Source organism: Pelobates fuscus, chromosome 8, assembly GCF_036172605.1.
Source record: "Pelobates fuscus isolate aPelFus1 chromosome 8, aPelFus1.pri, whole genome shotgun sequence".
Lineage (NCBI taxonomy): Eukaryota > Metazoa > Chordata > Amphibia > Anura > Pelobatidae > Pelobates > Pelobates fuscus.
The window spans coordinates 178,412,620-178,700,977 of NC_086324.1; the positions used below are offsets into that span (position 1 = coordinate 178,412,620).

Here is a 288,358-nt window from a genome sequence, read left to right on the forward strand (position 1 = left end):
TGGGGTAAGTGAGGCTGCACTCAGCCGGTCTGTGAGTTGGTGGTTGGGGTGAGTGAGGCTGCACTCAGCCGGTCTGTGAGTTGGTGGTTGGGGTGAGTGAGGCTGCACTCAGCCGGTCTGTGAGTTGGTGGTTGGGGTGAGTGAGGCTGCACTCAGCCGGTCTGTGAGTTGGTGGTTGGAGTGAGTGAGGCTGCACTCAGCCGGTCTGTGAGTTGGTGGTTGGGGTGAGTGAGGCTGCACTCAGCCGGTCTGTGAGTTGGTGGTTGGGGTGAGTGAGGCTGCACTCAGCCGGTCTGTGAGTTGGTGGTTGGGGTGAGTGAGGCTGCACTCAGCCGGTCTGTGAGTTGGTGGTTGGGGTGAGTGAGGCTGCACTCAGCCGGTCTGTGACTGTGAGTTGGTGGTTGGGGTGAGTGAGGCTGCACTCATTTTCCCCTCTTGAATATTAAGATGAGTGAGGTTACAATTTGCTGCCGTTTGGTGAGGGACCCTTGTTTTGGATCTTAGATATTATTACTGAGGCCATGGACCCTGTTATCCAAATAATGCTCATTCTTCTTCCTTGTCTAAAATGCTTGCTAAATATTACACAGTGCACTTAGAACGCTGGATATTCCAATGTATCTCATGCGAACACCTGACATTCACCATCACAAAATAATATGCAAAATGTTTAAAAATAATTCAGAATATGCAATTACCTTCCCCCAGTCTAAATACAGTTACTCTCCCCCCTCTCTGAACACAGGCTGGACCCCCCCCTCTCCCCCATCCTTAATACAGAGCTCTCACCTCAGTACCATGTTTCTTATAATGTCTTACTCTGATTTTGGACAGATCCACGGATTCTGAGCCTCTGAGATGTTTGGTCTATCTTTACCTCCTTTACTGCTGCTTCCTTCTCGGGTTCCTTGTCAGGCTCAATAAATCAAGATTCCTGATTTATTAAGTAAGTCCTGACAATTACAATCTGTGTCCCGTCAACTGTGACAGTCATTGTTGTAATTTTTCTAAGCTGGTGACAGTCACAATATACCCCATTGGAGAACTGTCAATTGTGACACTCTTCATCATATCTTCACTCACATTCTTTTTCCCACTCACCCTGAGCACCCAGGACACTAGTACCCTCATCTGGAGCACACCTCACTCTAATACCCTTACCCCGAGTGCCCCTGACACTAGTACCCTCACCTCGAGCATCCCTGACACTAGCTCCCTCACCCCAAGCCCGCTGAACACCCCTGACACTTGCTTCCTCACTCCGAGCACCTCTGATGCTAGTACCCTCACCCTGAACACCCCCTCCTTCCCCCCGAGCACCCCTGACGCTAGCTCCCTAACCCCAAGCACCCCTGACGCTAGCTCCCTAACACCAAGCACCCCTGACGCTAGTTACCTAACTCCTAGCACCCTTTACGCTAGCCCTCTAACCCCAAGCACCCCTGACGCTAGTTACCTAACTCCTAGCACCCTTTACGCTAGCTCCCTAACACCAAGCACCCCTGGCGCTACCTCCCTAACCCCAAGCACCCCTGACGCTAGCTCCCTAACCCTGAGCACCCCTGACGCTAGTTACCTAACTCCTAGCACCCTTTACGCTAGCTCCCTAACACCAAGCACCCCTGACACTAGCTACCTAACTCCAAGCACCCTTTACGCTAGCTCCCTAACCCCGAGGACCCCTGACGCTAGTTACCTAACTCCTAGCACCCTTTACGCTAGCTCCCTAACACCAAGCACCCCTGACGCTAGTTACCTAACTCCTAGCACCCTTTACGCTAGCTCCCTAACCCCAAGCACCCCTGACGCTAGCTGCCTAACCCCAAGCACCCCTCAAGCTAGCTCCCTAACACCAAGCACCCCTGACGCTAGCTCCCTAACCCCAAGCAACCCTCAAGCTAGCTCCCTAACACCAAGCACCCATGACGCTAGCTCCCTAACACCAAGCACCCCTGACGCTAGCTCCCTAACCCCAAGCACCCCTTACGCTAGCTCCCTAACCCCAAGCACCCCTTACGCTAGCTCCCTAACTCCAAGCACCCCTGACGCTAGCTCCCTAATCCCAAGCACCCCTGACGCTAGCTCCCTAACCCCAAGCACCCCTGACGCTAGCTCCCTAACACCAAGCACCCCTTACGCTAGCTCCCTAACCCCAAGCACCCCTGACGCTAGCTCCCTAACCCCAAGCACCCCTGACGCTAGCCCTCTAACCCCAAGCACCCCTTACGCCAGCTCCCTAACCCCAAGCACCCCTGGCGCTACCTCCCTAACCCCGAGCACCCCTGACGCTAGCCCTCTAACCCCAAGCACCCCTGACGCTAGCTCCCTAACACCAAGCACCCCTGACGCTAGCTCCCTAACCCCAAGCACCCCTGACGCTAGCTCCCTAACCCCAAGCACCCCTGACGCTAGCCCTCTAACCCCAAGCACCCCTTACGCCAGCTCCCTAACCCCAAGCACCCCTGGCGCTACCTCCCTAACCCCGAGCACCCCTGACGCTAGTTACCTAACTCCTAGCACCCTTTACGCTAGCTCCCTCACACCAAGCACCCCTGATGCTAGCTCCCTAACCCCAAGCACCCCTCAAGCTAGCTCCCTAACACCAAGCACCCCTGACGCTAGCTCCCTAACCCCAAGCACCCCTGACGCTAGCTCCCTAACCCCAAGCACCCCTGACGCTAGCTCCCTAACCCCAAGCACCCCTGGCGCTAGCTCCCTAACCCCAAACACCCCTTACGCTAGCTCCCTAACCCCAAGCACCCCTGACGCTAGCTCCCTAACCCCAAGCACCCCTGACGCTAGCTCCCTAACACCAAGCACCCCTGACGCTAGCTCCCTAACCCCAAACACCCCTTACGCTAGCTCCCTAACCCCAAGCACCCCTGACGCTAGCTCCCTAACCCCAAGCACCCCTGGCGCTAGCTCCCTAACCCCAAACACCCCTGACGCTAGCTCCCTAACCCCAAGCACCCCTGACGCTAGCTCCCTAACCCCAAGCACCCCTGACGCTAGCTCCCTAACACCAAGCACGCCTGACGCTAGCTCCCTAACCCCAAACACCCCTTACGCTAGCTCCCTAACCCCAAGCACCCCTTACGCCAGCTCCCTAACACCAAGCACCCCTGATGCTAGCTGCCTAACCCTAAGCACCCCTGACGCTAGCTCCCTAACACCAAGCACCCCTGACGCTAGCTCCCTAACCCCAAGCACCCCTTACGCTAGCTCCCTAACCCCAAGCACCCCTGGCGCTAGCTCCCTAACCCCAAGCACCCCTGACGCTAGCTCCCTAACACCAAGCACCCCTGACGCTAGCTCCCTAACCCCAAGCACCCCTTACGCTAGCCCTCTAACCCCAAGCACCCCTGACGCTAGCCCTCTAACCCCAAGCACCCCTTACGGTAGCCCTCTAACCCCAAGAACCCTTACGCTAGCCCTCTAACCCCAAGCACCCCTGACGCTAGCCCTCTAACCCCAAGCACCCCTGGCGCTAGCTTCCTAACACCAAGCACCCCTGGCACTAGCTCCCTAACACCAAGCACCCCTGACGCTAGCTCCCTAACACCAAGCACCCACTCACTCACTGACAGACACAAACACACACACATACATGCCAGACAATCTCATGGGGTACATACAGATAAACATTCTTTTTCCCACTCACCCTGAGCACCCAGGACACTATTACCCTAATCTGGAGCACCCCTCACTCCAATACCCTTACCCCGAGTGCCCCTGACACTAGTACCCTCACCTCGAGCATCCCTGACACTAGCTCCCTCACCCCAAGCCCGCTGAACACCCCTGACACTTGCTTCCTCACTCCGAGCACCTCTGATGCTAGTATCCTCACCCTGAACACCCCCTCCTTCCCCCCAAGCACCCCTGACGCTAGCTCCCTGTGACGAACCCTGCTGCATAGACCTGTATTGCTGGGTCGTCTGTTTTCATTGGATTCGTGGATTTCCTGTCCGTACGCTGTTGTTCGTACATTTCCTAAAGTACCGATTGGAACTACCGAACATCGGCCACCCAGGAGAGGAGTGTGCGGCTCATTAACACCTTGACCACAAATTAGAACGTTGTGGTTAACCGCAAACACCTCTCCATTCCATTTCGTACGGGTGGTCGTCGTTCGTATGCCGAACACGAGGCGGCGGCCATTTTGGACACGAGGCGAATCAGCGGTGTTCGGTGCAAAACCCATGGATCTAAAATCGGACTCTTTATCTACCGAACACCGCTGGAGACGGCCGTCTCCCCTTCTATTCCCTTGGAGGCATACGAACACTGTTCCGTTCGGGAGTTTCTTTCATCCGTATGAACTTACCCAGATAGCCGTCCCATGGAGTCATTCGTATACCGAAGGACTTATGAGAGACTTGGACTCCATGGCGATTGGACTGTGTACATCGGACCTGAGCGCTATTCGGTAGGAATATGCCCTCAGATCCAGGCTATCTGGGGATACGTGACACGAACACTTTATATTCGGTATTTCTGATTTTATGTATTTTATTGCATTTTTTGTGTTTGAGTTTAAGATGGCGATGGTTCCTATCCTCGGAGTTAATTAGGTTTCTCCCTAATTATCTCCAGGATAGGAAGAGATGTATTGTGGGTAAAATGGGAAGGGCTTGTGTTATAGCCACTGTGATTGGCTACCGTTTAATATATTTTTCAGTCTTCCACCAGGTCCCCTAGGGGAGTGTCTACCTGGTGGAGACCTGCATAAATACTGGGCAGGTAGCCCCCATTAAACACATTCTGCTTGACCTTCAAAACGGAGCTTTGTCTCGTTTGTGGAGGGATTTACTATTGGGACAGCGCTTTCGTTTATTTCTAGCTGTGGAAGGATTTCGGATGGATTGCTGATCGGGAGTTACCGCATTCGTATGCTCCGTTCGGGAGTTTTATGATCGGTTATACTGGAATTGCATTTCTGGAGAAAGGGGATTATCGACTAAACGGCGGCTTCACTCTCCAGGCGGTGAGTGTCGTAACAATTGGTGGCAAGCGACGGGATGAATCCCACCGCCCTGAAGGCCAGCTACACACCCCGGATTGGAAATGCAATATGAGGAATTAAGGCGTGCTACCCTTAAAGACATTTTGGAGCGCAGAGGACGATCAGCGAGCAATCTCAAGAAAAGAGAGATTATTGCTATATTGGTAGAGATGGATACAGCACAGGGAAGGGAGATAGCTAATGTGCCTGGCCTACTGGACTTAACACCCGAGGAGATAGCGTTTAACCGGGCAGTTCAGATAAGGCTGGCACACTTTGGCCCCAACCCTGCAGCGGATATTGTGGTGCAAGTACAAGCCGCAGTGGCAGCACAACAGGCGCTCCAGAGAAGCGGAGCTGCAGCAGCAGAGGTACCCCATAATAACCATGGGAAGAAAAAGGTACCATTTGCTGCTTTTAAAAACTTTATTGAGACTGAAGGAGAGATAGACGGGTTCCTGGCGGACTTTGAACGACAGTGTGCTTTACACCAGGTGCCCGCAGAAGAATGGGTTCCTATCCTCTCTGGGAAATTATCCGGCCGGGCCAGTGAAGCTTTTCGGGCCATCCCAGAGGAGGAACTCACTAGCTACCGGGCAGTAAAAGATGCCCTTTTGACCCGGTACGCTGTTACCCCTGAGGCGTACCGGAGGCGATTCCGGGACAATAATAAACAGGCTGGTGATTCCTATGTGGAATGGGCATGCCGGGTACACCGCACGGCAGTCCACTGGATGACAGGGTGTCGAGCGGTAACTGGGGAAGAGGTGCTGCAAGTGTTCCTGCTAGAACACTGCTTTGACAAGTTACCTGCAGGGGTTCGAGAGTGGGTCAGGGACCGTAAACCCGCTACCTTCCATGAAGCTGCTCGTATGGCTGACGAATACACCGATGCCCGTAAGCTTGATCAGACAGCAGCCAAGGTCCCTGCCCGAGTGGAATACAAACCGGCAGCACCTCCAACCACCAACCTATATCACCCCCCAGCACAACGTACCCCCGCTATGCCGCCAGCACCCAACCATGGGCAGTCAGCCCGATTCAACAAACGGGGTTACTCGAACCAGGTCCAGTGCTATGGATGTAAGCAGATGGGACATAAAAGACCAGAATGTCCTCTAAACCATGCCAACCAAGCACCGTCCTGGAGAAACTCAGCCGGCGGAGCCCAACAGCCACCTCAGCCGTCTGCTCACTGCCTTGAGCAGGAGGAGTTTTGGGGTTTTCTTCACGAAGCAGACCCAGTCCAAGCAGCTCAGCAGGACAACCGCCAACACCACAGACAGACCGTTAAGTTGAATGGGAAAGAGGTCACTGGTCTGAGAGACACCGGAGCTACTATGACCTTGCTCCAAAAGAACCTGGTTTCGGAACACCAACACACCGGGAATACTGTGGCAATAAGGGTGGCAGGAGGCGCCGTGTTCCGCCTGCCTGTTGCCCGGGTTCATTTGGACTGGGGAGTGGGAGCTGGACATGTGAATGTGGGGGTTATGAAGGACTTGCCGGCCGATGTTTTGCTGGGAAATGATTTGGCCCCTCTGATTTCTGCCTATGCTACTATGGGACCTGGCGAAGCCAACCCAGTGACTACCCGTGCTCAGACCCGTGCTGCTGGAACCAGCCCACCTGCTGCTGAGACCCAGATGCTTCCATGTATGGACTGGGGGCTGTGCTAAGCCAGGTCGGGGAGGATGGAGGAGAACACCCTGTCGCATATCTCAGTCGAAAACTGTTACCCCGGGAAGTGAGTTATGCGGCAGTGGAGAAAGAATGTTTGGCCCTGGTCTGGGCATTGAAAAAATTGAGTCCCTATTTGTATGGACAGGAATTTTCACTTATCACGGACCACAATCCCCTTGTTTGGCTTAACCGGGTCTCAGGAGACAATGGTAGACTGTTGCGGTGGAGTTTAGCACTACAACCATATAACTTCACCATCAGCTACCGACCCGGTAAGCAGAATGGGAATGCAGATGGGTTATCACGGCAAACCGACGTCCTTGCTACTTCCTAGTCCGGTCATCCCCAAGTTGACCCGCTAAAGGGCCAAGCCGGGTCTGCCGGAGTGTTCCACAAGGGGGGAGCCGTGTGACGAACCCTGCTGCATAGACCTGTATTGCTGGGTCGTCTGTTTTCATTGGATTCGTGGATTTCCTGTCCGTACGCTGTTGTTCGTACGTTTCCTAAAGTACCGATTGGAACTACCGAACATCGGCCACCCAGGAGAGGAGTGTGCGGCTCATTAACACCTTGACCACAAATTAGAACGTTGTGGTTAACCGCAAACACCTCTCCATTCCATTTCGTACGGGTGGTCGTCGTTCGTATGCCGAACACGAGGCGGCGGCCATTTTGGACACGAGGCGAATCAGCGGTGTTCGGTGCAAAACCCATGGATCTAAAATCGGACTCTTTATCTACCGAACACCGCTGGAGATGGCCGTCTCCCCTTCTATTCCCTTGGAGGCATACGAACACTGTTCCGTTCGGGAGTTTCTTTCATCCGTATGAACTTACCCAGATAGCCGTCCCATGGAGTCATTCGTATACCGAAGGACTTATGAGAGACTTGGACTCCATGGCGATTGGACTGTGTACATCGGACCTGAGCGCTATTCGGTAGGAATATGCCCTCAGATCCAGGCTATCTGGGGATACGTGACACGAACACTTTATATTCGGTATTTCTGATTTTATGTATTTTATTGCATTTTTTGTGTTTGAGTTTAAGATGGCGATGGTTCCTATCCTCGGAGTTAATTAGGTTTCTCCCTAATTATCTCCAGGATAGGAAGAGATGTATTGTGGGTAAAATGGGAAGGGCTTGTGTTATAGCCACTGTGATTGGCTACCGTTTAATATATTTTTCAGTCTTCCACCAGGTCCCCTAGGGGAGTGTCTACCTGGTGGAGACCTGCATAAATACTGGGCAGGTAGCCCCCATTAAACACATTCTGCTTGACCTTCAAAACGGAGCTTTGTCTCGTTTGTGGAGGGATTTACTATTGGGACAGCGCTTTCGTTTATTTCTAGCTGTGGAAGGATTTCGGATGGATTGCTGATCGGGAGTTACCGCATTCGTATGCTCCGTTCGGGAGTTTTATGATCGGTTATACTGGAATTGCATTTCTGGAGAAAGGGGATTATCGACTAAACGGCGGCTTCACTCTCCAGGCGGTGAGTGTCGTAACACTCCCTAACCCCAAGCACCCCTTACGCTAGCTCCCTAACCCCAAGCACCCCTGACGCTAGCTCCCTAACCCCAAGCACCCCTGACGCTAGCCCTCTAACCCCAAGCACCCCTTACGCCAGCTCCCTAACCCCGAGCACCCCTGACGCTAGTTACCTAACTCCTAGCACCCTTTACGCTAGCTCCCTAACACCAAGCACCCCTGACGCTAGCTCCCTAACACTAAGCACCCCTGACGCTAGCTCCCTAACACCAAGCACCCCTGACGCTAGCTCCCTAACACCAAGCACCCCTGGCGCTAGCTCCCTAACACCAAGCACCCTTGACGCAATCTCACAGGGTAGATACAGATAAACTCAAAGACACACACTCACTCACTGACAGACACAAACACACACACATACATGCCAGACAATTTCACGGGGTACATATAAGTACACAAAGTTACTGGTGCTCCCGGGGCTTAGTGAGGAATGGAGAGTGTGTGTGTGTTACCTGACTCCTCATGTAAAGTCAGATGCACCTTTCACAAGTGACGTAAGGAAGTCATCTGACATCTCTTCCTCACAGAAGAGAAGAGGGGGCAGGCAGTCAGTGTGTTCCTTTAAGGGTCTCGGTCTGCTGTAGTACCACAGTGTGGTCTCCTCCAAGAGGACCCTTTTTTTTAAAACCAGACCCCTTACAGGCGTACTGACTGTCACCCCCTGACGGTGGCCCTTTACCCCAGTATCTGATTCCCCATCCCCAGTTCCATCTCCCAACCTGGCCATGTTATTTGTCTCCGCTCAGGTTGTTTTCTTGTACCTTATGTTTACCCCCCCTGTTTTTGTTCCCGCCCTTGTCCTGGTTAATTGTCCCCCTTCAGTAACTTGTTCACCCCCTTTGTCTCATGTCTCCCTGTAACGGATCACCTGGCACCCCGACTGGGTACCTCCGTTGATGGATGCTCCTAGCACTTCTTGAGGATTCCAAGCACTCTAGCCGACAACACAACCACCGCAGGACGAACCTCTCTTCCTTCCAGAGCGAAGCAGGAACGAGCTCTTAAAAGAGCTTAGGAGTGATTATAGCAAGGGAATATGCAGAGCATAGCAATCCCTTGTAGCAGATTCCCCCAAAAAGAGACAGGACTCCAAATTGAGGGTGAAGTAGAACTGACAAAATCTTTATTTTACTTGGGACTAGCCCATTTGGTCATTACATTAACATTGCTGTGAAAACTCAATAAAATTACAAACAGTCAAATCATAGCAGGCAACATTCAGTGACTTATTATAACATAATTACATATTTATAAATAGGTGGGGAAGACCATAATTAACACAAATGTCTCTCCTGCATGCAGAATTAGCGATATGCAAATCTACCCGAATATGCAAATTACCAGTCTTGCTATTCAGGTAGTGCATATTACTGTTGCTACCAACAGAGGGCACTACACAAGCTCCATAGCCAAATCCACCTAAGGGGTAGCAATCCTCAGCAGTACAGGAGAGCAGGCAATACATCTCAGGGGCCATAGTCACATGGCAGGAGGCTGGCAATCAGTCTTCTCCAATGCCCAGTGGCAAGGCTGGTACCGCCACATTTCTCCCCTTTTCCAAACAGACTAACAGGGTATCTGACCTCCTGCCGGTCAGTGCCCTGGTTAGTCCAGCAACCCACCCACGAAGCACAAACAGTAATACAGCCTACCCACAATGCATGGTTACTGCACCTGGGTAAAAGATTAGCTCGTCCATGTCCAGGTGCCTCAACAAGGCTGTGTGGGGTACTGATAGGCTGCCTTGGTGGGTTGCTGAGTGCCAGCGCTACCACGGGAGTAGCCTGGTTGGAGCCATGCTGAAAAGAAGAGTTGATAGGCTCCTCTCTCGGGATCTGGGGCTGCTGCTGGAGGGGGAGACCGACTGTCTCCCCTTTGGTTACATAGTCCTGTTGCTGGAGGGGGAGACCGACTGTCTCCCCTTTGGCTAAACAGCCCTGCTGCTGGTGGACAGGACCGACTGTCCCTACCCCTAGTGGTGCATGTGCAGAGACCACGGTCCCATCTGCACTGTTGTGGAGCTTACTGTCTCCCCTTGGTGGGTTAAGCTGCTGCTGGGGAGAGGGGGTAACAAGCTCCTCTCCCATACATACTTTCAGCCGCTGGGGAGAGAGACTAACTGTCTCCTCTCCTAATGACACACACTGCTGCTGGGGAGGAAGGACGACACCTTCAGCTCCCTGTAACACACACTGCCGCTGGGGAGGAAGGACTGCACCTTCGGCTCCCTGAGACTCACTGGACTGCTGGGGAGAGGGACCAACTGTCTCCTCTCCTAAGGACACACACTGCCGCTTGGGAGGAAGGACTGCACCTTCGGCTCCCTGAGACTCACTGGACTGCTGGGAAGAGGGACCAACTGTCTCCTCTCCTAAGGACACACACTGCCGCTGGGGAGGAAGGACGGCACCTTCAGCTCCCTGGGATACATACTGCCGCTGGGGATCTGGGCCGACTGCCCAGCATCCCTGTAGGGCCGGTAGAGAGACTTCGGTCCCATCTCCACCTGCCAGCTGGGTGTCTTCCCAGGACAAGTCAATAAGATCTTCCATCTCTGGTGCTGGTTGGGACATATGTGGTACAGTACCAAGGTCCCCTGATAACAGGCTTGGTTGCTGGGGAGGAAGAACTAAACTCAATGCTTCCGGTGGCATACAGTCAATAAGCCCCATCATGTCAGAGACAGGCGGCGTTATACATTGGAATAGGCAAACATAATCCTGTTCTAGTTCCCACTCCCGGTTGGCAAGAAAAGATAGATCTGGCTGAATGGCATCGATCTCCGTAAGGTCCCAGTTGTCTGCCCGCTCAGCTCGGATGGACCAGAAGCGAGCAATGTCGGTGTCTCCGAACCAGAGAGTAGTTTCAATAGTATCCCACAACAAACCAGGGCCATCGTAGTCTTCCCCCTCAATACACTTGTACTCGATCAGCCATGGGTAGAGGTGGTAAGCATGCCACCGCAGGGCCCGATAGGAATCATCCAGCCACACCTCAGTCTCAACTAGCGTCTCCAGTTCGCTTACCCATTCCTCTGAGGGCTGGTTTCCCAATAATGGCATCCGCAGCTCTAGTTGTTCTGCTTGGCGCTGGTTAGTGGTCAGGATTTCCTCGAACCGGAAGGGTCGAATTTCGTCGATGTCCTCCTTCCAGAGATCGGTACGAAGCGCCACCCTCCACTCTGTCTCTTTTTCCTCTGGGATAGGATACTCCATACTGCGCATCACATCCTGTAGTCGCTGCTGGAGCCTGGCATCAAAGGGAGATACTGCACGGCCTTCCATCTCTGAAGTAGTGCTGGTTTTCCCAAGGCTAGGAAGCCATCCCACCGCTGCCACCAATGTAACGGATCACCTGGCACCCCGACTGGGTACCTCCGTTGATGGATGCTCCTAGCACTTCTTGAGGATTCCAAGCACTCTAGCCGACAACACAACCACCGCAGGACGAACCTCTCTTCCTTCCAGAGCGAAGCAGGAACGAGCTCTTAAAAGAGCTTAGGAGTGATTATAGCAAGGGAATATGCAGAGCATAGCAATCCCTTGTAGCAGATTCCCCCAAAAAGAGACAGGACTCCAAATTGAGGGTGAAGTAGAACTGACAAAATCTTTATTTTACTTGGGACTAGCCCATTTGGTCATTACATTAACATTGCTGTGAAAACTCAATAAAATTACAAACAGTCAAATCATAGCAGGCAACATTCAGTGACTTATTATAACATAATTACATATTTATAAATAGGTGGGGAAGACCATAATTAACACAAATGTCTCTCGTGCATGCAGAATTAGCGATATGCAAATCTACCCGAATATGCAAATTACCAGTCTTGCTATTCAGGTAGTGCATATTACTGTTGCTACCAACAGAGGGCACTACACAAGCTCCATAGCCAAATCCACCTAAGGGGTAGCAATCCTCAGCAGTACAGGAGAGCAGGCAATACATCTCAGGGGCCATAGTCACATGGCAGGAGGCTGGCAATCAGTCTTCTCCAATGCCCAGTGGCAAGGCTGGTACCGCCACACTCCCCCGCTCACCCCAGTTATTTGTTCTCTTGAGTTTCATTGTATGTTTTCTTGGAACTAACTGAAAATGTTCTAATTTCACGACGAGTTGAGAAATGTTAACTGTGAGGTCAATTTCCTGTAACACACTGTGCGTGGTTTGGGGGTGATTGCGCTTTACTTTGATGAAATAATTACCTTTGATCTGCTTTTACATTATATGGAATGTACCCAGAAAGCCGCTGAAACTTTTTTGCATCACTATATTCACTTTATCATGTGCACATCTTAAATATGAAGAAATAAACGCTGTGTGTAAACAAAGACCTTGAGTGCAGACTATTATCCCTGCAGTTTGTTTTTATTATCTAACTATCTGTCTGGCACCAGGCATTTACCTTTTTGAGTTTTTGCATTTTTGAACTGTTGGAGCCTGAGTACAGAGAACTGCCTTTATCTAATGAATATATATATATATATACACACACACACACACACACCAGCGGCGTACATACCACGGTCGCAGGGCTCGCAGCTGCGACCAGGCCCGTCACTCCAGGGGGCACGGCGCCCTGCAGACCCCCGTGACCGGGTACCAGCGGCCACATTTTGCAACCCCAGCCCGTGCGGCAAACCGCCGGGGCCGCATGTTAAGGGGTCCATCGGGTGGCCCATGCTGTCAGGGCCACCCGATGGATATGGATTGTCAGGGGGCCTGGTCAGCGCCTTTAACAACGCGACCGGGTCCCCTGTGATGACATCACAAGCTGGGAGGAAGTGATTCCACGGTCACTCCTCCCAGCTATCAGCCCACGCAGGAGGAAGCAGGAAGGAAGAGGGAGTCAGAGTGGGAACTTTGACTCCCATCAGACTGACCCCCCAGTGGACCCCAGGGAAAGTAACAAAAGGTAGGAAACATTTTGTGTATGTGTGTGTGTGTATGTGTGTGTGTCTGCATGTGTGCGTCTGTCTCTATGAATGTGTGTGTCTGTCTCTGTATGTATGTGTCTCTGTTTTGTATCTGTGTGTGTCTATGTCTCTGTGTGTGTGTGTGTCTGTATGTGTGTGTCTGTCTCTGTGTATGTGTGTGTCTCTGTATGTGTGTGTGTCAGTATCTCTGTATGTGTGTGTTACTGTATGTGTGTGTGTGTCTGTGTATCTGTATGTGTGTGTGTGTGTGTGTGTGTGTCTGTATGTATGTGTGTCTGTGTCTCTGTGTGTGTGTGTCTCTGTGTGTCTCTGTATGTGTGTATGTATGTATGTGTGTGTCTGTATGTATGTGTGTATGTATGTATCTGTCGGGGGGTGTCTGTCTGTGTGTACGTGTTTGTGTCTATGTATGTTTATTCCGGGGGGCCCACGGATCGGGGAGAGAGGGAGGGGTGGGGGGCCCACGGAGCAGTTTCGCACCGGGGCTCCATGGATTGTGTGTACGCCACTGACACACACACACACATTATCATTTTTTTTATTATCGGGAGAGCTGGATCCTTTCACCGGGGTCCAGTGAAGCTGCTGTGATCCTATAATCTTCACGCTTTTCTTGCTCAGTTCCTTCAGCGCAGGGTGCAAGGGAATCGAACAGTTAGATCACGGCTCCGTCTCTGTCCGATGAACAGGCTGACAAACACCCAGTTGTCAGTTCAAAGTTCCTGGTAGACCTGTGTGACGAGACCAATCTCGCCACTGTGCATTGGAGGAGCCTGGTTGCCCACCTGCTGCCTTTAGACTATGGAGGACCCATGTTGAAACGCTTGATTTCCCCCTGCAAAGACATGAAAGCCGGGTCATTCAGTGCTTGCCCTGTTTGAGCGGTGATACCCCAGATAGCTATGCCATGGAGCCCATTCGTATAATGAAAGACTATGGGAAAGAATTTGGCTCCATGGCAATTGAACTGTATGTGTGTGGTAATAATATGTGCTCAGACCTAAGCTATCTGGGGATATGTTGCATGTCTTTATTTTATGTAATAAATGTAACCTTGTGTATTTTATTGTATTTTACTACCATGTGGCTAATGGAGTTTTCCCTCTGTCCTTTGAGATAATTGGATTACTTCTCAATTATCTCCAGAATAGAAGACTCTGTGGAACTGGTTTTGGGCAGAAAAGCCATGCTTCCTTTGGTCACAAAGGACTTCGATCATCTTGAACCTTTCTTGAAGCCTTGGCTCATGTTTGACTCTCTCTACCTACACTCTGGGGATTGCTATAATCACTTACTCCCCAGAGTAAGCTCTTGCAATAGCTTGATTTGTTCCTGCTACGCTCTCTGGATTTAGGAGAGGTTCACCCACTGGGAGCTGGATCCTAGTCGTGGATCCAGGGTGGGTGGAGACGTCGAGACCTGCAGGCTGGAAGTGGGGTCTGCAGTGCTGATGGTGTCGGTTGGAGTGCTTGGAGTCCTCAGCGAGCACTAGGAGCATCGATTGGTGGAGGTACTCAGTCGGAGTGCCAGCTTTCCGTCACATCCTGGCTCCGGGGATTTGTCGAATCCTGATTTATGTAATGCCTCAAGGCTCCTTTGGAATTTTACTTTCCTTTTTGTAATCCGTGAATTTATTTTCCTGTTTTCAGTGATGCTGGCGGTCATAGAAGTCGTCTCTGTGTAAAATTCTGGTTTTCACTTCCAAAACTCTACATAACGTAACTCCTGAACAAATTAGGTGTACTTCAACTTTACCACACCGTGGTACTTAACTGTTGTGAATTATGCAGCTTCCCGGTGGTGTTTCCCTAGATACAAACAGTACACATCTGTAGAGGGTAAAAATAATCCATATAGTGAAGTAGAATAAAACCCGGTTAACTCACAGGGAATATTAGAGTTTGGCACCTTGGGGTGTCTCCCCTGATCACGGCTGGGGGACTATCACCTTATTGACGTCCTTCCACCAATTATACGGTTCAGAAAAAATTCCACTTATTATTTATTATTTATTCCACTTATTTATTGTATACAAAAAACGAATTATGCAAATCAAATAAATAAAATGTCCTACTCGTTTCCTCCACTACAGCGGACTTCCTTAGGGACATCAAAATATAATAACCATACAGCAAACACCTCACTCAGGTGAAAATGTAGCTTCCCACCTACCTATCCTCCCTAATACACAGGATGTCCCGTCTAGGCCCCTGCCCCTATCTTCTGCCCGTACTCCCACATCTGATGCTCACCTTCAAGACTTCTCCAGGGCTGCACCGTTCCTGTGGAATGCCCTTCCCCTCTCCGTTAGACTTTCACCCAGTTTCCACTCCTTCAAAAAAATCATTGAAAACACACTTTTTCAGGAAAGTGATCAATTAATAACGACAGATTGTATCTCCTATTATTAAGTGGGTGATAAAATCCCAGAACTCTGTATCAGGACGGATCATTTTCAGCTGTTCCTGAATTGTGGCAGCTGGTATAAGATGTGCACTAATTCTAGTTAATGTTTTATATAAAAACATGGTTTATTAACACAGACTACGCTGTCAATGTCGTATCATTTTAATTAGCAAAATGTTTGAAACAAAAGAATTTTTATTTATAAATTATTTTACTCTACAGTCATCGGCAGTGTTGTCATATGATAGACCAACGTGTATAAAAACGTTTGTTCTGTCACACGGTGGACAATATCCGTGTCCTGCGCAGTCAAGTAATGCAGCGTACAACACACGTATCGCTATGCTCGTCTCCCGGTGTCAGTCTTTCTATTATCCAATCAGATTACTCCGTTGTTGAATGGTGATATTCTAATCCAATAGGAATGAATTGCCTATATACCAACTATTGTTCTACAAATTAGGAATTTCTACCCAAAACAAAATATAGATTTCTCAATGCATTGATAATACTTGACAATAAATCGTGTGATCTACATGATGTGCTACTGCAGTGTATTGTGTTTATTTGGGCGTTTGAACCCATTATTATTATACTTTATTTAGAAAGCGCCCTCACATTCAGAAATGCTGTAACCAATTAAAAACGAGACTTTTTGGTGGCGTGGGCCTTTTTTTATCACAATACATTGTGGGAGACTGCTTCCTCCATATTCGACTATTGAATGCTAGGGGGTTCGGTCCCCCCGAGATAGACTTAGTGTAGCTTCCCTGAGCGTGGGGCCTGCCTGTATTTCTGACTTGTGAACAGGATAATAAAACCGCAAAGATAGCAAGCCTGGCCCATGATGTCATTTATCTATATTTCTGCTTTATGTACTATGTACTATACTCCTACTGAAATGACGGGGAAGAGCAGGATTGGCTGTGAAATTTGAGCCAGTTCCTGCAGAAATTGCAAATCTGCCTCATTCAGGACAAACTCCGCACCAAGCGTTATTTCTGTTTGTTTCTTTTTAATTTCTGTATTTTCTGCCTTTTACAATATCTTATCTGTGTAATGCATAACAACTCATTTTGGAGTGTGCTTATTGGGGATAAGATGACTCCAGCTCGCCATGTCCCTTGGTAACTGAGTGGATTTAAGCTTCTGGCATTTCGATTTTTCGACGTTTGCATTGTAGTTTATCGCAATTAGAAATCTGCCTATTTAGTGTCTGAGAATTCTCCTACGCAGGGTGAAGGGGCACAAGTGTAGGCAGGCGGTATACCTCAAGGAATGAACGGCAATGTCACATCTAAGAGACGGCAGATTACCCCTAGGCCTGTGCCTTACAAGCCAAACGATCAAAGCTCCCCAGGCTCCCCCTTCCAAAGAACAGCAGACACTTTGTATCATGAACTTCCCAGATCACGGGAAAAGCCAATCACCCCAGCAATGACTCCCATGTCAGATCAATGGTCCATCGCCTAAAATATTGAGGCTGAAATTGCTGTTTGCGATTCTTTCTATTGAGATTTCAAAACCTGCAGCCATTGTGCAACGTGAATGTTTTCTGAATTATTTAATACTCGTTATATGAGGTCTGATTATTTAATACTCGTTATATGAGGTCTGATTATTTAATACTCGTTATATGAGGTCTGATTATTTAATACTCGTTATATGAGGTCTGATTATTTAATACCCGTTATATGAGGTCTGATTATTTAATACTCGTTATATGAGGTCTGATTATTTAATACTCGTTATATGAGGTCTGATTATTTAATACTCGTTATATGAGGTCTGATTATTTAATACTCGTTGTATGAGGTCTGATTATTTAATACTCGTTGTATGAGGTCTGATTATTTAATACTCGTTATATGAGGTCTGATTATTTAATACTCGTTGTATGAGGTCTGATTATTTAATACTCGTTGTATGAGGTCTGATTATTTAATACTCGTTATATGAGGTCTGATTATTTAATACTCGTTATATGAGGTCTGATTATTTAATACCCGTTATATGAGGTCTGATTATTTAATACTCGTTATATGAGGTCTGATTATTTAATACTCGTTATATGAGGTCTGATTATTTAATACTCGTTATATGAGGTCTGATTATTTAATACTCGTTGTATGAGGTCTGATTATTTAATACTCATTAAATGAGGTCTGATTATATAATACTCGTTATATGAGGTCTGATTATTTAATACTCGTTATATGAGGTCTGATTATTTAATACTCGTTATATGAGGTCTGATTATTTAATACTCGTTATATGAGGTCTGATTATATAATACTCGTTATATGAGGTCTGATTATTTAATACTCGTTGTATGAGGTCTGATTATTTAATACTCATTAAATGAGGTCTGATTATATAATACTCGTTATATGAGGTCTGATTATTTAATACTCGTTGTATGAGGTCTGATTATTTAATACTCGTTATATGAGGTCTGATTATTTAATACTCGTTATATGAGGTCTGATTATTTAATACCCGTTATATGAGGTCTGATTATTTAATACTCGTTATATGAGGTCTGATTATTTAATACTCGTTATATGAGGTCTGATTATTTAATACTCGTTATATGAGGTCTGATTATTTAATACTCGTTATATGAGGTCTGATTATATAATACTCGTTATATGAGGTCTGATTATTTAATACTCGTTGTATGAGGTCTGATTATTTAATACTCATTAAATGAGGTCTGATTATTTAATACTCGTTATATGAGGTCTGATTATTTAATACTCGTTGTATGAGGTCTGATTATTTAATACTCGTTATATGAGGTCTGATTATTTAATACTCGTTATATGAGGTCTGATTATTTAATACTCGTTATATGAGGTCTGATTATTTAATACTCGTTATATGAGGTCTGATTATTTAATACTCGTTATATGAGGTCTGATTATTTAATACTCGTTGTATGAGGTCTGATTATTTAATACTCGTATGAGGTCTGATTATTTAATACTCGTTATATGAGGTCTGATTATTTAATACTCGTTATATGAGGTCTGATTATTTAATACTCGTTATATGAGGTCTGATTATATAATACTCGTTATATGAGGTCTGATTATTTAATACTCGTTGTATGAGGTCTGATTATTTAATACTCGTTATATGAGGTCTGATTATTTAATACTCGTTATATGAGGTCTGATTATTTAATACTCGTTATATGAGGTCTGATTATTTAATACTCGTTATATGAGGTCTGATTATTTAATACTCGTTATATGAGGTCTGATTATTTAATACTCGTTGTATGAGGTCTGATTATTTAATACTCGTATGAGGTCTGATTATTTAATACTCGTTATATGAGGTCTGATTATTTAATACTCGTTATATGAGGTCTGATTATTTAATACTCGTTATATGAGGTCTGATTATTTAATACTCGTTATATGAGGTCTGATTATTTAATACTCGTTATATGAGGTCTGATTATTTAATACTCGTTATATGAGGTCTGATTATTTAATACTCGTTATATGAGGTCTGATTATTTAATACCCGTTATATGAGGTCTGATTATTTAATACTCGTTATATGAGGTCTGATTATTTAATACTCGTTATATGAGGTCTGATTATTTAATACTCGTTATATGAGGTCTGATTATTTAATACTCGTTATATGAGGTCTGATTATTTAATACTCGTTGTATGAGGTCTGATTATTTAATACTCGTTATATGAGGTCTGATTATTTAATACTCGTTGTATGAGGTCTGATTATTTAATACTCGTTAAATGAGGTCTGATTATTTAATACTCGTTAAATGAGGTCTGATTATTTAATACTCGTTATATGAGGTCTGATTATTTAATACTCGTTGTATGAGGTCTGATTATTTAATACTCGTTATATGAGGTCTGATTATTTAATACTCGCTGTATGAGGTCTGATTATTTAATACTCGTTATATGAGGTCTGATTATTTAATACTCGTTATATGAGGTCTGATTATTTAATACTCGTTGTATGAGGTCTGATTATTTAATACTCGTTATATGAGGTCTGATTATTTAATACTCGTTATATGAGGTCTGATTATTTAATACTCGTTATATGAGGTCTGATTATTTAATACTCGTTATATGAGGTCTGATTATTTAATACTCGTTATATGAGGTCTGATTATTTAATACTCGTTATATGAGGTCTTATTATTTAATACTCGTTGTATGAGGTCTGATTATTTAATACTCGTTGTATGAGGTCTGATTATTTAATACTCGTTATATGAGGTCTGATTATTTAATACTCATTATATGAGGTCTGATTATTTAATACTCGTTATATGAGGTCTGATTATTTAATACTCGTTATATGAGGTCTGATTATTTAATACTCGTTATATGAGGTCTGATTATTTAATACTCGTTATATGAGGTCTGATTATTTAATACTCGTTATATGAGGTCTGATTATTTAATACTCGTTGTATGAGGTCTGATTATTTAATACTCGTTGTATGAGGTCTGATTATTTAATACTCGTTATATGAGGTCTGATTATTTAATACTCGTTATATGAGGTCTGATTATTTAATACTCGTTGTATGAGGTCTGATTATTTAATACTCGTTGTATGAGGTCTGATTATTTAATACTCGTTGTATGAGGTCTGATTATATAATACTCGTTATATGAGGTCTGATTATTTAATACTCGTTATATGAGGTCTGATTATTTAATACTCGTTATATGAGGTCTGATTATTTAATACTCGTTATATGAGGTCTGATTATTTAATACTCGTTGTATGAGGTCTGATTATTTAATACTCGTTGTATGAGGTCTGATTATTTAATACTCGTTATATGAGGTCTGATTATTTAATACTCGTTATATGAGGTCTGATTATTTAATACTCGTTATATGAGGTCTGATTATTTAATACTCGTTATATGAGGTCTGATTATTTAATACTCGTTATATGAGGTCTGATTATTTAATACTCGTTGTATGAGGTCTGATTATTTAATACTCGTATGAGGTCTGATTATTTAATACTCGTTATATGAGGTCTGATTATTTAATACTCGTTATATGAGGTCTGATTATTTAATACTCGTTATATGAGGTCTGATTATTTAATACTCATTAAATGAGGTCTGATTATTTAATACTCGTTATATGAGGTCTGATTATTTAATACTCGTTATATGAGGTCTGATTATTTAATACTCGTTATATGAGGTCTTATTATTTAATACTCGTTGTATGAGGTCTGATTATTTAATACTCGTTGTATGAGGTCTGATTATTTAATACTCGTTATATGAGGTCTGATTATTTAATACTCATTATATGAGGTCTGATTATTTAATACTCGTTATATGAGGTCTGATTATTTAATACTCGTTATATGAGGTCTGATTATTTAATACTCGTTATATGAGGTCTGATTATTTAATACTCGTTATATGAGGTCTGATTATTTAATACTCGTTATATGAGGTCTGATTATTTAATACTCGTTGTATGAGGTCTGATTATTTAATACTCGTTGTATGAGGTCTGATTATTTAATACTCGTTATATGAGGTCTGATTATTTAATACTCGTTATATGAGGTCTGATTATTTAATACTCGTTGTATGAGGTCTGATTATTTAATACTCGTTGTATGAGGTCTGATTATTTAATACTCGTTGTATGAGGTCTGATTATATAATACTCGTTATATGAGGTCTGATTATTTAATACTCGTTATATGAGGTCTGATTATTTAATACTCGTTATATGAGGTCTGATTATTTAATACTCGTTATATGAGGTCTGATTATTTAATACTCGTTGTATGAGGTCTGATTATTTAATACTCGTTGTATGAGGTCTGATTATTTAATACTCGTTATATGAGGTCTGATTATTTAATACTCGTTATATGAGGTCTGATTATTTAATACTCGTTATATGAGGTCTGATTATTTAATACTCGTTATATGAGGTCTGATTATTTAATACTCGTTGTATGAGGTCTGATTATTTAATACTCGTTGTATGAGGTCTGATTATTTAATACTCGTTGTATGAGGTCTGATTATATAATACTCGTTATATGAGGTCTGATTATTTAATACTCGTTATATGAGGTCTGATTATTTAATACTCGTTGTATGAGGTCTGATTATTTAATACTCGTTGTATGAGGTCTGATTATTTAATACTCGTTGTATGAGGTCTGATTATTTAATACTCGTTGTATGAGGTCTGATTATTTAATACTCGTTATATGAGGTCTGATTATTTAATACTCGTTGTATGAGGATTGATTATTTAATACTCGTTATATGAGGTCTGATTATTTAATACTCGTTAAAACACAATAAAAAAAAAGTAGAAGTTAAAAGCTGCGCCACTAGAAGAGTAAATAGATAGTCCAGATAAAATAAATAAAATCTTAGCTGGATAAATCTTCTTTAGGTTAGATGGTCTATATAATACTGGATGGGGAACGATGTCCTCGTCGTCCTTCCACAGGTAAGTCCAATAATATGAAAAGATAAAACAAATATCCAAAATAGTGTAATAAATTCACTAAAGTGTGACAAATGAAGTAATAAAAGTATACCACTCACATTTAATAGAGCTATAGCTAGCTCTAGTGTGCCACTCAAAGAGAATAGAAAGACACAACCAATAGTGTTCTCTGTTTAAAATAATAAATATATATAAATAACACTATTGGTTGTGTCTTTCTATTCTCTTTGAGTGGAATTCTTCCTCTGAAGATAAGAATAAGCTGCAGTATATCCTACAAGCGGGGTTCTAAACCGCTGTACGCGTTCCACACTAGAGCTAGCTATAGCTCTACTATAGTGCCCTGAGGGTGCCCCCACCCGCAGGGCCCCCCTCCCGCCGGGCTCTAGGTGAAAGGGGTTAAATTGGGGTTAAATTGACCTCTTTCTCCAGCGCCGGGCGGGGGACTCTCCTCCTCCTCCAGAGCCGCGCGCGCATTCAGCCAGTCCATAGGAAAGCAGTCTCAATGCTTTCCTATGGACGCTGGCGTCTTCCCACTGTGAAAATCACAGTGAGAAGCGTGGAAGCGCCTCTAGCGGCTGTCATTGAGACAGACACTAGAGGCTGGATTAACCCATAGGTAAACATAGCAGTTTCTCTGAAAATGCTATGTTTATAGAAAAAGGGTTAAACCTAGCTGGACCTGGCACCCAGACCACTTCATTAAGCTGAAGTGGTCTGGGTGCCTATAGTGGTCCTTTAATAAAAGTTAGTGATTCTCAGTCCCTTTGTCTAGCTTCTCAGAACAATATGCAGCATTTCCTGGGTGCTCTCATTAGACAGATTAGACATATAGATCGATTAGAGAGAGATAGGATGGGATACAGCAGACATGTTATACGAGATGTACATTAGGGAACGAGAGGAAGTGAATGCAGATTTAGATAAGAACAATGGTTTCTGAATTTAGCTACAGATCAAACCGTGCAGTTCCTATCCGCAGGGGGCAGATAATGATACATCCCCTCCTGCAGGAAGAGGGGGCACTCTAAATAGGCAGGGCAGATTTAGCTGTTCACAGGTAGGATAGAAGCAGAGAGCAAGGGTCCACTCAACTGCGCTGCGTGAAGGAGAGGGGCAGCACTAAAAATATCAAGGCTACTAAAGAAACCACTACAGTTGGTAAATGCTGCTTCAACTGTCACATAGCCATAAGGTGTTAAGTGCCCTGTGGGTGTGACAGGGCAGTTGGTGAACGCTGTGACAGTAAGTGCCCGGTGGGTGTGACAGGGCAGTTGGTGAACGCTGTGACAGTAAGTGCCCGGTGGGTGTGACAGGGCAGTTGGTGAATGCTGTGACAGTGACCGGTGAGTGTGAACAGGGCAGTTGGTGAATAATGTGACAGTGCCCGGTGGGTGTGACAGGGCAGTTAGTGAATAATGTGACAGTGACCGGTGGGTGTGACAGGGCAGTTGGTGAACGCTGTGACAGTAAGTGCCCGGTGGGTGTGACAGGGCAGTTGGTGAATGCTGTGACAGTAAGTGCCCGGTGGGTGTGACAGGGCAGTTGGTGAACGCTGTGACAGTAAGTGCCCGGTGGGTGTGACAGGGCAGTTGGTGAACGCTGTGACAGTAAGTGACCGGTGGGTGTGACAGGGCAGTTGGTGAATGCTGTGACAGTGACCGGTGGGTGTGACAGGGCAGTTAGTGAATAATGTGACAGTGACCGGTGGGTGTGACAGGGCAGTTGGTTAATGCTGTGACAGTAAGTGCCCGGTGGGTGTGACAGGGCAGTTGGTGAATGCTGTGACAGTAAGTGCCCGGTGGGTGTGACAGGGCAGTTGGTGAATGCTGTGACAGTGAGTGCCCGGTGGGTGTGACAGGGCAGTTGGTGAACGCTGTGACAGTAAGTGCCCGGTGGGTGTGACAGGGCAGTTGGTGAATGCTGTGACAGTAAGTGACCGGTGGGTGTGACAGGGCAGTTGGTGAATGCTGTGACAGTAAGTGCCCGGTGGGTGTGACAGGGCAGTTGGTGAATGCTGTGACAGTAAGTGACCGGTGGGTGTGACAGGGCAGTTAGTGAATGCTGTGACAGTGAGTGCCCGGTGGGTGTGACAGGGCAGTTGGTGAATGCTGTGACAGTAAGTGCCCGGTGGGAGTGACAGGGCAGTTGGTGAACGCTGTGACAGTAAGTGCCCGGTGGGTGTGACAGGGCAGTTGGTGAACGCTGTGACAGTAAGTGCCCGGTGGGTGTGATAGGGCAGTTGGTGAATGCTGTGACAGTAAGTGCCCGGTGGGTGTGACAGGGCAGTTGGTGAATGCTGTGACAGTAAGTGCCCGGTGGTGTGACAGGGCAGTTGGTGAATGCTGTGACAGTGACCGGTGAGTGTGAACAGGGCAGTTGGTAAATAATGTGACAGTGACCGGTGGGTGTGACAGGGCAGTTAGTGAATAAAGTGACAGTGACCGGTGGGTGTGACAGGGCAGTTGGTGAACGCTGTGACAGTAAGTGCCCGGTGGTGTGACAGGGCAGTTGGTGAATGCTGTTACAGTAAGTGCCCGGTGGGTGTGACAGGGCAGTTGGTGAATGCTGTGACAGTAAGTGCCCGGTGGGTGTGACAGGGCAGTTGGTGAACGCTGTGACAGTAAGTGACCGGTGGGTGTGACAGGGCAGTTGGTTAATGCTGTGACAGTAAGTGCCCGGTGGGTGTGACAGGGCAGTTGGTGAATGCTGTGACAGTAAGTGCCCGGTGGGTGTGACAGGGCAGTTGGTGAATGCTGTGACAGTAAGTGACCGGTGGGTGTCACAGGGCAGTTGGTTAATGCTGTGACAGTAAGTGCCCGGTGGGTGTGACAGGGCAGTTGGTGAATGCTGTGACAGTAAGTGCCCGGTGGGTGTGACAGGGCAGTTGGTGAACGCTGTGACAGTAAGTGCCCGGTGGGTGTGACAGGGCAGTTGGTGAACGCTGTGACAGTAAGTGACCGGTGGGTGTGACAGGGCAGTTGGTTAATGCTGTGACAGTAAGTGCCCGGTGGGTGTGACAGGGCAGTTGGTGAATGCTGTGACAGTAAGTGCCCGGTGGGTGTGACAGGGCAGTTGGTGAACGCTGTGACAGTAAGTGCCCGGTGGGTGTGACAGGGCAGTTGGTGAATGCTGTGACAGTGACCGGTGGGTGTGACAGGGCAGTTGGTGAATGCTGTGACAGTAAGTGCCCGGTGGGTGTGACAGGGCAGTTGGTGAATAATGTGACAGTGAGTGCCCGGTGGGTGTGACAGGGCAGTTGGTGAACGCTGTGACAGTAAGTGCCCGGTGGGTGTGACAGGGCAGTTGGTGAATGCTGTGACAGTAAGTGACCGGTGGGTGTGACAGGGCAGTTGGTGAACACTGTGACAGTGACCGGTGGGTGTGACAGGGCAGTTGGTGAATAATGTGACAGTGAGTGACCGGTGAGTGTGACAGGGCAGTTGGTGAACGCTGTGACAGTGAGTGCCCGGTGGGTGTGACAGGGCAGTTGGTGAATGCTGTGACAGTAAGTGACCGGTGGGTGTGACAGGGCAGTTGGTGAATGCTGTGACAGTAAGTGCCCGGTGGGTGTGACAGGGCAGTTGGTGAATGCTGTGACAGTGAGTGCCCGGTGGGTGTGACAGGGCAGTTGGTGAACGCTGTGACAGTGAGTGCCCGGTGGGTGTGACAGGGCAGTTGGTGAATGCTGTGACAGTAAGTGCCCGGTGGGTGTGACAGGGCAGTTGGTGAACGCTGTGACAGTAAGTGCCCGGTGGGTGTGACAGGGCAGTTGGTGAATGCTGTGACAGTGAGTGCCCAGTGGGTGTGACAGGGCAGTTGGTGAATGCTGTGACAGTAAGTGCCCGGTGGGTGTGACAGGGCAGTTGGTGAATGCTGTGACAGTGACCGGTGGGTGTGACAGGGCAGTTGGTGAATGATGTGACAGTAAGTGACCGGTGGGTGTTATAGATATTAGATTTATGAGACATGAGAAGAAATGTTGGGGGGTTGGCAAGTTGGGGGTTTCTGGGTATTAGACCAATGAGGAGAGGTTAGCATAATAAACCGTCACATGGGTTAGAAAGCAGTGGTTGTGGTTACAGATGAGATCAGCAGATTTATTGTTAACCGCGCAGGGAATGAAGTAGGAGGAAGGAAGAGGTCGAATGGGGTGGGGTGGGGGGGGAATAAGGCAGGTGAAAAACAGGAAATGGTGAAGATTGAGAATAGAAATCTGACAGTGACCAAAAAACAAGCAAAATGCATCAAAACTCAGAACAATGAGGAAATACTGAGGTCTAACATATAAACCGATAATGACTGTCTTTATTAAAAGCTGTATATTGTCTCTAACTGGTCTTTATATTGTGTTTATAATAACAATGCTGTTTACAGAATTGAGGGGGCTAATACAAACTATAACATGTAGTCAGCTATTCCTTAATGGAAATATAGGCCACTCTTTTCAAGGAGTTAAACATTCCCTTGAGTCCTGCACCAGTCAAAGAACAGATAGAAAAGGAAAAGCTTAGACAGTCAATCAGGCGATATCAGACAGGCGATGCCAACAGCTGTGAATGAACCTCAGCGAGATATAAACCAACAGGAGTTGGTGTGTAACGTACTCCCCCTGTACATAGAGCACCCCCTCTCTGTACATAGAGAACCCCCTCTCTGTGTAATGTACTCCCCCTGTACATAGAGCACCCCCTCTCTGTACATAGAGAACCCCCTCTCTGTGTAATGTACTCCCCCTGTACATAGAGCACCCCCTCTCTGTACATAGAGAACCCCCTCTCTGTGTAACGTACTCCCCCTGTACATAGAGCACCCCCTCTCTGTGTAACGTACTCCCCCTGTACATAGAGCACCCCCTCTCTGTGTAACGTACTCCCCCTGTACATAGAGCACCCCCCTCTCTGTGTAACGTACTCTAACTGTACATAGAGCACCCCCTCTCTGTGTAACGTACTCCCCCTGTACATAGAGCACCCCCTCTCTGTGTAATGTACTCCCCCTGTACATAGAGCACCCCCTCTCTGTGTAACGTACTCCCCCTGTACATAGAGCACCCCCTCTCTGTGTAACGTACTCCCCCTGTACATAGAGCACCCCCCTCTCTGTGTAATGTACTCCCCCTGTACATAGAGCACCCCCTCTCTGTACATAGAGAACCCCCTCTCTGTGTAATGTACTCCCCCTGTACATAGAGCACCCCCTCTCTGTGTAACGTACTCCCCCTGTACATAGAGCACCCCCTCTCTGTGTAACGTACTCCCCCTGTACATAGAGCACCCCCTCTCTGTGTAACGTACTCCCCCTGTACATAGAGCACCCCCTCACTGTGTAATGTACTCCCCCTGTACATAGAGCACCCCCTCTCTGTGTAACGTACTCCCCCTGTACATAGAGCACCCCCTCTCTGTGTAACGTACTCCCCCTGTACATAGAGCACCCCCCTCTCTGTGTAACGTACTCTAACTGTACATAGAGCACCCCCTCTCTGTGTAACGTACTCCCCCTGTACATAGAGCACCCCCTCTCTGTGTAACGTACTCCCCCTGTACATAGAGCACCCCCCTCTCTGTGTAATGTACTCCCCCTGAACATAGAGCACCCCCTCTCTGTACATAGAGAACCCCCTCTCTGTGTAATGTACTCCCCCTGTACATAGAGCACCCCCTCTCTGTGTAACGTACTCCCCCTGTACATAGAGCACCCCCTCTCTGTGTAACGTACTCCCCCTGTACATAGAGCACCCCCTCTCTGTGTAACGTACTCCCCCTGTACATAGAGCACCCCCTCACTGTGTAATGTACTCCCCCTGTACATAGAGCACCCCCTCTCTGTGTAACGTACTCCCCCTGTACATAGAGCACCCCCTCTCTGTGTAACGTACTCCCCCTGTACATAGAGCACCCCCTCTCTGTGTAATGTACTCCCCCTGTACATAGAGCACCCCCTCTCTGTGTAATGTACTCCCCCTGTACATAGAGCACCCCCTCTCTGTGTAATGTACTCCCCCTGTACATAGAGCACCCCCTCTCTGTGTAATGTACTCCCCCTGTACATAGAGCACCCCCTCTCTGTGTAACGTACTCCCCCTGTACATAGAGCACCCCCTCTCTGTGTAACGTACTCCCCCTGTACATAGAGCACCCCCTCTCTGTGTAACGTACTCCCCCTGTACATAGAGCACCCCCTCACTGTTTAATGTACTCCCCCTGTACATAGAGCACCCCCTCTCTGTGTAACGTACTCCCCCTGTACATAGAGCACCCCCTCTCTGTGTAATGTACTCCCCCTGTACATAGAGCACCCCCTCTCTGTGTAATGTACTCCCCCTGTACATAGAGCACCCCCTCTCTGTGTAATGTACTCCCCCTGTACATAGAGCACCCCCTCTCTGTGTAATGTACTCCCCCTGTACATAGAGCACCCCCTCTCTGTGTGACGTACTCCCCCTGTACATAGAGCACCCCCTCTCTGTGTAATGTACTCCCCCTGTACATAGAGCACCCCCTCTCTGTGTAATGTACTCCCCCTGTACATAGAGCACCCCCTCTCTGTGTAATGTACTCCCCCTGTACATAGAGCACCCCCTCTCTGTGTGACGTACTCCCCCTGTACATAGAGCACCCCCTCTCTGTGTAACGTACTCCCCCTGTACATAGAGCACCCCCTCTCTGTGTAATGTACTCCCCCTGTACATAGAGCACCCCCTCTCTGTGTAACGTACTCCCCCTGTACATAGAGCACCCCCTCACTGTGTAACGTACTCCCCCTGTACATAGAGCACCCCCTCTCTGTGTGACGTACTCCCCCTGTACATAGAGCACCCCCTCTCTGTGTAACGTACTCCCCCTGTACATAGAGCACCCCCTCTCTGTGTAATGTACTCCCCCTGTACATATTGCACCCCCTCTCTGTGTAACGTACTCCCCCTGTACATAGAGCACCCCCTCACTGTGTAACGTACTCCCTCTGTACATATTGCACCCCCTCTCTGTGTAACGTACTCCCCCTGTACATAGAGCACCCCCTCACTGTGTAACGTACTCCCCCTGTACATAGAGCACCCCCTCTCTGTGTAATGTACTCCCCCTGTACATAGAGCACCCCCTCTCTGTGTAATGTACTCCCCCTGTACATAGAACACCCCTCTCTGTGTAATGTACTCCCCCTGTACATAGAGCACCCCCTCTCTGTGTAACGTACTCCCCCTGTACATAGAGCACCCCCTCTCTGTGTAATGTACTCCCCCTGTACATAGAGCACCCTCTCTCTGTGTAATGTACTCCCCCTGTACATAGAGCACCCCCTCTCTGTGTAACGTACTCCCCCTTTACATAGAGCACCCCCTCACTGTGTAACGTACTCCCCCTGTACATAGAGCACCCCCTCTCTGTGTAACGTACTCCCCCTGTACATAGAGCACCCCCTCTCTGTGTAATGTACTCCCCCTGTACATAGAGCACCCCTCTCTGTGTAATGTACTCCCCCTGTACATAGAGCACCCCCTCTCTGTGTAACGTACTCCCCCTGTACATAGAGCACCCCCTCTCTGTGTAATGTACTCCCCCTGTACATAGAGCACCCCCTCTCTGTGTAATGTACTCCCCCTGTACATAGAGCACCCCCTCTCTGTGTAACGTACTCCCCCTGTACATAGAGCACCCCCTCTCTGTGTAATGTACTCCCCCTGTACATAGAGCACCCCCTCTCTGTGTAACGTACTCCGCCTGTACATAGAGCACCCCCTCTCTGTGTAATGTACTCCCCCTGTACATAGAGCACCCCCTCTCTGTGTAACGTACTCCCCCTGTACATAGAGCACCCTCTCTCTGTGTAATGTACTCCCCCTGTATATAGAGCACCCCCTCACTGTGTAACGTACTCCCCCTGTACATATTGCACCCCCTCTCTGTGTAACGTACTCCCCCTGTACATATTGCGCCCCCTCTCTGTGTAATGTACTCCCCCTGTACATAGAGCACCCCCTCTCTGTGTAACGTACTCCCCTGTACATAGAGCACCCCCTCTCTGTGTAACGTACTCCCCCTGCACATAGAGCACCCCCTCACTGTGTAACGTACTCCCCCTGTACATATTGCACCCCCTCTCTGTGTAACGTACTCCCCCAGTACATAGAGCACCCACTCTCTGTGTAACGTACTCCCCCTGTACATAGAGCACCCCCTCTCTGTGTAACGTACTCCCCCTGTACATAGAGCACCCCCTCACTGTGTAACGTACTCCCCCTGTACATAGAGCACCCCCTCTCTGTGTAACGTACTCCCCCTGTACATAGAGCACCCCCTCTCTGTGTAATGTACTCCCCCTGTACATAGAGCACCCCCTCTCTGTGTAATGTACTCCCCCTGTACATAGAGCACCCCCTCTCTGTACATAGAGAACCCCCTCTCTGTGTAATGTACTCCCCCTGTACATAGAGCACCCCCTCTCTGTACATAGATGTAACGGATCGCCTGGCACCCCGACTTGGTACCTCCGTTAATGTTCGGTAGTTTCACTCAATATAATGAATGGAGTGATTCTACCGAACAATCAGCTGAATGCTGCATACATATCACCCAGGCTAAACTTAACACATGAATACATATACAATATTACAGGCAGCACACTAGAACATGCTTCACAGTCTTAAAGGGACAGTAGTCCCAAAAGTCCCAATGTGTCCATAGATGCTGTTAAAAGGGCCAGTAGCAGCAATATACAGTACAATATGCCCAAATATAAATCTTTAAGTGTACCAATTTTCCAGGGGCCATAGTCAGCAGGTAAGAGGCAGGCAGCCAGGCCCCTCCAATGTCCAGTGGCGAGGTGGGTTCCGCCACATTTCTCCCCTTTCCCATTTAGACTATCCAGACTCCAGACCTCCAGTCGGTCTGGGGCTCTGATAGTCGGCTGGCTGTCCTTACAGGGGGTAGTTGTCCAGATGGCCCCCTGCCACTCGTGTCCAGTTGTAAGTCCAAGGCTTGGGGAAAAAGTAACCAGGGTGTCCTCTCCCCTGGTTGAACACAGCTGTTGTTGGGGAAAAACGACTGTCTCCCCTTCCGATATTTTGTCTGGCTGTTGTGGACTAGGATCGACTGTCCCTATCCCCAGTGGTGTAGGTGCAGAGACTACGGTCCCATCTGCACGGTTGTGGGGTTTACTGTCTCCCCTTGGTGTGCTAAGCTGCCGCTGGGGAGAGGGGATGACAAACTCCTCTCCCTGAACCGTAGACTGCCGCTGGGGAGCAAGGACGGCTCCTTCAGCTCCCTGTAACTTGGGCACAGAGACCACGGTCCCATCTGTGCTGTTGTGGGGCTTACTGTCTCCCCTTGGTGAGCTGTGCTGCTGCTGGGGAGAGGGAATAACAACCTCCTCTCCCTGAACCGTAGACTGCCGCTGGGGAGCAAGGACATCTCCTTCAGCTCCCTGTAGCTTGGGCACAGAGACCACGGTCCCATCTGTGCTGGTGTGGGGCTTACTGTCTCCCCTTGGTGTGTTAGGCTGCCGCTGGGGAGGGAGGACGCTGCTCTCCTCTCCCTGCACTTTACTGATCCGCCGCTGGGGAGAGGTGGTAGCAAGCTCCTCTCCCCTACATACTTCTATACTCTGTGGAGGGAGACCGACTGTCTCTACTCCCAATACAGTGTCCTGCTGCTGGGGAAAGGAGACTGGGCTCTCTCTTCCCTGCTGGACACTCTGCTGCCGGGGAATGGAGACTGGGCTCCCAATTCCCAACAAATCACACTGCCACTGGGGAGGGAGGACGGCCCCTTCAGCTCCCTGTAACTTGGGCACAGAGACCACGGTCCCATCTGTGCTGGTGTGGGGCTTACAGTCTCCCCCTGGTACATTAAGCTGCCGCTGGGGAGAGGTGGTAACCAGCTCCTCTCCCATTAGAACACTCTGCCCATTGATGATCCGCCGCTGGGGAGAGGTGGTAACAATCTCCTCTCCCATTAGAACACTCTGCCCATTGATGATCTGCCGCTGGGGAGAGGAGGTAACAATCTCCTCTCCCATGCCTACTTTCAGTCTTTGTGGAGGGAGACCGACTGTCTCTCCTCCCAATTCAGTGTCCTGCTGCTGGGGAACGGAGACTGGGCTCTCTATTCCCAAAAAATCACGCTGCTGCTGGGGGGTAGGACCAACTACCTCTGCCCCCTGTAACTCAGCCTGCCGCTGGGGAGGGAGGACGCTGCTCTCCTCTCCCTGCACTTCACACTGCCGCTGGGGATCTGGGCCGACTGCCCAGCATCCCTGTAGGGCCGGTAGAGAGACTGCAGTCCCATAACCACCTGCCATCTGTGGGTCTTCCCAGGACCAACCCGTGAGGCCCCTCAACATTTGTGAGTAAGGGCCACCTGCTTCCTCACCTGGCAACTCTGGCTGCTGCTGGGGATCTGGGCCGGTTGCCCAGCATCCCGGTGGAGAGACCTTGGTCCCATCTCTACCTGCCTGTTGTGGTTCCTCACAGGACCAGTCTATGAGGACCCCCACTTCGGGTTCCTCCCGCCGCCTCAGGGAAAGATGGCTAACCTCCTCGGATGCAGCCTCTACTCGGCTGCTGTAACGCTCCTGCTGCTGAGCATACTTCCTCTCTTTCGCCAACCGGAATTCTCGGTCCAGCCTTGTGTTTCGCTCAGCCATGACCTGGTTCCAGATCACCCGGCGTGTCTCCATGGGTATATCATCCCCATACTCGGCCACTCGCTGCCTCACCTCGGCCAGCCAATCATCTCCAGAGCCAGAACCTTCCATACTTGTCTGCTCCCAGGGGTGCTGCACGACTGCTAGCGTTGCCCTCAATTTGTAAATCCAAACAGTGTCTCTGAGCTGCTTTACCTCACACTAGGACGCCATCCCACCGCTTGCCACCAATGTAACGGATCGCCTGGCACCCCGACTTGGTACCTCCGTTAATGGATGCTCCTAGTGCTTCCTGAGGACTCCAAGCACTCTGGCAGACACCATAATCACCGAATCCGAGAAACCTTTAAATTCTCCCAAGCGTATGAATGCTGTAGACCATTGAATAGGAACCATACGAATAGGCTTGTACTCCTAGCAGTCAACTGGAACAGCATACATTAAATCCTTCCCCCAATAATGAGACGACACATCACTTTGAGGGTAAAACAGGAACTCAGGACTGGCTCATCCAGCCTGGCTTTTATTCACAAACAGGTACATACAGGACACTCCCAGGGGGAGGATGATATTGACCAATCACATGGATGTACCTCCCACACATTTCCTCCCCTTAGATTACCACTTAACCCAATTATACAGTACACACTTTTCCCCAATTCCTGGATGTACCCCAAAAACAGGGGGTACACCTTTAAATCCAGCATCGCTGGATAGCCCTTATTCAGGGGGACAACATATCCAAAATGCAAGTAATTCGGATGAATGGTTCGTGAGATATGGGGTTCCAAAGATTTGACCGACCGCATGGGTAAAGTATCCGAAAACAGTTCCATGCATTTTGGCCCTGCGGTCGGTCACAAACAAGGGAATGAAAACAGGCGAATTGCCTGTGTTATAGAGCCTGGAGAGGGTTTGAATGAATTCCCTTGTTTATGGGGTTCTTTCTACCGAACGGCGGGTCATTCGGTAGTTTCCATACGAATTTCTGGAAGTATGGAGGTCTCAGCGGTGTTTGCCTAGTCAAGTGTCCGATTTTAGTTCCAGACACTCGACGGCAAAACACCGCTGTTCGGTAGTTTAAGATGGCCGCCGCCACGTGTTTGTTTCCCGAATGGCGGCCACCCAGAGGACAAAGACTACATTACACTGATTGCCAATTACCCGTTTGCAACATTGTTGCAAACTGTAATTGGAGGCACACTTATTCCTGGGTGGTCTGGTTGTTCGGTAGTTTCACTCAATATAATGAATGGAGTGATTCTACCGAACAATCAGTGAATGCTGCATACATATCCCAGGTTAAACTTAACACATGAATACATATACAATATTACAGGCAGCACACTAGAACATGCTTCACAGTCTTAAAGGGACAGTAGTCCCAAAAGTCCCAATGTGTCCATAGATGCTGTTAAAAGGGCCAGTAGCAGCAATATACAGTACAATATGCCCAAATATAAATCTTTAAGTGTACCAATTTTCCAGGGGCCATAGTCAGCAGGTAAGAGGCAGGCAGCCAGGCCCCTCCAATGTCCAGTGGCGAGGTGGGTTCCGCCACAATAGAGAACCCCCTCTCTGTGTAATGTACTCCCCCTGTACATAGAGCACCCCCTCTCTGTACATAGAGAACCCCCTCTCTGTGTAATGTACTCCCCCTGTACATAGAGCACCCCCTCTCTGTGTAATGTACTCCCCCTGTACATAGAGCACCCCCTCTCTGTGTAACGTACTCCCCCTGTACATAGAGCACCCCCTCTCTGTATAACGTACTCCCCCTGTACATAGAGCACCCCCTCTCTGTGTAACGTACTCCCCCTGTACATAGAGCACCCCCTCTCTGTGTAACGTACTCCCCCTGTACATAGAGCACCCCCTCTCTGTGTAACGTACTCCCCCTGTACATAGAGCACCCCCTCTCTGTGTAACGTACTCCCCCTGTACATAGAGCACCCCCTCTCTGTGTAACGTACTCCCCCTGTACATAGAGCACCCCCCTCTCTGTGTAACGTACTCCCCCTGTACATAGAGCACCCCCTCTCTGTGTAACGTACTCCCCCTATACATAGAGCACCCCCCTCTCTGTGTAACGTACTCCCCCTGTACATAGAGCACCCCCTCTCTGTGTAACGTACTCCCCCTGTACATAGAGCACCCCCCTCTCTGTGTAACATAATCTCCCTGTACATAGAGCACCCACTCTCTGTGTAACGTACTCCCCCTGTACATAGAGCACCCCCTCTCTGTGTAACGTACTCCCCCTGTACATAGAGCACCCCCTCTCTGTGTAATGTACTCCCCCTGTACATAGAGCACCCCCTCTCTGTGTAACGTACTCCCCTGTACATAGAGCACCCCCTCACTGTGTAACGTACTCCCCCTGTACATAGAGCACCCCCTCTCTGTGTAATGTACTCCCCCTGTACATAGAACACCCCTCACTGTGTAACGTACTCCCCCTGTACATAGAGCACCCCCCTCTCTGTGTAACGTACTCCCCCTGTACATAGAGCACCCCCTCTCTGTGTAACGTACTCCCCCTGTACATAGAGCACCCCCTCTCTGTGTAACGTACTCCCCCTGTACATAGAGCACCCCCTCTCTGTGTAACGTACTCCCCCTATACATAGAGCACCCCCCTCTCTGTATAACGTACTCCCCCTGTACATAGAGCACCCCCTCTCTGTGTAACGTACTCCCCCTGTACATAGAGCACCCCCCTCTCTGTGTAACGTACTCCCCCTGTACATAGAGCACCCCCTCTCTGTGTAACGTACTCCCCCTGTACATAGAGCACCCCCTCTCTGTGTAATGTACTCCCCCTGTACATAGAGCACCCCCTCTCTGTGTAACGTACTCCCCCTGTACATAGAGCACCCCCTCTCTGTGTAACGTACTCCCCCTGTACATAGAGCACCCCCTCTCTGTGTAATGTACTACCCCTGTACATAGAGCACCCCCCTCTCTGTGTAACGTACTCCCCCTGTACATAGAGCACCCCCTCTCTGTGTAACGTACTCCCCCTGTACATAGAGCACCCCCTCTCTGTGTAATGTACTACCCCTGTACATAGAGCACCCCCTCTCTGTGTAACGTACTCCCCCTGTACATAGAGCACCCCCTCTCTGTAAATTCTACCCCCACTTTCTTTTCTCCTCTCTGTATGAATCAGTAAAGTGAGTGTGTAATAAGGAGGCAGATTTAGCTATTGCCATGTAATAATTATATTTATTGATGGGCTCAGTTAATGTTTCTCATTGTGGAGTTCGTAGCCTTTGGGTAGTGCGTTGCTATGAGGATTGTGGAACAGACTGTGATTTCCATCACCCCACGGGAACGGCTGAGAGAGAGAGAGAGAGAGAGAGAGAGAGAGAGTTTTAAATGATGGGTAATATCTCTATATATCACTGCGTTATACGATGTGTAATATCATTCTGTGTCACACTGCGTTATATGATGTGTAATATCTATCTGTCACACTGCGTTATACGATGTGTAATATCATTCTGTGTCACACTGCGTTATACGATGTGTAATATCATTCTGTGTCACACTGCAGTATATGATGTGTAATATCTTTCTGTGTCACACTGCGTTATACGATGTGTAATATCTTTCTGTGTCACACTGCGTTATACGATGTCTAATATCTTTCTGTGTCACTGTCTGTTATACGATGTGTAATATCTTTCCGTATCACACTGCGTTATACAATGTGTAATATCTTTCTGTGCCACTGTCCGTTATATGATGTGTAATATATTTCTGTGTCACTGTCCGTTATATGATGTGTAATATGTTTCTGTGTCACACTGCGTTATACGTTGTGTAATACTGTGTCACACTGCGTTATACGATGTGTAATATCTTTCTGTGTCACACTGCGTTATACGAGGTGTAATATGTTTCTGTGTCACTGTCCGTTATACGATGTGTAATATCTTTCTGTGTCATTGTCCGTTATATGATGTGTAATATCTTTCTGTGTCATTGTCCGTTATACGATGTGTAATATATTTCTGTGTCACTGTCCGTTATACGATGTGTAATATGTTTCTGGGTCACACTGCGTTATACGATGTGTGATATCTTTCTGTGTCAGTGCGTTATACGAATATCTTTCTGTGTCTCTGTCCGTTATACGATGTGTAATATGTTTCTGTGTCACTGTCCGTTATACGATGTGTAATATCTTTCTGTGTCACTGTCTGTTATACGATGTGTAATATCTTTCTGTGTCACTGTCCATTATGCAATGTGTAATATCTTTCTGTGTCACTGTCAATTATACGATGTGTAATATCTTTCTGTGTCACTGTCTGTTATACGATGTGTAATATCTTTCTGTGTCACTGTCCATTATGCAATGTGTAATATCTTTCTGTGTCACTGTCCATTATGCAATGTGTAATATCTTTCTGTGTCACTGTCCGTTATACGATGTGTAATATCTTTCTGCGTCACTGTCCATTATGCAATGTGTAATATCTTTCTGTCTCACATTGTGTTATACGATGTGTTATATCTTTCTGTGTCACTGTCCGTTATACGATGTGTAATATCTTTCTGTGTCACTGTCCATTATACGATGTGTAATATATTTCTGTCTCACACTGCGTTAGGCGATGTGTAATATCTTTCTGTGTCACACTGCGTTATACGATGTGTAATATGTTTCTGTGTCACTGTCCGTTATACGATGTGTAATATCTTTCTGTGTCACACTGCGTTATACGATGTGTAATATCTTTCTGTGTCACACTGCGTTATACAATGTGTAATATCTTTCTGTGTCACTGTCCATTATGCAATGTGTAATATCTTTCTGTGTCACTGTCAATTATATGATGTGTAATATCTTTCTGTGTCACTGTCTGTTATACGATGTGTAATATCTTTCTGTGTCACTGTCCATTATGCAATTTGTAATATCTTTCTGTGTCACTGTCCATTATGCAATGTGTAATATCTTTCTGTGTCACTGTCAATTATACGATGTGTAATATATTTCTGTGTCACTGTCCGTTATACTATGTGTAATATATTTCTGCGTCACTGTCCATTATACGATGTGTAATATATTTCTGTGTCACTGTCCATTATGCAATGTGTAATATCTTTCTGTGTCACTGTCAATTTTACGATGTGTAATATCTTTCTGTCTCACATTGTGTTATACGATGTGTTATATCTTTCTGTGTCACTGTCCGTTATACGATGTGTAATATCTTTCTGTGTCACTGTCCATTATACGATGTGTAATATATTTCTGTCTCACACTGCGTTAGGCGATGTGTAATATCTTTCTGTGTCACACTGCGTTATACGATGTGTAATATGTTTCTGTGTCACTGTCCGTTATACGATGTGTAATATCTTTCTGTGTCACACTGCGTTATACGATGTGTAATATCTTTCTGTGTCACACTGCGTTATACAATGTGTAATATCTTTCTGTGTCACTGTCCGTTATACGATGTGTAATATCTTTCTGTGTCACTGTCCTTTATACGATGTGTAATATCTTTCTGTGTCACTGTCCGTTATACGATGTGTAATATCTTTCTGTGACACTGTCCGTTATACGATGTGTAATATCTTTCTGCGTCACTGTCCGTTATACGATATGTAATATGTTTCTGTGTCAGTGTCCTTTATACGATGTGTAATATTTTTCTGTGTCAGTGTCCGTTATACGATATGTAATATGTTTCTGTGTCACTGTCCGTTATACGATGTGTAATATCTTTCTGTGTCAGTGTCCATTATACGATGTGTAATATCTTTCTGTGTCACTGTCCATTATGCAATGTGTAATATCTTTCCGTATCACACTGCGTTATACAATGTGTAATATCTTTCTGTGCCACTGTCCGTTATATGATGTGTAATATATTTCTGTGTCACTGTCCGTTATATGATGTGTAATATGTTTCTGTGTCACACTGCGTTATACGTTGTGTAATACTGTGTCACACTGCGTTATACGATGTGTAATATCTTTCTGTGTCACACTGCGTTATACGAGGTGTAATATGTTTCTGTGTCACTGTCCGTTATACGATGTGTAATATCTTTCTGTGTCATTGTCCGTTATATGATGTGTAATATCTTTCTGTGTCATTGTCCGTTATACGATGTGTAATATATTTCTGTGTCACTGTCCGTTATACGATGTGTAATATGTTTCTGGGTCACACTGCGTTATACGATGTGTGATATCTTTCTGTGTCAGTGCGTTATACGAATATCTTTCTGTGTCTCTGTCCGTTATACGATGTGTAATATGTTTCTGTGTCACTGTCCGTTATACGATGTGTAATATCTTTCTGTGTCACTGTCTGTTATACGATGTGTAATATCTTTCTGTGTCACTGTCCATTATGCAATGTGTAATATCTTTCTGTGTCACTGTCCATTATGCAATGTGTAATATCTTTCTGTGTCACTGTCCGTTATACGATGTGTAATATCTTTCTGCGTCACTGTCCATTATGCAATGTGTAATATCTTTCTGTCTCACATTGTGTTATACGATGTGTTATATCTTTCTGTGTCACTGTCCGTTATACGATGTGTAATATCTTTCTGTGTCACTGTCCATTATACGATGTGTAATATATTTCTGTCTCACACTGCGTTAGGCGATGTGTAATATCTTTCTGTGTCACACTGCGTTATACGATGTGTAATATGTTTCTGTGTCACTGTCCGTTATACGATGTGTAATATCTTTCTGTGTCACACTGCGTTATACGATGTGTAATATCTTTCTGTGTCACACTGCGTTATACAATGTGTAATATCTTTCTGTGTCACTGTCCATTATGCAATGTGTAATATCTTTCTGTGTCACTGTCAATTATATGATGTGTAATATCTTTCTGTGTCACTGTCTGTTATACGATGTGTAATATCTTTCTGTGTCACTGTCCATTATGCAATTTGTAATATCTTTCTGTGTCACTGTCCATTATGCAATGTGTAATATCTTTCTGTGTCACTGTCAATTATACGATGTGTAATATTTTTCTGTGTCACTGTCCGTTATACTATGTGTAATATCTTTCTGCGTCACTGTCCATTATACGATGTGTAATATATTTCTGTGTCACTGTCCATTATGCAATGTGTAATATCTTTCTGTGTCACTGTCAATTTTACGATGTGTAATATCTTTCTGTCTCACATTGTGTTATACGATGTGTTATATCTTTCTGTGTCACTGTCCGTTATACGATGTGTAATATCTTTCTGTGTCACTGTCCATTATACGATGTGTAATATATTTCTGTCTCACACTGCGTTAGGCGATGTGTAATATCTTTCTGTGTCACACTGCGTTATACGATGTGTAATATGTTTCTGTGTCACTGTCCGTTATACGATGTGTAATATCTTTCTGTGTCACACTGCGTTATACGATGTGTAATATCTTTCTGTGTCACACTGCGTTATACAATGTGTAATATCTTTCTGTGTCACTGTCCGTTATACGATGTGTAATATCTTTCTGTGTCACTGTCCTTTATACGATGTGTAATATCTTTCTTTGTCACTGTCCGTTATACGATGTGTAATATCTTTCTGTGACACTGTCCGTTATACGATGTGTAATATGTTTCTGTGTCAGTGTCCGTTATACGATGTGTAATATCTTTCTGTGTCAGTGTCCGTTATACGATATGTAATATGTTTCTGTGTCAGTGTCCGTTATACGATGTGTAATATCTTTCTGTGTCAGTGTCCGTTATACGATGTGTAATATCTTTCTGCGTCACTGTCCGTTATACGATGTGTAATATCTTTCTGTGTCAGTGTCCGTTATACGATGTGTAATATGTTTCTGTGTCAGTGCCCGTTATACGATGTGTAATATTTTTCTGTGTCAGTGTCCGTTATACGATGTGTAATATTTTTCTGTGTCACTGTCCGTTATACGATGTGTAATATCTTTCTGTGTCACTGTCCGTTATACGATGTGTAATATCTTTCTGTGTCACTGTCCGTTATACGATGTGTAATATCTTTCTGCGTCACTGTCCATTATACGATGTGTAATATATTTCTGTCTCACACTGCTTTAGGCGATGTGTAATATCTTTCTGTGTCACACTGCATTATACGATGTGTAATATGTTTCTGTGTCACTGTCCGTTATACGATGTGTAATATCTTTCTGTGTCACACTGCGTTATACGATGTGTAATATCTTTCTGTGTCACACTGCGTTATACAATGTGTAATATCTTTCTGTGTCACTGTCCGTTATACGATGTGTAATATCTTTCTGTGTCACTGTCCGTTATACGATGTGTAATATCTTTCTGTGACACTGTCAGTTATACGATGTGTAATATGTTTCTGTGTCAGTGTTCGTTATACGATGTGTAATATCTTTCTGTGTCAGTGTCCGTTATACGATGTGTAATATCTTTCTGCGTCACTGTCCGTTATACGATGTGTAATATCTTTCTGTGTCAGTGTCCGTTATACGATGTGTAATATGTTTCTGTGTCAGTGTCCGTTATACGATGTGTAATATTTTTCTGTGTCAGTGTCCATTATACGATGTGTAATATCTTTCTGTGTCACTGTCCGTTATACGATGTGTAATATCTTTCTGTGTCACTGTCCGTTATACGATGTGTAATATCTTTCTGCGTCACTGTCCGTTATACGATGTGTAATATCTTTCTGCGTCACTGTCCGTTATACGATATGTAATATGTTTCTGTGTCAGTGTCCGTTATACGATGTGTAATATTTTTCTGTGTCAGTGTCCGTTATACGATATGTAATATGTTTCTGTGTCACTGTCCGTTATACGATGTGTAATATCTTTCTGTGTCAGTGTCCATTATACGATGTGTAATATCTTTCTGTGTCACTGTCCGTTATACGATGTGTAATATCTTTCTGTGTCACTGTCCGTTATACGATGTGTAATATCTTTCTGTGCCACTGTCCGTTATACGATGTGTAATATGTTTCTGTGTCAGTGTCCGTTATACGATGTGTAATATCTTTCTGTGTCAGTGTCCGTTATACGATATGTAATATGTTTCTGTGTCAGTGTCCGTTATACGATATGTAATATGTTTCTGTGTCAGTGTCCGTTATACGATGTGTAATATTTTTCTGTGTCATTGTCCGTTATACGATATGTAATATGTTTCTGTGTCACTGTCCGTTATACGATATGTAATATGTTTCTGTGCCACTGTCCGTTATACGATGTGTAATATCTTTCTGTGTCAGTGTCCATTATACGATGTGTAATATCTTTCTGCGTCACTGTCCGTTATACAATAGAAGATTGGCGGTGCAGAGGTGTTCACTAATCGCAGTTTTCCTCGCTATTGATAGATTCATAGTATGATTGCAATGTATACTTACCTTGGAGCGTATTCGCAGGTGGTCATAGGCTACAAACTCTGGGGACTTGTGGGGGTGATTTTGTTGTTTGAGCCAGGCGTTGAGCATACAAATCCCCACGCCAGGTAACGCCACTACAAACGCCAAGATCTTCCAGGTGCGTGCTGCACAAGGAGGGAGAACAGGGTCCGTCAACAACTTCTAATTTGAAGGGCTAAAAGGAACAGGGGGTCCTAAAGGGGATATGGTGGGAGGAGAACGGGTTTGGATTTGTACGGTTATACAGAGGATGGTCTTGTTATAGAGAGGTCAGAGTTTTATACAGAGGATGGTCTTGTTATATAGAGGTCAGAGTGTTATACAGAGGATGGTCTTGTTATGGAGAGGTCAGGGTGTTGTTATACAGAGGATGGTCTTGTTATAAAGAGGTCAGAGTATTATACAGAGGATGGTCTTGTTATAGAGAGGTCAGAGTGTTATACAGAGGATGGTCTTGTTATGGAGAGGTCAGAGTGTTATACAGAGGATGGTCTTGTTATAGAGATGTCAGAGTGTTGTTATACAGAGGATGGTCTTGTTATGGAGAGGTCAGAGTGTTGTTATACAGAGGATGGTCTTGTTTTAAAGAGGTCAGAGTGTTATACATAGGATGGTCTTGTTATAGAGAGGTCAGAGTGTTATACAGAGGATGGTCTTGTTATGGAGAGGTCAGCGTGTTGTTATACAGAGGATGGTCTTGTTATGGAGAGGTCAGAGTGTTATACATAGGATGGTCTTATTTTAGAGAGGTCAAAGTGTTATATAGAGGATGGTCTTGTTATATAGAGGTCAGAGTGTTGTTATACAGAGGATGGTCTTGTTTTAAAGAGGTCAGAGTGTTATACAGAGGATGGTCTTGTTATAGAGATGTCAGAGTGTTATACAGAGGATGGTCTTGTTATGGAGAGGTCAGAGTGTTGTTATACAGAGGATGGTCTTGTTATAGAGATGTCAGAGTGTTATACATAGGATGGTCTTATTTTAGAGAGGTCAAAGTGTTATATAGAGGATGGTCTTGTTATATAGAGGTCAGAGTGTTGTTATACAGAGGATGGTCTTGTTTTAAAGAGGTCAGAGTGTTATACATAGGATGGTCTTGTTATAGAGAGGTCAGAGTGTTATACAGAGGATGGTCTTGTTATAGAGATGTCAGAGTGTTATACAGAGGATGGTCTTGTTATGGAGAGGTCAGAGTGTTGTTATACAGAGGATGGTCTTGTTATGGAGAGGTCAGAGTGTTATACATAGGATGGTCTTGTTATAGAGAGGTCAGAGTGTTATACAGAGGATGGTCTTATTTTAGAGAGGTCAAAGTGTTATACAGAGGATGGTCTTATTTTAGAGAGGTCAAAGTGTTATATAGAGGATGGTCTTGTTATATAGAGGTCAGAGTAGTGTTATACAGAGGATGGTCTTGTTATAGAGAGGTCAGAGTGTTGTTATACAGAGGATGGTTTTGTTATAGAGAGGTCGGAGTGTTATACAGATGGTCTTGTTATAGAGAGGTCAGAGTGTTATATAGAGGATGGTCTTGTTATATAGAGGTCAGAGTAGTGTTATACAGAGGATGGTCTTGTTATAGAGAGGTCAGAGTGTTGTTATACAGAGGATGGTCTTGTTATGGAGAGGTCAGAGTGTTATACATAGGATGGTCTTGTTATAGAGAGGTCAGAGTGTTATACAGAGGATGGTCTTATTTTAGAGAGGTCAAAGTGTTATACAGAGGATGGTCTTATTTTAGAGAGGTCAAAGTGTTATATAGAGGATGGTCTTGTTATATAGAGGTCAGAGTAGTGTTATACAGAGGATGGTCTTGTTATAGAGAGGTCAGAGTGTTGTTATACAGAGGATGGTTTTGTTATAGAGAGGTCGGAGTGTTATACAGATGGTCTTGTTATAGAGAGGTCAAAGTGTTATATAGAGGATGGTCTTGTTATATAGAGGTCAGAGTGTTGTTATACAGAGGATGGTCTTGTTATAGAGAGGTCAGAGTGTTGTTATACAGAGGATGGTTTTGTTATAGAGAGGTCAGAGTGTTATACAGAGGATGGTCTTGTTTTAGAGAGGTCAGAGTGTTATACATAGGATGGTCTTGTTATAGAGAGGTCAGAGTGTTATATAGAGGATGGTCTTGTTATAGAGAGGTCAGAGTGTTATACAGAGGGTCTTGTTATAGAGAGGTCAGAGTGTTGTTATAGAGAGGATGGTCTTGTTATAGGGAGGTCAGAGTGTTATACCGAGGATGGTCTTGTTATAGAGAGGTCAGAGTGTTGTTATACAGAGGATGGTTTTGTTATAGAGAGGTCCGAGTGTTATACAGAGGATGGTCTTGTTATAGAGAGGTCAGAGTGTTGTTATACAGATGATGTCTTGTTATAGAGAGGTCAGAGTGTTATACAGATGGTCTTGTTATAGAGAGGTCAGAGTGTTATACAGAGGGTGGTCTTGTTATAGAGAGGTCAGAGTGTTGTTATACAGAGGATGGTTTTGTTATAGAGAGGTCAGAGTGTTGTTATACAGAGGATGGTTTTGTTATAGGGAGGAAGCAGGAGATTGTAATCATAATGAAGTATCCTCAGTGATACCTACCCCCACCTCCATGACCCTGTGCAGGAGAACCACTCTGGATGTGTCTTGTGAACTGGCTAGTCAGTCGGGCCCCTGTGTTGGTTAGGAGGCCCCGGACACCGGTGCTATTCATTATTGATTTGTTGAAGAATCTTGTGTTGATACTTTGACAAGGTGACTTCTTTTGGGCCAGTAAATCACATGATCAGAGCCAGCCAGTAGCATGTGTTGGCTCTAGGTCAGACCCAGGGTCAGGTGGTCATTTCTGGGACAGGTCCAGACTAGAGGCTATTAATATCTCGGAACCTGTCTCAACCATCTTCTGCTCCTTGTCAGCCTACAAATAAATATCTCTCTACATTTAGCATTGTATCTCCTTTTTAAATGTCACTTCATTTCAACACTTCATTGAGTTATCAAAAGAAACCCACAACCATTGAATTCTAACCATCAATATTAACTCTAAACTATAACCAAAACCATCCAATTCTAACCATCAATATTAACCCTAAACTAAAACCCAAACCATTAAATTCTAACCATCAATATTAACCCTAAACTATAACCAAAACCATCCAATTCTAACCATCAATATTAACCCTAAACTAAAACCAAAACCATTAAATTCTAACCATCAATATTAACCCTAAACTAAAACCAAAACCATTAAATTCTAACCATCAATATTAACCCTAAACTATAACCAAAACATCCAATTCTAACCATCAATATTAACCCTAAACTGTAACCAAAACCATCCAATTCTAACCATCAATATTAACCCTAAACTAAAACCAAAACCATTAAATTCTAACTGTAACGGCACCCCGGGCATAAAGGGGTTAAAACCGCAGTTTAGTTGATCTTCCCCTTCCAGAGATACAGGCACAGCTACTGCAGAACACCAAACTCCCGAACTGGATACAAGGGAATGCTCCAAACTCCCGAACCGCATAAAAAATAGCACTCCAAACTCCCGAACCGGAACCTCACGAATAGCTGCTAGCAGACGAACAGGAAAAGCACCCAAGCGGCTTACACTCCTGGCAATCAGTCTCTATCAGCATACAGTAAATCCCCCCAAAGACGAGACAGAGCTCCGTGTTGTGGGTCAAGCAGTGGTCTGGTTTAATGTGGGCTACCTGCCCGGTCTGGTTTAATGTGGGCCACCTGCCCTGCCTGGTGGACACTCCCCTAGGGGACCAGATGGAATACTGGGACACAAATGGTAAAATGACCAATTACATACAGGGTTAAAACACTCCCACAGTACATTACAATCCCTCCCCTCTATCCTGGAGATAATTGGGAAGTAATCCAATTATCTCCAAGGACGGAGGCAAAACTCCATTAACCAAATGGTTACAGTAAAACACTAAAATACAATAAAATACATAATGTTACATTTGTCACATAAAAAATATACATGTAACCCATCCCCAGATAGCTGGGATCTGAACGCACAAAAGTACCGGATAGCGCTCAGATCCTATGCACACAGTCCAATCGCCGTGGAGTTAAAGGGTTCACAAAGTCTGTTCTCCATACGAATAGACTCCACGGGATGGCTATCTGGGGAAATGCTGCTCATACGGTTAAACTACCGAATGAACAGGCATTCGGTTAAATGACCGAATACAGAAGCAAGGAGGCTGACGGCTCAGTGGTGTTCGCACAAATAAGTGTCCGTTTCCAGTTCCATAGTTTGGGCGCTGAACACCGCTGGCCGTTCAGGACTTTACAATGGCCGCCGCCACGTGTTCGGCAAACGAACAAAGGCCACCCAGTATTCGTCAATTAAGCTGCGGTTAACCGCAGCTTCTGGGGGGGTCAATTGATGGCACACTCCAGCTCCCAGGTGGTCCAGTCATTCATGCGTTAGTTCGGTAGATTGAATCTACTGACCGCCGGGCAGAAAGGCACAAACAAGCCTTTTCTGCAGGGGAAAAGAAGACTTTTTAACATGGGGCCATAGTCCAGAGGCAACAGGCGGGCAACCAGGCTCCTCCAATGCAATGTGGCGAGATTGGTCTCGTCACACTAACCATCAATATTAACCCTAAACTATAACCAAAACCATCCAATTCTAACCATCAATATTAACCCCAATATTGATACAGTTAGGATTAGAGATTGTGTTATACATTGTATTACCGGTAGTGATACAGTTAGGATTAGAGATTGTGTTATACATTGTATTACTGGTAGTGATACAGTTAGGATTAGAGATTGTGTTATACATTGTATTACTGGTAGTGATACAGTTAGGATTAGAGATTGTGTTATACATTGTATTACTGGTAGTGATACAGTTAGGATTAGAGATTGTGTGATACATTGTATTAACGGCAGTGATACAGTTAGGATTAGAGATTGTGTTATACATTGTATTAACGGCAGTGATACAGTTAGGATTAGAGATTGTGTTATACATTGTATTAACGGCAGTGATACAGTTAGGATTAGAGATTGTGTGATACATTGTATTACTGGTAGTGATACAGTTAGGATTAGAGATTGTGTTATACATTGTATTACCGGCAGTGATACAGTTAGGATTAGAGATTGTGTTATACATTGTATTAACGGTAGTGATACAGTTAGGATTAGAGATTGTGTTATACATTGTATTAACGGTAGTGATACAGTTAGGATTAGAGATTGTGTTATACATTGTATTAACGGCAGTGATACAGTTAGGATTAGAGATTGTGTTATACATTGTATTACTGGCAGTGATACAGTTAGGATTAGAGATTGTGTGATACATTGTATTAACGGCAGTGATACAGTTAGGATTAGAGATTGTGTTATACATTGTATTAACGGCAGTGATACAGTTAGGATTAGAGATTGTGTTATACATTGTATTAACGGCAGTGATACAGTTAGGATTAGAGATTGTGTGATACATTGTATTACTGGTAGTGATACAGTTAGGATTAGAGATTGTGTGATACATTGTATTACTGGTAGTGATACAGTTAGGATTAGAGATTGTGTTATACATTGTATTACTGGTAGTGATACAGTTAGGATTAGAGATTGTGTTATACATTGTATTACCGGTAGTGATACAGTTAGGATTAGAGATTGTGTTATACATTGTATTAACGGCAGTGATACAGTTAGGATTAGAGATTGTGTTATACATTGTATTAACGGCAGTGATACAGTTAGGATTAGAGATTGTGTTATACATTGTATTACCGGCAGTGATACAGTTAGGATTAGAGATTGTGTTATACATTGTATTAACGGTAGTGATACAGTTAGGATTAGAGATTGTGTTATACATTGTATTAACGGTAGTGATACAGTTAGGATTAGAGATTGTGTTATACATTGTATTAACGGCAGTGATACAGTTGGGATTAGAGATTGTGTTATACATTGTATTAACGGCAGTGATACAGTTAGGATTAGAGATTGTGTTATACATTGTATTACTGGTAGTGATACAGTTAGGATTAGAGATTGTGTGATACATTGTATTAACGGTAGTGATAAAGTTAGGATTAGAGATTGTGTTATACATTGTATTAACGGCAGTGATACAGTTAGGATTAGAGATTGTGTTATACATTGTATTAACGGCAGTGATTCAGTTAGGATTAGAGATTGTGTTATACATTGCATTAACGGCAGTGATTCAGTTAGGATTAGAGATTGTGTTATACATTGTATTAACGGTAGTGATACAGTTAGGATTAGAGATTGTGTTATACATTGTATTAACGGCAGTGATACAGTTAGGATTAGAGATTGTGTGATACATTGTATTAACGGTAGTGATACAGTTAGGATTAGAGATTGTGTTATACATTGTATTACTGGCAGTGATTCAGTTAGGATTAGAGATTGTGTTATACATTGTATTAACGGTAGTGATACAGTTAGGATTAGAGATTGTGTTATACATTGTATTAACGGTAGTGATACAGTTAGGATTAGAGATTGTGTTATACATTGTATTAACGGCAGTGATACAGTTGGGATTAGAGATTGTGTTATACATTGTATTAACGGCAGTGATACAGTTAGGATTAGAGATTGTGTTATACATTGTATTACTGGTAGTGATACAGTTAGGATTAGAGATTGTGTGATACATTGTATTAACGGTAGTGATAAAGTTAGGATTAGAGATTGTGTTATACATTGTATTAACGGCAGTGATACAGTTAGGATTAGAGATTGTGTTATACATTGTATTACTGGTAGTGATACAGTTAGGATTAGAGATTGTGTGATACATTGTATTAACGGTAGTGATAAAGTTAGGATTAGAGATTGTGTTATACATTGTATTAACGGCAGTGATACAGTTAGGATTAGAGATTGTGTGATACATTGTATTAACGGCAGTGATACAGTTAAGATTAGAGATTGTGTTATACATTGTATTAACGGTAGTGATACAGTTAGGATTAGAGATTGTGTTATACATTGTATTAACGGTAGTGATACAGTTAGGATTAGAGATTGTGTTATACATTGTATTAACGGCAGTGATACAGTTAGGATTAGAGATTGTGTGATACATTGTATTAACGGCAGTGATACAGTTAGGATTAGAGATTGTGTTATACATTGTATTAACGGTAGTGATACAGTTAGGATTAGAGATTGTGTTGTACATTGTATTAACGGCAGTGATACAGTTAGGATTAGAGATTGTGTTATACATTGTATTAACGGTAGTGATACAGTTAGGATTAGAGATTGTGTTGTACATTGTATTAACGGCAGTGATACAGTTAGGATTAGAGATTGTGTGATACATTGTATTAACGGCAGTGATACAGTTAGGATTAGAGATTGTGTGATACATTGTATTAACGGCAGTGATACAGTTAGGATTAGAGATTGTGTGATACATTGTATTAACGGCAGTGATACAGTTAGGATTAGAGATTGTGTTATACATTGTGTTATAGGCAGTGATACAGTTAGGATTAGAGATTGTGTGATACATTGTATTAACGGCAGTGATACAGTTAGGATTAGAGATTGTGTGATACATTGTATTAACGGCAGTGATACAGTTAGGATTAGAGATTGTGTTATACATTGTATTACTGGTAGTGATACAGTTAGGATTAGAGATTGTGTTATACATTGTATTAACGGCAGTGATACAGTTAGGATTAGAGATTGTGTGATACATTGTATTAACGGCAGTGATACAGTTAGGATTAGAGATTGTGTTATACATTGTATTAACGGCAGTGATTCAGTTAGGATTAGAGATTGTGTTATACATTGTATTAACGGTAGTTATACAGTTAGGATTAGAGATTGTGTGATACATTGTATTAACGGTAGTGATACAGTTAGGATTAGAGATTGTGTTATACATTGTATTACTGGTAGTGATACAGTTAGGATTAGAGATTGTGTTATACATTGTATTAACGGCAGTGATACAGTTAGGATTAGAGATTGTGTTATACATTGCATTAACGGCAGTGATTCAGTTAGGATTAGAGATTGTGTTATACATTGTATTAACGGTAGTGATACAGTTAGGATTAGAGATTGTGTGATACATTGTATTACCGGCAGTGATACAGTTAGGATTAGAGATTGTGTTATACATTGTATTAACGGCAGTGATACAGTTAGGATTAGAGATTGTGTGATACATTGTATTAACGGTAGTGATACAGTTAGGATTAGAGATTGTGTTATACATTGCATTAACGGCAGTGATACAGTTAGGATTAGAGATTGTGTTATACATTGTATTACTGGTAGTGATACAGTTAGGATTAGAGATTGTGTGATACATTGTATTAACGGTAGTGATTCAGTTAGGATTAGAGATTGTGTTATACATTGTATTACTGGTAGTGATACAGTTAGGATTAGAGATTGTGTGATACATTGTATTAACGGCAGTGATTCAGTTAGGATTAGAGATTGTGTTATACATTGTATTAACGGTAGTGATACAGTTAGGATTAGAGATTGTGTGATACATTGTATTAACGGCAGTGATACAGTTAGGATTAGAGATTGTGTGATACATTGTATTAACGGCAGTGATACAGTTAGGATTAGAGATTGTGTGATACATTGTATTAACGGCAGTGATACAGTTAGGATTAGAGATTGTGTTATACATTGTATTAACGGCAGTGATTCAGTTAGGATTAGAGATTGTGTTATACATTGCATTAACGGCAGTGATTCAGTTAGGATTAGAGATTGTGTTATACATTGTATTAACGGTAGTGATACAGTTAGGATTAGAGATTGTGTTATACATTGTATTAACGGCAGTGATACAGTTAGGATTAGAGATTGTGTGATACATTGTATTAACGGTAGTGATACAGTTAGGATTAGAGATTGTGTTATACATTGTATTACTGGTAGTGATACAGTTAGGATTAGAGATTGTGTTATACATTGCATTAACGGCAGTGATTCAGTTAGGATTAGAGATTGTGTTATACATTGCATTAACGGCAGTAATACAGTTAGGATTAGAGATTGTGTTATACATTGTATTATCGGTAGTGATACAGTTAGGATTAGAGATTGTGTTATACATTGTATTAACGGTAGTGATACAGTTAGGATTAGAGATTGTGTTATACATTGTATTAACGGTAGTGATACAGTTAGGATTAGAGATTGTGTGATACATTGTATTAACGGTAGTGATACAGTTAGGATTAGAGATTGTGTTATACATTGTATTACTGGTAGTGATACAGTTAGGATTAGAGATTGTGTTATACATTGCATTAACGGCAGTAATACAGTTAGGATTAGAGATTGTGTTATACATTGTATTAACGGTAGTGATACAGTTAGGATTAGAGATTGTGTGATACATTGTATTACCGGCAGTGATACAGTTAGGATTAGAGATTGTGTGATACATTGTATTACCGGCAGTGATACAGTTAGGATTAGAGATTGTGTGATACATTGTATTAACGGCAGTGATACAGTTAGGATTAGAGATTGTGTTATACATTGTATTACCGGCAGTGATACAGTTAGGATTAGAGATTGTGTTATACATTGTATTAACGGCAGTGATACAGTTAGGATTAGAGATTGTGTTATACATTGTATTAACGGCAGTGATACAGTTAGGATTAGAGATTGTGTTATACATTGTATTACCGGCAGTGATACAGTTAGGATTAGAGATTGTGTTATACATTGTATTAACGGCAGTGATACAGTTAGGATTAGAGATTGTGTTATACATTGTATTAACGGTAGTTATACAGTTAGGATTAGAGATTGTGTTATATGTTGTATCAATGGTAGTGATTATAGCTTGGGTTAGAAGTTGTATTAGGAAAGTTGTTGATTATATGCTAGTGCTAGTGATTATTATCCCAGGGGAGTATAGTGATATACAATACCCAAAGTAGATACAGCCGTTTCCCCCAAACATAAGATGAGACTCTATGTTGAGGTTAAGCAGGAACATGTTTAATTGCAGCCACAATTGGCCTTATATGCAGGTCCCCATGCAAGGGGCACTCCCCACTGGACCTGAGAGTAGACTACAGTAAAAACATACACATGATTACATTGGCTCTCAGGTCCAGGACACTCCCACACAAAGTAAGATAATCCTTCCCCTGTGCCTGGGAGATAACTGGATCAGGAACTGTACTAAGCTCAATTATCTCCAGGAGCAGAAAACACACATTTTAACAACCTCCTGAAAGTACCCCTAAAACACATGGAAACCTCACAAAAGTCAAATTCTCTGATAGCCCCGATCTGGGGGAACAACATATCCAAAAATCATCCAGATCGGTTCCCAGGTTCAGGATTTCCATGGAGGTCATAATTTAACCGACCGCACACGAGGCTGCTGCCCAAAAGAGTTCCATGAAATCAGTCTGTGTGGTCAGTCTCTTTCGGGAGTTCACAATACAGTAAAAGTACCAAACATAGCGGTTCGTGGGTACGCTCAGTCTATGTCCTTCGTTTGGGAGCTTGCTCCCACCGAACGCTGCTCTTCCCATACGAATCCAGCCAAACATATGTAGAGATGGAAGTCCCAGCGGTGCTCACTCCATCGGGTGTCCTATTATAGTTCCATGCACTTGACGACCAAACACCGCTGTATGTGTTTGCGGCTAAAGATGGCCTCCGCCAGATGTTCGCACATACGAACGGGAACCACCCAGCCGATCACCAATTAAGTTGCGGCTAAACATAAGTCAGGGAGGTAATTGGGCTGCACACTCCACTGTTCGGTATACAAACACAAACTCCTAATCCGTTCGGTAAGTTCCGTATAACAAACCATGTAATTTCAAAAGGCATGAACAGGGTTGTAACGGACCGTTTCGCTCACAAGGGGATAAAAACCGTTTAGGCGATATTCCCCTTTCCAGATGCACAGGCAGCTACTGTAAGCACCAATCTCCAAGGACTGCAAACTACACGAATTTACCAACTCCCGAACAAGAGACACACGAACACTGGAAGCAGTCGAACAGAAAAAGCCATACGAACAGCTTACACTCCTGGCAATCGGCATACAATCAAATCCCCCCCAAGAATGAGACGACACTTCACTTTGAGGGTTAAGCAGGAACTCCTTTACTGGGGCTACCTGCCCGGCTTTTATGCAGGTTTCCCACCTGGTGGACACTCACCTAGGGGACCAGATGGGAAACTGGGAAACATATAGGACACGGACCAATCACAGACATACACCTTTAAACAATCCCACAATGCATCACAATCCCTCCTCCCTGGCCTGGAGATAATTGGAGAAGTAATCCAATTATCTCCAAGGACAGAGGCAAAACTCCATTACCCACATGGCAGACAAAAGGACAGTAAAAGACACAAAATTACCCACTGACACATTTAGTACACAAAACACATACATGCAACATATCCCCAGATAGCTTAGATTTGAGCGCACATTATTACCGAATGGCGCTTAGATTACATACATTTAGTTCAATCGCCATGGAGCCAAAGTCTTTCACATAGTCTTTCGTTACACGAATAGGCTCCATGGCATGGCTATCTGGGGTGAGGCTGTTCATACGGTCAAACTACCGAATGAACAGCCAGTCGGTTCCACTACCGAATGACGAGGTAAGGAGGCTGGCGGCTCAGCGGTGTTCGCGTAATAAAGTGTCAGTTTTCAGTTCCATAGTTTGAGCGCTGAACACGGCTGGCCGTTCGGGAGTTAAAATGGCCGCTGCCACGTGTTCGGCAAACGAACAAAGGCCACCCAGCACTCATCAATTAAGCTGCGGTTAACCGCAGCTTCTGGGCGGTCAATTGACGGCACACTCCAGCTCCTAGGTGGTCCCTCGTATGGTAGTTTGTTCGGTAGCTGGAATCTACCGAACACCCCGGGAGAAAGGCACGAACAAGCCTTTCTGCAGGGAAAATAAAAGGTTTAGTCTGCAACCAGGCTTCTCCAGTTCACAGTGGCGAGGTTGGTTTCGCCACAAGGGTCTTTAACCAAGGCTTATCACAGGGGCCATAGTCCTGGGGCAGGAAGCTGGCAAGTAGGCTCCTCCAAAAGCCCGTCTCGAGGTTCTGTTCGCCACATGGGGGGGAAAAAAAGGGCAGCTTGCAACTTACACTCCTGCTGTGAGTGTTTGTCCTGTCTTTGAAAGATTAGCAAAGCAAATCAGGAAGGAGAAGGGGATTGTTATTTGAAAACTGAAGTAGTCACTGTATCAGACGATAAAGAAACAGTAGTAAGTGCCTAATAAAGCAATACTTGCTAATACTTCAAACTTCATACTTGCTGCTACTTAAAGGACCCAAATAAAATATTATTTTTTCTGTTTTCCCATTTGTCAATTCCCATTTGCCAAAATGCCTCCAAAGAGAGAAAAGGAAAAGGAGAAAGACAAAAATTAGCAAACCAGACTTGTGTCGAATGTAACCTCGCCACGGAGTTTTGGAGAAGCCTGTTTGCCAGCCTCCTGCCCAGTGACTATGGCCCCTGTAATAAACTTTGAGTTAAAGATACTGTTTGTGCTTTTTGGACAGTAACACTTTTAACTCCCGAACTCCCAAAGCGGTTCGAAGCGGCACTTCGAACACATGGCAGCGGCCATCTTAAGCCGCGAGCACAATGAGCGGTGTTTGGTCGTCGAGTGTATGGAACTCAAATCGGACACTCAACGGCACAAACACCGCTAAAAACATACCTTCCACTGATGTTCAGCTATTCGAATGGGAGTCGAATGGCGTTCAGTGGGAATAAACTCCTGAACAAGAGACATAAACTGACTTTACCCACGAACGGCTAAGTTCAGTATTTTGGACTTTATTACTGCTATGAACACTGGTATAATAGATACCCTGTTCGCCTATTTCTTCCCGAACTGCTGAGCCTGAGTGATTATAGCAGGCAGTTCGGCTATAGATTCGAAAGGTTCCAGACGAATGCAGCATCCAAGTAGTTTTCTCCCCAGCAAGTAGCCAGTTATACAAATATGAGCCTAGACTTCAAGAAGGGTACAACAAGAATGATTTTAACGGGTGCCACACTGGCTTTTATGCAAGTCCCCATGCAAGGGGAATTTCCACATGGACCTTGTGGGGAACAGGGACACAAAGTTTACATAGTTACATAGTTACATAGTTACATAGTTACATAGCTGAAAAGAGACTTGTGTCACATATGTTTTTGCTGTTGATCCAACAGAAGGCAAAAAAACCTAGTCTGAAGCGCTTCCAATTTTGCAACAAACTAGGAAAAAATTCCTTCTTGACCCCAAGTTTACAACCAATGACAATACAGTGACAAAGTGTGACACTCCCAATACAAACAGATACTTCCCTCCTCTCTGCCTGGGAGATAATTGAGTCAGATAAAGTAAAAAATTCAATTATCTCCAGGCATAAAAATGTTTTGTTTTTTTCATAAAACTTCGCTGAATTTCGGAAGTGACGAAGTGCTTTGGATTTCTAAAAAGTGGCAAAACAGGAGAGGGAGGGAAAATTAAAGGGACGCTATAGTCACGTGAACAACTTCAGCTTAATGAGGTTGTTCAGGTGAGAACTATAGCTCCCTGCAGCCTTTCTCACGTAAACACTGTATGTTCAGAGAAAGCTAGGAACAGCTCCACTTGCAGTCACTCAGAGGGACTTCGGAGTTGATGGAGGCATAATATGCCTCCATCCACTCAGATCTGCTGTCAGCAGAGCACAGGGCAGCACTGTGCACAGCATCCTGTGATTCAGTGTCTCCTCCCTCTGCATGCAGACGCTAAACTTTCCTCATAGAGATTCATTGATTCAATTCATCTCTATGAGGAGATGCTGATTGGCCAGGGCTGTGTTTGAATCATGCTGGCTCTGCCCCTGATCTGTCTCAGACAATCCTATGGGGAAGCACTGTTATTGGATCAGGCTACCACATGTCAGCAGACTGCTTGTTTTTCTGAGTCAAACAGCATGCAGATTTAAAGCTTCAGGCTTGAATACAGAAATATTATTTACTATATTTATGGAGGCATGAGGGGCCCGGGGGGGGGGGGGGGGGGGGCTAGATGGTGGTGTTAACACTATAGGGTCAGGAATACATGTTTGTGTTCCTGACCCTATAGTGATCCTTTAAGGGAATGATGACAGGAATCTAACCCTACACATACCCCTAACCCTATTCCTCACCTTAACCTAACCCCAACCCTACCCCTAACCCATAACCCTACCCCATAACCCCAACCCTACCACAGTAGGGTTAGGGGTAGGGTTGGGGTTAGTTTAGAGGTAGGGGTAGAGAAAGGGAATTGCCGAAGTGCCGAACCAAACCGAAGTCCCGAACTCAACCAAATTTTTTGCCCATGCACATCCCTAGATTTCAACTTTCATTCTAATAGACATCTATCTTATTCTAGGATCGATGCTATTTCTTTTTACAAAATTAGAAAATATATGGAAATGTACTTCATCAAATATAGGTAATATCTCCTGTTGGGAGAGGTTAGGGACACAATTCTAAAATTAAAAATGGGAAAATCACCGGGTCCTGATGGATAAACTGCGATTTTTAGATAAAATCGCGGACTCTCTGATTTCCCCGTTGCTGGTTACGATATTTAATTATTTTGGAAAGAGTGGGGATATTCCGGAAGAATTACTTCAAGCTTCTATCTGTCCAGTTCCAAAAATAGGAAAAGACCTGACCCTCCTAGAAAATTATAGGCCGATATCACTCACAAATCTAGACATGAAAATCTATTCAAAATATTGGCACATAGACTAAAATTTGTAATTGAAGATTTAGTTCACTTGGATCAATCTGGATTTATTCCAGGAAGAAGAGGGGATAATAATTCTCGTAAATTGTTAGATCTGATCATAGAGATACAGGATAAGGCAATCCCGTCGGTTTTCTTAGCGCTAGATGCAGAGAAGTCCTTTGATAGGGTAAGCTGGCTCTTTTTATTTGAGACCATGGAGCTAATGGGGATTCAAGGTCTCTTTAAGACAAGTGCAATGGCTCTCTATAGCAATCCTAGTGCAAAGGTAACAGGTCCTGCCCTTAACGCAAAAAAAAAAAAATCTGCATAACAATACAAGGCAGGGATGCCCGTTGGCCGCACTAGTATATATGCACTATCAGTCAAACCATTGGCAGCTATGATAAGAGCAACAGAAGCATAAAAGGCATTCAAATAATAATACATTTTTTTTAAATAACACTCTATGACGATGACATTATACCCACTCAACGAATCCTCTATTCCAGCATTATTATTGAAAATAAAAGAATATAGTATAATTACAAAATAAATTGAAATAAAACCCAGATAATAAACGGATTTACTCTCAAAAACTGAATATTCAGGGTAGGTTTCAACTTAAATGGAATAAAGACTGGATTGAATATTTAGATATTAAGATAATGTTTGATCTACGTCAAATTATGCTGGAATAGCCTGAACAACAGATAAATAAGCTTAAAAATTATGAATTCTCTTGGCTGGGAAGGAATAATTAATAATAACCATGTAAGTGTACAACATTTCTCATTTTTAATGTATGTTATTTCTTTTTTTTTTTTCTTTATAAGGAAAAAATCTATAAAACTATATTAAAAAAAAAAAAAAAAAAGAATATGAATCATCACCACTCGTTTGGGGTTGTGTGTAGTATTAGCGTGAGATGTAACAGATAGGCTTGTGGCAAAAAACGAAAGTCCACTTGCGTAACATCCTTCACAACCTGTTCCACCTGTTGCCAGTATTGCGTTAACCTACACATTCCCAAAAGATGTGACGGAGTGTACCCAATCCGCCTTCGCATCTCCAGCAGGTTGGTGGCATACATTCTCGCCAGTTTTTGAGTATTTTACAATAAGACTCCCAGTGATATAAACTATGAGAAGCGGTTTTAGTTGTATGTAAAGTTTGTAGCCACTCGGATAGTGTTCGGTCTCTGTTCAAGTCATTTTCCGCATTGTAGCATATAGGGGAATTTCTCTTTCATATCTTTGTCATGTAGTGCGCTGCAGCATAATAAGAGTGATTTGGTTGCATCACGCGTCCTGATGCAACACTAACTAAACGGTGTGAGCTGCACCCGAGGTTCCAGATTCCGTTTGGAGGATAGTGAGATGTGTTTCACCCGAACGGATGGGAAAATCTCACTGGGTGGGAGGGAGAGTTATTCGTGCAGTAACGGGAAGGGTTTAATGCCCTGATTTCCTTTAACATTTCCGCTCATGTGTTATGGGGTTTGTTTGATTCCTTTAGACACGTTAGGATAATGTTGCAAACATAATGTTTTTTTAGATTTTCTTTATTTTTATTTTTTTACACTTCTTACAAATTTATGAGGAAAAAAATATTTTTCTTTTTATTAAAAACTAAGTAATAAAAATGTGTCCTATTTTATAATTAGTGCCATTATTACCCTGTACTTTATTGTGTATTCAGTTTGCTGCGATTATTTCAGTTTTATTCTGCTGCTCAGTCTTGTTCCCCCCTTATATCAGGTGGATGACGGGGAGACGAAACGCGTAGACCACGAGTGTATGGCGTTCATAATTCCATTTTATCTGAGCACGTTTCTACAAGTGTTTAGCAGTTAACTTGAGCAGCCAGCGAGGACATGTACTATTCACAAGGGACTCTTTTCATCAGATCTTCTCCCCTTGGATTTATTTGGCAGCCAGCTGGGGGATTGATTTTATACACAGTGGGGCCCCTGCGTTTCAGGTACCAGACTATCCATATCCATTAAGATTTATTACATTGTCTGATACAGGGTTTTCGGTGCCTTCAATCCAAGTCGTATAATAGACTGTGCTCCATATTTATTGTGAAATAGGAATAGAGAGGTTACATAGTTACATAATTAAATAGCTGAAAAGAGACTTGCGTCCATCAAGTTCAGCCTTCCTCACATTTGTTTTTGCTGTTGATCCAAAAGAAGGCAAAAAAAAAAACAGTTGGAAGCGCTTCCAATTTTGCAACAAATTAGGAAAAAAATCCCTTTGACCCCAGAATGGCAGTCAGATTTATAATTGGATCAAGAAGTCATTACCCTACAGTTTAAAACGATATAATTGAATATTCTCTTTTGCAAGTATGCACCTAGTTGCTGTTTAAACATCTGTACGGACTCTGATAAAACCACTTCTTCAGGCAGAGAATTCCATATCCTTATTGCTCTTACTGTAAAAAAAAACTTTTCTTTGCCTTAGATGAAATCTCCTTTCTTCCAGCCTAAATGTGTGACCTCGTGTCCTATGTATAGCCCTGTTTATGAATAGATTTCCAGATAATGGTTTATACTGGCCCCGTATATATGTTTGTATAATGTTATCATATCCCCTCTGAGGCACTGTTTTTCCAAACTAAAGAATTTACATTTTTTAACCTTTCTTCATAACTAAAATGCTCCATTCCTTTTATCAATTTTGTAGCTCATCTCTGGACTTTTTCTAGTGCCATGATATCCTTCTTTAGAACAGGTGCCCAAAATTGCACAGCATATTCAAGGTGTGGTCTTACCAGCGATTTATAAAGAGGCAAAATTATATTTTCATCCCGAGAATTTATGCCCCTATTTATACATGACAAAACCTTACTGGCCTTAGCAACTGCAGATTGACATTGCATATTGCTGCCTAATTTGTTGTCTATAACAATTCCCAAATCCTTCCCGTGTGTGGTTATCCCTAATTCACTACCATTTAGGGTGTAAGTTGCTTGTGCATTCTTAACCCCGAAGTGCATAACTTTGCATTTTCCAACATTAAATTTCATCTGCCATTTTAGTGCCCAATCCCCCAATCTATCTAAATCCCCCTGCAGCAAAGCAATATCCTGCTCACATTTTATTACTTTACAAAGTTTTGTGTCATCTGCAAACACTGATACATGGCTTTCAATGCCCATTTCAAGATCATTTATAAATATGTTAAATAGAAGCGGTCCCAAAACAGAACCCTGAGGGACACCACTTACCACTTTTGAAATTAATGACAACTCTCTGTATTCTATCTTTAAAGGGACAGTATTGTCACCAGAACCACAAAAGAAATATGTATTGGTTCTGTCCCTGCAGGCTCAGCAATGATAACGCTGTTTACATTGCTGCACTAGCGATGCTGAATGCTCCCCATAGCGATGCTTTGATTCAATGCATCAGAAGATGCTGATTGGCGCAGCATTTATACGTACATGCGCAGTAGCCTCCCACTGCTTTCCTAAGTTTGATGATCTCAGTCACAGAGGCGGGGCCAGGCAGGGCAGGACCAGTGCATCATGGGAGAAAAGGGGAGTTTAAAACCTTTTCAACGTCGACCAATTTCTTTTGGTTTGAACACTAACCTATTGTGTGGAATCGTATCAAACGCTTTGAGAAAATCCAAATAGCTGCCATCCACCCCAAGCATGTCTGCGATCTGATCTCACTTAGCGAGCTGTTTTACTAGCTCTGCTTGGCATTGATGTATTGTATATGACAATGCTTCATATCATTTTATTTCATTGTTTATTATTGGCGCATCCAGATTTAGTTTCCTATTTTTAGTCACTCTTACAATTTCTGTCTTTTTCCCTTTATGTTAAAACGTGACAAAAAATGGACATGATATAAAAATGTGCGCAGTGAAGAATGTAACGTTTTAAACCGGGTAAATCATATCCACGCACAGCAGATTCCATGGCGACAGCCCCGTTATTCTCTTTGCTGTACACAGGAGGTTTATAAAGATTTTTTGAGATTTTACGGTTTTGCAATAATAATATGGTTTAATCTAATATCCCAGGAAGATTTATTAGACACTTGGTTTTATTCCAATGGTCTTTATTGAGGATTCTTTACAGCCCATCCTTCCCATATATACATTCCCTTTCCGATTGCAGGGAGACGATTGGATGTCCACACTCAGCATGTCCCGGAGCAGCCTGTATGGGGAGACAGAGCAGATTCAAAGTCTATATTCCCATCCGTCATTATTATAGGCTTCACAAGGAATCTACATAGAGATGGCCAGACACACAGCAGGAGAATTTACTGAAATATCCTTATAATAGAAACAGCCTGGCCGTCTGATTAATTAATGTGCCAGTCTCCATTTATTGATATCACATGACCAGATTCACTCATTACAGCCAAACCTCGCTTCACCTAGCATGCTGCACGCGCACAGCCACATCGCCTCCTACTGCTGCACGCACACAGCCACATCGCCTCCTACTGCTGCGTGCACACAGCCACATCGCCTCCTACTGCTGCGTGCACACAGCCACATCGCCCCCTACTGCTGCGTGCACACAGCCACATCGCCCCCTACTGCTGCACGCACACAGCCACATCGCCCCCTACTGCTGCACGCACACAGCCACATCGCCCCCTACTGCTGCACGCACACAGCCACATCGCCCCCTACTGCTGCACGCACACAGCCACATCGCCTCCTACTGCTGCACGCACACAGCCACATCGCCCCCTACTGCTGCATGCACACAGCCACATCGCCCCCTACTGCTGCATGCACACAGCCACATCGCCCCCTACTGCTGCATGCACACAGCCACATCGCCCCCTACTGCTGCACGCACACAGCCACATCGCCCCCTACTGCTGCACGCACACAGCCACATCGCCCCCTACTGCTGCACGCACACAGCCACATCGCCCCTACTGCTGCACGCACACAGCCACATCGCCCCCTACTGCTGCACGCACACAGCCACATCGCCCCCTACTGCTGCACGCACACAGCCACATCGCCCCCTACTGCTGCACGCACACAGCCACATCGCCCCCTACTGCTGCACGCACACAGCCACATCGCCCCCTACTGCTGCACGCACACAGCCACATCGCCCCCTACTGCTGCACGCACACAGCCACATCGCCCCCTACTGCTGCGTGCACACAGCCACATCGCCCCCTACTGCTGCACGCACACAGCCACATCGCCCCCTACTGCTGCACGCACACATCCACATCGTCCCCTACTGCTGCACGCACACAGCCACATCGCCCCCTACTGCTGCATGCACACAGCCACATCGCCCCCTACTGCTGCACGCACACAGCCACATCGCCCCCTACTGCTGCACGCACACATCGTCCCCTACTGCTGCATGCACACAGCCACATCGCCCCCTACTGCTGCACGCACACAGCCACATCGCCCCCTACTGCTGCAAGCACACAGCCACATCGCCCCCTACTGCTGCACGCACACAGCCACATCGCCCCCTACTGCTGCACGCACACAGCCACATCGCCCCCTACTGCTGCATGCACACAGCCACATCGCCCCCTACTGCTGCATGCACACAGCCACATCGCCCCCTACTGCTGCATTCCTCGCCATAACTGGTCATTGGTACTTTCTTCAAAACACAATGCAGATTAAATGAGTATCTCGTAATAACGTTTTTATTGCAATAATAGAATTTTCAAACTACAATCTTTCGGGAGAACCTCCCTTTCTCTTTAACCTTGAAAATGAAAGTATCTTTTAAAAACTTGCCATTCCAAAACTGGACTAAATTTCTGTTAAGAAGGGATTACAAGATACTAATTTCATCTGTTATTTTATGTCTATATCACTGGAGCAAAATGGTTGAAATATCTACTAAAATAATGCACAAATTCAAATACAGATGTCGAGGTTACCTGTAAGGCATTTAACTGCTGAAGGACGCCCTGCATTTTAAAGAGGGGCTGCAGGGAGATACAGGAGAAAAAACACATTGCAAATCAGAGCTGGATTCTGATTGGTTGTTCAGTGCTTTTTAAAGCCAATTAGAATACAGTGTGAATTCAAATTGTGTTCCGTGACGATAATCTAATGGCTGTCTCCCAATTTAAAGTAAAACACTCCTATCCTGGGACAACAAACTGGCCCCCCACCATGGCTTTCACGTGTATTTGTGTCAGACTGGTACTTTTTTTACACAGTTAGCCTACATTGATTCAATAATTGCCCCTGCACAGTGTCTCTCCTGTGTATTTCCCTGGCTCTCCCTGCACACCATGCCTTACACCAAGTACATAATAAATTAACAAAATACCCACAATGCCCTGCAACCTCACCTCGGTACCCGTTGCCATAGTAATCGGTCACGCCATAGGCAGATTCCTCGGGGGCTGTAAAGACAGAAAACAGATTTCTTTCAGACAGGGTGCAGGGCTCCAAGAGGCCAGTAGGGGGCTTCATGATAATTTGTGCTATTACTGCCTCTCCAGAGGGGCCGGATTAACATAGGGGCTAATGGAGCTGAAGCTCTAGGCCCATGGAATAAGCCTATTGATTAAATCTATAATCTTGCTTTATGAGCTCAGGAGGGATGTAGGGATTAAGACCTGTGTGGGCTCGTAGACTGTAAGTAAGTTAAGGTAAAGCTGACTCTGCACACTATGTGAATGATCTTGCTGCCTTAGTCTCTCTAACACTGTGGCATGTCCCCTTTCTTCTACACTCACTACATCCACCTTTTCTCTGTCCCAGAATGCATAGCGGGAGCTTCTGCCTGCTAGTAAGAAGAGAAGGAGAGGAGTGGACCAGTGAGGACCGGGGCCCCCAGGAACTTTCCCCAGAAAGCGCGAGTGCATCACTGGACGTGTTTGAGCAATGCTCAGGGTGCATAGTCTGTCCTTAGTTGGCTGACCTGTGTGATTGGCAGGCAGCCTGGTGTGAATTGCAGTTTCCTTCTGTGATGGACCGCCTGGCACCCCAACCGGGTACCTCCACCAATCTACGCTTCCTAGCTGTCGCCGAGTACCATAAACACTGCACCGGACACCATAAGCACTGTAGCCCCTTAGCTGCCGCAGCTAGGCTGGGCTATTGCCGTCCCGTCCATCCCTGGACAAAAAACTCCTGGATCCAGCTCCCAGTGGGAAGGCCTCTCCTCCAAGAGAGTATCGCAGGTATAACAATGTAGCTCTTACAAGAGCTAGTGATTACAGCAATCCAAAGAACAATCCCAGGAGCAGGGATTATAGCTGATATAGCTGTGGCAGTTACCCCGAGAGAGGAGGGGTATCCACCGCCAGAGATGTCCTTTTCCCCCGTGTGGGTAGTGCGGCAGTATTTCCAAGTTGATCTGCAAGCAGACAATAGAGCCAGCATAGCTGTACAGCTCTTATAAGAGTTAGTGGTTATAGCAACTATAGCTGTGCCCTACAATCATGAGACGGAGCTGCGTGTTGAGGGAGAAGTGAACTCATTTTAATGGGACCACACTTGGCCTTTTATGACAATCCCCATCAGGGGTACTCCCACCTGGACCTGATGGAAGACTGTATTACAAAGTCACAGACCAATGACAACAGTGGTAAAATACATGACACTCCCATACATATCATACAATCCCTCCCCTCTGCCTGGGAGGTAATTGAGTCAATTACTGTATTAACCCAATTATCTCAGGCGAAAAAGAACACAATTTACAGGCAACCCGAAAGTACCCCAAAAACTCACATAAATCCACAAAAGGTATATCCCCTGATAGCCCAATCTGAGTGAGCAACATATCCAAGAATCACCAATATCGGTTCAGGGTTTCAGGATTTTTTATGGAAGTCTTATTTCTGACCGACCGCACACGAGGCTGCTGCCCAAAACAGTTCCATAGATTCAGGTTGTGCGGTCAGTCTCTTTTGGGAGCTTCAAATACAACAAAATACCAAAAGTAGCAGTTTGTGGGAAATCTAGTCATGTGCCCCTCGTTTGGGAGTTTGGTTTCACCGAACGCGCTTTCTTCGAATAGGAACGAATATAGGTGAGAGTGGAAGTCTCAGCAGTGTTCGGACCGTTGAGTGTCCGATAATAGTTCCATACACTCAATGACCAAATACCGCTGGAAGCGTTCGCCAAAACAAGATGGCCACCACCTTGTGTTCGTCCATACAAATGTTCAAGTGTTTGCGGTTTGTGTAGGTGTTAGTAAAGGTCAAGTGGGTCAACTAGAGGCACACGACTGTTCTGTGTGGTCCATGTGTTCTGCACTTTAAGTATACGAACCAGATGGGGCAATCTGTTCGGTTAGGTTTGTATACCGATCTAGTCAAAGCAAAATCATCATCCAGGAACAGGGTAGATCTGTTACAATAGCTTTTCCCTACAAGCACAAGAAGAGGCTCTAAATTGAGGGTAAGCAGGAACTGATTTATTGGTAGCCACAACTGGCCTTTTATGTCAATCCCCATGCAAGGGGAACTCCCCCTGGACCTGAGAGTAGACTACAGTAAAAACACACACGCGATTACATTGGCTCTCAGGTCCAAGACACTCCCACACAAAGTAAGATAATCCCTCTCTTGAGCCTGAGAGATAATTGAGTCAGGAACTGTACTAAACTCAATTATCTCCAGGCACAGAACATTTTTACAAAACCCCCAGAATACCTTTAAACACATAAAACCCCCACAAAAGTTACATCCCCTCATAGCCCTGATCTGGGGGACCAACATATCCAAAAGTAACCCAGATCAGTTTAGGGGTTCAGGAATTTCATGGAAGTCGTAATTTGATCGCCCGCCCGCCCGCCCGCATGGACCTGTGCCCAAAGGGCTTGCGGTCGGTGTAGTTCGGTAGTTTAAAAACGAGCAAACTACCAAACAGAGTCAATAGTCTTACCCTGGAGCTTGTTTATGTTGTTCGTGGGAAAGTTTCCACCGAACAGTGCCCTTCTAAGTGTTGTAGAACCAAACGCAGGTGATAATGGAAGTCCAGCGGTGTTCGGGGAGCTTCTGTGTCCGTTTTCAGTTTCATGAAATTCATGCCCAAACACTGCTGCCTGCATTTGAGGGAACAAGATGGCCGCCACCTCGTGATCGTCCATTGGAAATGCGGCCATCCAGACGAACACTTAGAACACTGCGGTGGAAAGTGTTACAAACTGTCAATTAGGCTTAACAAGCTCCAGGGTGGTCTCCGGTTCGTGCGGCTGTTCGGTTCCCGAATGAACAAGAACACGTGGCAGAGGCATTTCTGCCACACCTTCTGGGCGGGTCTATTTCTTAGGGTGGTGCCAGTGACGTTATTCGCTTTACTAGACCACCTCATTTTACCCCGCCTACTAATGTCTCGCTTCACAGGACGCCGATGTTAGGGGTTTGGTTGGGAGATGAAAGTGGGAGATTAGCACAGGGTGTGTGGATTATTGTGTGAAAAATGCATCCTGCGTGTTTTCCAGCACCCCCGGTAGGGACGGCTGTCTTAGTGTTTTCTGTTGATAAGATTGGTAGCTGTCAGCACCAGGCCCAATGGGCTCTTATTCCGGCCCAGCTCTTCAGATATGATAAACTGATTTATAGAATGAGCAGACAATCTGACAGGGATCTGTACGTTTTCAGTCATATTAACCAATCTATAAAAACTGCTCAGACATGTCAGACACACCCTGCAGTGTGAGAGCCCCAGAAAATGGCAATTGTCATTAGTTCACACAGCATTTTTAAATTCTTCTGAAAACTTGTAAGATCCGTGATAAGATCTTGACTGATGTTAATCACCCCTACTCGCTTCCTGACTGAAACTAACTGTGTGATTACATAGAAAACAAGACACACTGTAACAGCAGGATATTAGAGATATTAAATACAGAGATACAGTTTGCATCAGTGTGCATTTCTGGGAATGCCTGTGTGTGGTTTTTGTGTATATGTATTTGTGTAAATGCACGAGTGGACGTGTGTGTGTGTGTATATATGCATGTATGTATATATATACACACTGATCCGCCATAAAAATAATACCACCTGCCTAATATTGTGTAGGTCCTCCTTGTGCTGCCTCAACAGCTCTGATGTGTTGAGGCATGGACTCCACAAGACCCCTAAACGTGTCCTGTGGTATCCGGCACCAAGACATGAGTTATGCCATTTTTTATATTATGATCCTCTGTTAGGTTATATATATCTTTTTATTGTTTATATATTTTAGTACAGTTTTTTATATTTTTCATAAGTTTTAGACAAAGGCATTGTCTCTTAATAACTTTTTAGATATTATAACTATAGAATTAAGATTTATGAGACTTTTTAATATTATTAAGAAGGGAACGAATATCTCTGCATTAAGGATCCCTAAGCTATTCATTTTGATTGTCTAGTTACACGTCCATTTTATTTCTATATTGGGAGTTCTTATTATATGCCGGAATTTATATCAATATATCACTAATTTTACCAAGATGTGCTACACGAATATTAGTTCAATGGGAGGGCTTTTAACTTGTTATTAGTAGATATAGATGTGGTAAATCCACTTCACTTGGAGTAAGCTAAAGTAAGCTCGGGCGGTTTAATTTAGAGGAATACACCTATGGAAATGATGGAATAAAACATTTCTAAATAACAAGAGACCTTTTTGTTTGAGCAAACTTCATGTATTTGTGCAAATTCAATTGCCCGATTGAAGGAAGACTTTTCCTCACATTTAAGATCCCATTCATTACCGAATCAAAAATGTAAGACTAGATTGTTAAGATTTGTCACAGAATAGGACAAACTATGTCGACGTTCTGTTATCAAGAATTAGAGAGAGTATTTCATTTTAAACGTTGGGTCCAGAGGTCACCATCTGAATTTATTAAAGAATTGTATTTCAGAAAAAATAAATGAGGTTTTCAAATATGGTTTACTCAAGATGAATGAATGATTGATGCCAATAAGGGTATAAACTGATACTCTGTTTCTCCCATTCTGTGTTTTATGTATGTAATGGGTTAATATGAACATCGATAAAAGAATCATTATGAACATTACCCCAAAAGAATGAACTGCTGAAACAGAATATTTTGAAGGATGAACTGTGGACTTATATTTTTGTGATGTAAGTTTGGACGATGGACATGGAACCGAAAGGATTAGGAATGGTAACCCTTTCGGCTCTCCGACGGTAACGGCACGAGAGGGAGGCATGGACCGCACACGTAGTACCTGTGGGTGGTACTAACGTGAGGCGGTAACCGTGTACCGGCTCTTTGCCCGCCACTTTCAAGTATTTAAGTATCAGAGAAGGGAACTTGACGATATCGAACGGATTTACCCGGTTGAAGAAGCCATGCCGTTAGTGGCGAAACGCGTTCCGGATTTAGCACATTGTTGCAATTTTATTTATTTTTAATTTGTGTTAATAAATCTTTTTAAATTTATACATCGTATCCTGGTTCCCAGCCTTTCATCTTTTAAAGAAGGGAGTGCAGTCCTTAATCTGCATATTGCTCATAAATTGAGTCATTATTTGATGACTCTAGATTTGTAAGTACCCACTTGGGATTTCTATTTTTATTTCTGACATTGTACCAACAATACCGCGCAATTGTGTGTATTTCTACTTTCCTACACAGAACGAGAGTTATTTCGCCAATAGGGGTGGGTCGCCTAAAACGGACCCAGAAGTGATCCAAACCAGAGCTGGGTCCATAGCTCTCTGTTTTTAGTGCATACACATTAATATTGGGATTCAATATTTTATTTTGTATGATCTATACTATGTTCGATTATTATTTTTTATAGATACCTACGTATATTTTGATATTTTAAAAAAGGGAGAACTTCTATCTGAACCTAAACAGGTGATTTATTTGTATTTGTAAAAGCGCTACATTCTTTCTTTTGTTTTGCATTATCTGGGGATATATTGGGCATATAGGTTAAACCTTGTATTATAAGAGTTATGTATTTTTATGTTGTTTTTGTAACAGTTTTTTACTTTATTTTTTTAATATTTCCTGTACCTGGAGATAATTAAGTTACCACAGCCACTTAAGCCAATTATCTCCAGGATAGAGGAGAAGATAGACCGGCCACACAGCCTAAATCTGTGGAACTCTTTTAGGCATGAAAACCATGCTTGCAGTCGGTCATATAGGACTTCCATCTATCTTTTGAACCACTGCTCTGATCTGGGTGATTTTTTATAGATATGTGGTGTTTTGGGGTGTTTTCTGTGTTTTGTGAAAAAGGTGTGTTTTCTGCCTGTGGGTAATTGAGTTAGTCCATTGTGCTTGGTAATTGTATCACAGGCAGAGGGGAGGGTTTGTGTACATTATCTGGGAGTGCCTAACTGTACAAGAGTTTTTTGATTGGCTTTGTAACTTTGTGTCCTGTGCTCCACAAGGTCCACGTGGGTGGTAACCTTCTGGGAAAACTTGTATAAAAGAGACAATAAACCCTCAGTTCATTCTGTTCTGCTTAACCCTTAATACGTAGCCTTGTCTCGTTATTGTAGGGAATTGCTGTATTTACACTGGGGATTGCTATACTTTGTATACTCCCCTGAGCTCTAATCACTTAGCTCTTGGAGGAACTGTTCCTGAAACGCTCTCCTGGAGGAGAGGTCTTTCCTACACGGTCCTGGAGGACAGAGGTTGATCCAGGGTGGAAGGAAGACGGCGAGATTCCAGTTAAGCTACGGCGGTTGTGGAGTCTGCGGTGGTTGTGGTGTCCGGTGCGGTGCTTATGGTCCTCGGCATCAGCTAGGAAGCGTCCGTCAACGGAGGTGCCCATATGGGGTGACAGGTGATCCGTTACAGTCTGCAACAAGCTCTATGTAGGTGGTGCATGTCAATTTAACATCAACATGAATGCCAGGACCCAAGGCTTTCCGAGTAGAACACTGCCTCCAGTAGCCTGCCTTGTTCCCATAGTTCACCCTACTGCCAAGGTAAATGATACACACGCACCATGCTATCCAAACATGATTCATCAGTCCAGGCAACATTCTTCCATTGCTCTATGGTCCAGTTTCGATGCTTGCGTCCCCAGTGCCGGTACTTTCAGTGGTAGACAGGGGTCATAATGGGCACTCTGACCGGTCTATGCAGCCCCACACTCCACAAACTGTGATGTACGGTGGGTTCTGACACCTCTCTATCATGACCAGTATTAAGATCTTTAGCAATTTGAGTTACAGAAGCTCTTCTGTGCACCCATGTCCCTAACTCCGGTTCACTGCTTGTCCTTCCTTGCACCACTTTTGGCAAGTATGAACCAGTGCACACCGGGAACAGCCCACAAGACCTGCCGTTTTGGAGAAGTCACTCAGGTCTTGACACTTGCCCCGTTTTCCTTCTTCCAACACAATAAATTTAAGAACTGACTGTTCACTTGCTGCCGAATATATCCCAGCCCTTGACAGGTTGTATTGTAACAATATAATCAATGTTATTCGCTCCAGCTGTCACTGGTATTAATGTTGGGGCTGATGTGTGCATTGCATCCGTATTTACCATAAGGCCAGGGGCTTTGTCCATTTCCCAGTTGCTGGTATCCTCCTGTACAACCAAGACATTAATCATAATGAGAAGATTCCAAAACAAGCAGCTCTGAGCTCTGGCTGGATATGATAGCAGAGCACAGAGCGAGGGAGCGGGGTAAGGAGAGCGCAGGGTGGGGGGAGCGGTGTAAGGAGAGCGCAGGGTGGGGGAGCAGTGTAAGGAGAGCGCAGGGTGGGGGGAGCGGTGTAAGGAGAGCGCAGGGTGGGGGGAGCGGTGTAAGGAGAGCGCAGGGCGAGGGGAGCGGTGTAAGGAGAGCGCAGGGTGGGGGGAGCGGTGTAAGGAGAGCACAGGGTGGGGGGAGCGGTGTAAGGAGAGCGCAGGGTGGGGGGAGCGGTGTAAGGAGAGCGCAGGGTGGGGGGGAGCGGTGTAAGGAGAGCGCAGGGCGAGGGGAGCGGTGTAAGGAGAGCGCAGGGTGGGGGGGAGCGGGGTAAGGAGAGCGCAGGGCGAGGGGAGCGGTGTAAGGAGAGCGCAGGGTGGGGGGAGCGGTGTAAGGAGAGCGCAGGGTGGGGGGGAGCGGTGTAAGGAGAGCGCAGGGTGAGGGGAGCGGTGTAAGGAGAGCGCAGGGTGGGGGGGAGCGGTGTAAGGAGAGCGCAGGGTGGGGGGGAGCGGTGTAAGGAGAGCGCAGGGTGGGGGGAGCAGTGTAAGGAGAGCGCAGGGTGGGGGGAGCGGTGTAAGGAGAGCGCAGGGTGGGGGGAGCGGTGTAAGGAGAGCGCAGGGTGGGGGAGTGGTTAAGGAGAGCGCAGAGCGAGGGAGCGGTGTAAGGAGAGCGCAGAGCGAGGGAGCGGGGTAAGGAGAGCACAGGGTGGGGGGAGCGGTGTAAGGAGAGCGCAGAGCGAGGGAACGGTGTAAGGAGAGCGCAGAGCGAGGGAGCGGGGTAAGGAGAGCACAGGGTGGGGGGAGCGGTGTAAGGAGAGCACAGAGCGAGGGAGCGGTGTAAGGAGAGCGCAGGGTGGGGGGGAGCGGTGTAAGGAGAGCACAGGGTGGGGGAGCGGGGTAAGGAGAGCGCAGAGCGAGGGAGCGGGGTAAGGAGAGCACAGGGTGGGGGAGCGGTGTAAGGAGAGCGCAGAGCGAGGGAGCGGGGTAAGGAGAGCACAGGGTGGGGGGAGCGGTGTAAGGAGAGCGCAGGGTGGGGGGAGCAGTGTATGGAGAGCGCAGGGTGGGGGGAGCGGTGTAAGGAGAGCGCAGAGCGAGGGAGCGGTGTAAGGAGAGCGCAGAGCGAGGGAGCGGGGTAAGGAGAGCACAGGGTGGGGGGAGCGGTGTAAGGAGAGCACAGGGTGGGGGAGCAGTGTTAGGAGAGCGCAGGGTGGGGGAGCGGTGTAAGGAGAGCGCAGGGTGGGGGAGCAGTGTAAGGAGAGAGCAGGGTGGTTGGAGCGGTGTAAGGAGAGCGCAGGGTGGGGGGAGCGGTGTAAGGAGAGCGCAGGGTGGGGGAGCGGTGTAAGGAGAGCACAGGGTGGGGGAGCGGTGTAAGGAGAGAGCAGGGTGGGGGGAGCAGTGTATGGAGAGCGCAGGGTGGGGGGAGCGGTGTAAGGAGAGAGCACTGTGGGGGGAGCGCTGTAAGGAGAGCACAGGGTGGGGGAGCGATGTAAGGAGAGCGCAGGGTGGGGGAGCGGTGTAAGGAGAGCGCAGGGTGGGGGAGCGGTGTAAGGAGAGCGCAGGGTGGGGGAGCGGTGTAAGGAGAGCGCAGGGTGGGGGGAGCGGTGTAAGGAGAGCGCAGGGTGGGGGGAGCGGTGTAAGGAGAGCGCAGGGTGGGGGGAGCGGTGTTAGGAGAGCGCAGGGTGGGGGAGCGGTGTAAGGAGAGCGCAGGGTGGGGGAGCGGTGTAAGGAGAGCGCAGGGTGGGGGGAGCGGTGTAAGGAGAGCGCAGGGTGGGGGGAGCGGTGTTAGGAGAGCGCAGGGTGGGGGGAGCGGTGTAAGGAGAGCGCAGTGCGAGGGAGTGATAAAATAATATATAAAAATTAACAATAAGCCATATCCTAACTGAGCTCACAGCAGGGTCTAGGCTGAAAATTTCAAAAGCTGAGCGGCGGTGAAAATAAAGTTATTAATGTGTTGGGGTAGGTGTCTCCCACTGTCTGTGCCGACTCTGAGCTCAGAATCACTGTTCACACGTTTACTGGATACCTCTCTGTTTTTCCATTGTTTAAACAGCAGCTCCAGAGTGCCAGCTTGTGGTCCAATCTGTGCTTTGACCTCAACCCATACAGGGCCACTCACTAAACTCAGAATTTAAGGTGAGTTCAAAGTGAATTTTAAATTTATAGCCGAATTGGTAAAACTAGTGAATCCCACTGACAGTCAGACAAGACCCCTTTTTTGCTGCGTTTTCCTGTAAAATTGAAGCTAGCATTGCACCAACTAACAGTAGTATATTGTTATAACTCACAGTAAATTATAAACATTGTAATAGACATATTGGTCAATACGTGATATTGTATAATCCCCTTTTCATTTTATTATTTTTGGGTTTATGTTTTTTTCCCTTTTAATTATGTTTATATTTGTTAAACATATATATTTAATGTTCTATATTTTTTTGTAATTGCAAAACAAACTTGATACAATAATTTGAGGAGAAAAAACACGTAACGTCTACTGGTTAATTTTTTTTCTCGATATATTTACTCCTGGTCAGAGCCACACACAGTGTTTAGATCCATTGTGTAGATATCGGTCTTTAACACCCCAAATAGATGGGGCGTTCCTGACTGTACCTTTGTAAGTTTTCTTTTTCGGGGTTCTGGGCGAGGCAGTCGTGACCGGGGGAGCAGTTCCCCCAACTGTGACACTCTCAGTTCCTGAAGAATCCAAGAATATATATAGATAGATGGATGTGTGTCTGTTAATGTAAGTGTCTATGTTACTGTGCATGTCTCTGTATCAATGTGTGAGTGTCTCTGCTACGTTGTGTCTGTTACTGTGAGTGTCTGTATCAGTGTTTGAGTGTCTCTGTATGAATGTGTGAGTGACTGTTACTGTGTGTCGCTGTATCAATGTGTGAGTGACTGTTACTGTGTGTCTCTGTATCAATGTGTGAGTGACTGTTACTGTGTGTCTCTGTATCAATGTGCGAGTGTCTGTTACTGCATGAGTGTCTCTGTTACGGTGTGTGTTTATATCAATGTGTGAGTGTGTCTGTTACCGTGAGTCTCTCCGTTACTGTGGGAGTCTTTGTATCAATGTGTATCTTATCTATTGTGTGTCTGTTGTTGTGTGAGTGTGCCTGTTACTGTAGGAGTGTCTCTGTTACTGTGTGAGTATCTCTGTATCAATGTATGAATGTCTGTTAGTGTGTGAGTGTCAGTATCAGTTTGAGTGTCTCTGTATGTGTTACTGTGTGAGTGACTCTGTATGAACGTGTGAGTGTCTGTTACTGTATGATGTCTCTATATCAATGTGTGTGTGTCTGTTACTGTATGACGTCTCTATATCAATGTGTCTGTTACTATATGATGTTTCTATATCAATGTGTGAGTCTCTGAATGTGACTGTTTATATCAGAGTACATGTGTATCTCTGTCCACATGTTTATGTACATTGGTGTGCGTTCTGGCAATACTTGCATGTTTGACTGCGTGTATTTCTGTGTGTATGGATGCAGACACAAAACTGTTAAAGGGGGAAACACACTGGTTTTGGGTTCTCATGACACAGGGAAACACAGATTGGTGACACGGGTGAGATGGTTCCTGATGCGGTAACATGTTAGTGGCATGTTTCACTGTTAGACACGAGGATGCGGAGTTTAAGTGTGTCACAGAATATATGTGCAATATAACATGCTTAGAACAGAACATGCCAACCAAGTGCACACACTTTAAACATGCCTGGGATGGACATGCAACAGAAACATGGGATACATACAGGGCCGTCTATAATATGAATAGGACCCTGGGCAAAGCATTTTCTTGGGCCCCCTAGGCCCTGCCCCTTCCGCCCGCCCCAATTACGCCCAACCCCCAATCACACTGACAGACCTTCTGACACATACACACACAGAAAGATATATTAAAACATTCGCAGATACATACTGACTCACATACACTGACACACAAATATATACTTATATACATTCAGACATACTGACACACACACATACATACAAACACACACAGACACATACACTGACAGATATACTGAAACACACACAGACACATACACTGACAGATGTATTGACACACACAGACATTCTGACACACACACAGGGATACTGACACACACAGGCATACCAACATACACACCGACAAGCATGCTGACACACACGCACACTGACATACACACACACACACAAACATACTGACATACACACACAGACACTGACATACACAGACATAATGACACACACACACACAGACATACTGACATACACACACAGACACTGACATACACAGACATACTGACATACACACACAGACACTGACATACACAGACATACTGACACACACACAGATATACTGACATACACACACAGACATACTGACACACACACACAGACATACTGACACACACACACAGACATACTGACACACACACAGACATACTGACACACACACAAACATACTGACATACACACACACACATAGACACTGACATACACACACACACAGACACTGACATACACACACACACAGACATACACACACACACACAGACATACACACACACACACAGACATACTGACATACACACACAGACATACTGACATACAAACATACTGACACACACACACATTTAGCCACCCTCCAGGTTCTTACCTTTTCCTGGAGGGTGGTTTCCCTGGGGTCCAGTGGCAGGCTGAGGCAGATGGGAGTTCTCCTCTGGCCATTCTCCTCCCGCGCGGCTGTGCTCTCCGGTGGGAGGAAGTGACGCGCGGCACTCACTTCCTCCCAGCCGGTACAGGAAGGGGCCCGGTCGCGCTGTTTAAGCGTCACAGCGCCCGACCGGGCCCCTGCTCAAACATGCTTACCGGGTGGCCCTTAGTGCATGGGCCACCCGGAGGGCCTCCTTAGTTGGCGGGCCGGTGCGGCTCTGTGCAACCGCACCGCTGGGTACATGGGGGCTGCTCAAATCGCGGGGCCCACGGGGCAGCTGCTCTGGGGCCCCCCAGGAGCAACTGGGCCCGGGGCAGCTGCCCCGTTTGCCCCGCGCTAAAGACGGCCCTGGATACATAGAACATACATACATGGCATTCCCAACACATATGTGTGACATGCTAGTAACATACCTTCTACGACAGCAGAAGATGGACTGAGTGACTCTGTGAGAGAAGATAGAGATTTTAATGGGAAAAGAGACAGGGCAGGCCAGACAGACAGAGAGAGGGCGGGCGGGCCAGACAGACAGAGGCCAGGCGGGCGGGCCAGACAGAGAGCGGGTGGGCGGGCCAGACAGACAGACGGTGGGCGGGCCAGACAGACAGAGGGTGGGCCAGACAGACAGACAGAGGGCGGGCCAGACAGACAGACAGACTGCGGGGGGGGGGGGGGCAGACAGACAGATAGCGGGGGGGGGCAGACAGACAGACAGAGGGAGGGAGGGCGGGCCAGACAGACAGAGGGCGGGCCAGACAGACATAGAGCAGGCCAGACAGACAGATAAAGACAGGGCCAGACAGACAGACAGAGAACGAGGGAGGGCCAGACACAGAGAGGGCGAGACAGAGAGAGGACGAAACAGAGAGAGAGAGGGGGCGAGACAGAGAAAGAGGGCGAGTCAGACACAGAGAGGGAGAGAGAGACAGAGAGAAAGGGGTATTTAGAAGAGGATAAAGGTCTAGCTGACTGCCTCAATGAATATTTTTGTTCAGTATTTACAGATGAAAATGAAGGAAAAAGGACAAATTGGTCATTTATTACACGTGAGTTTACAGAGGAAGAGGTTCTATTTCAACTGTCAAGGACCATTAACAGATTTATTTAACCAATCATTGATAACAGGAGTAGTCCCAGAAGATTGGAAGTTAGCAAATGTTGTGCCTATTCACAAGAAAGGTAATAGGGAGGAGTCGGGCAACTATAGGCCAGTAAGCCTTACTTCAGTAGTGGGGAAAGTGATGGAAACCATGTTAAAGGATAGGATTGTTGAACATCTAAAAACACATGGATTTCAAGATCAGAGACAACATGGGTTTACTTCAGGGAGATCATGCCAAACTAATCTTATTGATTTTTTTTGATTGGGTAACTAAAATTATAGATCAGGGTGGTGCAGTAGACATTGCTTACCTAGATTTCAGTAAGGCTTTTGACACTGTTGCACATAGAAGGCTTATCAATAAACTGCAATCTTTAAGTTTGGATTCCAATATTGTTGAATGGTTAAGGCAGTGGCTGAGTGACAGGCAACAGAGGGTTGTAGTCAATGGAGTATATTCAAAGCTTGGGCTTGTCACCAGTGGGGTACCTCAGGGATCTGTACTTGGACCCATTCTCTTTAATATTTTTATTAGTGATATTGCAGAAGGTCTTGATGGTAAGGTATGTCTTTTTGCTGATGATACTAAGATATGTAACAGGGTTGATGTTCCAGGAGGGATAAGCCAAATGGCTAATGATTTAGGTAAACTAGAAAAATGGTCAGAGTTGTGGCAACTGACATTTAATGTGGATAAGTGCAAGATAATGCATCTTGGACATAAAAACCCAAGGGCAGAGTACAGAATATTTGATAGAGTCCTAACCTCAACATCTGAGGAAAGGGATTTAGGGGTGATTATTTCTGATGACTTAAAGGTAGGCAGACAATGTAATAGAGCAGCAGGAAATGCTAGCAGAATGCTTGGTTGTATAGGGAGATGTATTAGCAGTAGAAAGAGGGAAGTGATCATGCCATTGTACAGAACACTGGTGAGACCTCACTTGGAGTATTGTACGCAGTACTGGAGACCGTATCTCCAGAAGGATATTGATACCTTAGAGAAGGGATGTCAAACCTGCGGCCCCCCAGATGTTGCTGAACTACAACTCCCATGATTCCCTGGCTATCTGTTTCATTGAAGGAATCATGGGAGTTGTAGTTCAGCAACATCTGGGGGGCCGCAGGTTTGACATCCCTGCCTTAGAGAGAGTTCAGAGAAGGGCTACTAAACTGTTTCATGGATTGCAGGATAAAACTTACCAGGAAAGGTTAAAGGATCTTAACATGTATAGCTTGGAGGAAAGACGAGACAGGGGGGATATGATAGAAACATTTAAATACATAAAGGGAATCAACACAGTAAAGGAGGAGGCCATATTTAAAAGAAGAAAACTACCACAACAAGAGGACATAGTCTTAAATTAGAGAGACAAAGGTTTAAAAATAATATCAGGAAGTATTACTTTACTGAGAGGGTAGTGGATGCATGGAATAGCCTTCCAGCTGAAGTGGTAGAGGTTAACACAGTAAAGGAGTTTAAGCATGCGTGGGATAGGCATAAGGCTATCCTAACTATAAGATAAGGCCAGGGACTAATGAAAGTATTTAGAAAATTGGGCAGACTAGATGGGCCGAATGGTTCTTATCTGCCGTCACATTCTATGTTTCTATGAGAGAGGGTGAGACAGAGAGGCAGACAGACAATCCTCATAAGCCTGCTGTAGTGGTTATGGTGCCCGGTTTGTCCCATTTCCGAGGTCTCCGTCAAGCTCCGATGCTCTCTGGGGGTTCAGATTCCAAATTCTGCAGAGTGACATAAACCGGAAGCCCTGGCTGTCGCCATTCATGGTCATCACAGTCATTCTGTGCAATGAAAGTTACTCGGCATTGGTGGTAGGCAGCCTAGAAGTCTAGTTCAGGGGTGGCTGATGACACCCCAATGATGGAGTAACACGTCTAGCAGCAGTCGATCAAAGCAAGACTCCAGGCACCATGACCACTTCAAATCATGAAGAAAGGTGAGTGGCAGTAGAAGGTGAGTGGCAGTAGAAGGTGAGTGGCAGTAGAGGGTGAGGGGCAGTAGAGGGTGAGGGGCAGTAGAAGGTGAGTGGCAGTAGAGGGTGAGTGGCAGTAGAAGGTGAGAGGCAGTAGAGGGTGAGGGTCAGTAGAAGGTGAGTGGCAGTAGAGGGTGAGTGGCAGTAGAAGGTGAGTGGCAGTAGAGGGTGAGTGGCAGTAGAGGGTGAGTGGCAGTAGAAGGTGAGTGGCAGTAGAAGGTGAGTGGCAGTAGAAGGTTAGTGGCAGTAGAGGGTGAGTGGCAGTAGAAGGTTAGTGGCAGTAGAAGGTTAGTGGCAGTAGAAGGTTAGTGGCAGTAGAGGGTGAGTGGCAGTAGAGGGTGAGTGGCAGTAGAGGGTGAGTGGCAGTAGAAGGTGAGTGACAGTAGAGGGTGAGGGGCAGTAGAGGGTGAGTGGCAGTAGAAGGTTAGTGGCAGTAGAAGGTGAGTGACAGTAGAGGGTGAGGGGCAGTAGATGGTGAGTGGCAGTGATTTTCCTCCCTTACCATCGGTGGCAGCCTGTGGAATAGATTGTCCTTCATACTGCGCGGCCCCAGCTGAAAGAGATTGTTAGAGCAGAATAATCGTTAACACGTGTTCACTCAGGATACATGTTCTAGGACACATTATCCTTTGTACTACGCAGCTGCAGTGTAAGTGCTATTGTGTTAGGGTTATCTGTCAGATTAACTGGGGATAATTCGGACAATCTCGTCTCTGCGCTACATCCTCCATGTCTATCTGTTTCGGACACAAAATACTGTGAACCCCCATAACATGTGAGACCCATCAGGTTCTGCCACATGTGCGTCTGTGGAAAGTCACGAACATCAGACATTTAGTGTTACACCAAACACCGCGTGCCTTCACCGTCTATCACTGTCTACCACCATCCTTTGTGGTGTATAGATCATGCCCTGCAGTCTGACTGCTCAATTCTCAGCTATTTAGGAGTTAAATCATATTGTTTATAAAGCCCTAATCACACCTCCCTGCATGTGACTTACACAGCCTTCCTAAATACTTCCTGTAAAGACTCATTTAATGTTTATACTTCCTTTATTGCACATTGCATTTAACATAGCATTTCCTATCTTCAGCTCTGATAATTGCATGCTCCGGCGTTGCATACTGGCAGCGGCAATGTGAGTGGAGTCTGCTTGTTGGCTAGAGGGGTGTGGTGGGATTTAGTAGAGGGGGGAGACTGGGATTTAGTAGAAGGGGGGGGGGGGGCTGGGATTTAGTAGAAGGCGGGGGGGAGATTTAGTACTACAATCCTCTCCCTCCAGGGTAAGTAGTCAAACTGCTTGTGGTGCAATACTTAGTTCAGTGAGCCGGTCCTGTGTGGTTGGGTTTAGCTTAGTGGAGCTAAATGAAACTCCTAGCAGGAGCTTCGGGCTCCAGAAAAGCCTGTTCCCAGCACACCTAGATTTTCAAACCATTCACTGACTTAGTGGTTATGTTGCTTCATTCCCCTTTAAGGGACATGTTGCTGGGAGGGCTGGACTCACCGTATTTGGAAGCTGCGGGATCTGGATATGCAGCCTGGGGGCCGTACTGACTCTGAGAGCCTCCTACAGAGAGATTTACAAAGAAAGGGCGGATAATATATCGGGGTACACTATACAGAGATAGGAGGGGGCAGGTAATATATCGGGGTACACTATACAGAGATAGGAGGGGCAGATAATATATCGGGGTACACTATACAGAGATAGGAGGGGCAGATAATATATCGGGGTACACTATACAGAGATAGGAGGGGCAGATAATATATCGGGGTACACTATACAGAGATAGGAGGGGGCAGGTAATATATCGGGGTACACTATACAGAGATAGGAGGGGCAGATAATATATCGGGGTACACTATACAGAGATAGGAGGGGCAGATAATATATCGGGGTACACTATACAGAGATAGGAGGGGCAGATAATATATCGGGGTACACTATACAGAGATAGGAGGGGGCAGGTAATATATCGGGGTACACTATACAGAGATAGGAGGGGCAGATAATATATCGGGGTACACTATACAGAGATAGGAGGGGCAGATAATATATCGGGGTACACTATACAGAGATAGGAGGGGCAGATAATATATCGGGGTACACTATACAGAGATAGGAGGGGCAGATAATATATCGGGGTACACTATACAGAGATAGGAGGGGCAGATAATATATCGGGGTACACTATACAGAGATAGGAGGGGGCAGGTAATATATCGGGGTACACTATACAGAGGTAGGAGGGGCAGATAATATATCGGGGTACACTATACAGAGATAGGAGGGGGCAGGTAATATATCGGGGTACACTATACAGAGGTAGGAGGGGCAGATAATATATCGGGGTACACTATACAGAGATAGGAGGGGGCAGATAATATATCGGGGTACACTATACAGAGATAGGAGGGGCAGATAATATATCGGGGTACACTATACAGAGATAGGAGGGGGCAGATAATATATCGGGGTACACTATACAGAGATAGGAGGGGCAGATAATATATCGGGGTACACTATACAGAGATAGGAGGGGGCAGATAATATATCGGGGTACACTATACAGAGGTAGGAGGGGGCAGATAATATATCGGGGTACACTATACAGAGGTAGGAGGGGCAGATAATATATCGGGGTACACTATACAGAGATAGGAGGGGGCAGATAATATATCGGGGTACACTATACAGAGATAGGAGGGGGCAGATAATATATCGGGGTACACTATACAGAGATAGGAGGGGGCAGATAATATATCGGGGTACACTATACAGAGATAGGAGGGGCAGATAATATATCTGGGTACACTATACAGAGATAGGAGGGGGCAGATAATATATCGGGGTACACTATACAGAGATAGGAGGGGCAGATAATATATCGGGGTACACTATACAGAGATAGGACGGGGCAGATAATATATCGGGGTACACTATACAGAGGTAGGAGGGGGCAGATAATATATCGGGGTACACTATACAGAGGTAGGAGGGGCAGATAATATATCGGGGTACACTATACAGAGATAGGAGGGGGCAGATAATATATCGGGGTACACTATACAGAGATAGGAGGGGCAGATAATATATCGGGGTACACTATACAGAGATAGGAGGGGGCAGATAATATATCGGGGTACACTATACAGAGATAGATAGGAGGGGGCAGATAATATATCGGGGTACACTATACAGAGATAGGAGGGGGCAGATAATATATCAGGGTACACTATACAGAGATAGGAGGGCAGTTAATATATTGGGGTACACTATACAGAGATAGGAGGGGGCAGATAATATATTGGGGTACACTATACAGAGATAGGAGGGGGCAGATAATATATCGGGGTACACTATACAGAGATAGGAGGGGGCAGATAATATATCGGGGTACACTATACAGAGATAGGAGGGGCAGATAATATATCGGAGTACACTATACAGAGATAGGAGGGGGCAGATAATATATCGGGGTACACTATACAGAGATAGGAGGGGGCAGATAATATATCGGGGTACACTATACAGAGGTAGGAGGGGCAGATAATATATCGGGGTACACTATACAGAGATAGGAGGGGGCAGGTAATATATCGGGGTACACTATACAGAGATAGGAGGGGGCAGATAATATATCGGGGTACACTATACAGAGATAGGAGGGGCAGATAATATATCGGGGTACACTATACAGAGATAGGAGGGGCAGATAATATATCGGGGTACACTATACAGAGATAGGAGGGGGCAGATAATATATCGGGGTACACTATACAGAGATAGGAGGGGGCAGATAATATATCGGGATACACTATACAGAGATAGGAGGGACAGATAATATATCGGGGTAAACTATATAGAGATAGGAGGGCAGATAATATATCGGGGTACACTATACAGAGATAGGAGGGGGCAGATAATATATCGGGGTACACTATACAGAGATAGGAGGGGGCAGATAATATATCAGGGTACACTATACAGAGATAGGAGGGGGCAGATAATATATCGGGGTACACTATACAGAGATAGGAGGGGGCAGATAATATATCAGGGTACACTATACAGAGATAGGAGGGGCACATAATATATCAGGGTACACTATACAGAGATAGGAGGGGCACATAATATATCAGGGTACACTATACAGAGATAGGAGGGGCAGATAATATATCGGGGTACACTATACAAAGATAGGAGGGGCAGGTAATATATCGGGGTACACTATACAGAGATAGGAGGGGCAGATAATATATCGGGGTACACTATACAAAGATAGGAGGGGCAGATAATATATCGGGGTACACTATGCAGAGATAGGAGGGGCAGATAATATATCAGGGTACACTATGCAGAGATAGGAGGGGCACATAATATATCAGGGTACACTATACAGAGATAGGAGGGGCAGATAATATATCGGGGTACACTATACAAAGATAGGAGGGGCAGATAATATATCGGGGTACACTATACAAAGATAGGAGGGGCAGATAATATATCGGGGTACACTATTCAGAGAGAGGCCCATACAGAGTTAGAGAGACTTACCAGCTTTAACAGCTTTGGGATCATATCCGAGATTGCCAGCAGGGAGAGCCTGTGATCTGTATGGCAACTGCCCCAGGGACCCTGTGGAGGTAGAGAAAGCAATGCTATCAAAGGGGCAAATGCAATGGCTATATAATGGAGGGGGCAGGTTGTGTAGGGGGCAGTAGGTGTACAGGCTGTACAGGGGGGCAGTAGGTGTACAGGCTGTATAGGGGGGCAGTAGGTGTACAGGCTGTATGGGGGGGCAGTAGGTGTACAGGCTGTATGGGGGGGCAGTAGGTGTACAGGCTGTATGGGGGGGCAGTAGGTGTACAGTCTGTATAGGGGGGCAGTAGGTGTACAGGCTGTATAGGGGGGCAGTAGGTGTACAGGCTGTATGGGGGGGCAGTAGGTGTACAGGCTGTATAGGTGGGCAGTAGGTGTACAGGCTGTATAGGTGGGCAGTAGGTGTACAGGCTGTATAGGGGGGCAGTAGGTGTACAGGCTGTATAGGGGGTCAGTAGGTGTACAGTCTGTATAGGGGGGCAGTAGGTGTACAGGCTGTATAGGGGGCAGTAGGTGTACAGGCTGTATAGGGGGGCAGTAGGTGTACAGGCTGTATGGGGGGGCAGTAGGTGTACAGGCTGTATAGGGGGGCAGTAGGTGTACAGGCTGTATAGGGGGGCAGTAGGTGTACAGGCTGTATAGGGGGGCAGTAGGTGTACAGGCGGTATGGGGGGGCAGTAGGTGTACAGGCTGTATAGGGGGGCAGTAGCTGTACAGGCGGTATGGGGGGGCAGTAGGTGTACAGGCTGTATAGGGGGGCAGTAGGTGTACAGGCTGTATAGGGGGGCAGTAGGTGTACAGGCTGTATAGGGGGGCAGTAGGTGTACAGGCTGTATAGGGGGGGCAGTAGGTGTACAGGCTGTATAGGGGGGCAGTAGGTGTACAGGCTGTATAGGGGGGGCAGTAGGTGTACAGGCTGTATAGGGGGGCAGTAGGTGTACAGGCTGTATAGGGGGGTCAGTAGGTGTACAGGCTGTATAGGGGGGCAGTAGGTGTACAGGCTGTATAGGGGGGGCAGTAGGTGTACAGGCTGTATAGGGGGGCAGTAGGCGTACAGGCTGTATAGGGGGGCAGTAGGCGTACAGGCTGTATAGGGGGGCAGTAGGTGTACAGGCTGTATGGGGGGGCAGTAGGTGTACAGGCTGTATGGGGGGGCAGTAGGTGTACAGGCTGTATGGGGGGGCAGTAGGTGTACAGGCTGTATAGGGGGGCAGTAGGTGTACAGGCTGTATAGGGGGGCAGTAGGTGTACAGGCTGTATAGGGGGGCAGTAGGTGTACAGGCTGTATAGGGGGGCAGTAGGTGTACAGGCTGTATAGGGGGGGCAGTAGGTGTACAGGCTGTATAGGGAGGCAGTAGGTGTACAGGCTGTATAGGGGGGCAGTAGGTGTACAGGCTGTATAGGGGGGGCAGTAGGTGTACAGGCTGTATGGGGGGGGCAGTAGGTGTACAGGCTGTATAGGGGGGCAGTAGGTGTACAGGCTGTATAGGGGGGGCAGTAGGTGTACAGGCTGTATAGGGGGGCAGTAGGTGTACAGGCTGTATAGGGGGGCAGTAGGTGTACAGGCTGTATAGGGGGGGCAGTAGGTGTACAGGCTGTATGGGGGGGCAGTAGGTGTACAGGCTGTATAGGGGGGCAGTAGGTGTACAGGCTGTATAGGGGGTCAGTAGGTGTACAGGCTGTATAGGGGGGCAGTAGGTGTACAGGCTGTATAGGGGGCAGTAGGTGTACAGGCTGTATAGGGGGGCAGTAGGTGTACAGGCTGTATGGGGGGCAGTAGGTGTACAGGCTGTATGGGGGGGGCAGTAGGTGTACAGGCTGTATAGGGGGGCAGTAGGTGTACAGGCTGTATAGGGGGGCAGTAGGTGTACAGGCTGTATAGGGGGGCAGTAGGTGTACAGGCTGTATAGGGGGGGCAGTAGGTGTACAGGCTGTATAGGGGGGCAGTAGGTGTACAGGCTGTATGGGGGGGCAGTAGGTGTACAGGCTGTATAGGGGGGCAGTAGGTGTACAGGGTGTATAGGGGGGCAGTAGGTGTACAGGCTGTATAGGGGGGCAGTGGGTAGGGGGGCAGTAGGTGTACAGGCTGTATAGGGGGTCAGTAGGTGTACAGGCTGTATAGGGGGGGCAGTAGGTGTACAGGCTGTATAGGGGGGCAGTAGGTGTACAGGCTGTATAGGGGGGTCAGTAGGTGTACAGGCTGTATAGGGGGGCAGTAGGTGTACAGGCTGTATAGGGGGGGCAGTAGGTGTACAGGCTGTATAGGGGGGCAGTAGGTGTACAGGCTGTATGGGGGGCAGTAGGTGTACAGGCTGTATAGGGGGGCAGTAGGTGTACAGGCTGTATAGGGGGGCAGTAGGTGTACAGGCTGTATAGGGGGGGCAGTAGGTGTACAGGCTGTATAGGGGGGCAGTAGGTGTACAGGCTGTATAGGGGGGCAGTAGGTGTACAGGCTGTATGGGGGGGCAGTAGGTGTACAGGCTGTATGGGGGGGCAGTAGGTGAACAGGCTGTATAGGGGGGCAGTAGGTGTACAGGCTGTATAGGGGGGCAGTAGCTGTACAGGCTGTAAAGGGGGGCAGTAGGTGTACAGGCTGTATAGGGGGGCAGTAGGTGTACAGGCTGTATAGGGGGGCAGTAGGTGTACAGGCTGTATAGGGGGGCAGTAGGTGTACAGGCTGTATGGGGGGGCAGTAGGTGAACAGGCTGTATAGGGGGGCAGTAGGTGTACAGGCTGTATAGGGGGGCAGTAGCTGTACAGGCTGTAAAGGGGGGCAGTAGGTGTACAGGCTGTATAGGGGGGCAGTAGCTGTACAGGCTGTATAGGGGGGGCAGTAGGTGTACAGGCTGTATGGGGGGGCAGTAGGTGTACAGGCTGTATAGAGGCTGGGTAGGGGGGCAGTAACTGTATATGGAAGTGCGATACGCACCAAGTTTGCCATTTTCACCAATAGGTCCTTGATAGGAATTGAACTGAGCCTTTGATCCTACAGAGAGAGAGAGTAAGTTGGATATTATTTACTAAAACAAAAAAAATCTCACAGAAACCCAAAACCCAGGAAATAAAAGGAATTGTGAGTGTGACAAACTACCCTTTTGTGGCAAACCTAGCCCCTTAAGTCATTTTATGTATAGGATGCTATTGCTTTAAGATTGCCTGCATATGTCTATATTTGTATTTTGTATTATAATTAGACCGATAGCATTCGTATGCTTGCGGCACGAAAGCCGCCATCATTCACATGGTAGTTTCACACTGTTCGTGAAACGAATAATCTACCTGTAGCGGAGTAGAGGTACGATCCAAGGTAGCTCCGCTGGTAGACAGGAACAGCAATCCAATACAGGTATCAAACGGGTAGCGTGGTTACAATCCCTTCCCTCCAAGAACTAGACGACACATAGCTTGGAGGTCAACTGTCAGCTTTATTCACACAATTTCTTTTATGGCTTTTTCCCATGCAAGGGAGGTAACTCAAAACAACCAATCACCTCACAATCACCTCCCCTCCCTCTCCTCCCCTTAGATTAACAGGTAAATTAATTAGAGGGAACCGAGTTTTCCCCAGTTTCTGAATGACCCCTAAATACGGGGGGTACGGGGATACACGAGGGGTCCCCTGGTAGGTCTGCTCTGGGTGAGTAACATATTCAAATTTCACCCAGATCAGACCAGGGGTTCGGGAGTTACAGGTATTTAAAGATTTGACCGACTGCAGGGACACAGTAGCCGAAAACGGCTCCATAGATTCTGGCCCTGTAGTCGGTCTACTTCTCTGCCTAGAAAGTGCCGAATAGCTCAGCCATCCGACCCCAATCTTTGGTTCGGATGAATCCCCTAAACTGGGGAATGCAAACTACCGAACGGCGGGCCGTTCGGCAGTTTGGATCATACGATTTGGGGATCCTGGAGGTCTGAGCGGTGTCTGGGTAGTCGAGCGTCCGATTTTAGTTCCAGACGCTCGACGACCAAACACCGCTGTTCGGCAGTTAAGATGGCCGCCGCCACGTGGAGATTAGGCGAACGGCGGTCACCCACGGACCCAATAACGGTATGTACACACGGATTCTTCTTTAACATGCTGGTATAATATGCAAGATACATTGACAGGGACAAATAACATTGTAAATGCGGGTTTCTGGTGGCTGCTTCTGCCACACTACCGAATGGGAGACCACCGAAAGGAGGTCGTGTGTCTCCTATTTAACGGTAGATACAATGTATCCGCAGCCAATTAAGGTATTATGTGTGTGGCTATTCGTATACCCAACACGTTGCGGCGGCCATCTTTGTTCACGAAAGCCCAGCGGTGTTTGGTCGTCGAGTGCCTGGAACTAAAATCGGCTACTCAATGGCACAAACACCGCTGGACTTCCAGACCGTTCGGGCATTTCATTCTTTTCGGTATAGAATGTGTCCCAGGTACACTGCCAGACCAGTTGAAACTGGCTGCTTTGTCCCTCCTCAATCTCTCATCAGCCCTTGCAATTGTTTAACCCCATGGCGATCCAACTGTATTCGTGGGATCTGAGCGCTTTTTGAACATATTGAGTGCTCAGATCCAAGCTATCTGGGGATATGTTGGACATATAGGTTAAACATTGTATTATATGAATTGTGTATTTTTATGTGTTTTTTGTAACAGTTTTTGGACTTAGAGATAATTGGCTTACCACAGCCACTTAAGCCAATTATCTCCAGGTCACCCACGGACCCAATAACGGTATGTACACACGGATTCTTCTTTAACATGCTGGTATAATATGCAAGATACATTGACAGGGACAAATAACATTGTAAATGCGGGTTTCTGGTGGCTGCTTCTGCCACAATGCTCCCCCAGAACCAAGCCAGCATACACAGTCTGATCCCAACGGATCGGCTTGGGGATGTCTGGAGGAGTACCCACAGATCACTGGTCTAGTTCCGTCTGTCGGGATAACCCGTCAGCATTTCCATTGAGCTTCCCCGGGCGATATTGGATATTGAAATCAAAGGGCTGAAGCGCTAAGCTCCAGCGCAGCAGTCTGGCATTGTCTCCGGACACCCGGTTCAGCCAGACCAACGGGTTGTGATCTGTGAGCAGGGAAAATGTTTGTCCATACAAATAGGGCTGTAGTTTCTTGAGGGCCCACACCACGGCAAGGCATTCCTTTTCGATGGCGGCGTAGCTTACTTCTCTGGGTAAAAGTTTTCGGCTGAGGTAAGCTACGGGGTGTTCACCGCCATCGGCTCCGATCTGGCTCAGTACTGCTCCCAATCCGAACATTGAAGCGTCTGTATGGACGAGAAAGCGTTTAGTCGGATCGGGAGCAGCCAACACAGGGGCATTAACAAGGCATTTTTTAGGAGTTGGAAGGCCTGTTCACACTCTGGGGCCCATACTACTAATTTGGGAAGGTTTTTGCGGGTTAAGTCGGTAAGGGGCTTGGCTAGGGCGCTGTAGTTAGGTACAAACTTTCGGTAATATCCTGCCGTCCCCAAAAAGGCTAGTACCTGGGTTTTAGTGCGGGGGGTTGGCCATTTAGCTACGGCCTCTATTTTGGCTGGTTCGGGTTTTTGGTGGCCGCTGCCTACTCGGTGTCCGAGGTATTGGACCTCGGCCATCCCTATATGGCATTTACTGGGCTTGAGGGTCAGTCCGGCTTCCCGGATGCGGTCTAGTACTGCTCCGATATGGTCTAAATGATCGGCCCAGGAGTAACTAAAGATGGCTATGTCGTCTAGATAGGCGCAAGCGTACTCCTGAAACCCGTCCAATAGTCGGTCCACCATCCTCTGGAAGGTGGCCGGGGCGTTCTTCATCCCAAATGGCATGACCCGGAATTGGTACAGGCCAAATGGGGTGACGAAGGCCGACTTGGGAATGGCGTCCTCGGCTAGAGGAATTTGCCAATATCCTTTACAAAGATCAATGGTGGTTAAGTATTTCCCCCTAGCCATTTTGTCTAATAGCTCGTCTATCCGGGGCATGGGATAGGCATCGGATATGGTTTTATCATTGAGCCTCCGGTAATCTACACAGAAGCGGGTAGTTCCATCCCGCTTTGGCACGAGTACTACGGGGGATGCCCAGGGGCTATCTGAATGCTCAATTACCCCTAACTGCAACATTTCCTTCAGTTCCTTGTACATGTTCCCCCTCACTGCTTCGGGAATGCGGTAGGGCGGTTGACGGAGTGGGACCGGATCTAGGGTTTCTACCCGATGGGTAGCTAACGGGGTATATCCCGGGAGGTTGGAAAAAGTGGCTCCTTTTTCCCTAATTAAACTTTGGGCCTGAGCTTTTTCCTGGGGATTCAAGCGGTCTCCTAGCTGTACGGCTGCGAGATCCTCTTGTAGCGTTTCTCGGGCCAGCATGTCAGGGAGGGGTAGGTTATCTGTGTCCTCTGCAGCCGAGGCGCAGATGGCGGATACTTCCTCTGTGCGCTCGTGGTAGGGCTTCAGCATGTTCACATGGAACATGCGTCGGTCCCCGGTCCCGGCGCAGGGGCCGATTATATAGGTGGTATCGCAGACCTGCTCTACCACCTTGAATGGGCCCCGCCAGGAAGCCTGCAGCTTGTCAGTATGGACGGGGCGTAAGACTAGTACTTTCTGGCCGACCTGAAAGCTGCGGTCCCTAGCTCCCTTATCATACCAGTGGCGCTGGCGTGTCTGGGCCGCCTGGAGGTTGTTGCGCACAGCTCGGGTCAATTCCTCCAGGCGGTTCCGAAACTCCAACACATAGGGTACGATAGGGGTGCCGTCAATGGTCGTCCCCCCCTCCCAGTGTTCCCTTATTAGGTCTAGGGGTCCCCTTACCCTCCTTCCGAACAACAGTTCGAAGGGAGAGAACCCAGTGGACTCTTGGGGCACCTCTCGGTAGGCGAACAGGAGATGGGGTAAGAACCGCTCCCAGTTCTTCTGAGTGGCTACGAACGTGCGGATCATTTGTTTTAAGGTCCCATTAAACCGTTCGCAGAGGCCATTGGACTGGGGGTGGTATGGGGAATTAAGGATAGGTCGGACCCCGCATACTTTCCAAAGCTGTTGCGTGACCTCGGCCGTGAATTGGGTACCCTGATCTGAAATGATCTCCCGGGGGATCCCCATACGGGTAAAGATACGCATGAGGGCGTCTACTATGGTCTCTGCGTGTACATTCGTTAGGGCTACTGCTTCGGGGTATCTAGTGGCATAATCTACCACGGTCAATATGTATTTCTTACCAGACGGGCTTTTTTGTCTCAGTGGTCCGATAATGTCTACCGCTACTCGGCTAAAGGGTTCTTCAATAATGGGCAGGGTGTGTAGTTTGGCCTTGTATCGGTCCCCCCGCTTTCCCACTCTCTGACAGGTATCGCAAGTATTACAGTATTGCTTAATATCCTGTGATATCCCTGGCCAGAAGAAGTTCTGTAGCAGCCGATGTTTGGTTCGGCTGATCCCTAGGTGTCCAGACAGGGGAATGTCGTGGGCGATTCGCATTAACTCTTGTCGATACTTTCGAGGCACAATTAACTGTTTAATGGGTACAGGAATTGACCCGGCTACTACCTTTTCTGCATACCGGTATAATAACCCCTTATCCCAAGCATATCTCTCCCCCTCTCTGCCAGTCTGGTCTTTATCTATTCTGTCCTTGTAAACCTGTAGGGACGGGTCCAGGGCGACCTCGCTACCAAATTCTAATGGGGCAGCCCAGGGTAATACAGTGTGATCAGGGGGGTTTGTGCTTACCTGAGCCTCAGAGTCAAGGTGGGGTGCCGTGGTGCGAGCCTGTTGGCGGGTGACGACCGGGTAAGCTTCCTGTGGAGGAGGCCGGGTAACAAACGCGGAAGTTAGCTCCCCCAAATCGTTCCCCAAAATCACATCGGCAGGTAGGTCCTGCATCATCCCCACTTCAATTTGTCCTGCCCCCGCTCCCCAGTCCAAATGTAGTTTAGCAGTGGGTACCTTGTATATAGCTCCCCCTGCCACTCGAACTGCAATGCACTCCCCAGTGAGATGGTTCGGGGCCACTAAATGGTTCCGTACCAGAGTGATGGTGGCCCCAGAATCTCTTAACCCCTCCAGCCGCTTGCCCTCCACATAGACCACTTGTCGGTGGCCCTGGCGGTTGTCTGAGGCCGCCTGGACCGGGTTTACCTCATGGAGGGTGCCCAAGGGTTCTGCTATTTGGGTAGAGGTGAAAGGTTGAGCCCAGGGCCTGCCCTGATAGCAGTGTACCGCGGCTCGGGGGGTGGTTGGTGGTCGTTGAGGGGTCCAGGCTGGTCTGGCCCGGTTTTGGGGACAGTCTCGTTGCATGTGACCCAGCTGGTTACATGCATGGCACCGGACAGATGCCCGGTTGTTGTACCGGGGGGTTTGAGACTGGTAGGTCCCCCCTGGTCGGGGCGGATTTACTGGGGTAAGCTGGGGAACAGCTGGCGTAGATTGCACTCTACTGGATACATGCTGTTCCCGTCGGGAGTCCTGATGCTCATCTGCTAGTTGAGCGGCCTCATGCAGAGTACGGGGCTTACGTTCTCTTACCCAGATCTGTAACTGTGGAGACAAACGTCGGTAGAACTGCTCCAGCATCATCAATTGCTTGATCTCTTGGGCCGTGACGGCTTTGGCTGCCTCAAGCCACCCGTCAGCTGCCCGTTGTAGGCGGTGTGCAAATTCTGCATGTGAGTCTTTTTCTGATTTGGGTAATTCCCGGAACTGTGTTCGGTATGCTTCAGGTGTAAGGGCATACCGTGCGAGCAAGGTTTGTTTTACCTTTTGATAGTCCCTGATATCCTCTGCCGGCATAGCTCGGTAGGCATCTGCTGCGCGGCCGGATAGGTTACCCGCTAGCACTCGTACTTGTTCTTCAGTGCTAATGGCATGTAGCTGGCACAAAAGTTCAAAGTTCTGTAAATAGCCATCAATGTCCCCCTCGGTATCATTAAATGCTTTGAATACCTGGTACGGTATTTTAGCTTTCGCTGGCGGGGTGGGGGCCGCTGTTGCGCTTCCCTGCGCTGATCGCTGCATAAAGAGAGCCTGTACATCGTTGTACACCTGGTCTGCTTTCTGTGCTGCCATGGCTGGTGAGAATAGAGCCATCCTGGCCCTATATTCTCTGGTAAACTCAGTTTCTTCCCCCTCCCTTGGAGGTGCTGCAGCAGCTGCGGCTCTGTCTCCTTCCATGAGTTCTGCGATTAGGATAGCCTTTGTTTTGTTGCTTGCTATCCTCCCTCTCGCTTCCAGTAACTCTTTTAGCGTGTCCCGTTTCAAGAGGGTATAATCTGTTTCCATTCAGTCCTTTTTAATTCCTGCTGAATGCCTCTTGCTGTGTAGTACGATCCCGTCGCTTGCCACCAATTGTAGCGGAGTAGAGGTACGATCCAAGGTAGCTCCGCTGGTAGACAGGAACAGCAATCCAATACAGGTATCAAACGGGTAGCGTGGTTACAATCCCTTCCCTCCAAGAACTAGACGACACATAGCTTGGAGGTCAACTGTCAGCTTTATTCACACAATTTCTTTTATGGCTTTTTCCCATGCAAGGGAGGTAACTCAAAACAACCAATCACCTCACAATCACCTCCCCTCCCTCTCCTCCCCTTAGATTAACAGGTAAATTAATTAGAGGGAACCGAGTTTTCCCCAGTTTCTGAATGACCCCTAAATACGGGGGGTACGGGGATACACGAGGGGTCCCCTGGTAGGTCTGCTCTGGGTGAGTAACATATTCAAATTTCACCCAGATCAGACCAGGGGTTCGGGAGTTACAGGTATTTAAAGATTTGACCGACTGCAGGGACACAGTAGCCGAAAACGGCTCCATAGATTCTGGCCCTGTAGTCGGTCTACTTCTCTGCCTAGAAAGTGCCGAATAGCTCAGCCATCCGACCCCAATCTTTGGTTCGGATGAATCCCCTAAACTGGGGAATGCAAACTACCGAACGGCGGGCCGTTCGGCAGTTTGGATCATACGATTTGGGGATCCTGGAGGTCTGAGCGGTGTCTGGGTAGTCGAGCGTCCGATTTTAGTTCCAGACGCTCGACGACCAAACACCGCTGTTCGGCAGTTAAGATGGCCGCCGCCACGTGGAGATTAGGCGAACGGCGGTCACCCACGGACCCAATAACGGTATGTACACACGGATTCTTCTTTAACATGCTGGTATAATATGCAAGATACATTGACAGGGACAAATAACATTGTAAATGCGGGTTTCTGGTGGCTGCTTCTGCCACACTACCGAATGGGAGACCACCGAAAGGAGGTCGTGTGTCTCCTATTTAACGGTAGATACAATGTATCCGCAGCCAATTAAGGTATTATGTGTGTGGCTATTCGTATACCCAACACGTTGCGGCGGCCATCTTTGTTCACGAAAGCCCAGCGGTGTTTGGTCGTCGAGTGCCTGGAACTAAAATCGGCTACTCAATGGCACAAACACCGCTGGACTTCCAGACCGTTCGGGCATTTCATTCTTTTCGGTATAGAATGTGTCCCAGGTACACTGCCAGACCAGTTGAAACTGGCTGCTTTGTCCCTCCTCAATCTCTCATCAGCCCTTGCAATTGTTTAACCCCATGGCGATCCAACTGTATTCGTGGGATCTGAGCGCTTTTTGAACATATTGAGTGCTCAGATCCAAGCTATCTGGGGATATGTTGGACATATAGGTTAAACATTGTATTATATGAATTGTGTATTTTTATGTGTTTTTTGTAACAGTTTTTGGACTTAGAGATAATTGGCTTACCACAGCCACTTAAGCCAATTATCTCCAGGATAGAGGAGAAGATAGACCGACCGCACAGCCTAAATCTGTGGAACTGTTTTGGGCATGAAAGCCATGCTTGCGGTTCGTCAAATATGACTTCCATAACCCCTGCTGTAATCTGGGTGATTTTTGGATATGTTGTTCACCCAGATCAGGGCTATCCAGGGATTTAGGATTTTGGGGATATGTTACATAGAAACATAGAAACATAGAATGTGACGGCAGATAAGAACCATTCGGCCCATCTAGTCTGCCCAGTTTTCTAAATACTTTCATTAGTCCCTGGCCTTATCTTATAGTTAGGATAGCCTTATGCCTATCCCACGCATGCTTAAACTCCTTTACTGTGTTAACCTCTACCACTTCAGCTGGAAGGCTATTCCATGCATCCACTACCCTCTCAGTAAAGTAATACTTCCTGATATTATTTTTAAACCTTTGTCCCTCTAATTTAAGACTATGTCCTCTTGTTGTGGTAGTTTTTCTTCTTTTAAATATAGTCTCCTCCTTTACTGTGTTGATTCCCTTTATGTATTTAAATGTTTCTATCATATCCCCCCTGTCTCGTCTTTCCTCCAAGCTATACATGTTAAGATCCTTTAACCTTTCCTGGTAAGTTTTATCCTGCAATCCATGAACCAGTTTAGTAGCCCTTCTCTGAACTCTCTCTAAGGTATCAATATCCTTCTGAAGATAGGGTCTCCAGTACTGTGTACAGTACTCCAAGTGAGGTCTCACCAGTGTTCTGTACAATGGCATGAGCACTTCCCTCTTTCTACTGCTAATACCTCTCTCTATACAACCAAGCATTCTGCTAGCATTTCCTGCTGCTCTATTACATTGTCTGCCTACCTTTAAGTCATCAGAAATAATCACCCCTAAATCCCTTTTAAATATGTTTGTGTTTTGGGGTGTTTCTGGACTTTGGGTAAAACTGTATTTTTTCTGTCTGTGATAATTAAGTTAGCCCATTGTGTTTGTTAATTGTATCACAGGCAGAAGGGAGGGTTTGTGTGCATTAGCTAGGAGTGTCTGACTGTACTGTGTTGATTGGCTTTTGTAACTTTGTGTCCTGTGTACCACAAGGTCCACGTGGGTGGTAACCTTGTGGGGAAATGTGTATATAAGAAAGACCTGTTTGCTCATTAAACCAGCTCTACTTGACCCTCAACTCGCAGCCTTGACTCGCGTTTGGAGGGGACAGCTATAATCACTACAGGGATTGCTATGCTCTGAATACTCCCTTAAGCTTCACTGAGTTCTTGTAAGAGCTCTTGTTTCTGATCCTGCTTCGCTTTCTGGGAGGAAGAGAGGTTTCCACAGTGGAACCTGGAGCCTTGTCGTAGGTCCAAGGTGGATAAGAGACGGCGAGACCTCGACCCAGCAGCGGCGGTTTGTGGGGTCTGCAGTACTTATGGTGTCTGTGGTGCTGATGGTCCTTGGTGAGCGCTAGGAGCATCCTTACTGCGGTCCAACCCTCAGCTAGCCTGGGGCAACTGTAACAGTGAGTACAGTATCAAAACAGATTTTTTAAAAATCACATATCTCAACGGAAGGCTATAGTTCTAGTAATACAAGGTTGTATTCCTAACACTATAGTACCTTCTAAACCCCACCTCCCCCTACCTACCTCCTGTTTCAGCTCTTGATTCTATGCTTTCCTATGCGGTTTTAGCCAATGCTGGATGTCCTCATGCAAAGTGTGAGAACGTCCAACGTCATTTAGCGTACCTTAAAGGAGAACTTCAGGGTCAGGAACACAAACGTATTCCTGACCCTATAATGTTAAAACTACCATTTAGATGGCTTGCCCCCCTTAACCCCCTTCAAAGGTAATAAAACGTACCTTATTTCCAGCTGGCACTGGCCCGCCTCCTTCCACCTTCTTGCTGACATCATCAGAATGTAAGATTTCAGCTAATCCAATGTTTTCCCATAGGAGGGATGGGGCCAAACACAGCCCTGGCCAATCAGCATCTCCTCATATAAATACAGTGAATTAATGTATCTCTATGAGGAAAGTTCAGTGTCTCCATGCAGAGTGTGGAGATAGTGAATGTCAGTCACACTGTGCAGCACTGCCCCAGGAAGCACCTCTAGCAGATATCTGAGGAGTGGCCAGTGAAGTTATCACTAGGCTGCAATGTAAACGCTGCATTTTCTCTGAAAAGACAGTGTTTACAGCAAAAAGCCTGAAGGGAATGATTCTACTCACCAGAACAAATACAATAAGCTGTATGCTATACAATAAGCTGTATACTATACAATAAGCTGTATACTATACAATAAGCTGTAGTTGTTCTGGTGACTTTATTGTCCCTTTAAGTCCGCTAAGGATCCAGACCCCCCTCTAGTGGCTATCTGGTAGACAGCCACTAGAGGTGGAGTTAACACGTAAAGGTGATTGTTGCAGTTTCTCAATAACTGCACTAATTACAATTGCAGGTGTGGCGAACAGAACCTCGCCACAGGCTTTTGGAGGGGCCTGCTTGCCAGCCTCCTGCCAAAAGACTATGGGCCAGGTCAACGACTGTAAAAACCCATATTTTATTCCCCCTGGTTCGGCACTTTCCATAGAACCGAACCCTTGCTTACTGGCGGCCGTTTGCATGGACCAAAACCGCAAATAGACTTCAGGGGGACTTAGCCGTGAATGCCCTGGAACTATTTTCTGCATGAAAACTTTGCGGTTCCTCCAGCGGCACTTAGCCGCGATTCTATGGAGCTGTTTTGGGCATGGGACCATGCGTGTGCTCGGCCAAAACGATGACTTCCAGGAAATTCCTAAACCTCTGAACCAATCTTGGTGATTTTTGGATATGTGGGGGGCTATAAGGGGATGTGACTTTTGTAGGGGTTTTGTATGTTTTAAAGGTGTCTTTGGGGTTTTATAAAAAATTTTGTTTTTGTGTCTGATAATTGAGTTAATACAGTGCTTAACTTAATTATCTCCCAGGTACAGAGGAGGGATTGACCTAGTTATATGTGGAAGTGTCCTGGATATGAGAGCCAATGTGATTGTGTATTGTTTCTGCTGTAGTTTACTCTGCATGGGGATTGTCATAAAAGACCAAGTATGGTCCCATTAAAATCGGTTCACTTCACCCTCAATATGCAGCCTCGTCTTGTGATTGGAGGGAACAGCTATACCAGCTATACCTGCTTCGGATTGCTATACTGGCTATAATCACTAGCTCTTGAAAGAGCTACACAGCTATACCTGCTAGACTCTCTGGTGAAGGAGAGATCCACCCACTGGAAGCTGGATCCTGGAATTGGGTCCAGGGTGGGTGGAGGACAGCGAGACCCCAGTCCAGCTACAGCAGCTAAGGGGCTACGATGCTTATAGTACTCCAGGATACTAGGAAGCAGCGATTGGCGGAGTGCCAGGCGGTCCGTCACAGCAGGGTTAAGGGGACAGGGGCACTTCAATGAGATAAAGTGGTTTGGATGCCTATAGTGTCCCTTTAACTTCTGAATAGAGTCTATAAAGGAGACAATGTTTATTTTTCTTCTCTTCATTTGCATTGTGTGCCCTGGCTGTGCCTTGTCTCTGGATTGTGATGGCATTTGCCGAATCTTTAATGTTAAGAAATCCGAGCATCTGGTGAAGAGAAGGTTAACACGCGTTTGAAGTGATTTTCAGTGAAGTGAGATCTGACCGGCTTTTCAAGCAAATTCGAACTAAATTTTAATTAGCTGAACACTGGAAACATTCTCAGTCTGGCTATTTGGCCTTGAGTTTCAAATTCACTTTGATTTTACTTCGAACAATGTACCAGAATAAAAAGATTGAAACTTACCTGGAGCTTTTCCGTTGCCCAGAAAATTGGCCAAACCTGTAAAGAGAGAGAGTCGGCAATCAGGGATCTGATACCCCGGGGCAAATAGAGAAACAACAGCAATCAGGGATCTGATACCCCAGGGCAAATAGGGAATCAACAGCAATCAGGGAACTGATACCCCAGGGGAAATAGGGAATCAACAGCAATCAGGGATCTGATACCCCAGGGCAAATAGGGAATCAACAGCAATCAGGCATCTGATACCCCGGGGCAAATAGAGAATCAACAGCAATCAGGGAACTGATACCCCAGGGGAAATAGGGAATCAACAGCAATCAGGGATCTGATACCGCGGGGCAAATAGAGAATCAATAGCAGTCAGGGATCTGATACCCCAGGGCAAATAGAGAATCAACAGCAATCAGGGATCTGATACCCCGGGGCAAATAGTGAATCAGCAATAAGGGATCTGATACCCTGGGGCAAATAGAGAATCAGCAATCAGGGATCTGATACCCCAGGGCAAATAGAGAATCAGCAATCATGGATCTGATAACCTGGGGCAATTAGAGAATCAACAGCAATCAGGAATCTGATACCCCAGAGCAAATAGAGAATCAGCAATCAGGGATAGGATACCCTGGGGCAAATAGAGAATCAGCAATCAGGGATCTGATACCACAGGGCAAATAGAGAATCAGCAATCAGGGATCCGATACCCCGGGGCCAATAGAGAATCAACAGCAATCAGGAATCTGATACCCCGGGGCAAATAGAGAATCAACAGCAATCAGGAATCTGATACCCCAGAGCAAATAGAGAATCAGCAATCAGGGATCGGATACCCTGGGGCAAATAGAGAATCAGCAATCAGGGATCTGATACCACAGGGCAAATAGAGAATCAGCAATCAGGGATCCGATACCCCGGGGCCAATAGAGAATCAACAGCAATCAGGAATCTGATACCCCGGGGCAAATAGAGAATCAACAGCAATCAGGGATCTGATACCCCAAGGCAAATAGAGAATCAGCAATAAGGGATCTGATACTCCGGGGCAAATAGAGAATCAACAATCAGGGATCATAAAGGAAAATAACTTTTTATTTTTCTTACCGTTAGCGTAAGGCTGTTGGAACAGACCTGAAAATTCAAAGAGAAACAAAGTAAGAAACAGTGATAAACAGTAACACACAGACAGCAATACACAGACAGCAAGAGACAGCGATAAACAGTGATACACAGACAGCAAGAGACAGCGATAAACAGCGAGACACAGACAGCGATAAACAGTCATACATAGACAGCAAGAGACAGCGATAAACAGTAATACACAGACAGCAATACACAGTGATACACAGACAGCAAGAGACAGCGATAAACAGTGATACACAGACAGCAATAAACAGTGATACACAGACAGCGACAAACAGTGATACACAGACAGTGATACACAGACAGCGATACACAGTGATACACAGACAGCGATACACAGTGATACAAAGACAGCGATACACAGTGATACACAGACAGCGATAAACAGTGATACATAGACAGCAAGAGACAGCGATAAACAGTGATACACAGACAGCAAGAGACAGCGATAAACAGTGATACACAGACAGCAATACACAGTGATACACAGACAGCAAGAGACAGCTATACACAGTGATACACAGACAGCAAGAGACAGCTATACACAGTGATACACCGACAGCAAGAGACAGCGATAAACAGTGATACACAGACAGCGATAAACAGTAATGCACAGACAGTGATACACAGACAGCGATACACAGTGATACACAGACAGCGATACACAGTGATACAAAGACAGCGATACACAGTGATACACAGACAGCGATAAACAGTGATACATAGACAGCAAGAGACAGCGATAAACAGTGATACACAGACAGCGATACACAGTGATACACAGACAGCGATACACAGTGATACAAAGACAGCGATACACAGTGATACACAGACAGCGATAAACAGTGATACATAGACAGCAAGAGACAGCGATAAACAGTGATACACAGACAGCAAGAGACAGCGATAAACAGTGATACACAGACAGCAATACACAGTGATACACAGACAGCAAGAGACAGCTATACACAGTGATACACAGACAGCAAGAGACAGCTATACACAGTGATACACCGACAGCAAGAGACAGCAATAAACAGTGATACACAGACAGCGACAAACAGTGATACACAGACAGTGATACACAGACAGCGATACACAGTGATACACAGACAGCGATACACAGTGATACAAAGACAGCGATACACAGTGATACACAGACAGCGATAAACAGTGATACATAGACAGCAAGAGACAGCGATAAACAGTGATACACAGACAGCAAGAGACAGCGATAAACAGTGATACACAGACAGCGATACACAGTGATACACAGACAGCAAGAGACAGCTATACACAGTGATACACAGACAGCAAGAGACAGCTATACACAGTGATACACCGACAGCAAGAGACAGCGATAAACAGTGATACACAGACAGCGATAAACAGTAATGCACAGACAGCGATAAACAGTAAAACACAGACAGCGATAAACAGTGATACACAGACAGCGAGAGACAGCGATAAACTAAGCAAGAGACAGCGATAAACAGTGATACATAGACAGCAAGAGACAACGATTGTGACAGATTCCCTAGACCTACGTTACAAATGGTTACTTTTTTTATTTGTTACATTGTATAGTTCGGTATTTGAACTTACCGACCACCTGAGACCTATCTATTTCATATACCGAACCATCTACCAAACAGCCAGATCACCCAGGGCAGGCGTATGCTGCTCATTGACCCTTTTCATCTTTGTTCACACCTCAATACAATTATACCAACATTCTGAGCGGTCGACTGGGTGGCCGCCGTTCATATGGCTGAACATGTGGCGGTGGCCATCTTTAGCCACAAACACATACAGCGGTGTTTGGTCGTCGAGTGCATGGAACTCAAGTCGGGCACTTGACGGCACGAACACCACCAGAACTTCCACCTCCATATAAGTTCGTAAGAACTGAATGGCATTCGGTAGGAGAAAGCTCCCGAACAAGGAATAAAGACTGCATATGCTCAGGAACAATTACGTTCGGTACTTTTATTATATTTATCACTCCCGAAAGTGACCGACTGCACAGCCTAATTTCATGGAACTCTTTTGGGGCAGGAGCCTCATGTGCGGTCGGTCAAACTGAGACTTCCATGGAAATCCTGAAACCTTGAACCCCTGTGCCTGGAGATAATTGAGTTTAGCACAGTGCTTGACTCAATTATCTCCCAGGTACAGAGGAAAGATTAACCGGTTTTGTATGGGAGTGCCCTGGATCTGAGAGCCAATGTGATTGTGTATTTGTTTTTACTGTAGTCTACTCTCAGGTCCAGAGGAGAGTGCCCCTTGCATGGGGACTGTCATAAAAGGCCAGTGTGGCTACCAATATATAATTTCTTGCTTACCCTCAACATAGAGTCTCATCTCATGTTTGTAGGGAACCGCTATACCAGCTATAATCACCAGCTCTTGTAAGATTTATACAGCTATACCGACCTGGATTTGGAAAGCATTACTAGGGGGAAAGAACATCTCTGGCGGCGAAACCCCTCATCCTCTCGGGGTGGCCGCCACAACGATAACACAGACAGCAAGAGACAACGAGAAACAGTGATACACAGACAGCAAGAGAGACAGTGATACATAGTTTCAGACAGTGATACAAAGTGAGAGACAGCTGTGGCGGACACCCCGATGGGAAGAGGGGTTTCACCGCCAGAGATGTTCTTTTCCCCCCCATTTTGAGTAGAGCTACAATAATCCTGAAAGCAATAATTATATTACCTCTCAGGTCAAGGACAAGCATAATAAAAATACGTCAAAATATATATTTAACAGTGAGATATTCGTTCAAGTTCTATATCCCAGGATAGCCTGGGTCTGAGTGCCCAACATATCCCGAAAGCGATCAAATCCCACGAACGCAGCCGAAACGCCGACGGGGTATAGTTTAGACCGACCGTATACGAGGTGCCTGCCCAAAATAGTTTCATGAAATCAGGCTGTGCAGTTGGTCTCTTTCGGGAATATCAAATACACAATATTTATATACGATTAATAGTTCGTGCATATGTTCACAGAGTATCTGTGGTTCGGGAGATGTTTCCACCGAATGCCACTTTGTTTGTATAATACCGAATATATTTGGATATGGAAATCTCAGCGGTGTTCCATACACTCGACGACCAAACAGCGCTGTCTGTGTTCGTGTCCCAAGATGGCCGCCACCACATGTTCGCACATACGAATGACGACCACCCAGCTGACCACTTACAATGTTGAGGTGATTGTGGTTACAGAGGTGTTAGCAGAGGTTAATGTCAACAAGCGGCACACTCCGTATATAGGTGGTCTGTCGTTCAGTGGATTATTCAAACGGGGCAAAGTTAACATATGTGGTGGATGTATTTCATTGAACAAACAAGCGAAGGGAACAAAGAGCTGTAGAATCCAGGGACAGGGAGATCTGTCACAACAGCGATATATACAGATGCACAGACAGCGATATGAAAATTTCCCACCTGCTTTAGATGACTTTGATCCAAGACCTGGGGAACACAAGTTCAATCATTGTAAGCGTAAGCCCCTGTGACTCCATAAAAACAAACATCTTCCACTCTGAGCACCAATTGATATGCACACACACAGTATTACAGAGCGCACACACACACACACACACACAGTATTACACAGATTGACATACACACACTAGCACAGTGTTACACAGATTGACATGCACACACTAACACAGTATTACACAGATTGACATACACACACTAGCACAGTGTTACACAGATTGACATGCACACACTAACACAGTGTTACACAGATTGACATGCACACACACACAGTGTTACACAGATTGACATACACACGCTAACACAGTGTTACACAGATTGACATGCACACACACACAGTGTTACACAGATTGACATACACACACTAACACAGTGTTACACAGATTGACATACACACACTAACACAGTATTACACAGATTGACATGCACACACACACACACACAGTGTTACACAGATTGACATACACACACTAACACAGTATTACACAGATTGACATGCACACACACACACAGTGTTACACAGATTGACATACACACACTAACACAGTATTACACAGATTGACATGCACACACACACACACACAGTATTACACAGATTGACATGCACACACACACAGTATTACAGAGCGCACACACACACAGTGTTACACAGATTGACATGCACACACAGTGTTACACAGATTGACATACACACACTAACACAGTGTTACACAGATTGACATGCACACACACACAGTGTTACACAGATTGACACACACACAGTATAACAGAGCGCACACACAAACACAGTGTTACACAGATTGACATACACACACTAACACCGTATTACACAGATTGACATGCACACACACACAGTATTACAGAGCGCACGCACACACACACACACAGTGTTACACAGATTGACATGCACACACACACAGTATTACACAGATTGACATGCACACACACAGTATTACAGAGCGCACACACACACAGTGCTACACAGATTGACATGCACACACACACAGTATTACAGAACGCACACACACACACAGTGTTAAACAGATTGACATGCACACACACACATTATTACAGAGCGCACACACACAGTGTTACACAGATTGACATGCACACACACACAGTGTTACACAGATTGACATGCACACACTAACACAGTATTACACCGATTGACATGCACACACACACACAGTGTTACACAGATTGACATACACACACTAACACAGTATTACACAGATTGACATACACACACATACCGTATTACAGAGCGCACACACACACAGTGTTACACAGATTGACATGCACACACACACAGTATTACACAGATTGACATGCACACACACACAGTATTACAGAGCGCGCGCACCCACACACAGTATTACACAGATTGACATTCACACACAGTATTACACAGATTGACATACACACACTAACACAGTATTACACAGATTGACATGCACACACACACAGTATTACAGAGCGCACACACACACAGTATTACACAGATTGACATGCACACACACAGTATTACACAGATTGACATACACACACTAACACAGTATTACACAGATTGACATACACACACTAACACAGTGTTACACAGATTGACATACACACACTAACACAGTGTTACACAGATTGACATACACACACTAACACAGTATTACACAGATTGACATACACACACTAACACAGTGTTACACAGATTGACATGCACACACTAACACAGTGTTACACAGATTGACATGCAGACACACACAGTGTTACACAGATTGACATACACACACACACAGTGTTACACAGATTGACATACACACACAGTATTACACAGATTGACATACACACACACACAGTATTACACAGATTGACATACACACACTAACACAGTGTTACACAGATTGACATACACACACTAACACAGTATTACACAGATTGACATACACACACTAACACAGTGTTACACAGATTGACATACACACACTAACACAGTGTTACACAGATTGACATGCACACACTAACACAGTGTTACACAGATTGACATGCAGACACACACAGTGTTACACAGATTGACATACACACACACAGTGTTACACAGATTGACATACACACACAGTATTACACAGATTGACATACACACACACAGTATTACACAGATTGACATACACACACTAACACAGTGTTACACAGATTGACATACACACACTAACACAGTGTTACACAGATTGACATACACACACTAACACAGTATTACACAGATTGACATACACACACACACAGTGTTACACAGATTGACATACACACACACACACAGTATTACACAGATTGACATACACACACTAACACAGTTTTACACAGATTGACATACACACACTAACACAGTATTACACAGATTGACATACACACACTAACACAGTATTACCTTGTTGCGGAATGAGACTGGGATAGCCTCCTGCTCCATTACCATAGCCTGGAAAATGGACAAACTGTAAGTGAAAGCTATGTCATGGGATGGGGAGCAAAGTGGGTACAGAGGATGGAATGTAAGGTTGTGGGTGTATAGGAGGCAGTGAGTTATGTAGGAGGAGAGGATGGTGTGGTGCAGTGGGGGATAGGAGGGAATGGGTATAGGGTGCAGTGAGGGGATAGGAGGAGAGGGGCATAGGGTGCAGTGTGGGGAGAGGAGGAGAGGGATATAGGGTGCAGGATGGGGAGAGGAGGAGAGGGATATAGGGTGCAGGATAGGGAGAGGAGGAGAGGAGCATAGGGTGCAGTGTGGGGAGAGGAGGAGAGGGATATAGGGTGCAGGATGGGGAGAGAAGGAGAGGGGTATAGGGTGCAGTGTGGGGAGAGGAGGAGAGGGACATAGGGTGCAGTGTGGGGAGAGGAGGAGAGGGGTATAGGGTGCAGGATGGGGAGAGGAGGAGAGGGGTATAGGGTGCAGGATGGGGAGAGGAGGAGAGGGGTATAGGGTGCAGTGTGGAGGAGAGAGGTATAGGGGTATAGGGTGCAGAGACTATACAGCTGCAGTGAATGATCAGAATCACCCACCGAGGATGTGAGGGTATTAGGGCATAACCCAAAATAATAACAAATAAAGAAGAGGCTGGAATGGGTTAACTAAACAAGTGCTCCCAAATACAGTCTCTATAGCCTAAATGTAACTGCTCCACTAGTATAGTATTGATCCCTCTTGGGGAAAGAAAAGAACAACCAAAAACCCAGTTGTAAACAGTGTAGGAGATATATATACAGTGCTATTTACGAAAAATATATTAAAATACAAAGGAACATCCGTTAGTCTGCAATAAATATAATAATCCTGCAGTACCTAAAGTAGCCTATATTGGCCGTTGACAGTAGCTTTTCAGTAACAAGTGTCTCTGTAGACGGCAATATGAGCTAAAGAGCATTAGAACTAAAAAATACAATGTATCCTTATTCAGTAATGGATAACAATATAGCCCTTAGTAGAGCAACATGCTACTATTGCACATCTATAAGTAGATAAATATACTTCCCAATGGTCTTATTGGTGGTTAGAGTACGGTCACCTAGATGCTCAGAGCTACCCCAGTACCAAAAAATTAGAAAAAGCGGCTATCTAAGAGTATGATCACTCAAATTAATGGCACAATTTAAACTAATTCCTAAATAGTAGATAAGGAGATCCCTAAACTCAATATCAAATAGATATAAAAACGGATGTTATGCTCAACGCGCGTTTCGGCGCAAACGTGCGCCTTTGTCAAGAGCTAACCGATTGTGGAAAAAGCGCCACTTTTTAAAACCCAGTAGTACCCGCCTATTTTCATGACATCACAGTAGTATTCCGACGGCACTGTGAGGGGGCGGGACTAGGGGAGTGACGGTGATAAGATCTCGGCATGGGGAGATTAACCCCTACAATGCCAGAGAATTGAATACTTGCTAAGTATCCCTGACAAAGGATCAATAGTACATATATGTAGTCCATCTAAAAAGTCAATTGAACTCTCTGAGTGAGAGAGATATAGGTATATACAAAAAAACTGGATATAGAGTATGTAACGGCACCCCCAGGCATAAAAAGTGGTTAAAAGCTGTTTAGTAGATCTTCCCTTCCAGAGACACAGGCACAGCTACTGTAGACACCAATACACCAAACCGGAGAAGCATATGAGTGCTTTCAAACATATGAATGCTGTAAACAGCCAAATAGGAAAAACCATACAAATAGGTTTAAACTCCTAGCAGTCAAACTGGAACAGCATACAATAAATCCCCCCAAGAACGAGACAAAGCTCCGTGTTGAGGGTCAAGCAGTGAACAGCCAGAGCTGTGGGCTTATTGTTCCTATATACACATTAGTACCACCCACAGGGTTTTGGAAAACAACCAATAAACATGTACAATACACTCAGATACTCCCACACAAAATCCTCCCCTCTGCCTGTGATACAATTACCTTACACAATGGGTAATGTAATTATCACAGACAGAGAAATACAGTTTTTCCACATTATTCATAACTTTAAAAGTATGCATCACATTCACATGAATATACATTTTCAGAATCAGCATACTCCAAATACAAACATACGTCAAAATCATACAAATTGGTCCAGTGGTTCAAAAGATAGATCGTAGTCCTTTGTGACCAAATGAAGCATGGCTTTTCTGCCCAAAACCAGTTCCACAGAGTCTTCTAACCTGGAGATAATTGGGAAGTAATCCAATTATCTCCAAGGACAGAGGCAAAACTCCATTGAACACATGGCAGCAAAAGACAATAAAATACATAAAAATATATAACTGTGCAGCCATTGCATAAACAGGTACATTCAACATATCCCCAGACAGCTCAGATCTGAGCACACATTATTACTGAATGACGCTCAGACCACACACATACAGTTCAATTGCCATGGAGCCAAAGTCTTTCCCATAGTCTTTCATTATACGAATGGGCTCCATGGCATAGCTATCTGGGGTATCACTGCTCAAACAGGGCAAGCACCGAATGACCCGGCTTTCATGTCTTTGCAGGGGAAAATCAAGCGTTTCAACATGGGGCCATAGTCTAAAGGCAGCAGGCGGGCAGCCAGGCTCCTCCAATGCACAGTGGCGAGATTGGTCTCGTCACAGAGTAGATATGAAAAAGTGACTGAGAGTCAAGAGTGGAACAAGATAGCTGGATCATAGTATTCAAAATAATGAGTATAAATAAAGCCTATCCTTCTCCACCATGTCATGTATGACACATGTTTATGGAAGCTCCCACAGTGAGTGGAGTGGGAGAGGGAGTTCTGATTTATAGTGTAATAAATGATGGTGTAAGGTATAATCCTGCCACAGCAGTGATCATCCATCCCATACAAGCTATAATAAATGGAAAGTAAAAGTCTGAGCTTCCACGGACATGAAGAATCCTTTCAATGTAACTCAAGTCACAGAAGTAGTACATATATTCACATGTAAATTTAAATAAATGGTGCCTTCATTCAACCCTTTGGGTTGTAGTGTTTTGAGGCGGTAAATCCAAAAACCTTTGCGCTGTCTTTTTGTAAATAGCACTGTATATATATCTCCTACACTGGTGACAACTGGGTTTTTGGTTGTTCTTTTCTTTCCCCAAGAGGGATCAATAAAGATTTATGTTTATTATTTTTTAGTTCTATTTATGCTCCATAACTAGCAACTCATTTCTCTATACTAGTGGAGCAGTTACATTTAGGGTATAGAGACTGTATTTGGGAGCACTTGTTTAGTTAACCCATTCCAGCCTCTTCTTTGTATAGGGTGCAGTCGGGGAGAGGAGGGGAGGGGTATAGGGTGCAGTCGGGGAGAGGAGGGGAGGGGTATAGGGTGCAGTCGGGGAGAGGAGGAGAGGGGTATAGGGTGCAGTCGGGGAGAGGAGGAGAGGGGTATAGGGTGCAGTCGGGGAGAGGAGGAGAGGGGTATAGGGGTATAGGGTGCAGTCGGGGAGAGGAGGAGAGGGGTATAGGGTGCAGTCGGGGAGAGGAGGAGAGGGGTATAGGGTGCAGTCGGGAGAGGAGGAGAGGGGTATAGGGTGCAGTCGGGGAGAGGTGCAGTGTGGGGTTATGAGAAGAGGGCTATAGGGTGCAGTATGGGGGTAGGAGGAGAGGGCTATAGGGTGCAGTGTGGGGGTAGGAGGAGAGGGCTATAGGGTGCAGTGTGGGGAGAGGAGGAGAGGGGTATAGGGTGCAAATTGTGGAGAGGAGGAGAGGGCTATAGAGTGCAGTGTGGGGAGAGGAGGAGAGGGGTATAGGGTGCAGTGTGGGTAGAGGAGGAGAGGGGTATAGGGTGCAAATCGGGAAGAGGAGGAGAAGGGGAGATAATAGGAGAAGCGGACAGAGGAATCACATACCATTTTTAGGGGGTTTCCCAGCTCCTCCTGGAAACAAAGTACATATTAAAGCATGATGATGGAAGTAATGGTTTCCATATATTGAGATGAAGCCGCCCCACGACTGACCACCGTCACCCAAACCGACTGAGCACCGTCACCCAGTCACCGTCGCCCTTTGGTGGCTCACCGTCACCCATTGCTGACCGACTCTGCAGACACACGCTAAGCACCCCACACAAAGATCTAATAGTCTAAGTTGTGCACAGTACAATGAGGCCAATACCTTGCATGGCAGCATTTCCTGGGAACATTCCAGCACCATTTCCATATCCTGAGGGTAAAAAGAGAAAAATATGATTTAGGGGAGTGGAGGATCGAGGAAGTATGAGAGTTAGAGAGAGGTAGAGAGACAAACTGAGATAGAGACAGAGATGCAGAAACAGAGATAGAGAGACAGACAGACAGACAAACAGAAACAGTGCTATATAGACAGGCAGAAAGAGAAATAAAGAAAGATAGAAACAGTGGGATAGATAGAGAGATAAAGAAGGAAAGACAGACAGAAAAAGATACATACAGATAGACAGAAAATGGAAACAAGGAAATTGAAAATTCATACCAGATTTGGAAACTTTCCCTAGAACATAAAATGTAAACATTGAGAAACAGACTCAAAGTATAATCACAATGTCACACATTGTGCATACAGACAGTATACACACATACACAGTATATACACAAATTGTACACACACACAATGTCACACAGTATATACACACATTGTACATACACACACACAGTCACACAGTATGTCACAAAGTATACACACACACAATGTATACACAGTGTCACTCACGTACACACACACACTGTGACAAACTCCCCTCTCCAAGTGAGTTTGCCACGAGCTCCTGGAGGGGCCAGCTTGCCAGCCTCCTGCCCACAGACTATGGGCCCTGCAGGGAAACTTGTAAAAGCTACCAAACTTGACCGACTGTTAGCACTGATTTCCCTGTAACTGTTTTGGGCATGGGGCCATGTGCGCGGTCGGTCAAAACTATGACTTCCAGGAAATTCCTGAACCGATCTGGGTGATTTTTGGATATGTTGTTCCCCCAGATCGGGGCTATCATTATGGGGATATGTTGGATTTTGGGGTACTTTCTGAACTTTGTGAAAATGTGTTCTTTTCTGCCTGGAGATAATTGAGTTACTTACAGGACTTTACTCAATTATCTCCTAAGCAGAGGGGAGGGATTGTGTGCTGTACATGGGCGTGTCACAGACTGTATGTTTGTTCTGATTGGTTTATGTCCTTTGTGTTCCTGTGCCCCATCAGATCCAGGGGGTGTTCCTCTGGCCTGGGAAATTGTATAAAAGGCCAGTGTGTCCCATTAAACTGGAGATTCCTGCTTGCACTCCAAACTGTGTGTCGTCCTGTTATTGGAGGGAAAGAAGATTTGCTCCTGTGTCTGCTGTTCCAGCTTGCAGGAGATTCAACGGGGAAAGTCCTTGTAAGGACTAGAGCTAATTCCCTATTTGGTTCCAGAGTTCCCAGAACTGAGTGTCGTCTCGGGATCAGGGACAAAGGTAGGGCAGAGGCCAACTGCACTCTGCCCAGCTGCCAGCTCTTCTGCTGGGGTGCTGAGACCATAGTCCGGCTCAGTAGCCAAGGGAACATGGAAGTCAGTAGGGGTTAACATCACCTCTGTTACTCCTGGTGCCATGCTAAGAGTTAGCTGGGGAGGGGAATTTGTACTTACCCCCTCCTCCTGTTGTCCCGGTGAGGGTAGTTGGGGATCTGGACAGGCTTTCCAGCATCCCTGTAGGTCAGGCACAGAGACCACGGTCCCATCTGCGCCGTCTGGGAGATTGGTGTCTCCCCTTGTTAGGGTAAGCTGCTGCTGGGGAGAGGGGGTGCTGTGCTCCTCTCCCTGAAACACAGGCTGCCGCTGGAGAGGGAGACCAACTGTCTCTGCTCTCTGTAGGACACCCTGCTGCTGGGGGGGAAGGACGACACCTTCGGCCCCCTGTAACTCACACTGCCGCTGGGGAGGAAGGACGACACCTTCAGCTCCCTGGGGTTCACACTGCCGCTGGGGAGGAAGGACGGCACCTTCAGCTCCTGTAACATATACTGCTTGAGACTGGGTGTCCATATCCTCAACTTCCACAGTAGTCGCTCAAATGCCATTGCTGCACGGTTCTCAGCACTCAACTGGCACATTACTTTGGAGACCACCTCGTTTGTAAGGTCTGGGCCATAGCAGACCAACCGCCTCTTTACCTCCTCAATGTAATCGTCACCCTCGTAGCAACGTATCATTTTGAGGTGCTCTTCGCAGGGCTCTATCCATGCCTGCTCCATGCTGCTGCAGATAGGGACGCTGCCCAATGGCTAGCGTTGCCCTCAATTTGTAACTCCAAACGTTACCAGTGTCTCTGAGCTGCTTCTCCTCGCACTAGGAAGCCATCCCACCGCTGCCAACAATGTAACGGAGCTCCGTGTACTCCGACCGAGTACCCTCTGTTGATGGATGCTCCTAGCGCTCTCAGAGGACTCCAAGCACTGCAGACGACACCACAACCACCGCAGGCTCCACAACCGCCGTAGCTTAACTGGAGCCGCGCCGTCTTCCTTCCACCCTGGATCGGCTTCTGTCCTCCAGGACCGTGTGGGGAAGACCTCTCCTCCAGGAGAGCGTATCCGGAACAAGCTCTTAAAAGAGCTAAGTGATTAAGCTCAGGGGAATATGCAGAGCATAGCAATCCCCAGTGTGATACAGCAATTCCCTCCAATAACGAGACAAGGCTACGTTTTGAAGGGTCAAGAAGAACTGAGGACTGGAACACCCAGCCTGCTTTTTATTACAAAAAGGTACATACAGGACACTCCCAGGGGGAGGATGAAATTAACCAATCACATATATGGTAACACCCCCACGTCTCCTCCCCTCAGATAAACACATAACATAATTATAACGTACAATATTTTACCCAAGTTCTGGATGTACCCCAAAAACAGGGGGTACAGCTTAATCCGGTATCGCTTGATAGCTCTCATTCAGGGGAACAATATATCCAAAATTCAGCCCATTCGGATGAATGGTTCCGGAGATACAGAGTTCCAAAGTTTTGACCGACCGCACAGACCAACTAGCCGAAAATAGTTCCATACGTTTTGGCCTTGCGGTCGGTCTCTGTTCATATGAACAAAAGATATGAAATTCTTGCCATCCATTCGCATCTCCGTGATCGCTGAAATCCCCATAGACGATTAAGTATAACTACCGAACGGTGGGACGTTCGGTAGTTTCAGTACGAATTTATGGAGGTCTGGAGGACGCCTGTTTGCGTATCCGTTTTTAGTTCCATGCGTTCACAGGCAAACCCCGCTGTTCGTGCGCAAGATGGCCGCGAACACGTGTAAAGTCCCGAAATGGCGGCCACCTATTCAGAGCACAAAGAATTTGTATGAAGTCATACGAACAGCTGCATTCTCCAGTAATGGTATTCCCATGCAATATATTCGTATAAATCCCCCGGCTGTTCGGTTATATTAGCAGTCCAGACCTACAGCATAGTTAAAGGGCTAGAGTCAGCCTAATACAAATCCATATGCCCAAATATAGTGTTTAAAGTGCAATACAGTCCAGGGCCATAGTCGCAGGGGAGGAGGCAGGCAAGCAGGCCTCTCCAGGACAAAGTGGCGAAGGGCACTTCGTCACAATGGTACTCGCTGTAATGGATCACCTGACACCCCGATTGGGTACCTCCGTTGAAGGATGCTCCTAGCACTTCCTGAGGGCTCCAAGCACTCTAGCAGACACCACAACCACCGCAGACCGAACTTCTCTTCCTTCAGAGCGAAGCAGGAACAAGCTCTTAAAAGAGTTTAGGAGTGATTATAGCAAGGGAATATGCCGATTCCCTCAAGAGACGGCACTCCAAATTGAGGGTGAAGTAGAACTCAAGCTTTAATCCAACACTCTGCTTTTATGCACATTTTACACACATAGTACTGCCCACAAGGTTTTGCAGAACAACCAATCAATACGTACAATACACTCAGACACTCCCAGCAATTACACACAAAATCCTCCGCTCTGCATGTGCTATAATTACTGAACACAATGGGCTAACGTAACAATTTCACACAATATTCATAACTTTAAAGGTATACATCACATTCACATAATGTGACTTACATTTTCAGAATCAGCATACTCCAAATACAAACATATGTCAAAATCATACAAATTGGTCCAGTGGTTCAAAAGTTAGTTGGAAATCCCTTTTTGACCGACTGCAAGCATGGCTTGGGTGTGGTAAGTCAATTATCTCCAGCATACAGAAAATATCGCCATTTACAACAACAGTAAAAACACATAAAAATACATAATTCCTATCATACTGAACAGAACCCCCACATTCAACCTATCCCCAGATAGCTTGGATCTGAGCGCTCAATATATCCGAACAGCACTCAGATCCCACAAACAGAATAAAATCGCAATGGCGTTTAAGTTTAACAAGGGCCATACACAGCCCAATAGAAGTCCATAAGCCCCAAATGCTGTTTTTAAAGTGCCCAATCTCCAAGGGCCGTAGTCCCAAGGCATGAGGCTGGCAATCAGTGCCCTCAAAAAATCAGTGGCGAGGTCCCTTTCGCCATACTCGCAAGTACTAGGAAGCAGCAATAGATGGAGGTACCCGGTCGGGGTGCCAGGCGGTCCATTACACACACACAATGTCACAAAGTGTACACACACACACACACACACACACAGTGTCACACATTGTACACAGTATGTCACACATTGTATACACAATGTCACAAAATGTACACACAATGTGTGAAGGAATAGCCCCATAACTTGTTTCGGTTGATTTCATGGATTTATATTCCCTTTTATTTGATTTGTTTTGTTTGGCTCGGTTCCCGAACAAGGACCACCCCAGACCCTAATTAGAACCTGGAACATTGAGTACCCTGTCTGAAAACCGCAAAGGAAACAATTAATAGAATGCTCCACTGGGGCCGCCATTTCGTGGTCGAGACAATGGATGGCGGCCATCTTGCCTCCCGAATGCAGGCAGCGGGCCTGGTTGTCAAGTGCCTGGAACTGTTTTCAGCCAGGCTCTCCTGCGAATGCCGGTAAAGATAGACCTGCTGCCCGTTCAAGTTCCCGACCATCTACATGAACGGCGTTCGGGAGTTAGCAAATACCGAACAAGGGGAGCATTCACACAGTGAAAGCTTTTGTGTACCTTATGTGGTTTCCATACAAAACTCCACGGACAGAGACCAGCTCTTGCCACAATTTTCCTGGAACTATTTTGTGCTTCAACCTCCTGGCAGACCGGTCACAACTTTCCCGCGATGGTGATCCAAAACTACCAAACGGATCTGGGTGATTTGGGGATATATTGTTTGCCCAGATCTAGGCTATCCGGGGATGTGACTTTTGTGGGTTTTTTCATGTATTTTGGGGGTACTTTTGGGGTGGCTGTACATTATGTTTTTTTCTATACCAGGAGATAATTTAGTTTGTACAGTTCCTGACTCAATTATCTCTCAGGTCCAGTGGAGGGATAACCCTGTTTTGTATAGAAAACCCCTTGCATGGGCTTTGCCATCAAAGGCCATGTGTGGCCCTGATTCTTCTCCCAGAATTTAGCCTTAGCTAAATTTAGCCTTTGCCTTTGCTCATCTGTGGGGGGTTATGCGATACTGGCGATATTTCACTTCAAGATTATTGGTGTTATTTTATTACGGGAAAAGGCAAACCGTGGCAGTGATACTTTGTCGGACTGCCACACAATTTATACACACAGTATGTCACATATTGTACACACAGTGTATCACAAAGTGTACACACACACACATACAATGTATACACACTGTCACACGTTGTACACACACACAGCATGTCATGTCAAACAATGTCACACATTGTACAAAAAATGTCAAAGTGCACACACACACACACACACACAATGTATACACCCAAAGTGTCACAGATTGTATAAATTATTCTTTGTTTACTTTTTTTTTTTCACTAATTGTGTAAAATAAATGTAGGAATATTTGAACGAGAAAAATGATCCATATAAGAAGGAAGCTATGTGTGGGTACTACGATCTTGGGTACAGGATGACCCGGGTTAGAATAGGTAAAATGTGCTGGTTATTCACTGAGCTCGGAGACAGAAACCAGAATAGCTGGGAACATGTTTCTGATTTTACTATTTGGGCCTAAAATGTCACATTCAATTAGATCCGGCTGAACTAACTTTAAAATTCTATAACTCTACACACCGCCATACAAAGTGATAATATACCTCTACACACCGCCATACAAAGTGATAATATACCTCTATACACCGCCATACAAAGTGATAATATACCTCTACACACCGCCATACAAAGTGATAATATACCTCTACACACCGCCATACAAAGTGATAATATACCTCTACACACCGCCATACAAAGTGATAATATACCTCTACACACCGCCATACAAAGTGATAATATACCTCTACACACCGTCATACAAAGTGATAATATACCTCTACACACCGCCATACAAAGTGATAATATACCTCTACACACCGCCATACAAAGTGATAATATACCTCTACACACCGCCATACAAAGTGATAATATACCTCTACACACCGCCATACAAAGTGATAATATACCTCTACACACCGCCATACAAAGTGATAATATACCTCTACACACCGCCATACAAAGTGATAATATACCTCTACACACCGTCATACAAAGTGATAATATACCTCTACACACCGCCATACAAAGTGATAATATACCTCTACACACCGTCATACAAAGTGATAATATACCTCTACACACCGCCATACAAAGTGATAATATACCTCTACACACCGTCATACAAAGTGATAATATACCTCTACACACCGCCATACAAAGTGATAATATACCTCTACACACCGTCATACAAAGTGATAATATACCTCTACACACCGCCATACAAAGTGATAATATACCTCTACACACCGCCATACAAAGTGATAATATACCTCTACACACCGCCATACAAAGTGATAATATACCTCTACACACCGCCATACAAAGTGATAATATACCTCTACACACCGTCATACAAAGTGATAATATACCTCTACACACCGCCATACAAAGTGATAATATACCTCTACACACCGTCATACAAAGTGATAATATACCTCTACACACCGCCATACAAAGTGATAATATACCTCTACACACCGTCATACAAAGTGATAATATACCTCTACACACCGCCATACAAAGTGATAATATACCTCTACACACCGTCATACAAAGTGATAATATACCTCTACACACCGCCATACAAAGTGATAATATACCTCTACACACCGCCATACAAAGTGATAATATACCTCTACACACCACCATACAAAGTGATAATATACCTCTACACACCGCCATACAAAGTGATAATATACCTCTACACACCGCCATACAAAGTGATAATATACCTCTACACACCGCCATACAAAGTGATAATATACCTCTACACACCACCATACAAAGTAATAATATACCTCTACACACCGTCATACAAAGTGATAATATACCTCTACACACCGTCATACAAAGTGATAATATACCTCTACACACCACCATACAAAGTGATAATATACCTCTACACACCGTCATACAAAGTGATAATATACCTCTACACACCGTCATACAAAGTGATAATATACCTCTACACACCGTCATACAAAGTGATAATATACCTCTACACACCACCATACAAAGTGATAATATACCTCTACACACCACCATACAAAGTGATAATATACCTCTACACACCGCCATACAAAGTGATAATATACCTCTACACACCGTCATACAAGTTGATAATATACCTCTACACACCGCCATACAAAGTGATAATATACCTCTACATACCGCCATACAAAGTGATAATATACCTCTAAACACCGCCATACAAAGTGATAATACACCTCTACACACCGCCATACAAAGTGATAATATACCTCTACACACCACCATACAAAGTGATAATATACCTCTAAACACCGCCATACAAAGTGATAATATACCTCTACATACCGCCATACAAAGTGATAATATACCTCTACACACCGCCATACAAAGTGATAATATACCTCTATACACCGCCATACAAAGTGATAATATACCTCTACACACCGCCATACAATGTGATAATATACCTCTACACACCGCCATACAATGTGATAATATACCTCTACACACCACCATACAAAGTGATAATATACCTCTACACACGGCCATACAAAGTGATAATATACCTCTACACACCACCATACAAAGTGATAATATACCGTTGGGCAGATTCTCTGATCGTGGGGTAATGTATAAATTCCTAAATGGGTTTGAGAAAGGTTGTGTGCAGGGGCAGATTCCATAGGTGAAGGGGCAGATTCTCTGGGTGAAGGGGCAGATTCCGAGAGTGTAAACCCCCGCTGGTCATGATGTTTGTTACACTGATGGTTACCTTGCTGTGGGTAGGTACTTGGGTACGATCCTGCTCCAGTCCCATAACCTGTATGAGGAAAGACAATAGTGAAATGAGACCAATGATGGTCAGTGGACGGGGAGTGCTTGCGGCTTGATTTGTTGAGTGAATAGTTTCCTGCAGTTTATATTTGTCTTGCAATGCGGTAATCCTGGCAATATAGGCAATGTGGTTCTCAGCTATGAATCCCCTCCTTTACCTGCACACTGTGGGGTGGGGGTAACTGTGTCCATCACCCAGTCTATATTCAACATTTCAACAGCCTTTATCGGTCAAAGAAATGATGTGTCTGCCTGGCACATGGAGCCACTTTATATACCCTGCCAAGGGATGGCAAGTAGCCAATCTCAGCCATCAGTCACACAAGTCCAAGGCTCACAGAAGTGGATTACCTTCCTGGGGAATGCTGCTGGGGTAATTCAATGCTCCATTCCCATAACCTGCAAACAGAAATAACATACCCCTAGGACACAGCTCCAGATAAAAGTGTAAATAAACCAGAGCGAGAATTAGAGATGGAGAGAGACAGACACAGAGAGAGAGAGACAGAGATGGAGAGAGACAGAGAGAGAGAGAGAGACAGACAGAGAGTGAGACAGAGATGGAGAGAGACAGACAGAGAGAGAGAGACAGAGAGAGAGACAGAGAGAGAGAGACAGACAGAAAGAGAGAGACAGAGAGTGAGACAGAGATGGAGAGAGACAGAAAGAGAGAGACAGACAGAGAGTGAGACAGAGATGGAGAGAGACAGAAAGAGAGAGACAGACAGAGAGTGAGACAGAGATGGAGAGAGACAGAGTGAGACAGAGATGGAGAGTGAAATAGAGAGACAGACAGAGGGAGACAGAGACAGACAGACAGAGAGGGAGACAGAGAGACAGAATTGGCAATGTTTAGTGTATGAATGTATTACAGAGCTCCATGATAATAAAACTCAGTGTGTGTATCACAGAGCTCCATGATAATAAAACTCACAGTGTGTGTATCACAGAGCTCCATGATAATAAAACTCACAGTGTGTGTATCACAGAGCTCCATGATAATAAAACTCACAGTGTGTGTATCACAGAGCTCCATGATAATAAAACTCAGTGTGTGTATCACAGAGCTCCATGATAAAACTCACAGTGTGTGTATCACAGAGCTCCATGATAATAAAACTCAGTGTGTGTATCACAGAGCTCCATGATAAAACTCACAGTGTGTGCATCACAGAGCTCCATGATAATAAAACTCACAGTGTGTGTATCACAGAGCGCCATGATAATAAAACTCAGTGTGTGTATCACAGAGCTCCGTGATAATAAAACTCACAGTGTGTATCACAGAGCTCCATGATAATAAAACTCACAGTGTGTGTATCAGAGAGCTCCATGATAATAAAACTCACAGTGTGTGTATCACAGAGCTCCATGATAATAAAACTCACAGTGTGTATCACAGAGCTCCATGATAATAAAACTCACAGTGTGTGTATCACAGAGCTCCATGATAATAAAACTCAGTGTGTGTATCACAGAGCTCCATGATAATAAAACTCACAGTGTGTGAATCACAGAGCTCCATGATAATAAAACTCACAGTGTGTGCATCACAGAGCTCCATGATAATAAAACTCACAGTGTGTGTATCACAGAGCTCCATGATAATAAAACTCACAGTGTGTGTATCACAGAGCTCCATGATAATAAAACTCACAGTGTGTGTATCACAGAGCTCCATGATAATAAAACTCACAGTGTGTATATCACAGAGCTGCAGAGAAATAGAATTGTAGTTTGTATTTTAGAAAATCGGAAATCTCACGCTAGCTTTTCATAAACTCCATAGAATGCTAATAAAATGATGCCCAACCTCAGACACTCCATGTAAATAAACAGTAATAAATGGGAGCATGCCCAAGACCGTAGCACGCTGTGGTTATGGTACCAGGAGTGTTATTCTGGGTGCAAGACCTCACCGCCTCCACTGCATGTAAAGGGCACTCTGATTGGCTGGCACCTGACACTCCAGCTCTGCACGTCTATTCTAGGAGAGGAGGTGCATTGACTTCTTATAGTAGGGTGGGTAGCAGGGCAGGGTAGTGGTTATGGTGTGTGGAGAGTTCCATTAATGGAGTTATTTCAGTCAATATTAAAAGATGGAATAGACAGCGTAACAGAATAAGACGTACCGACTTTTGCAGACTTTACCGGATAACCTAAATAAAATGGGAGGAAGCATTCGTTATCATTCGTTATTCGTTATCATTCGTTATTCGTTAGCAGAGATTGTCATTTATTCCAAATTGCACAGAGACAGTCAGAACACAGCAAACAGAGTGACATTCAGAAAGCAAGAATTAGACTGCCAGTACAGCAGAGCAGAATGAGGTCACACCTACAGAGAGAGAGAGCGAGCAGGGTGAGATCCCACGTACAGAGAGAGAGAGAGAGAGCAGGGTGAGATCACACCTACAGAGAGAGAGAGCGAGCAGGGTGAGATCCCACGTACAGAGAGAGAGAGAGCGAGCAGGGTGAGATCACACCTACAGAGAGAGAGAGCGAGCAGGGTGAGATCCCACGTACAGAGAGAAAGAGAGAGAGCAGGGTGAGATCCCACGTACAGAGAGAGAGAGAGCGAGCAGGGTGAGATCCCACGTACAGAGAGAGAGAGAGAGAGCAGGGTGAGATCCCACGTACAGAGAGAGAGAGAGAGAGCAGGGTGAGATCCCACGTACAGAGAGAGAGAGAGAGAGAGCAGGGTGAGATCCCACGTACAGAGAGAGAGAGAGAGAGAGAGAGAGCAGGGTGAGATCCCACGTACAGAGAGAGAGAGAGAGAGAGAGCAGGGTGAGATTCTACATACAGAGAGAGAGAGCGAGCAGGGTGAGATCCCACGTACAGAGAGAGAGAGAGAGCAGGGTGAGATCACACCTACAGAGAGAGAGAGCGAGCAGGGTGAGATCCCACGTACAGAGAGAGAGAGAGCGAGCAGGGTGAGATCACACCTACAGAGAGAGAGAGCGAGCAGGGTGAGATCCCACGTACAGAGAGAGAGAGAGAGAGCAGGGTGAGATCCCACGTACAGAGAGAGAGAGAGAGAGCAGGGTGAGATCCCACGTACAGAGAGAGAGAGAGAGAGCAGGGTGAGATCCCACGTACAGAGAGAGAGAGAGAGAGCAGGGTGAGATCCCACGTACAGAGAGAGAGAGAGAGAGAGAGAGCAGGGTGAGATTCCACATACAGAGAGAGAGAGAGAGCAGGGTGAGATCCCACGTACAGAGAGAGAGAGAGAGCAGGGTGAGATCACACGTACAGAGAGAGAGAGAGAGAGAGCAGGGTGAGATCCCACCTACAGAGAGAGAGAGAGAGAGAGAGAGCAGGGTGAGATCACACGTACAGAGAGAGAGAGCAGGGTGAGATTCCACGTACACAGAGAGAGAGAGAGAGAGAGAGCGAGCAGGGTGAGATCCCACCTACAGAGAGAGAGAGAGAGAGCAGGGTGAGATCACACTTACAGAGAGAGAGAGAGAGAGCAGGGTGAGATCACACTTACAGAGAGAGAGAGAGAGAGCAGGGTGAGATCCCACGTACAGAGAGAGAGAGCAGGGTGAGATCCCACCTACAGAGAGAGAGAGAGAGAGAGCGAGCAGGGTGAGATCCCACGTACAGAGAGAGAGAGAGAGAGAGAGCAGGGTGAGATCCCACGTACAGAGAGAGAGAGAGAGAGAGAGAGCAGGGTGAGATCCCACCTACAGAGAGAGAGAGAGAGCAGGGTGAGATCCCACGTACAGAGAGAGAGAGATAGAGAGAGAGAGAGAGAGCAGGGTGAGATCCCACCTACAGAGAGAGAGAGAGAGAGAGAGAGAGAGCAGGGTGAGATCCCACCTACAGAGAGAGAGAGAGAGAGAGAGAGCAGGGTGAGATCCCACGTACAGAGAGAGAGAGAGAGAGAGAGCAGGGTGAGATCCCACCTACAGAGAGAGAGAGAGAGAGAGAGAGAGAGAGAGAGAGAGCAGGGTGAGATCCCACCTACAGAGAGAGAGAGAGAGAGAGAGCAGGGTGAGATCCCACGTACAGAGAGAGAGAGAGAGAGAGCAGGGTGAGATCCCACCTACAGAGAGAGAGAGAGAGAGAGAGAGAGCAGGGTGAGATCCCACCTACAGAGAGAGAGAGAGCAGGGTGAGTTCCCACGTACAGAGAGAGAAATAGAGAGAGCAGGGTGAGATCCCACGTACAGAGAGAGAGAGAGAGCGCAGGGTGAGATCACACGTACAGAGAGAGAGAGAGAGCAGGGTGAGATCACACGTACAGAGAGAGAGAGAGAGCAGGGTGAGATCCCACATACAGAGAGAGAGAGAGCGAGCGAGCAGGGTGAGATTCCACGTACAGAGAGAGAGAGAGAGAGAGAGCAGGGTGAGATCCCACCTACAGAGAGAGAGAGAGAGAGCGAGCAGGGTGAGATCCCACCTACAGAGAGAGAGAGAGAGAGCGAGCAGGGTGAGATTCCACGTACAGAGAGAGAGAGAGCGCGAGCAGGGTGAGATCCCACGTACAGAGAGAGAGAGAGCAGGGTGAGATCCCACATACAGAGAGAGAGAGAGCAGGGTGAGATCCCACGTACAGAGAGAGAGAGAGCAGGGTGAGATCCCACGTACAGAGAGAGAGAGAGAGAGAGCAGGGTGAGATCACACGTACAGAGAGAGAGAGAGAGCAGGGTGAGATCCCACGTACAGAGAGAGAGAGCGCAGGGTGAGATTCCACGTACAGAGAGAGAGAGAGCAGGGTGAGATCCCACGTACAGAGAGAGAGAGAGAGAGCAGGGTGAGATCCCACGTACAGAGAGAGAGAGAGAGAGCAGGGTGAGATCACACGTACAGAGAGAGAGAGCGCAGGGTGAGATTCCACGTACAGAGAGAGAGAGAGAGAGCAGGGTGAGATCCCACGTACGGAGAGAGAGAGAGAGAGAGAGAGAGCAGGGTGAGATCCCACCTACAGAGAGAGAGAGAGAGAGCAGGGTGAGATCCCACCTACAGAGAGAGAGAGAGAGAGAGCAGGGTGAGATCCCACCTACAGAGAGAGAGAGAGAGAGAGCAGGGTGAGATCCCACGTACAGAGAGAGAGAGAGAGAGCAGGGTGAGATCCCACCTACAGAGAGAGAGAGAGAGAGAGCAGGGTGAGATCCCACCAACAGAGAGAGAGAGAGAGAGAGCAGGGTGAGTTCCCACGTACAGAGAGAGAGAGAGAGAGCAGGGTGAGATCCCACGTACAGAGAGAGAGAGAGAGCAGGGTGAGATCACACGTACAGAGAGAGAGAGAGAGAGCAGGGTGAGATCACACGTACAGAGAGAGAGAGAGAGCAGGGTGAGATCCCACATACAGAGAGAGAGAGAGCGAGCGAGCAGGGTGAGATTCCACGTACAGAGAGAGAGAGAGAGAGAGAGCAGGGTGAGATCCCACCTACAGAGAGAGAGAGAGCAGGGTGAGATCCCACGTACAGAGAGAGAGAGAGCAGGGTGAGATCCCACGTACAGAGAGAGAGAGAGAGAGCAGGGTGAGATTCCACGTACAGAGAGAGAGAGAGAGCAGGGTGAGATCCCACGTACAGAGAGAGAGAGAGCAGGGTGAGATCCCACATACAGAGAGAGAGAGAGCAGGGTGAGATCCCACGTACAGAGAGAGAGAGAGCAGGGTGAGATCCCACGTACAGAGAGAGAGAGAGAGAGCAGGGTGAGATCACACGTACAGAGAGAGAGAGAGAGAGCAGGGTGAGATCACACGTACAGAGAGAGAGAGAGAGCAGGGTGAGATCCCACGTACAGAGAGAGAGAGAGAGCAGGGTGAGATCCCACGTACAGAGAGAGAGAGCAGGGTGAGAGCAGGGTGAGATCCCACGTACAGAGAGAGAGAGAGCAGGGTGAGATCCCACGTACAGAGAGAGAGAGAGAGAGCAGGGTGAGATCCCACGTACAGAGAGAGAGAGAGAGAGCAGGGTGAGATCACACGTACAGAGAGAGAGAGCGCAGGGTGAGATCCCACGTACAGAGAGATCGCAGTGTTATATAACTTTCTCAAGGAACAGAGTGTTTTAGCATTTTAAGGAAAGGATAAAAGCAATATACCTGACTGGGCTCCAAATTGGGGATAATTCCCATTTCCATAACCTGACAAGAGATAAAAAATATAATGTGACACAGAGAGAGATACAATAATATCTGTTATTACACGGGGGATACAGACACACAGAGAGAGAGATACAATAATATCTGTTATTACACGGAGGATACAGACACACAGAGAGAGAGATACGATAATATCTGTTATTACACGGAGGATACAGACACATAGAGAGAGATACGATAATATCTGTTATTACACGGAGGATACAGACACACAGAGAGAGAGATACAATAATATCTGTTATTACACGGAGGATACAGACACACAGAGAGAGAGATACGATAATATCTGTTATTACACGGAGGATACAGACACAGAGAGAGAGATACGATAATATCTGTTATTACACGGAGGATACAGACACACAGAGAGAGAGATACAATAATATCTGTTATTACACGGAGGATACAGACACAGAGAGAGATACAATAATATCTGTTATTACACGGAGGATACAGACACACAGAGAGAGAGATACAATAATATCTGTTATTACATGGAGGATATAGACACAGAGTATGATACGATAATATCTGTTATTACACGGAGGATACAGACACACAGAGAGAGAGATACAATAATATCTGTTATTACACGGAGGATACAGACACACAGAGAGAGAGATACAATAATATCTGTTATTACACGGAGGATACAGACACACAGAGAGAGAGATACAATAATATCTGTTATTACACGGAGGATACAGACACACAGAGAGAGAGATACGATAATATCTGTTATTACACGGAGGATACAGACACAGAGAGAGAGATACGATAATATCTGTTATTACACGGAGGATACAGACACACAGAGAGAGAGATACAATAATATCTGTTATTACACGGAGGATACAGACACAGAGAGAGATACAATAATATCTGTTATTACACGGAGGATACAGACACACAGAGAGAGAGATACAATAATATCTGTTATTACATGGAGGATATAGACACAGAGTATGATACGATAATATCTGTTATTACACGGAGGATACAGACACACAGAGAGAGAGATACAATAATATCTGTTATTACACGGAGGATACAGACACACAGAGAGAGAGATACAATAATATCTGTTATTACATGGAGGATATAGACACAGAGTATGATACGATAATATCTGTTATTACACGGAGGATACAGACACAGAGAGAAATATGCTAATATCTGTTATTACACGGAGGATACAGACACACAGAGAGAGATATGATAATATCTGTTATTACACGGAGGATACAGACACACAGAGAGAGGTACGATAATATCTGTTATTACACGGAGGATACAGACACACATAGAGAGATGTGATAATATCTGTTATTACACGGAGGATACAGACACACAGAGAGAGATATGATAATATCTGTTATTACACGGAGGATACAGACACAGAGAGAGAGATACGATAATATCTGTTATTACACGGAGGATACAGACACAGAGAGAGAGAGATACGATAAAATCTGTTATTACACGGAGGATACAGACACACACAGAGAGAGGTACGATAATATCTGTTATTACACGGAGGATACAGACACAGAGAGAGAGAGATGCGATAATATCTGTTATTACACGGAGGATACAGACACACATAGAGAGATGTGATAATATCTGTTATTACACGGAGGATACAGACACACAGAGAGAGAGATACGATAATATCTGTTATTACACGGAGGATACAGACACACAGAGAGAGATATGATAATATCTGTTATTACACGGAGGATACAGACACACAGAGAGAGATATGATAATATCTGTTATTACACGGAGGATACAGACACAGAGAGAGATACAATAATGTCTGTTATTACACGGAGGATACAGACACAGAGAGAGAGATACGATAATATCTGTTATTACACGGAGGATACAGACACACAGAGAGAGAGATACGATAATATCTGTTATTACACGGAGGATACAGACACACAGAGAGAGATACGATAATATCTGTTATTACACGGAGGATACAGACACACAGAGAGAGATACGATAATATCTGTTATTACACGGAGAATACAGACACAGAGAGAGAGAGATACGATAATATCTGTTATTACACGGGGGATACAGACACACAGAGAGAGATACGATAATATCTGTTATTACACGGAGGATACAGACCCAGAGAGAGAGATACGATAATATATGTTATTACACGGAGGATACAGACACACAGAGAGAGAGATACAATAATATCTGTTATTACACGGAGAATACAGACACAGAGAGAGAGAGATACGATAATATCTGTTATTACACGGAGGATACAGACACAGAGAGAGAGAGATACGATAAAATCTGTTATTACACGGAGGATACAGACACACAGAGAGAGAGATACAATAATATCTGTTATTACACGGAGGATACAGACACACAGAGAGAGAGATACAATAATATCTGTTATTACACGGAGGATACAGACACACAGAGAGAGAGATACAATAATATCTGTTATTACACGGAGGATACAGACACACATAGAGAGATGTGATAATATCTGTTATTACACGGAGGATACAGACACACAGAGAGAGATATGATAATATCTGTTATTACACGGAGGATACAGACACAGAGAGAGAGATACGATAATATCTGTTATTACACGGAGGATACAGACACACAGAGAGAGAGATACAATAATATCTGTTATTACACGGAGGATACAGACACACATAGAGAGATGTGATAATATCTGTTATTACACGGAGGATACAGACACACAGAGAGAGATATGATAATATCTGTTATTACACGGAGGATACAGACACAGAGAGAGAGAGATACGATAAAATCTGTTATTACACGGAGGATACAGACACACAGAGAGAGAGATACAATAATATCTGTTATTACACGGAGGATACAGACACACAGAGAGAGAGATACAATAATATCTGTTATTACACGGAGGATACAGACACACAGAGAGAGAGATACAATAATATCTGTTATTACACGGAGGATACAGACACACATAGAGAGATGTGATAATATCTGTTATTACACGGAGGATACAGACACACAGAGAGAGATATGATAATATCTGTTATTACACGGAGGATACAGACACAGAGAGAGAGATACGATAATATCTGTTATTACACGGAGGATACAGACACAGAGAGAGAGAGATACGATAAAATCTGTTATTACACGGAGGATACAGACACACAGAGAGAGAGATACGATAATATCTGTTACTACACGGAGGATACAGACCCAGAGAGAGAGATACGATAATATCTGTTATTACACGGAGGATACAGACACACAGAGAGAGATATGATAATATCTGTTATTACACGGAGGATACAGACACACAGAGAGAGATACAATAATATCTGTTATTACACGGAGGATACAGACACAGAGAGAGAGATACAATAATATCTGTTATTACACGGAGGATACAGACACACATAGAGAGAGATGCGATAATATCTGTTATTACACGGAGGATACAGACACACAGTGAGATACAATAATATCTGTTATTACACGGAGGATACAGACACAGAGAGAGAGATACAATAATATCTGTTATTACACAGAGGATACAGACAGACATAGAGAGAGATACGATAAAATCTGTTATTACACAGAGGATACAGACAGACATAGAGAGAGATACGATAATATCTGTTATTACACGGAGGATACAGACACACATAGAGAGAGATACGATAATATCTGTTATTACACAGAGGATACAGACAGACATAGAGAGAGATACGATAATATCTGTTATTACACGGAGGATACAGACACACATAGAGAGAGATACGATAATATCTGTTATTACACAGAGGATACAGACAGACATAGAGAGAGATACGATAATATCTGTTATTACAAGGAGGATACAGACACACAGAGAGAGAGATACGATAATATCTGTTATTACACGGAGGATACAGACACACATAGAGAGAGATACGATAATATCTGTTATTACACAGAGGATACAGACAGACATAGAGAGAGATACGATAATATCTGTTATTACACGGAGGATACAGACACACAGAGAGAGAGATGCGATAATATCTGTTATTACACGGAGAATACAGACACAGAGAGAGAGAGATACGATAATATCTGTTATTACACGGAGAATACAGACACAGAGAGAGAGATGCGATAATATCTGTTATTACACGGAGGATACAGACACGGAGAGAGAGATACGATAATATCTGTTACTACACGGAGGATACAGACACACAGAGAGAGAGATACGATAATATCTGTTATTACACAGAGAATACAGACACAGAGAGAGAGATGCGATAATATCTGTTGTGACGAGACCAATCTCGCCACATTGCATTGGAGGAGCCTGGTTGCCCGCCTGCTGCCTTTGGATTATGGACCGGCAGCTAAAGGGTTAATTTTACTGTGCAGAAGGATTTGTTTCTCCCTTTCTGCACAGCCGTTCGGTAGATTCTATCTACCGAACAATCAGCTTCTTTTCAGCCTCCCCAGAGCCGTGGGAAGCCGGCCGGCGCTGTTAATTGGCCACCCAGGAGCTGGAGTGCGCCCTCCATTTACCTCCCTGAAGCCGCGGTTAACCGCGGCTTAACAAGCGTGTGCCGGCAATTGACCACCCAGTAGCTGCGGTTAACCGCAGCTTAATTGCTTGTTACTGGGTGGTCGCGGTTACACTTAGCGGCCGCTAGATGGCGGTGATCTGGAGCTCCCTGAGCAGCCAGCGCTTTTCTGCCCGGCTTTTATGCACCAAATCATGACACTATTACGTGCAGGCACAGCTGAACTTCCAGCCCCTGGTTCTAATTCGTATGGATTAAACGAATGCATGTAAATTCGGTATTTTGTTTTGGAAGAATGTTTTAACCCAGATAGCCATGCCATGGAGCATATTAGTGTAATTAAAGACTTTGGCTCCATGGCAATTAAACTGTATTCGTGTGGTCTGAGTGCCATTCACCTAATAATGTGCACCCAGACCTGAGCTATCTGGGGATGTGTTACATGTCTGTGTTTTATGTATAAAATGTGTCTGTATGTATTTTAAAGTGATAGTCTGTCTTTGTGTCCCCACGTGTGTAATGGAGTTTTGCCTTTGTCCTGGGAGATAATTGAATTACTTCTCCAGGGCAGAGGGGAGGAAGCCAGGATGCATTGTGGGGATGTTTTACTTCGGTTTGTCCTGAAATGCTAAATGTCTGTCCGTTGTTACAGTCTTCCATCTGGTCCCCTAGGGGAGTGTCCACCAGGTGGGAGACCTGCATAAATACTGTGACGAAACCAACCTCGCCACTGAGAACTGGAGAAGCCTGGTTGCCCGCCTGCTGCCTTTGGACTATGGCCCTGGGAGATTGGGCCCTTTACAAACAGTATTCGGCCCTAACAGAGTGCATGTCACTCATTCTGGCCCTTTAAATACAGTGGGGCCATTCGGTACTTGCCCTGTGTGAGCAGTGATACCCCCCAGATAGCTATGCCATGGAGCCTATTCATATAATGAAAGACTATGGGAAAGACTTTGGCTCCATGGCAATTAAACTGTATTTGTGTGGTCTGCGTGCCATTCACCTAATAATGTGCACGCAGACCTGAGCTATCTGGGGATATGTTAAATGTCTGTGTTTAATGTATAAAAAGTGACTTTATGTATTTTAAAGAGTTTTATGTTGTTTTGCAACCATGTGGTTAATGGAGTCTGCCTCTAGTCCTGGATAATTAGATTTCCTCTCCAATTATCTCCAGGGCAGAAGGGAGGAAGCCAGGATGCATTGTGGGGATGTTTTACTTTTACTGTTTGAGCCAGAAGGAACAAAAGATACTTTTAGTAACTTTTTAACCCCTGGTCGGATTCATGCCATTTTTTAATATGTTGTTCCCCTGAATGGATTGATTGTGGATATGTATTTTTATGTGAATGTGATGTATGGTTTTAAAGTTATGAAAGTTGTGTAAAAGTATATTTTGAACTGTACACATAATGGGATTAAGTGTCACACTAAGGGGAGGGGATGTGTGGGAGGTAACATCTATGTTATTGGTTATTTTATGCCTCCCCCTGGGTGTGGCCTGTATGTGTACTCATGTAATAAAAACCAGGCTGGGTGCCCAGCACCTCAGACCACTGCTTGACCTTCAACACGGAGCCTTGTCTCGTTCTTGGGGGGATTCACTGTATGCTGTTGGAGATTTGACTGCTAGGAGTGTAAGCTGATGTCTGCTTTTCCTATTCATCTGCTAGCAGCTATTTGTGAGGTTCCAGCTGGAGTGCTACCTTATTCACCTATATCCAGTTCGTGAGTTCTGATGTTCTGCAGTAGCTGTGCCTTTCTGAGGAAAGGGGATTATCGCCTAAACTGGGTTTTATCCTCTTGTATGCTGAAACGGTCCGTTACAATTGGTGGCAGCGGTGGGATCGTTCCTACAGCCAGAAGGACAGCTACAGAACACCATTTCTTTGGATTTACAATTTGAGGGCAACGCATGTCTGAGTACAGCGACCCTGACAGCACCAGGATGGAACCAGCAGTGGAGTACAATAAGGGTGACATGGATGACCGGGATGCAATAAGGAAAGGCATCTGGTACCAGGCCCTGGATAATGTACAATACCAGCGGGGTGAGAGTCTCCCCAGTGAAGAGCAGCGGTTGCAGAAGCAAGTGGCCCTGCGGATGCCCTTCCTGGGAGAGCAGCCCCTGGAGGAATGGGTGAAGGAACTAGAGCACCGGGTATGGCAGGAGCTATGGCTGGAGGATGCCTACCAGGCGCTCTGGTGGTATATGGCACAGTATATACCCTGGACAGCCGAACATGACAAGCCAGAGGGAGAGGAGTTTGATGGTCCTGGCTTGTTATGGGAGTCCTTTGCAGAGCCTGGCTTCGGGAGCCCTGCGCAAACCAGACTGCAGGACATTTTCTATGAGAGGGAGGCTAGGCATGAGTGGGATGACCCCCATGAGGTAGAGCAAGACCTGGCTCACCTAGCAGCCCTGGAGTGGGAACTGGAGCAAAACTACCAAGATCTCTTCTGCTTCATTGGGAAGGCTCAGCAGGACAGTAAGGTGACAGACCCAGATCCAGACCCCTTCCGCTGGGAAGATATTGTAGAGATTTACTGGGAAGAACCCCAGGTGGCCTGTAGAGATGGGACCGAGGTCTCTCCACCAGCCCTGCAGGGAATTGGGAGCCCAGTCTCCATTCCCCAGCGGCAGGCTGAGTTACAGGGGGCAGAGGTAGTTGGTCCCACCCCCCAGCAGCAGAGTGATATGCCGGGAAGGCAGTGTGAAGTGCAGGGAGAGGAGAGCAGCGTCCTCCCTCCCCAGCGGCAGGCTGAGTTACAAGGGGCAGAGGTAGTTGGTCCTACCCCCCAGCAGCAGAGTGATATGCCGGGAAGGCAGTGTGAAGTGCAGGGAGAGGAGAGCAGCGTCCTCCCTCCCCAGCGGCAGGCTGAGTTACAGGGGGCAGAGGTAGTTGGTCCTACCCCCCAGCAGCAGAGTGATATGCCGGGAAGGCAGTGTGAAATGCAGGGAGAGGAGAGCAGCGTCCTCCCTCCCCAGCGGCAGGCTGGGTTACAGGGGGCAGAGGTAGTTGGTCCTACCCCCCAGCAGCAGCATGATTTTTTGGGAATTGGGAGCCCAGTCTCCATTCCCCAGCGGCAGTGTGAAGTAGAGGGAGAGGAGAGCAGCGTCCTCCCTCCCCAGCGGCAGGCTGAGTTACAGGGGGCAGAGGTAGTTGGTCCTACCCCCCAGCAGCAGCGTGACTTTTTGGGAATTGGGAGCCCAGTCTCCTTTCCCCAACAGCAGGACACTGTATTAGGAGAAGAGACAGTCGGTCTCCCTCCGCAGATGATGGAAGTATGCATGGGAGAGGAGCTTATTACCACCTCTCCCCAGCGGCGGATTATTAATGGGCAGAGTGTTCTATCGGGAGAGGAGCTTGTTACCCCCTCTCCCCAGCGGCAGTTTAATGTACCAGGGGGAGACTGTAAGCCCCCCACCGGTGCAGATGGGACCGTGGTCTCTGCACTTACCACACAGGGGGTAGGGATGGTCGGTCCTACCCCCCCACGACAGAACTATGTATCCAAGGGGGAGACAACCGGTCTCCCCATTCAGCAGCAGAGCTATGCAACGAAGGGGGAGACAATCCGTCTCCAGCAACCAGGCTCCAACCAGACTACTCCGGTGGTAGTGCTGGCATCAGGACAGAGTACCGCTGGTCTCTGCCCACTCAGCAACCCACCAAGGCAGCCTACCAGTCCCCTGCACAGCCGGGGTGAGGCACCTGGACATGGACAACTTTCTCCTCTACCCAGGTGTAGTAACCATTTATTGTGGGTGGGCTGTACTGATGTTTCTGCTTTGTGGGTGGGTTGCTGGACTAACAAGGGCACTGACCGGCAGGAGGTCAGGTACCCTGTTAGTCTTTTTGGAAAGGGGGAGAGATGTGACGAAACCAACCTCGCCACTGAGAACTGGAGAAGCCTGGTTGCCCGCCTGCTGCCTTTGGACTATGGCCCTGGGAGATTGGGCCCTTTACAAACAGTATTCGGCCCTAACAGAGTGCATGTCACTCATTCTGGCCCTTTAAATACAGTGGGGCCATTCGGTACTTGCCCTGTGTGAGCAGTGATACCCCCCAGATAGCTATGCCATGGAGCCTATTCATATAATGAAAGACTATGGGAAAGACTTTGGCTCCATGGCAATTAAACTGTATTTGTGTGGTCTGCGTGCCATTCACCTAATAATGTGCACGCAGACCTGAGCTATCTGGGGATATGTTAAATGTCTGTGTTTAATGTATAAAAAGTGACTTTATGTATTTTAAAGAGTTTTATGTTGTTTTGCAACCATGTGGTTAATGGAGTCTGCCTCTAGTCCTGGATAATTAGATTTCCTCTCCAATTATCTCCAGGGCAGAAGGGAGGAAGCCAGGATGCATTGTGGGGATGTTTTACTTTTACTGTTTGAGCCAGAAGGAACAAAAGATACTTTTAGTAACTTTTTAACCCCTGGTCGGATTCATGCCATTTTTTAATATGTTGTTCCCCTGAATGGATTGATTGTGGATATGTATTTTTATGTGAATGTGATGTATGGTTTTAAAGTTATGAAAGTTGTGTAAAAGTATATTTTGAACTGTACACATAATGGGATTAAGTGTCACACTAAGGGGAGGGGATGTGTGGGAGGTAACATCTATGTTATTGGTTATTTTATGCCTCCCCCTGGGTGTGGCCTGTATGTGTACTCATGTAATAAAAACCAGGCTGGGTGCCCAGCACCTCAGACCACTGCTTGACCTTCAACACGGAGCCTTGTCTCGTTCTTGGGGGGATTCACTGTCTGGGATTCAATGCTGTTGGAGATTTGACTGCTAGGAGTGTAAGCTGATGTCTGCTTTTCCTATTCATCTGCTAGCAGCTATTTGTGAGGTTCCAGCTGGAGTGCTACCTTATTCACCTATATCCAGTTCGTGAGTTCTGATGTTCTGCAGTAGCTGTGCCTTTCTGAGGAAAGGGGATTATCGCCTAAACTGGGTTTTATCCTCTTGTATGCTGAAACGGTCCGTTACAAATACAGGGGCAGGTAGCCCTCAATAAACAGACCACTGCTTGACCCTCAACACGGAGCCTTGTCTCGTTCTTGGGGGGATTCACTGTATGCTGATAGGGACTGACTGCCAGGAGTGTAAGCTGCTTGGGAGCTTTTCCTGTTCGTCTGCTAGCAGCTATTCGTGAGGTTCCAGTTCGAGTTTGGAGTGCTACCTTATTCCCTTGTATGCAGTTCGGGAGTTTGGTGCATTCACTTATATCCAATTTGTGAGTTTTGGTGATTTTACAGTAGCTGTGCCTGTCTGTGAAAAGTGGATTATCACCTAAACGATTTTAACCCCATGTCTGCTGAAACGGTCCGTTACATCTGTTATTACACGGAGGATACAGACACAGAGAGAGAGAGATACGATAATACCTGTTATTACACGGAGGATACAGACACAGAGAGAGATACAATAATATCTGTTATTACACGGAGGATACAGACCCAGAGAGAGAGATACAATAATATCTGTTATTACACGGAGGATACAGACCCAGAGAGAGAGATACGATAATATCTGTTATTACACGGAGAATACAGACACACAGAGAGAGATACAATAATATCTGTTATTACACGGAGGATACAGACACACACAGAGAGATACAATAATATCTGTTATTACACGGAGGATACAGACATACACAGAGAGATACAATAATATCTGTTATTACACGGGGAATACAAACACAGAGAGAGAGATGCGATAATATTTGTTATTACACGGAGGATACAGACACAGAGAGAGATACAATAATATCTGTTATTACACGGAGGATACAGACACAGAGAGAGAGATACGATAATATCTGTTATTACACGGAGAATACAGACACACAGAGAGAGAGATACGATAATATCTGTTATTACACGGAGAATACAGACACACAGAGAGAGAGATACGATAATATCTGTTATTACACGGAGGATACAGACACAGAGAGAGAGATACGATATCTGTTATTACATGGAGGATACAGACACACAGAGAGATATGATAATTTCCGTTATTACGTGGAGGATATAGACACACAGAGAGAGATGTGATAATAATTGTTGTTCTGTAGTAGTCACCAATGGAATGGATTGGCCAATTCCCATGGTTTTCCCATTTTTAGGTTGTTAGACCACTCTTTAGAACGGAACACTTTGGTAAATCTTACACAAACCTATAATAACAATATATGGAGGATACAGACACAGTAAAATCGAATGATACATTAATGAATATGTTTAGTATTTGACACATCGTATGAATTATCACAAATGGAAGGATATGAAGAGTGACATATAATACCTCTTTTGGAGAGTTTGGATCCATACCCTGTAGAACAAAACACAGTCTTCAGAACCTATTTTACAAATGTTAGTATTCCATCGTGACAGTGTTTATTTATGGGATATATTCCCCACGGTCACCATGCGAATATAGCGGGTATATTCCCCACGGTCACTATGTGTATATAGCGGGTATATTCCCCACGGTCACTATGTGTATATAGCGGGTTCCTAGTGGATTTTATATATATTACACTGGCAATCTCCATATATAACACTACCCTCACTTCTGCCTCGAGGAGGACATGCCCCCAACCGTGGCTTACTAAATCAACACGCCACCTACAAAGATGCTCCCGCTGTGCTGAACTCTCCTGGAGGAAGTCTCGCACCCAGGCAGACTATCTCAATAAAGATTCATACTGTCTTCATACAGCGCAGCCCTTGCCCTCGCCCAACAGTCATACTTTTTCTCTCTCATTAGTTCATGCTCCTGCAATCCCAGGCGTCTCTTTTACACCTTTAACTCTCTTCTCCGCCCTGCTGTGACCAACCCTCAAACTAGCCTTACAGCCGATAGCTTTGCATGTTACTTTACCAACAAGATGAAACAGCTAAGGAAAGAATTCTCTCCTCCTTGCTGTTCTCTTTCTCAACCACATGTAGATCATGCCTTTCCTACCCTTCAGACTTTTTCTGCGGCTACTGATCAAGAGGTGGCTGCACTTCTCCTTTCCTCTCACCCCACCACTTGCCCACTCGATCCTGTCCCATCGCACCTTATCAGATCTCTATGCACTTGTCTTGTGCCTTCCTTAACGCACATCTTCAACTGCTGTCTCTCTTCTGGCATTGTCCCCACTGACCCCACTGTAGTACCTATCCTGAAAAAAAACATCTCTTAACCCGTCCTCCCCCTCTAACTACCGTCCCATATCCCTGCTCCCTTTTTCCTCAAAGCTTCTGGAAAGACTTGTCTTTACCCGTGTGTCTCACTTCCTCAATTCCAACTCTCTCCTTGACCCTCTTCAATCTGGCTTCCACCCTCTCCACTCTACTGAGACTGCCCTTATCAAAGTCACTAACGACCTAATCGCAGCTAAATCCAAAGGCCACTACTCCATACTAATTTTTCTTGACCTCTCTGCAGCCTTTGACACCGTTGATCATGCTCTCCTTCTTCAAACTCTTCAATCACTCGGTCTCTGTAACTCTGTCCTCTCGTGGTTTTCCTCTTATCTCTCCCAACGCTCATTCAGTGTCTCCTTTTCTAATAATACCTCCTCCCCTCGTCCTGTCTTGGTTGGAGTCCACCAAGGCTCTGTCCTTGGTCCCCTTCTATTTTCTCTTTATGCTGCCTATCTTGGCAAACCTATTGTCTCTTTTGGATTCCACTACGACCTGTATGCTGATGACACCCAGACATATCTCACCTCTCCCCTGCTGTCCTGCAACGTGTCACTGCTTGCCTTTCTTCCATCTCTGACTGGATGTCCTCCCGCTTTCTGAAACTCAATCTCTCTAAAACTGAGCTCCTCCTAATACTGATCCTCCCCTTTTGCTCTCCCTTCAAGTTAGTGGCATTCACATAAGTCCATCCTTGCAAGCGCGCTGTCTTGGCGTCATACTTGATTCTGGCCTCGCCTTTGAGCCTCACATCCAGTATGCTGCCAAATCCTGTAGATTCCATCTTAAAAACATGGCCCGCATCCGCCCCTTTCTTACACAAGATGGCACCAAGGAGGTTGTCCATGCTCTAGTAATTTCCCGCATGGATTATTGTAACCCTCTCCTGATTGGTCTCCCCAAAAGCCATACTGCACTGCTACAGTCCGTAATTAATGCTGCCGCCAGACTGATTTTCCTCTCTAGTCGTTTCTCTCACACCTCACCCCTCTGTCAGTCCTTACATTGGCTTCCTGTATGCTATAGGAGTCAATTCAAGGTACTAATTCACACCTATAAAGCACTGAACAACTCTAGCCCCTCTTATACCTCCTCACAGATCCATAGGTATGTCCCTTCTCGGTCTCTCCGTTCTGCCCGTGACCACCTCCTGTCCGTTGTTAGCACCCGTACGGCCAACTCGCGCTTGCAGGACTTCTCGCGGGCGGCTCCCTTCCTATGGAATAGCCTGCCTACCGCCTTAAGGTTTAGTGCCTTAAAACCCATCTCTTTAGGAAAGCTTATGGACTCCACATACCTGTCTCTCGCTCTCTCCTAAAGGGCAGCACTCCCTCCTCCAGCTCTGCCTCACTCCCACCTTATTTGCCTGCTATTTCCTGTCCTATTGTGTTTTACACCCCACCTCCTATAGACTGTAAGCTCGTTTGAGCAGGGTCCTCTTCAACCTATTGTTTCCTGTAAGTTTTCTTGTAATTGTCCTATTTACAGTTAAATCCCCCTTCTCATAATATTGTAAAGCGCTACGGAATCTGTTGGCGCTATATAAATGGCAATAAAAATAATAATAATACAAGAATGGTGTAGCGGAGTAGTAGTATTATCCACGGTATCTCCGCTGGTAGACAGGATGAAGCAGGTACAAAACAGGCAAAATGCAGGTAGCGAAGTTACAATCCCTTCCTCCCAAGAACTGGACGACACATAGCTTGGAGGTCAACTGAGGTTTTTAATTGCAGTCACAGTATTTATGTGGTTACAGACACACAGGGTTTCCCAAGTCCCAATACAGGGTTTGTCCAGTAGGGGACTACATGGGGGACTGGGTTTTACAGACAGAATACCCAGCATACATTGCTGTACCAAGGAGATACTTATCCCAGAATGCATTGCTAATGGGAGTATCCCTTGGTACAGAGAAACACAGTTTTCATATATAAAATCCATAACTCACATAATATTTCTGTTATTCAGCTTTATAACCAGTTATTACATAGCTGGGACCTGGACGCACAGTTAAGTGAACTTGCGCTCAGATCCCAGCACAAATAACCGAACGCCGTTCAGTTTCCCCTATCAGGACCACTCCGTTTAACCGATTGCCTGAATGGAGGGAATGAAACTCCCGAAAAGGGTAAACTCCCGAACGGCTCGGAAGTCCAGCGAACAAAGATGGCCGCCGCCTCGTGTTCTGTACACGAATGGCGGCCACCCGCAACAGACCGCAATTAACATAGATACAATGTTGCAAAGTACCTAATTGGAGACACACGACCTGCTATGGGTGGTCTCCCATTCGGTACTTTGCTTATTCCACGAACAGTGCGGTGATTCACTGTTCGCGGATAACCAGGCTTAACATTAGCGGTATGCGTGTGCTGTAACACACGAATGCCGCATACATTGCAAAATACAGAGAACAGTAGCAGAAATATACAGCTTGCTTAAATATACGGTTTTAAGTCTTATAAGTGGCTAGATTTGCCACATATGGGTGGCCGTAACAGCTACCCCTAGTGGATTTTATATATATTACAAGTACAGGGAGCAGTAACAGTGAGTCCTAGTGGATATTATATATATTACAAGTCAGAGTGGCAGTAACAGTGACTCCTAGTGGATTTTATATATATTACAAGTACAGGGAGCAGTAACAGTGACTCCTAGTGGATTTTATATATATTACAAGTATGGGTGGCAATAACAGTAACCCTTAGTGGATTTTATATATATTACAAGTCAGAGTGGCAGTAACAGTGACCCCTTGTGGATATTATATATATTACAAGTACGGGGGGCAGTAACAGTGACTCCTAGTGGATATTATATATATTACAAATATGGGTGGCTGTAACAGTGACCCCTTGTGGATATTATATATATTACAAGTACGGGGGGCAGTAACAGTGACTCCTAGTGGATATTATATATATTACAAATATGGGTGGCTGTAACAGTGACCCCTTGTGGATATTATATATATTACAAGTATGGGGGGCAGTAACAGTGACCCCTTGTGGATATTATATATATTACAAGTATGGGTGGCTGTAACAGTGACCCCTTGTGGATATCATATATATTACAAGTATGGGGGGCAGTAACAGTGACCCCTAGTGGATTTTATATATATTACAAGTAGGGGGGGCAGTAACAGTGACCCCTTGTGGATATTCTATATATATTACAAGTAGGGGGGAAGTAATAGGGACTCCTAGTGGATTTTATATATATTACAAGTATGGGGGAAGTAACAGTGACCCCTAGTGGATTTTATATATATTACAAGTAGGGGGGAAGTAACAGTGACCCCTAGTGGATTTTATATATATTACAAGTAGGGGGGAAGTAACAGTGACCCCTAGTGGATTTTATATATATTACAAGTGGCGGGGGGCAGTAACAGTGACCACTAGTGGATTTTATATATATTACAAGTAGGGGGGCAGTAACAGTGACCCCTAGTGGATTTTATATATATTACAAGTAGGGGGGAAGTAACAGTGACCCCTAGTGGATTTTATATGTATTGCACGTTAGGGGGCAGTAACAGTGACCCCTAGTGGATTTTATATATATTGCACGCTTGGGGGCAGTAACAGTGACCACTAGTGGATTTTATATATATTACAAGTAGGGGGCAGTAACAGTGACCCCTAGTGGATTTTATATATATTACAAGTAGGGGGGAAGTAACAGTGACCCCTAGTGGATTTTATATGTATTGCACGTTAGGGGGCAGTAACAGTGACCCCTAGTGGATTTTATATATATTGCACGCTTGGGGGCAGTAACAGTGACCCCTAGTGGATTTTATATCTATTGCACGTTAGGGGGCAGTAACAGTGACCCCTAGTGGATTTTATATATATTACAAGTAGGGGGGCAGTAACAGTGACCCCTAGTGGATTTTATATATATTGCACGTTAGGGGGCAGTAACAGTGACCCCTAGTGGATTTTATATATATTGCACGTTAGGGGGCAGTAACAGTGACCCCTAGTGGATTTTATATATATTGCACATTAGGGGTCAGTAACAGTGACCCCTAGTGGATTTTATATATATTACAAGTAGGGGGGCAGTAACAGTGACCCCTAGTGGATTTTATATGTATTGCACGTTAGGGGGCAGTAACAGTGACCCCTAGTGGATTTTATATATATTGCACGTTAGGGGGCAGTAACAGTGACTCCTAATGGTCTCTATGTAGATCGCACTTTTGGTTACCTTGCTGAGGAAGATTACTCGGGTAATGTCCGGCTCCATTGCCATAACCTGCAGTAAATAGAGACGTGGAGTTATATAACAGAGAAATTGGAACAAGAGACAGAAAGTGGAAGATAATGTTGCAAAGTACCTAATTGGAGACACACGACCTGCTATGGGTGGTCTCCCATTCGGTACTTTGCTTATTCCACGAACAGTGCGGTGATTCACTGTTCGCGGATAACCAGGCTTAACATTAGCGGTATTCGTGTGCTGTAACACACGAATGCCGCATACATTGCAAAATACAGAGAACAGTAGCAGAAATATACAGCTTGCTTAAATATACGGTTTTAAGTCTTATAAGTGGCTAGATTTGCCACATATGGGTGGCCGTAACAGCTACCCCTAGTGGATTTTATATATATTACAAGTACGGGGAGCAGTAACAGTGAGTCCTAGTGGATATTATATATATTACAAGTCAGAGTGGCAGTAACAGTGACTCCTAGTGGATTTTATATATATTACAAGTACAGGGAGCAGTAACAGTGACCCCTAGTGGATTTTATAAATATTACAAGTACGGGGGCAGTAACAGTGACTCCTAGTGGATATTATATATATTACAAGTACGGGGGCAGTAACAGTGACTCCTAGTGGATATTATATATATTACAAGTACGGGGGCAGTAACAGTGACCCCTAGTGGATTTTATATGTATTGCACGTTAGGTGGCCGTAACAGCTACCCCTAGTGGATTTTATATATATTTCAAGTACAGGGAGCAGTAACAGTGAGTCCTAGTGGATATTATATATATTACAAGTATGGGGGGCAGTAACAGTGACTCCTAGTGGATTTTATATATATTACAAGTATGGGGGGCAGTAACAGTGACTCCTAGTGGATTCTATATATATTACAAGTATGGGGGGCCGTAACAGCTACCCCTAGTGGATTTTATATATATTACAAGTACGGGGAGCAGTAACAGTGAGTCCTAGTGGATATTATATATATTACAAGTCAGAGTGGCAGTAACAGTGACTCCTAGTGGATTTTATATATATTACAAGTACAGGGAGCAGTAACAGTGACTCCTAGTGGATTTTATAAATATTACAAGTACGGGGGCAGTAACAGTGACTCCTAGTGGATATTATATATATTACAAGTACGGGGGCAGTAACAGTGACTCCTAGTGGATATTATATATATTACAAGTACGGGGGCAGTAACAGTGACCCCTAGTGGATTTTATATGTATTGCACGTTAGGTGGCCGTAACAGCTACCCCTAGTGGATTTTATATATATTTCAAGTACAGGGAGCAGTAACAGTGAGTCCTAGTGGATATTATATATATTACAAGTATGGGGGGCAGTAACAGTGACTCCTAGTGGATTTTATATATATTACAAGTATGGGGGGCAGTAACAGTGACCCCTAGTGGATTTTATATATATTACAAGTATGGTTAGCAATAACAGCTACCCCTAGTGGATTTTATATATATTACAAATATGGGTGGCTGTAACAGTGACCCCTTGTGGATATTATATATATTACAAGTAGGGGGGGCAGTAACAGTGACCCCTTGTGGATATTATATATATTACAAGTACGGGGGCAGTAACAGTGACTCCTAGTGGATATTATATATATTACAAATATGGGTGGCTGTAACAGTGACCCCTTGTGGATATTATATATATTACAAGTAGGGGGGGCAGTAACAGTGACCCCTAGTGTATTTTATATATATTACAAGTATGGGGGGCAGTAACAGTGACCCCTTGTGGATATTATATATATTACAAGTATGGGTGGCTGTAACAGTGACCCCTTGTGGATATTATATATATTACAAGTACGGGGGGCAGTAACAGTGACCCCTTGTGGATATTATATATATTACAAGTACGGGGGGCAGTAACAGTGACTCCTAGTGGATATTATATATATTACAAATATGGGTGGCTGTAACAGTGACCCCTTGTGGATATTATATATATTACAAGTAGGGGGGGCAGTAACAGTGACCTCTAGTGTATTTTATATATATTACAAGTATGGGGGGCAGTAACAGTGACCCCTTGTGGATATTATATATATTACAAGTATGGGTGGCTGTAACAGTGACCCCTTGTGGATATTATATATATTACAAGTATGGGGGGCAGTAACAGTGACCCCTTGTGGATATTATATATATTACAAGTACGGGGGGCAGTAACAGTGACTCCTAGTGGATATTATATATATTACAAATATGGGTGGCTGTAACAGTGACCCCTTGTGGATATTATATATATTACAAGTAGGGGGGGCAGTAACAGTGACCCCTTGTGGATATTATATATATTACAAGTACGGGGGCAGTAACAGTGACCCCTTGTGGATATTATATATATTACAAGTATGGGGGGCAGTAACAGTGACCCCTAGTGTATTTTATATATATTACAAGTATGGGGGGCAGTAACAGTGACCCCTAGTGTATTTTATATATATTACAAGTGGCGGGGGGCAGTAACAGTGACCACTAGTGGATTTTATATATATTACGAGTGGCGGGGGGGCAGTAACAGTGACCACTAGTGGATTTTATATATATTACAAGTAGGGGGGAAAGTAACAGTGACCCCTAGTGGATTTTATATATATTACAAGTAGGGGGGGAAGTAACAGTGACCCCTAGTGTATTTTATATATATTACAAGTAGGGGGGAAGTAACAGTGACCCCTGGTGTATTTTAAATATATTACAAGTGGCAGGGGGCAGTAACAGTGACCCCTAGTGGATTTTATATATATTACAAGTAGGGGGGAAGTAACAGTGACCCCTAGTGGATTTTATATATATTACAAGTAGGGGGGAAGTAACAGTGACCCCTAGTGGATTTTATATATATTACAAGTAGGGGGGAAGTAACAGTGACCCCTAGTGGATTTTATATATATTGCACGCTTGGGGGCAGTAACAGTGACCCCTAGTGGATTTTATATATATTACAAGTAGGGGGGAAGTAACAGTGACCCCTGGTGTATTTTATATATATTGCACGTTAAGTGGCAGTAACAGTGACCCCTAGTGGATTTTATATATATTGCACGTTAGGTGGCAGTAACAGTGACCCCTAGTGGATTTTATATATATTGCACGTTAGGGGGCAGTAACAGTGACCCCTAGTGGATTTTATATATATTGCACGTTAGGGGGAAGTAACAGTGACCCCTAGTGGATTTTATATATATTGCACGTTAGGGGGCAGTAACAGTGACCCCAAGTGGATTTTATATATATTGCACGTTAGGGGGCAGTAACAGTGACCCCTAGTGGATTTTATATATATTGCACGTTAGGTGGCAGTAACAGTGACCTCTAGTGGATTTTATATCTATTGCACGTTAGGGGGCAGTAACAGTGACCCCTAGTGGATTTTATATCTATTGCACGTTAGGGGGCAGTAACAGTGACCCCTAGTGGATTTTATATATATTGCACGTTAGGGGGCAGTAACAGTGACCCCTAGTGGATTTTATATATATTGCACGTTAGGGGGCAGTAACATTGACCCCTAGTGGATTTTATATATATTGCACGTTAGGGGGCAGTAACAGTGACCCCTAGTGGATTTTATATATATTGCACGTTAGGGGGCAGTAACAGTGACCACTAGTGGATTTTATATATATTGCACGTTAGGTGGCAGTAACAGTGACCTCTAGTGGATTTTATATCTATTGCACGTTAGGGGGCAGTAACAGTGACCCCTAGTGGATTTTATATATATTGCACGTTAGGGGGAAGTAACAGTGACCCCTAGTGGATTTTATATATATTGCACGTTAGGGGTCAGTAACAGTGACCCCTAGTGGATTTTATATATATTGCACGTTAGGGGGCAGTAACAGTGACCCCTAGTGGATTTTATATATATTGCACGTTAGGTGGCAGTAACATTGACCCCTAGTGGATTTTATATGTATTGCACGTTAGGGGGCAGTAACAGTGACCCCTAGTGGATTTTATATATATTGCACGTTAGGGGGCAGTAACAGTGACTCCTAATGGTCTCTATGTAGATCGCACTTTTGGTTACCTTGCTGAGGAAGATTACTCGGGTAATGTCCGGCTCCATTGCCATAACCTGCAGTAAATAGAGACGTGGAGTTATATAACAGAGAAATTGGAACAAGAGACAGAAAGTGGAAGATAGCACCAATCATTACCTCCTTGGGCAGCAAGATTGGGATAATTTCCAGCCCCGTAACCTGCAGAAATAAGACAATATGTGAGGAGTGTGGTATGGCCAGTGGGTGAGAGAGCGTTACCTTGAGAGTAGAGTGCTGAAATAAAACACTGGGTAAGATGAGAGTGTAATGGGGGAATAAATGGGGACAGGGCGAGATTCATACTGTGAGCTCAGAGTGTGAAAGTCTAATGTGTGCAGACCCACCGCAAGACCACACCCACTGCAAGACAATGCCCACTGCAAAACCACACCCACTACATGGATGGACCTGGAACCAGACCCCCTGCATGGATGGACCTGGAACCAAACCCCCTGCATGGATGGACCTGGAACCAAACCCCTTGCATGGATGGACCTGGAACCAAACCCGCTGCATGGATGGACCTGGAACCAAACCCGCTGCATGGATGGACCTGGAACCAAATCTGCTGCATGGATGGACTGGAACCAGACCCGCTGCATGGATGGACCTGGAACCAAACCCGCTGCATGGATGGACCTGGAACCAAACCTGCTGCATGGATGGACCTGGAACCAGACACCCTGCATGGATGGACCTGGAACCAGACCCCCTGCATGGATGGACCTGGAACCAAACCCCTTGCATGGATGGACCTGGAACCAAACCTGCTGCATGGATGGACCTGGAACCAAACCCGCTGCATGGATGGACCTGGAACCAAATCTGCTGCATGGGTGGACTGGAACCAGACCCGCTGCATGGATGGACCTGGAACCAAACCTGCTGCATGGATGGACCTGGAACTAGACCCACTGCATGGATGGACCTGGAACCAAACCTGCTGCATGGATGGACCTGGAACCAAACCTGCTGCATAGATGGACCTGGAACCAAACCTGCTGCATGGATGGACCTGGAACCAAACCTGCTGCATGGATGGACCTGGAACCAAACCTGCTGCATGGATGGACCTGGAACCAAACCTGCTGCATAGATGGACCTGGAACCAAACCCCCTGCATGGATGGACCTGGAACCAAACCCGCTGCATGGATGGACCTGGAACCAAATCTGCTGCATGGATGGACTGGAACCAGACCCGCTGCATGGATGGACCTGGAACCAAACCTGCTGCATGGATGGACCTGGAACCAAACCTGCTGCATAGATGGTGTAACGGAGCTCCGTGTACTCCGACCGAGTACCCTCCGTTGATGGATGCTCCTAGCGCTCTCAGAGGACTCCAAGCACTGCAGACGACACCACAACCACCGCAGGCTCCACAACCGCCGTAGCTTAACTGGAGCCGCGCCGTCTTCCTTCCACCCTGGATCGGCTTCTGTCCTCCAGGACCGTGTGGGGAAGACCTCTCCTCCAGGAGAGCGTAACAGGAACAAACTCTTAAAAGAGCTAAGTGATTAAGAGCTCAGGGGAATATGCAGCGCATAGCAATCCCCAGTGTGATATAGCAGTTCCCTCCAATAACGAGACACGGCTACGTATTGAGGGTCAGAAGAGGTCTCAGGACTGGAACACCCAGCCTGCTTTTTATTAGGATCAGGTACATACAGGACACTCCCAGGGGGAGGATGAAATTGACCAATCACATGCATGGTAACACCCCCACGTCTCCTCCCCTCAGATAAGCACATAACCCAATTAAAACATACATTATTTTACCCAGTTTCTGGATGTACCCCAAAAACAGGGGGTACAGCTTTAAATCTGGTATCCCCAAATAGCCCTTGTTCAGGGGAACAGTCTGTCCAAAAATCAGCCCATTCGGATGGATGGTTCGGGAGATACAGGGCTCCAAAGTTTTGACCGACCGCACAGACCAACTAGCCGAAAATAGTTCCATGAGTTTTGGCCTTGCGGTCGGTCTCCGTTCGCACGGTAAAATAGACGAAATTCCTGCCATCCATTCGCATCTTTGTGGTCGCTAGAATCCCCATACTAAGTTAAGTATAACTACCGAACGGCCGGTCGTTCGGTAGTTTCCGTGCGAAGTTCTGGATGTCTGGAGGTCTTAGCGGTATTCGCCTGTTTGCGCTGCCGATTTCAGTTCCATGCGTTCACAGGCAAACACCGCTGTTCGCACGCAAGATGGCCGCGAACACGTGGAAAAGTCCCGAAATGGCGGCCACCTATTCAGAGCACAAAGAATTCGCATGAAATCATGCGAACGGCTGTATTCTTCAGTAATGTGATTCTTATGCAATATATTCGCCTAAATCTCCTGGCTGTTAGGTTATATTAGTAGTCCAAACCTACAGCATAGATAAAGGGAAAAAGACAGTCTAATACAAGTCCATATGCCTGAATACAGGGTTTACAGTGCAATATAGTCCAGGACCATAGTCGCAGGGGAGGAGGCAGGCAAGCAGGCCTCTCCAGGACAAAGTGGCGAAGGGCACTTCGTCACACATCTCCCCTTTGGGGGGAAGACTAACCAGGCACCTGACCTTCTGTCGGTCAGTGCTTCCGTTAGTCGATCCACCAACCCACAATAAACAGATGTCCGAGTGGCCCCCCCACAACATCAAAGTACAGGAACAGCCCACCCACAACACACAGTCACTGCACCTGGGTATTTGGCTGTGGTAATGAGGCCACATGCCGAGGGTACTTGAAGGGCAGAGGCCAACTGCACTCTGCCCAGATGCCAGCTCTTCTGCCGGGGTAGCCTGCAGGACATCAGGCTCTGGACCAGGGACAAAGGTAGGGCAGAGGCCGACTGCACTCTGCCCAGCTGCCAGCTCTTCTGCTGGGGTAGCCTGCAGGACATCAGGCTCTGGACCAGGGAAAAAGGTAGGGCAGAGGCCGACTGCACTCTGCCCAGCTGCCAGCTCTTCTACTGGGGTAGCCTGCAGGTCATCAGGCTCTGGACCAGGGACAAAGGTAGGGCAGAGGCCGACTGCGCTCTGTCCAGCTGCCAGCTCTTCTGCTGGGGTACTGAGACCATAATCCGGCTCAGTAGTTAAGGGAACCTGGACGTCAGGAGGGGTTAGCATCGCCTCCGTTAACCCTGGTGCCACGCTAGGAGTTAGCTGGGGAGGGGAATTTGTACTTACCCCCTCCTCTGGGTGTCCCGGTGAGGGTAGTTGGGGATCTGGAAAGGCTGTCCAGCATCCCTGTAGGTCAGGCACAGAGACCACGGTCCCATCTGCGCCGTCTGGAGGATTGGTGTCTCCCCTTGTTGGGGAAAGCTGCCGCTGGGGAGAGGGGGGGCTGTGCCCCTTTCCTGGAAACACAGGCTGCCGCTGGAGAGGGAGACCGCCTGTCTCCACTCCCTTACCATGGTCCTGTTGCTGTAGAGAGGGACCAACTGTCTCTGCTCTCTGTAGGACACACGGCTGCTGGGGGGGAAGGACGGCACCTTCGGCCCCCTGGGGTACACACTGCCGCTGGAGAGGGAGACCGCCTGTCTCCACTCCCTTACCATGGTCCTGTTGCTGTAGAGAGGGACCAACTGTCTCTGCTCTCTGTAGGACACACTGCTGCTGGGGGGGAAGGACGGCACCTTCGGCCCCCTGTAACTCACGCTGTTGTTGGGGCGCAGGGACGGAATACTTTGCCCTTACTGCCCGATATTCTGCTTCCATCTGCAGATACTCCGCCAGTTCTCTCCTCACTATTGGTACAATTTCCTCTGTTAGGAGGGGCCCGTAGATAGCCAACCGCCGCTTCAGCATAGCGTCAAACTGTACGTGACTATACCAATAGTCCAGTTTTGCTTGGTGTTCCCAGGATGCTGTTCCTCGCACTAGGGAAGCCATCCTGTTGTAGCTAGGGGCGCTGCCCAATGGCTAGCGTTGCCCTCAATTGTAACTCCAAACGTTACCCGTGTCTCTGAGCTGCTTCTCCTCGCACTAGGACGCCATCCCACCGCTGCCACCACTGTAACGGAGCTCCGTGTACTCCGACCGAGTACCCTCCGTTGATGGATGCTCCTAGCGCTCTCAGAGGACTCCAAGCACTGCAGACGACACCACAACCACCGCAGGCTCCACAACCGCCGTAGCTTAACTGGAGCCGCGCCGTCTTCCTTCCACCCTGGATCGGCTTCTGTCCTCCAGGACCGTGTGGGGAAGACCTCTCCTCCAGGAGAGCGTAACAGGAACAAACTCTTAAAAGAGCTAAGTGATTAAGAGCTCAGGGGAATATGCAGCGCATAGCAATCCCCAGTGTGATATAGCAGTTCCCTCCAATAACGAGACACGGCTACGTATTGAGGGTCAGAAGAGGTCTCAGGACTGGAACACCCAGCCTGCTTTTTATTAGGATCAGGTACATACAGGACACTCCCAGGGGGAGGATGAAATTGACCAATCACATGCATGGTAACACCCCCACGTCTCCTCCCCTCAGATAAGCACATAACCCAATTAAAACATACATTATTTTACCCAGTTTCTGGATGTACCCCAAAAACAGGGGGTACAGCTTTAAATCTGGTATCCCCAAATAGCCCTTGTTCAGGGGAACAGTCTGTCCAAAAATCAGCCCATTCGGATGGATGGTTCGGGAGATACAGGGCTCCAAAGTTTTGACCGACCGCACAGACCAACTAGCCGAAAATAGTTCCATGAGTTTTGGCCTTGCGGTCGGTCTCCGTTCGCACGGTAAAATAGACGAAATTCCTGCCATCCATTCGCATCTTTGTGGTCGCTAGAATCCCCATACTAAGTTAAGTATAACTACCGAACGGCCGGTCGTTCGGTAGTTTCCGTGCGAAGTTCTGGATGTCTGGAGGTCTTAGCGGTATTCGCCTGTTTGCGCTGCCGATTTCAGTTCCATGCGTTCACAGGCAAACACCGCTGTTCGCACGCAAGATGGCCGCGAACACGTGGAAAAGTCCCGAAATGGCGGCCACCTATTCAGAGCACAAAGAATTCGCATGAAATCATGCGAACGGCTGTATTCTTCAGTAATGTGATTCTTATGCAATATATTCGCCTAAATCTCCTGGCTGTTAGGTTATATTAGTAGTCCAAACCTACAGCATAGATAAAGGGAAAAAGACAGTCTAATACAAGTCCATATGCCTGAATACAGGGTTTACAGTGCAATATAGTCCAGGACCATAGTCGCAGGGGAGGAGGCAGGCAAGCAGGCCTCTCCAGGACAAAGTGGCGAAGGGCACTTCGTCACAGATGGACCTGGAACCAAACCTGCTGCATAGATGGACCTGTAACCAAACCCACTGCATGGATGGACCTGGAACTAGACCCACTGCATGGATGGACCTGGAACCAAACCTGCTGCATGGATGGACCTGGAACCAAATCTGCTGCATGGATGGACTGGAACCAGACCTGCTGCATAGATGGACCTGGAACCAAACCTGCTGCATAGATGGACCTGGAACCAAACCTGCTGCATAGATGGACCTGGAACCAAACCTGCTGCATAGATGGACCTGGAACCAAACCCACTGCATGGATGGACCTGGAACTAGACCCACTGCATGGATGGACCTGGAACCAAACCTGCTGCATGGATGGACCTGGAACCAAATCTGCTGCATGGATGAACTGGAACCAGACCTGCTGCATGGATGGACCTGGAACCAAACCCGCTGCATGGATGGACCTGGAACCAAACCCGCTGCATGGATGGACCTGGAACCAAATCTGCTGCATGGATGGACCTGGAACCAAACCTGCTGCATGGATGGACCTGGAGCCAGACCCGCTGCATGGATGAAGGATCCTTGAAGGTTATTACCTAGTTGTGCTCCAGCATTGGGGTAACTTCCAGCTCCTGGACCATAACCTACCGAGAGAAAAAGAAACCTTTGTATATTTATTCATTTTTATTTATAAAATATTTTACCAAGAAAGATACATTGAGATTTCTTTCGTTTTCAAGTATGTCCTGGGTAAATCAATATAACAAATAACATGGAGACATAGAAAATGCAGAAAAGAGTGAGATACCTGCTTTCGGGGACTTTCCTGCAAATCCTACAATAGACAAAGATCGGAGAAAGACCATGTGAGCAATGAGAAGAGACTGGGCATTGACATATCTATAATATACACAAACATGACAAAAACGTACAAAAAGAAAATACTTTATTGATAGTTAACTCATGGGTACATGCTTATAATGAATGAAAAGATCATTTCTGTAATACTGCTCGGGTGATTGGATTCGTTAGTTAAAGGTGAACGGGAATGAGTTGTACAGGCGTTTCTACAGATTTAGTCACCTGGTTTCCGTTTGGCAGGTTGTTGAAATCTCCCCAGACCTGTGGCTGATTAGAGAACAAACAATCAGATAACCAACCTACGTGAGCAAAAACTATCTAACAAGGGTTATAAACACCCACCTGGGTCATAGAATGGCTGGACAGGAGCAAAACCTACAAATAAACAGAGACAGAACCAAACTGAGATTACATCTCGAGACAAAGACAGACAGAGAGAGAGACAGTCAGAGGGAGAGACAGACAGAGAGAGAGAGAGAGAAAGAGAACATAACTGAGATTAGATATTGAGACACAGACAAACCTGAGACTTAGACAAACAGAGAGAGAGAACAAAACTGAGATTAGATATTGAGACACAGACAGATAGAGACAGACAGATAGAGAGAGAGACAGACAGAGAGAATGAAGCTGAGAAGGAATTAAGGCCACTCAGAGTGAATGGAGGGAGGGAGAAAAAGGCACACACACACACACACACACCAGATCACTGCTGTAATGTATAAAGTGTCTGTTTGTACTTATTGTTCTGGATGACAGACATTAAGGTGATTTGACATTATTCCACCATTAAAGGGACACTGTAGTCACCAGAACAACTGCAGCTTATTGTACTGTATACAGCTTATTGTACCATATACAGCTTATTGTATAGTATACAGCTTATTGTACCATATACAGCTTATTGTATAGTATACAGCTTATTGTACCATATACAGCTTATTGTATAGTATACAGCTTATTGTATAGTATACAGCTTATTGTACCATATACAGCTTATTGTATAGTATACAGCTTATTGTACCATATACAGCTTATTGTATAGTATACAGCTTATTGTACCATATACAGCTTATTGTATAGTATACAGCATATTGTATAGTATACAGCTTATTGTACCATATACAGCTTATTGTATAGTATACAGCTTATTGTACCATATACCGCTTATTGTACTGTATACAGCTTATTGTACCATATACAGCTTATTGTATAGTATACAGCTTATTGTACCATATACAGCTTATTGTACAGTATACAGCTTATTGTATAGTATACAGCTTATTGTACTGTATACAGCTTATTGTACCATATACAGATTATTGTATGGTATACAGCTTATTGTACCTGTAACGGACCGTTTCACTTACAAGAGGATAAAACCCAGTTTAGGCGATAATCCCCTTTACAGATGCACAGGCAGCTACTGCAAACACCATTCTCCCGACTGGAACCACACGAACACTGAATCCGAGAAACCTTTAAATTCTCCCAAGCATATGAATGCTTTAGACCATTGAATAGGAACCATACGAATAGGCTTGTACTAGCAGTCAACTGGAACAGCATGCAATAAATCCTTCCCCCCAATAATGAGACGACACATCACTTTGAGGGTAAAACAGGAACTCTGGACTGGCTCATCCAGCCTGGCTTTTATTTCCAACTCACACATACAGGCCACACCCAGGGGGAGGCATAAAAGAACCAATGACGTAGATGTTACCTCCCACACATCCCCTCCCCTTAGTGTGACACATAATCCCATTATGCATACAGTGTAAAATATACTTTTACACAACTTTCATAACTTTAAAAGCATACATCACATTCACATAAAAATACATATCCACAATCAATCCATTCAGGGGAACAACATATTAAAAAATGGCATGAATCCGACCAGGGGTTCAAAAGTTACTAAAAGTATCTTTTGTTCCTTTCTGGCTGGCAGAAAAACATCCCCACAATGCACCCTGGTTTCCTCCCTTCTGCCCTGGAGTTAATTGGGGAAGTAATCCAATTATCCAGGACTAAAGGCAGACTCCATTAACCACATGGTTGCAAAACGACATAAAACACTTTAAAATACATAAAGTCACATTTACACATAACACACAGACATTTCACCTATCCCCAGATAGCTGGGATCTGCACGCACAAAACTACCGAATAGCGCGCAGATCCTACTCACACAGTACAATTGCCATGGAGCTAAAGTCTTTCCCATAGTCTTTCATTATATGAATAGGCTCCATGGTATGGCTATCTGGGGTATCACATTCCCATAAAGTCTGGTCCATAGTCCAAAGGCAAGAGGCGGGCAATCAGCCCCCTCCAAGGACACGTGGCGAGGTCGGTTTCGCCACACTTCTCCCCTTTACCCCCCAGACTAACAGGGTACTTGACCTCCTGCCGGTCAGTGCCCTTGTTAGTCCAGCAGCCCACCCACAAGACAGAAACAGCAGTACAGCCCACCCACAAGAAACCATTACTACACCTGGGTAAGGGAGAATCTTGTCCATGTCCAGGTGCCTTACCACGGCTGTGTGGGGGACTGGTAGGCTGCCTTGGTGGGTTGCTGAGGGTGCAGAGACCAGCGGTACTCTGTCCTGGTGCCAGCACTACCCCGGGAGTAGCCTGGTTGGAGCCTGGTTGCTGGAGACTGACTGTCTCCCCTTTAGATGCACATCTCGGCTGTCGGAGGGAGAGACTGACTGTCTCCCCTTTGGATACATCACTCTGAGGCTGGGGAACAGGACCGACCGTCCCTACCCCTGGTGCTGTAAGTGCAGAGACTACGGTCCCATCTGCACAGTTGTGGGGCTTAACATCTCCCCTTGGTGGGTTAGGCTGCCGTGGGAGAGAGGGTGTAACAAGCTCCTCTCTCTGGACGGTGAACTGCCGCTGGGGAGGAAGGATTGCACCTTCAGCTCCCTGGGATACACACTGCCGCTGGGGAGGAAGGATTGCACCTTCAGCTCCCTGGGATACACACTGCCGCTGGGGAGGAAGGACTGCACCTTCTGCTCCCTGGGGGACACACTGCCGCTGGGGAGGGAGGACGCTGCTCTCCTCTCCCTTCACTTCACACTGCCTTCCTGGCACATCACTTTGCTGCTGGGGATCTGGGCCTGCTGCCCACCATCCCGTTGGGCCCGGTGGAGAGACCTCGGTCCCATCTCCACCTGCCTGTTGTGGTTCCTCACAGGACCAATCTTGTTGGTTCCTCTGCGTCATTAGCAGCATGAGGTACGCCTGTAAATCGTCGTAGACCCGGGATGCCATCTGCTCCGCTCGGGCTGGTGAGAATAGAGCCATCCTGCTCCTATATTCCCTGATAAACTCGGATTCCTCCTCCTCCCTTGGAGGTGCTGCAGCAGCTGCGACTCTGTCTCCTTCCATTTTCCTGATTTCCTTTGTAGATAGGGTCGCTGTACGGATACTAGCGTTGCCCTCAATTTGTAATCCAGAAATGGTGTTGTCTGTAGCTGTCCCTCTGGTTGTAGGAATGATCCCACCGCTGCCACCAATTGTAACGGACCGTTTCACTTACAAGAGGATAAAACCCAGTTTAGGCGATAATCCCCTTTACAGATGCACAGGCAGCTACTGCAAACACCATTCTCCCGACTGGAGACACACGAACACCGAATCCGAGAAACCTTTAAATTCTCCCAAGCATGTGAATGCTGTAGACCATTGAATAGGAACCATACGAATAGGCTTACACTCCTAGCAGTCAACTGGAACAGCATGCAATAAATCCTCCCCCAATAATGAGACGACACTTCACTTTGAGGGTAAAACAGGAACTCTGGACTGGCTCATCCAGCCTGGCTTTTATTTCCAACTCACACATACAGGCCACACCCAGGGGGAGGCATAAAAGAACCAATGACATAGATGTTACCTCCCACACATCCCCTCCCCTTAGTGTGACACATAATCCCATTATGCATACAGTGTAAAATATACTTTTACACAACTTTCATAACTTTAAAAGCATACATCACATTCACATAAAAATACATATCCACAATCAATCCATTCAGGGGAACAACATATTAAAAAATGGCATGAATCCGACCAGGGGTTCAAAAGTTACTAAAGGTATCTTTTGTTCCTTTCTGGCTGGCAGAAAAACATCCCCACAATGCACCCTGGTTTCCTCCCTTCTGCCCTGGAGTTAATTGGAGAAGTAATCCAATTACCCACGACTAAAGGCAGACTCCATTAACCACATGGTTGCAAAACGACATAAAACACTTTAAAATACATAAAGTCACATTTACACATAACACACAGACATTTCACCTATCCCCAGATAGCTGGGATCTGCACGCACAAAACTACCGAATAGCGCGCAGATCCTACTCACACAGTACAATTGCCATGGAGCTAAAGTCTTTCCCATAGTCTTTCATTATATGAATAGGCTCCATGGTATGGCTATCTGGGGTATCACATTCCCATAAAGTCTGGTCCATAGTCCAAAGGCAAGAGGCGGGCAATCAGCCCCCTCCAAGGACACGTGGCGAGGTCGGTTTCGCCACAGTACCATATACAGCTTATTGTATAGTATACAGCTTATTGTACTGTATACAGCTTATTGTATAGTATACAGCTTATTGTACTGTATACAGCTTAATGTATTTGTTCTGGTGAGTAGAATCAGTCCCTTCAGGCTTTTCGCAGTAAACACAGTTTTTTTTCAGAGAAAATGCAGTGTTTACATTACAGCCTAGTGATACCTCCACTGGCCACTCCTCAGATGGCTGCTAGTGGTGCTTCCTGGGGCAGTGCTGCACAGTGTGACTGACATTCAGTGTCTCCACCCTCTGCATGCAGACACTGAACTTTCCTCATAGAGATTCATTGATTCAATTCATCTCTATGAGGAGATGCTGATTGGCCAGGGCTGTGTTTGAATGATGCTGGCTCTGCCCCTAATCTGCTTCCTTGTCAGTCTCATCCAATCCTATGGGGAAGCATTGTGATTGAATCAGGCTACCACTTCTGATGATGTCAGATCAGGGGCAGAGGCAGCAGCTGAAGTATATAGTGTACCTTTAAATAAATTGTAATTTGCCACAGGAAGCTGGAAACAGCTAAATGAAAAATATATATTTACCAGGTTTCACGGGTTTAAAGCCATTCTGAAGGCCTGTAAAAGAGACAAAGTAAGTGAATGATACGGAAAATACTCTCATCTAAACACAATACGGCATAGAAACTCACCAAATGGGCCCTGCTGATAACCCTGAGGAGCATACTGAGGGTATTTTCCTGTGCAGAAAAATATTTCATGAACTTATTAACAGTATAGACAGTACAATCAGACACTGAATACAATACAGACAGTACAATCAGACACTAAATACAATACAGACAGTACAATCAGACACTGAATACAATACAGACAGTACAATCAGACACTGAATACAATACAGACAGTACAATCAGACACTGAATACAATACAGACAGTACAATCAGACACTGAATACAATACAGACAGTACAATCAGACACTGAATACAATACAGACAGTACAATCAGACACTGAATACAATACAGACAGTACAATCAGACACTAAATACAATACAGACAGTACAATCAGACACTGAATACAATACAGACAGTACAATCAGACACTGAATACAATACAGACAGTACAATCAGACACTGAATACAATACAGACAGTACAATCAGACACTGAATACAATACAGACAGTACAATCAGACACTAAATACAATACAGACAGTACAATCAGACACTAAATACAATACAGACAGTACAATCAGACACTGAATACAATACAGACAGTACAATCAGACACTAAATACAATACAGACAGTACAATCAGACACTGAATACAATACAGACAGTACAATCAGACACTGAATACAATACAGACAGTACAATCAGACACTGAATACAATACAGACAGTACAATCAGACACTGAATACAATACAGACAGTACAATCAGACACTGAATACAATACAGACAGTACAATCAGACACTGAATACAATACAGACAGTACAATCAGACACTAAATACAATACAGACAGTACAATCAGACACTAAATACAATACAGACAGTACAATCAGACACTGAATACAATACAGACAGTACAATCAGACACTAAATACAATACAGACAGTACAATCAGACACTAAATACAATACAGACAGTACAATCAGACACTGAATACAATACAGACAGTACAATCAGACACTGAATACAATACAGACAGTACAATCAGACACTAAATACAATACAGACAGTACAATCAGACACTGAATACAATACAGACAGTACAATCAGACACTGAATACAATACAGACAGTACAATCAGACACTGAATACAATACAGACAGTACAATCAGACACTGAATACAATACAGACAGTACAATCAGACACTGAATACAATACAGACAGTACAATCAGACACTGAATACAATACAGACAGTACAATCAGACACTAAATACAATACAGACAGTACAATCAGACACTAAATACAATACAGACAGTACAATCAGACACTGAATACAATACAGACAGTACAATCAGACACTAAATACAATACAGACAGTACAATCAGACACTGAATACAATACAGACAGTACAATCAGACACTGAATACAATACAGACAGTACAATCAGACACTGAATACAATACAGACAGTACAATCAGACACTGAATACAATACAGACAGTACAATCAGACACTGAATACAATACAGACAGTACAATCAGACACTGAATACAATACAGACAGTACAATCAGACACTAAATACAATACAGACAGTACAATCAGACACTAAATACAATACAGACAGTACAATCAGACACTGAATACAATACAGACAGTACAATCAGACACTAAATACAATACAGACAGTACAATCAGACACTAAATACAATACAGACAGTACAATCAGACACTGAATACAATACAGACAGTACAATCAGACACTGAATACAATACAGACAGTACAATCAGACACTAAATACAATACAGACAGTACAATCAGACACTGAATACAATACAGACAGTACAATCAGACACTGAATACAATACAGACAGTACAATCAGACACTGAATACAATACAGACAGTACAATCAGACACTGAATACAATACAGACAGTACAATCAGACACTAAATACAATACAGACAGTACAATCAGACACTGAATACAATACAGACAGTACAATCAGACACTGAATACAATACAGACAGTACAATCAGACACTGAATACAATACAGACAGTACAATCAGACACTGAATACAATACAGACAGTACAATCACACACTGAATACAATACAGACAGTACAATCAGACACTGAATACAATACAGACAGTACAATCAGACACTGAATACAATACAGACAGTACAATCACACACTGAATACAATACAGACAGTACAATCAGACACTGAATACAATACAGACAGTACAATCACACACTGAATACAATACAGACAGTACAATCAGACACTGAATACAATACAGACAGTACAATCGGACACTGAATACAATACAGACAGTACAATCACACACTGAATACAATACAGACAGTACAATCGGACACTGAATACAATACAGACAGTACAATCACACACTGAATACAATACAGACAGTACAATCAGACACTGAATACAATACAGACAGTACAATCAGACACTGAATACAATACAGACAGTACAATCAGACACTGAATACAATACAGACAGTACAATCAGACACTGAATACAATACAGACAGTACAATCAGACACTGAATACAATACAGACAGTACAATCAGACACTGAATACAATACAGACAGTACAATCAGACACTGAATACAATACAGACAGTACAATCAGACACTGAATACAATACAGATAGTACAATCAGACACTGCATACAATACAGACAGTACAATCAGACACTGAATACAATACAGACAGTACAATCGGACACTGAATACAATACAGACAGTACAATCAGACACTGAATACAATACAGACAGTACAATCGGACACTGAATACAATACAGACAGTACAATCAGACACTGAATACAATACAGACAGTACAATCACACACTGAATACAATACAGACAGTACAATCACACACTGAATACAATACAGACAGTACAATCAGACACTGAATACAATACAGACAGTACAATCAGACACTGAATACAATACAGACAGTACAATCAGACACTGAATACAATACAGACAGTACAATCAGACACTGAATACAATACAGACTGTAACGGACCGTTTCAGCATACAAGGGGAAAAATGCGTTTAGGCGATAATCCCCTTTCCAGATGCACAGGCAGCTACTGCAAACACCATTCTCCCGACTGGAACCACACGAACTCTGGAATAAGCTGAACAGGAAAAGCATCCGCTTACACTCCTGGCAGTCAGCATATAATCCAATTCCCCCAAAGACCGAGACGACACATCGCTTTGAGGGTTAAGCAAGAACTCAAGACTGGGACACCCAGTCTGGCTTTTATTACCAACAAGTACATACAGGACACTCCCAGGGGGAGGATGAAATTAACCAATCACATGGATGTACCTCCCACACATTTCCTCCCCTTAGATTAACACTTAACACAATTATACTGTACACCTTTTTCCCCAATTCCTGGATGTACCCCAAATACATATGCTACACCTCCAAAACAGGTATCCCCTGATAGCCCTTATTCAGGGGGACAACATATGCAAGAATCAGCCCATTCGGATAAATGGTTCAGGAGTTATGGAACTTTAAAGTATTGACCGACCGCATGGGTAAAGTATCCGAAATCAGTTCCATGCATTTTGGCCCTGCGGTCGGTCACAAACAAGGGAATGAAAACAGGCGAATTGCCTGTGTTATAGAGCCTGGAGAGGGTTAGAATGAATTCCCTTGTTTGTGGGGTTCTTTCTACCGAACGGCGGGTCATTCGGTAGTTTCCATACGAATTTCTGGAAGTATGGAGGTCTCAGCGGTGTTTGCCTAGTCAAGTGTCCGATTTTAGTTCCAGACACTCGACGGCAAAACACCGCTGTTCGGTAGTTTAAGATGGCCGCCGCCACGTGTTTGTTTCCCGAATGGCGGCCACCCAGAGGACAAAGAATACATTACATGATTGCCAATTACCCGTTTGCAACATTGTTGCAAACGGTAATTGGAGGCACACTTAGTCCTGGGTGGTCTGGTTGTTCGGTAGTTTCCTCAATACAATGAATGGAGTGATTCTACCGAACAATCAGATGAATGCTGTACACCTATATAACCCAGGTTAACTGCATACAAAAATACATACATGACATGAAAGTATTAAAGGCAGGATTACTGTACTACGCTCCACAGTCTTAAAGGGACAGTAGTCCCAAAATGTCCATTGCTGATTTTAAAGGGCCAGTAGCAGCAATACAAATTAGTACATGCCCAAATATAGTCTTTAAAGTGCAATATGTCCAGGGGCCATAGTCAGCGGGCAGGAGGCTAGCAGCCAGGCCTCTCCAGTTCACAGTGGCGAAGCTGGTTTCGCCACATTTCTCCCCTTTGTCAATTAGACTAACAGGGTACCTGACTTTCTGCCGGTCAGTGCCCTGGTTAGTCCAGCAACCCACCCACGAAACAGAAATAACAGAGCAGCCCACCCACACTAACCGGTTACTACATCTGGGTGAGGAAGGATTTTGTCCAAGTTCTGGTGTTTCACCACTGCTGGGTGGGAGACGGGTAGGCTGCCTTGGTGGGTTGCTGAGGGGGCAGAGACCAGCGGTACTCTGTCCTGTTGCCAGCCCTACCACGGGAGTAGTCTGGTGGGCGCCTGGTTGCTGGAGACTGGCTGTCTCCCCTTTAGGTGCACAGCTCGACTGCCGGAGGGGGAGACCGACTGTCTCCCCTTTGGATCCATCACACTGAGGCTGGGGAACAGGACCGACCGTCCCTATCCCTTGTGCTGTAAGTGCAGAGACTACGGTCCCATCTGCACAGTTGTGGGGCTTAACATCTCCCCTTGGTGGATTAGGTTGCCGTGGGAGAGAGGGTGTAACAAGTTCCTCTCTCTGGATGGCAAACTGCCGCTGGGGAGAAAGGATGGCACCTTCTGCTCCCGGAGGTACACACTGCCGCTGGGGAGGAAGGACGCTGCTCTCCTCTCCCTTCACCTCACACTGCCTTCCTGGCACATCACTTTGTTGCTGGGGGGCAGGAACAACAACCTCTGCCCCCTGTAACTCAGCCTGCCGCTGGGGAGGATGGACGACACCATCAGCTCCCGGAGACACACACTGCCGCTGGGGAGGGAGGACGCTGCTCTCCTCTCCCTTTACTTCACACTGCCTTCCTGGCATATCACTCTTCTGCTGGGGGGCAGGAACAACAACCTCTGCCCCCTGTAACTCAGCCTGCTGCTGGGGAGGAAGGACGACACCTTCATCTCCCTGGGACACACACTGCCGCTGGGGAGGAAGGACGGCACCTTCAGCTCCCTGAGGTACAATCTGCCGCTGGGGAGGAAGGACGACACCTTCACCTCCCTGGGGTACACACTGCCGCTGGGGAGGAAGGACGACACCTTCATCTCCCTGGGGTTGCTCACAGGACCAGTCTATGAGGACCCCTACTTCGGGTTCTTCCTGCCGCCTCAGGGGGGGGCGGCTAACCTCCTCGGATGCAGCCTCTACTCTGCTGCTGTACCACTCTTCCTGCTCATCATACTCTTCGTCCATCTTTGAGTTTTGCTCAGCCATGACCTGGTTCCAGATCCCCTGGAATGTGTCCATGGATATATAACCCCCATACTGGGCCACTTGCTGCCTCACCTTGGCCATAAAATCATCTTCAGCGTCAGAGCCTTCCATACTTGTCTGCTCCAAGTCGCTGGATACCTCTGCTACCTCGGGTACTGCTGGTTGCTGTTGGGCGGGAGGACCGGTTGTCTCTTCCCAGGCCTCATTGATGAGTCGCAGGTAATCCCCCTCCAGGTTCCATTCCTGGTTAACCAAATATCGTAGGTCTGCCTCGAGGTCAATAGCGCCAAAGAGACCCAGCATGTTCTCTCGGATGCCGTACAGGTCCCAAAAACGATAGTCGGTATCTTCCCCAAAGTCCTCGTCACCACTATTATTCCAAAATCGACCGGGGCCAGTGTAATCTCCGCCTTCTGGGAACTCATACTCTGCCATCCTGGGGACACACTGAGCCGCGTACCACTGTAGCGCCTGGTATGCGTCGTCGAGCACCAGTTCTGCGTATACTAGAATCTCGAGTCTAGTCACCCACTTTTCTGTGGTCTGTTTTCTCAGGAGGGGCATCCGCTCTGCCATTCTAGCCAGAATTCGCTGCCTTCTGCTGCGGCGCTGATCCCCTCGTGAATACTGTACTTCCTCTAGGGCTTCGTCCCACAATTTGGCTCTGACAGTCTCTCTGTACATCAACATGTTCTCCTCTGAGACTGCTCCAGACTCCAGGACGTAATCGTCCAATCTAACTTGAAACTTCTCCTCCATTTTCTGAGTTCCTTTGTAGATAGGGTCGCTGTACGGATACTAGCGTTGCCCTCAATTTGTAATCCAAAAAATGGTGTTGTCTGTAGCTGTCCCTCTGGTTGTAGGAACGATCCCGCCGCTTGCCACCACTTGTAACGGACCGTTTCAGCATACAAGGGGAAAAATGCGTTTAGGCGATAATCCCCTTTCCAGATGCACAGGCAGCTACTGCAAACACCATTCTCCCGACTGGAACCACACGAACTCTGGAATAAGCTGAACAGGAAAAGCATCCGCTTACACTCCTGGCAGTCAGCATATAATCCAATTCCCCCAAAGACCGAGACGACACATCGCTTTGAGGGTTAAGCAAGAACTCAAGACTGGGACACCCAGTCTGGCTTTTATTACAACCAAGTACATACAGGACACTCCCAGGGGGAGGATGAAATTAACCAATCACATGGATGTACCTCCCACACATTTCCTCCCCTTAGATTAACACTTAACACAATTATACTGTACACCTTTTTCCCCAATTCCTGGATGTACCCCAAATACATATGCTACACCTCCAAAACAGGTATCCCCTGATAGCCCTTATTCAGGGGGACAACATATGCAAGAATCAGCCCATTCGGATAAATGGTTCAGGAGTTATGGAACTTTAAAGTATTGACCGACCGCATGGGTAAAGTATCCGAAATCAGTTCCATGCATTTTGGCCCTGCGGTCGGTCACAAACAAGGGAATGAAAACAGGCGAATTGCCTGTGTTATAGAGCCTGGAGAGGGTTAGAATGAATTCCCTTGTTTGTGGGGTTCTTTCTACCGAACGGCGGGTCATTCGGTAGTTTCCATACGAATTTCTGGAAGTATGGAGGTCTCAGCGGTGTTTGCCTAGTCAAGTGTCCGATTTTAGTTCCAGACACTCGACGGCAAAACACCGCTGTTCGGTAGTTTAAGATGGCCGCCGCCACGTGGTTGTTTCCTGAATGGCGGCCACCCAGAGGACACAGAACACATTACACTGATTGCCAATTACCCGTTTGCAACATTGTTGCAAACGGTAATTGGAGGCACACTTAGTCCTGGGTGGTCTGGTTGTTCGGTAGTTTCCTCAATACAATGAATGGAGTGATTCTACCGAACAATCAGATGAATGCTGTACACCTATATAACCCAGGTTAACTGCATACAAAAATACATACATGACATGAAAGTATTAAAGGCAGGATTACTGTACTACGCTCCACAGTCTTAAAGGGACAGTAGTCCCAAAATGTCCATTGCTGATTTTAAAGGGCCAGTAGCAGCAATACAAATTAGTACATGCCCAAATATAGTCTTTAAAGTGCAATATGTCCAGGGGCCATAGTCAGCGGGCAGGAGGCTAGCAGCCAGGCCTCTCCAGTTCACAGTGGCGAAGCTGGTTTCGCCACACAGACAGTACAATCAGACACTGAATACAATACAGACAGTACAATCAGACACTGAATACAATACAGACAGTACAATCAGACACTGAATACAATACAGACAGTACAATCAGACACTGAATACAATACAGACAGTACAATCAGACACTGAATACAATACAGATAGTACAATCAGACACTGAATACAATACAGACAGTACAATCAGACACTGAATACAATACAGACAGTACAATCAGACACTGAATACAATACAGACAGTACAATCAGACACTGAATACAATACAGACAGTACAATCAGACACCGAATACAATACAGACAGTACAATCAGACACTGAATACAATACAGACAGTACAATCAGACACTGAATACAATACAGACAGTACAATCAGACACTGAATACAATACAGACAGTACAATCAGACACTGAATACAATACAGACAGTACAATCAGACACTGAATACAATACAGACAGTACAATCAGACACCGAATACAATACAGACAGTACAATCAGACGCTGAATACAATACAGACTGTGGCAAATCTAGCCACTTCTGGACTATATGCAGTATAGGTTGTCCGTAGGCTGACTGTATGATGTGTTCCGTTAAATGTGTATGTATTGTGCTATGGCCGTTCGCACGCTGGCAGCCGTACGCTGCCAGCGTACCAGCATTCATACGACGAAAACACGGCTATCCTGGCCATTCGCCGTACGAATACGGGCTCCCCAGGTCGACCACACACTCCCAAGTCGTGTGGTACCAAGTAACCGATTGCAACATTGTTGCAATCGGTAATTAAGGGCTCTCCTAGGTGGCCGTCGATCCACTACCGACCATGCGGCGGTCGGCCATCTTGGATCCTTTGTCTCTGCAGCGGTGTTCGGTCGTCGAGAGCCTGGACTTGAAAACGGCTACTCGATGATCCGAGCCCCGCTGGGGTTCCAGAGCGTTCGGGAGTTCCGCGTTCGGTACATTATATGTCCCGTACTTATTCGGTACTTTTAAACCAACTTTCATGTTTAAATGTATTATGTGCGGCGTTCGGTCAATTCAGCTGGGATCAGAGCGGTATTCTCACAAAGTGTGCGCTCCGACCCCAGCTATCTACCGAACGTTCGATTATTCCGAAGTACCGAATATTATGTGAATTATGGATTTTAGAGTCAATTGTCGGTTTTGCTACACGAGGGGATAATCCACTTAATCGTCCATTTTAGTGGGAGTATCCCTCTCGTGTCGCAATGCCTGTTGGGAAAGTCACAATGCATGTTGGGAGAAATCCCCTGGATGATCTGTGTGGAAACCCCTTGCATGGGGAACTGTATAAATACGCTGCTTGTGAATAAACCGAGTGAGTTGACTCCCAAACTGTGTTTCGTCCGGTTATTGGGAGGATTGGGAATATTGCCTTGCTTCCTACTCTGACTGTGGATTTCCTGAAGATACCAACGGATGTCGTGGACGGTTATACCGCATACCGTTACAATTGGTGGCAAGCGACGGGATCCGAACCTTACAGCCGAAAAAGCAGCGTTCGTGTAAACTGGAACTACCGGACAAGGAAAGCAAGGGCAATTCGTATGGAGATTGACTACACCATACTGAAACGACAGACTTTAAAAGAGCTACTGGAAGCCAGGGGCAAGATAGCCAGCAACAAATCTAAGGCTGTGCTGATCGCTGAACTAATGGAGGGAGACAGAGCCCGCAGCGCTACACCTCCACCAGCCAAGGAAGAGACCCCATTCCAAAAAGAGCTACGAACCAGGTTGGAGTTTCTGCCACAACCAGTATCGTTGGAAATGCTGACCGTGATGATATCGGATGTACAGGACTATCTGCTGGCAACCAACCCACCAGCAACCCCACCTAGGGCAGAGTCTGTTACTGCCTCCACCTATGGACAAATAAAGCCCAAAGTCCCACATCACGCCTTTAAAGCGTTTTGTGAAGAAAAGGACGAAATCGATGGGTACTTACAGGATTTTGAGCGGCTGTGCGATTTGCACGATCTGGAAACCGCAGTATGGGTACCGCTGCTGGCCGGTAAATTATCGGGTAGGGCAGCTGAAGCCTACCGTGCTGTACCTCGAGAGGACAGCAAAGATTACCCTAAAGTAAAGAGGGCGATCTTGGAGAGGTATGCTATTACCCCAGAAGCATACCGGCGCAAGTTCAGGGGCTTGCGCAAACCGGAGAAAGATTCTCACGCAGAGTGGGCACACAAGCTGGATCAAGCATCGCAAGGATGGATACAGGCCAGCAACGCCACTAATATGGAGGAGTTACGACAGCTTATGCTACTGGAGCAGTTTTTTAATGGCTTGTCCCCAGACGCACAAGAATGGGTGAGAGACCGTAAACCCCTCACCCTACCCGAAGCCGCTAGATTGGCGGATCAGCATTTCGATGCCCGGAGGCATCACGGATCACAGAATAAGGCCCTCCCTCGGATTACCGGGCCACCCCATAATTTTACTCCTACCGGCCCCACCGTACCCCTGCACAGGCCAGCACTGAATACTCCACCACCCCCCTCCCGATACAACGGCCGGGCTAACATTCAGTGTCACACCTGCAAGCAGTGGGGACACATTTCTCGGGAGTGCACCCAAAACCGGAGCCGGCAGGCTTGGAATCAGGTGCGACAAAATTTGGCACCAAGGGCTGCTGCACACCATTACCAGGTAGCCCCCGTCACCCAAGAATTGCTGAGCGCTCAAGTTGAGGAGCCGCTAGGGGTGCTCCACGAAGTAATGTCGGTCCGAGCCACCGACAACCGACAACATCATCGGCAGCTAGTAACCCTAGAGGGCAAGGAGGTACAAGGGCTCAGGGATTCGGGAGCCACTTTGACTTTGGTTGCACCACATTTGGTCCCGGGCGCAACCCACACTGGCGGGTCAGTGGCAGTACGGGTGGCCGGGGGAGCAGTATACCGGCTACCGACTGCCAAAGTACACTTGGATTGGGGTGTGGGAGAGGGGACTGTGGAAGTAGGGCTTATGCAAAATTTACCTGCAGATGTTGTGCTGGGGAATGACTTAGGCCAAATGACTTCCGCTTTTATTCCCCAGACTCCCTATCAGGAGGCACACCCCGTAACCACCCGGCAACAGGCTCGCACCACGGCTACACCGATACACTCTGAGGCTCAGGTAAGAGACCATGCTCCCCAACCGACCCCCATGTCCTGGGATACCCCGACTACCTTTGCGACCGAAGTCCAGACCGATCCCACCCTCCAAGTATATAGGGACCGGGCACAAACAGACCAAACCGGGCTAGAGGGGGAGCGGTACATCTGGGAGAAGGAGTTGTTATACCGTGTCACGACTAAAGATGTGGGGGGGTCTGTCACCCTGACTAACAAGCAGCTAGTGGTACCGCAAAAGTATAGACAGGAGCTGCTTAGAATTGCTCATGACATTCCCTTGTCAGGACACCTAGGGATGACCCGTACCCGGTACCGCTTAACGCATGCCTTCTTCTGGCCCGGCATCTCGCAGGATGTGCGCCAGTATTGCACCTCTTGCGACGTATGTCAGAGAGTAGGTAAACGAGGGGATCGCCACAAGGCCAAGCTATGTCCCCTACCCATTATCGCAGAGCCCTTCAGCCGCGTAGCGGTAGATATCGTAGGGCCCCTGCCAAAACCCAGTCCCTCTGGCAAAAGGTACATTCTGACTGTAGTGGATTACGCCACCAGGTACCCCGAAGCTGTGGCCCTCACTAATATACATGCCGAGACCGTAGCGGAGGCATTAATGAAAGTGTTTTCCCGGGTAGGGTTCCCCCAAGAGATAATCTCGGACCGAGGTACCCAGTTTACGGCCGAAGTTACTCAACATATGTGGAAGGTATGTGGCATTAAGCCAATAGTTAATTCCGCCTACCACCCCCAGTCCAATGGGTTATGTGAGAGGTTCAACGGGACCCTGAAGCAGATGCTTCGGACGTTCGGGGAGACCCACAAAGACTGGGAGAGGTTTCTACCTCACCTACTCTTTGCTTATAGAGAGGTCCCCCAGGAGTCGACCGGATTCTCCCCGTTTGAATTACTATTTGGGAGGAGGGTGCGGGGACCCTTGAACTTAATTAGGGAACATTGGGAGGGAGAGAGTACTACCAACGAGACCCCTATCATATCATACGTCCTGGAATTCAGGGACCGTCTGGAGGCGCTCACTCAGGCTGTACACACCAACCTCCAGGCGGCCCAGCAACGACAGCGACGCTGGTACGATAGAGGAGCCCGAGACCGCAGCTTTCAGGTGGGACAGAAGGTTTTAATTTTAAAACCTGTCCGCACAGACAAGCTGCAGGCCATCTGGCAAGGCCCATACCAGGTAGTGGAGCAGCGATGCGACACTACCTATGTGATCGGCCCCTGCTCAGGGGTAGGGAAGAGACGCATGCTCCACGTGAACCTGCTCAAACCCTACCATGAGAGGATCGAGGATGTGACGGCCATCTGCGCCTCCTCCTTAGAGGATCAGGAGAACCTACCCTTACCTGACCTACTAGAACCCGAGGCACCGGTAGAGCCCTCCCAGGGAGTTCAGCTGGGGGAGCGGCTAAGCGCCCATGAGCGTGCCCAGGTACAAGCGCTGATCGAAGCCAAAGGGGCTACCTTCTCCAATTTACCTGGTTACACTCCGCTAGCCACTCACCGAGTAGACACCCTGGGACAGCTACCTATGAGACAGGCTCCATATAGGGTTCCGGAATCCGTCCGTACCCATATGAAAGCCGAGCTAGATGAGATGTTACAGCTAGGGGTTATCGAACCCTCCGATAGCCCCTGGGCATCGCCGGTAGTCCTAGTACCGAAAAAGGATGGCACCACTCGGTTCTGTGTCGACTACCGGAGGCTAAATGACAAAACGGTGTCTGATGCCTACCCGATGCCCCGGATAGACGAGCTGTTAGATAAGATGGCACGGGGCCAGTATCTCACTACCATTGATTTGTGTAAGGGATACTGGCAAATTCCACTAGCCGATGACGCCGTCCCCAAGTCGGCGTTTGTCACTCCGTTTGGCCTGTACCATTTCAAGGTCATGCCCTTCGGAATGAAAAACGCTCCGGCTACCTTTCAGCGGATGGTAGATCGGCTACTGGACGGGTTCCAAGAGTATGCCTGTGCCTATCTAGATGACATAGCCATCTTTAGCCAGACCTGGGAGGACCACCTACACCACATAGGGGCGATCCTAGATCGTATTGGGGAGGCTGGGTTAACGTTAAAGCCTAGCAAGTGCCACATAGGTATGGCTGAGGTGCAGTATCTGGGACACCGAGTAGGGTGTGGGCAGCAGAGACCCGAGCCAGCCAAGATTGAGGCCGTAGCCAAGTGGCCTACCCCCAGGACTAAGACTCAGGTGCTGGCGTTTTTAGGGACGGCCGGCTACTACCGGAAGTTTGTTCCAGACTATAGCACCCTGGCCAAACCCCTGACGGACTTGACTAAAAAGAACCTTCCCCGACAGGTTGTCTGGGCCCCAGAGTGTGAGCAGGCATTCCAGCAACTCAAAACGGCTCTAACTAATGCCCCTGTGTTGACTGCTCCTGATCCAACTAAAAGATTTCTTGTTCACACAGACGCTTCAATGTTTGGATTGGGAGCAGTACTGAGCCAAGTGGGAGCCGATGGCGGAGAACACCCCGTAGCTTACCTAAGCCGCAAGTTACTACCGCGTGAAGTGAGCTACGCTGCCATCGAGAAAGAATGCCTGGCCGTGGTGTGGGCCCTCAAAAAGTTACAGCCATATTTGTACGGACAACCTTTTTCCTTACTCACAGATCACAACCCGTTAGTGTGGCTGAACCGTGTATCTGGGGACAATGCCCGGCTGCTGCGCTGGAGTTTGGCGCTGCAGCCCTTTGACTTTACCATTCACTATCGGCCCGGAAAACAAAACGGTAACGCTGACGGGTTATCCAGACAGACTGAACTCGAAAAGTGATCTGTGAGTACTCTCCCGGACATCCCCAAGCCGATCCGTTGGGATCAGACTGTGTATGCCGGCTTGGTTCTGGGGGAGCATTGTGGCAAATCTAGCCACTTCTGGACTATATGCAGTATAGGTTGTCCGTAGGCTGACTGTATGATGTGTTCCGTTAAATGTGTATGTATTGTGCTATGGCCGTTCGCACGCTGGCAGCCGTACGCTGCCAGCGTACCAGCATTCATACGACGAAAACACGGCTATCCTGGCCATTCGCCGTACGAATACGGGCTCCCCAGGTCGACCACACACTCCCAAGTCGTGTGGTACCAAGTAACCGATTGCAACATTGTTGCAATCGGTAATTAAGGGCTCTCCTAGGTGGCCGTCGATCCACTACCGACCATGCGGCGGTCGGCCATCTTGGATCCTTTGTCTCTGCAGCGGTGTTCGGTCGTCGAGAGCCTGGACTTGAAAACGGCTACTCGATGATCCGAGCCCCGCTGGGGTTCCAGAGCGTTCGGGAGTTCCGCGTTCGGTACATTATATGTCCCGTACTTATTCGGTACTTTTAAACCAACTTTCATGTTTAAATGTATTATGTGCGGCGTTCGGTCAATTCAGCTGGGATCAGAGCGGTATTCTCACAAAGTGTGCGCTCCGACCCCAGCTATCTACCGAACGTTCGATTATTCCGAAGTACCGAATATTATGTGAATTATGGATTTTAGAGTCAATTGTCGGTTTTGCTACACGAGGGGATAATCCACTTAATCGTCCATTTTAGTGGGAGTATCCCTCTCGTGTCGCAATGCCTGTTGGGAAAGTCACAATGCATGTTGGGAGAAATCCCCTGGATGATCTGTGTGGAAACCCCTTGCATGGGTGTGGCGAAACCAGCTTCGCCACTGTGAACTGGAGAGGCCTGGCTGCTAGCCTCCTGCCCGCTGACTATGGCCCCTGGTCATATTGCACTTTAAAGACTATATTTGGGCAGGTAATAATTTGTATTGCTGCTGCTGGCCCTTTAAAAGCAGCGATGGACATATTGGAACTTTTGGGACTACTGTACCTTTAAGACTGTGGAACGTAGTACAGTAATCCTGCCTTTAATACTTTAAATGTCATGTATGTATTTTTGTATGCAGTTTAACCTGGGATATGTATGCAGCATTCATCTGATTGTTCGGTAGAATCACTCCATTCATTGTATTGAGGAAACTACCGAACAACCAGACCACCCAGGACTAAGTGTGCCTCCAATTACCGTTTGCAACAATGTTGCAAACGGGTAATTGGCAATCAGTGTAATGTATTCTTTGTCCTCTGGGTGGCCGCCATTCGGGAAACAAACACGTGGCGGCGGCCATCTTAAACTACCGAACAGCGGTGTTTTGCCGTCGAGTGTCTGGAACTAAAATCGGACACTTGACTAGGCAACCACCGCTGAGACCTCCATACTTCCAGAAATTCGTATGGAAACTACCGAATGACCCCCCGTTCGGTAGAAAGAACCCCACAAACAAGGGAATTCATTCAAACCCTCTCCAGGCTCTATAACACAGGCAATTCGTCTGTTTTCATTCCCTTGTTTGTGACCGACCGCAGGGCCAAAATGCATGGAACTGATTTCGGATACTTTACCCATGCGGTCGGTCAATACTTTAAAGTTCCATAACTCCTGAACCATTTATCCGAATGGGCTGATTCTTGCATATGTTGTCCCCCTGAATAAGGGCTATCAGGGGATACCTGTTTTGGAGGTGTAGCATATGTATTTGGGGTACATCCAGGAATTGGGGAAAAAGGTGTACAGTATAATTGTGTTAAGTGCTAATCTAAGGGGAGGAAATGTGTGGGAGGTACATCCATGTGATTGGTTAATTTCATCCTCCCCCTGGGAGTGTCCTGTATGTACTTGTTGGTAATAAAAGCCAGACTGGGTGTCCCAGTCTTGAGTTCCTGCTTAACCCTCAAAATGAAGTGTCGTCTCGTTCTTGGGGGGGATTGGATTGTAAGCTGACTGCCAAGAGTGTAAGCCGATTGTATGCTTTTCTTGTTCAGCTGTTCCAGTTCGGAGTGTCATTTCGTATCCAGCTCGTGAGTTCTGATGTTCTGCAGTAGCTGTGCCTGTCTATGGAAAAGGGGATTATCGCCTAAACGCATTTTTCCCCTTTTATGCTGAAACGGTCCGTTACAATTGGTGGCAGCGGTGGGATCGTTCCTACAACGAGAAGGACAGCTACAGAACACCAATTCCTTGGAGTTACAAATTGAGGGCAACGTTAGCATTCGTGCAGCGCCCCTGGCAGCAGAGGTATCCAGCGACTTGGAGCAGACAAGTATGGAAGGCTCTGACGCTGAAGATGATTTTATGGCCAAGGTGAGGCAGCAAGTGGCCCAGTATGGGGGTTATATATCCATGGACACATTCCAGGGGATCTGGAACCAGGTCATGGCTGAGCAAAACTCAAAGATGGACGAAGAGTATGATGAGCAGGAAGAGTGGTACAGCAGCAGAGTAGAGGCTGCATCCGAGGAGGTTAGCCGCCCCCCCCCGAGGCGGCAGGAAGAACCCGAAGTAGGGGTCCTCATAGATTGGTCCTGTGAGGAACCACAACAGGCAGGTGGAGATGGGACCGAGGTCTCTCTACCGGCCCTACAGGGATGCTGGGCAGTCGGCCCAGATCCCCAGCGGCAGTGTGTAACCCAGGGAGCTGATGGTGTCGTCCATCCTCCCCAGCGGCAGAGTAAGTCCCAGGGAGCTAAAGGTGTCGTCCTTCCTCCCCAGCGGCAGATTGTATCTCAGGGAGCTGAAGGTGCCGTCCTTCCTCCCCAGCGGCAGTGTGTGTCCCAGGGAGATGAAGGTGTCGTCCTTCCTCCCCAGCGGCAGGCTGAGTTACAGGGGGCAGAGGTTGTTGTTCCTGCCCCCCAGCAGAAAAGTGATGTGCCAGGAAGGCAGTGTGAAGTAAAGGGAGAGGAGAGCAGCGTCCTCCCTCCCCAGCGGCAGTGTGTGTCTCCGGGAGCTGATGGTGTCGTCCATCCTCCCCAGCGGCAGGCTGAGTTACAGGGGGCAGAGGTTGTTGTTCCTGCCCCCCAGCAGCAAAGTGATGTGCCGGGAGGGCAGTGTGAAGTGAAGGGAGAGGAGAGCAGCGTCCTCCCTCCCCAGCGGCAGTGTGTACCCCAGGGAGATGAAGGTGTCGTCCTTCCTCCCCAGTGGCAGCGTACACCCCAGGGAGATGAAGGTGTCGTCCTTCCTCCCCAGCGGCAGGCTGAGTTACAGGGGGCAGAGGTTGTTGTTCCTGCCCCCCAGCAGCAAAGTGATGTGCCTGGAAGGCAGTGTGAAGTAAAGGGAGAGGAGAGCCGTGTCCTCCCTCCCCAGCGGCAGGGTGTGTCTCAGGGAGCAGAAGGTGCAATCCTTCCTCCCCAGCGGCAGTGTGTACCCCAGGGAGCTGATGGTGTCGTCCTTCCTCCCCAGCGGCAGTGTGTACCCCAGGGAGCAGAAGGTGCCATCCTTTCTCCCCAGCGGCAGTTTGCCATCCAGAGAGAGGAACTTGTTACACCCTCTCTCCCACGGCAACCTAACCCACCAAGGGGAGATGTTAAGCCCCACAACTGTGCAGATGGGACCGTAGTCTCTGCACTTACAGCACAAGGGATAGGGACGGTCGGTCCTGTTCCCCAGCCTCAGTGTGATGGATCCAAAGGGGAGACAGTCGGTCTCCCCCTCCAGCAGTCGAGCTGTGCACCTAAAGGGGAGACAGCCAGTCTCCAGCAACCAGGCGCCCACCAGACTACTCCCGTGGTAGTGCTGGCAACAGGACAGAGTACCGCTGGTCTCTGCCCCCTCAGCAACCCACCAAGGCAGCCTACCCGTCTCCCACCCAGCAGTGGTGAAACACCAGAACTTGGACAAAATTCTTCCTCACCCAGATGTAGTAACCGGTTAGTGGGGGTGGGCTGCTCTGTTATTTCTGTTTCGTGGGTGGGTTGCTGGACTAACCAGGGCACTGACCGGCAGAAAGTCAGGTACCCTGTTAGTCTAATTGGCCAAGGGGAGAAATGTGGCGAAACCAGCTTCGCCACTGTGAACTGGAGAGGCCTGGCTGCTAGCCTCCTGCCCGCTGACTATGGCCCCTGGTCATATTGCACTTTAAAGACTATATTTGGGCAGGTAATAATTTGTATTGCTGCTGCTGGCCCTTTAAAAGCAGCGATGGACATATTGGAACTTTTGGGACTACTGTACCTTTAAGACTGTGGAACGTAGTACAGTAATCCTGCCTTTAATACTTTAAATGTCATGTATGTATTTTTGTATGCAGTTTAACCTGGGATATGTATGCAGCATTCATCTGATTGTTCGGTAGAATCACTCCATTCATTGTATTGAGGAAACTACCGAACAACCAGACCACCCAGGACTAAGTGTGCCTCCAATTACCGTTTGCAACAATGTTGCAAACGGGTAATTGGCAATCAGTGTAATGTATTCTTTGTCCTCTGGGTGGCCGCCATTCGGGAAACAAACACGTGGCGGCGGCCATCTTAAACTACCGAACAGCGGTGTTTTGCCGTCGAGTGTCTGGAACTAAAATCGGACACTTGACTAGGCAACCACCGCTGAGACCTCCATACTTCCAGAAATTCGTATGGAAACTACCGAATGACCCCCCGTTCGGTAGAAAGAACCCCACAAACAAGGGAATTCATTCAAACCCTCTCCAGGCTCTATAACACAGGCAATTCGTCTGTTTTCATTCCCTTGTTTGTGACCGACCGCAGGGCCAAAATGCATGGAACTGATTTCGGATACTTTACCCATGCGGTCGGTCAATACTTTAAAGTTCCATAACTCCTGAACCATTTATCCGAATGGGCTGATTCTTGCATATGTTGTCCCCCTGAATAAGGGCTATCAGGGGATACCTGTTTTGGAGGTGTAGCATATGTATTTGGGGTACATCCAGGAATTGGGGAAAAAGGTGTACAGTATAATTGTGTTAAGTGCTAATCTAAGGGGAGGAAATGTGTGGGAGGTACATCCATGTGATTGGTTAATTTCATCCTCCCCCTGGGAGTGTCCTGTATGTACTTGTTGGTAATAAAAGCCAGACTGGGTGTCCCAGTCTTGAGTTCCTGCTTAACCCTCAAAATGAAGTGTCGTCTCGTTCTTGGGGGGGATTGGATTGTAAGCTGACTGCCAAGAGTGTAAGCCGATTGTATGCTTTTCTTGTTCAGCTGTTCCAGTTCGGAGTGTCATTTCGTATCCAGCTCGTGAGTTCTGATGTTCTGCAGTAGCTGTGCCTGTCTATGGAAAAGGGGATTATCGCCTAAACGCATTTTTCCCCTTTTATGCTGAAACGGTCCGTTACAATGGGGAACTGTATAAATACGCTGCTTGTGAATAAACCGAGTGAGTTGACTCCCAAACTGTGTTTCGTCCGGTTATTGGGAGGATTGGGAATATTGCCTTGCTTCCTACTCTGACTGTGGATTTCCTGAAGATACCAACGGATGTCGTGGACGGTTATACCGCATACCGTTACACAGACAGTACAATCAGACACTGAATACAATACAGACAGTACAATCAGACGCTGAATACAATACAGACAGTACAATCAGACACTGAATACAATACAGACAGTACAATCAGACACTGAATACAATACAGACAGTACAATCAGACACTGAATACAATACAGACAGTACAATCGGACACTGAATACAATACAGACAGTACAATCAGACACTGAATACAATACAGACAGTACAATCAGACACTGAATACAATACAGACAGTACAATCAGACACTGAATACAATACAGACAGTACAATCAGACACTGAATACAATACAGACAGTACAATCAGACACTGAATACAATACAGACAGTACAATCAGACACTGAATACAATACAGACAGTACAATCAGACACTGAATACAATACAGACAGTACAATCAGACACTGAATACAATACAGACAGTACAATCAGACACTGAATACAATACAGACAGTACAATCAGACACTGCATACAATACAGACAGTACAATCAGACACTGAATACAATACAGACAGTACAATCAGACACTGAATACAATACAGACAGTACAATCAGACACTGAATACAATACAGACAGTACAATCAGACACTGAATACAATACAGACAGTACAATCAGACACTGAATACAATACAGACAGTACAATCAGACACTGAATACAATACAGACAGTACAATCAGACACTGAATACAATACAGACAGTACAATCAGACACTGAATACAATACAGACAGTACAATCAGACACTGAATACAATACAGACAGTACAATCAGACACTGAATACAATACAGACAGTACAATCAGACACTGAATACAATACAGACAGTACAATCAGACACTGAATACAATACAGATAGTACAATCAGACACTGCATACAATACAGACAGTACAATCAGACACTGCATACAATACAGACAGTACAATCAGACACTGAATACAATACAGACAGTACAATCAGACACTGAATACAATACAGACAGTACAATCAGACACTGAATACAATACAGACAGTACAATCAGACACTGAATACAATACAGACAGTACAATCAGACACTGAATACAATACAGACAGTACAATCAGACACTGAATACAATACAGACAGTACAATCAGACACTGAATACAATACAGACAGTACAATCAGACACTGAATACAATACAGACAGTACAATCAGACACTGAATACAATACAGACAGTACAATCAGACACTGAATACAATACAGACAGTACAATCAGACACTGAATACAATACAGACAGTACAATCAGACACTGAATACAATACAGACAGTACAATCAGACACTGAATACAATACAGACAGTACAATCAGACACTGAATACAATACAGACAGTACAATCAGACACTGAATACAATACAGACAGTACAATCAGACACTGAATACAATACAGACAGTACAATCAGACACTGAATACAATACAGACAGTACAATCAGACACTGAATACAATACAGACAGTACAATCAGACACTGAATACAATACAGACAGTACAACCAGACACTGAATACAATACAGACAGTACAATCAGACACTGAATACAATACAGACAGTACAATCAGACACCGAATACAATACAGACAGTACAATCAGACACTGAATACAATACAGACAGTACAGACAGTATGATTAGACAGTGCATACGGACAGTATGATTAGACAGTGCATACAGACAGTACAATTAGACAGCAGAAATGGACTGCACCGTCAGACAGCAGATACATACAGACAAGCCTGCAAAACATCACATTAGAGTACACTTACCCCCTGCTTTGGCCCCCATCGGCCCTGAATTCCCAGGCTGTGAAGCTGCAGCTCCTAATGAATAAATATGGAAAACAACGGAGTGAGATGCAAAGTGGTGCTGGTTGTAGGGATTGAGATATTGCTGCTGGTATCTCATGGAGGTCTCCAGGAAGGGGTTAAATCAGAAAGCAGCAATGCTCTGATCTTCAACTAGGGGACAATTATTGCCTTTATTTGCCACAAAAGAAAGTCAATGTTTCAGGTCACATTAAGCCTTCTTCAGCCTCAATACTATTCATATTATGGACACAAACTATGGTCAGATACAAACACCACTACTCCCAGGCAGGCATGTGACTTGCTTCAGTGGGTGAAAGGGTTAAAATTCCCAAATTCTCTGCACTAGACTCCAAAAAACCATTCGAATTATCTCTCTTACCACCACTCTCACCTATTCTGGTATAAAAGCTATGTGACTAACCAAACTGGGAGAAAATGAAAGCAGAACTCACTGTCTGTCCTGTAAGGAAATACAAATCCCAAAATGGGTTTTACAAGATAATTTAATGACGTCCCAGCTCAGCTCCAGCTCTACGCTGGCCTCATAACCATTTGTAGGAATTTCATCTAAATGGGTTTAAATGATTGTATATTTCTATAACGAGCTGTAACCGGTCAGACCATCTCTGAGAATCCAGATAATGAATCCGAGATCACCTCCAGAAGGACCCTTTATTCAGTGAGTTATCTGAGGTCCCCTTCCTTGGACGAGATGTAAAAATACCTACCTTTAAACTGAAAAAAACATATTGCAGTAATTCCCACACACCAACACGATTTAACCCATTACATCAAAGTCACAGTTCACCTCATAGGTCTTAGTACAGGGCAGCCCAATTAACGCTTACAATGCTGTAATTAATGAAACAACCAGTATTGGGAAATCATTCCATCCATCGACATATCGTACACATCACATTAGTCAACCAGGAAACAATCAATACACACATTAACGGACAATACTTTTACAAGAAGACTAGGTCAGGGCAGGGCAGATACAGACTGTAGGTGGGAGTTAGGTCAGGGCAGGTCAGATACAGACTGTAGGTGGGAGTTAGGACAGGGCAGGGCAGATACAGACTGTAGGTGGGAGCTAGGTCAGGGCAGGTCAGATACAGACTGTAGGTGGGAGCTAGGTCAGTGCAGGTCAGATACAGACTGTAGGTGGGAGTTCGGTCAGGGTAGGTCAGATACAGACTGTAGGTGGGAGTTAGGTCAGTGCAGGTCAGATACAGACTGTAGGTGGGAGTTAGGTCAGGGCAGGTCAGATACAGACTGTAGGTGGGAGTTTGGACGCGGCAGGTCAGATACAGACTGTAGGTGGGAGCTAGGTCAGTGCAGGTCAGATACAGACTGTAGGTGGGAGTTAGGACAGGGCAGGTCAGATACAGACTGTAGGTGGGAGATAGGTCAGGGCAGGTCAGATACAGACTGTAGGTGGGAGCTAGGTCAGGGCAGGGCAGATACAGACTGTAGGTGGGAGCTAGGTCAGTGCAGGTCAGATACAGACTGTAGGTGGGAGTTAGGGCAGGGCAGGTCAGATACAGACTGTAGGTGGGAGCTAGGTCAGGGCAGGTCAGATACAGACTGTAGGTGGGAGTTCGGTCAGGGTAGGTCAGATACAGACTGTAGGTGGGAGTTAGGACAGGGCAGGTCAGATACAGACTGTAGGTGGGAGTTCGGTCAGGGTAGGTCAGATACAGACTGTAGGTGGGAGTTAGGTCAGGGCAGGTCAGATACAGACTGTAGGTGGGAGTTAGGTCAGGGCAGGTCAGATACAGACTGTAGGTGGGAGTTTGGACGCGGCAGGTCAGATACAGACTGTAGGTGGGAGTTCGGTCAGTGCAGGTCAGATACAGACTGTAAGTGGGAGTTAGGTCAGGGCAGGTCAGATACAGACTGTAGGTGGGAGCTAGGTCAGTGCAGGTCAGATACAGACTGTAGGTGGGAGTTAGGACAGGGCAGGGCAGATAGAGACTGTAGGTGGGAGCTAGGTCAGTGCAGGTCAGATACAGACTGTAGGTGGGAGTTCGGTCAGGGTAGGTCAGATACAGACTGTAGGTGGGAGTTAGGTCAGTGCAGGTCAGATACAGACTGTAGGTGGGAGTTAGGTCAGGGCAGGTCAGATACAGACTGTAGGTGGGAGTTTGGACGCGGCAGGTCAGATACAGACTGTAGGTGGGAGTTAGGTCAGTGCAGGTCAGATACAGACTGTAGGTGGGAGTTAGGACAGGGCAGGTCAGATACAGACTGTAGGTGGGAGCTAGGTCAGTGCAGGTCAGATACAGACTGTAGGTGGGAGTTAGGACAGGGCAGGGCAGATAGAGACTGTAGGTGGGAGCTAGGTCAGTGCAGGTCAGATACAGACTGTAGGTGGGAGCTAGGTCAGTGCAGGTCAGATACAGACTGTAGGTGGGAGTTCGGTCAGGGTAGGTCAGATACAGACTGTAGGTGGGAGTTAGGTCAGTGCAGGTCAGATACAGACTGTAGGTGGGAGTTAGGTCAGGGCAGGTCAGATACAGACTGTAGGTGGGAGTTAGGTCAGGGCAGGTCAGATACAGACTGTAGGTGGGAGTTCGGACGCGGCAGGTCAGATACAGACTGTAGGTGGGAGTTCGGTCAGGGCAGGTCAGATACAGACTGAAGGTGGGAGCTAGGTCAGTGCAGGTCAGATACAGACTGTAGGTGGGAGCTAGGTCAGTGCAGGTCAGATACAGACTGTAGGTGGGAGTTCGGTCAGGGTAGGTCAGATACAGACTGTAGGTGGGAGTTAGGTCAGTGCAGGTCAGATACAGACTGTAGGTGGGAGTTAGGTCAGGGCAGGTCAGATAAAGACTGTAGGTGGGAGTTCGGTCGCGGCAGGTCAGATACAGACTGTAGGTGGGAGTTAGGTCAGGGCAGGTCAGATATAGACTTTAGGGGGAGTTCGGTCAGGGCAGGTCAGATACAGACTGAAGGTGGGAGCTAGGTCAGTGCAGGTCAGATACAGACTGTAGGTGGGAGCTAGGTCAGTGCAGGTCAGATACAGACTGTAGGTGGGAGTTCGGTCAGTGCAGGTCAGATACAGACTGTAGGTGGGAGTTAGGTCAGTGCAGGTCAGATACAGACTGTAGGTGGGAGTTAGGTCAGGGCAGGTCAGATAAAGACTGTAGGTGGGAGTTCGGTCGCGGCAGGTCAGATACAGACTGTAGGTGGGAGTTAGGTCAGGGCAGGTCAGATATAGACTTTAGGGGGAGTTCGGTCAGGGCAGGTCAGATACAGACTGAAGGTGGGAGCTAGGTCAGGGCAGGTCAGATATAGACTGTAGGTGGGAGTTCGGACGCGGCAGGTCAGATACAGACTGTAGGTGGGAGTTCGGTCAGGGTAGGTCAGATACAGACTGTAGGTGGGAGCTAGGTCAGTGCAGGTCAGATAAAGACTGTAGGTGGGAGTTCGGTCAGGGCAGGTCAGATAAAGACTGTAGGTGGGAGTTAGGTCAGGGCAGGTCAGATACAGACTGTAGGTGGAAGTTCGGTCAGGGCAGGTCAGATACAGACTGTAGTTGGGAGTTAGGGCAGGGCTGGTCAGAAACAGACTGTAGGTGCGAGTTAGGTCAGTGCAGGTCAGATACAGACTGTAGGTGGGAGCTAGGTCAGTGCAGGTCAGATACAGACTGTAGGTGGGAGTTAGGACAGGGCAGGGCAGATAGAGACTGTAGGTGGGAGCTAGGTCAGTGCAGGTCAGATACAGACTGTAGGTGGGAGCTAGGTCAGTGCAGGTCAGATACAGACTGTAGGTTAGAGTTCGGTTGCGGCAGGTCAGATAAAGACTGTAGGTGGGAGTTCGGTCAGGGTAGGTCAGATACAGACTGTAGGTGGGAGCTAGGTCGCTGCAGGGCAGATACAGACTGTAGGTGGGAGTTAGGTCAGGGCAGGGCAGATACAGACTGTAGGTGGGAGTTCGGTCGCGGCAGGTCAGATACAGACTGCAGGTGGGAGTTAGGTCAGGGCAGGGCAGATACAGACTGTAGGTGGGAGTTAGGTTGCGGCAGGTCAGATACAGACTGTAGGTGGGAGTTGGGACAGGGCAGGGCAGATACAGACTGTAGGTGGGAGCTAGGTCAGGGCAGGTCAGATACAGACATAGATGGGTGTTAGGTCAGGGCAGGTCAGATATAGACTTTAGGGGGAGTTCGGTCAGGGCAGGTCAGATACAGACTGAAGGTGGGAGCTAGGTCAGTGCAGGTCAGATACAGACTGTAGGTGGGAGTTCGGTCAGTGCAGGTCAGATAAAGACTGTAGGTGGGAGTTAGGTCAGTGCAGGTCAGATACAGACTGTAGGTGGGAGTTAGGTCAGGGCAGGTCAGATAAAGACTGTAGGTGGGAGTTCGGTCGCGGCAGGTCAGATACAGACTGTAGGTGGGAGTTAGGTCAGGGCAGGTCAGATATAGACTTTAGGGGGAGTTCGGTCAGGGCAGGTCAGATACAGACTGAAGGTGGGAGCTAGGTCAGGGCAGGTCAGATATAGACTGTAGGTGGGAGTTCGGACGCGGCAGGTCAGATACAGACTGTAGGTGGGAGTTCGGTCAGGGTAGGTCAGATACAGACTGTAGGTGGGAGCTAGGTCAGTGCAGGTCAGATAAAGACTGTAGGTGGGAGTTCGGTCAGGGCAGGTCAGATAAAGACTGTAGGTGGGAGTTAGGTCAGGGCAGGTCAGATACAGACTGTAGGTGGAAGTTCGGTCAGGGCAGGTCAGATACAGACTGTAGTTGGGAGTTAGGGCAGGGCTGGTCAGAAACAGACTGTAGGTGCGAGTTAGGTCAGTGCAGGTCAGATACAGACTGTAGGTGGGAGCTAGGTCAGTGCAGGTCAGATACAGACTGTAGGTGGGAGTTAGGACAGGGCAGGGCAGATAGAGACTGTAGGTGGGAGCTAGGTCAGTGCAGGTCAGATACAGACTGTAGGTGGGAGCTAGGTCAGTGCAGGTCAGATACAGACTGTAGGTTAGAGTTCGGTCGCGGCAGGTCAGATAAAGACTGTAGGTGGGAGTTCGGTCAGGGTAGGTCAGATACAGACTGTAGGTGGGAGCTAGGTCGCTGCAGGGCAGATACAGACTGTAGGTGGGAGTTAGGTCAGGGCAGGGCAGATACAGACTGTAGGTGGGAGTTCGGTCGCGGCAGGTCAGATACAGACTGCAGGTGGGAGTTAGGTCAGGGCAGGGCAGATACAGACTGTAGGTGGGAGTTAGGTTGCGGCAGGTCAGATACAGACTGTAGGTGGGAGTTGGGACAGGGCAGGGCAGATACAGACTGTAGGTGGGAGCTAGGTCAGGGCAGGTCAGATACAGACATAGGTGGGTGTTAGGTTGCAGCAGGTCAGATACAGACTGTAGGTGGGAGTTAGGTCAGCGCAGGTCAGATACAGACTGTAGGTGGGAGTTCCGTCGCGGCAGGTCAGATACAGACTGTAGGTGGGAGTTCCGTCGCGGCAGGTCAGATACAGACTGTAGGTGGGAGCTAGGTCAGATACAGACTGTAGGTGGGTGTTAGGTTGCAGCAGGTCAGATACAGACCGTAGGTGGGAGTTCGGTCGCTGCAGGGCAGATACAGACTGTAGGTGGAAGTTAGGTCAGGGCAGGGCAGATACAGACTGTAGGTGGGAGCTAGGTCGCTGCAGGGCAGATACAGACTGTAGGTGGGAGTTAGGTCAGGGCAGGTCAGATACAGACTGTAGGTGGGAGCTAGGTCAGTGCAGGTCAGATACAGACTGTAGGTGGGAGCTAGGTCAGTGCAGGTCAGATACAGACTGTAGGTGGGAGTTAGGTCAGGGCAGGTCAGATAAAGACTGTAGGTGGGAGTTCGGTCGCGGCAGGTCAGATACAGACTGTAGGTGGGAGTTCGGTCAGGTTAGGTCAGATACAGACTGTAGGTGGGAGCTAGGTCGCTGCAGGGCAGATACAGACTGTAGGTGGGAGTTAGGGCAGATACAGATTGTAGGTGGGAGTTAGGACAGGGCAGGGCAGATACAGACTGTAGGTGGGAGTTCGGTCGCGGCAGGTCAGATACAGACTGTAGGTGGGAGTTAGGTCAGGGCAGGACAGATACAGACTGTAGGTGGGAGTTAGGTTGCGGCAGGTCAGATACAGACTGTAGGTGGGAGTTCTGTCGCAGCAGGTCAGATACAGACTGTAGGTGGGAGTTAGGACAGGGCAGGTCAGATACAGACTTAGGTGGGTGTTAGGTTGCAGCAGGTCAGATACAGACTGTAGGTTGGAGTTAGGTTGCGGCAGGTCAGATACAGACTGTAGGTGGGAGCTAGGTCAGTGCAGGTAAGATACAGACCGTAAATTAGAGTTTTATAGCGGCAGGCAAGATACAGACTGTAGGTTGGAGTTAGGTTGCGGCAGGTCAGATACACACTGTAGGTGGGAGTTAGGTCAGGGCAGGTCAGATATAGACTGTAGGTGAGAGTTAGGTCAGGGCAGGTCAGATACAGACTGGAGGTGGGAGCTAGGTCAGTGCAGGTCAGATACAGACTGTAGGTGGGAGCTAGGTCAGTGCAGGTCAGATACAGACTGTAGGTGGGAGTTAGGTCAGGGCAGATCAGATACAGACTGTAGGTGGGAGTTAGGTCAGGGCAGGTCAGATATAGACTGTAGGTGGGAGTTAGGTCAGGGCAGGTCAGATACAGACATAGGTGGGTGTTAGGTTGCAGCAGGTCAGATACAGACTGTAGGTGGGAGTTAGGTCAGTGCAGGTCAGATACAGACTGTAGGTGGGAGTTCCGTCGCGGCAGGTCAGATACAGACTGTAGGTGGGAGTTCCGTCGCGGCAGGTCAGATACAGACTGTAGGTGGGAGCTAGGTCAGATACAGACTGTAGGTGGGTGTTAGGTTGCAGCAGGTCAGATACAGACCGTAGGTGGGAGTTCGGTCGCTGCAGGGCAGATACAGACTGTAGGTGGAAGTTAGGTCAGGGCAGGGCAGATACAGACTGTAGGTGGGAGCTAGGTCGCTGCAGGGCAGATACAGACTGTAGGTGGGAGTTAGGTCAGGGCAGGTCAGATACAGACTGTAGGTGGGAGCTAGGTCAGTGCAGGTCAGATACAGACTGTAGGTGGGAGCTAGGTCAGTGCAGGTCAGATACAGACTGTAGGTGGGAGTTAGGTCAGGGCAGGTCAGATAAAGACTGTAGGTGGGAGTTCGGTCGCGGCAGGTCAGATACAGACTGTAGGTGGGAGTTCGGTCAGGTTAGGTCAGATACAGACTGTAGGTGGGAGCTAGGTCGCTGCAGGGCAGATACAGACTGTAGGTGGGAGTTAGGGCAGATACAGATTGTAGGTGGGAGTTAGGACAGGGCAGGGCAGATACAGACTGTAGGTGGGAGTTCGGTCGCGGCAGGTCAGATACAGACTGTAGGTGGGAGTTCTGTCGCAGCAGGTCAGATACAGACTGTTTTATAGCGGCAGGCAAGATACAGACTGTAGGTTGGAGTTAGGTCAGGGCAGGTCAGATATAGACTGTAGGTGGGAGTTAGGTCAGGGCAGGTCAGATACAGACTGTAGGTGGGAGCTAGGTCAGGGCAGGTCAGATATAGACTGTAGGTGGGAGTTAGGTCAGGGCAGATCAGATACAGACTGTAGGTGGGAGTTAGGTCAGGGCAGGTCAGATACAGACTGTAGTTGGGAGTTAGGGCAGGGCTGGTCAGAAACAGACTGTAGGTGCGAGTTAGGTCAGGGCAGGTCAGATACAGACTGTAGGTGGGAGTTAGGGCAGGGCAGGGCAGATACAGACTGTAGGTGGGAGTTAGGGCAGGGCAGGGCAGATACAGACTGTAGGTGAGAGTTAGGACAGGGCAGGGCAGATACAGACTGTAGGTGGGAGTTAGGGCAGGGCAGGGCAGATACAGACTGTAGGTGGGAGTTAGGGCAGGGCAGGGCAGATACAGACTCTAGGTGGGAGTTAGGTCAGGGCAGGTCAGATACAGACTGTAGGTGGGAGTTAGGTCAGGGCAGGTCACATACAGACTGTAGGTGGGAGCTAGGTCAGTGCAGGTCAGATACAGACTGTAGGTGGGAGTTAGGTCAGGGCAGGTCAGATATAGACTGTAGGTGGGAGTTCGGTCAGGGCACGGCAGATACAGACTGTAGGTGGGAGCTAGGTCAGTGCAGGTCAGATACAGACTGTAGGTGGGAGTTAGGGCAGGGCAGGTCAGATACAGACTGTAGGTGGGAGTTAGGACAGGGCAGGGCAGATACAGACTGTAGGTGGGAGTTCGGTCAGGGTAGGTCAGATACGGACTGTAGGTGGGAGCTAGGTCAGGGCAGGTCAGATACAGACTGTAGGTGGGAGTTAGGGCAGGGCAGGTCAGATACAGACTGTAGGTGGGAGTTCGGTCAGGGCACGGCAGATACAGACTGTTGGTGGGAGCTAGGTCAGTGCAGGTCAGATACAGACTGTAGGTGGGAGCTAGGTCAGTGCAGGTCAGATACAGACTGTAGGTGGGAGCTAGGTCAGTGCAGGTCAGATACAGACTGTAGGTGGGAGTTCGGACGCGGCAGGTCAGATACAGACTGTAGTTGGGAGTTAGGGCAGGGCAGATACAGACTGTAGGTGAGAGTTAGGACAGGGCAGGGCAGATACAGACTGTAGGTGGGAGTTCGGTCAGGGTAGGTCAGATACAGACTGTAGGTGGGAGTTAGGGCAGGGCAGGGCAGATACAGACTGTAGGTCGGAGTTAGGTCAGTGCAAGTCATATACAGACTGTAGTTGGGAGTTAGGGCAGGGCAGGTCAGATACAGACTGTAGATGGGAGTTAGGTCAGGGCAGGTCAGATACACACTGTAGGTGGGAGTTAGGTCAGGGCAGGTCAGATACAGACTGTAGGTGGGAGTTAGGACAGGGCAGGTCAGATACAGACTGTAGGTGGGAGTTAGGACAGGGCAGGGCAGATACAGGGTGTTAGGTCAGGGCCGGTCTTGCTCTGGGAGAGATGTTGGTAGCAGTAGACCTGGATACATACCTCGAGCATACTCGGGCTGATAGAGGGAATTTCTTTCTGCACTTGCTTGAGGTTTAATTCCTGAAATTTAAATAAAATATGGAGATTGAATTTAGCACTTATTGCAGTTGCTGCGTTACTGCGTCTGTTTGTCAATCTGTGAATGTGTCTCTTATCCTGTGCCTCCCTCCCTCGCTTTACCCCCTAACGGCTTATCCTCCCTTCCTGTCTTCCTCTCTTTCCTTATCTGTTTATCTGTAACTCTCGCGGGCTATTCTTTCCCTTTATCTATGTCCTCGTCACATGTCCCTCTGTCTGACAATTCTCTTGTCCTAAATCTATACTTCCCTCATTCAGTCTATCCGTCATACCCTCCATATAACACTTCTACCGCCATTATTCAGTCTGTCCGTCATACCCTCCATATAACAACTCTACCGCCATCATTCAGTCTGTCCGTCATACCCTCCATATAACACCTCTACCGCCATCGTTCAGTCTGTCCGTCATACCCTCCATATAACACCTCTACCGCCATCGTTCAGTCTGTCCGTCATACCCTCCATATAACACCTCTACCGCCATCGTTCAGTCTGTCCGTCATACCCTCCATATAACACCTCTACCGCCATCGTTCAGTCTGTCCGTCATACCCTCCATATAACACCTCTACCGCCATCGTTCAGTCTGTCCGTCATACCCTCCATATAACACCTCTACCGCCATCGTTCAGTCTGTCCGTCATACCCTCCATATAACACCTCTACCGCCATCGTTCAGTCTGTCTGTCATACCCTCCATATAACACCTCTACAGCCATTATTCAGTCTATCCCTCATACCCTCCATATAACACCTCTACCGCCATCATTCAGTCTGTCCGTCATACCCTCCATATAACACCTCTACCGCCATCGTTCAGTCTGTCCGTCATACCCTCCATATAACACCTCTACCGCCATCGTTCAGTCTGTCCGTCATACCCTCCATATAACACCTCTACCGCCATTATTCAGTCTGTCCGTCATACCCTCTGTGACGAAGTGCCCTTCGCCACTTGTGCCTGGAGGGGACTACTGGCTAGCCTCCTGCCTTCCGACTATGGCCCCTGTGCTGATAGCTGCATTTTCTCATGCAGTAAGGTTTATTTGGCCCGGGCATTTTTCAATCAGAGCAGCCCCCTAAGAAGGGGGCGGGGCCAGAGAGGGTGTGTTTTGTCATCACCAATGACAAGCACGCCCCCTCTCAAAGTGAGCATGTTGGTTCAATGCGCAGAGCCCCACTGAAGAGCTCTGGCATTAGAAAAAGGCCCTGAATTTGTTCTGCGCAGCGCAAGCAAATTTAATAACATGCTTGCGCTGTGTTTGCTTTTAAATTGTCTCTGGTGTCTCCACAAGTGGGATACCAGAGGACAAAAGGGCCAGAAAAGTGTATGGTGCATATGTTTGGAGCCTGCTTGTGGGATTGCGTGTGTGTAGAGTGTGGTGTGGTATTGTGTAAATAGGTCAATTTAATTTGTGTTTGTGGTGTAATATGTGTGGCTAGGGGCTGTAGAGAGTGTGTGTATAGTGGGCATAGTGTTATAGGGGATGTAGCGAGTGTGTGCATACGGGCTGTAGTGTGTGTGTATAGGTGACGTAGTGTGTGTAGGGGTTGTAGAGAGGGTGTGTTTAGAGAATGTTGTTTGTGTTTGCTGACAACGAATGTAGTGTGTGTGTAGGTGGTGCAGAGTGTGTGTGTAGGAGATCTAGTGTGTAAAGGACCGAGAGTGTGTATAGGAGATTGTGTGTGTGTGTATAGAGGATTAAGAGTGCATATAGGGTAAGGGATCTAGCATGTATCTGGAGCGAAATGTGTGTAGTGGTGCAGTGTGAGAGGTCCTGTAGTGTGAGGGTGTTTTTATCTGCCGTCACATTCTAGGTTTCTAATTTTCTTTGTTAACTCACTGAGGGTTATTTTATATATTAAATATATATGTGTGGGAGTGTGCTGTGTGTGTGTGTCTGGGTGCTGTGTGTCTGAGGGTGCGCTGTGTGTGTCTGGGGGTGCTGTGTGTGTGTCTGGGTGCGCTGTGTGTGTCTGAGGGTGCGCTGTGTGTGTCTGGGGGTGCTGTGTGTGTCTGGGTGCGCTGTGTGTCTGTGGGTGCTGTGTGTGTCTGGGGGTGCTGTGTGTGTGTCTGGGTGCTGTGTGTGTCTGCGTGTGCTGTGTGTGTCTGGGTGCTGTGTGTGAGAGTGTGAATTTATTTTTTATTTAATAATTAAATAAAAAAAGTTATGTCACCCCCTCCCTTCTTACCTTTAGCCTGGGAGGAGGGGAGCCATGCTTCCTTCCCTGGTGGTCCAGTGGTGAGAATGAACTCTTGTAGGCTAGAGTTCACTCTCGCAAGATCTGAGCGTTGCCGTGGTAACCGCTGCAACGCTCAGAATCCCGCGAGAGGAGCCGTCGGAGCTGCTGCCTCCCTCCCTCACACCCCAGCAAGCGGCCGCATTTCAGTGCCTCTGGGCCAGTGAGGGAGATCTTTGATCTCCCCACCGGCCCATGGAGGCACACAGCAGGGCTGGCGCTCAGGTATCACGCTGCCCTGCAAGGGAGATTCTGTGATCTCCCCTGCCGGCCTCGGCCCCACGGCTATCGCGGCCCACCGCCATGGAGCCTATTCGTGTAACGAAAGACTATGGAAAAGACTTTGGCTCCATGGCGATTGAACTGCATGTATGTGTTCTGAGCGCCATTCAGTAATAATGTGCGCTCAGATCTAAGCTATCTGGGGATATGTTGCATGTATATGTTTTATGTAGTAATTGTAACATTGGGTACTTTTATGTCTTTTTGTAACCATGTGGTTAATGGAGTCTTGCCTCTGTCCTGGGAGATAATTCCCAATTATCTCCAGGATAGAGAGGAGGGATTGTGATGTCACTGTGGGAGTGTTTTATTTGTATTGTCTGTGATTGGCTAATATGCAATATGTGTCCCATTGTTCCATCAGGTCCCCTAGGGGAGTGTCCACCTGATGGACACTTGCATAAATACAGGTAGCCCTCAATAAAACAGACCTACTTGCACCTTTCTTGAAGCCTTGGCTCATGTTTGGGGGAAGGGATGCCTACACTCTGGGGATTGCTATAATCACTTACTCCCCAGAGTAAGCTCTTGCAATAGCTTGATTTGTTCTTGCTACGCTCTCTGGATTTAGGAGAGGTTCACCCACTGAGAGCTGGATCCTGGTCGTGGATGCAGGGTGGGTGAGAGACGGTGAGACCCCAGCGCAGCTGCCTCGCTGGAAGTGGGGTCCGCAGTGCTGATGGTGTCGGTTGGAGTGCTTGGAGTCCTCGGCAAACGCTAGGAGCATCGATTGGCGGAGGTACTCAGTCGGAGTGCCAGCAGTCCGTCACACCCTCCATATAACACCTCTACCGCCATCTTTCAGTCTGTCCGTCATACCCTCCATATAACACCTCTCTGCCTGATTTCTCACATACGTTTTAAAAATAAATTGAATGTCAGGTAAATTAAAACTCACACTCATGTATGACATTCTGACGCTCAGTATGAGTGATCATTGTCTGTTTGTGAGAGCCATTTCCATTAGTATGGATCACATCGTGGATGATGTTTGCACTTCACAAATATATACCTAAACAAATAAGTACTCTTTAACCCCTTCCGTACAGCCTCGGTGAGAAATTAAATATTCTGTCCATGACATTTAATGTGGATAAGTGCAAGATAATGCATCTTGGACGTAAAAACCCAAGGGCAGAGTACAGAATATTTGATAGAGTCCTAACCTCAACATCTGAGGAAAGGGATTTAGGGGTGATTATTTCTGATGACTTAAAGGTAGGCAGACAATGTAATAGAGCAGCAGGAAATGCTAGCAGAATGCTTGGTTGTATAGGGAGAGGTATTAGCAGTAGAAAGAGGGAAGTTCTCATGCCATTGTACAGAACACTGGTGCGACCTCACTTGGAGTATTGTACGCAGTACTGGAGACCGTATCTTCAGAAGGATATTGATACCTTAGAGAGAGTTCAAAGAAGGGCTACTAAACTGGTTCATGGATTGCAGGATAAAACTTACCAGGAAAGGTTAAAGGATCTTAACATGTATAGCTTGGAGGAAAGACGAGACAGGGGGGATATGATAGAAACATTTAAATACATAAAGGGAATCAACACAGTAAAGGAGGGGACTATATTTAAAAGAAGAAAAACTACCACAACAAGAGGACATAGTCTCAAAAATAGAGGGACAAAGGTTTAAAAATAATATCAGGAAGTATTACTTTACTGAGAGGGTAGTGGATGCATGGAATAGCCTTCCAGCTGAAGTGGTAGAGGTTAACACAGTAAAGGAGTTTAAGCATGCGTGGGATAGGCATAAGGCTACCCTAACTATAAGATAAGGCCAGGGACTAATGAAAGTATTTAGAAAACTGGGCAGACTAGATGGGCCGAATGGTTCTTATCTGCCGTCACATTCTATGTTTCTATATGTCACAGCTTAGCACTATTCTTCAATTACCCCCCTTTTTTTCTCTTGCCCCCACTATTCTTCCATTAACCCCTCCCCATTCTCAAGCCCTCACTATTCTTCAATTACCCCCTCTCAATATTCTGCCCCCACTATTCTTCAAACACCCCTTTGAATTTTCCTGCCCCCCCTATTCTTCAATTACCCCTTCCTATTCTTGCCCCCACTCACTATTCTTCCATAATTGCCTATTCTCCAGCCCCCTTTGTTATAATATATGGCCCGATTATTTATTATAATCTAAACCTCTGATACCCATTATAATAATCACATTGTCTAACCTAGCACTCTGCTAATATAATCACCATGACTAGTCCCCATACATTGGCCGAAGCCCCCTTATAATTCATTACCAAGCCCCCCCATTACCAAGCCCCCCATTATAATACCCTCACATAACCAAGCCCCCCATTATAATACCCTCACATAACCTAACCCCCCATTATAATACCCTCACATAACCAAGCCCCCCATTATAATTATTATCATTATTTATTATTTTATTATTTATATAGCACCATCAGATTCCATAGCGCTGTACAAAGGGTGGACTAACAGACATTTAATTGTAACCAGACAACTCGGCGTACAGGAACAGAGAGGTGGAGGGCCCTCCTCTATGAGCTTACATTCTAGAGGGAGTGGGGTTAGTGACACAAAGTGTAAAAGTAGGGGTACGAAGTAAGTTGTTAAAAAAGTATTCGCTGAGGGTTTAGTAGGTAATTTTTGACAGTTGCATGAGAGGAGTCATGGTGGGGGAGGGGGGAGATAAAAACAGTTTAATTGATAGAGGAGGGAAGGGAGTTCCACAGAAGAGGTGCAGCCCTGGAAAAGTCTTGGAGGCGAGCGTTAGAGGTGGGAGTACGAACAGAGGTCTTTGGCAGAGGATAGGGGCCTCGATGGGACATACTTGTGTATTAGGGAGGATAGGTAGGTTGGAGCAGCATTATGTAGGGACTTGTAAGCAAGCACCAGAATTTTGAATTGAGCCCTAAATCTAACTGGGAGCCAATGCAGGGACTGACGGGGAGGCGTGGGAGGTGTGAGCAGCCTTGCCGCCGCATTCATTATATATTGCAACGGTGCAATCTGGGAACACGTAAGACCACTGAGAAGAGTATTGCAGTAGTCAAGGCGAGAGAGAACAACAGCATGGACCAGCACCTTAGCCGCATCCGGGGTTAAATAGGGGCGGATGTGTGCTATATTTTTGAGATGGAAGCGACAGGATTTGGCGATTGATTGGACATAAGGGGTGAAGGAGAGGTTGGAGTCAAAGAGCCTGCAAGGTAGAGGTAATGGTAGCGCCGTTGACTCAGGGCCGGTGCTAGGATTTTTAGTTACACAGGCGAAGATGCATTTTGGCGCCCCCAACCCTCATTAAAAAAAAAAAAATGCATCTTCACCTGTGTGTCTTTCCTCCCAAGCCACAGGCACACAGGCATCATTTTTCAGTCACACAGTCAAAGTCATACAGGTACACTGTCATACAAAGACAGCAATAATCATACAGAGACATACAGACACATACAGTCAGAGACATACAAGCAGAGACATACATGCATACAGAGACATGCAGGCATACCGTCATACAGACACATACATACAGACAGGCATACAGAAACATACATACAAAGACATACAGGCATGCAGACACATACATACATACATACATACAGGCATACAAAGACATACACACATACAGATACATGCATGCATACAGAGACATAACGTCATACAGACACATTCATATAGACAGGCATACAGACACATACATACATACAGAAATATGCATACAAAGACATACAGGCATACAGAGACACACAGACACACACATACGTACATACAGAGACATAAAGGCATACAGTTACATACATGCATACAGAGACATATATACAGACATTCAGAGACAAACATACATCCAGTTACATACATGCATACAGAGACATACAGAAACATACGTACAAGACATACAGGCATACGGACACATACATACATACAGAGGCATACCATCATACAGATACATACATACAGACAGGCATACATAAAAATACATACTCACTCACACACACACACACACACACACACACAAACTCAGACACATACTCGAACACACACACACACATACTCACATGCGCACACTCACACACACACACACACACAAACTCAGACACATACTCGAACACACACACACACATACTCACATACTCACACACACCGACAGACACACTCACTCACACACAAACTCATAGAGACACTTACACACATACTGACAGACACACATACTGACAGACACACACACACACTCACTCACACACACACACACTGACATACACACACACACACCGACAGACACACTCACTCACACACAAACTCATAGACACACTTACACACACACTGACAGACACACACACTCACATGCACACACACAGTAATTAATAAAGTAATTAATAATAAATTACATTTAAATGTCCCACCCAGCCTCCCTACCTGGAGTGCTGGCGTGGGTCTCTCATTGGTGGTCCAGTGGGGCTGCTGGGAGGCGTGCGGCTGAAGTTGATTAGGAGGCGGCGAGGGAGCTCTCTGATCTCTCTGACCGGCTCCCTCGCAGGCTGTTTTCTGATGCCGCGGGAGCCGGAATATGACGTCATATTCTGGCTCCCACGGCATCAGCAAAAGGCGCGCGAGGGAGCCGGTCAGAGAGATCAGAGAGCTCCCTCGCCGCCTCCTAATCAACTTCAGCCGCACGCCCCCCAGCAGCTCCGGGGATCCAGGAGGTGACCAGGCAGGAGGGAGCACTTCCCTCCTGCCGGTCACTGGAATTTTGCGCCCCCAGAGCCGGTGCGCCCTAAGGCGGCCACTGTGCCGCCTTATGGACGCGCCGGCCCTGTATACCATGTTATGTTTGTAATACCTGTCAAAGAAATGCTTGCAACAGCTTTTGGAGCTGTGCAAGCCCAATGTTATTTTATGCACAACCAAAATAAAAATAAAGAATTTAAAAAAATAATAATAATAAAGAATGAAAAAAAAATTAAATATAAAAAAAAAAAATTAAATATATAAAAAAAAAAATTAAATATAAAAAAAAAAAAAAATTAATCTTACCCCCTTCAAGTGCTGGCAGACAGTTCTAAAGTGATGGGGATCTGAGGAGACTGCAGGCACTCCAACACTATGGGGAGCAGTCTTGCAGAAGAGGCAGCTCTCCCAAAGTAAGTCTGCTGCCGCCTGCCTGCAGGACTTTGACAATATGGAGTCAGGGGAAAGGGGAAGGGGGAAGGGGGAGGGGGCGGAAGTCAGGCCACCTACTCGGCTCACCATATTAAACTAAAGTCCGCCTGGGCCTATCTGCCTATCTCCCCTCCCCTCCCCTTCCCTTCCCTTACCTTACCTTCCTGTTTTCTCCGGGCTGGCCTGGCTCCAAACGCAGGCGGGCTCCACTCTGTCATGGGCGCCGCCATATTGGAGCCAGCAGAGGGAGCCCGGCCCTGATGCATCCGACGGTGGACCGCAGGGGACTCTGGGGGAGGTGTAAGTCGCGCCCTCCTCCTGACATCATCAGGAGTGGGCGGCGCGGCAGGAACTTCACCTCCGGTCCGGAAGTAAGGGAAGCAGGCAGCCTCAGCAGGGCAAGGTAGGCTGCGGTATTATAAAAATCCGAATCCCTAGCCGATGGCTGGGGATTCGGATTTTTGCGCCCCCCCCTGCTCGGGCGCCCTAAGGCGGCCGCCTGGGCCGCCTTATGGACGCGCCGGCCCTGCGTTGACTTGGAGGGAGACAGACACGGGAGTAGTAACACTTGAGGGAGGAAAGATCAGAAGTTCTGTTTTGGACAGGTTGAGTTTAAGGAAGTGAGCAGCCATCCATTTGGAGATCGAAGAGAGGCAGTCAGAGACATGAGTCAAGGTGGGCGGAGAGAGATCAGGGGAGGACAGGTAGATTTGCGTGTCATCAGCATAGAAATGATAATGGAAGCCAAATGAGCTGATGAGTTTACCAAGGGAGGCAGTATAGATAGAGAACAGTAGGGGACCAAGGACAGAACCTTGGGGGTTGGGGGTAACAGGCAGAGTCAGAGAAATAAACACTGAAAGAGCGCTGGAAGAGGTAGGAGGAGCACCAGGAGAGAGTAGTATCCCGTAGACCAAAATTACGGAGAATGCGAAGAAGCTGTTGATGATCAACAGTGTCAAAGGCAGCAGAAAGATCAAGGAGAATTAGGATAGAGTAATGGCCGCGAGATTTAGCAGCAATTAAATTGTTGGATACTTTGGTCACAGTCGTTTCAACAGAATGACCAGCGCGGACTCCAGATTGAAGGGGGTCAAGCAGAGAGTTGGTTTTGAGAAAGTCAGTCAGTCTGGTGTACAGAACTCTCTCGAGGATCTTGGAGGCAAATGGCAGTAGTGAGATAGGGCGGTAGTTGGAAGGAGAGTTGGGGTCAAGGCTGGGCTTTTTCAGAACTGGGGTTACAGTTGCATGTTTGAAGGGTGAGGGAAATGTGCCGGAGGAAATGGAGAGATTGAAAATTTTAGTGAGGGGAAGAGCAACAGAGGGAGACATAGTGCGGATGAGATGCGAGGGAATAGGATCGAGGGAGCAGGTGGTGGGGTGGGAGGACCGGAGCAGAGCAGAAACCTCTTCTGCTGCAGCAGGTGCGAATGAGTGTAGAATGGTGGAGGGAGTGGGGTTGGGTGATGTAATGATAGGGGTATGAGAGAGATTAGCGATCTCTTTCCTGATTGTAAAGATCTTCTCAGTGAAGTGAGATGCAAAGTTTGTGGCGGACAAGGTGGTGGAAGGAGGGGGAGTAAAAGGGCATCAAAAGTGTGAAACAGGTGTTTGGGTTGATGGGACAGTGTGCTTATGAGGGTGTTAAAGTAATTTACTTTTGAAAGAGGAAAGAGCCATGCTGTAGGAGCGCAGCATAAATTTATAGTGGACCAAGTCAGATGCAAAGTGAGACTTTCTCCAGCAGCGTTCAGCAGTTCTAGAACATTTTTAGAGGTAACGGGTCAGCTTGCTGTGCCAGGGTTGTAATTGGGGGCGCTTGCTGCGTTTAATTGCAGGAGGTGCCATGATAATACCCTCACGTAACCAAGCCCCCCATTACAATATCCTCACATAACAAGCCCCCCATTACAATAACCTCACATAACAAGCCCCCCATCATAATACCCTCATATAACCTAGCCCCCCATTATAATACCCTCACATAACAAGCCCCCCATCATAATACCCTCATATAACCAAGCCCCCATTATAATACCCTCACATAACCGCGCCTCCATTATAATACCCTCACATAACAAGCCCCCCATTATAATACCCTCACATAACCAAGGCCCCCATTATAATACCCTCATATAACCAAGCCCCCATTATAATACCCTCACATAACAAGCCCCCCATCATAATACCCTCACATAACCGCGCCCCCCATTATAATACCCTCACATAACCGCGCCCCCCATTATAATACCCTCACATAACCAAGCCCCCCATTATAATACCCTCACATAACCAAGCCCCCCATTATAATACCCTCACATAACCAAGGCCCCCATTATAATACCCTCATATAACCTAGCCCCCCATTATGATACCCTCATATAACCAAGTCCTCCATTATAATACCCTCACATAACCGAGCCCCCATCATAATACCCTCATATAACCTATCCCCATTATAATACCCTCATATAACCAAGCCCCTCATTATAATACCCTCACATAACCAAGCCCCCATTACAATAACCTCACATAACAAGCCCCCATCATAATACCCTCATATAACCAAGCCCCCATCATAATACCCTCATATAACCAAGCCCCCATTATATTACCCTCACATAAGCCCCCCATTATAATACCCTCACATAAACAAGCCCCCATTATAATACCCTCTTATAACCAAGCCCCCATGATAATACCCTCACATAACCTATCCCCCATTATAATACCCTCATATAACCTATCCCCATTATAATACCCTCATATAACCAAGCCCCCCATTATAATACCCTCACATAACCTAGCCCCCATTATAATACCCTCACATAACCAAGCCCCCATTATAATACCCTCATATAACCAAGCCCCCATTATAATACCTCACATAACCTAGCCCCCCATTATAATATCCTCATATAACCTATCCCCCATTATAATACCCTCATATAACCAAGCCCCCATTATAATACCCTCACATAACCTAGCCTCCCATTATAATACCCTCACATAACCAAGCCCCCATTATAATACCCTCATATAACCAAGCCCCCATTATAATACCCTCATATAACCAAGTCCTCCATTATAATACCCTCACATAACCGAGCCCCCCATCATAATACCCTCATAAAACCTAGCACCCATTATAATACCCTCATATAACCAAGCCCCCCATTATAATACCCTCACATAACCAAGCCCCCATTATAATACCCTCACATAACCTAGCCCCCATTATAATACCCTCACATAACCAAGCCCCCATTATAATACCCTCACATAACCAAGCCCCCATTATAATACCCTCATATAACCAAGTCCTCCATTATAATACCCTCACATAACCGAGCCCCCCATTATAATACCCTCATATAACCTGCCTCCATTATAATACCCTCTCATAACCAAGCCCCCATTATAATACCCTCATATAACCAAGCCCCCCATTATAATACACTCACATAACCTAGCCCCCATTATAATACCCTCATATAACCTATCCCCCATTATAATACCCTCATATAACCAAGCCCCCCATTATAATACCCTCACATAACCTATCCCCCATTATAATACCCTCATATAACCAAGCCCCCCATTATAATACTCTCATATAACCAAGCCCCCATTATAATACCCTCACATAACCTAGCCCCCCATTATAATACCCTCACATAACCAAGCCCCTCATTATAATACCCTCACATAATTTCATAATAATATCCTCAATTTTAAGGATAATTAAGGAATATTCCAACAGAGATTCTGTGTTTTTTCCTTCCAAGATCCTTCCCTAGTGTGTAGCCATTCTCAAAGGGAGTGAGGGTGACCTGGAGAGTGATTGTGACCTGGAGAGTAAGTGTGACACAAAGTGAGTGTAACCTGGAAAGTGATTGTGACCTGGAGTGTGAGTGTGACCTGGAGAGTAAGTGTGACACAAAGTGAGTGTAACCTGGAGAGTGAGTGGAGTAGAGCTGAGATCAGCCAGTCATATTCCAGTAAAACACATTTTGCTTCTATCACAGATTTACAGTACATGGCGAGTGGTACTTACCTCCTTGTAAGCTCCCTTTTACTATGGACAGTATCAGGAAGAGGCAAAGGCTGGAACTGGGCAGCATGATGCAGTGAGGATGCAGTGAGGGTGCAGTGAGGGTCCTGACAGCGAGCAGTCGGTGAAAGTGAAAAGAGCAGAGAGAGTGGAATGAAGTACGGTCCTTAATATCCCCCATAACTCAGCCCACAACCAGGACTCCTCCTCCACACAGAGCCCACCCTCCACCCTCCACCCTTTTCTGTCATCCCGTCACTGCCCCCATCATTCTATTACTGCCCCCCCCCCCCACAATCCTGTCAATGCCCCATCATTCTATTACTGACTCCCCCACAATCCTGTCACTGCCCCATCATTCTATTACTGACCCCCTACCACCATCCTGTCACTGACCCCCATCATTCTATTACTGAACCCCCACCATTATTTTACTGTGCCCTATCATTCTATTACTGGGCCCGCCTCCATCCTTTCACTGCCACCACCATTCTATTACTGAGACCCCCACCATCCTTTCACTGTGCCCTATTACTGACCCCCCCACCCTCCCGTCACTGCTCCATCATTCTATTACTGAGCCCCCCACTCCCCCCATGATTCCATTACTAACCCCCCCTCCACCCAATAACTGCCCCATCGTTCCATTACTGAAGCCCCCCTCCACCCCGTCACTCCCCCCATCATTCCATTACTAACCCCCTCTCCACCCAATAACTGCCCCATCGTTCCATTACTATTGCTGAGCTCCCCACCATCCTTTCACTGTGCCCTAACATTCTATTACTGACCCCCCACCCTCCCGTCACTGCCCCCATCATTCCATTACTAACCCCCTCTCCACCCAATAACTGCCCCATCGTTCCATTACTATTGCTGAGCTCCCCACCATCCTTTCACTGTGCCCTAACATTCTATTACTGACCCCCCACCCTCCCGTCACTGCCCCATCATTCTATTACTGAACCCCCCACCATTTCGTCACTGCCCCAACCATTCTATTACTAACCCCCCACCATCCTGTCACTGCCCCATCATTCTATTATTTACCCTCCACCATCTCGTCACTGCCATCATTCTTATATTACTGACCCCCCCACCATCCTTTCACTGTCCCCTATCATTCTATTATTGACCCCCCCACCATCTCATCACTGCCCCCATCATTCTATTACTGAACTCCCCTCCACCCCATCACTGCCCCTATCATTTTATTACTGAACCCGGTTATCTTGTCACTGTCCCCATCAAACCCCACAAACAAGTCATAGCCCCAGATAGCTTGGATCTGGGCGAACAATATATCCGAAAATCACCCATGTCCGTTCGATAGTTTTGAATCGCCATCGCAGTTCTGACCGGTCTGCCACGAGGAGTATGCCCAAAATAGTTCCATGGAAATGGTGGCAAGAGTCGGTCTTCGTTCATGGGGTTTTGGACGAAAACCACATAAGATAGAGGAAAACTGGTTTGTGTAGAATCTGTAACTCCCGAATGCTGCTCCTATAGGTGAACTGGAACTAGAATGAGCCGTGGGTCCATGGTAACCAGTGTTCGTGGGAGTGCCTGGCCAAAATCAGTTCCAGGCACTCGACGACCAAGTCCCTCTGCCAGCGTTCTGGAGACAAGATAACCGCCATCCATTGTATCAGCCACGTGCGTTAGAATGTACGAAATAGTGGCTAACCAGTAGAGCATTCTATTAATAATTTTCTTTGTGGTTTTCATACAGATACATAACGTTCCATGTTCTAATTGGATTCCGGGGTGGTCTCAGTTCAGATAGGGATATTCCTTCACACACACCCTCCATGCTGTCACTGCCCCATCATTCTTTTTCTGAGCCCCCAACAATCCTATCACTGCCCCCCTCCACCCCGTCACTCCCCCCATGATTCCATTACTAACCCCCCTCCACCCAATAACTGCCCCCATCATTCCATTACTAACCCCCCCTCCACCCAATAACTGCCCCATCATTCCATTACTGAAGCCCCCCTCCACCCCGTCACTCCCCCCATCATTCCATTACTAACCCCCCTCCACCCAATAACTGCCCCCATCATTCTATTACTGAAGCCCCCCTCCACCCCGTCACTCCCCCCATCATTCCATTACTAACCCCCCTCCACCCAATAACTGCCCCCATCATTCCATTACTGAAGCCCCCCTCCACCCCGTCACTCCCCCCATCATTCCATTACTAACCCCCCCTCCACCCAATAACTGCCCCATCATTCCATTACTGAAGCCCCCCTCCACCCCGTCACTCCCCCCTCCACCCCGTCACTCCCCCCATCATTCCATTACTAACCCCCCCTCCACCCAATAACTGCCCCATCATTCCATTACTGAAGCCCCCATCCACCCCGTCACTCCCCCCATCATTCCATTACTAACCCCCCTCCACCCAATAACTGCCCCCATCATTCCATTACTGAAGCCCCCCTCCACCCCGTCACTCCCCCATCATTCCATTACTAACCCCCCTCCACCCAATAACTGCCCCCATCATTCCATTACTGAAGCCCCCCTCCACCCCGTCACTCCCCCATCATTCCATTACTGAAGCCCCCCTCCACCCCGTCACTCCCCCATCATTCCATTACTGAAGCCCCCCTCCACCCCGTCACTCCCCCATCATTCCATTACTGAAGCCCCCCTCCACCCGTCACTCCCCCATCATTCCATTACTGAAGCCCCCCTCCACCCCGTCACTCCCCCATCATTCCATTACTGAAGCCCCCCTCCACCCCGTCACTCCCCCATCATTCCATTACTGAAGCCCCCCTCCACCCCGTCACTCCCCCATCATTCCATTACTGAAGCCCCCCTCCACCCCGTCACTCCCCCATCATTCCATTACTGAAGCCCCCCTCCACCCCGTCACTCCCCCATCATTCCATTACTGAAGCCCCCCTCCACCCCGTCACTCCCCCATCATTCCATTACTGAAGCCCCCCCTCCACCCCGTCACTCCCCCATCATTCCATTACTGAAGCCCCCCTCCACCCCGTCACTCCCCCATCATTCCATTACTGAAGCCCCCCTCCACCCCGTCACTCCCCCATCATTCCATTACTGAAGCCCCCCTCCACCCCGTCACTCCCCCATCATTCCATTACTGAAGCCCCCCTCCACCCCGTCACTCCCCCATCATTCCATTACTGAAGCCCCCCTCCACCCCGTCACTCCCCCATCATTCCATTACTGAAGCCCCCCTCCACCCCGTCACTCCCCCATCATTCCATTACTAACCCCCCTCCACCAAATAACTGCCCCCATTGTTCCATTACTGAAGCCCCCTCCACCCTGTCACTCCCCCAATCATTCCATTACTAACCCCCCTCCACCCAATCACTGCCCCAATTGTTCTATTACTGAAGCCCCCCTCAACCCCGTCACTCCCATCATTCTATTACTCCATCCTTTCACTGTCCCCTATCATTCTATTACTGACCCCCCCCCCCTCCCCCCCCCTCACTCCCCCCACCATCCTGGCACTTCTCTCTATTATTCTATTACTGAACCCCCACCATCCCGTCACCGCCCCCTATAATTCTACTAATGACCCCCACCACATCACTGCCCCCACCCCATATTACTGAAGCCCCTCTCCACCCTACCACTGCCACATCATTCTATTACTGGCACCCCCCTCCTCCCCATCACTGCCTCATCATTCTATAACTTAACCACCATTATCCCATCACTGCCCCCATCATTCTTTTACTGACCCCCCCCCCCACCATCCCCTCACTGCCCCATCATTCTACTAGTGAGCCCCCCACCATCCCATCACTGTCCCATCATTATATTACTGACCCCCCAGCACCATTCTATTACTAACGCCCAACCATCCTGTCACTGCCCCATCATTCTATTACTGACCCCCCCCCCCCGCCTCCACCCCATCATTCTATTACTAGGACCCCACTCTCACAGTCGGTGATTCTAGGACCCCACTCTCACAGTCGGTTATTTCTAGGACCCCACTCTCACAGTCGGTTATTTCTAGGACCCCACTCTCACAGTCGGTTATTTCTAGCACCCCACTCTCACAGTCGGTTATTTCTAGCACCCCACTCTCACAGTCGGTTATTTCTAGCACCCCACTCTCACAGTCGATTATTTCTAGCACCCCACTCTCACAGTCGGTTATTTCTAGGACCCCACTCTCACAGTCGGTTATTTCTAGGACCCCACTCTCACAGTCGGTTATTTCTAGGACCCCACTCTCACAGTCGGTTATTTCTAGGACCCCACTCTCACAGTTGGTTATTTCTAGGACCCCACTCTCACAGTCGGTTATTTCTAGCACCCTACTCTCACAGTCGGTTATTTCTAGCACCCCACTCTCACAGTCGGTTATTTCTAGGACCCCACTCGGTTATTTCTAGCACCCCACTCTCACAGTCGGTTATTTCTAGGACCCCACTCTCACAGTCGCTTATTTCTAGGACCCCACTCTCACAGTCGGTTATTTCCAGGACCCTACTCTCACAGTCGGTTATTTCTAGGACCCCACTCTCACAGTCGGTTATTTCTAGGACCCCACTCTCACAGTCGGTTATTTCTAGGACCCCACTCTCACAGTCGGTTATTTCTAGCACCCCACTCTTACAGTCGGTTATTTCTAGGACCCCACTCTCACAGTCGGTTATTTCTAGCACCCCACTCTCACAGTCGGTTATTTCTAGGACCCCACTCTCACAGTCGGTTATTTCTAGGACTCCACTTGGTTATTTCTAGCACCACACTCTCACAGTCGGTTATTTCTAGCACCCCACTCTCACAGTCGGTTATTTCTAGGACCCCACTCTCACAGTCGGTTATTTCTAGGACCCCACTTGGTTATTTCTAGCACCACACTCTCACAGTCGGTTATTTCTAGCACCCCACTCTCACAGTCGGTTATTTCTAGGACCCCACTCTCACAGTCGGTTATTTCTAGCACCCCACTCTCACAGTCGGTTATTTCTAGGACCCCACTCTCACAGTCGGTTATTTCTAGGACCCCACTCTCACAGTCGGTTATTTCTAACACCCCACTCTCACAGTCGGTTATTTCTAACACCCCACTCTCACAGTCGGTTATTTCTAGCACCCCACTCTCACAGTCGGTTATTTCTAGCACCCCACTCTCACAGTCGGTTATTTCTAGGACCCCACTCTCACAGTCAGTTATTTCTAGGACCCCACTCTCACAGTCGGTTATTTCTAGGACCCCACTTGGTTATTTCTAGCACCCCACTCTCACAGTCGGTTATTTCTAGGACCCCACTCTCACAGTCGGTTATTTCTAGGACCCCACTCTCACAGTCGGTTATTTCTAGGACCCCACTCTCACAGTCGGTTATTTCTAGCACCCCACTCTCACAGTCTGTTATTTCTAGCACCCCACTCTCACAGTCGGTTATTTCTAGCACCCCACTCTCACAGTCGGTTATTTCTAGCACCCCACTCTCACAGTCGGTTATTTCTAGCACCCCACTCTCACAGTCGGTTATTTCTAGGACCCCACTCTCACAGTCGGTTATTTCTAGGACCCCACTTGGTTATTTCTAGCACCACACTCTCACAGTCGGTTATTTCTAGCACCCCACTCTCACAGTCGGTTATTTCTAGCACCCCACTCTCACAGTCGGTTATTTCTAGGACCCCACTCTCACAGTCGGTTATTTCTAGCACCCCACTCTCACAGTCGGTTATTTCTAGGACCCCACTCTCACAGTCGGTTATTTCTAGGACCCCACTCTCACAGTCGGTTATTTCTAACACCCCACTCTCACAGTCGGTTATTTCTAGCACCCCACTCTCACAGTCGGTTATTTCTAGCACCCCACTCTCACAGTCGGTTATTTCTAGGACCCCACTCTCACAGTCAGTTATTTCTAGGACCCCACTCTCACAGTCGGTTATTTCTAGGACCCCACTTGGTTATTTCTAGCACCCCACTCTCACAGTCGGTTATTTCTAGGACCCCACTCTCACAGTCGGTTATTTCTAGGACCCCACTCTCACAGTCGGTTATTTCTAGGACCCCACTCTCACAGTCGGTTATTTCTAGCACCCCACTCTCACAGTCTGTTATTTCTAGCACCCCACTCTCACAGTCGGTTATTTCTAGCACCCCACTCTCACAGTCGGTTATTTCTAGGACCCCACTCTCACAGTCGGTTATTTCTAGGACCCCACTCTCACAGTCGGTTATTTCTAGCACCCCACTCTCACAGTCGGTTATTTCTAGCACCCCACTCTCACAGTCGGTTATTTCTAGCACCCCACTCTCACAGTCGGTTATTTCTAGCACCCCACTCTCACAGTCGGTTATTTCTAGCACCCCACTCTCACAGTCGGTTATTTCTATGACCCCACTCTCACAGTCGATTATTTCTAGGACCCCACTCTCACAGTCGGTTATTTCTAGCACCCCACTCTCACAGTCGGTTATTTCTAGCACCCCACTCTCACAGTCGGTTATTTCTAGCACCCCACTCTCACAGTCGGTTATTTCTAGCACCCCACTCTCACAGTCGGTTATTTCTAGCACCCCACTCTCACAGTCGGTTATTTCTATGACCCCACTCTCACAGTCGATTATTTCTAGGACCCCACTCTCACAGTCGGTTATTTCTAGGACCCCACTCTCACAGTCGGTTATTTCTAGGACCCCACTCTTACAGTCGGTTATTTCTAGGACCCCCATTACATGTGGCAAGCCAGTCTGGGCCTTTGGTCACACAGCTTACTATAAGGAGCTGAGCGAGTGGGGTCAGTCTGTGGTCAGATGGAAAGCGAGATGCTAATGTTCACAATCCAGGAATCTCACAGCGGAATGCAAATTTTACACATTGCCGACAAAACGAGTGAGTGGGGAAGAGGGGGAGAGAATGAGTGTGTGAAAGAGACAGAGACAGACAGGCAAGGAGAGTGTGGCCAACTGCGAGAGACCATGACAGATAACATGAGAGAGACAGACTGGGTTATACACTAAAGTGAGAATTCAAAGTCCAATTAAAGGCCAAAGTAATAATGGAGAGACAGAGTAAGGTTATAAGAGAGGGTATGGAGGAGAAGAATGACTGGGGGAGTGAGAGTGTGTTAGGTTGTGGCAGTGAGTGGGAGCGGGGGTGGGGAGGTAGGTTGTGGCAGTGAGTGGGGGCAGGGGGGGTAAGTTGTGGCAGTGAGTGGGAGCAAGGGCGTAAGTTGTGGCAGTGAGTGGGAACAAGGGGGTAAGTTGTGGCAGTGAGTGGGAGCAAGGGGTAAGTTGTGGCAGTGAGTGGGAGCAAGGGGTAAGTTGTGGCAGTGAGTGGGAACAAGGGGGTAAGTTGTGGCAGTGAGTGGGAGCAAAGGGTAAGTTGTGGCAGTGAGTGGGAGCAGGGGGTAAGTTGTGGCAGTGAGTGGGAGCAGGGGGTAAGTTGTGGCAGTGACTGGGAGCAGAGGGGTAAGTTGTGGCAGTGAGTGGGAGCAAGGGGGTAAGTTGTGGCAGTGAGTGGGAGCAGGGGGGTAAGTTGTGGCAGTGAGTGGGAGCAAGGGGGTAAGTTGTGGCAGTGAGTGGGAACAAGGGGGTAAGTTGTGGCAGTGAGTGGGAGCAAGGGGTAAGTTGCGGCAGTGAGTGGGAGCAAGGGGGTAAGTTGTGGCAGTGAGTGGGAGCAAGGGGGTAAGTTGTGGCAGTTAGTGGGAGCAGGGGGTAAGTTGTGGCAGTGAGTGGGAGCAGGGGGTAAGTTGTGGAAGTGAGTGGGAGCAAGAGGTAAGTTGTGGCAGTGAGTGGGAGCAAGGGGTAAGTTGTGGCAGTGAGTGGGAACAAGGGGGTAAGTTGTGGCAGTGAGTGGAAGCAAGGGGGTAAGTTGTGGCAGTGAGTGGGAACAAGGGGGTAAGTTGTGGCAGTGAGTGGGAGCAAGGGGGTAAGTTGAGGCAGTGAGTGGGAGCAGGGGGTAAGTTGTGGCAGTGAGTGGGAACAAGGGGGTAAGTTGTGGCAGTGAGTGGGAGCAAGGGGTAAGTTGTGGCAGTGAGTGGGAGCAAGGGGCAAGTTGTAACAGTGAGTGGGAACAAGGGGGTAAGTTGTGGCAGTGAGTGGGAGCAAGGGGTAAGTTGTGGCAGTGAGTGGGAGCAGGGGGTAAGTTGTGGCAGTGAGTGGGAGCAAGGGGGTAAGTTGTGGCAGTGAGTGGGAGCAGGGGGTAAGTTGTGGCAGTGAGTGGGAACAAGGGGGTAAGTTGTGGCAGTGAGTGGGAGCAGGGGGTAAGTTGTGGCACTGAGTGGGAGCAAGGGGGTAAGTTGTGGCAGTGAGTGGGAACAAGGGGGTAAGTTGTGGCAGTGAGTGGGAGTAAGGGGGTAAGTTGTGGCAGTGAGTGGGAGCAAGAGGTAAGTTGTGGCAGTGAGTGGGACCAAGGGGGTAAGTTGTGGCAGCGAGTGGGAACAAGGGGGTACGTTGTGGCAGCGAGTGGGAGCAGGGGGTAAGTTGTGGCAGTGAGTGGGAGTAAGGGGGTAAGTTGTGGCTGTGAGTGGGAGCAAGAGGTAAGTTGTGGCAGTGAGTGGGACCAAGGGGGTAAGTTGTGGCAGTGAGTGGGAACAAGGGGGTAAGTTGTGGCAGTGAGCAAGGGGTAAGTTGTGGCAGTGAGTGGGAGCAGGGGGTAAGTTGTGGCAGTGAGTGGGAACAAGGGGGTAAGTTGTGGCAGTGAGTGGGAACAAGGGGGTAAGTTTTGGCAGTAAGTGGGAGCAGGGGGTAAGTTGTGGCAGTGAGTGGGAACAAGGGGGTAAGTTGTGGCAGTGAGTGGGAGCAAGGGGTAAGTTGTGGCAGTGAGTGGGAGCAAGGGGGTAACTTGTGGCAGTGAGTGGGAGCAAGGGGTAAGTTGTGGCAGTGAGTGGGAGCAGAGGGGTAAGTTGTGGCAGTGAGTGGGAGCAGGGGGTAAGTTGTGGCAGTGAGTGGGAGCAAGGGGTAAGTTGTGGCAGTGAGTGGGAACAGGGGGTAAGTTGTGGCAGTGAGTGGGAGCAGAGGGGTAAGTTGTGGCAGTGAGTGGGAGCAGAGGGGTAAGTTGTGGCAGTGAGTGGGAGCAGGGGGTAAGTTGTGGCAGTGAGTGGGAGCAGGGGGTAAGTTGTGGCAGTGAGTGGGAGCAAGGGGGTAAGTTGTGGCAGTGAGTGGGAACAAGGGGGTAAATTGTGGCAGTGAGTGGGAGCAAGGGGGTAAGTTGTGGCAGTGAGTGGGAGCAAGGGGGTAAGTTGTGGCAGTGAGTGGGAGCAAGGGGGTAAGTTGTGGCAGTGAGTGGGAGCAAGGGGGTAAGTTGTGGCAGTGAGTGGGAGCAGGGGGTAAGTTGTGGCAGTGAGTGGGAGCAGGGGGTAAGTTGTGGCAGTGAGTGGGAGCAGGGGGTAAGTTGTGGCAGTGAGTGGGAGCAAGGGGTAAGTTGTGGCAGTGAGTGGGAGCAAGGGGGTAAGTTGTGGCAGTGAGTGGGAGCAGGGGGTAAGTTGTGGCAGTGAGTGGGAGCAAGGGGGTAAGTTGTGGCAGTGAGTGGAAGCAAGGGGGTAAGTTGTGGCAGTGAGTGGGAACAAGGGGGTAAGTTGTGGCAGCGTGTGGGAGCAAGGGGGTAAGTTGTGGCAGTGAGTGGGAACAAAGGGGTAAGTTGTGGCAGTGAGTGGGAACAAGGGGGTAAGTTGTGGCAGTGAGTGGGAACAAGGGGGTAAGTTGTGGCAGTGAGTGGGAGCAGAGGGGTAAGTTGTGGCAGTGAGTGGGAGCAGAGGGGTAAGTTGTCGCACTGAGTGGGAGCAAGGGGGTAAGTTGTGGCAGTGAGTGGGAGCTAGGGGGTAAGTTGTGGCAGTGAGTGGGAGCAAGGGGGTAAGTTGTGGCAGCGAGTGCGAACAAGGGGGTAAGTTGTGGCAGCGAGTGGGAACAAGGGGGTAAGTTGTGGCAGCGAGTGGGAACAAGGGGGTAAGTTGTGGCAGTGAGTGGGAGCAGAGGGGTAAGTTGTGGCAGTGAGTGGGAGCAGAGGGGTAAGTTGTGGCAGTGAGTGGGAGCAGGGGCTAAGTTGTGGCAGTGAGTGGGAACAAGGGGGTAAGTTGTGGCAGTGAGTGGGAGCAAGGGGTAAGTTGTGGCAGCGAGTGGGAACAAGGGGGTAAGTTATGGCAGTGAGTGGGAACAAGGGGGTAAGTTGTGGCAGTGAGTGGGAGCAGGGGGGTAAGTTGTGGCAGTGAGTGGGAGCAGAGGGGTAAGTTGTGGCAGTGAGTGGGAGCAGAGGGGTAAGTTGTGGCAGTGAGTGGGAGCAGGGGCTAAGTTGTGGCAGTGAGTGGGAACAAGGGGGTAAGTTGTGGCAGTGAGTGGGAGCAGGGGGTAAGTTGTGGCAGTGAGTGGGAGCAAGGGGTAAGTTGTGGCAGTGAGTGGGAGCAAGGGGGTAAGTTGTGGCAGTGAGTGGGAGCAGGGGGTAAGTTGTGGCAGTGAGTGGGAGCAAGGGGGTAAGTTGTGGCAGTGAGTGGAAGCAAGGGGGTAAGTTGTGGCAGTGAGTGGGAACAAGGGGGTAAGTTGTGGCAGCGTGTGGGAGCAAGGGGGTAAGTTGTGGCAGTGAGTGGGAACAAAGGGGTAAGTTGTGGCAGTGAGTGGGAACAAGGGGGTAAGTTGTGGCAGTGAGTGGGAACAAGGGGGTAAGTTGTGGCAGTGAGTGGGAGCAGAGGGGTAAGTTGTGGCAGTGAGTGGGAGCAGAGGGGTAAGTTGTCGCACTGAGTGGGAGCAAGGGGGTAAGTTGTCGCACTGAGTGGGAGCAAGGGGGTAAGTTGTGGCAGTGAGTGGGAGCTAGGGGGTAAGTTGTGGCAGTGAGTGGGAGCAAGGGGGTAAGTTGTGGCAGCGAGTGCGAACAAGGGGGTAAGTTGTGGCAGCGAGTGGGAACAAGGGGGTAAGTTGTGGCAGCGAGTGGGAACAAGGGGGTAAGTTGTGGCAGCGAGTGGGAACAAGGGGGTAAGTTGTGGCAGTGAGTGGGAGCAGAGGGGTAAGTTGTGGCAGTGAGTGGGAGCAGAGGGGTAAGTTGTGGCAGTGAGTGGGAGCAGGGGCTAAGTTGTGGCAGTGAGTGGGAGCAGGGGCTAAGTTGTGGCAGTGAGTGGGAACAAGGGGGTAAGTTGTGGCAGTGAGTGGGAGCAGGGGGTAAGTTGTGGCAGTGAGTGGGAGCAAGGGGTAAGTTGTGGCAGTGAGTGGGAGCAAGGGGGTAAGTTGTGGCAGTGAGTGGGAGCAGGGGGTAAGTTGTGGCAGTGAGTGGGAGCAAGGGGGTAAGTTGTGGCAGTGAGTGGAAGCAAGGGGGTAAGTTGTGGCAGTGAGTGGGAACAAGGGGGTAAGTTGTGGCAGCGTGTGGGAGCAAGGGGGTAAGTTGTGGCAGTGAGTGGGAACAAAGGGGTAAGTTGTGGCAGTGAGTGGGAACAAGGGGGTAAGTTGTGGCAGTGAGTGGGAACAAGGGGGTAAGTTGTGGCAGTGAGTGGGAGCAGAGGGGTAAGTTGTGGCAGTGAGTGGGAGCAGAGGGGTAAGTTGTCGCACTGAGTGGGAGCAAGGGGGTAAGTTGTCGCACTGAGTGGGAGCAAGGGGGTAAGTTGTGGCAGTGAGTGGGAGCTAGGGGGTAAGTTGTGGCAGTGAGTGGGAGCAAGGGGGTAAGTTGTGGCAGCGAGTGCGAACAAGGGGGTAAGTTGTGGCAGCGAGTGGGAACAAGGGGGTAAGTTGTGGCAGTGAGTGGGAGCAGAGGGGTAAGTTGTGGCAGTGAGTGGGAGCAGAGGGGTAAGTTGTGGCAGTGAGTGGGAGCAGGGGCTAAGTTGTGGCAGTGAGTGGGAACAAGGGGGTAAGTTGTGGCAGTGAGTGGGAGCAAGGGGTAAGTTGTGGCAGCGAGTGGGAACAAGGGGGTAAGTTATGGCAGTGAGTGGGAACAAGGGGGTAAGTTGTGGCAGTGAGTGGGAGCAGGGGGGTAAGTTGTGGCAGTGAGTGGGAGCAGAGGGGTAAGTTGTGGCAGTGAGTGGGAGCAGAGGGGTAAGTTGTGGCAGTGAGTGGGAGCAGGGGCTAAGTTGTGGCAGTGAGTGGGAACAAGGGGGTAAGTTGTGGCAGTGAGTGGGAACAAGGGGGTAAGTTGTGGCAGTGAGTGAGAGCAATGGGTAAGTTGTGGCAGTGAGTGGGAGCAGAGGGGTAAGTTGTGGCAGTGAGTGGGAGCAGAGGGGTAAGTTGTGGCAGTGAGTGGGAACAAGGAGGTAAGTTGAGGTAAGTTGTGGCAGTGAGTGGGAGCAAGGGGGTAAGTTGTAGCAGTGAGTGGGAGCAAGGAGGTAAGTTGTGGCAGTGAGTGGGAACAAGGGGGTAAGTTGTGGCAGTGAGTGGGAGCAAGGAGGTAAGTTGTGGCAGTGAGTGGGAGCAAGGAGGTAAGTTGTGGCAGTGAGTGGGAACAAGGGGGTAAGTTGTGGCAGTGAGTGGGAACAAGGAGGTAAGTTGTGGCAGTGAGTGGGAGCAAGGGGGTAAGTTGTGACAGTGAGTGGGAACAAGGGGGTAAGATGTGGCAGTGAGTGGGAACAAGGGGGTAAGATGTGGCAGTGAGTGGGAACAAGGAGGTAAGTTGTGGCAGTGAGTGGGAACAAGGAGGTAAGTTGTGGCAGTGAGTGGGAACAAGGGGGTAAGATGTGGCAGTGAGTGGGAACAAGGAGGTAAGTTGTGGCAGTGAGTGGGAGCAAGGAGGTAAGTTGTGGCAGTGAGTGGGAGCAAGGAGGTAAGTTGTGGCAGTGAGTGGGAGCAAGGGGGTAAGTTGTGGCAGTGAGTGGGAACAAGGGGGTACGATGTGGCAGTGAGTGGGAACAAGGAGGTAAGTTGTGGCAGTGAGTGGGAGCAAGGAGGTAAGTTGTGGCAGTGAGTGGGAGCAAGGACGTAAGTTGTGGCAGTGAGTGGGAGCAAGGAGGTAAGTTGTGGCAGTGAGTGGGAACAAGGGGGTAAGTTGTGGCAGTGAGTGGGAGCAGAGGGGTAAGTTGTGGCAGTGAGTGGGAGCAGAGGGGTAAGTTGTGGCAGTGAGTGGGAGCAGAGGGGTAAGTTGTGGCAGTGAGTGGGAGCAAGGGGGTAAGTTGTGGCAGTGAGTGGGAGCAAGGGGGTAAGTTGTGGCAGTGAGTGGGAGCAAGGGGGTAAGTTGTGGCAGCGAGTGAGAACAAGGGGGTAAGTTGTGGCAGCGAGTGGGAACAAGGGGGTAAGTTGTGGCAGCGAGTGGGAACAAGGGGGTAAGTTGTGGCAGCGAGTGGGAGCAGAGGGGTAAGTTGTGGCAGTGAGTGGGAGCAGAGGGGTAAGTTGTGGCAGTGAGTGGGAGCAGGGGCTAAGTTGTGGCAGTGAGTGGGAACAAGGGGGTAAGTTGTGGCAGTGAGTGGGAACAAGGAGGTAAGTTGTGGCAGTGAGTGGGAACAAGGGGGTAAGTTGTGGCAGTGAGTGGGAGCAAGGGGTAAGTTGGGCAGAGAGTGGGAGCAAGGGGTAAGTTGTGGCAGCTAGTGGGAACAAGGGGGTAAGTTGTGGCAGTGAGTGGGAACAAGGGGGTAAGTTGTGGCAGTGAGTGTGAGCAGAGGGGTAAGTTGTGGCAGTGAGTGGGAGCAGAGGGGTAAGTTGTGGCAGTGAGTGGGAGCAGGGGCTAAGTTGTGGCAGTGAGTGGGAGCAGGGGCTAAGTTGTGGCAGTGAGTGGGAGCAATGGGTAAGTTGTGGCAGTGAGTGGGAGCAGAGGGGTAAGTTGTGGCAGTGAGTGGGAGCAGAGGGGTAAGTTGTGGCAGTGAGTGGGAGCAGAGGGGTAAGTTGTGGCAGTGAGTGGGAGCAGAGGGGTAAGTTGTGGCAGCGAGTGGGAGCAGAGGGGTAAGTTGTGGCAATTAGTGGGAGCAGAGGGGTAAGTTGTGGCAGTGAGGGGGAGCAAGGGGGTAAGTTGTGGCAGTGAGTGGGAACAAGGAGGTAAGTTGTGGCAGTGAGTGGGAGCAAGGAGGTAAGTTGTGGCAGTGAGTGGGAACAAGGGGGTAAGTTGTGGCAGTGAGTGGGAGCAAGGGGGTAAGTTGTAGCAGTGAGTGGGAGCAAGGAGGTAAGTTGTGGCAGTGAGTGGGAGCAAGGGGGTAAGTTGTGGCAGTGAGTGGGAGCAAGGGGGTAAGATGTGGCAGTGAGTGGAAACAAGGAGGTAAGTTGTGGCAGTGAGTGGGAGCAAGGGGGTAAGTTGTGGCAGTGAGTGGGAACAAGGAGGTAAGTTGTGGCAGTGAGTGGGAGCAAGGAGGTAAGTTGTGGCAGTGAGTGGGAGCAAGGGGGTAAGTTGTAGCAGTGAGTGGGAGCAAGGAGGTAAGTTGTGGCAGTGAGTGGGAACAAGGGGGTAAGTTGTGGCAGTGAGTGGGAACAAGGGGGTAAGTTGTGGCAGTGAGTGGGAGCAAGGGGGTAAGTTGTGGCAGTGAGTGGGAGCAAGGGGGTAAGATGTGGCAGTGAGTGGGAGCAAGGAGGTAAGTTGTGGGAGCAAGGGGGTAAGTTGTGGCAGTGAGTGGGAACAAGGAGGTAAGTTGTGGCAGTGAGTGGGAGCAAGGAGATAAGTTGTGGCAGTGAGTGGGAACAAGGGGGTAAGTTGTGGCAGTGAGTGGGAGCAAGGGGGTAAGTTGTAGCAGTGAGTGGGAGCAAGGAGGTAAGTTGTGGCAGTGAGTGGGAACAAGGGGGTAAGTTGTGGCAGTGAGTGGGAGCAAGGGTGTAAGATGTGGCAGTGAGTGGGAACAAGGAGGTAAGTTGAGGTAAGTTGTGGCAGTGAGTGGGAGCAAGGGGGTAAGTTGTGGCAGTGAGTGGGAACAAGGAGGTAAGTTGTGGCAGTGAGTGGGAGCAAGGAGGTAAGTTGTGGCAGTGAGTGGGAGCAAGGAGGTAAGTTGTGGCAGTGAGTGGGAGCAAGGGGGTAAGTTGTAGCAGTGAGTGGGAGCAAGGAGGTAAGTTGTGGCAGTGAGTGGGAACAAGGGGGTAAGTTGTGGCAGTGAGTGGGAGCAAGGGGGTAAGTTGTGGCAGTGAGTGGGAGCAGGGGGTAAGTTGTGGCAGTGAGTGGGAGCAAGGGGGTAAGTTGTGGGAGCAAGGGGGTAAGTTGTGGCAGTGAGTGGGAACAAGGGGGTAAGTTGTGGCAGTGAGTGGGAACAAGGGGGTAAGTTGTGGCAGTGAGTGGGAACAAGAGGGTAATTTGTGGCAGTGAGTGGGAGCAAGGGGGTAAGTTGTGGCAGTGAGTGGGAGCAAGGGGGTAAGATGTGGCAGTGAGTGGGAGCAAGGGGGTAAGTTGTGGGAGCAAGGGGGTAAGTTGTGGCAGTGAGTGGGAACAAGGGGGTAAGTTGTGGCAGTGAGTGGGAGCAAGGGGGTAAGATGTGGCAGTGAGTGGGAACAAGGGGGTAAGATGTGGCAGTGAGTGGGAACAAGGAGGTAAGTTGTGGCAGTGAGTGGGAGCAAGGGGGTAAGTTGTGGCAGTGAGTGGGAACAAGGAGGTAAGTTGTGGCAGTGAGTGGGAGCAAGGGGGTAAGTTGTGACAGTGAGTGGGAACAAGGGGGTACGATGTGGCAGTGAGTGGGAACAAGGAGGTAAGTTGTGGCAGTGAGTGGGAGCAAGGAGGTAAGTTGTGGCAGTGAGTGGGAGCAAGGAGGTACGTTGTGGCAGTGAGTGGGAACAAGGGGGTAAGTTGTGGCAGTGAGTGGGAACAAGGAGGTAAGTTGTGGCAGTGAGTGGGAGCAAGGGGGTAAGTTGTGACAGTGAGTGGGAACAAGGGGGTAAGATGTGGCAGTGAGTGGGAACAAGGGGGTAAGATGTGGCAGTGAGTGGGAACAAGGAGGTAAGTCGTGGCAGTGAGTGGGAACAAGGAGGTAAGTTGTGGCAGTGAGTGGGAACAAGGGGGTAAGATGTGGCAGTGAGTGGGAACAAGGAGGTAAGTTGTGGCAGTGAGTGGGAGCAAGGAGGTAAGTTGTGGCAGTGAGTGGGAGCAAGGAGGTAAGTTGTGGCCGTGAGTGGGAACAAGGAGGTAAGTTGTGGCAGTGAGTGGGAACAAGGAGGTAAGTTGTGGCAGTGAGTGGGAACAAGGGGGTAAGATGTGGCAGTGAGTGGGAACAAGGAGGTAAGTTGTGGCAGTGAGTGGGAGCAAGGAGGTAAGTTGTGGCAGTGAGTGGGAGCAAGGAGGTAAGTTGTGGCAGTGAGTGGGAGCAAGGGGGTAAGTTGTGGCAGTGAGTGGGAACAAGGGGGTAAGATGTGGCAGTGAGTGGGAGCAAGGGGGTAAGATGTGGCAGTGAGTGGAAGCAAGGGGGTAAGATGTGGCAGTGAGTGGGAGCAAGGGGGTAAGTTGTGGCAGTGAGTGGGAGCAAGGATGTAAGTTGTGGCAGTGAGTGGGAGGCAGGGGGTAAGTTGTGGCAATGAGTGGGAGCAAGGATGTAAGTTGTGGCAGTGAGTGGGAGGCAGGGGGTAAGTTGTGGCAATGAGTGGGAGCAAGGAGGTAAGTTGTGGCAGTGAGTGGGAGCAAGGACGTAAGTTGTGGCAGTGAGTGGGAGGCAGGGGGGTTGGTAAGTTGTTTATAGGGAGGGCCTCTGGCATTCCCCCCCACTTGATTACACAGATACTTTCCAATAGTCATAAAGGCAAGGTGTTAACAGGATATGCAGTGCGGGGGGTGGGGGGGGGAACAAGAAGAAGATACAAATCAGGATCAAAGGCCAGCTGTTATAATAGAGCATCCTGACATTACTTAATCAATCGTGTGGTGTGACACAGGATAATGGGAAAGGTGCTCATTAATCCCTATCATTCCAATCTTTTATTCTGAAAGAATAACATATCAGTAAATTAATTAATTGTCTACTTTTGCAAATGGTATGCCATCATGGGGGTAATTCTCATTCCTGGGCTACCATATGCTCTCAAAGGCAACGTAACCAACCTGGCCATTTTCAATGTAAAAATATTTGACCGGTCGCATGGCCCTGAGGCTCCAACTAACTGTACCTCCAACCGGCAGAATTCAAGGACTTACCGCTGACAACCAGGCAGTATAGCATGGCTAAAGTGTGCAGGAGAGGGTTGGTGCCACTGCGGACTCCGAGAGCGGGCGTTTCGAGGCCCCGGTGGTACGAGACTTCAGAGCCCGCGGCCTACTCGGGGAAGAAGCTGGGCAGACGGCCGCTGCCCTACTCAAATGCCTGGTCGCCACACCACAAACCTGTAGCACGCCTCTCAGGCCCCGGCCCTGGTCTCCCCCCCCCCCTTGGGCCAGGGGGGTCATCCCGGCCCCCATGGGAGGGAGCTCAAGCAGCACCATCATAACGGCCCAGAGCCCCATGCTGAGCTCCAGCGCGCACACAGCCGGCAGACATGAAAATATAAGCCCTGACAACTCCACTACTTAGGACTGCGCTCACACAAGATCCGCTCATGACATTGTCGGGTCGGAGGCGGATGAGCCACAAGACCCAGCAGGCCCAACAGATGCACCTGCTCAGCAGCCCGGTGTGGCAAAACCCAAGAGACAGCATGAGAAACCATGCCGCACTACCACCAAACGGACATACCGAACCTGGCTGAAAAATCAAGCCTAAACCAGAGTGACGTCCAGAAGGGTAGCCAAGACACCTATTACAGCTTGCTGGTCCCCAACCATTTGTGCTCTGGCGGGACAGTGTGCCACCCCTTCACAGGCTGTGGACGCTGGACGAGGCTGCGCAAAATTGGAGACAAGCACAGAACACCATAATCGCAGGCTCCGAAAGAGGCAACAACCAAAAGGTTAACACAGGACCTAATGTCCCCAGACTCGAGCGTTGGCCACTCTGTATACCCTGACTGTCTCGCTCTGATCGGTCCCACACAGCTGAATGGTATATCGGAGGTATGCCCAGCCCCAGTGGTCGTCAGGTCAAGCCTCTACTAAGCTTATATTAATCACACCTTTCTATGTTGTTTCACTCTGTCATATTATGCCAGCGTGCCCCACTTACCTTTCCAGCAAAGCCTGGTCTCCCAGTGGTATACACAGCTTGTAATTAACTTCAGTTCAACTAGCCTACCATATTAGCATGTCATACTGCACTCCCTTACCATGCCACGTTTTTGTCCAAACCTAAGTAATACTGACCGTTTGCCCATACGATGGGGAAATATAGTCATGTATGTAAAAGCTTGTGCTGCTACTAAATCTTGTCTTACTCCTTAAAAAAAATTGGGTGCAGTTCCTCTTGACATTTTGTGTTTAAACTCTAAACCTGTACTCAATCATAATGCATCTTAACACATATACGCTAGTAATGAGTGCTGTTATCCTGTTAATTTTATTTTATTATTACTTAACCTATGTACATTCTCATGCACAAGCCATGCTCTCCTCCTATGTCTCTTCTCTACCTATTTCTCCATGACATGTGCATTATGATACCATATTCAAAACCAAAAGTGAACCTAAACTGTTTTAGAGATCATATAAATATTATAAAAAATGTGCCTGTATATCAAATGCCATAACATGTAACACCAATGTTCACCTATTCTACCGGATGTCGCTGTTGTGGCACACGCCGGCTGTTTGTTCATACCGTGCACAACCAAAATAAAGAATTTAAAAAAAAAAATAAATATATATATATATATATTTGACCCATATATTTGACCCTGTAACTTTCAAAAAATGCTCTAAAACCTGTACACGAGGGGTACTGTTATACCCGGGAGACTTTGCTGAACACAAATATTAGTGTTTCAAAACAGGAAGACGTATCACAACAATATGATCAGTAAAAGTGCTGTTTGTGTGTGAAAAATGCAAAAAAAGTCACTTTCACTGACAATATCATCGCTGAGATACATTTTACTGTTTTCAAACACTAATATTTGTGTTCAGCGAAGTCTCCCGAGTAAAACAGTACCCCCCCCCCCCCCCCCCCCCAATGTACAGGATTTAGGGTGTCATAGAAAGTTACAGGGTTAAACACAGTGCTAGCAAATTAAATTATCTGGACTTTTGGCCTCGGTTGGCAGGCAGGTCCCTCAAATTGCAATCATTAAAATTACTTAAAGCGGCACTGTCATGCCGAACTTACCTTTCCTCAATCTCTTCCTCTTCTCCCCCTCTCTCAGGATCTGTAATTCTTTTCTTCCATTCTTCTTTAGTTTTCTTTAAAATCATAGGACAAAGTACGGACTCTTTGTCTTATGGGATTCCTCCGCTTGACCAGCTCTGACCAGCGGAGGAGCAAAGTGTGCTTCATTTCCGCTGGTCAGAGCAATTTTCCCATGATCCCTAGCTTTCCTCCCTGTTCCCACAATGCTTCCTGTCAGTATTGCCGAACGTCCTGTCACTTAGACAGAACGCCGGCAAAACTGCCGAATTGCATCCTAACAGAATGAGCACTGTTTCTCCATTGGTGTTAGGATGCAATTCGGTACTTTGTTCGTATCGGAATTTCATTCTAATGAATGAAACTCCGATCCTATTCATTGCTGTGGCTGCATCTTGCAGCCGCTTAGTAGATAACTCCCTAATTCCCACGGTATCAGGGAGCTATCTACTAAAAGGCTGAAAGACCTGAATTGGTCTTTCAGCCAAATTTACTAACACTAAGTAAAAATGACTTGGTATTAGTAAATAATATGCCCCTACTCGCTATACCGCGAGTAGGGGCATGTCTAGTAAGCAGTGAGCAGCCTGTGGCTGCTCACTGTAGAAAAAAAATAAAAAAAATATTGCCCCCCCACCCCTAAATGACGGGTGGGGGCCGTAAAGTAAAATAAGGGAGGGAGACCTATTGTCCCCCCCCCCGGCCCCCACCCCTGAGCGGTGGGTGGGGGCCATAAAGATAATGAGGGGGGGGGACCTACTGTCCTCCCCCCCGGCCCCCACCCCTGAGCGGTGGGTGGGGGCCATAAAGATAATGAGGGGGGGGGGGGACCTACTGTCCTCCCCCCCGGCCCCCACCCCCACCCCCACCCCCACCCCTGGGCGGCGGGTGGGGGCCATAATAGTAGTAGGGGGGGGGAACCTACTGTCCTCCCCCCCGGCCCCCACCCCTGGCCGGCGGGTGGGGGCCATAATAATAATAAGGGGGGGGGGACCTACTGTCCTCCACCCCCCGGCCCCCACCCCTGGGCGGCGGGTGGGGGCCATAATAGTAATGGGGGGGGGGACCTACTGTCCTCCCCCTCCCGGCCCCCACCCCTGGGCGGCGGGTGGGGGCCATAATAGTAATAAGGGGGGGGGGGACCTACTGTCCTCCAGCCCCCGGCCCCCACCCCTGGGTGGCGGGTGGGGGCCCTAATGGAAAAAAGGGGGGGGGACCTACTGTCCTCCCCCCCGGCCCCCACCCCTGGGCGGCGGGTGGGGGCCATAATAGTAATAAGGGGGGGGGGGGGGATCTACTGTCCTCCCCCCCCCCGGCCCCCACCCCTGGGCGGCGGGTGGGGGCCATAACGATAATGGGGGGGGACCTACTGTCCTCCCCCCGCCCCCACCCCTGGGCGGCGGGTGGGGGCACTAAGTAAATTCCCCCCCCCCCCCCATCAAGGTGACTAGGGGTGCCCAAGCCCCTAGTCACCCACCCCCCACCCAAATAAAAAATGCCCCTACCTACCCCCCTCACCCTAAAAAATAGTGAGGGGGGAATAAAATTGCTAACCTGTAAAGTAAAATTAAACTTACCATTCGACGTCTTCTTTTTTCTAAAATCTTCATTTTTCAGCCCCAAAAAAGGCCAAATAAAAAACCATCATAGCCGTCGAACTAAAAATAAAAAAAAAAACCCGAGCGCAAAAAAAAAAAAACCCGACGAAAAAGAAAAAACCCGAGCGCACAAAAAAATAATCCATCTTCACCCATGGAGGGCTCCGCGCAGACTGAGCTCCGCTTATAAAGCCTTGCCCCGCCCTGCAATTAGCCTAAGAACACTCTGATTGGTGGGTTTAAGCCAATCAGAGTGCTCTTTGTCATTTTACAAGCGTGGGAAAGTTCTTTGGAATTTTCCCACGCTTGTAAAATGTCACAGAGCACTGTGATTGGATGGCTTGAAATCCATCCAATCACAGTGCTCTGTGTCATTCTACAAGCGTGGGAAAGTTCTTTGGAACTTTCCCACGCTTGTAAAATGACACAGAGCACTGTGATTGGATGGCTTGAAATCCATCCAATCACAGTGCTCTGTGTCATTTTACAAGCGTGGGAAAGTTCTTTGGAACTTTCCCACGCTTGTAAAATGACACAGAGCACTGTGATTGGATGGCTTGAAATCCATCCAATCACAGTGGTCTGTGTCATTTTACAAGCGTGGGAAAGTTCTTTGGAACTTTCCCACGCTTGTAAAATGACACAGAGCACTGTGATTGGATGGCTTGAAATCCATCCAATCACAGTGGTCTGTGTCATTTTACAAGCGTGGGAAAGTTCTTTGGAACTTTCCCACGCTTGTAAAATGACACAGAGCACTGTGATTGGATGGCTTGAAATCCAATCACAGTGCTCTGTGTCATTTTACAAGCGTGGGAAAGTTCTTTGGAATTTTCCCACGCTTGTAAAATGACACAGAGCACTGTGATTGGATGGATTTCAAGCCATCCAATCACAGTGCTCTGTGTCATTTTACAAGCGTGGGAAAGTTCAAAAGAACTTTCCCACGCTTGTAAAATGACACAGAGCACTGTGATTGGATGGATTTCAAGCCATCCAATCACAGTGCTCTGTGTCATTTTACAAGCGTGGGAAAATTCCAAAGAACTTTCCCACGCTTGTAAAATGACACAGAGCACTGTGATTGGATGGATTTCAAGCCATCCAATCACAGTGCTCTGTGACATTTTACAAGCGTGGGAAAATTCCAAAGAACTTTCCCACGCTTGTAAAATGACAAAGAGCACTCTGATTGGCTTAAACCCACCAATCAGAGTGTTCTTAGGCTAATTGCAGGGCGGGGCAAGGCTTTATAAGCCTTGCCCCGCCCTGCGGAGCTCAGTCTGCGCGGAGCCCTCCATGGGTGAAGATGGATTATTTTTTGTGCGCTCGGGTTTTTTCTTTTTCGTCAGGTTTTTTTTTTTTGCGCTCGGGTTTTTTATTTTATTTTTAGTTCGACGGCTATGATGGTTTTTTATTTGGCCTTTTTTGGGGCTGAAAAATGAAAATTTTAGAAAAAAGAAGACGTCGAATGGTAAGTTTAATCCATCCAATCACAGTGGTCTGTGTCATTTTACAAGCGTGGGAAAGTTCTTTGGAACTTTCCCACGCTTGTAAAATGACACAGAGCACTGTGATTGGATGGCTTGAAATCCAATCACAGTGCTCTGTGTCATTTTACAAGCGTGGGAAAGTTCTTTGGAACTTTCCCACGCTTGTAAAATGACACAGAGCACTGTGATTGGATGGCTTGAAATCCATCCAATCACAGTGGTCTGTGTCATTTTACAAGCGTGGGAAAGTTCTTTGGAACTTTCCCACGCTTGTAAAATGACACAGAGCACTGTGATTGGATGGCTTGAAATCCATCCAATCACAGTGGTCTGTGTCATTTTACAAGCGTGGGAAAGTTCTTTGGAACTTTCCCACGCTTGTAAAATGACACAGAGCACTGTGATTGGATGGCTTGAAATCCAATCACAGTGCTCTGTGTCATTTTACAAGCGTGGGAAAGTTCTTTGGAATTTTCCCACGCTTGTAAAATGACACAGAGCACTGTGATTGGATGGATTTCAAGCCATCCAATCACAGTGCTCTGTGTCATTTTACAAGCGTGGGAAAGTTCCAAAGAACTTTCCCACGCTTGTAAAATGACACAGAGCACTGTGATTGGATGGATTTCAAGCCATCCAATCACAGTGCTCTGTGTCATTTTACAAGCGTGGGAAAATTCCAAAGAACTTTCCCACGCTTGTAAAATGACACAGAGCACTGTGATTGGATGGATTTCAAGCCATCCAATCACAGTGCTCTGTGACATTTTACAAGCGTGGGAAAATTCCAAAGAACTTTCCCACGCTTGTAAAATGACAAAGAGCACTCTGATTGGCTTAAACCCACCAATCAGAGTGTTCTTAGGCTAATTGCAGGGCGGGGCAAGGCTTTATAAGCCTTGCCCCGCCCTGCGGAGCTCAGTCTGCGCGGAGCCCTCCATGGGTGAAGATGGATTATTTTTTTGTGCGCTCGGGTTTTTTCTTTTTCGTCGGGTTTTTTTTTTTTTTGCGCTCGGGTTTTTTATTTTATTTTTAGTTCGACGGCTATGATGGTTTTTTATTTGGCCTTTTTTGGGGCTGAAAAATGAAGATTTTAGAAAAAAGAAGACGTCGAATGGTAAGTTTAATTTTACTTTACAGGTTAGCAATTTTATTCCCCCCTCACAATTTTTTAGGGTGAGGGGGGTAGGTAGGGGCATTTTTTATTTGGGTGGGGGGTGGGTGACTAGGGGCTTGGGCACCCCTAGTCACCTTGATGGGGGGGGGGGGGGAGAATTTACTTAGTGCCCCCACCCGCCGCCCAGGGGTGGGGGCGGGGGGAGGACAGTAGGTCCCCCCCCATTATCGTTATGGCCCCCACCCGCCGCCCAGGGGTGGGGGCCGGGGGGGGGGGAGGACAGTAGATCCCCCCCCCCCTTATTACTATTATGGCCCCCACCCGCCGCCCAGGGGTGGGGGCCGGGGGGTGGAGGACCGTAGGTCCCCCCCCCCCTTATTACTATTATGGCCCCCACCCGCCGCCCAGGGGTGGGGGCCGGGGGGGAGGACAGTAGGTCCCCCCCCCCCCTTTTTCCATTAGGGCCCCCACCCGCCGCCCAGGGGTGGGGGCCGGGGGCTGGAGGACAGTAGGTCCCCCCCCCCTTATTACTATTATGGCCCCCACCCGCCGCCCAGGGGTGGGGGCCGGGGGGGGGGGACAGTAGGTCCCCCCCCCCTATTACTATTATGGCCCCCACCCTCCGCCCAGGGGTGGGGGCCGGAGGACAGTAGGTCCCCCCCCCCCCTTATTACTATTATGGCCCCCACCCGCCGCCCAGGGGTGGGGGCCTAAGGGGAGGACAGTAGGTCCCCCCTCATTCCCATTATGGCCCCCACCCGCCGTCCAGGGGTGGGGGCCGGCGGGGGAGGACAGTAGGTCCCCCGTCCCCCCCTTCTTTTTTTTTTTTTTTTTTTACAGTGAGCAGCCTCAGGCTGCTCACTGTTTAGTGGACATGCCCCTACTCGCGGTATAGCGAGTAGGGGCATTGGGGAGATTTTAATCTCCCTTGTGCTATTATGGGGGTCATATTGACCCCCATAGAGTGTGGGAGGACATGGGGGGCTTATGAAGTGGTGGGGAGCACTGCTCCCTGCCGCTTCTGTCTTTACATATTACAAGGAGGGAGCTGCACGCCGGTAGCTCCCTCCTTGTAATAAACCGAACAAACAAACGAACACTGATACACAGTGTTAGTTTGTTAGTCTGATTTTTTCTATTCATTCATTCGTCTGTCTGATGAATGAATAGGTGAAATTCCTGTTCGCATGTCCAGGTGTTTCACTGGGCATGTGCGGGAATCTTACAGTCTGTGTAGTGTGGGCAGATGACGTGTCCCACAGGGACTTCACCTACCCACACAAAGATGGCGGCGCCCTGAATATAGATCGGGGCAGAAAATAAAGAATAAAAAATAGGTAATGTGGGGGGCTTAGGGGCATTTGGGGATGACTAGGGGGTCGATTGGATGTAGTTGAGGCGGGAGGGGGGTTTAAAAAAAAAAAAACTGAATTCGGCATGACAGTGCCGCTTTAATTATGTAAAAATATTACATAAATATGCATGTAGAATTTAAGTATATATGCATATTTATATATTTGAAGTCTACGTGTATATTTATATAATTATGTATGTTTTGTATTTATATCTACAATTTCATTCTAAGTGTATTTTCATATAAATATATTAATATCAAAATACAGTTAGAATAAAATTTCGTAGATATAGAATTTTTTTTAATTTTTACATGTTATTTAATTTAAATATTTGTATTTTCTAATATTTATATACTATATACACGTGTGTAATTTAATAAGTGTATTTTTATATTAATATAAATACACACTTAGTATGACATGTATAATTGTTTTTTGTTAACATGTACCTTTATTTATTTTTTTATGATTTTACAGTCGCAGGGAGGCTTCATGTCAGCACAGACAGTCCCCCTGCAGGCAGACACTAGAACATCTATTGTGACCATATGATCGCTCTGTTGAGCGATCATATGGCCCCAGGCACATCTAACCGTCCAGGATTACCCTAAAAAAATAAAAATTTAAATTAAAAAAAAGTGTTAGTTTTTCCTAGACACCTGGGTAATCCCTAAATTTGGGACGGTTAGGGGTCCCTTGAGGAGCACTGCAATAGGCTGCCTTCTATTCAATACCAAGGTAGCCAAACTGGTAAATCCATGTCAGAAATAGCATTTAGCAGTTTGCCAGGTCAGTGCGGAGCTTTGTAAGCTCTCCAGCAGGTGGAGTATTTAGGTTTCATGGAATTATGTTCCAAGCACCATGTTATGGTTTCAGTGGTTATGGTGTTTGGGAGAATGCAGAGTTCGGACAGCATTGTGTTAGACATTTTGCAGAAACTACACACCACCTCAGACTGACATAAAAAAGGTAATTTTATTCAACACTCAATAAAATATAGTTTTATAAAAAGTATACACCCATCAGCAGGTCGCAGGGTCCAGAGTCCAGTCTTTAAGTTGAAGTGAGCGGCGTCCCCGAAATCCACTCTTTACACATAGTTTTTGGTGGGATAATCACTGTGTGGCTGAGAGGTGGCCGCTGTGTACCGGGCTGTATATGCCACATCATTCTTTTTGGGGCAAGAGCAGCACAGCATGCCCCCACCGAGCAGAAGGAGGCCAGAAGCTGCCCACCCAATGTATAGAGAGGCCCCCAGCTCCCTCTTCTGGGCATCCGACACCAGTGGGTTATAGAAGTCACGGATGATGTTGTTGGCTGACCAGCAGACAGGGATGAGCATGAGGAGACCAGCCACCAGGAAGACAATGCCGGACACCACACTGACTTTTGCCTTTGTATTCTCTTCCTCCACGCAGTTTGTGCACTTTGCACCCACAATAGCAATAAACACGGCAAGCAGAGCCACCAGGATGCCAATGATAGTGAGGGCACGAGCAGCCTGCAAATCCTGGGGTAGAGCCAGTAGCGAGTCGTACACCTTGCACTGCATCTGGCCAGTGCTCTGCACCACGCAGTTCATCCACAGCCCCTCCCACACGACCTGAGACACCACAATGTTACTTCCAATGAAGGCCGACACCTTCCACATAGGGAGGGCACAGGTGATGATGCCCCCCACCCAGCCAATCAGAGCCAGCACCAGGCCAAGTAGTTGGAGACCAGTTGACGCCATCTTCACTCACAGGATCAGAGAGGGAGAGCTGCAAGAAGACAACATGGGATCAGAGACGGAAGCCATATGGGACAGCTGACATGTTAATACATTAACTAGAGAAGGTCAGTCAGTTATGGTTTGTTACCCCAAACCGAGGGGTACAGAACGATGACCATGGCTACTCAGGGGTTTTAAATTAAAGGAACACCATAGTCACCTAAATTACTTTAGCTAAATAAAGCAGTTTTAGTATATAGATCATTCCCCTGCAATTTCACTGCTCAATTCACTGTCATTTAGGAGTTAAATCACTTTGTTTCTGTTTATGCAGCCCTAGCCACACCTCCCCTGGCTATGATTGACAGAGCCTGCATGAAAATAAAACTGGTTTCACTTTCAAACAGATGTAATTTACCTTAAATAATTGTATCTCAATCTCTAAATTGAACTTTAATCACATACAGGAGGCTCTTGCAGGGTCTAACAAGCTATTAACATAGCATGGGATAAGAAAATCTTAATTAAACAGAACTTGCAATAAAGAAAGCCTAAATAGGGCTCTATTTACAGGAAGTGTTTATGGAAGGCTGTGCAAGTCACATGCAGGGAGGTGTGACTAGGGTTCATAAACAAAGGGATTTAACTCCTAAATGGCAGAGGATTGAGCAGTGAGGCTGCAGGGGCATGTTCTATACACCAAAACTGCTTCATTAAGCTAAAGTTGTTCAGGTGACTATAGTTGCACCCCCCTCACCACCATATTGTCCACTAGGGTTACAGTGGAGAAGGCTTCACCTTCCCAGTGATATGAGGATTTTCTATATTACTCCAGTAATTTAAAGTGTACAATAATAAAGTTCTGCAGTCTCTAACACCTTATTGGACTGACCGAGGGACTCGTTTTAACGAGGATAAAGCATTAAACCTGATGAGGAACGTCCGATCACTCCTTGCTACAAGTTTGTTAGTTTCTGGCCAGTAAAAAGTTTTACAAGAAATCCCCCCACACCTTGCTGTTGGTGACCCTGAGCTTAGTACAGCCAGGGCCATGTCACGGCATGGCAGAGTACCTCAATACCCCACTATTGATCATTAACACCACGCATGGGGCAAGTTATAGACCCTCCTCCCACAGAGACACCAAACCCAGGAGAGTGCCACAGACCAACCCATCTAGACCTCAAGGAGCATTTGGTTTTTCATTTTATTGGAGACAACCAGAATAAAGTATTAAACCACAAAGAGTGCTAGAGCACCCCCGAACCCAACCCCTCCAGACCCCAGCAAGACAGTGCTCCCCAAAACCAACCCCAGAGGGTGCTAGAGCACCCCCAAACCCAACCCCTCCAGACCCCAGCAAGACAGTGCTCCCCAAACCCAACCCCTCCAGACCCCAGCAAGACAGTGCTCCCCAAACCCAGCCCCTCCAGACCCCAGCAAGACAGTGCTCCCCAAAACCAACCCCTCCAGACCCCAGCAAGACAGTGCTCCCCAAAACCAACCCCTCCAGACCCCAGCAAGACAGTGCTCCCCAAAACCAACCCCTCCAGACCCCAGCAAGACAGTGCTCCCCAAAACCAACCCCTCCAGACCCCAGCAAGACAGTGCTCCCCAAAACCAACCCCTCCAGACCCCAGCAAGACAGTGCTCCCCAAAACCAACCCCTCCAGACCCCAGCAAGACAGTGCTCCCCAAAACCAACCCCTCCAGACCCCAGCAAGACAGTGCTCCCCAAAACCAACCCCTCCAGACCCCAGCAAGACAGTGCTCCCCAAAACCAACCCCTCCAGACCCCAGCAAGACAGTGCTCCCCAAAACCAACCCCTCCAGACCCCAGCAAGACAGTGCTCCCCAAAACCAACCCCTCCAGACCCCAGCAAGACAGTGCTCCCCAAAACCAACCCCTCCAGACCCCAGCAAGACAGTGCTCCCCAAAACCAACCCCTCCAGACCCCAGCAAGACAGTGCTCCCCAAAACCAACCCCTCCAGACCCCAGCAAGACAGTGCTCCCCAAAACCAACCCCTCCAGACCCCAGCAAGACAGTGCTCCCCAAAACCAACCCCTCCAGACCCCAGCAAGACAGTGCTCCCCAAAACCAACCCCTCCAGACCCCAGCAAGACAGTGCTCCCCAAAACCAACCCCTCCAGACCCCAGCAAGACAGTGCTCCCCAAAACCAACCCCTCCAGACCCCAGCAAGACAGTGCTCCCCAAAACCAACCCCTCCAGACCCCAGCAAGACAGTGCTCCCCAAAACCAACCCCTCCAGACCCCAGCAAGACAGTGCTCCCCAAAACCAACCCCAGAGGGTGCTAGAGCACCCCCAAAACCAACCCCTCCAGACCCCAGCAAGACAGTGCTCCCCAAAACCAACCCCAGAGGGTGCTAGAGCACTCCCCAAAACCAACCCCAGAGGGTGCTAGAGCACTCCCCAAAACCAACCCCAGAGGGTGCTAGAGCACTCCCCAAAACCAACCCCTCCAGACCCCAGCAAGACAGTGCTCCCCAAAACCTCAGCAAGGCCGTGCTCCCCAAAACCCATCCCCTCCAGACCCCAGCAAGAGGGTGCTCCCCCAAACCCAACCCCTCCAGACCCCCAGTGCTACCCAAACCAACGCTAAAGAGTAGCAGAGAAAAAAAAACCACAAAAAAAACACAACTACTAAAAGTAGAGAGTTAGAACAGGTTCTCTCTAGACCACACGAGCAATCACTGAACCCCCAGTTGGATACATGATGATCACATGCACCCCATAATACCTGGCTCTGGATGGTTTTCAGAGATATTCACTAAACATGAAATGGTTTGGACTGAGGTCTCCCCCAGCAGGCAGGTTAGTAAATACATCCCAAGGCATCTCTCTTACCTGCAGCAGCAATCAGTGGAACTGAATATCTCCTGCCCCTGGCCTGCAGCTTTTAAAGAACTACCCCCCTCCCCCTGTGAGGTCATCAGCTGAGCACCTTCAGGTGAAGGGGCAGAGATCTTCCTCACCTGGGGGGAGAGTTTCACTGAAACCCCTGGCTGGAGGAGGGGGTTCTCCACGTCATGAGAATTGCTAGCTCCTGGGGTCAGAGATGATATCAGAGCCAAGCAACACAAACTGCTCTGCAATTGTATACACTGCTCTGCAAATACACAGACTGCTCTGAAATCATATACACTGCTCTGGAATCGTATACACTGCTCTGCAAATACACAGACTGCACTGTAATCATATACACTGCTCTGCAATTGTATACACTGCTCTGCAAATACACAGACTGCACTGTAATCATATACACTGCTCTGCAATCGTATACACTGCTCTGCAAATACACAAACTGCTCTGCAATCATAGACACTGCTCTGCAACTACACAAACCGCTCTGCAATCATATACACTGCTCTGCAATTGTATACACTGCTCTGCAACTACACAAACTGCTCTGCAATTGTATACACTGCTCTGCAATTGTATACACTGCTCTGCAAATACACAGACTGCACTGTAATCATATACACTGCTATCATATACACTGCTCTGCAATTGTATACACTGCTCTGCAAATACACAAACTGCTCTGCAATCATATACACTGCTCTGCAACTACACAAACTGCTCTGCAATTGTATACACTGCTCTGCAAATACACAGACTGCTCTGAAATCATATAAGCTGCTCTGCAACTACACAAACTGCTCTGCAATCATATATACACTAGATATATGCTTGATGTTGCACTAATTCCACACCAATATAGGGAACAGTCCTTTATACTGTTCCTTTGTATACAAAGACTTTTAGACTTTTTTTCTTTTCACTAAATATAAGCAATTGGTGTGTTATAACCCTATCCTGTTTTCTGACAGATTTAAAGGTATACACACCATATATATAACAGTTGCTTGGTATTCACACTGCACATCCATACTGGTGACTCAAGCCTTTTTAAGTGGAACTAGCTCCTGGGTTTACCTATATCATTGCACCCACAATGATATAACTGTATTTCTGCTCTGCAATCATATACACTACTCTGCAACTACACAAACTGCTCTGCAATCATATACACTGCTCTTTAACTACACAAACTGCTCTGCAATCATATACACTGCTCTGCAAATACACAGACTGCTCTGCAATCATATGCACTGCTCTGCAACTACACAAACTGCTCTGCAATCATATACACTGCTCTGCAATCATATACACTGCTCTGCAAATACACAAACTGCTCTGCAATCATATACACTGCTCTGCAATCATATACACTGCTCTGCAAATACACAAACTGGTCTGCAATCATATACACTGCTCTGTAACTACACAAACTGCTCTGCAATCATATACACTGCTCTGCAATCATATACACTGCTCTGCAACTACACAAACTGCTCTGCAATCATATACACTGCTCTGCAACTACACAAACTGCTCTGCAATCATATACACTGCTCTGCAAATACACAAACTGCTCTGCAATCATATACACTGCTCTGCAATCATATACACTGCTCTGCAACTACACAAACTGCTCTGCAATCATATACACTGCTCTGCAACTACACAGACTGCTCTGCAATCATATACACTGCTCTGCAAATACACAAACTGCTCTGCAATCATATACACTGCTCTGCAGTCATATACACTGCTCTGCAACTACACAAACAGCTCTGTAATAATACACAATGCTTTGCAACTACACACACTGAAAAATTTGCCCATTCACATGAGAACCTGAGAATTAACCCATTTACTGTGAGAATCTGTCCATTCACTCTGAGAATCTGCTCCATTCACACTGAGAATCTGCTCCATTCACACTGAGAATCTACCCATTCACCCTGAGAGAATCTGTCCATTCACCCTGAGAATCTGCCCCATTCACCCTGAGAGAATCTGTCCATTCACACTGAGAATCTGCCCCATTCACCCTGAGAATCTGTCCATTCACTCTGAGAATCTGAACATTCACCCTGAGAATCTGTCCATTCACTCTGAGAATCTGCTCCATTCACACTGAGAATCTGCCCATTCACTCTGAGAATCTGCCCATTCATTCTGAGAATCTGCCCATTCACTCTGAGAATCTGTCCATTCACTCTGAGAATCTGTCCATTCACCCTGAGAGAATCTGTCCATTCACCCTGAGAATCTGCCCCATTCACCCTGAGAGAATCTGTCCCATTCACCCTGAGAGAATCTGTCCATTCACCCTGAGAATCTGTCCATTCACTCTGAGCATCTGCTCCATTCACACTGAGAATCTGCCCATTCACTCTGAGAATCTGCCCATTCATTCTGACAATCTGCCCCATTCACTCTGAGAATCTGCCCCATTCACACCGAGAATCTGCCCCATTCACACTGAGAATCTGCCCCATTCACACTGAGAATCTGCCCCATTCACACTGAGAATCTGCCCCATTCACACTGAGATTCTGCCCCATTCACACTGAGAATCTGCCCCATTCACCCTGAGAATCTGCCCCATTCACCCTGAGAATCTGCCCCATTCACCCTGAGAATCTGCCCCATTTGCCCTGAGAATCTGCCCCATTCACACTGAGAATCTGCCCCATTCACACTGAGATTCTGCCCCATTCACTCTGAGAATCTGCCCCATTCACCCTGAGAATCAGCCCCATTCGCCATGAGAATCTGCCCCATTCACCCTGAGAATCTGCCCCATTCGCCCTGAGAATCTGCCCCATTCGCCCTGAGAATCTGCCCATTTAATGTAAAAAATTAAAAGTGAATTTCAAACTTTAGACCAAGATCCTGGAAACCTGGAGCATTTTCCAATTCGGTTATTTTGTCCTTAAATTGTGAGTTAGCTCTGAATTCCTGAGATCTCCCTTATAGGAATCATCCTGTTTGAGTCCAGTGATTTATAGATAGTGTATTGGGCAATGAATCATTCTGTTTGAGTCCAGTGATTTATAGATAGTGTATTGGGCAATGAAGCCCCCCCTCCCCCTCCCCCCACAGGCTCATCAAAGGGACGGAAGGGGACGGGGAAGGAGCTATTGATACAGGGGGAGCAGAACAATAGGCTGTTTGTTTGAATTCCCCCCCATGCTGATAAGAGATGAGAGGGGGGTGGGGGGCAATGACAATAGCTGCAATTAATCTGTGATTGTTCTGAGACCTTCCCCCCTCCACCCCAGATTCCATAGGGTTCCATTCCCTAAACTGGGAAATTGAGATAGGAAATAGCTGTAAGGGATTTGATTTATGGGAAATTCCATGTAACAACCAGCTGGTGGGACGTGGGACAGGGGGGGGCACAGCTGTGATCAAGTAGCCCACTGGCAGGTTGTATGTATGTGGACACCCATGATATAATCCTGAATTACCTAATGACCTTCTCATCACAATACATTTCATCCTGTGCAGATTCACAGAGCTCCCGAAACACAGCCAGCCTGGCCAATGGCCTGTGACAACCATGGATGGAGGCCAAAGCTAGACAAACGCGGATCTAGAGAGAGAGAGAGAGATCCATGGCCGGTGGGGAGATCAAAGATTACTCATAATGATTTAGAAAGTGCCAACAAATTCCATAGCGCTGTTCAATAGGTCGGCTAGCAGACATTTTTTGGGACGTTCGATGCATAGGAATAGGACATAGTTGAGGACCTTGCTCAAACCAGCTTACGTTCTACATGGAGTGGGGTATAGTGACACAGGAGGTAACGGTAGAGGGAGTGGGGTATAGTGACACAGGAGGTAACGGTAGAGGGAGTGGGGTATAGTGACACAGGACGTAAGGGTAGAGGGAGTGGGGTATAGTGACACAGGACGTAAGGGTAGAGGGAGTGGGGTATAGTGACGCAGGAGGTAAGGGTAGAGGGAGTGGGGTATAGTGACACAGGACGTAAGGGTAGAGGGAGTGGGGTATAGTGACACAGAAGGTATGGGTAGAGGGAGTGGGGTATAGTGACACAGGAGGTAATGGTAGAGGGAGTGGGGTATAGTGACACAGGAGGTAAGGGTAGAGGGAGTGGGGTATAGTGACACAGAAGGTATGGGTAGAGGGAGTGGGGTATAGTGACACAGGAGGTAAGGGTAGAGGGAGTGGGGTATAGTGGCACAGAAGGTATGGGTAGAGGGAGTGGGGTATAGTGACACAGAAAGTAAAGGTAGAGGAAGTGGGGTATAGTGACACAGGAGGTAAGGGTAGAGGGAGTGGGGTATAGTGACACAGGAGGTGAGGGTAGAGAGAGTGGGGTATAGTGACACAGGACGTAAGGGTAGAGGGAGTGGGGTATAGTGACGCAGGAGGTAAGGGTAGAGGGAGTGGGGTATAGTGACACAGGAGGTAAGGGTAGAGGGAGTGGGGTATAGTGACACAGGAGGTAAGGGTAGAGAGAGTGGGGTATAGTGACACAGGACGTAAGGGTAGAGGGAGTGGGGTATAGTGACGCAGGAGGTAAGGGTAGAGGGAGTGGGGTATAGTGACACAGGAGGTAAGGGTAGAGGGAGTGGGGTATAGTGACACAGGAGGTAAGGGTAGAGAGAGTGGGGTATAGTGACACAGGACGTAAGGGTAGAGAGAGTGGGGTATAGTGACACAGGACGTAAGGGTAGAGGGAGTGGGGTATAGTGACACAGGACATGAGGGTAGAGGGATTAGGGTACAGTGACACAGGAGGTAACGGTAGAGGGAGTGGGGTATAGTGACGCAGGAGGTAAGGGTAGAGGGAGTGGGGTATAGTGACACAGGAGGTAAGGGTAGAGGGAGTGGGGTATAGTGACACAGGAGGTAACGGTAGAGGGATTAGGGTATAGTGACACAGGACGTAAAGGTAGAGGGAGTGGGGTATAGTGACACAGAAGGTATGGGTAGAGGGAGTGGGGTATAGTGACACAGGAGGTAACGGTAGAGGGAGTGGGGTATAGTGACACAGGAGGTAACGGTAGAGGGAGTGGGGTATAGTGACACAGGACGTAAAGGTAGAGGGAGTGGGGTATAGTGACACAGGACGTAGAGGGAGTGGGGTATAGTGACACAGGACGTAAGGGTAGAGGGAGTGGGGTATAGTGACACAGAAGGTATGGGTAGAGGGAGTGGGGTATAGTGACACAGAAAGTAAAGGTAGAGGAAGTGGGGTATAGTGACACAGAAGGTAAGGGTAGAGGGAGTGGGGTATAGTGACACAGAAGGTAAGGGTAGAGGGAGTGGGGTATAGTGACACAGGAGGTAACGGTAGAGGGAGTGGGGTATAGTGACACAGGAGGTAAGGGTAGAGGGAGTGGGGTATAGTGACACAGAAGGTATGGGTAGAGGGAGTGGGGTATAGTAACACAGAAAGTAAAGGTAGAGGAAGTGGGGTATAGTGACACAGAAGGTAAGGGTAGAGGGAGTGGGGTATAGTGACACAGAAGGTAAGGGTAGAGGGAGTGGGGTATAGTGACACAGGAGGTAAGGGTAGAGGGAGTGTGGTATAGTGACACAGGAGGTGAGGGTAGAGAGAGTGGGGTATAGTGACACAGGACGTAAGGGTAGAGGGAGTGGGGTATAGTGACGCAGGAGGTAAGGGTAGAGGGAGTGGGGTATAGTGACACAGGAGGTAAGGGTAGAGGGAGTGGGGTATAGTGACACAGGAGGTAAGGGTAGAGAGAGTGGGGTATAGTGACACAGGACGTAAGGGTAGAGGGAGTGGGGTATAGTGACACAGGAGGTAAGGGTAGAGGGAGTGGGGTATAGTGACACAGAAGGTATGGGTAGAGGGAGTGGGGTATAGTGACACAGAAAGTAAAGGTAGAGGAAGTGGGGTATAGTGACACAGAAGGTAAGGGTAGAGGGAGTGGGGTATAGTGACACAGAAGGTAAGGGTAGAGGGAGTGGGGTATAGTGACACAGGAGGTAAGGGTAGAGGGAGTGGGGTATAGTGACACAGGAGGTGAGGGTAGAGAGAGTGGGGTATAGTGACACAGGACGTAAGGGTAGAGGGAGTGGGGTATAGTGATGCAGGAGGTAAGGGTAGAGGGAGTGGGGTATAGTGACACAGGAGGTAAGGGTAGAGGGAGTGGGGTATAGTGACACAGGAGGTAAGGGTAGAGAGAGTGGGGTATAGTGACACAGGACGTAAGGGTAGAGGGAGTGGGGTATAGTGACGCAGGAGGTAAGGGTAGAGGGAGTGGGGTATAGTGACACAGGACGTAAGGGTAGAGGGAGTGGGGTATAGTGACACAGGACGTAAGGGTAGAGGGAGTGGGGTATAGTGACACAGGACGTAAGGGTAGAGGGAGTGGGGTATAGTGACACAGGACGTAAGGGTAGAGGGAGTGGGGTATAGTGACACAGGACGTAAGGGTAGAGGGAGTGGGGTATAGTGACACAGAAGGTAAGGGTAGAGGGAGTGGGGTATAGTGACACAGGAGGTAAGGGTAGAGGGAGTGGGGTATAGTGACACAGGAGGTAACGGTAGAGGGAGTGGGGTATAGTGACACAGAAGGTAAGGGTAGAGGGAGTGGGGTATAGTGACACAGGACGTAAGGGTAGAGGGAGTGGGGTATAGTGACACAGGACGTAAGGGTAGAGGGAGTGGGGTATAGTGACACAGAAGGTATGGGTAGAGGGAGTGGGGTATAGTGACACAGAAGGTAAAGGTAGAGGGAGTGGGGTATAGTGACACAGGACGTAAGGGTAGAGGGAGTGGGGTATAGTGACGCAGGAGGTAAGGGTAGAGGGAGTGGGGTATAGTGACACAGGACGTAAGGGTAGAGGGAGTGGGGTATAGTGACACAGGACGTAAGGGTAGAGGGAGTGGGGTATAGTGACACAGGACGTAAGGGTAGAGGGAGTGGGGTATAGTGACACAGAAGGTATGGGTAGAGGGAGTGGGGTATAGTGACACAGAAGGTAAGGGTAGAGGGAGTGGGGTATAGTGACACAGAAGGTAAGGGTAGAGAGAGTGGGGTATAGTGACACAGGACGTAAGGGTAGAGGGAGTGGGGTATAGTGACACAGGACGTAAGGGTAGAGGGAGTGGGGTATAGTGACACAGAAGGTAAGGGTAGAGGGAGTGGGGTATAGTGACACAGGACGTAAGGGTAGAGGGAGTGGGGTATAGTGACACAGGAGGTAAGGGTAGAGGGAGTGGGGTATAGTGACACAGGAGGTAACGGTAGAGGGAGTGGGGTATAGTGACACAGGAGGTAAGGGTAGAGGGAGTGGGGTATAGTGACACAGAAGGTAAGGGTAGAGGGAGTGGGGTATAGTGACACAGAAGGTAACGGTAGAGGGAGTGGGGTATAGTGACACAGGAGGTAAGGGTAGAGGGAGTGGGGTATAGTGACACAGAAGGTAACGGTAGAGGGAGTGGGGTATAGTGACACAGAAGGTAACGGTAGAGGGAGTGGGGTATAGTGACACAGGAGGTAACGGTAGAGGGAGTGGGGTATAGTGACACAGGAGGTGAGGGTAGTGGGAGTGGGGTATAGTGACACAGGAGGTAAGGGTAGAGGGAGTGGGGTATAGTGACACAGGAGGTAAGGGTAGAGGGAGTGGGGTATAGTGACACAGAAGGTAAGGGTAGAGGGAGTGGGGTATAGTGACACAGAAGGTAACGGTAGAGGGAGTGGGGTATAGTGACACAGGAGGTAAGGGTAGAGGGAGTGGGGTATAGTGACACAGAAGGTAACCCGTAGAGGGAGTGGGGTATAGTGACACAGAAGGTAACGGTAGAGGGAGTGGGGTATAGTGACACAGGAGGTAACGGTAGAGGGAGTGGGGTATAGTGACACAGGAGGTGAGGGTAGTGGGAGTGGGGTATAGTGACACAGGAGGTAAGGGTAGAGGGAGTGGGGTATAGTGACACAGAAGGTAAGGGTAGAGGGAGTGGGGTATAGTGACACAGGAGGTAAGGGTAGAGGGAGTGGGGTATAGTGACACAGAAGGTAAGGGTAGAGGGAGTGAGGTATAGTGACACAGAAGGTAAGGGTAGAGGGAGTGGGGTATAGTGACACAGGAGGTAAGGGTAGAGGGAGTGGGGTATAGTGACACAGGAGGTAACGGTAGAGGGAGTGGGGTATAGTGACACAGGAGGTAAGGGTAGAGGGAGTGGGGTATAGTGACACAGGAGGTAAGGGTAGAGGGAGTGGGGTATAGTGACACAGGAGGTAAGGGTAGAGGGAGTGGGGTATAGTGACACAGAAGGTAAGGGTAGAGGGAGTGGGGTATAGTGACACAGGAGGTAAGGGTAGAGGGAGTGGGGTATAGTGACACAGAAGGTAAGGGTAGAGGGAGTGAGGTATAGTGACACAGAAGGTAAGGGTAGAGGGAGTGGGGTATAGTGACACAGAAGGTAAGGGTAGAGGGAGTGAGGTATAGTGACACAGGAGGTAAGGGTAGAGGGAGTGGGGTATAGTGACACAGGAGGTAACGGTAGAGGGAGTGGGGTATAGTGACACAGGAGGTAAGGGTAGAGGGAGTGATGTATAGTGACACAGGAGGTAAGGGTAGAGGGAGTGGGGTATAGTGAAACAGAAGGTAAGGGTAGAGGGAGTGGGGTATAGTGACACAGGAGGTAATGGTAGAGGGAGTGGGGTATAGTGACACAGAAGGTAAGGGTAGAGGGAGTGAGGTATAGTGACACAGAATGTAAGTGTAGAGGGAGTGATGTATAGTGACACAGGAGGTAAGGGTAGAGGGAGTGATGTATAGTGACACAGGAGGTAAGGGTAGAGGGAGTGGGGTATAGTGACACAGGAGGTAAGGGTAGAGGGAGTGGGGTATAGTGACACAGGAGGTAACGGTAGAGGGAGTGGGGTATAGTGACACAGAAGGTAAGGGTAGAGGGAGTGGGGTATAGTGACACAGGAGGTAAGGGTAGAGGGAGTGGGGTATAGTGACACAGAAGGTAAGGGTAGAGGGAGTGAGGTATAGTGACACAGAAGGTAAGGGTAGAGGGAGTGGGGTATAGTGACACAGGAGGTAAGGGTAGAGGGAGTGGGGTATAGTGACACAGGAGGTAACGGTAGAGGGAGTGGGGTATAGTGACACAGGAGGTAAGGGTAGAGGGAGTGGGGTATAGTGACACAGGAGGTAAGGGTAGAGGGAGTGGGGTATAGTGACACAGGAGGTAAGGGTAGAGGGAGTGGGGTATAGTGACACAGAAGGTAAGGGTAGAGGGAGTGGGGTATAGTGACACAGGAGGTAAGGGTAGAGGGAGTGGGGTATAGTGACACAGAAGGTAAGGGTAGAGGGAGTGAGGTATAGTGACACAGAAGGTAAGGGTAGAGGGAGTGGGGTATAGTGACACAGAAGGTAAGGGTAGAGGGAGTGAGGTATAGTGACACAGGAGGTAAGGGTAGAGGGAGTGGGGTATAGTGACACAGGAGGTAACGGTAGAGGGAGTGGGGTATAGTGACACAGGAGGTAAGGGTAGAGGGAGTGATGTATAGTGACACAGGAGGTAAGGGTAGAGGGAGTGGGGTATAGTGAAACAGAAGGTAAGGGTAGAGGGAGTGGGGTATAGTGACACAGGAGGTAATGGTAGAGGGAGTGGGGTATAGTGACACAGAAGGTAAGGGTAGAGGGAGTGAGGTATAGTGACACAGAATGTAAGTGTAGAGGGAGTGATGTATAGTGACACAGGAGGTAAGGGTAGAGGGAGTGATGTATAGTGACACAGGAGGTAAGGGTAGAGGGAGTGGGGTATAGTGACACAGGAGGTAAGGGTAGAGGGAGTGGGGTATAGTGACACAGGAGGTAACGGTAGAGGGAGTGGGGTATAGTGACACAGAAGGTAAGGGTAGAGGGAGTGGGGTATAGTGACACAGAATGTAAGTGTAGAGGGAGTGATGTATAGTGACACAGGAGGTAAGGGTAGAGGGAGTGATGTATAGTGACACAGGAGGTAACGGTAGAGGGAGTGGGGTATAGTGACACAGAAGGTAAGGGTAGAGGGAGTGGGGTATAGTGACACAGAATGTAAGTGTAGAGGGAGTGATGTATAGTGACACAGGAGGTAAGGGTAGAGGGAGTGATGTATAGTGACACAGGAGGTGAGGGTAGAGGGAGTGGGGTATAGTGACACAGAATGTAAGTGTAGAGGGAGTGATGTATAGTGACACAGGAGGTAAGGGTAGATGGAGTGATGTATAGTGACACAGGAGGTGAGGGTAGAGGGAGTGGGGTATAGTGACACAGGAGGTAAGGGTAGAGGGAGTGGGGTATAGTGACACAGGAGGTAAGGGTAGAGGGAGTGGGGTATAGTGACACAGGAGGTAAGGGTAGAGGGAGTGGGGTATAGTGACACAGGAGGTAACGGTAGAGGGAGTGGGGTATAGTGACACAGAAGGTAAGGGTAGAGGGAGTGAGGTATAGTGACACAGAATGTAAGTGTAGAGGGAGTGATGTATAGTGACACAGGAGGTAAGGGTAGAGGGAGTGATGTATAGTGACACAGGAGGTAACGGTAGAGGGAGTGAGGTATAGTGACACAGAATGTAAGTGTAGAGGGAGTGAGGTATAGTGACACAGGAGGTAAGGGTAGAGGGAGTGGGGTATAGTGACACAGAAGGTATGGGTAGAGGGAGTGGGGTATAGTGACACAGAAAGTAAAGGTAGAGGAAGTGGGGTATAGTGACACAGAAGGTAAGGGTAGAGGGTGTGGGGTATAGTGACACAGAAGGTAAGGGTAGAGGGAGTGGGGTATAGTGACACAGGAGGTAAGGGTAGAGGGAGTGCGGTATAGTGACACAGGAGGTGAGGGTAGAGAGAGTGGGGTATAGTGACACAGGACATAAGGGTAGAGGGAGTGGGGTATAGTGACGCAGGAGGTAAGGGTAGAGGGAGTGGGGTATAGTGACACAGGAGGTAAGGGTAGAGGGAGTGGGGTATAGTGACACAGGAGGTAAGGGTAGAGAGAGTGGGGTATAGTGACACAGGACGTAAGGGTAGAGGGAGTGGGGTATAGTGACGCAGGAGGTAAGGGTAGAGGGAGTGGGGTATAGTGACACAGGACGTAAGGGTAGAGGGAGTGGGGTATAGTGACACAGGACGTAAGGGTAGAGGGAGTGGGGTATAGTGACACAGGACGTAAGGGTAGAGGGAGTGGGGTATAGTGACACAGGACGTAAGGGTAGAGGGAGTGGGGTATAGTGACACAGAAGGTAAGGGTAGAGGGAGTGGGGTATAGTGACACAGGAGGTAAGGGTAGAGGGAGTGGGGTATAGTGACACAGGAGGTAACGGTAGAGGGAGTGGGGTATAGTGACACAGAAGGTAAGGGTAGAGGGAGTGGGGTATAGTGACACAGGACGTAAGGGTAGAGGGAGTGGGGTATAGTGACACAGGACGTAAGGGTAGAGGGAGTGGGGTATAGTGACACAGAAGGTATGGGTAGAGGGAGTGGGGTATAGTGACACAGAAGGTAAAGGTAGAGGGAGTGGGGTATAGTGACACAGGACGTAAGGGTAGAGGGAGTGGGGTATAGTGACGCAGGAGGTAAGGGTAGAGGGAGTGGGGTATAGTGACACAGGACGTAAGGGTAGAGGGAGTGGGGTATAGTGACACAGGACGTAAGGGTAGAGGGAGTGGGGTATAGTGACACAGAAGGTAAGGGTAGAGGGAGTGGGGTATAGTGACACAGGAGGTAACGGTAGAGGGAGTGGGGTATAGTGACACAGAAGGTAAGGGTAGAGGGAGTGGGGTATAGTGACACAGGACGTAAGGGTAGAGGGAGTGGGGTATAGTGACACAGGACGTAAGGGTAGAGGGAGTGGGGTATAGTGACACAGAAGGTATGGGTAGAGGGAGTGGGGTATAGTGACACAGAAGGTAAAGGTAGAGGGAGTGGGGTATAGTGACACAGGACGTAAGGGTAGAGGGAGTGGGGTATAGTGACGCAGGAGGTAAGGGTAGAGGGAGTGGGGTATAGTGACACAGGACGTAAGGGTAGAGGGAGTGGGGTATAGTGACACAGGACGTAAGGGTAGAGGGAGTGGGGTATAGTGACACAGGACGTAAGGGTAGAGGGAGTGGGGTATAGTGACACAGGACGTAAGGGTAGAGGGAGTGGGGTATAGTGACACAGAAGGTATGGGTAGAGGGAGTGGGGTATAGTGACACAGAAGGTAAGGGTAGAGGGAGTGGGGTATAGTGACACAGAAGGTAAGGGTAGAGAGAGTGGGGTATAGTGACACAGGACGTAAGGGTAGAGGGAGTGGGGTATAGTGACACAGGACGTAAGGGTAGAGGGAGTGGGGTATAGTGACACAGAAGGTAAGGGTAGAGGGAGTGGGGTATAGTGACACAGGACGTAAGGGTAGAGGGAGTGGGGTATAGTGACACAGGAGGTAAGGGTAGAGGGAGTGGGGTATAGTGACACAGGAGGTAACGGTAGAGGGAGTGGGGTATAGTGACACAGGAGGTAAGGGTAGAGGGAGTGGGGTATAGTGACACAGAAGGTAAGGGTAGAGGGAGTGGGGTATAGTGACACAGGAGGTAAGGGTAGAGGGAGTGGGGTATAGTGACACAGAAGGTAACGGTAGAGGGAGTGGGGTATAGTGACACAGAAGGTAACGGTAGAGGGAGTGGGGTATAGTGACACAGGAGGTAACGGTAGAGGGAGTGGGGTATAGTGACACAGGAGGTGAGGGTAGTGGGAGTGGGGTATAGTGACACAGGAGGTAAGGGTAGAGGGAGTGGGGTATAGTGACACAGGAGGTAAGGGTAGAGGGAGTGGGGTATAGTGACACAGAAGGTAAGGGTAGAGGGAGTGGGGTATAGTGACACAGAAGGTAACGGTAGAGGGAGTGGGGTATAGTGACACAGGAGGTAAGGGTAGAGGGAGTGGGGTATAGTGACACAGAAGGTAACGGTAGAGGGAGTGGGGTATAGTGACACAGAAGGTAACGGTAGAGGGAGTGGGGTATAGTGACACAGGAGGTAACGGTAGAGGGAGTGGGGTATAGTGACACAGGAGGTGAGGGTAGTGGGAGTGGGGTATAGTGACACAGGAGGTAAGGGTAGAGGCAGTGGGGTATAGTGACACAGGAGGTAAGGGTAGAGGGAGTGATGTATAGTGACACAGGAGGTATGGGTAGAGAGAGTGGGGTATAGTGACACAGGAGGTAAGGGTAGAGGGAGTGGGGTATAGTGACACAGAAGGTAAGGGTAGAGGGAGTGGGGTATAGTGACACAGGAGGTAAGGGTAGAGGGAGTGGGGTATAGTGACACAGAAGGTAAGGGTAGAGGGAGTGAGGTATAGTGACACAGAAGGTAAGGGTAGAGGGAGTGGGGTATAGTGACACAGGAGGTAAGGGTAGAGGGAGTGGGGTATAGTGACACAGGAGGTAACGGTAGAGGGAGTGGGGTATAGTGACACAGGAGGTAAGGGTAGAGGGAGTGGGGTATAGTGACACAGGAGGTAAGGGTAGAGGGAGTGGGGTATAGTGACACAGGAGGTAAGGGTAGAGGGAGTGGGGTATAGTGACACAGAAGGTAAGGGTAGAGGGAGTGGGGTATAGTGACACAGGAGGTAAGGGTAGAGGGAGTGGGGTATAGTGACACAGAAGGTAAGGGTAGAGGGAGTGAGGTATAGTGACACAGAAGGTAAGGGTAGAGGGAGTGGGGTATAGTGACACAGAAGGTAAGGGTAGAGGGAGTGAGGTATAGTGACACAGGAGGTAAGGGTAGAGGGAGTGGGGTATATTGACACAGGAGGTAACGGTAGAGGGAGTGGGGTATAGTGACACAGGAGGTAAGGGTAGAGGGAGTGATGTATAGTGACACAGGAGGTAAGGGTAGAGGGAGTGGGGTATAGTGACACAGGAGGTAAGGGTAGAGGGAGTGGGGTATAGTGACACAGGAGGTAATGGTAGAGGGAGTGGGGTATAGTGACACAGAAGGTAAGGGTAGAGGGAGTGAGGTATAGTGACACAGAATGTAAGTGTAGAGGGAGTGATGTATAGTGACACAGGAGGTAAGGGTAGAGGGAGTGATGTATAGTGACACAGGAGGTAAGGGTAGAGGGAGTGGGGTATAGTGACACAGGAGGTAAGGGTAGAGGGAGTGGGGTATAGTGACACAGGAGGTAAGGGTAGAGGGAGTGGGGTATAGTGACACAGGAGGTAAGGGTAGAGGGAGTGATGTATAGTGACACAGGAGGTGAGGGTAGAGGGAGTGGGGTATAGTGACACAGGAGGTAAGGGTAGAGGGAGTGGGGTATAGTGACACAGGAGGTAACGGTAGAGGGAGTGGGGTATAGTGACACAGAAGGTAAGGGTAGAGGGAGTGGGGTATAGTGACACAGAATGTAAGGGTAGAGGGAGTGATGTATAGTGACACAGGAGGTGAGGGTAGAGGGAGTGATGTATAGTGACACAGGAGGTAAGGGTAGAGGGAGTGGGGTATAGTGACACAGAAGGTAAGGGTAGAGGGAGTGGGGTATAGTGACACAGAATGTAAGTGTAGAGGGATTGATGTATAGTGACACAGGAGGTAACGGTAGAGGGAGTGGGGTATAGTGACACAGGAGGTAAGGGTAGAGGGAGTGGGGTATAGTGACACAGGAGGTGAGGGTAGAGGGAGTGGGGTATAGTGACACAGAATGTAAGTGTAGAGGGAGTGATGTATAGTGACACAGGAGGTAACGGTAGAGGGAGTGGGGTATAGTGACACAGGAGGTAAGGGTAGAGGGAGTGGGGTATAGTGACACAGGAGGTAAGGGTAGAGGGAGTGGGGTATAGTGACACAGGAGGTAACGGTAGAGGGAGTGGGGTATAGTGACACAGGAGGTAAGGGTAGAGGGAGTGATGTATAGTGACACAGGAGGTAACGGTAGAGGGAGTGAGGTATAGTGACACAGAATGTAAGTGTAGAGGGAGTGAGGTATAGTGACACAGGAGGTAAGGGTGAGTTTGAGTGGGGTTGTGACTATGTGTGGGGCTAATAAATGAAAGAAAAGAAAAAGAAGGAAGTGGAGCCTAAAGTTGCAGAACCTCCTAGTTGGGGGTTAACCCCGGTGTTAAAATAGGACTAGATGGAAATGGATTGCTGTACAGTGCAGGATCCTGTCATATTAAAACTTAACATCTATTTGGTCAAATAAAAAGTCCGGCGCAAGAGTGTACTGAGAACGGACAGCAGCTGAAATAGCTTGCCCTTCGGTGGGTCCCTGCTCAGATCTCAAGCTGGTTTTAGCTCATCTTGTGCCATTACAGATAGAACATATCTGAAGCATATGAGACTGGTCCCACGCGTATGGGCAATCCAGATCCGAAATGTCAGCAAGTTTCCTCTGCACGAGTGACACAGCAACCCCAGACGATCGTTTCAACCTTGTTAGGCATCATAAGTGAGGCACCAGCTTGAGATCTGAGCCGGGACCCACAGCAATGCAGGCTAATTGAGCTGTTGTCCGTTGCCTAGAGGGATATTGGCTACCTCACTGATGATACCTTAGAAGGTTAAAACGATCATCTGGGCTTGCTGTATCTCTAGTGCAGAAGGAACTTGCTGGCATTTTGGATCTGGATTGCCCGTACGGGTGTGACCAGTCTGATACGCTTCAGATATGTTCTCTCTGTAATGGTACAAGTTGAGCTAAATCCAGCTTGAGATCTGAGCAGGTGTCACACCCTGTTCTGTTCTGTGGAGATGTCTGGTCGTGGCTTCTGGTATCCAGTACTCTTTTTACAATTCTTGTTTGGTTTTTCATCCAGAGACCAGCCCCTAGCATGGATGGTGCAGATGGGACCGAGGTCTCTGCACTAACCTGACAGGGATGCTGGGCAGCCTACCCAGATCCCCAACTGCCCATTCCCAACCATGGTTCCAGTCAGGGCCGGCCTTAGGTGATCAGACGCCCTGTGCGAGCCCAACATATGCCCCCCCCCCCCCCTTCAGGAAAACTCCTACCCATTCTACATTAGACCAGTTCCGCCTACTACAAAACCCTTCCACAGAACCCCCGCCTCCCTTTCTACAAAACCCCTGCTCTCCCTTTAACCCCTTAAGGACACAACTTCTGGAATAAAAGGGAATCATGACTGAATATTTCCGTCATGTGTCCTTAAAGGGTTAATACAACCCCTGCTCTCCCTTCTACAAAGTATTTTCTCCCCCTTTAACAAAACACATGCTATCATTATATATATCAACTATACAGCAATGTACACATAATATCACTAAAACCTTCCCCCTCCACCAAAACCACTGCCACCCTCTACAAAAGCCCTGTACTCATTCTACATAAACCTCTGCTCCCCTTCTACTAAACCCCTGCCCCCCTTATACTAAACCCCTGCCCCCCTTATACTAAACTCCTGCCCCCTTATACTAAACCCCTGCTCCCCTTATACTAAACTCCTGCCCCCTTATACTAAACCCCTGCCCCCCCTTATACTAAACTCCTGCCCCTTATACTAAGCCCCTGTCCCCCTTCTACTAAACCCCTGCCCCCTTATACTAAACCCCTGTCCTCTTATACTAACCCCCTGCCCCCTTATACTAAACCCCTGCTCCCTCTACAAACCCCCTGCTCCCCCTTCAACAAAACCCATGCCCCCTCCACAAAATCCTTTCCCCTGCCACTTCACCAGAAATGCCTGCCCCCTCTTCTACAAAACCCCTTCCCTACACCAAAACCCTAACCCCTTCTATAAAACCTCTGCTCCTCCCTAAACCAAAACCCCTCCCCTTCTACAAAACCCCTTCCCCAAAATGCCAGCCAGGAAACCTCTGCTCCCGTTCTGCAAACCCCCCACACACAAAGACAACAATCTATTTAATAAAAGGAAAACAATAGTTACAACAATAATAAGCAGACTCACATTAAATCTTTCTGCTCCCTGGACCCTCCTGACAGTGTCCCAGTCTGCCGACCTTGATACCAGCACTGACCTCCTCCCTCACACTCACTGTGCGGATCCTTCCGCGAATGACTGTGGAGGCGGAGCATGCTCTTCCTCCGTGCTCCTGACCTCCTCTCTCTCCCGGCCGCTGCTCTCTTCATAATTTGCAAGTTAAGTGCACAGCACAATGCACTTGACTTGCTCTGCACATGACTCGGGCCGGCCTGTGAGTGACTGAGTGCGAGCTGTGTCGGCCGCCCGGCGCCCCTGCTGCCATGGCGCCCTGTGCGGCCGCACAGCTCGCACACCCCTAAGGCCGGCCCTGGTTCCAGTACAGGAGAAGGAACTAAGGCCTCTATTGACCCACTTCCAGCAGAAGAGCTGGCATCTGGGCAGAGCGCAGCTGGCCTTTGTTCTGGGGCCTGACGACCCACCAACTAACCCAGCTGAACCGCTGGCTGTGGGACAGGGCCTCTGCCCACCAGGCACAGATGAGGGAAACTGCACCCTCCATCCCCAGCGAGTACTTGGTCCAACCAGGGGGAAGTGCATCCAGGTTTTTTCCCCGCAGGACACTGGATGTACAAATGGGCACTTGTGGTTAGAGGCTGTCTGGACAACTACGCCTTTTGGGAAAGGCCACCAGACTATCACAGACCCAGACCGATTGGAGGTCTGGAGTCTGGATAGTCTCCCCAGAAGGGGGACGATATGTGACAAACTCCCCTCTTCAAGTGGGTTTGCCACGAGCTCCTGGAGGAGCCGCTTGCCAGCCTCCTGCCCACAGACTATGGGCCCTGCAGGGAAACCTGTAAAAGACTACCAAACTTGACCGACCGTTAGCACTGATTTCCCTGGAACTGTTTTGGGCATAGGACCATGTGCACGGTCGGTCAAAATTATGAGGCAGGCTAATTGAGTTGTTGTCCGTTCTCACCTCTCTTGCTACTTATTTTTCTCTCCTTAAGTGTAAAGGGTAATCCAGATGTGGACCCCTTGCTTACCGTGCCTAAAGGGATATTGGCTATACCTCACTGATGATACCTTACAAGGTTGAAACAATCGTCTGGGTTATCTGGATCTCTCGTGCAGAGGGAACTTGCTGGCATTTTGGATCTGGCCTGCCCGTATGAGTAGGACCAGTCTGATAAGCCTCAGATATGTTCTCATTGTAATGGCACAAGTTGAGCTAAAACCAGCTTGAGATCTGAGCGGGGACCCACCGAAGGGCAGGCTAATTGAGCTGTTGTCCGTTCTCACCTCTCTTGCTACTTATTTTTTTCTTCTAAAAAGAGCAAGACTAACCACAAACAAAAATAGTGCTATATAAAGAAAAAACTACATATATATATAAATGTGATGGCTAAAATAGCCCACAAGAAAAAGTATATGTTGACACCTTGATATGCTCTCGTGAAAATACGAAATAAACCAAACCTGGGTAAAGGTGTCAGACGTCTATAATAGTATGGTGCAGTAAATAATTCAGATAAACACACTCTTAATACTAGCAAATAAATGATGGACTACCGTATGAATAGTTCTACAGAGTGTGGAGTACGAAAGTGATGTCAGGCTAACCAGAGGAGATGTAATCGCAATGTCACTTAGTCACAGCTTCAGTGTACTATTGTAGGCTACCATGGGGTCTAATCATGAACACACATTGAGCGGTGATAGTAAATATAGCTATGTCTCCACTCGTGTTGACCATGTGTTCTATACGAGAACTATACACTATCGGTATGCAGAGATAAGTGTACAATGTTGTCAACTGATCTGCAACAGTGCCGGGTGAAACAAGTATCACTGACTAAACTGCTCCAATATTAAGTCCAATATGAGTTTGCAAACATCGTGACAGAACCAATGGACAGTCTGGTCACTGCGTTTAGAGTAGTGTCATAAATACGACTATTACAACCTGTGAGGGTAGTGGAACGAGGGAGAGTCGGTGGATACAGGATTGGGGGAATATGCCAGGTATCGACTATCTCGCCCTATTGTGCCTTCGAGGGCACCCCTTGACCCAGCAAAAGCTAGCCCTATACTGCCCAGTTGCTGTGAGAAAAGCTATGTACTAGGAGATAGTCGATTGACACATGGTAACAACAATAGCCGGCGTCGAAATGCTACTAGAGAAGCCGTTACATTAAAAGGATATTGAGAAGTGGTAAACTTGCCAGAATTGCCTGGAAGTCCAGTATAGACAAAATGCTGGTTATGGCGACACTGTCCCTTATATCAGATAGCAATTTAAAAAGCCCTCCATAAAATAATAATATATTAGTAAACGGTCCCATTTGCATCCTTCATCTCTCTTTCCTAAGGGTGGGGCTATACTGAGTGTGAGTGGGGGTGCGGCCAGTGGCGGGTCTGTTCCCCACAGTTTATAGAACTACAATTTAATTTAGAAGAACAACAATGTATCTTATTTACACAGACTGATTTCGACACATTTATTGTAATATAAGGACACATTACTGGGAGCATTATTGCCGTGGAGCTCTGTTATACACTCAGACACATTACTGGGAGCATTATTGCCGTGGAGCTCTGTTATACACTCAGACACATTACTGGGAGTATTATTACTGCGGAGCTCTGTTATACACTCAGTCACATTACTGGGAGTATTATTGCTGTGGAGCTCTGTTATATACTCAGACACATTACTGGGAGTATTACTGCTGTGGAGCTCTGTTATACACTCAGACACATTACTGGGAGTATTATTGCTGTGGAGCTCTGTTATACACTCAGTCACATTACTGGGAGCATTATTGCCGTGGAGCTCTGTTATACACTCAGACACATTACTGGGAGTATTATTACTGCGGAGCTCTGTTATATACTCAGACACATTACTGGGAGTATTACTGCTGTGGAGCTCTGTTATACACTCAGACACATTACTGGGAGTATTATTGCTGTGGGGCTCTGTTATACACTCAGACACATTACTGGGAGTATTATTGCTGTGGGGCTCTGTAATACACACAGACACGTTACTGGGAGCATTATTGCCGTGGAGCTCTGTTATACACTCAGAATAATTACTGGGAGTATTATTACTGTGGAGCTCTGTTATACACTCAGACACATTACTGGGAGTATTATTGCTGTGGAGCTCTGTTATACACTCAGTCACATTACTGGGAGCATTATTGCCGTGGAGCTCTGTTATACACTCAGACACATCACTGGGAGTATTATTACTGCGGAGCTCTGTTATATACTCAGACACATTACTGGGAGTATTACTGCTGTGGAGCTCTGTTATACACTTAGACACATTACTGGGAGTATTATTGCTGTGGGGCTCTGTTATACACTCAGACACATTACTGGGAGTATTATTGATGTGGAGCTCTGTTATACACTCAGTCACATTACTGGGAGCATTATTGCCGTGGAGCTCTGTTATACACTCAGACACATTACTGGGAGTATTATTACTGCGGAGCTCTGTTATATACTCAGACACATTACTGGGAGTATTACTGCTGTGGAGCTCTGTTATACACTCAGACACATTACTGGGAGTATTATTGCTGTGGGGCTCTGTTATACACTCAGACACATTACTGGGAGTATTATTGCTGTGGGGCTCTGTAATACACTCAGACACGTTACTGGGAGCATTATTGCCGTGGAGCTCTGTTATACACTCAGACACATTACTGGGAGTATTATTACTGTGGAGCTCTGTTATACACTCAGACACATTACTGGGAGTATTATTGCTGTGGAGCTCTGTTATACACTCAGTCACATTACTGGGAGCATTATTGCCGTGGAGCTCTGTTATACACTCAGACACATCACTGGGAGTATTATTACTGCGGAGCTCTGTTATATACTCAGACACATTACTGGGAGTATTATTGCTGTGGAGCTCTGTTATACACTCAGACACATTACTGGGAGTATTATTGCTGTGGGGCTCTGTTATACACTCAGACACATTACTGGGAGTATTATTGATGTGGAGCTCTGTTATACACTCAGTCACATTACTGGGAGCATTATTGCCGTGGAGCTCTGTTATACACTCAGACACATTACTGGGAGTATTATTACTGCGGAGCTCTGTTATATACTCAGACACATTACTGGGAGTATTACTGCTGTGGAGCTCTGTTATACACTCAGACACATTACTGGGAGTATTATTGCTGTGGGGCTCTGTTATACACTCAGACACATTACTGGGAGTATTATTGATGTGGAGCTCTGTTATACACTCAGACACATTACTGGGAGTATTATTGATGTGGAGCTCTGTTATACACTCAGTCACATAACTGGGAGCATTATTGCCGTGGAGCTCTGTTATACACTCAGACACATTACTGGGAGTATTATTACTGCGGAGCTCTGTTATATACTCAGACACATTACTGGGAGTATTACTGCTGTGGAGCTCTGTTATACACTCAGACACATTACTGGGAGTATTATTGCTGTGGGGCTCTGTTATACACTCAGACACATTACTGGGAGTATTATTGATGTGGAGCTCTGTTATACACTCAGTCACATTACTGGGAGCATTATTGCCGTGGAGCTCTGTTATACACTCAGACACATTACTGGGAGTATTATTACTGCGGAGCTCTGTTATTTACTCAGACACATTACTGGGAGTATTACTGCTGTGGAGCTCTGTTATACACTCAGACACATTACTGGGAGTATTATTGCTGTGGGGCTCTGTTATACACTCAGACACATTACTGGGAGTATTATTGATGTGGAGCTCTGTTATACACTCAGACACATTACTGGGAGTATTATTGCTGTGGAGCTCTGTTATACACTCAGACACATTACTGGGAGTATTATTGCTGTGGAGCTCTGTTATACATTCAGACACATTACTGGGAGTATTATTGCTGTGGAGCTCTGTTATACACTCAGACACATTACTGGGAGTATTATTGATGTGGAGCTCTGTTATACACTCAGACACATTACTGGGAGTATTATTGCTGTGGAGCTCTGTTATACACTCAGACACATTACTGGGAGTATTATTGCTGTGGAGCTCTGTCAGACATTAAGACACATTACTGGGAGTATCATTACTGTGGGGCTCTGTTATACACTCAGACACATTACTGGGAGTATTATTTCTGTGGAGCTCTGTTATACACTCAGACACATTACTGGGAGTATTATTGCTGGGGAGCTCTGTTATACACTCAGACACATTACTGGGAGTATTATTGCTGTGGAGCTCTTTTATACACTCAGACACATTACTGGGAGTATTATTGCTGTGGAGCTCTGTTATACACTCAGACACATTACTGGGAGTATTATTGCTGTGGAGCTCTGTTATACACTCAGACACATTACTGGGAGTATTATTGCTGTGGAGCTCTGTTATACACTCAGACACATTACTGGGAGTATTATTGCTGTGGAGCTCTGTTATACACCCAGACACATTACTGGGAGTATTATTGCTGTGGAGCTCCGTTATACACTCAGACACATTACTGGGAGTATTATTGCTGTGGAGCTCTGATATACACTCAGACACATTACTGGGAGTATTATTGCTGTGTAGCTCTGTTATACACTCAGACACATTACTGGGAGTATTATTACTGTGGAGCTGTGTTATACACTCAGACACATTACTGGGAGTATTATTGATGTGGAGCTCTGTTATACACTCAGACACATTACTGGGAGTATTATTGCTGTGCAGCTCTGTTATACACTCAGACACATTACTGGGAGTATTATTGCTGTGAAGCTCTGTCAGACATTAAGACACATTACTGGGAGTATTATTTCTGTGGAGCTCTGTTATACACTCAGACACATTACTGGGAGTATTATTGCTGGGGAGCTCTGTTATACACTCAGACACATTACTGGGAGTATTATTGCTGTGGAGCTCTTTTATACACTCAGACACATTACTGGGAGTATTATTGCTGTGGAGCTCTGTTATACACTCAGACACATTACTGGGAGTATTATTGCTGTGGAGCTCTGTTATACACTCAGACACATTACTGGGAGTATTATTGCTGTGGAGCTCTGTTATACACTCAGACACATTACTGGGAGTATTATTGCTGTGGAGCTCTGATATACACTCAGACACATTACTGGGAGTATTATTGCTGTGGAGCTCTGTTATACACTCAGACACATTACTGGGAGTATTATTGCTGTGGAGCTCTGTTATACACCCAGACACATTACTGGGAGTATTATTGCTGTGGAGCTCCGTTATACACTCAGACACATTACTGGGAGTATTATTGCTGTGGAGCTCTGATATACACTCAGACACATTACTGGGAGTATTATTGCTGTGGAGCTCTGTTATACACCCAGACACATTACTGGGAGTATTATTGCTGTGGAGCTCCGTTATACACTCAGACACATTACTGGGAGTATTATTGCTGTGTAGCTCTGTTATACACTCAGACACATTACTGGGAGTATTATTACTGTGGAGCTGTGTTATACACTCAGACACATTACTGGGAGTATTATTGCTGTGGGGCTCTGTTATACACTCAGACACATTACTGGGAGTATTATTGCTGTGGGGCTCTGTTATACACTCAGACACATTACTGGGAGTATTATTGCTGTGGAGCTCTGTTATAGATTCAGACACATTACTGGGAGTATTATTGCTGTGGAGCTCTGTTATACACTCAGACACATTACTGGGAGTATTATTACTGTGGAGCTGTGTTATACACTCAGACACATTACTGGGAGTATTATTGCTGTGGAGCTCTGTTATACACTCAGACACATTACTGGGAGTATTATTGCTGGGGAGCTCTGTTATACACTCAGACACATTTCTGGGAGTATTATTTCTGGGGAGCTCTGTTATACACTCAGACACATTACTGGGAGTATTATTGCTGGGGAGCTCTGTTATACACTCAGACACATTACTGAGAGTGTTATTGCTGGGGAGCTCTGTTATACACCCAGACACATTACTGGGAGTATTATTACTGGGGAGTTCTGTTATACACTCAGACACATTACTGGGAGTATTATTGTTGTGGAGCTCTGTGATACACTCAGACATATTACTGGGAGTATTATTGCTGTGGAGCTTTAGTATACACTCAGACATATTACTGGGAGTATTATTGTTGTGGAGCTCTGTTAAACACTCAGACACATTACTGGGAGTATTATTGCTGTGAAGCTCTGTTATACACTCAGACACATTACTGGGAGTATTTTTGCTGTGGAGCTCTGTTATACACTCAGACACATTACTGGGAGTATTATTGCTGTGGGGCTCTGTTATACACTCAGACACATTACTGGGAGTGTTATTACTGTGGAGCTCTGTTACACACTCAGACACATTACTGGGAGTATTATTGCTGTGGAGCTCCGTTATACACTCAGACACATTACTGGGAGTATGATTGCTGTGGAGCTCTGTTATACACTCAGACACATTACTGGGAGTATTATTGCTGTGGATCTCTGTTATACACTCAGACACATTACTGGGAGTGTTATTACTGTGGAGCTCTGTTACACACTCAGACACATTACTGGGAGTATTATTGCTGTGGAGCTCCGTTATACACTCAGACACATTACTGGGAGTATTATTGCTGTGGAGCTCTGTTATACACTCAGACACATTACTGGGAGTATTATTGCAGTGGAGCTCTGTTATACACTCAGACACATTACTGGGAGTATTATTGCAGTGGAGCTCTGTTATACACTCAGACACATTACTGGGAGTATTATTGCTGTGGAGCTCTGTTATACACTCAGACACATTACTGGGAGTATTATTGCTGGGGAGCTCTGTTATACATTCAGACACATTACTGGGAGTATTATTGCTGGGGAGCTCTGTGATAAACTCAGCTACACCAACAATAAGGAGCTGCTAGAAGATAGGGACATAAGGATAGAAAAGGAGAGAGGGATTTGGGCCCAAAATAGGGACTGTCCCTCCCAGTGGCATTCTGGCCAGGGGGTGGGGGGAGCGCTCCACCCTAGGTGACGGTGGCAGATAGGGTGCAAAAGCAAAACACCTTCCGCTGGTAGCATTGCTAGTAGGGCATTGTTTGTGTCAGGGTACCTGTTGTCTCTACCTCAGAGGAGGTGAGACACTTAGAATTCCGCCCTCTCAGAGGGGCTGACTCACTCGTTCCTCGCAGTCCTCTCGGCCGTTTACACGCCGGACGCCTCTGATCCGCCTCCTTTTATGACGCGGCTCTAGTAGCCGACGTCATGACGACTATCCGTTCCGACCTGTCAATCAGTCCTGAGCACGAATCAGGACTCGTCGGGGGCGTGATCATCTATTTAGAACCAGGGTATAAAATAAGGTTTTGTGTATTGGTTCATTGCCCTGTCGTGGTTCTAGCTAGTCTAGTCACTCAGCGCTCTTATTTCTATTTGTCTCTTTGGTTCTGACCCGGCTTGTATTATTTCTACCCTGCTTACCTCTATTACCTTTTGACCCGGCTTGTCTCTCGTTTACCTGCTCTCTCGTTCCCTCGACCTCGGCTTGTCTCTAGACCATTCTTTGCTTACTCCTTACGTTAGTCCGGCCATTCTAAGGTCCGGTATACGTAACTTCTCCTGTTTGTACTCTGCGTGTTGGATCCCTGTCCCGATCCTGACAGTTTGTGGCCGAGGGTGGGAGTCAGGATGTGATGTCGGGGGGGGGGGCAGTGTAACAGCACCCACAGGCATAAAAGGGGTTAACAGCCATTTAGGAGATATTCCCTTCCAGATATACAGGCAGCTACTGTAGACACCAAGCCACAGAACCGGAGAAGCATATGAATGTTCTCAAACATATGAATGCTGAAAACAGCCGAATAGGAAAAACCAAACTAATAGGTTTACACTCCTAGCAGTCAAACTGGAACAGCATACAATAAATCCCACCCAAGAACAAGACAAGGCTCCGTGTTGTGGGTCAAGCAGTGAACAGACAGAGCTGTGGGTTTATTGTTCTTATATACACATTAGTACCACCCACAGGGTTTTGGAAAACAACCAATAAACATGTACAATACACTCAGACACTCCCACACAAAATTCTCCCCTCTGCCTGTGATACAATTACCTTACACAATGGGTAATGTAATTATTACAGGCAGAGAAATACAGTTTTTCCACGTTTTTCACAAGTTTAAAAGTATGCATCACATTCACATAAAACTTACATTTTCAGAATCAGAATACTCCAAATACATACATAAGTCAAAATCATACAAATTGGTCCAGTGGTTCAAAAGATAGATCGTAGTCCTTTGGGACCAAATGAAGCATGGCTTTTCTGCCCAAAACCAGTTCCACAGAGTCTTCTATCCTGGAGATAATTGGGAAGTAATCCACTTATCTCCAAGGACAGAGGCAAAACTCCATTAAGCACATGGCAGTAAAAAGACAGTAAAATACAATAAAATACACAAGGTTGGGGGGCGGAGACAAGCGTCCGAACGGAATGGCCGCAATCTTTCATAGCTCCTGAAACAGGAGTAAAAGCTGACAGCTACCGGACCCCAAACGGCTCCATCGAAGGGTGAAAAACACCTAACACGACGCCTGAAGGGGTGAGCAGCACACAGATGCCCTTTAGATTCCCGCAACCCGGCAGGAACACCCGACGGAGGTCTGGGGCCTACCCCGAGTTCCGCGCCATAAAGACAGCGCTGGGAATATTAGAACAGGCGGAAGCACCTGAAAACTCACCTTTGGCCCAGCACATACAGTCTCAACAAGACCCAAATACCATGGGTAGAAAATAAAAAAAAACACAACCAGGTGCGTACAAAGACTCACAAGACATAAGCACCATGTTACAGCGCCCTGCTGCTGCAAAAATGGCAGCCGAGCCAGAATACGCTGATGGCTCAGACGACTCTGAGGGACTCACAGGGGAGCATATAGAACCCCTAAACACCCGATCACGCCAAACAGAACCGGCAAGGGAAAACAACCTGACCCCAGCAACAAGACAGGACATAGCAGAGCTCCTACAGGAAATGAGGCAGCTACATGCAGCAGACCTTGAGCTACTGAAGACAGAAATCCAAGCAGTAACAGCCCGCACTCAAGCCTCTGAGGAGGACATACTGGACCTAAGACAAGAGGTACAAGGCCTCAAGGAATCTATACTCCAACTGCAATCCTCCCAAGCTAACTTAACGAGCAGGGCTGAAGACCGCCACAGGCGGGTAAACATAAAGATCAGGGGAATACCTGACTCCATTAGCATCCATTAAGCATACCTGACTCCATTAACAGAGTTGCCTCACTATCTCAGGCGACTCACCAACTCACTCCTGCCGAACGTCCAGGCCAAGAAGCTCACCTTTGAGGGACTCTTCGCATCCCGAAACCAAGGCAAGCTCCACCAACAGCATCACACGATGTCATAGTCAGCTGCCACTCGTCCACTGACAAGGCCCTCCTAATAATGGCAGTTCGGGGTAAAACTCCACTCACTTTTGAATCCAGTCAACTTACCTTCTACCAGGATATAACACACAACACATTGCTGTGGAGATGCTCACTGGGACCGGTAACCAGCCAGCTGCGCAACGCAGGCATAGAATATAGATGGACATTTCCACGAACTCTAACAGTGACCAAGGAGGGCAACGCAAAGAAACTAACCACCCTAGCAGACGCAGACTCCTTCCTCCGAGCCCTGGTGCTCCCCACGGCAGTGGCAACAGCGACAACCCCCTCTACCTCACACACCTGGGATCCGGAGAGAGCCGTGACCTTCACACCTAGAGGGGGCACACGACTAGAGGCCCCGACCTGAAAGGACTGCACCAACCCGCAGCATACCTTAATAAACTGTCAAGTTTAAGATACTAAGTTCTTATAATTCACATTTGTTTACCCACCGATCAGACGCTCTGTTTACGTTTATTTTCTATGTTACCTTTTCCCTTTTATACACCTGCCATAGAGGCGACAGGCACGAGACGAACACCCACCGATAATCCCCCCAACGGACACCTACTAACAGGACCCCAACCGGCCCACCCAACACGCATGCCCCCGCACTAAACAGGAGCCACCACGCATAACACCCACGACAGCCACTACGGACATAAGCAATAGCATCCCCCCCCGTGCCCCCTTAGGCTAGGGGACTTCCATCAACCATGACACACCAGACACCGCCCACACTGGGCTCTTGCTGCCCATAAAACGGCATATGTACCTAGTTGCACATGAAGGGCTACCGGTGAAGAGACGTTCGAGGGCTCACACACAACTGTAGGTACGAAAAGCTACACTGCACTAGCCTAATTACTTGACTAGCAATGACTACATGCGTTAACTGACACACAACTACATGCATGGCTTAAACATTGTTTATCTATTATTAATATTTGTTAATTTTAAAGTCAGTTCTACCTCGAACCATAGACACATACCCAGTAAAACAACTGTTTTAGCACATTCTAAACTCTGACGTGAGACCCAATATGTGCATGAACAACTAGAACCTGAGGCTGCTATACAGGACTGTATAGCTCTCACTACTCTATACAAAGAATAATGTGTAACCCTAACATACTACTGAGCTGGGCCCCTGAGTATAGCACGCTGTCTGAATCCATTAACATACCCAGTAGGTAGGCATGTCTTGTATTTGCGCACTGACCTATTGTAATCTACTATCTCCCTTAAAAATTTGTGCTGTCTTACATATCCATGATGATGTCTTTCTCTGCTATCATTAATGTACTTGCCCATGCTGTCGTGGCTGTGCAAGCCCATTTGTTATAACATGCACAACAAAAATAAAGAATTAAAAAAAATTAAAAAAAATACACAAGGTTACATTTATTACATAAAATACAGACATGCAACATATCCCCAGATAGCTTAGGTCTGAGCGCACATTATTACTGAATGGTGCTCAGAACACACAAATACAGTTCAATTGCCATGGAGCCAAAGTCTTTTATTACACGAATACTCTCCATGGCATAGCTATCTGGGTTAAATGAGTTCATTCAGTAAATCCGAGAATCTACCGAATGCCAGAGCAGAATAGACCTTCTGCATAGGAAAATAAAGTATTTAAATGCTGGTCCATAGTCAAAAGGCAGCAGGCAGGCAGCCAGGCTCCTCCAATGCACAGTGGCGAGATTGGTCTCGTCACATCCAGCAATAGGTACAGAGAGATCCCAGCAGCAAATCACTGGACACTAGGGATGAGGTTCAACAACACCGCAATTTCAAGGTAGAAAAGGGAGGGTGGTCCTCACTGTAATAAAAAACTAAAGAATAAACAAAGCTAAGTGTATATGAACATATGTTTACATATGTGTGTCTGTGTATTTTTGTTTACATATGTGTATGTGGGTACTTGTGTCTGTCTGTGTATGTGTCCATGTATGTCTGTCTGTGTACACGTGTTTGTCTGAGTACATGTGTCTGTCTGTGTATGTGTCCATGTATGTCTGTCTGTGTACACGTGTTTGTCTGAGTACATGTGTCTGTCTGTGTATGTGTCCATGTATGTCTGTCTGTGTACACGTGTTTGAGTACATGTGTCTGTCTGTGTATGTGAATGGAAATGTTTTTACCCTGCTGCTATTATAACCCTCAATAGTGACACTTGAGTTGTATTAAATTGCACTGTGCTGAACAAATACATGGAATTTCCCAATGCATGAGCTGTCCCTGGGGCCGGGTGGGGGGGCTTCAAACTGACACGCCCACCTTGGAGATGTGATGACACAACATGACACATATTTGCACATCTCCCCTTCCTTGGTTTGTCTTTATTCCCAGCCTGGCCAGCTCCCAGATATAGACGTCAAGTTATGAAACCGTTTGAACTTCTCACGACTCCCCTGTGTGGTCTCCCGTTCGGTTGTTCATTCGTTTCACGAACAGTATATTCCACTATTGTTCGTGAAACTAGCATACGAATGCCCTCAGTCTTTTGGAGTATAAAATGAACACATGGACCCAGTCTTTGATATACTGAAGTGGCTAGGTTTGCCACAGACACTATACAGGAGTTTTCAACTTTCATTAGTTTTTTCATTACGTTTAGCAGGTCATTAATTGAAATTCCTGCAAAATAACTGGACACATACGTTTTACAGTAAGAAAGATCAAAATAGCAGATAGACAGGACATCAATGGCCACCACACGACGGGGGTGGGAGGCGGTGATCTAAAAAGTTCATAATGAGCCAAAGTGCAGCGTAATTCAATCAGCTACAAACAATAAACCAACTCCACAAACAGATCTATAGTGCGATCTGCAGATATCTCAAACCCAGAAATCCCTATGTACCCTTAAAGGGACACTATAGTCTTTAAAACAACTTTAGCTTAATGAAGTAGTGTAGATCAAGCATGTCAAACGTGCAGCCCACGTTGGATATATTTGCGTCCCACCTGCCCTGACGCCACTTTGTGTTGTGGCTGCGCAGGCCGACCACTCCCCCTTCCCTCCTGCAGGGCTGGAACTGGTTGACGGGTGGTTCATCTTAAGGTACCGGAAGAGGTGCTTGGGGGACCTTCCCGTGTAGTGTGCTAAATCGGGGGGGGGGGAGAGGCAGTGTATTCATTTGAGGGAGGGGCAGTTTATTAAATTGGGGGAGGGAGTGGGCAGTGTACTAATTTTAGGGAGGATGCACTTTAGAGAGGGAGAGGGACAATGTATTAAATGGGGGAGGGGGGCAGTGTATTAAGTTTGGGGAGGGAGAGAGGCAGTTTATTATAGTGGTGGGAGAAGGGGTAGTGTGTTAAATTGGGGGGAGGGCAATGGATTAATTTGGGGGAAGGAAGGGAGCAGTGTATTAGAGTGCTAGGAGGGGCCAGTGTGTTAAATTGGGGGCAAGGACAGTGTATTAAATGGGGGGGGGGGGAGGAGGGATCAGTGTATTAAATTAGAGTGGAGGGAAGAGGGGCAGTGTATTAGAATAGGTGATGGGGCAGTGTATTCGAGTGGAGGGGGCATTTTATTAGAATGGGGAGAGGGGGGCAGTGTATTGGATTTGGGGGCAGTGTATTAGAGTGGAGGGGGCAGTGTATTGGATTTGGGGGCAGTGTATTAGAATGGGGGAAGGGGGCAGTGTATTAGAGTGGAGGGGGGTAGTGTATTAGAGTGGAGGGGGGCAGTGTATTGGATTTGGGGGCAGTGTATTAGAGTGGAGGGGGCAGTGTATTGGATTTGGGGGCAGTGTATTAGAGTGGAGGGGGCAGTGTATTGGATTTGGGGGCAGTGTATTAGAATGGGGGAAGGGGGCAGTGTATTAGAATGGGGGGAGAGGGCAGTGTATTAGAATGAGGGGAGGGGGCAGTGTATTGGATTTGGGGCAGTGTATTAGAATGAGGGGAGGGGGCAGTGTATTGGATTTGGGGGCAGTGTATTAGAATGAGGGGAGGGGGCAGTGTATTGGATTTAGGGGCAGTGTATTAGAGTGGAGGGGGGCAGTGTATTGGATTTGGGGGCAGTGTATTAGAGTGGAGGGGGGCAGTGTATTGGATTTGGGGGCAGTGTATTAGAATGGGGGAAGGGGGCAGTGTATTAGAGTGGAATTGTGGGCAGTGTATTAGAATGGGGGAGGGGCGATGTATTAGAATGGGGGGAGAGGGCAGTGTATTAGATTGGGTCTGCATGGAGGCGCAGGCGCTGAACGCTCCCCATGGAGATGCTGTTTGGCTGCACAGCTTTTTGCCACACATGAACAATAGCCCCCCAGTGCTTTGGATTGGCTGAGATTATCAAGTTTGATGATCTCAGCCAAAGTGAAGAACACACTGAAAGGACTTCAAAATAAATAAGATAACATAATGTGTTTGTTACAGCTATTGTAGCAGAACCCCTCTGGCTGTCCAACACATTTCCTTCATATTTTTTATTTGAACATAAAAGGTTTCCGTATGAACTTATTATAGAGACTTCTCTGTGAATATATGATACCTTAATAGCATTCGTTCGGTTGTTTGGTAAAAAGCCATACAAATCTGCATTGAACAACTGCATTCACCATCCGAACCAAAGTACCGAACCACCCTGATGTGAAGTGTGGCTGTAATTAACCTCCCTGTTCGTCCATTACATTCCCCTGGTTAAAAAGCACGAACGCTTTGCTGTAATGCCTGCGTGGCCACCATTTCCGCAGCCAAACACATGGCGGCGGCCATCTTAACACACGAACAGCGGTGTTTGGTCGTCTAGTGTCTGGAACTCAAATCGGACACTCGACTACCCGAAGACCTCCAGGGCTCAAAAACTACCGATTGAAACTCCGGGCCGTTCGGTAGGATGAATCCCACGAACCAGGGGATTCATCTGAATGCCAGCTCAACCCTGGATGGCATATATTTTTGGGACTTTTAATGCACGAACAGAGATCGACCGCAAGGCCAAAACTTATGGAACTGTTTTCGGCTACTTTGCCTGTGCGGTCGGTCAAATCTTTACTTCCACATAACTCCCGAACCCCTGGTCCGATCTGGGTTATTTTTGAATATATTGCTCACCCAGATCAGGGCTACCAGGGGATACCACATTTAGGGGTGTACCTATTATATTTGGGGTACATCTAAGAATTGGGGAAAAAATGTGTACATTTTAATTGTGTTATCTGTTAAGCTGAGGGGAGGAGATGGTGGGAGGTAATGTCTATGTAGAGGATGGCATTGGGCTGTCCTAAAAATTACAGTTATTCCTATGTGTTCGGTTGAATTTTAACCTATGTATGTGAAATGTATGCAGCATTCACTGATTGTTCGGTAGAATCACTCCAGTTATTATGAGAGTGAAACTACCGAACAGCCAGACCACCCAGGAATAAGTGTGCCTCCAATTACCGTTTGAAACAATGTCTCAAACGGGTAATTGGCCATTCGTGTAGTGGGTTCTTTGTTCTCTGGGTGGCCGCCATTCGGGAGACGAACACGTGGCGGCGGCCATTTTAAACTCCCGAACAGAGGTGTTTGCCGTCGAGTGTCTGGAACTCAAATCGGACACTCGGCTAGGCAAACACCGCTGAGACCTCCAACCTGCCTTAAATTCGTATAGAAACTACCGAACGGCCACCCGTTCGGTAGAAAGAAACACCCAAACAAGGGGATTTATGCGAACTCTCCCCAGTCTCCATAGCATAAGTCTTTCGTGCAGTTAATTCCCTTTTTCTGTGACCGACAGCAGGGCCAAACCGCATGGAACCAATTTCGGCTGTTCCCTCCAGCGCGGTCGGTCTTTTTATTACTTCCACAAATTTTCGGAACCCCTGATCCAATCTGGGTGATTTTTGGATATGTCACTCACCCAGATCAGGGCTACCAGGGCATGTAATATTTAAAGGGGTACCCCTATGTTTAGGGGTACATCCAGAAACCCAGGGAATTTGTGTCCTGTATAATGGGATTATGAGTCAGGCTAAGGGGAGGAGATGTGTGGGCGGCTACTCAGGTATGATTGGATACTGTACTAATGATTGTAAATCCCTCCCTTGAATGGGAGAATGCTTTATAAGGAAGTTGTGTGATTAAAAGTTCAGTTCTGCTCCTGATGCTGTGTGTCGTCCAGTCATTGGGATCGTGGATTACCTTGCTTGCTGTGATTATTACTCTATGGGATTTTATTACTTGTTCCTGAGCCTTACTGGGATCTTTAGTGGAGTTAACCTGTGAAAGACCAGCTCTCCGCTACAGTCTATTTGATTGGTTACTGGAGTAATTATTGTGGGTGTCTCCCTTGCAGGGGAGAACCGCATTAAAAGCAGGGGTTGTGTGATTAAAGGTCAGTTCTACTCCTGATACTGTGTGTCGTCCAGTTATTGGGAAAGGTGATGGGATATTACTGGATTGCCTTGCTGATTGTGATTGTTACCCTATTGGATTTACTACGTGTTCCTGAGCCATTCTAGGATACCAGCGGAAATAGGCTGTGGGAAATCAGCTCTCCGCTACATTGGTTGGCAGCGTCGGGATCCAGACTCACAGAGGAACCAGGAAAAGCAACAGCACCAATGGGTCACGGATGGAGATCGATTACACCACATTAAAGCGATTCATTTTAAAGGATCTTCTGGAAGCAAGGGGTATCTCCGCCAGTAATAAGACTAAGGCAGTTCTGGTTGCGGAAGTCATGGCTGAATACAGAGCAGAGGGCGGTTCGGCTCTGGTACAGAGCAACCCAGCTGAGGAACAGGAGCGGTTGGCATTTCAGAGAGAACTGCAATTCAGGCTATCATTCTATGGGGAAAACCCACCAGCGGATATTATCTCCAGAACCATGACGGAAGTGCAGGAGTTTGTGCTAAGACGAAGGGTCCAGCAAACTCCAGAGAGGACCCAGGCGGTGCCCATGGTACAGTAGAGCATGCCGTATCAGGCATTTAAAACCTATGTGGAAGCAGAGGAAGATATTGATGCATTCCTCGAGGACTTTGAGAGACTGTGTAACCTACATAAGATAAATACCGAGGATTGGGTCCCCATTTTAGCAGGTCGGCTAACGGGGAGAGCGGCAGAGGCGTACCGCACAGTACCAGACAAGGAATTAAAGGATTACAACCGGGTTAAGGAAATCATACTGCCCAAATATGCCATGACACCAGAAGCATACCGGAGGCGGTTCCGGGAGCTTAAAAAGACTGGGAAAGACTCTCATGCTGAGTGGGCCTGTCGACTACAACGAGCGGCCCTGGATTGGATACAGGCCAATAAAGCACAATCCATGGAGTATTTACTACAGATGGTGCTTTTGGAACAGTTCTACGACGGGCTGGCAACAGAAATACAGGAGTGGGTGAGGGATCGCAACCCTACAACCCTCACCGATGCAGCCCGGAGGGCCAATGGCCCCACCGCGACAGCTTCCGCCACCTACAACGTCACAACAGCGGTTCAGACAGCCTAACACCATTCAGTGTCATCCGTGTCAGCGTTGGGGACACTACAAAACAGACTTCCACAACTTCGGGATTGAACAACCTGGATCCAGCCGGGTCCACCACCACCACCCAGAGCAGCAGCTCATTGTTACCAGGCAGAGATCACCGTACCCTATGACGCCGCAGTACCAGCCACTACAGTTGAACAGTGGGAAGTGCTGCATGAGGCTGATCCCCTTCAGGCCAACGCAGACAGCCGCCAACATCACCGGCAGACAGTCTATCTGGAGGGAAAGGACTTCGCGACTCTGGTGCCACCATCACTTTGGTAAAAAGCCACCTGGTTCCCAATGAAGCAAGAACCAGCAGAACTGTAGCCGTAAGGGTAGCAGTATACCGGTTGCCCACAGCTCGAGTGCATTTGAATTAGGGAGAAGGGCACGGGAATGTGGAGGTGGGGTTGATGCCTCAACTACCTGCTGAAGTTTTGTTGGGGAATGACTTAGGAAAACTAACCTCAGCGAATGAACCTCAGGCACCCGCTACTGCAGAGGCTCACCCCGTTGTCACACGCCAGCAGGCCCGCACCCAGGACTACAACTCACACCCGGAGGTCCAGGTGTGTCCCCTGGGCGACCCCTAGTGAATTTGAAGCAAAGGTAGCCACCGACCCCACATTGCAGGTGTATTTATATGGGAGGACAAGCTTATGTACAGGGAAACAGAGAAAAGGATAGACGGGTCACACCTGGTCGTCAGCCGCCAGTTAGTGGTACCGCAGCGGTACAGACCAGAGTTACTCCGGATAGCGCATGATATTCCGCTATCCGGACATCTGGGGGTCAGTCACACCCGGTATCGATTGACCCAGAGTTTTATCTGGCCAGGAATTAGTCAGGAGGTCAGGAGGTACTGCAGTTCCTGCGACACCTGCCAGAGGGTAGGTAAAAGGGGCGATCGCAAAAAAAGCCAAGTTACATCCTTTACCCATAGTGGAGGAACCGTTCAGCCGGATAGCGGTGGACATAGTAGGCCCCTTAAAGAAGGCTAGCCCCTCTGGCAAGAAATATATATTAACCATAGTGGACTATGCTACCAGATATCCAGAGGCGGTGGCACTGACTAACATACACGCAGAAACGGTGGCTGAGGCCCTCATGCGGATTTTCAACCGGGTAGGGTTACCCCGGGAGATTGTCTCCTGTCTTGGCAGCCCCTGATCCAACTAAACGCTTTCTTGTTCACACAGACGCTTCAATGTTTGGATTGGGGGCAGTACTGAGCCAAGTCGGGGCCGATGGCAGAGAACATCCAGTAGCGTACATCAGTAGAAAGTTGTTACCGAGAGAAGTGAGCTACACTGCCATCGAGAAAGAATGCCTGGCCGTGGTGTGGGCCCTGAAGAAATTACAACCCTATTTGTATGGACAGCCGTTTTCGTTGCTCACAGATCACAACCCGTTGGTATGGTTAAAACGGGTGGCAGGGGACAATGCCCGGCTGCTGCGCTGGAGTTTGGCGCTGCAGCCCTTTGACTTTAATATCCAGTACCGACCGGGAAAACAAAATGGAAACGCTGACAGGTTGTCTAGACAGACTGACTTGGAAAAATGATGCGTGAGCATCCCCGGACATCCCCAAGCCGATCCGTGCTGGATCAGACTGTGTATGCTGGCTTGTGGGCAAGAGGGAGCAGTGTAGGAGAACCCCTCTGGCTGTCCAACACATTTCCTTCATAATTTTTTATTTGAACATAAAAAGGTTTTAGTATGGACTTATGATAAAGACTTAACTGTGAATATATGTTACCTTAATAGTATTCGTCCGGTTGTTCGGTAAAAAGACATACAAATCTGCATTGAACTGCTGCATTCACCATCCGAACCAAAGTACCGAACAACCGGACCACCCTGATGTGAAGTGTTGCTGTAATTAACCTCCCTGTTCGTCCATTACATTCCCCTGGTTAAAAATCACGAACGCTTTGCAGTAATCCCTGGGTGGCCGCCATTTCATCAGCCGAACATGTGGCTGAGGCCATCTTAACACACGAACAGCGGTGTTTGGTCGTCGAGTGTCTGGAACTCAAATCGGACACTCGACTACCCGAACACTGCTAAGACCTCCAGGGCTGCAGAAAGTACAGATTGCAACTCCCGAACGGCCCGCTGTTCGGTAGGATGAATCCCACGAACCAGGGGATTCATCCGAATGCCAGCTCACCCCTGGATGGCATATACTTTCGGGTCTTTTTATGCACGAACAGAGACCGGCCGTAAGGCCAAAACTCATGGAACTGTTTTCGGCTACTTTGCCTGTGCGGTTGGTTCATATCTTTGCTTCCCCATAACTCCCGAACCCCTGATCCGATGTGGGTGATTTTTGAATATGTTGCTCACCCAGATTAGGGCTACCAGGGGATACCACATTTAGGGGTGTACCAATCATATTTGGGGTACATCCAAGAATTGGGGAAAAATGTGTACATTTTAATTATGTTAACTGTTTAAGCTGAGGGGAGGAAACGTCTATGTGATTGGTTACTGTAGTAATTATTGTGGGTGTCTCCCTTGCAGGGGAGAACCGCATAAAAGCAGGATTAAAGGTCAGTTCTGCTCCTGATACTGTGTGTCGTCCAGTGATTGGGAAAGGTGATGGGATATTACTGGATTGCCTTGCTGATTGTGCTTGTTACCCTATTGGATTTACTACTTGTTCCTGAGCCATTCAAGGATACCAGCGGAAATAGGCTGCGGGAAATCAGCTCTCCGCTACACATACCAGCACTGACAGATTACCCATTAATACATACCAGGACTGACAGATTACCCATTAATACATACCAGGACTGACAGATTACCCATTACTACATACCAGGATTGACAGATTTATATTAATACATACCAGGGCTGACAGATTAATATTAATACATACCAGCACTGACAGATTACCCATTAATACATACCAAGACTGACAGATTAATATTAATACATACCAAGACTGACAGATTAATATTAATACATACCAGGATTGACAGATTAATATTAATACATACCAAGACTGACAGATTAATATTAATACATACCAAGACTGACAGATTAATATTAATACATACCAGGACTGACAGATTAATATTAATACAAACCAGGACTGACAGATTAATATTAATACATACCAAGACTGACAGATTAATATTAATACATACCAGGACTGACAGATTAATATTAATACATACCAGGACTGACAGATTAATATTAATACATACCAGGACTGACAGATTAATATTAATACATACCAAGACTGACAGATTAATATTAATACATACCAAGACTGATAGATTAATATTAATACATGCAAGTAAAACAGAAATAAGTGGAGCTTAAGGTTTACCTTAATAAACAGTAATATGTTAACGGTGGACAAAGTAAAATTGCAATGATCTGTAAATTACAAACAAGCAAATCTAAGTGCAGATGATATTTACAGAAATAAATAGAAATGAATAATAACTGGGTAACTCACAAACATAGAGCCAATAATACACTTGGCTCAAATGGTTAGCGCCTCTGGACCTTCTAAGGTAGATCCAACACCCTCTTCTTGTCTCCTCTCGATCTCCTCCTCGTTAGCTCAGTAAGCAGGGATGCAAAGGGAGAAACTCCAATTGAAGGTATAAACAAAAATTTATTTGAATAATCAATAAAAGATAAAAGAATAAAAATCGATATAATAATTCATGTAAAATAAGTCCAAAACGCGTTTCGCCAGTAACTGGCTTCCTCAGTTGGTATGATGGTTGCTGTGCTTTCTAGTTCTTTTATATACTCCTTAATTGCAGAATTGCCGGCATCTGCCGAACCGGAAATGGGCTGTGTGGAACGCACAAGTGATAGGCTGGAACGCACGTACACGCTGACGTGCGTGCGTTGATCATGTGGTCCGTCTGTTTTCTTTCCTTGTTATTCGTGGAACGCAACATATGCGTTCCACTGCCAACGATCCTCAGTATCGGCTGTCTCACTTACTTCCCCTTCGTGGAACGCAATACCTGCGTTCCACATCCGGATTGCAAATTTGTCGGCAGAGAGTCCTTGAAAATAATGTCCATTGGGTCTCAATAGACCCAGATAAAAGGAATAAAACAGAATGAAAAAGTAGAAAAAATAAACATCAGATTATCACAATTGGGGATATTACATACTCAAAATATCTATATTGTCCGAGTATAAACACTAATAATGTGCTCTTACAATTATACATAAAGGTGAAGGAGAAAGACATCTAAAAATATGTAAAAAAGGAAATATACATAAAAATAGGATAAAAAGAGATTCAGAGGGGTGGAGAAGCCTTAAAACACTTTCTCAAAGGGCTAAAAAATAGCTTCCTCTTAATGGGAAACGGGGTGACAGTATTGAACATCTTAAGGAGGTATGAAATCAAGAGGAAAGGAAGACTTTCAATAGATGGGGAAAATTTTAAGGCAAGAAATGGCATAATTCGAAATCTGAATTTAATCCATGTGGAGCCATAGTATTAAAATTAAAAATAAAAGTCATTTCTTCAATGCCAATTTTTTTTATGAAATCTCCACCCCTCCAGTTATTTTTAACCAGTTTAAAAGCACAAAACTTAAGACCCTGTGGATTTTGATAGTGACAGTGCTTAAAGTGTTGAGAGACACTATGTGTTTCGACCCCTTTCTTGATATTTCTCACATGCTCAGAAATTCTGATATGGAGACATCTAATGGTCCTCCCTATATACATTTTGTTGCAAGGACAAATTAATAAGTAAATAACATGACTGCTGTCTAGATGACTGTACCACCCACCCGGTGCCCCCCTTTCCCAATGACACACAGAGACCGTATAAAGTTGGGTAAGGGCATCGGCCACAGCTTTATTAATTTTCCATGCCAGCAACATAAATACTGTCAGCTGTTGGGGTGATTGCCCAACAGACAGGTCTATCCCCACAAACCATGAGTCCATGAGCAGCCTGCCTCCGCCATCAGCTCCCAACAGGCTGCGACTCCCCAAGCCTCCTCGGCAACTCCATCACTTCTGCCTGCGCTGGCCAGGACTCCCGCATGCTGTGACAAAACAAGAAAAGACAACCAACAACAAGCACCAGAAACAAAACCCACATTCCTTCAATAACCAAATGTCCTAAGGGCGGGAGGGCGGGAAAGTCAGGATCCCTGCACTTCCAAGAGCTGACTGGTAAGTCCCCTCCCCTCACTGTCCTTATAACTGTCTTCCATCTTAGCAACTATGTATCCATATATCCCCCTCCCATCTGCTCTTCCTTTAAGACTCCTTATCCTAGCCGCAGTCATGTCCCCCCTTCCTTGTCAGTCCAGGGAGGTGTCTTGACTGCTGTCTAGATGACTGTACCACCCACCCGGTGCCCCCCTTTCCCAATGACACACAGAGACCGTATAAAGTTGGGTAAGGGCATCGGCCACAGCTTTATTAATTTTCCATGCCAGCAACATAAATACTGTCAGCTGTTGGGGTGATTGCCCAACAGACAGGTCTATCCCCACAAACCATGAGTCCATGAGCAGCCTGCCTCCGCCATCAGCTCCCAACAGGCTGCGACTCCCCAAGCCTCCTCGGCAACTCCATCACTTCTGCCTGCGCTGGCCAGGACTCCCGCCACCGCGATGACGACTTCCCCTCACGCCTCCTGCCGTCATCGCGCCCCCCGCCGACAGCGCAGCCTCAATCCCACTCTGCAAACCCGTGTTCAGGATGTCCAAACCTATCTCATTTAAGTGGACCCCATCCCTCCTCATTAAGTTCTGGTTCTCCCCTTCCAGCTCCACGTGTCGAACGACCACCCCACCTAGCCGCCGGACAAATTTCCCCACTGCAATGTTCAGCTTGCGCCGGCTCTTCTCCAAACCGCGCGAGTGCGGCAGCGCGCGCCAGCACGGCCTGGAAACCACCTCCGACCAAACCAAGGTCATGTCCGGAAACAGCGCCATGCACCTCGCCAAGTCGTGCCGAATCGCGTGGAGAAGGTCCACAGTCCTGGAAACCCCCAAGTCGTTCCCGCCCGCATGGACCACCACCACCACCGGCCCTGACACAAACTTACGGAGCTCCACGAACTCAGGATATACTTGCTGCCATCGGAGGCCCCTAATGCCCTTCCACCTGACTCGGGCCAAGTCCACTGAGAACCCCAAATTTCGTCCATAGGCCCGGTCTTCAGCTCGCCTAGCTGCCCAGTACACGTAGGAATGCCCTAGTATCCACACGTACCGGGGCCGCCCACCTACAACGAGAAGAGGGTTACAGCATATGAGGTCGGACATAAGACTTAAAACGCCCCGACTCCCATCTTCCAATGCGTTTAATGCCCGCAGCCGAGTAACCCAAAACACTTGCCTGGGTAGCCGCCCCAATCCGAAAGGAATGGGCCGAAAACCCTTGACTTTTCATACCACCCGCGGCCAATGCTCTCTTCAGCATAGCCGAGAACTGATAGCGTGTTAGGGGAGACCCATCCGCGTGAGCCAACAAAGGGCCTCCCCGCTCCGGGCGCACCTCCAGAAAATCGTGAAAAGCCCCGACAGGACAGACGACATCCCTCGTGGCCCCTAAACGAACCCAGGCACCCCGGGCCGCCTGGTCCGTCTTAGAGCGCCGCACAAAAATGTCAACGGAGGAAGTAGACCACCGCACATCCGACAATGCCAAAGGCGAGGCCTTCCCCTTGCTCGGGGCTACCAACTCGCCGATGCGAAAGGCTCCAAAAAAGCAGACCGAGAAGGCTACGCGAAACAACTTCGATACATAATCCGAGCCACAGACCCGCGGCAAGACTAAAAGAATCCGCCGCAACATTTCCACCGAAATCGGCCGACGACGATCCGGGCGACGCCGCAGTCGCCACCCCTTCACCACCCTCTGGATCCCAAATTCCTTAGTAACATCCCGCCAGCCCATAAATCGAAACAAGAAAGACAGGGCAGCCAGCGCCTTCTCCGCTACTGCGCAAGACCTACCTCTCCTGACCAAGTCATCCAGCAACACAAGAGTCGCCTCCGTACGTCCCATTTCCGTGGATACATCCCCGTCCCGTGCTGCCGACAGCCACTGTTTCCACACTGCCCGGTATGCCTTCCAGGAAGCCTCCGCCAAGGAGTCCGATACCAAACCCATCAGGCCTCGAAATCGAGCTTCCATAAGGAGTCCGGACACTGCAGACCGGTCCGCCGCGCCTCCGGCGCTGCCTCGCGAAACCGTTCCCACTGCAAGCGAGACAATGCATCAGCCACCACATTTTGCACACCCGGGACATGTTGCGCCCGCACCCAAACATTAAACTGAAGACTAAGGAGCACGAGGTGACGGAGAAGAGCCAACACTGGAGGGGACGAGGAGGACGATCGGGCAATCACATGGACCACACTCATGTTGTCCGTGTGAAAGACCACCGTGTGATTTCTCAGCTCCTCACCCCACAGTTCCAGGGCGACCACTATCGGAAACAGTTCCAAAAAGGTCAAATTCCTTCGAAATGGGGAAGACTGCCATTCCTCCGGCCACTCCCCCGCGCACCACTGACCCCGAAAATACGCTCCAAAACCAACTGACCCCGAGGCATCGGTAAACAGATCCAAGGCAGCATTGGTGGTGGCCTCCCTCAACCAGCAAGAGTGCCCGTTGTAACGTCTGAGGAAGGAGCTCCACACTGCCAGATCCGCCCGAAGGCGCCTCGTGATCCGAATGTAATGGAAAGGTTCCTTCACCCCCACCGTGGACAAGGACAATCTACGACAAAATGCCCGACCCATCGGTAACACCCGACATGCAAAAACCAAGTGCCCCAACAGGCCCTGCATCTGACGCAACTGCACCTTCTTGGAACCTTTGACTAAGTCCACCAACCGCAGCAACCCCTCCAACTTCTCTTCCGGAAGCCGGAAAACCATTCTCTCGGTATCGATTTCGATACCCAAGAATGAAAGGACCAACACCGGGCCAACCGTTTTTTGTTCGGACACAGGAACCCCGAACTCAGCCGCCACCCGCCGGAATGCCTGAAGCAACGCTGTACAATCCTGGGAACCCGACGGACCAACAAACAAAAAATCATCCAGGTAATGTGTCAACGAACACAAACCCGCAACTCTGGACGTGACCCACTCCAAAAAAGAAGAAAACAGTTCGAAATGATAACAAGAGATAGCGCAGCCCATGGGCATACACCTATCATAATAGAAGCAACCGTTAGCGAAACACCCCAACAAGTGAAAGCAATCCGGATGAACCGGCAACAAACGAAAGGCCGATTCAATGTCCGATTTTGCTAATAACGCCCCACGACCGGCCCGCCGCAGGAGGAGCAATGCCGAGTCGAAGGACGCATAACGTACCCTGCACGCATCCCTGTCAATGTCATCATTGACCGACGACCCCGAAGGGTACGAGAGATGGTGAATCAATCGAAAAACTCCCGGATCCTTTTTGGGTACCAGACCCAGCGGAGACACCCTCAGGTTGTGGAATGGGGGGGAATCAAAGGGGCCGGCCATGCGGCCCCGTTGAATCTCCGCCTCCAACTTTTCTTGTAACAAAACCTCTTTTCCCCGCGTGGACCGAAGATTGTCCGCGAACTGGCCCTCGTCCGACAGCACAAAGGGAATCCAGAAACCCGTTGTGAAACCGTCGAACAAGAGGCTAGCAACGTCCCTCTTAGGATACTGGACGAGCCATGGACGCATCTTTTCCACGCTCACTGGAGTCCTCTCTGCGAGGAACGTCGTCCCTACCAGAGCCCTTGGAGGCAGATGGTCTGCCCTTCTTGAAACAACGGAGAGCCGGGTGGGCTCCCCCACAGTGGGCACACTCGTGCCGGAATCTGCAGGAGCTAAACCACTTACAGTGGCTCTCGTTGAAGAGCCAACAGACTCCCTTCCTCTGACCTGCCGACGTACCCGTGGGGACGCCGGCCGCCCCCGAAAAGGGAGAGGGTCTACACGGGGTCATAAGTAGCAGCCACAGGCTGCCGTCCTGCACCCCAAAACCCATACCCGGACACGCCGCCATCTTCTGGCGGAATTGCTGGTCGTATTTGAACCAGCATTGCCCTCCATAAACCTTGTAGGCGCCCCAAATTAAGTCCAAATAACCAAATAAAGAGGGGGCCCTCTCAGGGAAACGGCGCACTAGTACGCTGGCAAAGATATTAAATCCTTGCAGCCAATTACCGAACGTACGCGGGATAGCCTTACCCTTTTCTCCCTCCAATTGTTCGCCACGTCGCGGTCTGTCCACGGACTCCTTGTCTGGCGGAACGAGAGAAAGGAGATCCACATACTCACCACGAATAATCTTCTCTTGCACCTCCGCTGGCACATGTAAACCTAGGGGAGCCAGTTCACACCCTGGGAGAAAGGAACCCACCCCAACCCCATGACCCCTCAAACTATCCGCACTACCGGGACCCTGAGCCCCTAGCCCAGTACCCCTGGCTTGCCCCTCCACTAACATCCTCAGCAGGCGCAACACCTCGCTATCCTGACCTGAACTCCCTGCAGCACCCCAGGCGCCTGCGCATGCTGACTCACCAAATGAGGGGAGGCGCAGGGGGCGTCCTCCTTCACCTTCTCGCTCCTCCTCAGACTCCTCCTCCTCACCGGACTCCCCCTGGAGCCTCCCAGCTCCCAGAGGGGCTGCAGCCGACACGGCCTCCCGACCGCCGGCATCCTGGCAGTACTGCAATCTTGGGGCTGCCGCCTGATCCGCGGCACCCCATGAACCGGCCGGTCCTGGGGACTCCCATCTCCTTGGGGCTGCTGTCCGGCTCACAGCACCCCTATTGCCGCCTTCTTCCGCCGGCGCTTGTGGTCTCCGGGCGCCCGGCGTCCTATTTCCGGCGCGGGCACCCACTTCCGGGTTTTGCCCGTCGCCGGCTGCTGTCGTCATATCCGGCGCGCCGGCCGTGCGCGACCGGCGTCGTGACGTCACTTCCGGCCGCGCCGGAAGAGAAGGTGGAGGGCTCCTGGATCTTCCCGCCGAATCGCCATCTTGGAAATGGCTGCCGGACGCAGCCGCAGCTCTCACCTGGGACCGGATCGCTCGGGGGGACGACACCAGGCTCGGCTCCACATTCCCAGCCACTCCAGCTCGCCGGCTTCTTCGGCCTTCACGACCTCCTCTCACCGGGCTGGGAGACAGTCGCGACGGCGGCCTTGAACGCCTGGCCCGCCGCCCACCTTCCACAGGTCGAGCCTCTTCACCGGGGACGCCATCCATGCCGGCCAACACCTCTGCTAACGAGCCTGCACCATGTGCAGCCCGATAAGCCTGCAACAGGGCCACCAACGATTCCTGGGAAACGTCCATCACTCTCAAAATTCAGGAACAGGTAAGTATAAAACTTTTTAAGAATAATGTCTATAATATTTTTTTTTTTTTTTTTTTTAAGGGGTCAGCAAAGAAAGACAGATGCAAATCTGAAAATCTGAAAGTCAGGATCCCTGCACTTCCAAGAGCTGACTGGTAAGTCCCCTCCCCTCACTGTCCTTATAACTGTCTTCCATCTTAGCAACTATGTATCCATATATCCCCCTCCCATCTGCTCTTCCTTTAAGACTCCTTATCCTAGCCGCAGTCATGTCCCCCCTTCCTTGTCAGTCCAGGGAGGTGTCTTTCTTGGAAAAACATGTTAGTTGATCTCTTATTGCAAACTCTTTATTAGAGATTTCATTTATATTTTTTATGTGTCTTTTTTTATTTGTTGTTTCCCTACATGCAAGGCACGTACCGCACCCAAAAAAGCCTTTACTTTTCGTTAAAAAATTACCATTTCCATTTTGCTGTTGCTTTAAATTACTGTTTACTAAAAAATTCTTAATATTTTTGCATCCTCTATGAACAATCTTAGGTTTCTCTGGTAATATTTCTTTGAGAATGGGGTCGTCTTGCAGTAGGTGCCAATATTTATTAATGGCAGACCGCACTCTCTTATTGTTGGCGGAGAAATTGCAGATAAAGGGAATACTAAATTTTTTGTCTTCTATCCTTGTTTCTTTCTTTTTATAGGTTAGTAAGTCTTTTCGTTCTAATCTTTTTATTCCCTCTATACTTTTTTGGAGATCTTCCTCTTTGTACCCTTTTTCTAAAAATTGTTTCTTAATTATCTGAGTTTGTCCTAAAAAATCATCATCTTTTGTGCAATTTCTTTTCAACCTCATGAACTGACTCTTAGGTGCATTAGTAAGCCACGGGGGATGATGACAACTGGTAAGGTCAATATATCCATTGCAGTCTACTTCCTTAAAATGATTTTTCGTAAAAATGTTTCCTTCCTCTATAAAAACAGTGAGATCTAAAAAATTAATTTCTTTTTTACTTATAGTGGAAGTAAGACTGATCCCCCAGTCATTACAATTTAGAAAGCTTAAAAAATTAGTCAAACTCAGATCATCTCCTTTCCAGATAAAAAATATGTCATCTATGTAACGGCGATAGGTGACCAAGTTCGCAAAAAACTCGCTATGTAAAATAAACACCTCTTCCCAATACGCCATAAAAAGGTTTGCGTAACTAGGTGCGAACTTGGTCCCCATCGCCGTTCCATTGATTTGCAGATAAAAACTATCTTTAAACCAGAAAAAGTTATTGGTCAAGATTAAAAAAATACCTTCTTTAATAAAATTTATCTGCTCTTGTTTAAAATTAGATTCTCCTAAAAAATATTGCACTGCTTCTATTCCCTTTGTGTGTGGGATTATACTGTAAAGGGAACTGACATCGCAAGTGACCAATATATAGTTGTCTTCCCATTTGATGTTATCTAAAATCTGCAAGATATGTATCGTGTCTTTTAAATACGTTTGGTTCTTAATTACTACCGGTTGCAATAGGACGTCTATATATTCCGACACCCTTGATGAGATGCTTTCAACCCCAGAAATTATAGGTCTCCCTGGGGGATTGATTAAATGTTTATGCATCTTCGGTAAACAATAAAACACTGGGATTTGAGGATGTGTGATGTGCAAATATTTAGCTTCTGTATCTGTTAAAATTTTACTGTCCAAACCTTCATTGATAAAACCTTTAAACTTAGTTGAGATTTCCTGACTAGGGTTGGATGCTAATTTTTTATATGTATTTGTGTCTGATAAGAGTCTTTCCGCTTCTCCCACATATTTCTCTTTGGATAGGACTACCACTCCTCCCCCTTTATCCGCCGGTTTTATGATTATATTTTCGTTCTTTTGTAGCTTCTTTAGGGTTTTTGTCTCTACATTTGTAAGATTTTTTTGGTATTTATTTGTATGTTTGATTTTTTTGACCTCTTTCATGACCATAGTTTCGAAAGTCTTGATCTCACTTGAGATCATATTTCTTGGGAAGAATTTAGATTTGTCTCTAAGATTGCTATGGATATACGGGGAAATGTTGTTAGGTTCTACCGAATCTTTATTGTGGAAGAACTTTTTTAAGCATAGTTGCCTGGTAAAGTGGTTGAGATCTATAAAGAATTCAAACGGTTTGAAATCTGCAGTTGGGGCGAATTTTAATCCTTTATTCAAAATCTTAAGTTCATCTTGGTCCAATTCCTTATCCGAAAGATTAAATATGCCATTACTCTCTACATCCGTCCTCGTTTCTCTCTGTTGTAGTTTTTTTCGTCTTCTAGTTCTCCCTCTTCCCATGATCTTCTCCTTTTGCCCGGTGAATCCCAATCCCGTGATTCCTGGAGTTGTTTGTGTCTGGGTTGGGCTGGGCTCTTGTGAAAAGGGGGAGGTCTAGGGGAGGTGTGGCTGTGTTCTAATATCTGGAAACGATTGTAGGTTTTAATGCCATGATCCCTATCTACAGACGGCTTGCGTCTCTCCATACAGAGCTCCTGTTTCCTCCCTGGGAGAATTCTATTCTGAGGATTTCTCGGTGGGCTCGCTACTACCTGGCTGTAGCTCCTAATACCCTCTTCCTTGACTGCTGTCTAGATGACTGTACCACCCACCCGGTGCCCCCCTTTCCCAATGACACACAGAGACCGTATAAAGTTGGGTAAGGGCATCGGCCACAGCTTTATTAATTTTCCATGCCAGCAACATAAATACTGTCAGCTGTTGGGGTGATTGCCCAACAGACAGGTCTATCCCCACAAACCATGAGTCCATGAGCAGCCTGCCTCCGCCATCAGCTCCCAACAGGCTGCGACTCCCCAAGCCTCCTCGGCAACTCCATCACTTCTGCCTGCGCTGGCCAGGACTCCCGCATGCTGTGACAAAACAAGAAAAGACAACCAACAACAAGCACCAGAAACAAAACCCACATTCCTTCAATAACCAAATGTCCTAAGGGCGGGAGGGCGGGAAAGTCAGGATCCCTGCACTTCCAAGAGCTGACTGGTAAGTCCCCTCCCCTCACTGTCCTTATAACTGTCTTCCATCTTAGCAACTATGTATCCATATATCCCCCTCCCATCTGCTCTTCCTTTAAGACTCCTTATCCTAGCCGCAGTCATGTCCCCCCTTCCTTGTCAGTCCAGGGAGGTGTCTTGACTGCTGTCTAGATGACTGTACCACCCACCCGGTGCCCCCCTTTCCCAATGACACACAGAGACCGTATAAAGTTGGGTAAGGGCATCGGCCACAGCTTTATTAATTTTCCATGCCAGCAACATAAATACTGTCAGCTGTTGGGGTGATTGCCCAACAGACAGGTCTATCCCCACAAACCATGAGTCCATGAGCAGCCTGCCTCCGCCATCAGCTCCCAACAGGCTGCGACTCCCCAAGCCTCCTCGGCAACTCCATCACTTCTGCCTGCGCTGGCCAGGACTCCCGCCACCGCGATGACGACTTCCCCTCACGCCTCCTGCCGTCATCGCGCCCCCCGCCGACAGCGCAGCCTCAATCCCACTCTGCAAACCCGTGTTCAGGATGTCCAAACCTATCTCATTTAAGTGGACCCCATCCCTCCTCATTAAGTTCTGGTTCTCCCCTTCCAGCTCCACGTGTCGAACGACCACCCCACCTAGCCGCCGGACAAATTTCCCCACTGCAATGTTCAGCTTGCGCCGGCTCTTCTCCAAACCGCGCGAGTGCGGCAGCGCGCGCCAGCACGGCCTGGAAACCACCTCCGACCAAACCAAGGTCATGTCCGGAAACAGCGCCATGCACCTCGCCAAGTCGTGCCGAATCGCGTGGAGAAGGTCCACAGTCCTGGAAACCCCCAAGTCGTTCCCGCCCGCATGGACCACCACCACCACCGGCCCTGACACAAACTTACGGAGCTCCACGAACTCAGGATATACTTGCTGCCATCGGAGGCCCCTAATGCCCTTCCACCTGACTCGGGCCAAGTCCACTGAGAACCCCAAATTTCGTCCATAGGCCCGGTCTTCAGCTCGCCTAGCTGCCCAGTACACGTAGGAATGCCCTAGTATCCACACGTACCGGGGCCGCCCACCTACAACGAGAAGAGGGTTACAGCATATGAGGTCGGACATAAGACTGAAAACGCCCCGACTCCCATCTTCCAATGCGTTTAATGCCCGCAGCCGAGTAACCCAAAACACTTGCCTGGGTAGCCGCCCCAATCCGAAAGGAATGGGCCGAAAACCCTTGACTTTCCATACCACCCGCGGCCAATGCTCTCTTCAGCATTGCCGAGAACTGATAGCGTGTTAGGGGAGACCCATCCGCGTGAGCCAACAAAGGGCCTCCCCGCTCCGGGCGCACCTCCAGAAAATCGTGAAAAGCCCCGACAGGACAGACGACATCCCTCGTGGCCCCTAAACGAACCCAGGCACCCCGGGCCGCCTGGTCCGTCTTAGAGCGCCGCACAAAAATGTCAACGGAGGAAGTAGACCACCGCACATCCGACAATGCCAAAGGCGAGGCCTTCCCCTTGCTCGGGGCTACCAACTCGCCGATGCGAAAGGCTCCAAAAAAGCAGACCGAGAAGGCTACGCGAAACAACTTCGATACATAATCCGAGCCACAGACCCGCGGCAAGACTAACAGAATCCGCCGCAACATTTCCACCGAAATCGGACGACGACGATCCGGGCGACGCCGCAGTCGCCACCCCTTCACCACCCTCTGGATCCCAAATTCCTTAGTAACATCCCGCCAGCCCATAAATCGAAACAAGAAAGACAGGGCAGCCAGCGCCTTCTCCGCTACTGCGCAAGACCTACCTCTCCTGACCAAGTCATCCAGCAACACAAGAGTCGCCTCCGTACGTCCCATTTCCGTGGATACATCCCCGTCCCGTGCTGCCGACAGCCACTGTTTCCACACTGCCCGGTATGCCTTCCAGGAAGCCTCCGCCAAGGAGTCCGATACCAAGCCCATCAGGCCTCGAAATCGAGCTTCCATAAGGAGTCCGGACACTGCAGACCGGTCCGCCGCGCCTCCGGCGCTGCCTCGCGAAACCGTTCCCACTGCAAGCGAGACAATGCATCAGCCACCACATTTTGCACACCCGGGACATGTTGCGCCCGCACCCAAACATTAAACTGAAGACTAAGGAGCACGAGGTGACGGAGAAGAGCCAACACTGGTGGGGACGAGGAGGACGATCGGGCAATCACATGGACCACACTCATGTTGTCCGTGTGAAAGACCACCGTGTGGTTTCTCAGCTCCTCACCCCACAGTTCCAGGGCGACCACTATCGGAAACAGTTCCAAAAAGGTCAAATTCCTTCGAAATGGGGAAGACTGCCATTCCTCCGGCCACTCCCCCGCGCACCACTGACCCCGAAAATACGCTCCAAAACCAACTGACCCCGAGGCATCGGTAAACAGATCCAAGGCAGCATTGGTGGTGGCCTCCCTCAACCAGCAAGAGTGCCCGTTGTAACGTCTGAGGAAGGAGCTCCACACTGCCAGATCCGCCCGAAGGCGCCTCGTGATCCGAATGTAATGGAAAGGTTCCTTCACCCCCACCGTGGACAAGGACAATCTACGACAAAATGCCCGACCCATCGGTAACACCCGACATGCAAAAACCAAGTGCCCCAACAGGCCCTGCATCTGACGCAACTGAACCTTCTTGGAACCTTTGACTAAGTCCACCAACCGCAGCAACCCCTCCAACTTCTCTTCCGGAAGCCGGAAAACCATTCTCTCGGTATCGATTTCGATACCCAAGAATGAAAGGACCAACACCGGGCCAACCGTTTTTTGTTCGGACACAGGAACCCCGAACTCAGCCGCCACCCGCCGGAATGCCTGAAGCAACGCTGTACAATCCTGGGAACCCGACGGACCAACAAACAAAAAATCATCCAGGTAATGTGTCAACGAACACAAACCCGCAACTCTGGACGTGACCCACTCCAAAAAAGAAGAAAACAGTTCGAAATGATAACAAGAGATAGCGCAGCCCATGGGCATACACATATCATAATAGAAGCAACCGTTAGCGAAACACCCCAACAAGTGAAAGCAATCCGGATGAACCGGCAACAAACGAAAGGCCGATTCAATGTCCGATTTTGCTAATAACGCCCCACGACCGGCCCGCCGCAGGAGGAGCAATGCCGAGTCGAAGGACGCGTAACGTACCCTGCACGCATCCCTGTCAATGTCATCATTGACCGACGACCCCGAAGGGTACGAGAGATGGTGAATCAATCGAAAAACTCCCGGATCCTTTTTGGGTACCAGACCCAGCGGAGACACCCTCAGGTTGTGGAATGGGGGGGAATCAAAGGGGCCGGCCATGCGGCCCCGTTGAATCTCCGCCTCCAACTTTTCTTGTAACAAAACCTCTTTTCCCCGCGTGGACCGAAGATTGTCTGCGAACTGGCCCTCGTCCGACAGCACAAAGGGAATCCAGAAACCCGTTGTGAAACCGTCGAACAAGAGGCTAGCAACGTCCCTCTTAGGATACTGGACGAGCCATGGACGCATCTTTTCCACGCTCACTGGAGTCCTCTCTGCGAGGAACGTCGTCCCTACCAGAGCCCTTGGAGGCAGATGGTCTGCCCTTCTTGAAACAACGGAGAGCCGGGTGGGCTCCCCCACAGTGGGCACACTCGTGCCGGAATCTGCAGGAGCTAAACCACTTACAGTGGCTCTCGTTGAAGAGCCAACAGACTCCCTTCCTCTGACCTGCCGACGTACCCGTGGGGACGCCGGCCGCCCCCGAAAAGGGAGAGGGTCTACACGGGGTCATAAGTAGCAGCCACAGGCTGCCGTCCTGCACCCCAAAACCCATACCCGGACACGCCGCCATCTTCTGGCGGAATTGCTGGTCGTATTTGAACCAGCATTGCCCTCCATAAACCTTGTAGGCGCCCCAAATTAAGTCCAAATAACCAAATAAAGAGGGGGCCCTCTCAGGGAAACGGCGCACTAGTACGCTGGCAAAGATATTAAATCCTTGCAGCCAATTACCGAACGTACGCGGGATAGCCTTCCCTTTTCTCCCTCCAATTGTTCGCCACGTCGCGGTCTGTCCACGGACTCCTTGTCTGGCGGAACGAGAGAAAGGAGATCCACATACTCACCACGAATAATCTTCTCTTGCACCTCCGCTGGCACATGTAAACCTAGGGGAGCCAGTTCACACCCTGGGAGAAAGGAACCCACCCCAACCCCATGACCCCTCAAACTATCCGCACTACCGGGACCCTGAGCCCCTAGACCAGTACCCCTGGCTTGCCCCTCCACTAACATCCTCAGCAGGCGCAACACCTCGCTATCCTGACCTGAACCCCCTGCAGCACCCCAGGCGCCTGCGCATGCTGACTCACCAAATGAGGGGAGGCGCAGGGGCCGTCCTCCATCACCTTCTCGCTCCTCCTCAGACTCCTCCTCCTCACCGGACTCCCCCTGGAGCCTCCCAGCTCCCAGAGGGGCTGCAGCCGACACGGCCTCCCGACCGCCGGCATCCTGGCAGTACTGCAATCTTGGGGCTGCCGCCTGATCCGCGGCACCCCATGAACCGGCCGGTCCTGGGGACTCCCATCTCCTTGGGGCTGCTGTCCGGCTCACAGCACCCCTATTGCCGCCTTCTTCCGCCGGCGCTTGTGGTCTCCGGGCGCCCGGCGTCCTATTTCCGGCGCGGGCACCCACTTCCGGGTTTTGCCCGTCGCCGGCTGCTGTCGTCATATCCGGCGCGCCGGCCGTGCGCGACCGGCGTCGTGACGTCACTTCCGGCCGCGCCGGAAGAGAAGGTGGAGGGCTCCTGGATCTTCCCGCCGAATCGCCATCTTGGAAATGGCTGCCGGACGCAGCCGCAGCTCTCACCTGGGACCGGATCGCTCGGGGGGACGACACCAGGCTCGGCTCCACATTCCCAGCCACTCCAGCTCGCCGGCTTCTTCGGCCTTCACGACCTCCTCTCACCGGGCTGGGAGACAGTCGCGACGGCGGCCTTGAACGCCTGGCCCGCCGCCCACCTTCCACAGGTCGAGCCTCTTCACCGGGGACGCCATCCATGCCGGCCAACACCTCTGCTAACGAGCCTGCACCATGTGCAGCCCGATAAGCCTGCAACAGGGCCACCAACGATTCCTGGGAAACGTCCATCACTCTCAAAATTCAGGAACAGGTAAGTATAAAACTTTTTAAGAATAATGTCTATAATATTTTTTTTTTTTTTTTTTTTAAGGGGTCAGCAAAGAAAGACAGATGCAAATCTGAAAATCTGAAAGTCAGGATCCCTGCACTTCCAAGAGCTGACTGGTAAGTCCCCTCCCCTCACTGTCCTTATAACTGTCTTCCATCTTAGCAACTATGTATCCATATATCCCCCTCCCATCTGCTCTTCCTTTAAGACTCCTTATCCTAGCCGCAGTCATGTCCCCCCTTCCTTGTCAGTCCAGGGAGGTGTCTTTCTTACCTCTTGCCTGAAAGGTTTATGTGTAATGGTCCGTGCATTGTAGTCTTTACCTCTACTTTCTTGCTTACCATTCTCTCTGTTATCATGGGATCTTTGATTACGTGTATAATTGCCCCCTCCTCCTATTTCCCTGTATACATCATTGTTTTGGTTGTAATATTTTCAAGGATACCAGCGGAAATAGGCTGCGGGAAATGAGCTCTCCGCTACACATACCAGCACTGACAGATTACCCATTAATACATACCAGGACTGACAGATTACCCATTAATACATACCAGGACTGACAGATTACCCATTAATACATACCAGGACTGACAGATTACCCATTACTACATACCAGGATTGACAGATTTATATTAATACATACCAGGGCTGACAGATTAATATTAATACATACCAGCACTGACAGATTACCCATTAATACATACCAAGACTGACAGATTAATATTAATACATACCAAGACTGACAGATTAATATTAATACATACCAGGACTGACAGATTAATATTAATACATACCAAGACTGACAGATTAATATTAATACATACCAGGGCTGACAGATTAATATTAATACATACCAGGACTGACAGATTAATATTAATACATACCAGGACTGACAGATTAATATTAATACATACCAGGACTGACAGATTAATATTAATACATACCAGGACTGACAGATTAATATTAATACATACCAAGACTGACAGATTAATATTAATACATACCAGGGCTGACAGATTAATATTAATACATACCAGGGCTGACAGATTAATATTAATACATACCAGGACTGACAGATTAATATTAATACATACCAAGACTGACAGATTATTATTAATACATACCAAGACTGACAGATTAATATTAATACATACCAGGACTGACAGATTAATATTAATACATACCAGGATTGACAGATTAATATTAATACATACCAAGACTGACAGATTAATATTAATACATACCAAGACTGACAGATTAATATTAATACATACCAGGACTGACAGATTAATATTAATACATACCAGGATTGACAGATTAATATTAATACATACCAAGACTGACAGATTAATATTAATACATACCAAGACTGACAGATTAATATTAATACATACCAGGACTGACAGATTAATATTAATACATACCAAGACTGACAGATTAATATTAATACATACCAGGACTGACAGATTAATATTAATACATACCAGGACTGACAGATTAATATTAATACATACCAGGACTGACAGATTAATATTAATACATACCAAGACTGACAGATTAATATTAATACATACCAGGACTGACAGATTAATATTAATACATACCAGGACTGACAGATTAATATTAATACATACCAGGGCTGACAGATTAATATTAATACATACCAAGACTGACAGATTAATATTAATACATACCAGGACTGACAGATTAATATTAATACATACCAAGACTGACAGATTAATATTAATACATACCAGGATTGACAGATTAATATTAATACATACCAGGGCTGACAGATTAATATTAATACATACCAAGACTGACAGATTAATATTAATACATACCAGGACTGACAGATTAATATTAATACATACCAGGACTGACAGATTAATATTAATACATACCAGGATTGACAGATTAATATTAATACATACCAGGGCTGACAGATTAATATTAATACATACCAAGACTGACAGATTAATATTAATACATACCAGGACTGACAGATTAATATTAATACATACCAAGACTGACAGATTAATATTAATACATACCAGGACTGACAGATTAATATTAATACATACCAGGGCTGGCAGATTAATATTAATACATAACAGGGCTGACAGATTAATATTAATACATACCAGGACTGACAGATTAATATTAATACATACCAAGACTGACAGATTAATATTAATACATACCAAGACTGACAGATTAATATTAATACATACCAGGGCTGACAGATTAATATTAATACATACCAGGACTGACAGATTAATATTAATACATACCAGGGCTGACAGATTAATATTAATACATACCAAGACTGACAGATTAATATTAATACATACCAAGACTGACAGATTAATATTAATACATACCAGGACTGACAGATTAATATTAATACATACCAAGACTGACAGATTAATATTAATACATACCAGGACTGACAGATTAATATTAATACATACCAGGGCTGACAGATTAATATTAATACATACCAGGGCTGACAGATTAATATTAATACATACCAGGACTGACAGATTAATATTAATACATACCAAGACTGACAGATTAATATTAATACATACCAAGACTGACAGATTAATATTAATACATACCAAGACTGACAGATTAATATTAATACATACCAGGGGTGACAGATTAATATTAATACATACCAGGACTGACAGATTAATATTAATACATACCAAGACTGACAGATTAATATTAATACATACCAAGACTGACAGATTAATATTAATACATACCAAGACTGACAGATTAATATTAATACATACCAGGACTGACAGATTAATATTAATACATACCAGGACTGACAGATTAATATTAATACATACCAGGACTGACAGATTAATATTAATACATACCAAGACTGACAGATTAATATTAATACATACCAGGGCTGACAGATTAATATTAATACATACCAAGACTGACAGATTAATATTAATACATACCAAGACTGACAGATTAATATTAATACATACCAGGGCTGACAGATTAATATTAATACATACCAGGACTGACAGATTAATATTAATACATACCAGGACTGACAGATTAATATTAATACATACCAGGACTGACAGATTAATATTAATACATACCAGGACTGACAGATTAATATTAATACATACCAGGACTGACAGATTAATATTAATACATACCAGGACTGACAGATTAATATTAATACATACCAGGATTGACAGATGAATATTAATACATACCAAGACTGACAGATTAATATTAATACATACCAGGACTGACAGATTAATATTAATACATACCAGGATTGACAGATTAATATTAATACATACCAAGACTGACAGATTAATATTAATACATACCAGGACTGACAGATTAATATTAATACATACCAAGACTGACAGATTAATATTAATACATACCAAGACTGACAGATTAATATTAATACATACCAGGGCTGACAGATTAATATTAATACATACCAGGACTGACAGATTAATATTAATACATACCAAGACTGACAGATTAATATTAATACATACCCAGACTGACAGATTAATATTAATACATACCAAGACTGACAGATTAATATTAATACATACCAAGACTGACAGATTAATATTAATACATACCAGGACTGACAGATTAATATTAATACATACCAGGACTGACAGATTAATATTAATACATACCAGGGCTGACAGATTAATATTAATACATACCAAGACTGACAGATTAATATTAATACATACCAGGACTGACAGATTAATATTAATACATACCAGGGCTGACAGATTAATATTAATACATACCAGGACTGACAGATTAATATTAATACATACCAGGACTGACAGATTAATATTAATACATACCAGGGCTGACAGATTAATATTAATACATACCAGGACTGACAGATTAATATTAATACATACCAGGGCTGACAGATTAATATTAATACATACCAAGACTGACAGATTAATATTAATACATACCAAGACTGACAGATTAATATTAATACATACCAGGACTGACAGATTAATATTAATACATACCAGGACTGACAGATTAATATTAATACATACCAAGACTGACAGATTAATATTAATACATACCAGGGCTGACAGATTAATATTAATACATACCAGGACTGACAGATTAATATTAATACATACCAGGACTGACAGATTAATATTAATACATACCAAGACTGACAGATTAATATTAATACATACCAGGGCTGACAGATTAATATTAATACATACCAGGACTGACAGATTAATATTAATACATACCAAGACTGACAGATTATTATTAATACATACCAGGATTGACAGATTAATATTAATACATACCAAGACTGACAGATTAATATTAATACATACCAAGACTGACAGATTAATATTAATACATACCAGGACTGACAGGTTAATATTAATACATACCAGGACTGACAGATTAATATTAATACATACCAGGATTGACAGATTAATATTAATACATACCAGGGCTGACAGATTAATATTAATACATACCAAGACTGACAGATTAATATTAATACATACCAGGACTGACAGATTAATATTAATACATACCAAGACTGACAGATTAATATTAATACATACCAAGACTGACAGATTAATATTAATACATACCAGGATTGACAGATTAATATTAATACATACCAGGGCTGACAGATTAATATTAATACATACCAAGACTGACAGATTAATATTAATACATACCAGGACTGACAGATTAATATTAATACATACCAGGACTGACAGATTAATATTAATACATACCAAGACTGACAGATTAATATTAATACATACCAGGATTGACAGATTAATATTAATACATACCAGGACTGACAGATTAATATTAATACATACCAGGACTGACAGATTAATATTAATACATACCAGGATTGACAGATTAATATTAATACATACCAGGGCTGACAGATTAATATTAATACATACCAAGACTGACAGATTAATATTAATACATACCAGGACTGACAGATTAATATTAATACATACCAAGACTGACAGATTAATATTAATACATACCAGGATTGACAGATTAATATTAATACATAGCAGGGCTGACAGATTAATATTAATACATACCAAGACTGACAGATTAATATTAATACATACCAAGACTGACAGATTAATATTAATACATACCAGGACTGACAGATTAATATTAATACATACCAGGACTGACAGATTAATATTAATACATACCAGGACTGACAGATTAATATTAATACATACCAGGATTGACAGATTAATATTAATACATACCAGGGCTGACAGATTAATATTAATACATACCAAGACTGACAGATTAATATTAATACATACCAGGACTGACAGATTAATATTAATACATACCAAGACTGACAGATTAATATTAATACATACCAGGACTGACAGATTAATATTAATACATACCAAGACTGACAGATTAATATTAATACATACCAAGACTGACAGATTAATATTAATACATACCAGGACTGACAGATTAATATTAATACATACCAAGACTGACAGATTAATATTAATACATACCAAGACTGACAGATTAATATTAATACATACCAGGGCTGACAGATTAATATTAATACATACCAGGACTGACAGATTAATATTAATACATACCAGGACTGACAGATTAATATTAATACATACCAGGACTGACAGATTAATATTAATACATACCAGGACTGACAGATTAATATTAATACATACCAAGACTGACAGATTAATATTAATACATACCAGGGCTGACAGATTAATATTAATACATACCAAGACTGACAGATTAATATTAATACATACCAAGACTGACAGATTAATATTAATACATACCAGGGCTGACAGATTAATATTAATACATACCAGGACTGACAGATTAATATTAATACATACCAGGACTGACAGATTAATATTAATACATACCAGGACTGACAGATTAATATTAATACATACCAGGACTGACAGATTAATATTAATACATACCAGGACTGACAGATTAATATTAATACATACCAGGATTGACAGATGAATATTAATACATACCAAGACTGACAGATTAATATTAATACATACCAGGACTGACAGATTAATATTAATACATACCAGGATTGACAGATTAATATTAATACATACCAAGACTGACAGATTAATATTAATACATACCAGGACTGACAGATTAATATTAATACATACCAAGACTGACAGATTAATATTAATACATACCAAGACTGACAGATTAATATTAATACATACCAAGACTGACAGATTAATATTAATACATACCAGGATTGACAGATTAATATTAATACATACCAGGGCTGACAGATTAATATTAATACATACCAAGACTGACAGATTAATATTAATACATACCAGGACTGACAGATTAATATTAATACATACCAGGACTGACAGATTAATATTAATACATACCAAGACTGACAGATTAATATTAATACATACCAGGATTGACAGATTAATATTAATACATACCAGGACTGACAGATTAATATTAATACATACCAGGACTGACAGATTAATATTAAAACATACCAGGATTGACAGATTAATATTAATACATACCAGGGCTGACAGATTAATATTAATACATACCAAGACTGACAGATTAATATTAATACATACCAGGACTGACAGATTAATATTAATACATACCAAGACTGACAGATTAATATTAATACATACCAGGATTGACAGATTAATATTAATACATAGCAGGGCTGACAGATTAATATTAATACATACCAAGACTGACAGATTAATATTAATACATACCAAGACTGACAGATTAATATTAATACATACCAGGACTGACAGATTAATATTAATACATACCAGGACTGACAGATTAATATTAATACATACCAGGACTGACAGATTAATATTAATACATACCAGGATTGACAGATTAATATTAATACATACCAGGGCTGACAGATTAATATTAATACATACCAAGACTGACAGATTAATATTAATACATACCAGGACTGACAGATTAATATTAATACATACCAAGACTGACAGATTAATATTAATACATACCAGGACTGACAGATTAATATTAATACATACCAAGACTGACAGATTAATATTAATACATACCAAGACTGACAGATTAATATTAATACATACCAGGACTGACAGATTAATATTAATACATACCAAGACTGACAGATTAATATTAATACATACCAAGACTGACAGATTAATATTAATACATACCAGGGCTGACAGATTAATATTAATACATACCAGGACTGACAGATTAATATTAATACATACCAGGACTGACAGATTAATATTAATACATACCAGGACTGACAGATTAATATTAATACATACCAAGACTGACAGATTAATATTAATACATACCAGGGCTGACAGATTAATATTAATACATACCAAGACTGACAGATTAATATTAATACATACCAAGACTGACAGATTAATATTAATACATACCAGGGCTGACAGATTAATATTAATACATACCAGGACTGACAGATTAATATTAATACATACCAGGACTGACAGATTAATATTAATACATACCAGGACTGACAGATTAATATTAATACATACCAGGACTGACAGATTAATATTAATACATACCAGGACTGACAGATTAATATTAATACATACCAGGATTGACAGATGAATATTAATACATACCAAGACTGACAGATTAATATTAATACATACCAGGACTGACAGATTAATATTAATACATACCAGGATTGACAGATTAATATTAATACATACCAAGACTGACAGATTAATATTAATACATACCAGGACTGACAGATTAATATTAATACATACCAAGACTGACAGATTAATATTAATACATACCAAGACTGACAGATTAATATTAATACATACCAGGGCTGACAGATTAATATTAATACATACCAGGACTGACAGATTAATATTAATACATACCAAGACTGACAGATTAATATTAATACATACCCAGACTGACAGATTAATATTAATACATACCAAGACTGACAGATTAATATTAATACATACCAAGACTGACAGATTAATATTAATACATACCAAGACTGACAGATTAATATTAATACATACCAGGACTGACAGATTAATATTAATACATACCAGGACTGACAGATTAATATTAATACATACCAGGGCTGACAGATTAATATTAATACATACCAGGACTGACAGATTAATATTAATACATACCAGGGCTGACAGATTAATATTAATACATACCAGGACTGACAGATTAATATTAATACATACCAGGACTGACAGATTAATATTAATACATACCAGGGCTGACAGATTAATATTAATACATACCAGGACTGACAGATTAATATTAATACATACCAGGGCTGACAGATTAATATTAATACATACCAAGACTGACAGATTAATATTAATACATACCAAGACTGACAGATTAATATTAATACATACCAGGACTGACAGATTAATATTAATACATACCAGGACTGACAGATTAATATTAATACATACCAAGACTGACAGATTAATATTAATACATACCAGGGCTGACAGATTAATATTAATACATACCAGGACTGACAGATTAATATTAATACATACCAGGACTGACAGATTAATATTAATACATACCAAGACTGACAGATTAATATTAATACATACCAGGGCTGACAGATTAATATTAATACATACCAGGACTGACAGATTAATATTAATACATACCAAGACTGACAGATTATTATTAATACATACCAGGATTGACAGATTAATATTAATACATACCAAGACTGACAGATTAATATTAATACATACCAAGACTGACAGATTAATATTAATACATACCAGGACTGACAGGTTAATATTAATACATACCAGGACTGACAGATTAATATTAATACATACCAGGATTGACAGATTAATATTAATACATACCAGGGCTGACAGATTAATATTAATACATACCAAGACTGACAGATTAATATTAATACATACCAGGACTGACAGATTAATATTAATACATACCAAGACTGACAGATTAATATTAATACATACCAAGACTGACAGATTAATATTAATACATACCAGGAT

At 46.9% G+C, this 288,358-nt stretch overlaps 3 protein-coding genes across 7 annotated transcripts; all 3 read right to left on the bottom strand.

The window, feature by feature from the left end:
• Positions 1–35,957: 35,957 nt before the first annotated feature.
• On the bottom strand, positions 35,958–44,948 carry LOC134572102 (cytochrome c oxidase subunit 6A, mitochondrial-like). The gene is made up of 3 exons (XM_063430922.1): positions 44,756–44,948; positions 42,149–42,291; positions 35,958–36,089 (listed from the first exon to the last, which is right to left on the bottom strand). The coding sequence occupies exons 1-3, from the start codon at positions 44,865–44,867 to the stop codon at positions 35,994–35,996; spliced, it is 351 nt and encodes a 116-aa protein (XP_063286992.1). The 5' UTR covers positions 44,868–44,948; the 3' UTR covers positions 35,958–35,993.
• Positions 44,949–61,013: 16,065 nt separating this feature from the next.
• GREP1 (glycine rich extracellular protein 1) lies at positions 61,014–196,745 on the bottom strand. 5 transcript variants are annotated; one of them, XM_063430917.1, is made up of 32 exons: positions 196,614–196,745; positions 184,809–184,868; positions 175,769–175,822; positions 154,755–154,802; positions 154,648–154,680; positions 149,856–149,888; positions 149,736–149,780; positions 149,461–149,487; positions 149,249–149,296; positions 143,535–143,576; positions 143,405–143,452; positions 134,202–134,228; positions 123,230–123,271; positions 119,300–119,326; positions 117,519–117,566; positions 117,106–117,153; positions 109,162–109,179; positions 108,826–108,873; positions 108,561–108,587; positions 104,613–104,660; positions 102,140–102,166; positions 98,640–98,666; positions 97,542–97,577; positions 85,917–85,973; positions 82,943–83,023; positions 79,889–79,951; positions 78,884–78,934; positions 75,696–75,728; positions 70,429–70,473; positions 63,281–63,334; positions 62,861–62,908; positions 61,014–61,131 (listed from the first exon to the last, which is right to left on the bottom strand). In XM_063430917.1, exons 1-31 carry the CDS (start codon positions 196,678–196,680, stop codon positions 62,898–62,900), a joined length of 1,323 nt encoding a protein of 440 aa, XP_063286987.1. In that variant the 5' UTR covers positions 196,681–196,745; the 3' UTR covers positions 61,014–61,131; positions 62,861–62,897. The 5 variants fall into 5 exon arrangements, with proteins under 5 accessions (XP_063286987.1, XP_063286986.1, XP_063286985.1 ...); XM_063430916.1 differs by lacking the exons at positions 62,861–62,908; positions 143,405–143,452 and adding an exon at positions 139,316–139,363; XM_063430915.1 differs by lacking the exon at positions 62,861–62,908.
• Positions 196,746–222,233: 25,488 nt separating this feature from the next.
• LOC134571071 (claudin-4-like) lies at positions 222,234–225,826 on the bottom strand. The gene is made up of 2 exons (XM_063429119.1): positions 225,796–225,826; positions 222,234–222,974 (listed from the first exon to the last, which is right to left on the bottom strand). Exon 2 carries the CDS (start codon positions 222,944–222,946, stop codon positions 222,302–222,304), a length of 645 nt encoding a protein of 214 aa, XP_063285189.1. The 5' UTR covers positions 222,947–222,974; positions 225,796–225,826; the 3' UTR covers positions 222,234–222,301.
• Between the last annotated feature and the right edge of the window lie 62,532 nt (positions 225,827–288,358).

Coding starts and splice junctions, on each gene's coding strand:
- LOC134571071 (XM_063429119.1), bottom strand. CDS start 222,946: ATGGCGTCAACTGGTCTCCAACTACTTGGCCTGGTGCTGGCTCTGATT.
- GREP1 (XM_063430916.1), bottom strand. CDS start 196,680: ATGCTGCCCAGTTCCAGCCTTTGCCTCTTCCTGATACTGTCCATAGTA. Junction 102,167..104,612: donor CAGTCTCATTCCGCAACAAG/GTAATACTGTGT, acceptor TGTGTTCCCCAG/GTCTTGGATCAAAGTCATCT. Junction 75,729..78,883: donor TCCACAGGCTGCCACCGATG/GTAAGGGAGGAA, acceptor CTTCTCTCACAG/AGTCACTCAGTCCATCTTCT.
- LOC134572102 (XM_063430922.1), bottom strand. CDS start 44,867: ATGAATAGCACCGGTGTCCGGGGCCTCCTAACCAACACAGGGGCCCGA. Junction 42,292..44,755: donor ACAGGGTCATGGAGGTGGGG/GTAGGTATCACT, acceptor CTCCTTGTGCAG/CACGCACCTGGAAGATCTTG. Junction 36,090..42,148: donor ACCTGCGAATACGCTCCAAG/GTAAGTATACAT, acceptor TCTCTCTCTCAG/CCGTTCCCGTGGGGTGATGG.